Source organism: Eschrichtius robustus, chromosome 20, assembly GCF_028021215.1.
Source record: "Eschrichtius robustus isolate mEscRob2 chromosome 20, mEscRob2.pri, whole genome shotgun sequence".
NCBI classification, from domain to species: domain Eukaryota; kingdom Metazoa; phylum Chordata; class Mammalia; order Artiodactyla; family Eschrichtiidae; genus Eschrichtius; species Eschrichtius robustus.
In genome coordinates, this window is record NC_090843.1 from 64601520 (window position 1) to 64875679 (window position 274160).

At 46.0% G+C, this 274160-nt stretch overlaps 1 protein-coding gene across 6 annotated transcripts; it reads right to left on the reverse strand.

The window, feature by feature from the left end:
* Window positions 1-8208: 8208 nt before the first annotated feature.
* SPECC1 (sperm antigen with calponin homology and coiled-coil domains 1) lies at window positions 8209-184981 on the reverse strand. 6 transcript variants are annotated; one of them, XM_068531502.1, is made up of 15 exons: window positions 184815-184981; window positions 168764-168899; window positions 96965-98544; window positions 85603-85810; window positions 82703-82776; window positions 82174-82352; window positions 73511-73603; window positions 69314-69459; window positions 68107-68207; window positions 64316-64397; window positions 61223-61379; window positions 58185-58287; window positions 25813-25929; window positions 19134-19193; window positions 8209-11314 (listed from the first exon to the last, which is right to left on the reverse strand). In XM_068531502.1, the coding sequence occupies exons 1-15, from the start codon at window positions 184959-184961 to the stop codon at window positions 11225-11227; spliced, it is 3273 nt and encodes a 1090-aa protein (XP_068387603.1). In that variant the 5' UTR covers window positions 184962-184981; the 3' UTR covers window positions 8209-11224. The 6 variants fall into 6 exon arrangements, with proteins under 6 accessions (XP_068387603.1, XP_068387604.1, XP_068387606.1 ...); XM_068531503.1 differs by lacking the exon at window positions 73511-73603 and having other exon boundaries at window positions 184815-184976; XM_068531505.1 differs by lacking the exons at window positions 8209-11314; window positions 19134-19193; window positions 25813-25929 and adding an exon at window positions 34910-35074.
* Window positions 184982-274160: the final 89179 nt, after the last annotated feature.

The following is a 274160-nucleotide window of genomic DNA, read 5'->3' on the forward strand; positions in this document are numbered from 1 at the left end:
GTCTCTCTTCTGGGTGTTGTGTCTCCCTCGAGGAGGATGGATCTAAGCTGCCCCCAATCCCGACACAGCGGCCAGGTGCCCCCCCCATGCCCGCGGGGATGTCATCCTCCCCCAGCTCAGGGCGCAGGTGCCCATCCTGAGCCGTAGCATCTCTGGGCTCCCATCTGATGAAGGAATCTACTGCCCTCTCTTCCCAGCTGGTACCACACTTTGGGAAAGCACTGTCTTTACGGCGTCTTGATACCTGTCTTCCTTTGTTGTCTTGTTCAGAATTTTCTCAGCCTCTTCTGCTCTGTGGGTCAGACTCGGGTTCCCAACAAGTGCTGTGGGGCCCCGGCCGAGCGGCACAAACACTCAGGTGAGCATTAGGGAGCTCGGCAGATGCTGTTTTCTCTAAAGGGTAAGAATCGGGCTGTTTTTAATGATAGTTTTGAGGTCCAGCACTTGAGGTTGGGGTCAGGGAGAGCCGCAGGGCTGGGCTTGCCGTCGTGAGCGTTCACGAGTTGAGCAGCTGCCCAGGTGCCACCCCGCCCGCTGCATCTACCACCCTGGGGACCCAGGTGTCTCCAGGGAGCACATGTCCCTCCTGAGGGGCACCGGGTGGCCCCTGGGCGCTCAGCACCTGAGTCACCACCCACCCCATCCCTCCTCCTGCGCTGGGGTCAGGAGCCAGATTCTGGTCTGATGTGTGGCCCAGAGGCGATAGGGCAGCCTCAGTTTCCCCACATCGACTTTTAAACCATTTTAACCACATCTAAGCCTACATAGCTCAGTGGCATTAGGTATATTCACATCGTCGTGCAGCCATCACCACCAGAGCTTCTTCATCTTGCAAAACTGAAACTCTGTCCCCGTTAAATAACTCCTCCTCCCCCTCCCCCAGCCCCTGGAGCCCCCATCCCACCTTCTGTCTCTGTGGATTTGATGACTCCAGGGACCTTGTACAAGTGGAGTCATACAGTACTCGTCCTGCTGTGACTGGCTATTTCACTCAGCACAATGCCCTCCACGTTCATCCACGCTGTACACGTCTCAGGATTTCCTCCCTTTTAAAGGCTGGATGATACTCCACTGTGTAGACAGACCTTCCGGCTGCAGCGAATGGTGCTGCTGGACAGGGGTGGGCACCACGGCGGCTGCTGAGACAGGATGGAAGGAGCTGAGCAAATGCTTCTCAGCCTCCTGCACGAAGAAAGGCCCCCGATCAGGCCAGCCCCCAGGAGCCGGGCAGAGATCAGCACATCTGGAGCTTATCCTCGCTGGGATGCAGGGCAGGCCCGGCTCATCGCGGGGTTCCCCCCGGGGCTCCTGGGCCCTCCTGGGGGATCCGCTGGAGGTCCTCCCGACTCCCCGGGTTCTGGCTGGAGGCCACCTGTACTGCCCATGCTGTGGTCCCCACCCAGCTCAAGCATCCCCTCACCGGACCCAAACGGCCGCCTCCTCCTGACCCCCAAATTTCTACCACTGGGGGCCACTGGGAACTCATGGTGTCACCAGAAAATGCCCCCAATCCTCGGCCTCTTCTCTGAGTGTCCCGTCGCCCTCTTGGCTCTCAGGGAAGCGGCCGTGTGCCCCGAACCTCCCCAGGGCTGCTTGCCCCACGCTCTCTCCGGAAGGGGCAGATTTGGGCTCACGTCCGCAGTAAGGAAGCATTTCTCCCTGCGGCCATCCGCTCCGGCCACTTCCAGGAAGGTGGTTAGTCTGTGTCCCACCCACACCCGCGCCCCATCCCCGCCCTTCTCTCCCCACATGTCGCCATTCCCGGCAGCTCCAACAATGACTTTCCGTGAATCCTCCACCTCTGTCTCCCTGGTCCACACTCTTCCCTCCGACCCACATGAACCACCTCTGCCCTCGTCATCCTGCTTCAGAGTCACTACTGGTACCCGAATCACCTCCAGAAGGTCTGCTTCAGCCGTCCCCCCACCCCCAGACTCCTGCCCGCCCCGCAGCCCATCTCCTGGGCCTCGTCCAGCTGCACCAGCTGTGAAAATAGACACATGTCCACCCAGGCTGGCAAACAGCCACTGCCTGGGCCTCCGCACATCAGCCTCCAGAGCTCGCGTGGGATTTCACAGCGCTCCCCCCCGCTCCCCATGCACGGCCTCGCCCGACGCCCGGGCCCTTGCTGCCCAAGAGCCGGCTGCTTCCTGCCCCCGGCTCCGGACTGTCCCTCACGAGCAGGAAAATGGGCTGCATCCTTCCATCCTTCAGGGGAAAAAAAAGAAACTGACCACGACATCCCTCCCTAACCTCACATCCCTTCCCGCGATCTGCCCTTTACACCAACCCCCTCCCAAGCGAGGTCTCGGGCCCCCACTTCCTCCTGTGTCCTCTGTCCCACCTCTGAGGCCGTGGGTCCCGCCCGTTCCTGAAACCATCTTGTAAAGTCACCAGCTGCGCACATCTTGCCCCATCCAATGGTCTACTCTCAGTGCTCGTCTTGCGCAACCTCTCGCAGCGTTGGTCCACCACTTCCTCTTTCTCCAATCGCTGGCTTCCAAGATGCCCCTCGGCCTCCCCAGAGGCTACGTGTTGGAGGACTAGGAACCGTAATCCCGCGGTTTTCTTCTTTTCTCCTGGGCTCCAGAGGCCTGTAGTTTCCTATCTACTCAACTTCTCTACTTGGCTGTCGAAAAGGTGTCTCGAGGCTGACGCTCATTCCCCCAGCCTTCTCCAGCGCAGGTTCAGCAGATGCCCGGCTCACACGCCCGCACTCCTCGTAGATTCCCCTCCCCACACGCGGTTCAAGCACGCGCTCCTCGTAGATGCCTCTCCCCACACGCGGTTCAAGCGCACGCTGCCTCTGCTTGAAAGCTGATCCGAACCCGCCCGCTCCTCCCCATCTTCCCTGCTGTCATCCTGTCTGAGCTCCCACAGCGCTCACCTGACCTCCTTGCCAGGCTTTATTATTTTTGCTTTATTTTATTTTTACACTCTTGTCCCACCACAATCACTTCTCTGCTTGACTTCCAAAGACAATGTTTAAGAACGTTAAGTTAGACCATGTTCAGAACGCTCCAATTACTTCTGACAAGCCTGGGAGGTTCTTACCCGTTCCCGCTTCTAGACAGTCACCTCCACATTCTGCCGCCCACACTGGCCTCCCTGCTACACCCCCAACACACACACACACGCACACACGCCCCCCTCCACACACAAGTGGCATGCTCCTGCCGCAGGGCCTTTGCACACGCTGTTCCCGGTCTATCAAGCTCCACCCCCCCATTTTCATAAGACTCCCTCTCATATCTTTCAGGTATCTGTTCAAACTTTGTCACCTACTCAAAGAGGCTTTCTCTGTCCATCCTTCCTAGAACAGCACCTGCCCTCACCAGTCACCCGATTTTCTCCCCCTGCTCTGCTTTTCTCCCCAGTGCTTATCTACACCGTCATTTTGTATATTCCTCTCCTTCTCGCTTGCCTCCTCATCAGAACGTGGCCCTCCAAAAGGGCCTGGGCCGAGTCTGTCTCATTCACAATTGTAGCCACAGCACCTGGCACAGAAGAGCCACGTGGAATATTTGCAGATGACGCTCAGGGTTGCTCAGATGCAACAGTGAAAGCATTCAAGTCAAGAAAACAAACACCAGGTTACCACTTATTCACAGACAAACGCAAACAACTATTTCAAACGATAAGATTGTGCGAGTAGTTAGAAAAAATAAATGCTTTGCAGAAAAAAATAAGGAGATCCCCCCCCTCCCACGCTTTAACCCCAAATCTGTCTGGTTTTTATACTTTTGAAGAGGGGGTCACAGTGACTAAATCAGGTCACTTATTGAAAAAGGAAAAGTTAATTCATTTTTACAAGGAGAGAAATAGAACATGGTCAAATCCCAGTACCCAGTACCCGCTACCCAGTGGACAGATCTGACGGGCATTTGTGTACAAAGGATGTGGGGGTGAAGGTGCAGGACTTAAAATTCTCATGTGACATAAAAAAGCACATTTAAAATCGATAAAGTGAATACAGGGCAGTGTAAGTTACTATTTATAAATATGGAGGTAACTAAACCATGAGCTTGTATTACTACGGAAAAAAAGTAAATATACTTTTCAAAAGCATATGCATCCATACCCCACATGAACACCCCAATAAATCCCAAATGAACCAAGGATTTAAAATAGAAGAAAGTTCTGGAAGAAAACTTTGGAGCACTGCTTCATAACAGGGCTCCTTTATAACCCTGGAACAGGGAAGGGCTTTGACTTATAATCCAAAGGCATAAAAGAAAAGATAAAAATAAAAAACTCCTACGTGGCAAAAACCAACACACCATCATAAGCAAAGACAAACAACCAGCCGGGGAAACTATCTGCATCTCAAATCACCAGCATCATCTCTCTAACACACCAAAAGCTCCAAGATGAGATTTCTAAACACTCAGTAAGAAAAAAATGGGCAAAGGAGTCGAAAAGGCAAGTCACAGGAAAAGGAACACAAATAGGATTTTAAAGTATACTCAGCCTCGTTCACAAAATGCACATTGAAACTAAATTCAGGGACTTACCTGGCGGTCCACTGGTTAAGACTCCACGCTTCCAATGCAGGGGGTGCGGGTTCCATCCCTGGTGGGGGAACTAAGATCCCACATGCCACGCAGCACGGCCAAAACAATTTTAAAAAACAACTAAATTCGGATGCCGCTTTTTACCTATTAGGATCGGCAAAAATCCAACGGTCTGACAGCATGCTCTGTGGGCCAAGCTGTAATGATGAGAGAAGCCAGTCCAGCTCCCACGGAGGCAAAGTGGCAGTTTCTACCCAAAGCACAAATGCAGGCACCCTCTGACCCAGTGATCATATGTGAGACTTATTCAGATGAACCCATCTATGCACATGCATATTAAAATGTACAGCGTTGCTGTAACTGCAAAGCACTGCGACTGACACCCCCATGTTCATCCTTGTAGGGTGACTTCGTGCCCCAGTTTGCCTGGGACAGTTTACACCTCTGCTCCAGTGTAATTAGCAACAGACACCCCCACGTGCACTCTTGGAAGGGTCCTGGTTTGTACGACACATCATCCAGCCACCCCACCCCTCCCCAGGGGAGCAGATACATAATTAATGCTACCCTCACGCAGTGGAACACCAGACAGCAGAAACAAAAAGTGAGAATGCTCTTTGTATTGACGGGAAAATGTCTCCATGATATATCATTAAGGGAAAACAAAACAAAACAAAAAGCAAAATGCAGAAGATGTGCCTAGCCTGACACCTTTCAGGTTAAAAAGATGGAGAGCATCTGATATTCACACCTGCTTGTATAAGACACTCAGGAAGGATACACAAAATAACTGATGACACGGTTACCAGTGAGATTGTGTATGGGGAGAGGAAGGGAGGGGAGGGGAGGGGAGGGATGACTGAGCAGACAGGGGACTTTTCACTGTATATCTTTCCATAATTTTTACATTTTTGAGCCAAGTAAAAATAAGTTTTTGAACCTATTCAAAGAATTAAACTTAAAGATGAAAAAGTGTGTACATTGTCACAGAAGCTTCTAGGTGCCTACACATGCTGATTCTTCCCCTCCCTAACTTTTAGCCAGCTTCACTGCTATTCACCTAAAAGACTACATTTCCTGGCCTCCTGTGAAGCTAGGTGTGGCCACGAGACTAAATTCTGCCCAATGAAACATAAGTGAAAGTGTTAAATGGGTCTTCTAGGAAGATTTAAAAGGGACAGGGCACTCTTCCTCTACCCTGCCACCTGGAATACAGTTGTGATGACTGGAACTCTGGCAGCCATCTTAGCTCATGAGGACAAATGCTACTTCCTTGGGGATATCAGAGTGGAAAGGGGTCTGGGTCCCTGAGGATTTGATGACTCTAACATACCAGCCTTGGACTTTCCACCTCTGGACTTCTTCTCTTTTTGGTGAGAAATAGGTAGTTTCTTACCTAAGATAGTATTGCTCTGGTCTCTATTCCTTACAGGTTAACCCAATCCTAAATGATCCATAAGTGTACCAATAAAATACCAAAAAGTTGTTAATTCTGGTAACCCATTTTTTTGATGTGATGCCCAGAGCTTTGTATTGTCTTTGTACTTTTTGGTATTTTCTGTACTGAACATGTATTTTAATAACAACTGTCACTTTAAAACGACGACATTTACACTACTGCAGGAAACGCATCTTCCGGCTTCTGGTTTCATGGTCAGAGACTTTCCCTTTCAAAGGTGGCAATACTGCTGCTGCTGAGGGTACCACCTCCCACAGCCACTCACAGCAGCCCTTGAGACCTCACCACATCTCTGCTCTTGTGCGGCAAGCTCGGAGCCGCAAGTTAAGGAAGAGCGCCTGCTGCTTTAAACTGTGAACAGGCCGGAGAAGATGCCTGGGTCCAGGTCCGATCCAGATTTGCCAAATCCCCAGGCTCCCACGAGTCTGCTCTCTGCTGGGAGACAGGTTTCCATTGTCCGAAGGAGGGGAGGAATCCTCCATGGCCTGGGGACAGAGACAGTGAAACGCAGGAGGGTTCCAGCTGACTCAACCTGGAGGATGGGAAGGCCAGCAAATGTTCTTGGAATCCAGCCTGGTTCCTCACACTGCCATGTGCAAACAGCTCCAGAGGAGAACCTTTCCAGAAACGTGTAGAAAGGGGCTCCAAGGAGGCTGGTGACCACGGTGCTCCCTGGTTTTCTATTCCCAGATGCCTGCAGTTACACAATTTGTGACTCACCTTTATGGCCAGTTTTGCGCTTCTCCAGCTGGACTCGCGCCCCGAAGCTGGATTCACGCCCCGGACTCACAGGCAGGCCTGTGGGCTCTTGACACCACGGGACATGGCTTTAGGATGAGCTGGTGAACCTTGCTGGCATGTCGATGTTACTCGAAGATTTTTTTAGGGGAAAAGTCACCATCTTTATATGAAACTCACTGATATGCTGTGAAGGGAATGTAGAATTCTCAACATTTTTAAGACTTCAAACAAAAAATTTAGGCCCTCAAAATAAAAGTTCCCTAAAAAAGTCATAGTGCACAGCTTCAAACTTGTCTTGAGACCCTGAGGGGCATGAGCTGGTCTAGGAGATAAGGTCTAAGACCCTGGCTTACAGGACTGCAAGCTCAGACTGGCTGAAAATATCCTGGCCCTGTAATACATCTGATCTCGTCGTCTGAACAAATGAAGACGCGGCTCTGGCCTGGGGAGCTGAGTGCCCTGCGGCAGGAACAGCAGAAGCACCACGGAAGGTGCCCAGGGCCGGCCAAGACCCCGCGGCCACAGACCCCTCGGGCAGCTCAGAGCCACTCAGGCCGAGTCACGAGATGCCACCAGGAGCACGGGCTGTGGGTCAGCCCCACCGGGAGCAGACTCAGTACATGCGGGCTGTGCTTCGTCCAGAGAGGGGCCCAGGCCCACAGACCAGGAACCTCCCCGCTGGACCCCAAACCACGGAGGGACGACTGGCAACGGCTGAGGCACCGGCCATCCACCAAATGTCCACGTGTCCGTGTGTGTGCGTGTGTGTGGGCACGCACGCCATGTATGCAGGCTGAGCCGCTGAGACGGCTTCGGGTCATCACACGGGGAACCTGGTATCTTCTGGGTACAGCATCGCGCGGCACTTGATGGCCCAGAGGAAGTGGCTGGCGGCCACCATCCTGGCCCCGGGCCTGTCACACCCTCATCAGAGGCTGTGCTGTCCTGGGAAGACGGAGTCCCCCAGGAGGGAAAGGCCAGCGCGTGGGGCCTCCCTGGGAGGAGGAGGAGGTGGAGAGCCTTCTCCTCTCTCCTCTCCTGTGGGCAGGGCTGGTCCCCAAAGGCACCATGAAGGATGGCCTCCGAGTGGTGCCCGAAGACCACACGTCACCCGACGAATCGCTTGCTCAGCGTCCTGGTGTCAGCACACTCCAGCATCCCCGGTCCGTTAAAGTTCGTGTTCACTCTGCCTCCGCGATCTCGGTATAACCCCTCCTGCTCCCCACCCCCAGTGGGCACGTCCAAGCAGCTCTGCAGCATCCCGCGTGGCCCTGAAGGGCGGGGTCCCCGGGGGACCGCGGTCACAGCAAGGACCCATGCAGGGGAGGGGGCCAAGGGGCGTCAGGACCCAGTCCTTTCTGGTGACTCCCGGCAGCTGCAGTGGGGACCACGGCCCAGTGAGGAACAGGGACGTGAAGATGCCGGTTTGGAAACAGACTGAAGGGAAGCCTGGCATTTTGAGAAAATAGTAACAATAAATGTCACTGGGACAAATTCATAGTCAGACAAAAACAAAATATATTTATTAGAAATATTACAGAGCCATACATCGCACGCGTCCACGTTCACAGTTACACACACGCCTCTGTTGCATCCTGACAGCGCTGGGCATGGTCTGCGCTCTGGGCAGAAATGAGGCCGCACACGCACTGCTGCATTCCACTCATGCAGTCGAAGTTACTGAGCTACTCGGGACGGCACAGGTTTAGCCCAACTCTAACCTGGGTCGGAGAAGTGAAACCCGCAGTGAAGCCAGGCACACACGGTATTAAAAATCCTTTATGAAAAGGTTGCTTGGTCCTGTCCTTTGCTGCATGTCACTGGTCAGCTCCTCTCAAATGGCCCTCGAGCTCTGCGCTGGGAAGAACCAGGGCTGGATTTGGCAAAGGGGCTGGTATCTGACGACCGAGACCTCTGTCCCCAGGCAGCGCGGTGCCTGTCCCCTCGGCGGGGACGTGGAGGGGGACCGGGAAAGCAGCCCATGGGCCTGGGGACCGTGACGCCAGGTGTGAGCCACTCAGGATCCTCTGGGTGGAATCAACAAAAGCTATAAAACAACAGCTGGGTGAAGAACGAAAACCAAACACCATCGTAGTTTCTGAAGCGAGGAGGGACCGGATGGGAGGTGGGTGAATTTGCCTGGTGTCCCCAGACACCGAGCCCTGTGGGCAGGGGCCGTGGAGCCACCGTCAGCCGTGAAACAACTCACAACGAAAAGAACCATGGACTTCTCTTCATGTCTTTAAAAATACAAAACAAAACAAAACTCATCCACCTTTGGGGGGTCTTGCATTCTGCATCTATCTTGTGTATAAAAATAATACATGTTTTGGAAAAAGGATCTGTAGAGCCACCAAACAATTTTAAGTGACGAAGTGCTGGCTGAAGGAAGATGGGAAGTAACACGGATACTGTGGCCTCTGAAAACCTCAGGACAGAAAACCGGGGAGGAGGTGGTTTGCCGACAGTAACCACCGTGTGTTCTCAAGTTTCCCATGCTCACCTTGTGCCCCGAGCTCCCCAGTTAAAGCCTAACCTACGCGGCCGCCCCCCGCCCCCGGCCCCGGCCCTGCAGCGCTGGAAGGCCTGACGGTGCCTGCAGGGCCAGACCTGCCCTAACGCCACCCGTGTCCCTGCGGGCAGGACACAGGTGCCCTGTGCCCTAAGGGTGCTCTCCCTGCAAAGCAGTCAGGCAACCTCTTGGCGTTATGAAAACAAATTGAACGTGGCCTTCCCTCCTCTCTTTAGCCTAAAGGCAGCAGCAGCTCCAGCATGGGGGGAGGGGAAACAGCAACACCACCGCAGAGGCTCCGTGCCGATTCCAAATCCTCCTCGGTGATCACTGAAGACAGGACACGGCAGCGCCCAGGCCCCTCCTGCACGGAGCCCCACGGTGACCCCAGGCTGCACACAACCAGCAACGGCCCAACCCCACTCCTGGGGAACGGGCGCACCCGCCGAGCAAGCAAGGCAGGGTCGGGGGACCAGGAGACACCGGGAGTATCTTTCAGCCGACCGCCCCTCAGGGAGGCGTGAGCTACAGCTGCCCCGGTGGTGCCTCCAGCTTCCACGTGAAGACAGATCATCACGGCCACCGCCACCAGTGCTTCTCGGGGACTTTGAACATATACAGAACACAACCCTGGTCCCCTTCCCAGTACTCTTGACTCCACGCTGGGGCAGGCGAGGGGTGTGTGTTTCCAACGAGCCCCGCAGAAGAACCCCAGCCAGCGGCCCGGCAGCTTGAGGTGGAGGGATGGGCGCCGCGTGGGACCGGATGCCTCTTCCAAGGCGGCGGGAGGGAGGGCTGAGCTCAGCTGCCCCCAGGACAGGGACCGATGGGGCCCCGGCTATGAACGAGGGCTCCCACCAGCCTGCAGGGAGTACTGCGCAGGGCCAGTTGCCATGGGAAGGACCCTGGTCGACGGGCGCTGATGCGTGCAGCTGCGGGATCCCCCTGGGCCGGGGTGAGCCTCATTTGCTATGTAATGTACATTTATTTGCCCAGGTGATTACCTGCACCTGCACTTCCCAGGCGGAGGGCTGCTCTGGAGAGGGCTCTGCTGCCACTTAGGGTGACTGCAGGCTCTAGGGAAACTGAGTTCCCTCCTTCAGTTGTACCCTAGCTGGCTCTGCCTGCCCCCAGGGCCTCCTTTGCCATGCAAATGTAGGCCGCCTGGGGAAGGGCTAAAACCACAGCCAGAGTTGAAATACTGTTTACATCGCTGTCTGCCCAGCATCCCAAGAAATACGTGTCCTCCAACTGTTTGTGCAAAATCATGAGAACCCCGGCCGGCACAGGCCAGTCCCTTCTGTCTGAGTGACTTTGTCAGGTTCCGTGCAGGGCAAACGTGTGGGTGTGGATGGGGCGTGAATACGTGCAGGACACTCGGAGCAGGTGACAGTCACGGAGGCTTCCCGTCCGCCGCCACTGAGCACGGGGTCCTGGTGTGACTGCGTCCCAGACACACATCCTCCTGTCCCTCCCAGGGACACCCAGCAAACTACCCAGGGGCTCCTTTGCATCTCAAGTTTGATCTTCCACCCAAAGAATCAAATAAGGGACAGGAGACCTACAGGTGGTGAAGTCCTTACTGAGGACGCAAGTCTTTTCCCCAAAATGCAGGGCGCTCATGTGTTTCAGCGCTGCTTGAGAGCAAACTTTGTCTTTTTGTGTTCTGTTGAGCGTTTTTTTTTGGAGGGGGCTGGGAGGTGTCAAGTGCAGAGTTTTTATAGAGGCAGAAGCCAGCATTTGTAGGAGAGACGGTGGGGTTTGGAAGTGCTGTTTGTCGTGAGACTCAGGGCAGCTCCAGTGAACACACCGCTGGGCTCCCGCGGAGAAGGGGGGCCCAAGAGAGCGTGGCCCCCCCCCCCACTTACGGGCCACGTGCGTCGGGGTTCAAGGTGGGCGCGGTGGACCTGGCTGTTTCTTGTGTGTGTGTGTGTGTCGGCCCTGGGCGAGCTGGGCGGTGGGCGGAGCAGGGAAGAGCGGCGGGCGCCGCCTCCAGACTTACGTCTCGAAGTACTTGTAGATCTGGGCCACGTACTGCATCACGCTCTGCCAGTCGGGCCGGTCTGTGTGCAGCATCTCACTGAGCTCCTGCGGGAGAGGGCAGAGGTCACAGGGCGCCACGAGGCCTTCCCACGCAGCCGGCAGGTGCAGGCAACACCCAGCCGGTGCTAAAGGTGCTGAGTGAAAAGAAAAGCTTTTCCTTCCCGTTTGTGCAAGAGATGCTGTCCCTTTTAGGAAACATTAGACTTGACCTCCCGCCTCTCCCGTCTTTTAACAACACGACAATGAACATTAACAGAAGTTTTGAACTAAAAATAAGAATTGCCCTATGATCCAGCAATCCCACTCCTGGGCATATGTCTGGACAGAACCATAATTCGGAAAGATCCATGCACCCCAATGTTCACTGCAGCACTATTCACAACAGCCAAGACATGGACACAACCTAAATGTCCATCGACAGAGGAATGGACAAAGAAGATGTGGTACATATATACGATGGAATACTACTCGGCCATAAAAAAGAATGAAATAATGCCACTGGCAGCAGCATGGATGCAGCCAGAGATGACCATACTATGTGAAGTGAGTCAGAAGGAGAAAGACAAATACCATGTGATATCACTTACATGTGGAACCTAAAACAGGACACAAATGAATCTGTATACAAAATAGAAACGGACTCACAGACAGAGAACAGACTTGTGGTTGCCAAGGAGGAGGGGGTTGGGATCCGCAGCTGCAAACTATTATATATAGAATGGATACAAGGTCCTACTGTAGAGCACAGGGAACTATGTTCAATATCCTGTGATAAACCATCATGGAAAAGAATATGAAAAAGATGTACATATGTATGTAACTGAATCACTTTGCTGTACAGCAGAAATTAACACAACATTGTAAATCAACTATACTTCAATAAAACAAAAGTTTTGAAAAGAGTCACCGCGATTCCATTACTGTGAAAGGATTCCCACCTCTCCAAGCTACCTCTGAACACACACCTGTGTCCCACACGCTCCGTCACTGTGTGCCCTGTGCTTTGTCACTGAACACTTTTCATACACAATTTCCCGCACAACTGTGCTGTGTCATTTTAGCAGATGTGCACTGTCCAGAGGAATGACTACCCCCTGTCCTCTCAGTGCATGGCATGTGCTGTGGTCCCCTCTTCACCACACAGACTTTGCAATGAGCATCTCTGTGCGGTACTGCTTCCTTCTGTTGGATTCGTGCCACAAAAGTCCTGAACCGATCGAAAGCTGTTTTACCAGAATTAAGGGTCACCATTCAATGTTTTATTGTTGTTTCCCCCTCATTTTGTTGGCAGTGAGCGACCAGAGGCAGAGGCCGGGGAGTGACAGCAGGCAGGACGGCGCTCTGTCTATCGCTTGGCCAGGCGTTCCTGAAATTCGTGCTGCTGAACGTATTTAATAATTCACTTTGGGGCTGAACTTGGATTCTTTTGTGGTCACAGGAGAACACCGGGGAAGGTCCTGGCGTAAAGCCAGAAGCAGAGATGCAGTGGAGAAGGAGGCTGAACTTAGCACATCTGCTCCTGGGCGGGGTCAGAACTGGCTGAGGCCTGGAACCAGCCATTTAGCTTCTGTTTCAACATCTAAATATATTTTACTGATTTTGCTCCCTGGTCATGCTAAGAAATCAGCACAGCATTGGTCATGGGAAAGGGGTGGAAAAGAAATGTGTGGAACGTTCCACACAGATGTACCTAGAACAATTTGAAAAGGAAAACAAAGCGCTCACAGAATACAAGGGGAAAAAGTCTCCTTCCACCTAAAATACTGCAGTCAGGACTGTGCACACAGACGGATGAGGCATGGAGAGCTAAAATCCTCACAACACGAGGATTGCCAACATGACACAACACGAGGATTGCCAACATGACGATACAGAGAAGAAGCGGTGAGGAATCGAGCACTTGAGAGGTAGATGAGCTCTGAGAACAGAAGGACGACCCAGAGATGCTGGAGGGACGGCAAACCTCCCTCCAAGGGGGGCAAGGACGCGTCTTCCTGCTCAGAGAGGATTCGGAAGTCTGATCAATATTCATACTTTTACTCAGAGTATCCGATAGGCCTGAACCTAACAATAATTAAATTTTAAAATATTTTGGTACGTGGTCAACATCACATCTGAACGTGTTTGAAGAAATCATTTAGCACCTTTCAGGAGAAGAGAGGGTTGTTTGATTTAGTAGCTTAAAACCTTCCAAAAAAAGAAAACACCAGGCCCAGATGGCTTCACTGGTTAATTCTTCCAGACAGTTCAGGAAGAAATAATACCAATTCTGCACAATCTCTTCCAGGAAACAGAAGAGGAGGGAACACCTCCTTACTCATTCTGTGAAACCAGCGCCAATACTAATACCAAAACCAGACAAAGACATTACAAAAAAACTACCAATTTCTCACTTGAACATAGACACAATGATCCTTAATACATATTATCAATTGAATCATGATCAAGTGGGGTTCATCTCAGGAAAGCAAGGTTGCTTCAACATCCATAAATCAATCAATGTTATTTATACTAACAGACTGATAAGAAAAACCATGTGGTCATATCAATAGATGCAGAAAAAGCATTATACAAAATTCAATAACTATTCATAATAAAGGTTCTCAAAATACCAGAAATAGAAGGGAATTTCTTTTACCTAACAAAGAACATATACAAAACCCAAAGGCTGACATCATACTTAATAGTGAGAAACTGAGCACGTCCCCCCTAAGCTCAGCAAAAAAGAACAAGGTGAGGATGTCTTCTCTCACCTCTCCTAGTCAGCACTGTACTGGAAGTTCTAACCAGTGCAGTAAGGCAAGAAAGAGAAACAAAAGGCATACAAATTAGAAAGAACTAAACTGTCTTTATTTGCAGATGACATGACTGTCTATGCAGAAAACTCCAAAGAGTCTACCAGAAAAACCTCTTGGAACTAATATGCAAGTTTAGCCAAGTCTCAGGACACAAAATCAACAACTTTCCTACATGCCAGCAATGAACAATGGCATTTGAAAAAAAAAACCCAACCATTTAAAATGGCACCCAAAAAAATCTACATGCAGAAAACTATAAAACACCACATGCAGAAAATTACAACATACTGATGAAAGAAATCAAGAAGCTCTAAATAAATGGAGAGATATTCTAGGTTCATAGATTGGAGATGGAGTATTGTTGAAATGGCAATTCCTCCCATCTGATCTATAGATACAACGCAACCCCAATCAAAATCCCAGCAAGCTTTTTTCTGGGATAGATAGCGACAAACTGATTCTAAAATTTACAAAGGCAAAGGTATCAGAATAGCCAAAACAATTCTGAAAAGAATAAAGTTGGAAGATCTATTAATCAAGGCAGAGTGATGCCAGTCAAGGGGCAGACACTTGGGGCATGTTACGCGTATTTTACCACAATAAAAATAATTGATAGGGCTTTCCTGGTGGCGCAGTGGTTGAGAATCTGCCTGCCAATGCAGGGGGGCACGGGTTCGAGCCCTGGTCTGGGAAGATCCCACATGCCGCGGAGCAGCTAGGCCCGTGAGCCACAATTACTGAGCCTGCGCGTCTGGAGCCTGGGCTCCGCAACAGGAGAGGCCGCGATAGTGAGAGGCCCGCGCACCGCGATGAAGAGTGGCCCCCGCTTGCCGCAACCAGAGAAAGCCCTCGCACAGAAACGAAGACCCAACACAGCCATAAATAAATAAATAAATTAAAAGTTTTCTCAAAAAAAAAAAATAATTGATAAATAGAAAAACGATAGGGCTTCTTGTCCTCAGGGGTCTTGGTGGGGATGGAGATAAGCTCTATAATCAGAGAAATTACAATATAACACACACGTGCCCCACAGACTATGAATAAATTGTGCTTTCAGAGCCCAGGTGGGCATGGCTGCCCAGAGGCAGGGTCACGGAGGGGTGAGACGTGGGCTCTGGAGACAGCTGGCCTCCTTGACCCTTGTCTTTGCTACTCACTGGCCATGTGCCCTTTCATGGAACCACACTGTCTGTGTCCCACCCGCAAGGAGCATCTACGTCACAGGACTTTTGAGAGGGCCAATGAGCCAACACGTGGAAAATGCCCAGCACAGAGTAAACATGCACCTAGTAAGTGAATTAATTGTCTAAGTAGCCTCTATTAAGTTTATGCTACAGATCAGGCCCAGTTATGCCTAAGGAATCATTCTGATATCCCCATAAAATCCTGAGTTGTAATGACCTCCCTTCCCAGGTGACCTGAAGACCTTAGGCTGTGTGAGGAGTGACCGTTCTGGTGGACACACGGGCTCACCCAGCAAGCAACATCCTCACAGACCGTGTGACCTAGTGCGGGCGTGCCCACCTCAGCAGGTACAAGCACATCAACCCTCGGAGGGCACACATGCTGGCTGCTTTTACGGCAGTGGCAACAGTGTCACACATATTCTCTCTCCTCTTCTTCCTGTGAGTTGTTGTTCCACCTGTGATGTGGGGGTTAAGCTTCTATATGACACCGTGGCTGGGAAGGAATGCATTCTAAAATTGGGGGAACACCGTAGGGTTTTCACTTGTGAAAAATCTCATCCTTGCCAACATGGTAAACCCAGAAACCTATATTTGCTAGAATGTACACATACAAGGGATTTTTTTTTCCTGACTAATCTAATAACAGAACTTGACCAAGGACTTGGGATTATTACTGCTGTCAATTCTGATTGGGTGTATTTTTTAAATGTCATGTGTAATTAAATATATTATTTTTCAATCCATCTCACGATACTGTGAAGCAAATTTAATAACGTAGGAAGCTTCTATTTTCTTGATGGCATAAACAGGTTAAACTGCTCACAAACATTCGTAACTGTTTTTGAGATTCATCATGATGTTTGTCAGTATCTCCTCAAAGACATCTCTACAAATAAAATTGCTGGCTCTGACGACTAGTTCAACAAGATGATCTCATTTGCTTCCCAGCTTTCACTACAGTAGTACGTGAGATGAAAAATAGGAAACAATGTTAAATTAAAAAAGCAAATATTAACTGTAACACTACAAGGAAAACCGTATTCTGTGTATAATATCATCTTCTAACAAGTTCTCATTGTGTCTTTGATTCCTTATGTAAATTATCTGTGGTTACTCGTTAGCTGTTTAGTGTTTCAGAAGATAAATCAGGTTTCTGCTACTCCATCTTGGCCAGACATTAAGTCCCCTCACTCCTTTTTAGATTCTCTAGACTTGTATTTACACAATAGGGACACCTGTTTCTTCAAGGTTCAGTGGAATTTGGGCTTACTGGGATTTTTTTGTTTGTGTGTGACTATATTTAAAACAATGAATTTCACTTCTTTAATAAAGGTTAAAGTTCTACTTCTTTCTGAGTAAGTTTTGGAGAAATATTTACATTTACTATTTGAAGGAATGTATTTACATATTTTTTTTAGAAAACTGCCCATTCTGTTTCAAACACTTTGGCGTACACTGTCATAGTACTAAAATTCCTATGATAGCTGTCCTTTCCCTTTGTCATTTCATCCTCTGAGGTTACACAAGTATGTCTCACCGTTACTTCAACTGAGATTTTCCTAATCACTAGTAAGATTGAGTATCTTTTTAAATGTTTACTGGCCATTTGTGAGTTGTCTATTCCAGACTTTGATAATTTTCTACTAGGTTTTTTTTTTTTTTTAATTATTGGTTAGTATAAATTATTTGTAGATTATACGTCTTTGCTTTTTTTGCAGTTATGTTACGATGTATCTGGATGGATATTTTGTATTATTCATCCTGTTTGAGATTCATTAAGAATCTGTGGTCTTTCATCATTCTGGAAAAATTTCAGGCACCACTTCTTCAAATATTATCTCTCTTCACTTTTTCTTTCCTCTTCTTCTGGAATTCCCACTGGACGTGGGACTTAGACATGGTCTGACTTTATCTTCCATGCCTCTTAAGCTCTGTGACAGACACTATCAGATGTTCCTAACCTCTCTCTTCCTTGAAAGGCTTCGTGCTAAATTTAGAGAATGAGAAATGTTATATGCTTACTTTCTCAAATTCCCTTGCAGCTGGTGTGGCCACATAACAGAGTACTACCAATGAGCTGGAGGGACTCTGGGAAGCCTTTTGGTTTCCTTATCAAAGGGGTAAGATGTTAGGCACTTGCTCTTCTCCCTTCTTCCTCCTTCCTGCCCTGCAGACAGGAGTGATGTCTGGAGCTTGGTAGTCATGTTCAACCACAGAGAAACAAGTATGAGGACAAAGAACCAACAGATTAAAGATGGTGGAGTGAAGAGAAGAGACACTTTGGGGTCCTTGATTATAACACTGAGCAGTGAACCATTCCTGAAACTAAAAAAAAAAAAAAAAAAAAAAAAATATATATATATATATACACACACACACACACACACACACACACATATACACATATATATACACACACACACACATATATATCTTTATGGTTGAAGCAACTGTTAGTTGGGTTTTCCATTTCTTGAAGTTGAAAAACCTATTAACTAATAAAACCCTTCTATTACATTTTCCATTTTTAAATATCTCTGTTTTATGTTCTGGGTAATTTCCTTAGATCTAGTTTCCAATTCAGTAGTTCTCTCTTCTGCTGTATCCAATCAGTTTTCAGCCCAACTGGTAACTGGTATTTTTAATTCCAAATTTTAATTTCTACAAGTTTTACTTGATTCTTCTCCAAGTATTTTTTTTATAGTACTGTGTTCCTTCCTTATGATTTTAATATGTTTAAACATAGTCTTTTGAGGTCTCTTTCTTCCTGTTTTATTATCTCAAGTTCTGGTAGATGATCCTCTTGTTGGTGGTGCCTGCTGACTAGCTCAAGTAGATTGATTTCTTTTCTTTTTTAAAATTTTATTGGAGCATAGCTGATTTACAGTGTTGTGTTACTTTCAGGTGTACAGCAAAGTGATTCAGTTACACATATACATATATTCATTATTTTTCAGATTCTTTTCTCACGTAGGTTATCACAGAATCTTGAGTAGAGTTCCCTGTGCTATACAGTAGGTCCTTGTTGTCAAGTAGATCATTTTCTTGAGCGTTTTGTAATTCTGGATTGTGAGTGTATTTTCAGCAGCCTCTGTGCTACCGGCCCAGGAGCCTCCTACAGCAGAGACAGTATAAACCGGGGGCTGCTTGCAGTAGATATTATAAATTTGGACTCCAAACCTCGTCTGGCCCAGTTTTCTTTCCTTACAGGAGATTTTCCTTTTTTGGCCACCAAAAAATCCCAGGTGGAGACCAAGCTTCCTTATCACCTCCCTGCACTGGTAGGTGGAGATTTTTATTTCCCCGTCACGAAGAGTAGCACTTGTGAGCCTTGGTTTTGTGCGGGGGTCTCAGGACTAACGCACTATTTACGGGAGCTCAGGGTCTTGTCTCTTGCCCCTGCGTGGGCAAGAACCACAGTCTATACCCATCAGATGCCCGCTCATTACGAGCTCTCTCCACCACCCCAGCCCCAACCCTGGGGGTGGCCAGAGTCCCAGCGCATGCCTCAGGGCTCTGGTTTTCACTCCTCTTTTAATTTCCAGCATCTGGTTATTTCCCAGTCTTTCTTCAGAGATCAGCTATGTATTGATATTTTTAAAATCACATTTTATTCAGATTTCTAGGTGCCTTGAACAAGAGGGTTTTAATGATAATTCAGTCTAGAACTGAAATTTATCCACAGTGAAATCTTCACTGAAAACACTCTAAATCACATGTGGTCAGACCAACTGGATAATTTTCATTAGGAATCATGAGTAACATTATCTTCAGCAGACGGATTTCACTGTTCTGTAAAAATTATTTAGTAGATGGTATGAAGTTCTTCCTCATATGATTAGAACAAAGTATCACAAGGACACGAAGGAGAATACTTACCAGGCTGGGTTTGATGCCTACACTTTCAGCTGCTTCAAATGCCAACAAGAGATTTCTTTTCTAGGTTAAAAAGACAAAGACAATGAAATTATCAACTAAAACTATATAGCTTTTGCTAGGAAAAAACACCAACTGACATTCCTATAAAGATTACCTACTGTTTATAAAACACTTAAGTTTTGAAGTCAAATATGCAACCAATGATCTTAGTTTATGGGGGAAAAAAAGATTAACAGGTTACCGTTGTCACTAAAAATGACATTATTGATTGATTCCTGACCATCAAAGATACATTTTTGTTAATTCGGTTATTTATTTTTTTTTGCTTTGTCAAGATTTATGACATAGACATTATGTTGTGTATCAAGTTGTTTAATCATGGTGTTATACCAAAAAAATTATCAAAGTAATATGTGCACATCGTTAAACATAGTCATATGAAAAACTGTTTCCTCAAACCTCCATTTCTTGTCCCGTCGTTTACAGACAGCAGTTCCCGACTCCACTTTGTATGATAAGGAAGACGTTCCCTTGCCTTTCATCCACCTTGTCAAGCTTTAAACTGTTAAAGCTGATAGAATTTGCTTCCTTTTCTTCAGCCACACTTAAGTGTTCAGCACCCTCTTAACAGGACGACTCTGAAGGCTGAACACAGTAAGCAGTGTTTACACAGCAGCTGAGATCAGATTCCTCTCCCCAGTTCCATCACAGTTGTCATGCTGTGCCCCTCAAAACATTTTTTTCCAAAGGATTTTCTTCTTTGTAACTCAACCAACGGCTCAAAACCACACCACGTTTCAGTGTGCTCCAGACCTGGACCTTGACTGTCTTTAAGGCCGTTTGTTTTCAGTTCTGCTTGTTGGGATTTTTCTTGCTGGGAGAAGAACTGTGCCTCCTTCTCATCTTCTGGTTTCTTATCTTTCTGACTATGGCTTATAATCCATGATATTCTCTTTGTACCAAACTGACTTTCTGTTCTAACATGTTCTCTCATTGCCCCCCTTTATTAGACCCCCAAGCTCTTAATCGTATCATTATTCTATGAAACCCTTCAGCCCTGGAGTCCTCCAGAACCTGTCGACTGCAAAAAAAAAAAAAAAAAAAAAAAAAGCACAACCTAAAAGTGGAGAATTATGTTTTATTTGGTGGACACACTGAGGACTTAAGCCTGGGAGACAGGCTCTCAGATAGCTCTGAAGGGATTGTTCCAAAGAGGTCAGGGAGAAGCCAGAATACATAGGAGTTTTGCAAAAACAAACCAGGTAGTTGAATATCAAAAGATTTCTGCTAATTAAAGAAAAAAACAAACTTCTCAAGCTAGTGAGTTTAGCACTTTTCTATGCATGGGAAGATGCAAGAGTCTGGGCTCATTGAAATCATTTCTCTGAAATGCACCTTAACTATCTAGGGCCCGTATCCTGCTTTTTCCCTCCATCCTGGATCCCCTCAGGTTACATGGTCGAGGCGAGGGAGCAGTGGCTGAGGGCTTGATGGCCGCAACATCCTTTGTTTACTGATATGGCAGGCGACACTTTTTGTCCACAAACCTCATGTCAGTTTTTGGTTAATACCCCTGTTCTGTTTTTTAAATTTTTTATCTATCTATCTATCTGTCTGTCTGTCTGTCTGTCTGTCTGTCTATCTATCTATCTATCTATCTATCTATCTATCTATCTATCTATCTATTTATGGCTGTGCCCTGCAGCTTGCGGGATATTAGTTCTCCGAGCAGGGATTGAACCCACACCCTTGGCAGTGAAAGCTCAGAGTCCTAACCACTGGACCGCCAGGGAATCCCCCTGAGACCCATATTCTACTAGAGCACATTCTTAGTTTCCCTCTTAAAGAAAGGCTGTGGGAGAGATACATTTTCTGGATGCATTCATATATGAAATTTTCTCTGTTCTACCATCACGCTTGGTTAATAATCTGGCAGGATACAGAACTCTAGGCAGAAAATAATTTCCCCTAGAACTTTAGAGGCTCCACGTCACTTAGCCCTCGTTCGTTGCTCCTTTTTTGAGACCCTTTCTGGCTATTCTCTGATGCTTCTTCATCTGGATGAACTTAAGAATCATTTGGTCATGCCTCCTCCCGTAATTCATTTGAAGTCACTCAGATTATATGAAGCTTTAATTAAATTGGTAAATTAAGTATACTTGAGAGATGAACGTTTCCCTATGTATTCATGTTTTCTGTTGCTCAGCAGCATTTCGTACTTTTATGCATTTAGGTTTTCTACATAATTTTATACATTTCCCCACTTCCCCTTTCTGTCCTTTCTGGCACATCTGGTGCCTGTAGATTAAGACGTCCGCTGGACACTGAGGCAAACTCTCTGTAGTAGGTACCAGGTCACGGGAAACACTAGAACACGGCAAAAAACTTTTCTTCTGGTCTGTGGTCGGGGCCTTGGAAAGCCGCTGACCTGTGGTCATCTTGCCCAAGCCGCCAGCGCCCTCCCTCCAAATTAAAGGTAATGAATGGGGATGGACTGACTGGAAACTTTAACGCTGCTCTCCGTCCTGCTGAGAGGCGAGCTGTCCAGTGGTTCCAGGCTTCCTTTACTTTAGCCCCAGCCAGCAGCAGGAAGCTCCTATTTTGGTGCTAATGAGGCCTTTGTCCTTATTTTAAAGTCCTTTGGGTTCATTCTGGGGGAGGAAAGGGGTTTGTAAGCCAATGGTTTTCAGGCTACCATTACTCCAGACATTAAGGTACAAACATTTTTTTATGGTTTTCCGTATGCAATGCCAAACAGCTTTGTAAACGTTAACACAGTTTTCAGTTCCAGCAACAACGTTTAAGTGCCCATTTTCTCCCACCTTTACTTGCATAGAATGTTTACGATTTTCAAAAGTCTCTGCCAAATGTGACAGGCTAAAAATAATATTTTGTTTTAATTTGTATTCTTTGATTACCAGTAAGGTCTAAGGAAAAGGCATTTCTAAACCTCAGGTTTTATACAGAATTCCCCCCCGCCCCCCAAGACCCTTTATCCTGATTCTAATGAAACTGCTAGTGTTTTCTAAGCAGAAATTGAACAAAGAAGAAATAGTCCATGCCGAAAAATTGTCGGAAAACACTCTGAAAGAGCGTACGGTATGACATGGACCATTACAGGGAGAGGTGGTTTCTGGTGCATGAAAATGACTTTTATTGGTTTTGGTGGCAGCAGGACATCAGTGATGAAGCATCTTGATCCTAATTCTCTCACTAGAACACCGTCACGGCCACCGTGGGGAGGCCAGAGGGGAGACAGACGCAGAGAGTGTGCCCGGCCAGGACCTTCCAGCCCCTGGACGGTGGAAGCCCCCAGCCATGGGGACTGCTGCTGGCCCTGCAGTGGTTGGGGGGCGGGTGTCTCACCTGAAACTGATGGGACTGAGGAGCCCCAGCCCAGAATTTCCCCCTCACATCAGTATTTCGTCGTTTCAGACACCAACATAAAGACCTCCATCCTATCACCTGAATCTGAGGACCTCAGCGGGAGTTTCACAGGAGGACAGAGGAATACGCTTTTTACTGGAAAAACACCAAACTTTCCACTGACTGTAACGCACATCCTGTGCTTGTAAATCTCTTTAACGTCTCAGAAGACATCCTTGTTAATGTTATCAGAAATTCCCTACCTAGTACCGATGTCACACTTCCACTGGGGAAGGAGGAACACCTCATGACTTCTGAACGTTCTGGGCTATCGAGAGCTGGATCACACAATTTTTAGATTCTGATTTTAATGGGTTTTTACAACTATCACAGGCCTCTCTTGGTGCCCTTTTTGATGTATGTTGTTCAGCAAAAAACCCATGAAGCACCCAGCACTGAGAGCTCCCCAGATCCGGGCTCCAGGTGAGGGCTGGACTCCACGCATCCTGATGAGGTCAAAGGCATACTTTTCATTCAAATTAGCTCGTCCCCTGTGAAGCCCAACTTCGAATATGTCCCTTCTAGGAAGCCTTCCCTGCCTGAATCCCTCTCTCTCCACCAGCAAGATACTCCCAGGCTGAGTCTCACACACATGCTCAGTTTTAAACTAATGATTTGATTTGCCTGTGTTGACACACTGTTTTCAGAACCCTCATCAGTAACTCGAATAGATACGAGTTTCTCTCCCCATCCTGTCTGCAAAGCTCCCCCAGGGCAGTGGCTAAACTGTCCCTCCACCCGGAGCGCCTCTACATGGGGGCATTTAGGAAGCAGGAGGCTGGCTGGTCCTTTGGGGAGGCTGTGAAGCCACACGATCTTTTTTTTTTTTTTTTTTTGGCCACAATGTGTGACACGTGGGATCTTAGTTCCCTGACCAGGGATCGAATCCGCACCCGCTGCAGTGGAAGTGAGTAATCTTAACTGCTGGACCGCCAGGGAAGTCCCACCACGTGATCTTAGGATGAAAACTCTGGCCATCTGGAGCTGAGTCCCTCATCTCCTCACAGACCCAAAGCCTTCCACGGCCTGACGGCGTGTTCCCCAGTGACAGTGTTCTGGATTGGGGAGAAGAAAGGCAACCCCACGTGCAGGAAGCACGGGCCCCTGGACCACAAGGACCACAGAGCAGCTGAGCCGGGACGCCTGGCTGTTCTGCAGGCTTCCAGACCCAGGCAGCCGGCCGCGCGTCCCGGGAATATGCGGCATCCAGGGAGACGCTGCGGTGTCCGCCATCAGGAAGCAACGTCACGATCCCAAGCGTGAAAACATACACTTTTAGGCCCATTATTTTCCAACACGTCCGTACTGACTGGAGGGCAAAGCGCCCACGACTGCGGGCAAAAATGTCACACTCTGAGGATGTACCTGCATTAGGCATCGACCAGACCTCCACATCGGCAGGAATACCTGCTCACCCATAAGGAGCACTGTTCTGCCGGCGCCAACAAGACACTCCCTAGGAGACAGCCTTCTTCCTTAGTCTTGCCAGGGGCCGTGACGACCCATGACCCGCAGCAGACCGGGATCATGTTAACCATTTAATGCACAGCCCTCTGTCTCAAAATCCTATGGAACTGTGCTTTGACCTCTAAAGGGTGGAACAGTTCTTGGAACTTTCTCAGAGGCTGTTCCCAGGTTATAATCCTCAACTTGGCTCCAATAAGATTTTCTATTTCTTCGTTAGATCAGCTGATTAATTTTTCTGTCAACAGTGCCCAGGCTGCGTGGACCCCGGGACTCCACATGCCCCCGCTGGTCTCCTCCATGGCTGTTCCTTCTGGTCCTTTCGCTGGGACACCCTCCTCTGTCCTGACAACTGTGGAGTCCTCAAAGCTTGTTCCTTAGTCTTCTCTCTGTGCCTCTGTGAAGTTGTGATTTATAATAAGAAATGCACCTTTGCCTACAACCTCCCAATTGCAGCCCCTCTTTTCATTCTTGTTGCCGTGACAGTTCACTTTTTCACAGAGAGATCTTTTCAGACCAGGAATCGTGTCCGTCACTGTTCAGTGCCGTCTGCCGGCCGTCATGGAAGCCAGGTGGCATGGCAGGCCACCTTCCCTGTCCCCTGCAAGCCTGGCCACAAGCACCAGGCGTTCCCTCGGCTGTGCTCCCCGGCTCTGGAAAGCTCCCCCACTTTTTGTGTCACTGGCTCCTTCACGTCCGCTCTTCAGCTGGAATTCCGCCTCCTCGGAGACCTTCCCAGCCTTCCTGGTGGAAGTCAGGTCCCCTTGTTCACCCTACAGCCCTGTGTCTCTCTCATGTTCTTCCACAGTTTGTTTATTTACAGTGTTGCTTGTTACAGGTTTACTCACTTGTTTACTGAACGTCCACCTTCTGAGGACAAAGAACCTGTCTACGTGCTCACCGCTGCCCTTATTACTGTGAGTTAGGCCTGGCAAGAAATGCTTGTTGAGTGAATGAGTACAGGGCCCAGGACAGCGTTTCCCAAAGTACACTCTGTGGAATGCGATTTTTAGGATGTTCTAGGTCAGCATTTGGCAAACCACAGCCTGCAGGCCAATCCTGGCCCTCAGCTTGTTTTTGTAAATAAAGTTTTATTGGAACACAGCAATGCCCATTTGTTTACAAACGTCTGTGGCCGCTTGGGCGCCACAATGGTAGAGCTGAGTAGCTGTGACAGAGACCACAGATCCACAAAGCCTACCACTGGCCCCCAACAGGAGAAGTCCGCTGATTCCTGTTACGGGTGATTATATTAAAAGTTAAAAAGGTTCTGTGGCTCTGATATAGGTTGGGCTAAACAGAGTCACACAGGTTTCTTTAACAAAGGACTTCTTGAAGTCTTTACGAGTGCTGTGAATCTCCAAAAGTGTGATATAACATACAGCTTCCCAAGCTTATTTGAGCAGGGAACTCTTTTCAGTGGTGCTTTCTGGTTCTTTGGATTTTGAAAGATTTTGAAAACGCCGCCCAAGGTCTTGAAACCATGAAGGTGAGAGGCCATCAGGGCTTTCTTTGAAAACCGGGTGACAGGAACTTCTCAGCAGCCACAGTCAACTGGGCTCCACTGTGTTTTTCTAGGTAACAAAGGAAACTGAGAACATGTACCAGGGGTGGGGTTCTGCAGTGTAGACCTGTCCTCCGTAGTTATCTGTGCTGGAATCAATACCCCAATTTCCACCTCAAGTCCACAAACCTCACCCCGGTTGGGAAGTATTTAAAGTATGAGGAGTTCCCCTTGTGTGTTCTGGAGGGTAACCGGGGTGACCAGGGAGGGGTGGGGGGGACTTACCTTCTCCTGACTGTTCAGCTCCTGGTACGGGATGTGAGCAGGCAGGTAGGTGTGCAGGAGAGCACACAAGGCCAAGCCATCACTCCAGCTGCTGCTGAAATTGGTGATATCGATGTTCTGTGGGGGAAAAGCAGCATTAATCACCAAACCGTGCCAAGTCACAGACTATGAACGGGACCGTGCTAGGATCCATGTGCGTATCCGCCTCTGGGTTTGCAGTAAGACAAGATCAGACACTACCCAATCTGCTGGCAGTACCTTTAATTTTGGTGCCAGGAATGGTGGCCTGGTGTTGCCCAAATCCATTCACAGAAAAGCACAAGGGACTTCTCTGACGGTCCAGTGGTTAAGATTCCATGCCTCCACTGCAGGGGAAATGGGGAACTAAGATCCTGCAAGCTATGCAGCATGGCCAAAAAAAAAAAAAAAAAAGGCACGAGAAAAGCCTTTGGAGCTCAAAACAGTAGGGAACTTCTTTTTTTTATTATTAATTTTTATTGGAGTATTGTTGCTTTACAATATTGTGTTAGTTTCTGATGTGCAGCAAAGTGAATCAGTTATATATATACATATATCCATTTTTTTTTAAAGATTTCCTTCCCATTTAGGTCACCAGAGAGCACTGAGTAGAGTTTCCTGTGCTATACAGTGGGTTCTCATTAGTTATCTATTTTATACATAGTAGTATATATATGTCAATCTCAATCTCCCAATTCACCCCATCCCACCTTCCCCTCTTGGTAACCATAAGTTTCTTCTCTACATCTCAAAACAGTAGGGAACTTCTGCCCACTCTCTGGTATGTCAAAGGCTCTGACATCTTACTCTCAAATTAACCTACTCAGTCAGCTTTGCACATCCCAGCACCTCCCAGCCTTATGTGGCCAAAGAAGAATCATCACCATCACCACCACCATCACCATCACCAACATCATCACCATCACCATCATCATCATCACCAACACCACCATCACCATCATCACCACCATCACCATCACCATCATCACCACCACCAGCATCATCACCATCATCACCAACATCATCATCATCACCACCACCATCATCATCATCACCACCATCACCATCACCATCATCACCAACATCATCACCATCACCATTATCACCACCACCAGTATCATCACCATCACCATCATCACCATCACCACCATCACCATCATCATCATCACCTATGACCCCCATTAACAACAGGGAGACCAAGACTAAACAAGAAGACCTTAAAAACCCACGTGGCTTATTCCTGCCACTACCCTCTTCTCCCCATAACTTGGGGGCGTCTCGGTGGGGAGAAAACCATGCTCAACAGTCTCCTCACCAGCGTGCCAAACACCCAGGGGCTGAGGCTTCACAGGGAGAAAGGAGCTCCTCCTTCAGGACAGGCGGGGACCCCGGGAGCTGCCTGGCAAACAGTGATAAGGAAGCCAACATCCAACTTGACAGGCAGCAGCCCACAGAGATGACGGTTCCCAGGCAGGACCCCCGGTAGCCCCAGGCTACCTCCACCTCTTAGACCCTCACACCCACCTGCCTCCTTCTCCTTGACCGAGCTCATCCTAACAGGGCTGGTTTTCTTCCCAAGTTCACAAGCTCATCCTGAATGAAACGCCAGGTTCCCAAGCCCACCGACTCCTCACCGCTGAGGCTGATCTACACAGCGGCTGCCTGAATGTGTTGAAACAGCCTGGGAGAGGCCGTGGAAGCGCCTGCAGGAGGGCACACCCCAGGGGGCCCCGAGCGCAGGCCTGTCCTGGGCGCTCTCGGTGGAGGAGGTAGTGTTGCCGCCACGCGCGCAGCTTTACCTGAACCAGGACACGTTGGGGACCCAGGGCCACATCTGGCCTCTCTAACAAGTCTTTTCCCGCCTCCAACTGCAGTCCAGGGCGGTCCCGGGACCCCAGGACGCCCCTCTGGAGCGCCGCCGTCAGCTGTGCGTCCTGCTTGTGGTCTGGTCTGCAAGCACACTCCCACCCCCCGCGAGGGGACGTGGCCCAGAGCACAGCCAAACACACAAGCTGCCAGGCACCAGTGTGACATAAACGTCTGAGAATCCCCCGCTGGGAGGGGCCAGTCTGTCCTCAGGCTGGACGCCAAAGCCGGGACCCCTGACAAGTGGCTCATCTGCATCTTTGGCTTCAAGAGTCTCTCTGGGGACTCTGGAGCTACCTGATGAGGCCTGGGGGCTGCTCTAGACACGGGAAGCGCGTTGACTTTATACCTTCTGAAGAGGGAAGAGCCGGGCGGCGCCACGATCCATCCAGCTCACTCCGAGTCTCCAGCTTTCAAAGCAGACGCTGGGCTGGGCCAGCAGACGCTGGGAAGGGGAAGCCGGGCTGGGCCGGGCCAGCTGCAGGGAAACCCGGCATCACCGTGAGGGGCGGTGTTTCCAAATGCTCCGCGATCCAGACTCACGGGGGCAGCAGGGCAGAAACATTTGCTGAGTGTCTACAAGGTGCCTGTCGCTGTGCATTTTCTCACTTAACTCCCAGAACCGCCATGCACGGTAAGCGGTGTGGCGCTCATGTGACAGGTGAGAGAGCTGAGGCGAAAAGAAGTGCTGCCGGTAAACCAGAGTCAGGGGCCAGCTCCCGCCCGCCCGGCCGCGGGGCACGTGTCCTCTTGCCGTGTTTCCTTCCTCCTGCGGGGCACGTGTCCTCTTGCCGTGTTTCCTTCCTCCTTTTCCCTTTCTTTTCTCTCTCCCTCCCTCCCTCCTTGACTTCCTTCCTGTGTAAATTCACTTTACATTGAAAGCATTTAACACGTGGTAGATCTTTCTTTTCCTAAAACATGAAAACATTTTCTACACTTCTCTTTCGTGCCGTCTATGACACAAAGCATCATTTTTCTCCATCTGCACCATCTTCACTGGCATTTGGAGAGGCCAAAGGGACCCAGAGGGATGACAATGCCATCCACCTCACAAGACCAAGACGGCACCCTCTGTTTTAGTTCACTGAACACCACTCAGGAACAGCTTTTGATCTGAAGTGTAAATGTCCTCGTTTATTGAGCAGGTCGAGACGAAAATCTGGTGCGACCAAAGCCAGGGTTGAAAAGTCCATCAAAACGACTCGTGTCCTCAGGACAGCGCAGATGGCCGGGTCACTTCCGGGAGGACAGCCGCTCGCAGGCCATCGGGGATCGTTGAGACACACGCGGACCCTCACGCTTCAGCAGCGGGACCACCCAACACTGTCCCAGACAAAGGAGGCAGCGTCCTAGCTTGTTAAAAAAAGGAATAATGGAAACTCCAAATCCGGTCAGCTCACCAAGTCCGACATCTGGGTCAGGAAGGGCTTCTCTTTCATGTCAACGATTTCCCAGGTTTCGGACTTTGAAGAGTTCTGACTCCGGCAGAGACAGACGGCATCAGGCTATGATTCGTCACATTACGTTCATTCCACGAACATGAAGCCATCAAAAAAACCTGACCCTTTTTATCTCTGGGTGGAACAACCCAGCTCTAGTTCCCTGAAGGTCATCTGAAACTGTCCATGGGTCTGTGTGAACAACGAGAGTACAACAATTCCCACCTCAGCACAGCCGGCGGGACAGCTGAACACGTGTGCACCTATGGTCCCTCTGGTCAGAAGGTGAGGGCCAGCGTGCAGAGGCATCAGGCCTCAGCGGTCGCCCTGTTGCTATCACCACCCCACGTGCTTCCTTACTGCCCCCCAAGGTATATTTGGGCGAGTGAGGGGTTAGCTGTGGGGTGGCACGATTTGATGATGGCCGTGTGTTTCGCGTGACTCACAGGCAAGGGGTGAGCGGATGTGCCCACCGGGCCTCTCTCACTCGGATCCCCGTTCACCTGTGGACCCGTCTTCAGATCACTGACCTGGGCGCTCTGAGGGTCTCTGGTCAGCAGACCGAGGGGGCGCAGGGGACGCTGAGGACGCAGGGGGATGGCCTCGCCGAGCAGGGAGCCGGGGCTTCCTGGGAACGGCATGGCCTTCCCGGGGGCCCTGCAGACTGGACCGTGCGGACAGCTTGGGGGTGCCGGTGGCAGCACGGGGACCACCTATCTCTGGGTAGGACAAGAAAGGCATCCAGGGTAGCTGGGCAGGGGCTGTGGGCCCAGCCCCACTGTCGTGACCAGAGAGGTCAAGGAAACACAGCAGGAGGTACTCGTGGATGGGACCAGGGCGCCGGGTAAGGGCAGAGAGAGGACAGCTTCCTGGGCCAAGGAACAAGGTGACTACTGACTCCAGGCTCCACCCCTGGACAGGATGAAAAGCCTTCTTTTCAGTTGGGGATGACCAAGATCGGCTCAGCCTTGGTGAGGGGTGAGGCTTGCCGAGCTTGCGGGCCACAGTCCTCACTGCTCACAGGTGCACTGACCAAGGACAAGAACACAGACACCCTGTGAGTACCAATACGATGTCTTCCTCTTCCTAATGACCACTCAGCTGAACCTTAGGGCTTCATCAAAAGAATAACTTAGAGAAAAAAGGAAAACGGCCAACAAGGCATTCTACAAGATAGATCCTCAGTTCTTTTCCTTGTTACTTATTCCTGAGTAAAACTGACTTCGGTAACTGCTATCCTTGACTGGAAGTGGGTAACTGGAAGGGAGCACGAAGGGGACTCTGGGTGGGGGCGATGCTGTGTGTCGTGAGCTGGACGCTCGTGACGTGGGCTACGTGCACTTTGTGAAAATTCACTGAGCTGTACGTGTGTATGTACAATAAAACCTACATCAATAAAACAGAAAGGAAGGAAGGGAGGAGGGGGAGGGAGTGGAGGAGGGGGAGGGGGGAGGGAGGATGGATTAGGAAGGGAAAAGGAAAGAAACAGGGACCCTGATCTTCTTAAGGGGCTGAACTGTGGCCATTAAAAAGAATGCCAACATTTTGGAATTTAGGTACTGTAAGATTTACTGGCAGGAAAAAGCAGAGCGACAACCAAAAGAAACTTGCTGATTATTTTCCCAAGGGAAATTACTCACTGCAAATTATCTTTAACTTTCTCTGGGATATAAATACCTCAGAGATATTTCTGAGTGAGAGAAAATTCTGGGGAAAGGAAGGCTCAGATATAAAAAAAGGTAACATTCTGAGCATCTCCAAAACAGGTGAAGTTTCTAGGAGCACTTAGAAGAAAATTTCGTTAAGATAGGAGAATTCTGTCCTCAGGGCAGCAAAAGTCATCTGAGAAACGTGGAAACACTGAAGGGCACAGGGGAAGCTAAACTAACTTTAGTGAACATCCAAGAAAATAATCAGAGTGGCTGAGACTGTAGACAAGTTCCAGAAGGGCGAGCGGAGAAGCAGCACTCCTAACGCAGAGGGACAGAGCAGAGCAAGACCCAACACGCCGCAGCATTTGCTTCTGGAAGGTTCACTTCATTTGCTTCTGTTGCCTGGAAACACCCACCAACATCTGGTAAAAACATGAACCACTCTGCGGAGCCTACACTGGTGGGTCCCGTCAACCCCACCGAGGATGTGGCTATGTTCCCACCCCGTCTTCATCTTCTCTCAGGGTCTCTCTAGGCTCTTCCGCTAGATTTCTATGAGCGGGTCGACTCTGTGTGCACTAAATGCACGAGTTTTTAAAAAGTTAAAAAGAAAAAAAAAAATGAACGTTCTGGGAAGAAGACAGGAGACTGATTAGAAAATGCCGTCTGTCCCCTGCTGTAGGGACCAGCTGTCCTGGGCACAGGGAGGCCTTACATCCCCTCGCTGGGACCTCCTGGACCTTTTTTGGAGACGTCTTATTGTCACAGCTGTAGAAGCAGACTGAGGTGTTTTTTTGGGGGGGGGGGAATGTAACAATTTATAGCTCATGGAGGATACAAGCAGCTCATTCCTCAGCAAGGTTCAGCTCGTCTAGGAAGGAGTCCTGGGGAGACCAAGCTTCCTTTGAAGATTTGGTGAGAAACGGTACAGAGCACGTGCACACATGGGGGGCGGGGGGCGGGTGAAATCACCACAAAGGCAGCCTGCACGCCCTCCCCTGCCCGTGACCCGGCCTCACTCCCTGCCTGGATACGCGTCTGCATCCATCCCATTCCAGGAGCCGGTCCAGCCTCGGGCTACCCGGTGAACCCCCAAGTGGCCTGGACCCACACATGGACAGCACAGTCCTCAGCTGTGGAGTCATGGAGACCCGCCTGTGGACCACAGGGGCCCCTCTCTGCAGATTCTTCCTTTCTGAGGCCCCGTACCGCTGAATGTCACTGTTTTGGGTGCCCACTCTGATCACTGCCTCCCACCCCCCGAACACGCCAGCTCTGCACCATGATGGAAACTGTTCCCCAGCAGAGAGCTGTGACCATGGGGTCACCTCGTGAGTTTCCCTTCTCTCGGAGATTAGCTGCCTGGAGGTAAGTATATCTTATCAGACAGCTAAATTTATAAGCCAACATCAAACATTATTAGAATATAGATGAACGGGTTTATCATCTTGGGGAAAGAAAGCCATCCAAGGCACAAGATGCAACGAGCATAAAAGAACTGAGAGAACCGACTACATAAAATTAAGTTTCTGTAGGACAAAAATTAAAAACAAGATAGATGCATACATACAGCAAATGACTAATATCCAGAATATATTCCTTTAAACCATGAGAAAGAGAGAAACAACTCAAGCAAAGACTGGCAGAGGAATGAACTGGTGAGGTGCCAAAGAGGAGAAACAGACAGTCAGAAACGTTAAGAAGAGGTATTCAGTCTCACCAGAAAATAAAAATAGCAAAATATTTCACTCAACCAATTGGCAAAAATGAAATAGATGGTAAATTCACAGAGGTAATGAAGATGCGGGGAAATAGGTATTCTTATATTGGCTGATAGGAATACAAATTGGTACAGGCTTTTAGGAAGGCAACCGGAAGCATTTTTTTTTCATGAAAATATGATTTGATCAAGTAATTTCACTTCTAGGCAACTTTTCTAGAAGAAATAGTCAGGCATCTGTCTGCCAAAGACACACTTACAAGAATGTTTACGGCAGCATTATTGTTCAGAATGGGGAACTGGCAATACCCTAGGTTGTCTACCAATTAAGCTAAATAAACTCTTCTTTTGAAAAACTTAATAAAAAATCTGTAACTCAGTTTTCTAATCTGTATACGTTCCTACGAAGCTCGTGGGAAAACTCTGATGTTCTGGTTTTTGATATGTTTGCCATACGCAATAACTCCTAGATACTCGGTATTTTTCATGAATTATGGGATTAACGTTAGTCTAGAAGGTTGGTCCTGTATTCTTCTACATCATCATTGACTTAGTTGAGGAAATCTGGGAGAGACAGAGAGAATAACAAATGCATAGATTCAGACGCCAAAAAGATTTCAATAAATCAGAAACAGGAACCAAATTGAGCTGACATTCAACCAAATTCTTCATCTTCCTTTTGTATGTGTTTCCTGTTTTTTTCTAAAATGACTATGTGCTACTTTTACAATTAGGAAAAATAATACACATTATTAAAAATATTAATGGCATCAAATACAGACAGAATAAGCCAATGTAGATTCCAACATGATGAACGAATCTGAGTCCTAATAATTGTATGTTTCTATATTGAATAGTTCCTTGGGCTATGCCCTCTTTTCTTCCCCCCCCCACCCAAAATTTTGAGGAAGAAGAATACAGACTTGGCTGTAGATGAACGAAGGAAAATAGAATTAAGAACTTGCTAGAAAGACAGCCTAGTGACCGTAATTTTTTTCCCCTGTGATAGATTAAAGGAGGCTACAGAGTCTCTGAAATCTTCCACTGGAGGGGCTGAGTGTACCCCTCCTCCTCCTGAAATCTGGTTTGGCCTTAATAGTTTACGTGAGTGTGGAGGAGTGACCCGTGGGACCCTCAAGACCGGGGCACAAGGAGCCTTAAGCTTCTACCCAGGACTCGGAACACCCTCTCTGGGAGCCCCGAGGCCCCCGGTGTGCGGAAGCCCACCCCAGCCAAGGGCAGAGGCTGTCTGGAGAGAGACTGACCAGCCCCCAACTGTTCCAGGTCCCAGACATGGTGCAGCAGAGCAAGTCAAGCCTAAACTGAAGACTTGAGCACAAAACTGTTTTTATTCTAACCCACTAGGTTTTGGGGTGGTTTGTTGTACAGGTATAGGTAACTCAGAACTTGCTTTATGTACCTCTTTTGTGTCTGCTGCACAGTGGAGAATGGAAACCAACCTTTTGTTCCTCAAGCAAATAACTTTGGGGCTTCCTTGGAATTCCTTTCCTCTTGTGATCCTATTCGTATCATTGTTTTAATCATTTTTTTCTCTACTTAAGATTTTATGTGGCTAATTATCTCTCAAATCAAGTCCGAAAACTTTTGCTTATCTTTTTTTCCCTCAGTTGTACTAGTCACATTTTAAAAAATTTTTTATCTATTTTTTATTTAAAATTTTTTGGAAAATTGAGGTACAGTCAATGTACAATATGATGTGAGTTTCAGGTGTACAACATAGTGATTCACAGTTTTTAAAGGTTATACTCCATTTATGGTTATTACAAAATATTGGCTATATTCCCTGTGCTGTACAGTATATCCTTATAGCTTATTTATTTTATGTGTAGTGGTTTGTATCTCTTAATCCTCTCTCCCTATCTTGCCCCTCCTCCCTTCCCTTTTCTCCCCACCACTAGTTTATTCTCTGTATCTGTGAGTCTGTTTCTTTTTTTGCTATATTCACTAGTTTATTTTTTAGTTTCCACATATATGTGATGTCATACAGTATTTGTCTTCTCTGTCTGACTTATTTCACTGAGCATAACATTTAAGATTTTATGGTCATCTCTCTGGAATCCGTAAGGTGGGTTAACAGGGGGTAGGATGAAGGGGCCTGACTTACTCCAGCTTCAGTATGTTCCCAATCAGGTATGGCAAATGTACCTTCATTATTATACTACATACTCCTTCTCAAAACTTTCTTGGCTGTTCTTGTTTGTTCTACCAGGGGAATTTTTAATTATTTTAAGTTCATGAATAAGGAAATCCAATTGGGATTTTTTTTAAAAATTTATTTATTTAATTTATTTATTTTTGGCTGTGTTTGGTCTTCGTTGCTGTGCACAGGCTTTCTCTAGTTGCGGCGAGTTGGGGCTACTCTTCGTTTCAGTGCACCAGCTTCGGTGCACCAGCTCATTGCGGTGGCTTCTCTTGTTGCGGAGCACAGGCTCTAGGCACACGGGCTTCAGTAGTTGTGGCACGCGGGCTCAGTAGTTGTGGCGCACGGGCTGAGCTGCTCCACGGCAAGTGGGATCTTCCCGGCCCAGGGCTTGAACCCGTGTCCCCTGCATTGGCAGGCCGATGCTTAACCACTGCGCCACCAGGGAAGTCCCCCAGTTGGGATTTTAATTGGAACTGAATTGAGAGGTTAATTTGGAATAATTTACGTTTTCAACGATTCTTCCCACACTGTATCCCTGTTGAAGGAATTGAGGCCTTGAGACCCAGGAAAGCGTAGCTCAGAGCAGCGAGTCTAGGAAGGGTTGCCCTTTGCCTTACATGGTGAGGACCAAGGCGGTAGGTTACAGGGGAAAGAGAACAGGAACATCTTCTGAGGATAAGGGCTTTCTGATGACAAAAGGGCTGCTGTGTCTCCAGGGACGTACAGGCAGATATGCATAACCTCTCCCTGGAGACAGAGTCAAAAGGGTACTGACATCAGAAGAGTGGCTGGAGCTTATCTTTCGTGCTTCGTCCTTCTTCACTGAACAAGTGCTGGAGCGTCCCCACCCACGACTTCCCTCCCTGAGGTTCTCTGACCTTGGCATTGTGACACGTGGTCCTGTTTCACTGCAAGTGCCCTGCTGCCTCACGGCCGGCCCCTGAACTACCTAGCTGGGTCCAGCCCCAAGCCAGCGCCCCTCCCGCCCTGCCCCTAGCTCAGCTTGCAGGGCTGGCCTCCCTCAGCACGGGGACAGGGGACAGCAGTTCCTCTGCAGCTTGCTGTGATGTCTCCCCTACCCCTTTGGCTTGGCTCCCAAACAACTCCCTGCCACGCCCTATCCCCAGGCCCAGCCCTCGTTCCAGGTCTCATTCCAGGAGGAACATGTTTCAGGAATCTTCTTCCTCTCCTGTCCTCTACTGCCTTTTGTTTATTTCACCCATCATTTTCATTAATTTCACTCACCTTCTTGGCTGCCTCTTTCTAAAAAAGGAGATGGTTATTTGCAGCTCTGCTGGTTCCATTCATCCTAGAATGGCCCAGTCACCCCCTTTCCAGGCTCTGTCATCTCTCTGCACCCCTAAACCCCATCCTTCTAGCTGAGAGCTTATCTGTATCCATCAAGGATGTGTTACAGAAACCTTCTCACAAACCATCTGCGCCCATGGGTCAAATCTCCAGGCTGGAAGAAGAGCCCAACCCACTGCTCTGAAATTAATTACAGCAAATGTTCATCGAGCCCCTCCGTGGGTCAGGCGCCGAGGGACAGACAAACAACAAAGCGCGGTTCCCGGCCCCAATGATTCGCCACGTTCAGTGGAGCCGGCAGGGCAGACACACCGTGATGGGGGGGGGGGGGGGCGGTCACATGGAGGAGCCCCCTGGTGGTTGGGTTGCAGAGAACCAGCAAGTCGTGGACGGGGTTCCCCATGTGGTTGTGGGACACTGGAGACAAAAGTCTGGTTTTTGTTTTCTTTTTGTGGCCGAAAATCGGATTGAACGGGCCTTGGCAAACCAAAACGTAAGTGACTCTAAGGAGAAAAAACACACCCGAGTTGTGACCAGCTCTTAGGCCCGGGTCTTCCTCTGTCACTAAAGCAGCCATGTGACTGTGACTTCAGGCAAATGACTCAACTTTTCTGGTTTTTAGTTTCCCCGTCTTCCAAATGCCTAGATTAGATTCGGTTAGATTATATTCATGCTATTGAAATGATTGGCTATGCAACCTGCTCTTCCAACGAAAGCTTCTGCAGAAGCGTCTGCTAAAGTCGAGCCTGAAAACCAGAAGATTAAATGCTCTCTCGCCAGCTCCCGCGTCTGTTCTGTCCTACACTGTCTAACACGATAGCCACTAGCCACCCGTGGCTGTTTAAATTAGTTTAAATTAAATAAAGTTTAAAATTCAGGTTCTCGGCCACATTAGCCACCTTTTAAATGCTCGGGAACCACGAGTGGTGAGTGGCTACCGTGCTGGACGTCACAGATCTAGAATATTCTAATCAGCACAGAAAGTGCTACTGGACAGCCCCGCCCTGCACTTACACAAACATGTATATTTATCTCCTCTCCTTTTATGCAAATGTAGCATGATGTGCAGACAGTTCTGCATCCTGATTTTTTCCCTCTCACCAAGATCCACAGAGATAGGTCTTTACACCACATAACACAGAAACGGTTACAGTGTAGAAACTAGGAGGCTGGATTCTGAAGCCAGAAGTCCCGTCACTTACTAGTGGTATGACTGTGAGCAATTAGGCAACTTCTCTGTGCCTTGATTTCCGAATCCTTAAAGTGGATTTGGAATAGATACCTCATAGGATTGCAGTCAAGATTAAATGCACAAGGCACAGGTAAGCATGCAGAACAATGTCCGCCATACGTGAGATACTCACTATACACCAGCTCATTTCTCATCTCCGTTCTTTCCTATGACATGCGTGGACACAACAGACGTTTAGGCTGTTTCCAGTCTTTTGTTATCACTCTGCACACATGTGGAATAAATTATGATGGATTCTGCCAAACTGCCCTCCAGGACGTTCTTTCATCTTATTCCCTCCCATGCCCACCCCACAACATACCAGTGGCTTCTCTACACATTTGTAAGGGAATCCACAAAGTTTCAGGGAACAACATGATTCTGTCCACCCTACAATGTTCTAAACACTCCAAACAGAATATTTTTAGTAAGGATAAAAAAACCATTTTTTAAGGGAAACAGCACTTGTATATTTTTGGATGTGCTTACTAAGAAAATAATACATAATAGCTAAACAACTTGTGGAGGAATTCTGTTCTAAGACCGAGTTTAATTTATACTAGACAAACAATCTTCAAGCCAATCTTAACCTCCCACCCCCAGAAAGACTGAATTCAGCCTCCGAAATCCGAAGCTTCCTGTGGCTGGAACGCTTCTTTTTCCCAGATGAACATTTCATGATTAAGAGAATGGAAAAAATCCTCAGTGCAGAGTCACTTGGGACTGTTATTATCTAAACAGACTTTCGTGCTGCCCGGGGTGGGGGATGGAGAGGGAAGGGCGGCAAACATCCAGGCCTCAGCTCTTACTGAAGGCAGGATGATGGCGTTTGGTGTCCGGTGGTGCCGCCCTGCCACACCGGCTGCTGGTGTATCTCATCTCCAGAGCACCCCCCCGCAGGGAGCAGACAGGGGGAAACATTCTCGCACCATTTTACTTTGAAAATCCTGCTCTTGCTTCCTGAAGCTGGCAGGACGCCTAACATTTCTATGCACACGGAGAAACGTATGCACTGGCAGTGTAAGAACGCGGGCATTTCGTTCCAATGATCCTGTGAAGCCACAAGACTCAGCTAGCTCACAGCAAGAGCCTCTAATGCTGCCCCTACAGCCCACCTCCTCCTGCCCCCGCCTCCCTTTCTCCTGCATTTCGTAGGAATGCAGCAGGTTGGAACGGACAGGATGTGGGTCCCCCGGCCAGTGGCCTGTTGGGCTGCCGACACTCCTACCCACTCTCCCCGACAGCCCCTCCCCAGCCCCTCCCCAGCCCACACCCAGCCTGCCCTCCATCCCTCTCCCTCTGGGACCCTCTGCCTCTAGTTCCTCAACACAGACCTTTATGACCTCGGAACTCTAGAGCCCAAATCCTCGGGGACCAAAACACTCTCCTTTTCCTGGAGGACACGGATGACTTACTCTACCGGTCTTTCCAGTAGGTGGTGGTGACTGGGGGGCGGGGTGGGGGACTACATTCCAAAGCTCTGAGAAAAGGGAGCGAAAACAAAACAGTTAAATACTCCTGCTGGAAAAGGCTGACCGTCTCACACAGCCCACAGGTACGGGTCTAACGTCGGGTCAGTACAGAGCCAGCGAGAGCGGCAAGTGGTCCCCAGAGCTGTGGTTCTGGGGCACTGAGGTGTCCCTGCTGAGTTCACCCACGAGGCAGGCGGAGGGCTGCAAAAGCAGGGGGGTGACACCTGCCCCAACGTGGACAAACCTCGAGGACGTATTGCCCGAGTGCTACCAGCCGGACGCAGAGGGGCAAGCGTCGCGCGGGGCCACTTCTAGGGCACCTGGGGCGGCAAACTCACAGAGACAGAAAGAGAACAGTTTACTCGGGGGAAGCGGGAATCACTGTTCGGTGGGGACAGAGACTCAGTTTGGGAAGATGAGAACGGTCTGGGGGTGGAGGGCGGGGACGGCTGAACAGCGACGTGAATGTGCCTAATGCGGCTGAGCTGCGCACTTAAAAATGGTGAAGACGGTCAATATTATGTTATGTATATTTTACCACAATTATAAACAGAGAGAGAGAGAGAGAGATCAAGGACAAGGAAGACACCGGGCTGAAGGGATGGCTCCTCCCACAAACGCCAACACAAGTAGCTAAGTGGGTTTCACTGACAGCAATGGATGCTCCCTGGGTAATTAAAAGTACCTTCAAGAATATCCTGCTCTACTCAGCAAGCGGCTAAGTAATCCCGCCCAGTTCGGATTCCATCAAATCGCTGTTCATAAGTTCTGCTTGGCTGTGCTGTTGGCACCGTTCTGTCCCTGGAGCCCCTGCACAGCTGCACGTGTGACCACGTGGTGTGGCCGCGTCCACTCCTTCCCCCCTCGCCCAGCTTGCTCACCCCCCGACCCTTCCAGGTTGCTGTCTGACCCCCTCCTCTCCAGCTCACAATGCTCCAGATGGCTCCCAGGTCTCCCAAGTCCCTCTCCCTCTCAGGCGCGACTCTGGCTTTGACCGCTTCCCTGGAGGCTGACCCATCCACCTGGCCTGAGCAGCCGGCCTGCGCTCTGACCCCAGCTCTGCCTTCTGAGCCCAGCAGGAATCCCCGAACCATTTCTCACTCATTCGACTGGCTTTTTAGCTCTACATTGTACAAACCTGATTTTGATGAAAAAGGTCTCTTTATTCTACTCAAATTTGGTAAGTACTGACCTTAGCTTAATCTTCACTTGGATTCTCAGGTGGGGACATCTGTGCTTTTCCCACCTTTTCAACCCGCATGCTTACCACGGGTGCCGTGGCTGGAAATCAGTAAAAAGAAAACCAGTAGGAAAAGTATACTACAAACTAAATAAGACTAAATCCATACTAATAAGCCACAAGAAAATGTGAACGGACTAAATTTCCCTATTAGAGGAATTTTCAGATTACACATAAAGCTAAAACTATTTACAAGAAATCCACTTAAAGCGAGTAAAGAAGACAGAAAACAAAGGAAGCACAAAAATACATCACACAAATAAAAGATGAACAGCAACGGAAACAGTAATGCCGGTATCAGAATGTAAACTTTCAGATCAAAAGGTTCAACTGAAGTAAGAGGAAAACGTGTAAGAACTACAAACCCTTAAATCTGGTATCAAAATATCTAATGTTTAAAAACTCTTAGAAATCAAAGATTTTGACAAAAACCGCAATCAGAGTGAAAGACTTCAACGAATCCCCTGACCGTACAGTGAGGGGCACTGTCCAGCCTAAACCACGCAACAAGACAAATGTCCTTTATGACGAATAGAGCACAGAAAACAATATGCTTCGTACTAAAGAACAGCCATAATCAAGCAGAGATTTCCCCCAGGGATAATATACCATATTAATAAATACCATACACCATGACCGAGTTGGAATTTGGCCCCCAGGGATATAAGAATGTTTCCCTATTAGGAAATCTGTTACATAATCTATTTATGTTAATTACATAGATGGGTTAAAAGAGAAAAACACCTGATGGATTTATTGCTCAACAAATGCCAAAAAGGAATTTGATACATTTCTTATCTATTTCTGGATTAAAGAAAGAAAAACCTCTCAGGAAACTCAGAACTAAGCTTCCCTTAGTGGGCAGAGTGTTTATCAGGAAACAACACAAATATCATATTTAAAGGTGAGATACTACTCACCTTGAATGCAAAACAAGACAAGAATATCCATCATCAAAAGTTATTATTCAACATTTTCTGAACTTTTACGAATGAAGAAAACAAAAAAAGTACGAGAGGTATAAATATTGGAAAGCAGGGGGAAAGTTATTATTTGCAATAGTCTGCCTCAGAAACTCTAGAAAATCAACAAATACAACCAAATAATGAAAAATGAAGAGCTGCAAACACTGTGATCAATCACAAGGACAGGGAATGTTCTCGGAGCCCTTCCCACGGCCCTGCACGTGGTAAGTACCTGCCGGTCACCTTCCCATTTTTCTGCATGGCAGCCACTGGTGGCAGAAAACCAGACCAAGAGACCAGCAGAAGAGCCTGGAAAGTCCAGATGCTGAATCTCCACTTATGTCTGGGTCTATCAAGTGGTTTAACAAAGACTGTTCAATAAATGATGCTAAAACACAGAACCACTCATTGAGAAAAAAAAGTTACAACTCTACCTGGTAAAATAAACACAAATTGCACACACACAAAAAAGGGAAAGATTTAAATGTTCAAAAAAGAATATCTGGAACCACCGTGGCATCTGAAGGCTAATATTTTAACCTATAAATAGCTCTGAGACTCCTGGGTAAAGAAGGCAGACGGACACACGCTCTTAATATCATTCTCTCTCAAAGGCCCTTTAAAACCACAGATAAGAGATTTTGGTTTTTTTTCCCCGCAAAGGTATTAACTGACGAGGAAAAAGGAAACGGGAAAGGAAACAAAATTCTGGCATCTGAAAAGCGGATGCACCGGAAATAGCTGACACAACAGACCTAAGAAAACGAAATCCCAGGCCAGCAGGGGCAAGAGCGAAGATCCAACCTGACTTCAGTGCAGAACCTCTCCAAGGTCAGGCGATTGGCACGAGCACCGGGGACGTGGGGACAAAGGCCGTTAAGACCAGGAGGCCCGGGGCTGGAAGTCCGTGCACAGCGGTCAGAGCCACAGATGCCCGGGCGTCTCTGTACATCCCGGGGCGGCCCCTCCACGCGGCCGAAGCTGGAGAGCAAAGGGGGGGGTCCCCGGACTGGGGGGTATCGACCACAGTGCTTATCTATTTCTGGATTTAAAAACAAATTCCCAGTAGACGCAAAAGAGAAGCAAGATTCCTTTCGTCAAGAGAGCATTTATCAGAAAGCAATACAAAAATCCTATTTCATGGTGAGGCATGTCCCGAAAACAGGGAATCAAGAGGTATTTACCGGGTGCCCAGGTGGCGGACAGTCCCCGCCCCTCCCCACTGACTCCTCTTCTCTGATCTGCTGCCCCAAACCTCCGCTGCCAGGCCGATGCCCTCAGGCAGGAGACCGGAAGGTCCTTCTCTGGGGAATCTGACCAGCCCAAGACACTGACACCAGGAGTCTGTCAAGGGCATGGCACGAGCACAGCACTCCACAGTGACAGCCTGAGTCACAAGCCAGGAGCTGCCAGTCAGCTCTGCAGAGCCCCACACTCATCAAGACCACCTGGCTTCCGATAAAGCCTCCAGCACAGAGACCCGGCGATACCAACACAACAAAGGAATCTGTAGGAAAATCTAGGCAGGGGGAAGATGTGGGAATGAAAACAACCTATTATTCTCGGCAAGATTAATAGATGATATTACATGTGTGAAAAAAGAACAGGATGCTATAAAAAATTCAGGGTCCAAAAAACAAGAACCCCTAAGACTTAAAAACACGATAGCACATACACACAAAGGAATATTACTCAGCCTTACAAAAGAAGGAAATCCTGACACGTGCTAGCTACATGGATGACCCTTGAGGACATTATGCCCACATTATTATGTAGAATAAACCAGTCACAAAAGGACAAACACAGTATGATTCCACTTGTGTGAGGTCCCTGGAGTCATCAAATTCATAGAGACAGACAGTAGTAGAAGGGTGGGTGCTGGGGGGCTGGGGGACGGGTAGTTAGTGTTTAATGGAGACAGAGTTTTAGTTTGGGAAGATAAAAAGGTTCTGGAGATGGATGGTGGTGATGGCTGCAAAACAGTGGAAATGTACTTAATACTGAATTGTACACTTAAAAATGGTTAAGATGCTAAATTTTATGTTATATGTGTTTTACTACAGTTAAAGATTAAAATAAACTGAAAGAATGCAAAAAAAATGATAGCAGAAATGAAACATTTAATAGATTTTGGAAGACTAAGTTAAAGAAGTCTTAGAAAACAAAACTGTAAAACAGATGGAAAAAAAGGTAAAAAAAATAGGATAATGGGGGATCCAGGCTAGGAGGAATTTGAGAAAAAGAAAACAGAGATGAAGAAATTACCAAAGAAATAATTCAAGAAAATAAATACATGCGTTACCTTATCGAAAAGGTGCAGTGAGTGTCCAGTATGACAGCAAAAAGAAAAAAAAAAGATACACACCAAGGCAGATGACCCTGAAATGGTAGAATACTGGGGGACAGAAGCTCCTACAAGCTTCTAGAGAGGAAAAAATGCAAAGGATTGGACTTATTTTGTTCTCATTGCAACACTGGAAACTAGAAGACAATGGAGTGACATCTACAAAATTATGAAGGAAAATATTTTATGACCTAAAATTTTATACCCAACGAAACCATCAAGTGTCAGAGTAAAATAAAGATGCACGGTCATAAAATTTTACCTTCCATGAACTCTTGTTCAGAAGATACTGGAGGAACCAAAACAAGAAAAAAAAAAAAAAAGAGTATGGGACCCCGAAGATCAAAAAAAAGGGGGGAGGCAGAAATATAACAGCAACACCTGAGCATCCCGTAGGTCTCCCACTCATCTCTCCTCCGCCCCATCTATTCTCTACACCATCACCACAATCACCTTTCTTTCCTTTTTCTTCCTTTTAAAAAATTTTGGTAAAATATACATAATGTAAAATTTGCCATTTTAACCATTTTAAGTGTACAGTTCAGTGGCATTAAGTACATTCACAATGTTGTGCAACCACCTTTCTTTTTGAGTTAAGTAAACTTTTTCTGAAGTAAAACATATATGCAAAAGGGGGTACAAATCATAAATGTGCAGCTTGATTGTTTATAAAGTGCACACACTGTGTATCCCATCAACTAGATCAGGAAATATCAGCTGGGGGAGACCTTCACATCAAGAGCATACATTTTACATAACTGTAACCATAAATACAGTTCTGCAATTAGGACAGCTAGCATTTATTAAGCCTTTATTCTGTATTAGTCTCAGTGTTCAGTGATTTATTTGCATTATTTCATTGAATCCTCCTGATCTTTTAAGGTAGGGATAATAATTATCTCCATTTCACAGATGAGGAAATTGAGGCCTAGAGATTATCCAAGACCATATCATAAGTGGGGTTTGACTACAGCCTGGAGTTAACACCATTATACTGTTCATATTATTTCATGCCTGAACTGCTTCTCATTTTTTCCTTGCCTTATTTATTTTTTACAGAAAAGGCCTTTTTAACCATTTAAAAATTTTTTCACATAGATGTCATAATGAATTTTTTATTGTGGAAGAAATTACATAAAATTTACAGTGTTACCATTTTAAAGTATACAGTTCTGGTGCATTAAGTACATTCATTATTTTGTGTAACCATCACACAAAAGTCATCACTATTTTGTTCTTCTTTTTCAACACTGTTTTGGGTTTTCAGGACTCCTTGCAATTCCATATGAATTTTAGGATCAGCTTTTCCATTTCTGCCAGAAAAGGCCTGTTTTCTTAAATTTCATCTTCAGATTGTTGATTGTGAATATATACAACTACAGCTGATTTTTGTGTGTTGATCTTGTACCCTGCAACTTGTAGATTCTTTGGGATTTTCTATGTATAAGATCATGTAATTTGTGAATAGTTTTGTTTGTTCCTTTTCAATTTGAATGCCTTTTAATTTATTTATCTTGCCTAACTGCTCTGGCTGGGACTTTCAGTACTGTGCTAAATAAAGGTGACTAAAGCAGGACAAAAAAAAAAAAAGGAAAGAAAAGAAATACAACAGTGAAACGGTTTGACAACTGGGCACCAGGCACAGAGGACAAGCCAGGACAGAGGAGGTCAGAAAGCTCAGGAGAGATTCCTCAGGGGGAAACTGGTGGAATCCCTCACACATATGATGTAAGGAGATATTCCAAGAGGGTTTGGATTGAATTAGTGATAATCATATAGAAAACTAAAGTAAACAAAGAAACACAAAGATGATTAAAAAGATTACGCAGAAAAGAAAACGTAATGTATACTATTACATGGCTTATCCACAGATAACATTTGTATCATTTTAACATAAACTCCAAATATGCACAACCACATTGGGGAGAATGGGAAGACAGGAAGTACGGGGGGTGGTGAAAAAGATAAACCCTCATCTTTCACAGGAGGAGGTCAAGACACAACATCTAAAATAAGAAACAAGAAACAGCAGTATAAGCGTGCTATTTAGCAATGGGAAGGTAAATTCCGAAATACACAGTGGCTGCACCATTTTACATTCCCACCAGCAGTGCGAGGGGTACAATCTCTTCACATCTTTGCCAACACTTTTCAAATTTTTCATTTCAGTTCTAATCCTTCTCAGCTGCAGAATTTGTTTGGTCCCTTTTTATACTCCCTATCTCTTTGCTGATTTTCCCATTTTGTTCATGAATCCCTTCCTTGATTTCCTTTCGTTTCTTGGCCGGGGCCTCCTTGAGCTGAGTGTACTGAAGACAGTTGGTTTAAAAGTCTTTGTCAGTAAGTGCAGGGTCTGGGCTTCCTCAGGGACGGTTCCTGTATTTTTTTCCCCTTGTGCATGGTGCCAAACTGTCTTGGTTTTCTGCGTATCTGTAACTTTCTGCTGCAAACTGGCATTTAGAGCATGACCGTGTGGCAACTCGGGAAGTCAGAGTCTCTCCCTCCGCAGGGTTTGTTGTTACCATTTGCGGTGGTGCCTGTTTGTGCAGGGACTTCTCTGAATTAGTTTTGTAGAGTCTGTATTCTTTTCCGAGCGAGTCACTGCAGTCTCCGCTCTGTTAGTTCAGTGACCAGCTAGTGACTGGACAGAGATTCCCTCAAACGCCGGGAGACCTCCCCAGTCTCTGCAGGGCGGCTCTGCCTGTGCGGTGGAGCCTGAAGGTCGGCCAGAGGTCAGAGCTCAGGCCTTGTCATGTCCTTCCTGAGCTTCTAGATTCTCGGGATACACGGGGACTTTTCCCAGCCCCATCCCCACATACCTCCCTCCCCAGGCTCTCCTGTCAGGCTACTCGGTCTGTCTCTGCTTCAACCACCCGCCCACCCCTCGACCTGGGAGGCAGAATACCTCTGCCTTCAAACGCTTTTACCGGGGAGGCCACTCTGTCTTTAAGGAACCATCAACAGGTCAAAACGCACAACCACAGTCCTCGGAGAGCAAGGTCTGTTTGGCGCCCTCTGGTACTAGCGAGCTGCCCAAGGAACAGTGGCCCCCGTCTTCACAGTTATCACTGAGCTGGGGGTGCAGGGGACACTAGCGGGGGAAGCTCTCTGCCTGGAATTCTGCGGGTGAGTTTTCCCCCTTCACCTATTACGTATTCCCCCTGGTTGCTGTAAGTTTTTGATTAGATTTCAGGGTTCTGAAGAGGTTGGCCCTGACAGTTTTGCCACCTTATTTCTTGCTTTTGTAGAGTCTTGGGAGTCTTGGATTTCCTAACACCCCACTTTTGCTGCTGTTCCTTTGGCAGCATTTCTAGGGGTGGTGGTAGGACAGATATTATGGATTGCTTTAATCAATGGTCATCTCACCCCTTTCAAGGACCTACAAAGTTGAAAAGCACATTTCCAAGACACACATGCAGCCTGGGTTCAGCATGTGATTTGGGTTCTGTCAATCAGAGGCACTTGCATGAGATGGATTCAGAGCTGAGTCACACGGGGAAAGAGGCAAGGCTGCGGCGTCCACTTTGCGAGCCCACCCCATAGCAGAGGCGGTCTGATTCTGGAGCCCACGGCTCCAGTAATCACGGATGCAGCTCCCCTGGCAGGTCAGTTCTGACATGTACAATTTGGGAGTCATTGGGTTGGCCAAAAAGTTCGTTCGGGTGTTTAGCAAGATGTTACGAAACACCCGAACGAACTTTTTGGCCAACCCAATGTTTCTAGAATTTCAGCCTGGAGTATGTGTCTTTAATACTCCCAACAATTCTGTGAGCTAAGTATACCCTTACTAAACAAACCCCTTCCTGCTTAAAACACCTGGAGTGGATTCAGTGGTCTGCAGCAAAGAACCCTGAGAAATTCAAATGTAAAGCAACAAGCAACCTAAAGGTTCATTAATAGGAGACCAGATAAAGTATGGTGACGCACACCGTGAAAACCTATGCAGGTATGAAATATAATAAAGTAGCTCTAAATGCACCAATAGAGAGATGACCACAATACACCAACTGAAACGTTCATCACAGATCAATGTACGATCCCATTTTTGTAAAGTAAGTTTATATACACACATTTGTATATTTAAAGCAGTGGTTCTCAACCAGGGGCAATCTTGTCCCCTCCCTCTCCTGGCTGGGGACATCTGACAATGTCTGGAGACATTTTTGGTTGTCACCACTAGGAGAACGCCATGGCATCTAGTGGGTAGAGGCCAGGGATACTGCTGTAATCCTACAAGGCATAGGGCAGCCTCCACAGGAAGAATGATCTGGCCCTAAGCATCAGCAGGGTGAAAGCTGAGAAACCTTGAGTTAAAGAAAAATACCCAGGGACTTCCCTGGTGGCGCAGTGGTTAAGAATCCGCCTGACAAGGCAGGGGACACGGGTTCGAGCCCTGGTCCGGGAAGATCCCACATGCCACGGAGCAACTAAGCCCGTGTGCCACAACTCCTGAGCCTGCACTCCAGAGCTCGCGAGCCACAACTACTGAGCCTGCGTGCCACAACTACTGAAGCCTGTGCACCTAGAGCCCGTGCTCTGCAACAAGAGAAGCCACCACAATGAGAAGACTGTGCACCGCCAACAAAGACCCAATGCAGCCAAAAATAAAGAAATTTATAAAAAAAAAAAAAAGAAAAATACCCAATTGTTATAAAAAATATTTTTAGAGGGTAAAATTGAGCAATGGGCTAGGAGTTGTCACTGTTGGTTTATTTATTTATAAATTGATTGATTGATTGATTGATTTTTGGTTGCACTCGGTCATCGTTGCTGCGTGTGGGCTTTCTCTAGTTGCGGCGAGCAGGGGCTACTCTTCATTGCTGTGTGCGGGCTTCTCATTGCAGTGGCTTCTCTTGCTGCGGAGCACGGGCTCTAAGCGCATGGGCTTAAGTAGTTGCAGCACGCGGGCTCAGCAATTGTGGCTCTCAGGCTCTAGAGCGCAGGCTCAGTAGTTGTGGCTTGCGGGCTTAGTTGCTCCGCAGCGCATGAGATCTTCCCGGACCAGGGCCCAAACTCGTGTCCCCTGCATTGGCAGGCTGATTCTAAACCACTGTGCCACCAGGGGAGTCTCTATGTCACTGTTTATACACAATTATTTTATTTTCTCCCAAAGAATTATTTTGTTTTAAATTGAAAAAACACAAATAAGGAATAAAGCAAATAGCACCATTTTTTTCGAATAATAAAAGGAAAAAATGCTTACTGTAAAATATTCATATTCAGAAAACACAGAAGTAAAGAGAAGATCAGTTATGATCCTTTTGTATGAGCTAGAACTGTTAAGCAACGGAACCCAACCGGAACTGTTTTAAGAAAAGGGGAAATCTGTCCTAAAGATTTCAGTGTCTCACAGAAGCCAATGGTACCCAAAAAGGATGCTGCCGAGCCTTGAGATGCTGGAGCCAGGAGACCCAAGGGGTCTCATTCTGTCTTATTACCTGGCCATCTCCCCGTGCAGCTGACCCGTTCTCTGTCCTCCACTCTTCTCCTGGTCAGTTAGCCACGTCAGGGTCTCCGAGACCACCTCCACCTCAGGTTCAGCCATCACTCGGAGGATGCACAGGACTCAGCCCAGAGTCACACTCACGGTGACAAATCTGTGCACAGACTTATCTCAGTGAAAGGACACAAGGCAAGATCAGCAAAGGGAAGAGCCCCGTGGGCTCAAGTTCAGGCGCGCAGGCTTCCAAGAGTCCTCTCCAGGCGGAGTCACATGGCGACGAGCCGTGAGAACACAGGAGGCTCTCCGGGGACTCGGCACCAGCATTTTCTTCTGGGGGCTGGTCACGCAGACGCCCTTTACCTTGTATGAACACAAACTCCAAACTCCCAGAGGGAAAGCAGAGGTTCAGCATAAACCACAGTGTTTGTACCAACTGTTCAGGCACAGTGAGCCTCTCTCATCAGCTCTGGGAACGGTGGGAACCCTCCCGAAATCCAAGTCCCCAGACGCCAGCCCCGGGCCCCCTGGCTGGCAGCCTCGTGGGCACAGCCTCCTCAGGCCTGCCACGCCCGCTCTTTCCTGCACAGCAACGAAAACACGCTGCACAGTGCTGTATCAGAGGCACGTCTCTCTCAGTTCTAGTTCCGAACCCCCTGGCTTAGATCGGGTGCCTTCCCGGACCCATTGGCAGTGGTGAGGGTGTCACTGGGCTGTTTTGCGATCCGTGTAGGTGAAGGTGGGGGAAGACCCTCCCCATCTGCTGTGCACACAACCTCACAATCTACAACCTTCATTTGATATTGTTGTTCAGAAAAACCTTTTTATTGCTCAGAATTTCATCCATCTGGGCGTGCATACACAACTGCGAGCAGGAAAGGGGGGCTCCTGAGCACTGGCTCACGAGATAAAACCAGCAGGAGTTACGGGTTGACCGCACGTCTACCACAACCTTCATCTTGATTCTCCAGACAAGCTCTACTGTTGCCTCAGGTTGTAAGACAATACCTGGTGCCATTTAAAATGTCTCCACAACATACAGACGGCCAACAGGCCCGTGAAAAGATGCTCAACATTGATAATTATTAGAGAGATGCAAATCAAAACCACAATGAGGTATCATCTCACACTGGTGAGAATGACCATCATCAAAAAATCTACAAATAACAAATGCTGGAGAGGGTGTGGAGAAAAAGGAACCCTCTTGCACTGTTGGTGGGAATGTAAATTGGTGCAGCCACTATGGAGAACAGTATGGAAGTTCCTCAGAACACTAAAAATAGAGTTATCATATGATCCAGCAATCCCACTCTTGGGCATATATCCAGAAAAGACAGAAACTCTTAATTAGAAAAGATACATGCACCCCAATGTTCATAGCAACACTATTCACAATAGCCAAGACACGGAAGCAACCTAAGTGTCCATCAACAGATGAATGGATAAAGAAGACATGGTACATAAATACAATGGAATGTTACTCAGCCATAAAAAGAAGGAAATAATGCCACTTGCGGCAACACAGATGGACCTAGAGATTATCATACTAAGTGAAGTCAGACAGAGAAAGACAAGTATCATATGATATCACTTACACATGGAATCTAAAAAAATCATACAAATAAACTTATTTACAAAACAGAAACAGACTCACAAAGAAAACAAATTTATGGTTACCAAAGGGGAAGGGGGGGTGATAAATTAGGAGTAGGGGATTAATAGATGCACACTACTATATATAAAATAGATAAACAATGAGGATTTACTGTATGGCAAGCACATGAACTATATTCAATATCTTATAATAACCTATAATGGCAAAGAATCTGAAGCTGTACACCTGAAACTAACACAATATTGTAAATCAACTATAGTTAAATTTTTTAAAATGTGAAAGAAAAATGTCTTCACAAATCACCGTGTTTCATAAACAGCTGCAGAAGCAGAGATAGCAGGTGAAAAGGGGCCTCCACAGAGTACAGGCCAATAAGGACATTGGTTTACTATTGGGAATCTATCTTTATAATGCAGGAAAAGAGCCACTTTAATGACGATAAATAAATCAAAGCATTTTACATTCTCTGAATCGTGCTTGCAGCTCTCAAGAGACCTGTCTCAAAAAAGAAAACAACCAACGGAGCCCCAAGTGGCCTGATGGAGCACAGGCTGCTCGCTATTGGTTAGGCGCTTGCTGGTGCTTGTCTGGGAAGCAGAGACAGAAAAACACAGTGCCGGGGACAAGGACGTGGGTGTTCCTTCCAGATGCAAAATAAGGTTTGTTTTGGACAACACAAAGACTGCTTTTTTCTCTAACACAGAAGAATGTGTAGCTGCTAGCTGAGAGCTTAAAAACAGGCTCAAAGATGTCTGGGCCTTCGTGACAGCACAGCTATCTCCTTGCTAGCTCAACTCGTGCAATACAAAATCAGAAACTGAACAGATTCAGATACATTTTCAAGTAAGTCTCTTGACATCTCTTGACATCTGAACACTGGCTTCTTGCTCTCTGACATGCAAAAGCCAAATATGGTTTGAATGATGGGGGATAATTCTGTACATCTTCGTCTAAGGGAGGGGTCAGCCAACTTTTCCCGGGAAGGGCTCTTTTGCAACCACCCAACTCCACTCTTGTAGTACGGAAGCAGCCATAGGCAACATGTAAATGAATGGATGTGACCGTGTGCCAATAAAACTTTATTCATGAAAAACACGTGGTGGGCCACATTTGGCCCCCGGACCATGGTTGGCTGAACACTGATCTGAGTCAAGACTTAAATGTTACTTAGTGTAACAGGATCAGAGTTATGCTATTTCAAATGGCAAAAGCTTTGATGATATAAAATGTGAAAAAATAAGACGAGCCAGGCCAAAATGAGAAAATTCTGAGTTATAGTATGCGCCATTCAGGGTTAAGGACATTTTAGGTATACCACTTGGAGAAGTCCCATTTTTCTGAAAAATGTGCGATCAATCTTTTAGGTTTATGTTTGATTTTCAAGCCCATTTTTTGTACTGTAATTCCTTAGGTGTTCTGCTCTTCCACTTTAAAGTTTTTGTCAGAAAGGATCTGGTTTAATTATTGACTGTAACACACTTTTATGGCCTTTTCCCTCAGACTTCACCCCCAAACTGTATGTCATAACACAACAATAGATACAAAGAATATATTTGGATTATGAATCATGATATTAAAGTGAACACGTGTGAATCCCACCTCCCAAATAAAAACTAGAGGACCCACACGTTGCGTATCTCCATTTTTTACTTTTTCTTTTCAATTTTTTTTTAAATTTATTTATTTTATTTATTTATCTTTGGCTATGTTGGGTCTTCGTTGCTGTGTGAGGGCTTTCTCTAGTTGCAGCGTGTGGGCTTTCTCTATCTAGTTGCAGCGAGCGGGGGCTACTCTTCGTTGCGGTGCTCTGGCTTCTCATTGTGGTGGCTTCTCTTGCTGCGGAGCACGGGCTCTAGGCGCATGGGCTTCAGTAGTTGTGGCGCGTGGGCTCAGTAGTTGTGGCTCACCGGCTCTAGAGCGTGGGCTCAGTAGTTGTGGCACACGGGCTTAGCTGCTCCGCGGCATGTGGGATCTTCCCGGACCAGGGCTCGAACCCGTGTCCCCTGCATTGGCAGGCGGATTCTTAACCAGTGCACCACCAGGGAAGTCCCTCAATTATTTTTTAATATACATGGGCAGTATACATGCCCAAAGTAATACATGGATACATTTGTTAAAGTTATAGTTTGATAAGATTTATAATTTAAGTACTGGTTTCCTACCCTGCCCGCACCTACATCTCACCCGCCATCTCCTTGATCTCTCTACAGAAGCTCTTCTAACTGCCTTTCCTAAAAGTAAATAATAGCTTTACTGAGATATAATTCACATACCATAAAGTTTACCCTTATAAAATGTACAATTCAGTAGCTTTTGAGTGTTCTCACATGGCTGTACAACTACCACCACTATGTAATTCCAGAACATTTTCATCGCCTACAAAAGAAACCCTGTACCCAGTCACTCCCTCTGAAACTGGATCCCCCTAAAATCGAATTCCCCTGCGGAGTTTATGATAAACCCCTCTATCTAAAAACTTTATTCTCTTCCATGTCCTGTCCTGTTCCGGAGGAGTATATCAAAGAAAAGGGGGGGGACTGAAACAGAGCAGGATCCTGTGGGGCCTTCCCGGGTACAAAAGCCTCCGTGTCCCCTGTCTCTTTTTTGTAGAAAAAAGGCTTCAGTCTCCTAGGTTTTTCCTGAGCTCCAAAGAGCAGATTTAAGCAGTTACTAATTAGGTAAGGAGGGAATTCGGAAAGAAAGGACAAGTGGTCAAGAAACAATAGTTCAGCATTAAGACAGAGTCCAGCTTCCTCCCAAGGGATACACAGAACAATCTGACGCATATCTTTGAGCTGTTCCGCAGGAACTAAGACCCCCGCCCAGGCGGCGAATGGTGACTACAGGCTGACCACAGCTTGTAGACCCCAGACTGGTTGGAACCAGAAGGTTGATGATAAAGATTCCTGAAACACCACCCTGTTACCTCACCTCCAGCCAACCAGAAGGGTGTGCACGAGCTGATTATACACCTTGCAACCCTTTCCCTCTCTGTCTTTAAAAATCCTTCCCTGACAGTCATGGGGAGTTTGGGCCTTTTGAGCGTAAGCTGACCATACAATGAATGGTACACTAATGGCCTGAAGAAGAAAAGTCTGTCCCTGGTTGATCACGTAGGAAAAGTAAATAATCTGACCCAAAGGAAGAATCTGGGGTTCTCTCTGTTATGTCCAGATCCCAGTAACTTCACTCTACCAGCATTGTGTTGCTGCAGCAGCTTAAACGATACCCATTTATTGTGAGCTCATGTTTAGTGGGTCAGAAGTCCCGGCAAGCTCCGCTGGGTTCTTTGCTTCAGACGTCAAGGTGTCAGCCGGGCCGGGCTCTGCCCTGGAGGCTCTGGGACAGAATCCACTTCCCAGTTGACTCAGGGTGTTGCCAGAACTCACCCTCTTAAGTTTGCCATATGACCTTGATCGAATTGCCAGTGTCGGCCACAGTCCAGGGCATGGCAGGGCCCTGGGAACGCAGCCAAGGTGCCACCTGCAGAGGGCGGGGGGCGGGGTGCTGCGCCTTGTCCTGCTTCCTGGGAGGTCCTAGGACCTTGCCAAGATTGCGGGCTGAATTCCACGCGTTCATCATTGTTACAGGTCAAGGTCCCTCAGCTAAGGGCAGCAGAAGGCCAAGCAAGCCGAGCACCCTTAGCCTAGCTGAGGTCCGAGGGCATCAGGACAGTAGAGAAAGGACAAAGGACCCTGCAGCACCAGCTGGTCTACTTCAGAACTGCGGGGTGCCCCCATGGCGTTTCCCGGGTGTCGGCAGGACCTCGGCGCTGCAGGGCCTCCGTGCTGGAAAGTCCCGGTCTCCTCGCTGGCTGTCAGCTCCTCCCCACGCGTCCCCTCCACCTTCAAACCCACCGACGGTACGGGTCCTTACGCTTCAGAGAAAACTCTCGGCTTTTACGGGTTCATGTGTTAGGTACACCCAGGTCATCTCCCTTTTGTCACATACACAGTGGGAAACTCCACAGGGCGAGGGTCACCGGGCATCATTCTTAGAATTCTGCTCACCCCACCCACCACCATCTTGGTTTTCCGCCCCTTTAGGACACTTCCTGGTTCTTTAGAGATGGAAATCTCTCTCCCATAACCCCAAAGAGGGAACTAAAAGCAGATGAAGAAAGGGAGTAGCAGGGGTTCCGTGGGTCGGGTGGGATACAGCTAAAGGCATAACCAGCGCCAAGCCCAAGATTGAGGGCAGTCTGCAGGGCCTTCCCCTGAAGTCTGACTTTTTCCCAAAAGGATCCAAGGAAATCTGAGTTGAGCAGACCGTCTGGAAGGGTCTCCTTTTAACGAGAGCCATTTCTGGCTCAGTGCAGGCCCCAGCCCACAGCGCAGGTCTGCTCAGGCTCTACTGCCCAACCTCCATCCTGGGGCAGCCCCGAGACACCAGAAGGCTGGGCGGGGGGCTCAGCCGAGGGTCTGGCTGGCCGTTCTAACCTTCGCTGCCGCCAAATGAAGCAGGCACCTCGCATTACTTCAACTCCAGCTGATGCATCACTAAGGCCATGACCTCCGAGCCTAGTATTCGGTGTGAGACAAACACTGATGAAAACATGAGTCCTCGCCTTCTCCAGGTGAGCTGAGCCATCACCCAAATGTCCCCTCTCCGACCTTTGTGTTAAAATTGCATCCGCACGACCGACCGACATTCCCAGGCCTCCTTCCTGGCTTTATTTTTCTCCCTAGCACATTCCACTGGCTAATACAGTACATATTTTACTTTTAAATTTTAATTAACTGTCGTTCCCCATGAGAATGTAAGTTCCTCAGGAGCAGAGATTTTGCCTGTTCCATTCCCAGCACTTAAATATTACATGGCTCCAAACTGGCACCTCAATACAAATTCATTGAATTAATATAAGGAGAATTCCTTTTTTTTTTTTTTTTTTTGGCTGCTTTGGGTCTTCATTGTTGCGCGCAGGCTTTCTCTAGTTGTGGCAAGCAGGGGCTACTCTTCATTGCAGTGGCTTCTCTTGTTGCAGAGCACGGGCTCTAGGCACGTGAGCGTCAGTAGTTGTGGCACGCGGGCTTCAGCCGTTGTGGCACGCGGGCTCTAGAGCGCAGGCTCGGTAGTTGTGGCCCACGGGCTTAGTTACTCTGTGGCATGTGGGATCTTCCCGACCAGGGCTTGAACCCGTGTCCCCTGCATTGGCAGGCGGATTCTTAACCACTGCGCCACCAGGAAGTCCCATAAGGAGAGTTCTAATCTAATCCATCACGCTACGCTTTGGTGGGGTAAAAAGAAATCATTTTCACTCAAAATTACATGGCCACCGGTTTTTAAAAAGATGGTTTTTAAACTGTCTGAGTTTTCTACAATTTACTTTTGGCTTCCCAAGTCGGAGAGAACAAGCTTTAAAGGCCTGTCTTAAACAAACAGGTCTAGACAGAGAATATTTTGTGAAGAGTAAATAAATCAGACACATATGATTTGTATTCCTCTCCAAGTTTACAGAGATTTAACAATGAATGGAAGATATTCTGCAGGCAAAATGAGTTTGGGTTTCATCCAACGTGAGATGCTTTGAAAACTAGTTCAAAATGTTCACGCAAAACAAAGCACTACATCAGGAAATGTCGTTCTCACTCTCACAACTGGAAATGTCTCGTCTAATCCCTCCCTGCGACCTACTTATAATGACATTCCACGTTCGAGGGCTGATTCCTTCTGAAAATTTTAATTGTCTTTTCGTACCTGTTCTAGCACGTCCCTCAGCCCACTTCTGTAAATTGGGGAAATGACAGTCCCTTCGACCACGGGCTCGGCCATGGTTGGACCTCGTGCCTGGTTGATTACTCCTTCCCATTTTCACTTTTCTGTTACCAGGCCTACTTCCTTCACCCTGAAACCTCCTGTAACCAGCTCTCCTCCCTGACTCCTTTGTACCTTGGGAGCCTCTATTATTGGTCATTACCCTGATTTTTTCTTTTCCTTTTTTAACAGAAAATGAAAAGAAGGTAATGTCACATGTACGGGACACTTCTCTTCTTGGGCAGAGTCTGGTTTTGAGACGCTTGACTGCTGCTGTTACAAAGATATCCCAGCTGCTGCCTTGCCGTCTGGGCTGGCTCTCGGCCAAGGCCTTGTTTTCTTGCCACCCTTAAAAGCTGGAGGTTGGGGAAGGAGAGTCGTGGTGCCAGCGGCTTCAGAATTTTTAGAAAAATGGGGTAAAGGTATGGGAGGCTGGGTCTGAATAAGGAGAGTGGAGAAGTTGGCCATTTTAAAGAGGGCGTCTCTTTAACGGGAAGGTGAAACAATCCAACTTCCAGAAGAAAATGTAAGAAGATGTTTTCATGACTGTGGAATAGTCAAAGGTTTCTTAAACAGAAACAAAATGCACTAATCATCAGAGACTGATAAATTATACTTAACTGAAATGAAGAACTTTGTTCAACAAAAGAGTGAAAATGCAACCACCCTGGGAGAGGATACTTGTCTATTTGACAAAGGACTTGTATGCAGAATATATAAAGAACTCCTGGAAGCAATAAGGAAAGAAAGACAATCTGCTTCTAAAAATGGGCAAAAAGCCTGAGCAGGTGCCCCAAGACAGACAGCCCAGACAGATGTCCAGTGAGCACATGAAAAGGAGCTCAACCTCACCCTCCAGCAGGGAAACGCCAAGTCACAGCCACAGTGAGACCCCACGTCACACGTGTCCAAATGACCAGGAGTAGAAAGACTGACAACAGCAAGTGCTGGGGAGAAGGTAGAGAAAACAGAAATTTCACAAATCGTTGGTGGGAGGTAAACCATACAGCTGCTTCGGAAATCTGGCTGGCACGACCTACCACACTTGCACACACGGACATCCTGTGGCCCAGCCGTTCCATTTCTAGGTATAGATCCAGAAGGAATGAGCACGTGTGTGTGTTCCAAGAGGAGTACAAGAACATACCAGCAGGATTTATGACAGCCCCAAACTGGAAGTGACTCACCTGCCCATCAACAGCAGAAGGGATAAATGAATAATGGTGGGATCATACAATAGGTTACTGATGGGTGAAGAAAATGAACAGACTTACAGTTATAGGCAGCAACGTGGATAAATCTCAATAACTTAACTTAAAAAGACAGATGGAAATACTACAGTTTTTACTTCCATTTATATAAAGTTCAAATGCGGGCAAAACAGACGTGGCATTTAGGGACGCACACTTTTGGAGAAAGCCATCAGGAACCGAATTGAGGACAAAGGTACCTGTGGGAGTTGTGAGGGGCTATGACAGGAAAATCACACAAAGGGTTTGAGGGACGGCAGTGCCGTTTCTGGATGCAACTCCGTGGGTTTTCACTTGACAATAATTCATGAAACTATGATTCACGCTTGACGCACTTTTGTCTTTGTGTATGAAATTTCATAATAAAAAAACTTAAACTTATATCAGGTATTACTTCCTTGTTTAAACTCCATGGAAAACAAAAACTGTCCCAGTAAACCGAAACTCTTCAACGAAATGCAAGCAACTCCTAAAGTAACAGAAGAAGTTGAAGGTCCACCACGTGGGGCCTTTATGTGAATTAGGAAACGGCTCCCTCTTTGGGAAGATGATTTAGCAAAAGCTGTCTGCTCGGGTTGAGCAGCCTGTCGGGCACCCTGCTTGGGGGTTTATACCTCCTCTGAGCAAGGGAAAAGGCCCCCTCCCGTAAGAGACGCAGGCCTGCGTTGAGGTCACGTCTGCTGGGAGTACAGACGGGCCTTCAGTCCCGCCCGCCTCTCCGACGGGGTCCTTGGGGCCGCACAGACATCTCCCTCCCTGGCAACCCCGCCTGTGAGAACAGAAGTCGACAGTGACAGGCACAGTGGCCCAGCCAGGCCAGTACACACGCAGGACACAGGACCCTGCCCGCCCGCCCGCCCGAGCCGCTGGACGCTGGCTGCCACCGCCCCTTACCGCGTAGCCCTCCGTCTTCTTCTGGCACCACCTCAGGAGAGCGTTGCGCTTGGAGCCACCGTATTCCCGGGCCAAGGCAGCCAGGGGGTCTCTTCTTTCCACGCTAGTTAGAAAGGAGAGCACACAGTACAGAGAAGATGCTAACTTTTAAAACCCACAAACACATAGGAAATAACTAACTAGATTAGAAAAGCAAAAGTCGAGGTCTATCCAGTGAGACTCTAAAGAAACCACCAAATCGGTCCCATCAACAATACATTTTTAGTGTGTCTCATGGTATGAAAGAGAAAAGTAAATTGTGCTTCTTGGCTTTCAGAAGTCTGGGGAGGGTTTTTTTTTTTTTTTTTCTTTCCAATCTATCTGCTGCTCCATCCTTCTAGCCTTTTATTTATTTATCAATACTTATGTACAGTAACATTTTAATTAAAGACACCTATAGAAAAACACTCTGCATGCTTCAAGGCTACACCTATTTCTATGTAACAAATAAAAGGTAGATTGGAAGGGCATTTTAAAAACACCAGATTGGCTACTTACGGGGAAGTGATGGGAATGGAGATGAAAAACAAAATCGGTAAAACTGACTCAAAAGGGGGGACCCTGATACTCTGAAGGTGACACTCATACTCCTCAGTTTATGGTGCAGGAACTCAATTCTGAGCACCTGCTTAGCCAGAGGAAGTAATTTCACTACTTAGTACCATTATCATTCCAAGAGCAAGAGTCTAGGTGCCCCAGCCTCAGTTTTCTACAGACACCTACACTTTGTACGCGACCTAAAATTATCCAAATACTGAAGAGGGACTAAAGATCACACAGTGTCTTCCATGACGAATATCATGAAATGAGAACGACATTCCTAGAGCATGTGGAACGGTATTCTATTTCCCTACACCACTAGGAGTAGAGCGAGAACAGGAGGTGGTGCACGTCTGGAGTGGCACCTGTAGCAACAATTGAAGAGCAACAGACAAATAAATACTCTATGACAGGATTTGTATGTGGGATCTAAAAATAAAACAAACTAGTGAATAGAACAAAACAGACTCACAAATATAGAGAACAAACTAGTGTTTACCAGTGGAGGGGGGCCGATATAAGGGTGGGGGGATTAAGAGGTACAAACTACCGCGTGTAAAACAAATAATCTGCAAGCATATATCGTACAGCACAGGGAATATGGCCAATATTTTATAACAACCATAAATGGAGTGTAACCTTTAAAAAGTGTGAATCACTATGCTGTACACCTGAAACGTATATAATATTGTAAATCAACTATACCTCAATTTTTTAGAAAAGAGTAAACAGGATTTCCTCCCTGATGTATATATCATCAGGGCATATATACAAGAATGTTCACAGCAGCACTTTTTATAATAGCAAAAAATTGGAAACAAGCAAATGTACCGCATCAGGAAATGGATAAACTGTGGTATATTCATACAAGGGGATACTATATACCAATAAAAACTAAAGAGTTACAGATGTATGCAATAATGTGAGTGAATCACAGGAACAATTTTGAATTTGAAAAAAAGGAAATAAACACAAGATGTTTCCATGTATACAAAATGTTAAATATATAATTTAAATAATATACTGTTTATACTGCTAGAGGTACAAACATACATGGTGATAGTATAACGAAAAGCAAGGAAAGTTCAGAATGGTGGTGACCTTGGAGGGGGGCAGGGAGGTGATACCAATGAAGCGGCTGATAGGAAATTTCAAAAGTAATGATTTTCTTTTCCTTAAACTAGAAGGTAGGTACCCACGTGCATCTCCATTGTACTGTTAATTCTTCATGCCTTAGACATATTTTGTTATTATTCTTTTGTATCCATCCACTATTTAATTACAATGACTTTTAAAAGAGTAACGGGACACTTCGGGACCTCAGGTGGCTTCTCTCCCGTGTACCCGGCATATTTGTAAATTGGAGTCCATGAGTTTCTGTGGTCAGAATCACCGTTAATGATGAAGTTATGGTGATTTTGCCTGTTTTTACTAGGCCTGCGTCTTAATTCATCACTTAACTCATCAAATTTGTCAGCCAAGTTTCTAGGCCTGACAAATCAGAGAAGACTGAAGGGAAGCCTTGCAAAAGAGTTTCTGCATAAGCAAATAAAACATTTACCAGTTTTCTTTAAAATTATAAAGTTAACTAGATATGATTGCAATAATAATAATAATACGAGAATTTCCAAAGTAAATAATTTCTATTCTATTATTGGTTTGTCTCAATAACATGAATATAAAAATGAAACAACAAATTAACTTCACTAATCTAACCTTTCATGATGAATGTATAATATAAATAGCATATTAATATACACATAGCCTGTTTGTATACATTTCTGGCATAAAGAAAAGAGAAATTTCAGAATAGCACTAATTCTGGTACTTAAAGCCTGTTTTGATTATTTAAATCTCTTGCACATAAACAAGACAGAAATGTAACATCTGGGGCTTTAAAGTAAACCTCTGAAAGATATGACCTCATCTATTTGGGTCCAAATATAGGTCACACCCAAAGATATGACAATAGCTGACCTGAGGTATTCAGACTTATATAAAATCCTTTTATAATACTCATAATGGTAGTTCTAATGTTTGTTAAAAAGCCACTACTTCTAAAGTAGCCCATTTTGTGTATTCATCTACCTGCCTATTCGTAAATATTTATTGAAAGGCTCAGTGTAGCACAATACAGGGGGCTGAGAAAGAGATCAAAGTGTTAATATGAAGTATTTACTGTCCACTAAATTATAGCCCAAACGGGGACAAAGGCACACATACTATGCAACGGTAAATTAAATACCAAATGGGTGTCAGACACCAAAGGCAGAAAAGGGGGTGTCCCGGATACCGGGTGGTGAGCTGCAACCTCAGGGAAGGGTTGACACAGACGGAAAAGTGGTATTTAGGAGTGTGAAAGGACAAAAGGAAGACAGTTCGGCCGGAACCTCATCAGCAGTCAGAATTGCTGGTGTGACACTGCAAAGGCAGGAGACATAACAGGCTCTGATGGATACCTGAGTTTGCTTTGTGGCTTCCAGCCCCCGGTGGGAGCGCTCAGCAGCCTGGAGCCCCCAAAGCCCAGAGAAGGGGGTCTGCTCAGGGACTCGAGAGAGGGGCTCTTGCGGAGATAAGGGTCCGGTCTCAGGTCCTCGGTCCTTCCCTTCAGAAGATCTGTGGGGACAACAGAATCACCCGTGTGAGGAGGAGAGGCCCGACGGGTCACCACACTCCCCAGTACAATCCTCACATCAGTACAAATGCACAACAGACACTGAATCACTGTGCTGTGCACCTGAAACCAACACAACATTTTAAATCAACTACACTCCAGTAAAATTATTTAAAAAATACACAACAGATACAGATGGAGATACATAGATACACTTTTTGGACTGAGTGATGAAAATGCAAACAGGGACATGGTGTTTTCTAGAAAGGATTCTCCAGGCAGAACTGCCTCTGTAATTCATAGGGACTAATGCCAAGTTAGCCCCTCGTTCAAAAATTACTCTGAATTTCAAGATGGCACCAGCAGGGCACTGAACAGAGATCCTGCTTCTAAGCGCCTTTGGCAGGTGCGCGGGTGGCCAGGCCCATGAAGCCAGCCCGACCCCCGGTGAAGTGCCGTGTTCTAATCGACGTGCATCTGAGGGAGGGCGCCAGCAGGAAGACCCCTAGTGGGATTATCGGGTCAAAATGCCGGGAACAGGAATGACACCCATTTCCCAGGACAGGAAGCCATGCCAACCACAGGGCCTGGCTTGCCAAAAATCAGTCACGATATTTCTTCTAAGGCTCCTCTCTGCTGTCATATTAGTCTGTGGCAAAACAGCTAATGAAACAGCCTAACCCTCCAGAGGATATTTCCTAAAGGATCACAAAAGTGCAGAATGGGAGAAAATTCCCAAGACTGTCTAGTTTGTATGTACAGAGGATTTGGGAGCAGGAAACGGGTCACTTGCTTGATGCCACACACAGCTGGTGACCAGGCCGAGCCCAGGGTCCCTCCGCTGACGCCACAGTTGTGGAGAAAACAATACTTGTACAGCTGATAGCATCAATTATGGGTGCTCAAGCTGGGAGTGAGGCTAATTAGCTGGGAAGAGCAGAGAAAAACAGAGTTTACGTCACTAAAGGGAACAACAAAAACAGTGTATTAACCCCGGTCCTGCAGCTTCCGGGGACGTGATGCTGCAAGGCTGGCCGGAAAGCAGGCAATTGTCACCGAGCAGTCCTTTCCGAGCCAGGTAAACAGAATCACCTGGGTGGACAGGCGCCTGCGGCGGGGAAAGGGGGGTGGCTGAGGATGAACTGTTTACTTCCGGGCAATCGCCGCTGTGGTCTCAGCGTCAGTATTTATCTTGTCAATGAAAAGAACGGTTTCTCTACACAAAGGAAACTTTAGAGCTGGAGGAACAGAGATTACCAATACTAAGACCAAAAGTTCACCTGATGCACTGAAAAATGGTTCAGATGGTAAATTTGATGTTACAGATATTTTACCACCATTGAAAAAACATAACACACACAGGCCTGTGCTTATAACCAAGTTATTCCTATTTCACGCTACGTGGCCCATGTGGAGAACTCAACGCGGGCACCCCCTCTGGTTTCCTTATTCCTCTGACCCTGGACAACCCGTGGTCTCTGGTCACCATTTCCTTCTTCCTGGACGTCATTATGACAACTTGAAGCCCTATACAAACCGTGACCACTTCTTTATGAAGCTGCTCATCAAAGCGATCGCCAGCCTCGTCACCCGAAGGCAACCAGGTAGAAGGAATCGGGAAAAGTCCTATCCTGGTCCCAGAGCTACTCAAAATCAGTGTGGCCTTTGTAAATCGCTTAAGCTCTTCAGGGCTTGAGTCTCTTACCCGTAAAATGCAGGGAACGGACCAAGGTAATCTTTAAATTCTCAATGTCGGTGTTTATCTAAGGCTAAAATCCTATTAATTCCATGAAAAAGAAAAAATTCAGAAGGGAAAAAAATAAGGTGGTGAGGTGAAACAGTTTATAGTCAAAGGGTGAAACTTGCCTCACAGAAACAACTATTTTAAGGATAAACCTGTGTTTGACCATGGCCTAAAAGGACAGTGGGGATGTCTTTTTTATTCACCATGTCACAGAAACTGTCTTAAGACACAACGGATTTCTCTCCACGCAGTCTAGATTTCTGGCTTTCTCTCCTTCTAACAGGCACCAGGAATAAGTCAGTTCGTGTTCTTTTCACCGTTTTTGTTTCCTCATAGCAGTGACCTCGCAGCCAGCCATCAATTTCCAGGGTGCATGTTCTAGACAGCCGGAACCTTCCGCTGACGCCTCCCGGCTCTGGGGTGTGAGCCGACTCCGCAGGCGACAGTGCGTAGGTGACAGCAGCCCCTCCGCAGCTCTGTCCCCAGCCCAGCTGGGTTCACTCAACCCTCCAGGCCGTCCCGCGAGGCGGACAGCACGATTTCTGTTTCGGAGATGGGGGAACCCCAGCGCCGAGGGCTGGAACAGCCGGGCCAGAGCCAGACGGTAGGTAGCAGGGGGGCCAAGGTGCAAGCCCACACGCCGTCCCACCCCGGTTCCCCCTCAACAGCTCCTTCACATCGGCCATCAGCACGGCACGTGCAGCAGGAGCGAAAATGAGGCGCGTGAGGCCCTGCGGTCACAAGCAGCGCTTCACCGTCGGGATCCGAAGTTTTAAAAACATGGCATAACAACAGGAAGAGGTCTACACTCAGAGCCAAAGATGGCTCAGAAGAGGCATATTTTAGGTACTGTGGGAGTGACAGACCTTCAGAATCAGGTAAGATTTTTTTCTCAAAATAGTTACTTTTAAAGATGAGATATGCTCTTGAGATTTAGTTAAAAGAACAGACAAAAGACCTCCAGAGCCTGACATTTCTCCCAAACTCATGCACCCTGAGAAGTGCAGCCAGCAGAACACAGCTGGGGTCTCGTGTCCATAACACACACACTCAGAATTTGAAATCGTTTGCAATAAATGCCACTTATTGCAAATAAATGATTCTTTTTCTAAGCTCAGTTTCATGCAAAGAAAAGAAGAAGAGTTAACCTCACAATACGTAAGTCAAAACTACTTCCTATTTAAGGTGATTTACCTGAGAGGGGAAGGTCTGGGAGATCCAAGCGCTGAGTCACTCCTTTGCTGGCCGGCCGAGCACTGCTTAAGGTTGAATGCCTCTGAAACCAAAAGGTACCCACACAGGTGGACGTGTCACATCAGGGACAGCACGAGCAAGGGGTGTGTGCGCGTGTGTGCGTGTGTGCGCGGCTGCGTGTGTGCGCACGCGCATGTAACAGTTCTCAAGCTCGTTAGAATCCCCAGGGGGACCTTTTGAAATGACTTCTTTGTTTGAATAGGTAATAAATCCTATTAGAAACAGAAGGGACACAGAGTGAAAACAAAGTCTCCCTTTCACTCCCATCACCCAGTTCTTCTCCCTGGGGTAATTGTTATTAACCATGGTCATTATAAAAAAAAACAACCACCACAGAAAAAACAAGTGTTGGTGAGGGTGTGGAGAAAACCCCCCCGTGCACTGCTGGTGGGAATGTGAAATGGTGCCACTGGTGTGGAAAACAGTAGGGAGGTTCCTCAAAAACGTAAAAATAGAGCTACCACGTGATCCAGCAATACCACTTCTGGGTAGATACGCAAAGGAACTGAAAACGGGATCTTGAAGAGGTACTTGCACACCCATGTTCACTGTAGCATGATTCACATTAGCCAAGAGGTGGAAACAACCTAAAAGTTTATTAACAGATAAATGGATAAAGGAAATGTGGTCTTTGCATGCAATGGAATGCTATTTAGCCTTAAAAAAGAAAGGAATCCTGTCACTAGCTACGACCTGGATGGACCTAGAGGGCAGGACCTGCTGACAGGGGACTGCACCTGTGCCGTGGCCCGAAGGCTGAACCTACATGTTGACAGAAGTGGTCCCAGGCTGCACTTAGAAGAAGACTTCCTGATTCTGGCAGAAATAAATGTTCCTTTAATGGGCCAACTCTGGGGTGTTCTGGGAACGTTTGCTGAAGCGCAGTGCAGACCAGAGCTTCCCCTGCAGCCTTCCCTGTGTTAAATTCCTTCCTGCTTAACTAGCTAGAGTGACTGACATAGTTACAAAAGAGTGGGGATACACATTCATACAGAAATAGCCCCTTGAGTGGGGAAAAATCTGTAGAAGGATTTCACTTTTGTAATAAGTTTAATCCAAAACAAGCTAAATGCCTATCAACAGAGGAGAGGTTAAGTTAATCACTGCATTATCATATAGCCTTCAAAAAGAATGAATTACTTCTCCAAACACTGACATTTAAAGATATCTGATACATTCCTTCATTTATTCAACATATATTTATTGAGCTTCTACTATGATATGATTACGTGCAGCCACTGTTCTAGACAAGAGATATAACATCGAGCCAAAGGGATAAAAATCCCTGCCCTCGGGGGTACATGCCAATGACAAAGCGAAAGGAGCCAGTGTCTGAATAACATGCAGTGTAACCCAATTTATAACACTTTCTCTCCCTCACTACACACACACACACACACACACATTTTTTTTTAAACTACTCTTTTTTTTTTTTTAAACTACTCTTTTTTTTATTTTTTAAAGTATTTATTTATTTACTTATGGCTGTGTTGGGTCTTCGTTTCTGTGCGAGGGCTTTCTCTAGTTGTGGCAAGCGGGGGCCACTCTTCATCGCGGCGCGCGGGCCTCTCACTGTCGTGGCCTCTCTTGTTGCGGAGCACAGGCTCCAGACGCGCAGGCTCAGTAATTGTGGCTCACGGGCCCAGCTGCTCCACGGCATGTGGGATCTTCCCAGACCAGGGCTCGAACGCCTGTCCCCTGCATTGGCAGACTCAACCACTGCGCCACCATGGAAGCCCCCCCACACACATTTTTATGTTAAAAAAAAAACATCTAGAATACACAACAAGCCATAAACAGTGGTTATTTCTGGGGCTAGGGAACAAGGGGGATTTTTCACTTTTTCCGTTTTATACTGAAACTTTTGGAAAAAAGATATTTTAAAAATAAGGACAAGGGCTTCCCTGGTGGCACAATGGTTAAGAATCCGCCTGCCAATGCAGGGGACACGGGTTCGAGCCCTGGTCCGGGAAGATCCCACATGCCACAGAGCAACGAAGCCCATGCGCCACAACTACTGAGCCCGCGTGCCACAACCACTGAAGCCCGTGTGCCTAGAGCCCGTGCTCCGCAACAAGAGAGGCTGCCGCAGTGAGAAGCCCACGCACCGCAATGAAGAGTAGCCCCCGCTCGCTGCAGCTAGAGAAAGCTCACGCGCAGCAACGAAGACCCAACGCAGCCAAAAATAAATAAATAAATAAATAAATTTATAAAATAAAATAAAATAAGCACAAGAGTTAAAAATTGGAAATAATCCAAAAGTCAACCATCAGTAGGATGGATAAACCATCAGTAGAATGGTATATTTACACAAAGGAACATGACACCACAACGAAAAAAGAACAAAGTGCCACAAAAATAGGAACGAATCTCACAGACTCAACGTTGAGCAAAACAATCCAGTGACAAAGTCTGAGATCACAGAGGACTGATCTGTGGCGAGAGAGGTCAGAGAACGGTTCTTTCTAGGGGGTCACTGACGAGACGGTGGCACGAGAGGCCCTTCTGAGGTGACCGACATGCTTTATCTTGGTGTTGGTTACACATGGAAACATTCAAGTTACGTATTGAAGAGGTCTGTACTTCACGGTATGTGAATTATAGCCAGCGGTGTGCTGCAGCTGGTGTGTACCTGCTCATAGGGCCAATTGATAAATCTTCAGGAATTCTGCAGGCTAAGCTACTAAACACAGCCATTATTAAAAATGAGACTATGTTAAAGGCAAAAGTAATAAATACTCAAAACTCACTGCTTCCTAATTATTTTTCTACATTTTGCTAATGGGGTTTTCACACCTGCTGTGTCTGTCTTGTACAAATACTATCTAACGTACATCTCTTCTCAACCCCATATGCACTGAGGTCGTAGAAACAGCTTGAAATTGGCCACAACGGGAATATTTACCAAGAAATTGGCAAACACTACAAATCGGGGCTCTTTCCCCCAAGGAGCCAGTTGTAAAACATTTACTAGCAAACTTGTGTTTATAGCTCAACAAAGGTAAGTAAAAATGAAGCATGACCTCTTTCACTTTTATTAAATAAAAAATGATTATCATAAAATAAATAATTGTTTTATTCGGTTTTACACAGAAGGTGGTGGAAGTTACCTTCAAGGGCAAAAAAGTGAAAAAAGTATTTTTTTTTAAAGCTTAAAAGATCCCAAACAATATCCATAACTACTAATAACATCAAAAATGGAACTTGTTGATGACAACATCCATCTTAGCTCAGCAGAGGCAAAATGCTGAGTGCCATTAATAACAACAAAGGCCCTGGTCATAGAAATGCCAAGAGGCTTTGGTCTAAAACCTTCAGGTTTTACATGCAGTTACATGCAGTGAACTCTAAGAATTTATAAACTGTAAACATTCTCTCTCTCTGGGGGCATTTTAAAAAATCGATTCTTTGAGAGATATATCCAGTTCAATGTCCACTTCTAATAAAAATTACAATCTTCATTTAACTGAAAACTTTGACAGCGTCATCTTATGGGAAACCAAGAAAGAGGCGTTAACAAACCTGTACGACGTTTGCAGCATCTCAGACCTTCCTCAGGAACCAACAGGTAATTTTTAACGAAAGTTTCATTAGTATTATTTTAAGTGTACTAAAAAAAATGTTCAATGTGCCTCAAAAAAATAAACCCGCTGGTTCTCGGTTCCCTTTTGTTGCCTGGGTACCGCGTGACACCAGCCCTACCCCCCGCCCCACGCCGTTGGCTCTGATACCTGCATTGGAGAAACAGCGGCGGCTGGAGTGGTCCTCACGGGGATCCCACTCAGGGGGCTCCTGGAGGCCTTATGGACAGAAATGTCCTGCCCAGTTCCACCTGCCAAGAAAAGAGATGGGGACATTTCTACGCTGCTCCGGTTCAAAACAGCAAATAATAGTTCCTGACTTGCTACTCTTTTGGTGGCTAAAGAAGTATCCCATGATGCTAATTAGGTATTACGTGTACTCTTTCACCCTCTTCTGCCCTGGACCAGTATTGAATTGGGGAATGAGTTGGGGGCAGTTAACTAAATGGGGGCTGGTCTTAGATGTAGGACTCACGAGGAACAAGAAAACATACAGGTGATGAGTCACCTACAGCAGGCAGAACAGAACACTCTTGCACAAACCATTATTGTTCATTCCTTTCCCACCTTCACAGACCGAATGCAGTCACTGAGCCTTCACAGCTTCCGGTCTTTGTAGTCTAATCTTAATCTAATTTAGCCCCAAACTATTTTAGCAGAGACGGCATCCTAGGCTTAGCTGTTACTCTGGCCTTCCACTACAACAGGCATATCTGTTGCAATCAAGGGAAGAAACACATTGTATTTTGCATACAGGCACATTTGGTTTCTTCTCTTCCCTGTCTTTATGGGTGTACAGTAGAGAGATGCATTTTTCTCATGTGGCGGTAACAGTGAATAAAGGTGAATTGTGAGTCAGGCAGACATTGCCAGAAAAAGCTGGGCATGTCCCACGATCAGGAACGACAGATCAGCACCAGGGGCCGCACACAAGACCACGGGGAGAAGCATGTAGCAGCACGTTCTAGGATAAAGTAGGCCAGGGTGTCAGCAAGGCGGCCGAACACACAGATCCGTGCCTCATTTCCCAAGAGACGAGGCCTCTGGCTGACCCTGCTAATCCTCACGAGATGGCAAGAAGGCCATCAGCAGTGGCCTGGATTTAACAGACACAGAGGCAGAAAAGGAAGGTGGAGAGGCAGGAACTGGAGTTGAGGAGAGGAGGACAGGAGAGCTGGCTCTCTCTGTTGTCTCACTGGAGCCCCAGAGGGCATCGTGCACCATGTCTACACGTGGATGGCCTGGGAAGGGCCCCGTGGTCACACCAACGTGGGACCAGGGTGGTGGAGGACGGGCTTGATCCATGGGGCCACGGTCTGAATTTGAGTTTCGCTTATGAAACAGAATGACGAAATACCTGGACGTCCCAAGTCAAATGACTTGATAAGGGACTTAACGGTGGTTGCAGACTCTGAAGACGTCGGAGGAGCTCTGTTCACGTAGACGCCGTGCCACCGGCCAGGGGCGTCCACCTCGGAGGGCTCCGAGTCTTCCTTCACAGGTCTGCACGGCAAAGAGCAAATCAGATTGAAAAGGTGGAGGATGTCCCCACGGGACACAGGACACAGACGGAAACAACCAACGTCGAGAAGAGGAAACAAATCTGAGAGGAGGATCCCAAACTGAAAATCCTGTTTTCCGTAACAGCTTTGCATTTTAGGAAATAACGTGGGTACCGCTCTTAATTTTTATCAGAGAGATGTTTTCTCCGGAATGGCCAGAGATAGCATTTTTATATGTAGAGTGACTTGACATGAGCTGTAACTCATGTAACTGTAAACTGCAAAAAAACCCAGACAAATGTTATTTATCATAAAATAGTTAGCTTACTGTCCGTGGTGGATACAACGGGTTGGTGTGTCAGTGTGAATCTAATCCCCACCTGGCGCACAGAGGTTGGAAAGATGACATTTCGGGACCCCCCCTGCAGCTAGGATTTCAGATGGGGGATTTAGGCTCCCACCAGAAAGAGTGGACAAGCCGTGGAACAGGACCTGAGTCAGGAAGGAGAGGCAGGGCACAGGGCCTTCACTACGCGGAGACAGACGGAAGCAGAGGCAAGGTGCTCCTGCGGCTGGAAACTGGTGGCAGCTTTCCGACCAGGCAGGCAGCTTCCTGGTTTAAGGCTCCCCTTCACGGCAGAGGCAGCAGCTCTCCTGGCAGCCCAGTTCTGTGCGCTGTAACTTCGAGCGTTGCTCCCGGAAGCTCAGCCTGGAGTCTGTCTCTCCAGCCATCCCCGCATCCCCCAACGATCCTGCAAGCCCTTTAGTACCTTCCTGCTTAAACCCATGAGGCTGCCACCTCTTAGGTACAAGAGAATCCTGACTCATGTGTTTGCCCCCCAAGAGAATGGTAATTGTACTCTAGAGCAACAGTGCAACTCTGCATGAGGTGAGGCTTCTCTGCTCTCCCACACATTCCTGGCGAGTTCTCTCTGTGGTTTCCAGACTGCAGCACAGACTCATAGAAGAGCCTTTTAAAGACAGACCATCTGCATCAATCCTCTCATGCATGGCTTCCTCATCCAGGGGACGTTAGCCTGTCATTTAATCTCCCTGTGAATGAGCCAAGACAACACCTCCCAACTTCCGATTCCTAAATCACTGCTCTTTCTATTGTGTCAAATTGCCACAGCTGTTTTGCAAAAAGGTGACTAACGTATGAGAATGGCTCAAACAGAATACTTCCGGCAGTGTACTTTAAATAAGGTCAGTGGAAGTTTAAAATATTCATTTATTTATCTTTTTGAAAGGAACCTAGCTACTCATAAGCTTCTGTGCTTGAATTTACTTGTCCTTAATTCTCAAAGCTTTCTCCTGTTGCTCTGTAATCAACGTGAGTAGAATAAATTTAAGTGAAACAGAACTTAAAACACTTAAGTCACACTGCCCTACACTCTTGTCTCCACAGTCCCTTCTTTTGAGTGAAAAAAAAGAAAAAAATCAGTAAATTGATGACTTTTTCTGGAACGAAATATCAGGTATTTCAGAAATTGGTAAGGGTTTTTTTGTTTTTTTTTTTAATCGAATGGGGTTGGTTTTTGTTATTTTCCCTGTTGTGTCACACAGTATGAAATCAGATGGTTAAGTATGCAGAAAGAGAGCGAAATCAGGTTAGGTACGAGCAGGGAAAAAACCTCTCATTTCTGTCCCAGCCATTCTCAGGAAGGTGATAAAGAGGGCACCTTCTTACCCATCCATGTACCCATCCTGCCACCTGGCCTGGAGGATTTAGAGCACCCCTCAAAGGAAGACTGTTTTTAAAAATCCATTTTTATTTCACTCCTTGATAATTTAATAAGAATAAAATTACATTCTGCCAAGGTGCTCCCTTTGATTACCTAAGTTTCTCTGTGACTCACAACATCAAATGATACAGAAGACTCATTTCGACACCATAAGGAAGTAGCAAGGATGCAAGAACCAGTCCCAGCCCCCCTGCTTTCAGGTATCAAGGGCAGCATTCCACACTAGCAACGCTAGTCTGCTGGGCTAGGACAGCAAGAATGAGTGTGAGAAAACCCCGCCAGCTGTTTAAGCAGGTTAATGAAGCTACTGGACTAAAGACCTACCACGTTACGTAACAGCGATATATGTGTGTGTGTGTGTGTGTGTGTGTGTGTGTGGTGTGTAGGGAGAAGACCCACAGAAGTGTGTGTGTCTAGGGAGAAGAAGCACAGGGGGTTGTGTGTGTGTGTGTTTCTAGGGAGAAGAAGCATAGGGGTAGGGGTGTGTGTGTGTGTGTGTGTGTCTAGGGAGAAGCATAGAAGTGCGTCCGTGTGTGTGTGTGTGTGTGTGCAGGGAGAACCATAGAAGTGTGTGTGTGTGTGTATGTGTGTGTGTGTGTGTAGGGAGAAGACCCACAGGTGTGTGTGTGTGTGTGTGTGTGTGTGTGTGTGTGTGTGTGTAGGGAGAAGACGCATAGGACGCTGTTGGTCCCATCAGCGCTGTAACCGTGAGCAGGGACACCGCTTGGCTTCAGACTGTTGGGATCGACCAGCAACAACCCCAGCGATAAACCAAGTACGACATTCCCTCTGTTCTGCAGAAGAATAAAGACTCTGTATTCTATAAAGGATACTAAGAAATACTCAAGCATACAACCAGGTGTACACTAGCCAATTCACTAAGTAAAGGAAACACTCCAAGGGCCCACTGTGGGTTAAACACTGTTCACGGTCAGCTACGGCCTCCTAAGACACACGAGAGGCTCTCGGGTTGATCTGTAAAGTAAAACTCACACGTATAGCCAACGGAGCCTTGGAAATCCCTTGAATCGCTCAAAAGGACAGCTCGCGCGGTGCTGTAAATACAACGGCACACAAAAGCCTCCTGCAGCTGCACTTCTTGCGCTTTGTGCGGTCTGCTTCTCAGGTGCAGCTCAGACAGCTGTGTCGTTTAGCGACCACGTTTAACCAGCCACAGAAACGAGGCGTGTTTCCCGTCTGCTCCCAGCATGTACAACTCTGGTGACAATGAATAATTTCCAGAAAAAAATCTGTGTCTGATATATAACTCCACGGCCCGTACCATGGGTCTTAAAATCATTATCTAATTTACTTTTCCGCAAAAACTCCATAAGCTACAATCCTTCATTTTAGATGAAACACTTGATGAAGGTCATAAGGCTTGTATGTGGGTAATCTGGGGTGAAAACCCAGCTCTTTGACATGCCTTTCTCAGGTTTTTCTATGATGCGTGGGTGTCCTGTGAGAGGCACAAAGGGCTCTTAAAAAAAAAAAAGTAATAATGCTGATGGGACTTCTTCTCCAAATTTGTTTAATGTATATTTAAGAAAAATGCTGCCAATATTTCTTTCCTTGCTCTTATTTTTATGGGGTAATCTGCTCTTAGGAGGTGCAACCCATCTCTGAGAACGACAGATAGTCAGTTGTATGTGAGGCCACCCGAGGCACCAACACAGGAGATGGGGGTGTGTCCTGCCCGTGGACCACGTCCCCTGCTCGCTGACTGCTGCCTACCTTCTGTACCTCTCACTGGTATTTAAACGTGTACATGCGCCTATGTCTGTACTCACCCCTTACTTATTAAATGTTGTCTAATGCCTCTAACGCACGGCTTCCCTTGTTTGGTTACAGAACAGAATCTTCAAATAGTGTCGGTTTTCTACGGCTCTTAGGTCATCACACAGGGCACAGCTCGGCGCTGCTGTCGGTTTTGATCCAAGGACATGCGAGTTATTGCTTGCAATTAGTTTTAAGGTATTCAAAGGTTAACTATGTTTGGGAAACGTCGCATTACACCACTGCTGCCTTCACAATCGGGAGACTAGTATTTGTAAAGAAGACGGGGCACATCAATCCCGCGCTCAGCACAGCTCTTTCCTGAACAACTGAATGGAGCCCACCCAGGCCCTTCCTGGGGCCGCACAGACCGACGGCCCGTGACTCCCCTCCACCCACTGGCTTCCGGACCAAAGCCCGGCCGCCTGATGCTCTCTTCCTCTTCCGTCCTCCGTGCCTTTGCTCGTTCTGTATCCTGACCTGGAAGGAAATGTTCCCAAAATGTTTCTTCTTATTGTGCACAACACAAACCTAAAAGAAGTCTGCAGGTCCACAGCGACACAGAAATCAGTTAAGCATTCCGTCTCAGGTGTCAGTGTCCTCGGAATTTCAGTGTAAGTATGTCTATGACAATAAAAACAAACAGCGTAAAACGGCATTTTGAACACAAGCCTCTTACCCTCCAAATCCCAACAGCAAGCAACACAGGAATACATCGTAAAAACCCTGCATCGGCACCAGAAACTACAGAAAGATAGCATGTCCGTGCCTCTGACTTTGAAGAATTTCTGTGACGCAGAGAATAAGTGGGGGAAAGTGACGAGAATAATACTACCGGTTTACCCCGATTCCCTTGCAAAGAGATTGAAGATGTGGGAAACCCCACTGAGGCCCCGGGTCCTGGAGGGCGGCCAGGGCTGGAAGCAACACCTGGGGGACACCCTCCTGCAAAGGATCAGTGACACAAAGAAAGACACGCCTGTCCGAGGAGGCCGGGGTGGTTGATCCCCGGCACAAAGGACAGTAGTAAAAGGGGGCAGATTGGGAACGGCCACAGGACACGCCTGAAATGGACAACGGCCAAGCAAAACAGACCCCAAAAACCAGCTCCTACATGCCGCCTCCACCAAACAGAGAAGAAAATGGACACGGGTGAATTTCCCCCGCTGGCACCTCTTCCTCTGCACTCCTTGCCCTGTCTGTGTCTCCGATATGCAACAGAAATTTACCTTAAAGAGGCTTCCTTCAAGTTTAAGATACGAGAAGATTTCAAGAGCAGTCAGGCAGAGTGAGCACAGATCGAGGCAGAATCCAGCCACTGATCCTGGGCGAGTGACAGGCCCTGATACACTTTTATCCACTGAAGCAAGAATAAGTGATGGGAAAAAACAGGCCCTGATCCATGAATAGATTTCACAGTATAAACTGAAAAGAATCACCGCACTCAAGGGAGAACAGACATTTGTAAATACAGAACAGGAAACAGATTTAGATACTTAAAAGCATCTGCCTTCAGAATACAATAAAATTCAAGAAAGTATATGAAAGATGACACTTTAAGATGAAAGGCCGAGTGTAAAAAATTGTATTAGCAATCCTATAATCCCATGAAGACAGTTTAAAGCAGAATCAGCTCCAGAGAAAAAAGAACAAGAGCATACTGGGAAAAGTCTCTCTGAAAACGGATGAAATGAACGATGTCAAGGTGGGGTTTCAGTTCTGCGGGCCAAGGATGGTGTGGTAATATAATAAACGGTGCAGGCGTGACTGCTGTCCATCTGGAAGAAGAAGACCCACTCCTCACATCAGACTAAATAAAGAAAGCAGACCAAATATCTGAGAGAGTATGTGTGTAAAACAGATGAAGAATACTGATTACCTTCCAGGACGCTACTCAAGGGGGAGAAGGATGAATATTTTTCTTTAACACCTCCATTTTATTACCGGTTCACCTAAATATTACTTCATAAATAAGAAGAAATCCAATACAGTAAATCACCAATCTACTATTTGTTTTTAAATTTCAACAAGACAGTTCTAGACTTCAAATACCAGGTCCTGTACTTTCCAATACTCCAGAATCTTTAATTAAAAATTCACTTATGCAAAATTATTATATTTGCTCCTTGCCCTCTTGTTTCCAATAATGAAATCATTTTTAAAAAAATAACATTTGTACTTAAAAATCAACCTCCTGGGGCTTCCCTGGTGGTGCAGTGGTTGAGGGTCTGCCTGCCAATGCAGGGGACACGGGTTTGAGTCCTGGTCTGGGAGGATCCCACATGCCACGGAGCGGCTGGGCCCGTGTGCCACAACGGCTGAGCCTGCGCGTCTGGAGCCCGTGCTCCGCAACAAGAGAGGCCGCGATAGTGAGAGGCCTGCGCACCGTGATGAAGAGTGGCCCCCGCTTGCCGCAACTAGAGGAAGCCCTCGCATAGAAACGAAGACCCAACACAGCCAAAAATAAATAAATAAATAACTTTTAAAAAAAGATTAAAAAAAAAATACTCCAGTGGAATTTACTTGAGCAAAATATAACTTCCTTAAAAAAAAAAAAATCAACCTCCTATCTACAACTTGCGTTGAAAATACCGTTTGCTTCTGCCTCAATTCCAGTCATCTGACGTGGCTTTAAAGTTCTGAAATGACACACCCTGGAAAATTGAGAACAAAGTGACCGGAAGGCCCTGCAGAAACGTGGCCAGTGATTAAAAATCAGGCAAAAGACTCTTCTAAATAACGACATGTTTATTTAGCACTTCATAAACGCTTACATATAAAAATACTCAACAGTCCCCAGAGGAAGACAGATCAAAATATGTGGGGCAGAGACAGCTGTGCATTTGAAGCTGAGATTGCATTTTTCTTGTTTGTATTTGAAAACACCCGGCAAATGAGTTTTACATCATCCTAAGGATCCTCAGTCCGAGGTAAAGATCTCCCAGTATGTAAATTCCTGTCCCACTAGGACAACTCCAGCGAGTGTCAGAACAATTTTTACAGAGAGGACATCGACCTCTCCTCTTTCTGTCACCACGTCGAATTTTTCTAGTGACTCTGTGCTCTCTTGTATGACACCCACAATGTCCTCCTGAGTTAAAGGGCTTTCCTGTTCCTAATTTTCCGTGGATCCCATCTTGTCTCACCTTCCTGATGACGTAGCTAATGGTCTAGAAGTTCTTCACACGAGAGCTGCAATGAGTTCTGCCTGATGGAGGTTGCTGAATTGGAACCAGATCTTCACAAACGTACGTACTTCCAAGAGTTTCAAGTCACGCTTTGAATCTTGGATCCCGCTGAGTTATATGCTTCTGGATTGAAAAAGTCTTTAGATTTCCAGGGTGAGTTTTATTCACGAGGCTTTTGTCGTTGTTCGTTAGTTCTCAGTTCAATTCCAATTAGCACCGTCACCACAGAAACTTATCTGATTCAACTACATCCTTTACGATCAAGCAAACATCTATGCATATTGAACCCCAAAGAGATTTTGGAAACCAGCCCAAAACATGGTGGTGGCTTGTTTCAGACGAGCTTAAGGAAGTCAGACCCCAGCTTGAAAAGGTGAAATCAAGACTTGACACAGAGGAAGCAGAACTTTCTAACTTCTTCAGAACGAGACGTCATGCAGACGGCTTCCTATTTCACCTAAAACAGTGTTAATTCCAAGCTTATCAGACACTGTATTCAAAAGGAAACATAAAAATAAACTCCAAAAAAGTAAAGCACGGCCTGGGCTGCATTCACTATGCACGTGCAACGCCACGGCCCTCGCTCAGCACTCTGGTTGCATCTCAAAAATTTTTTCACGACAGACTTTGTTTTGCAGAACAACTTTATTCTGTGCTCCAAACAAAAGACTGCTGAATCTTCTGAGAAGAATAAAGAAAAAAAAAAAAAAGAGGGAAGGATCATCTTTGTGTAGAGTTGACTCCAAAATGCAAAAAGAAAAAAAAAAAAAAAAAAAGGTAAAGAGACTTGATGACAATGACTCTGGGCAACAGTGGCTGTTCTAAGGAGACCGTTTGGTTCTTTATCAAAAGGTTATTTCTCCTCTACACATTCCCCCTCTCACACAGAAATGGCTGTGGTTTCCCATCATGGCAAGGGCTGGGCGGCCTCTCTTCCACCACCTGCTCTGCTATAGCTGACAGAGACCATGGAGCTGGAAAATAGAAACGGGAGGCAAAGGCTGGTAAAGGTGTCACTTAACGCAACACGACCTTAGTCTACACACACAAGGGCTAACAGCTGGTGCTGTCCACGGGGAAAAGCTCAGAGCAGCACGTCTGAATTTCGACTGTCCCCATCTCTTTTGGAAGTCAAAGGTCTTCAGACAGAGAAAATGCTAAAACTTCAACACGCCGGGCTCCTCCCACTAGACCGTCACCAACAGACAAGGGTGTCGGCAGAGATGTCCAAGACCAACCAAATCAGGCCCCTGTAATTGACAGAATGGCTCGTGCTTCCCTCTACTGTCCTACAGTTAAGGCCAAAAAAAAAAAAAAAATTTCTTTTACTATTACAGTACACACATTCTAAAGGCTTCCAGGAAGCTCACGCCCACTTCTCAAAGCAAATCTGTAAAGACAGGGGCCTGGGAGCAGGGAAGCAGACGTAGCTCTTTAGAATCATAGGCTACAGCTCAAATGCCACAGATGCAAACTGAAGCTTTGAAAAAATAAGTCATGTGAGAGTGAAAGGATTATGCTTGTTGGGATACCAGAGGACCGGTTTCTACTTCGAGGGGCAAATAAAATGCCAGAGGCCCCCAGCAGTTGGAGGTTCGCATGTGAGGTTCGCTCGGAAACTGCTCAGGAATCCCCACGAGAACTGGCCCCCTCGCTGGAGGGCCGGAGATGCTGTATCAAAGCATCCACAGGGAGAGAGCCGGACAAGTCATCTCAGTGACCCAAGCAGCTATGCCTCCAACTTCCTACTTTCCCTCTCCAGCGACAGCTCCGGACACCCAGCGAGCGGCTGTGACACATTACAGCTGAAAGAACAACACACAAGGCGCACAGGCACACAACTGACGTCAGGGCAGAATGCACGTGTGCACACACAGAGTTAAAAGCCAATTCCAGAGAGGCTGGCGGTGACCGGCCGCCATGCTGCTCAGTTCAGAGGTGACAACGAGAGAACCAGTGGTACAAGCTAAACACACTGGGAACCTTCGACGTTCTATTTTAGAAACTGATACAGTTATTTAGGCACAGACATTCAGTGTGTTTAACTCTTTAAGAGGCTGCTTATTGGTGCCATATGATACATACAGCAAAAATCGAATGAGTCACCCTAAAAACAATGGTCCATACTGTGTCAGAGTAACAGAAGGCACACAAAGGTCTCTCCCTGCTACTGTTTGAGACGCCCGTGTCGTGCACATATCACCGACAGTGTCTTCTGTTAGAAAGGCTGCGTGTGGCCCATCAAGGCATTAAGTCGAGCTGCACGTGTGTTCTCTGAATCCCAAGGACTCAACTTTTCAGGAAAAAGGTCTGATGTTTTAACTTTGGTGAAAGTTTCAATTTCATTGTATTTCTCTGAATGGTTCAAAACAAGAAGCAGCCAGAGTTGAAAAAGTTATTCATTATCCTTCCATCCAATAATTTCTGTGTCTGGCGAAACAGATCATTTTCAGGTCCACAAAAACTACACGGGTTTGTTCAAATTTCTGGAAGAGAAAGAGGAGGTCCACGGCCCAGCTACAATACGGAGATGCCACTGTGTAAGGGAGACCCAAGGCTTGCGCTGGGAACGTGGTACTGGGAGCACATGTGTCCCTGACTCCCCCTTCAGAGAAAGGCCCCCTGACCAACCAGTCTCAGAACAGAGCTTAGGGGGGTCTTAAAATCCGACCTACTCTTACCTTCTCATTTTTAAAAACAATAAATTTATTTATTTATTTTTTGGCTGTGTTGGGTCTTCGTTGCTGTGCGCGGGCTTTCTCTAGCTGCGGCGAGCGGGGGCTACTCTTTGTTGTGGTGCACGGGCTTCTCTTGTTGCGGAGCACGGGCTCTATGCGTGCGGACTTCAGTAGTTGTGGCACGCGGGCTCAGTTGTGGTTTGCGGGCTCTAGAGCGCAGGCTCAGTAGCTGTGGCGCACAGGCTTAGTTGCTCCATGGCCTGTGGGATCTTCCCCGACCAGGGCTCGAACCCGTGTCCCCTATATTGGCAGGCGGATTCTTAACCACTGAGCCACCAGGGAAGCCCTTACCTTCTCATTTAAGAGAGGAAGGAGCTCGGTCTGGGAAGAAAACCTTGCCAGTTTGTGGCAAAGATGAGACCAGAGCCTCATTTTCCCATGTGTCTTAACAGTTATTCTGACTCCAAAATAAAAATACCTCTGAAAACATCACAGGATTGGAAATGGCTAATGAGCTAAGCTTTAGAATCATCTAAAACTACTACGTTAAGTAACGTTCCACTTTAACTATTGAGTTCTTGGTAACAAACGCTAACTTGCCTTCACACCCAGGCACCCCACCTGCCTGCCTACTGGCCTATGATCTCTCGAATGCCAGTTGATGAGAATGTGAATCAGTCCATCCAGGGTCACGATCAAGTTGCTTTTCTGATGCTCTTACTTTCTCTTGGTTGTACTTGGAGGACCCCATCAGAGAATTTTCTGCAAGTTCTTTGGCTGTGGCTGAACCGAGAAGGACTTCTGAGTTCTCGTCAGAAGACTGTCAAAGTCAAGAACCCAGGCAGCCAAGATGGAAACACTCTGCGGCTTTGGGACCTCGGAGGGTGTGAGCTGGCTGCAAGTCTGGCTCACGTGGTAGGTTCAGGAAGAGGTGGAGCCATCAGCAAGTAAGTTTCCAATAGCCAATGCTTTAGAAGGGGCAGCTAGCCGGGGCAGCACAAAATCAGACAAGAAACCACTCTGGCAATCATCTGAAGGGCAATGACAGCCAAGAAACCCACGGACGCCTGCAGGGTTTCAGTAACATGCCATGTTCTGAACTGGTGTCAGTTCTCGAGTTTTGAAACATTTTGTGATAAGGGATTAAACTGCTGGAATTAGGAGGTAGGTTTGCAAATCACTTGAAAATCAAAAGAGAAACATACTGTGTTTGAAAAAACAAGTGACCCTAAGTTTGAAAATGTTGGATGTAGCACATGGGGCCCTAAATTGTCAAGACGCACGCAGATTTCCTATGGTATCAGGGTTCGAGTTGTATAATCTGACCTGTATCTTAGAATCTAAGTAAGAAATGCAGCATCCCATACAATAACTTATTTAGGGCCACCTCTTAAACTCAAGGCTTGTCTTTTATCATTTATCTGTAAATTCACGTATATATGAAGCAATGCAGGTTATGACTTGGTTCCTCTTCCAAAGACACACAATAGAAAAGCAAGACACATGGACAAATAACAAAAGCAGACACCAAAGCAAACCAGAATGACCTCACAATCATTTCAATAGGGAACACTATGAAATCTAGTTTTCCTACTCTGCTTCTCCCTTAAAATTCACGTGCTTTTGGTGGCCAGAGGGTATAGGTGTGACTATAAAATTATGATCTTGATTTTCATAAACAAAGGGCCGCCAGATTGATTGAAGCAAGTTTGGTAAGAGAATCAAAAGAGAATTCTGAGCAGAAATCTACTCCTTCCACTGCTGTGAAGTTCATGATACTATATCAGACCCAGAGGCTCGGAATCTAGCCCCTGTCAACCCTGGAAAACAGGTAAAAAGGGAAAACTGTACAAATCTGCATCCAGAACTTAATAAATCTGATTTTTAAATTCTACTACATTTTATGTTGAGATAAATCCAAAAATTCAAAATAACTTCTAATAACCAAGAATCTCAACGTCAAGGACATCTATTCCTGATTGGGAAAAAGACAGCACTGCATTAGCTGAAGCCTAAAATACTGTTGATAGTCTTGTTTGTAAACCATTTACATTTTAAACAATAACCAACTCTGGGCTCACTTTGGGAACAGCTTATTCTGAGAGCTCGCTGCTAAGAAGGGCCTGCTTGGGTAACGGACTGGGATGTCCCCCTCGAGAGCAGAAGGGAATCACGTATCAGCCGGACGTATGTTCTCCACGCTCACCCTTTTTAATAAAGCGGCTTATTTCAAGGTCTTCTGCAGGGAGCCCACGGGGGCTGCTAATACAGAAGCAGGTCCTGGGCCAGGACGGTGAGGCCTCCACCTGGTGGCCAGGCCCCAGGAAGCGGTCAAGTTTCTCCCACTGGGCGAGGGTGACCGACACGAGTGGCCCGCACCAACAGTGAGATGTAAGAGCATCCTCTCCTCCAAACCCGGAGGGGACTAGGCTAAAACTTTGTCCCCTCGAGTGACGAGCTTTCTCACCACCGGGAACGGCGGTGACGGTGCTGGGCGGAATATTTCTACCGTGGAGCTAGTTATGCCCTGGCCGTGGAGTTCGTTATACCCTGGCCGTGGGGTTAGTTATTCCCCGGCCGGGGGTTAGTTATTCCCTGGCCGGGGGTTAGTTATTCCCTGGCCTTGGGGTTAGTTATGCCCTGGCCTTGGGGTTCGTTATTCCCTGGCCGTGGGGTTAGTTATTCCCTGGCCGTGGGGTTAGTTACTCCCTGGCCGTGGGGTTAGTTATTCCCCGGCCGTGGGGTTAGTTATTCCCTGGCCGTGGGGTTAGTTATTCCCTGGCCGTGGGGTTAGTTATTCCCTGGCCGTGGGGTTAGTTATTCCCTGGCCTTGGGGTTAGTTATTCCCTGGCCTTGGGGTTAGTTATTCCCTGGCCGTGGGGTTAGTTATTCCCTGGCCGAGGGGTTAGTTATTCCCTGGCCTTGGGGTTAGTTATTCCCTGGCCACGGGGTTAGTTATTCCCTGGCCTTGGGGTTAGTTATTCCCTGGCCGGGGTTAGTCATTCCCTGGCCTTGGGGTTAGTTATTCTCTGGCCTTGGGGTTAGTTATTCCCTGGCCGTGGGGTTAGTTATTCCCTGGCCTTGCGGTTAGTTATTCCCTGGCTGGGGGTCTGTTATTCCCTGGCCGGGGGTTAGTTATACCCTGGCCGGGGGTTAGTTATTCTCTGGCCGTGGGGTTAGTTATCCCCTGGCCGGGGATGGGGGCAGAGGAACCTGGAGGGGAGGGGAGGGCTCAGGACAGACACCCAGCATCACGTGCATGGATGCCGGCAGCCCCGGCCAGGAGAGCAGGTGGGCCCGGCCCCGGGTGCCTGCGGCACTGACCCACCTGCCGCGGGCCCGCGCGTCCCCCAGGGCCTTCTGCAGCCGGGCGTTCTTCTCCTCCTCCTCCAGCAGCCTCCGCTTGACGGCACGCAGCTCCTGCTGGGCCTCGCACTTGATGTCGTTGGCCACCACCACCGCTGTCTGCAGGTCAGCCTGGAAGCGCCGCCACTCCTCCGTCTCGTCCTGGAAGAGCCGCAGTCCGCGCCCGCATCAGACCGGCCGCCGGGCTGGGCTGCGGGGCCCCAGGTGGGTCCCCGGGCGAGGTCGGCTGAAGCAGCCTCGCCACCAGGAAAAGGCGCAGGCGGGGCTGCACCCTCGGGTGTCAGAGTGCCCGTCCTGAAATCAAGGCCGCCTGAACTTCCCTCCCGGCCACGCTGTTCGTGGTTCCAGGGCCCGGGCCCCGCAAACCTGCTATACACAGCGGGCCAGAGAGTCGTCAGGGTACCTCTCAGAGGTGTCCAAACCTAAGTTGACGGGGACACTTCCAGTAAAATGATGGAGGGCGTCCCACCCCTGCCGTGACCGCGTCTCACCTTTATCTGCTTCGTCAGAGTCTTCAGCTGCCTCTCCAGGTCCGACTTCTGTTCCTCCAGTTTCATCACATTGCCTGGAAATGAACAGGCAGACGGAGTTGGAAAAGTCTCGAGACTCTGGGGAGAAGCTAAGCTCGGAAGCAGAGCAGACCCAGATCCTGCAACAGGCTTTGAAGCCCACCCCTTCTGCCGGGGCCCCATCTCAGCGTCCTGAGCACGGGAGCCAGAGGCGGGGGCTCCTCCAAGAGAGAGCGGGGTGATTCGGGAAAGCGGTGGTGTGAGGTTAGGGCACAGCCTCACAGAGCTCTGGGAAGAGAGCAAACAGCGGCTCACACTCACACACTTACTCTCGGCCTCCCTGGAAGTGCACGCGGCACCCTGAACATCCTTCATCACCGTGAGGTGGAGGGAGGGCTTTTGCGTAACAGCAGATATGGCTGGTTATTACCGTTGTGACTTTTAGGTCAGTTTCTACAGCCGTGGGACTTAACTGCAGTTAAAACTCTGAATCACTTGGGAAGCTTTCCAAAAGAGCAGGTGTTCAAGCCCCAGACTCTGACCCACAGACTCAGAATCTCCAGGGTGACAAGGGTCTGGCGGGTGTACGTCAACAGCTCCACTGGGGACTGGACTTCCTTTCCCTAGTAAAGAACATCTTACTTGGAGGGTGTTATGCTCAGTGAAATAAGTCAGAACGAGAAAGACAAATACTCTATGATCTCACTTACACGTGGAATCTAAAGAATACAACAAACCAGTGAATACAACAAAAAAGAAGCAGACTCGCAGACATAGAGAACAAACTAGCGGTTACCAGCGGGGAGAGGAAAGCGGGGGCAATATAGGGGCTGGGGATTAAGAGGTACAAACTATTAGGTATAAAGTAAGCTACAAGGATATATTTTACAACATGGGAAAATATAGCCAATATTTTATAATAACTATAAATGGACTAACACTTCAAAAATTCTGACTCACTAACTTATACACCCATAACTTACACAATATTCTACATCAACTCTACTTCAATAGAAAAATAATAAAATAAAATTGAATTAGAAACTTAAAAAAAAAAATCCTCAGTCCCTCTCTGTCTCTGGTTCTCTCCACATTGCTGTCAAGAGTCGCTCAGTTGTAAGGCAATTATACTTCAATAAAGATGTTTAAAAAAAAAAAATAAATAAAATAAATGATCTGATAATTAAATAAACGTGGAAGAGTAGACAAAAAAAAAAAAAAAAAAAGAGTCGCTCAGTTTAAATCTGATCGCGTCCGATACACGTAGTGTAAGTTCTCCAGTGGGTCCTCATGGTCCCTCCAAAGCTGTCCTTGTCTATTAAGGATACGAACCGGAATTACCAGAAAAGCTTCAGAAAACCCACACGTGGTCAGGTTCTACCCCAGCAGCTCAGGTTCACACGTGGGGCCTGAGGATTTGTGTTTGGGGTCAATGGTGCAGAAAAAGACAGCACTCCTTAACTTCTTTTTATCTTTCTGTCCCTTCCTCTGAAGGGTCTTAAGGGGGAGGAGCGGTTTATCTCGAGATGGATTTTCGTGTCCCCGCATCTCCTGGTGAAAAGACACCTATCAACACCCTAACGTCCCCAACAGACGTTAACGGCTTCTCAAAAGATGCAGGTCCGTCCTTGTTCTCGTCGGTCTTGGACACATTATGACGTAACCAGAGGGAGTGGGCCTGACCTGTGCTCTGGACAGTAATTACATGCTGCTTTCTTGGTGTGTCTGTGCTGACTTTTTAGGATTTGGGGACAGCACGACCGAATTCTCGACAACAATAAATCACTGAAGCAAAAACAAACAAAATACAAACGAAACGGGTCTCCTCCTGTTCGGCCTTGTACTTGTCCGGTCCGGCGTCGGGTGTTCTGCTGTACTCTCAGGTGTGACCTCTGAGAAGAGCCTGGGTGACAGTGACGCTGAGTGTCCTGTCGTCACCCCCACATCGCACACGCAGTAGCTGTGACGCGACCACCGGACCGAGGTGTAGACTACGCGGCCAGGTGCCACGGTCGAGGCAGGTACGTACAGTCGCCAGGCGCACGGGATCAGCTCCCGCGGCAAAGACGGGTTACGTTCCCGCGGGCCTCTGGTCCCGATGTTTTGCACGTCGTGGAGCCTCAAGCTTTCCACTGCTCTGCACGGGCGCCAGCGGCAGTGGGAGCGCTGTGAGTACTGATTTTGGGGGTTCCAAGTCGGTCTGGGCGAGCAGGTGAATTCGAAAATAAGGGTTCCTCAAATAATCAGGATGGGCTGTACCCGTGGGGGAACTTTTCAGGCCACCAGCCGTGCTATTGTCACTAAAAGCTCTGCAAGCTAATTCTTTTGTTACGAAGGGAAAACACATTAGATGCGATCATTTGATAAGGCTTACTTGGACAAGGCAGGCAACGTTTAGCTAATCTCTGACAAACATCCCTCCCTATTCAAAACAAGCAACCGGTTCACAAGTAAGCCATACACCGGTGCCTCTTCAGTAAGAAGTGGGTAACCTCTGTGAGTCATTTGATACCAACCGTCCATGGGGCCCATGCTGGAATTGTTTTCTCCCGAGGCCAGGAGCACAGGCCGTTCGAATCAATCCGACCCCCCCTGCCCCCTACCTCTCTAGCCATCAGAGCCCAACGGCAACACCTGTCGGCACCCGCCGTGTGGTCGGCAGCGGCTCACACGCGGTGCCCCTAACTCCACACGCTGTCCGCCCACGATCCACAGGCTTCCTTCTGTATCACCTGCTTTGCGGCTCAGTCGGGGAGGCTGATGATTCTGCCTCTGTTACCTGCCGTTCTTCCCGGGAGACCACAGCACCCGCACAAGGAAGACCGCTCGGCAGCAGCCCCCCGCCTCCCGACCCACGCCGCCCGGGGCTCGGGCCCACTGACCTTCCAGCTCGCCAATGCGCTGCTTGTTGTGTAACTTGACCGCTCGATGTTGCTCCACCTGGTCCTCCAGCTCGAAGATGGTCTCCTTCATGTCCTTGATCTCCGCGTCGCTCTCCGACGCTCTCTCCTGCAGCTTCAGGCTGCTTCTGCTCAGCTGTTCTGCCTGATGATCGCAGACCTCCTTCAGGTAAGAATAATCCGTTTCCACCTGGAAGAAAAGGACGGTTCCCCAGTCACCTGGACAGGAAAAAGCTCCCCGCACGTCAGCGTCAGGCCCGTCGATGCAGCGGCAGAGGAAGCTCTGGGCACCTGTGTGCCTGGCACCGTCTTTGTATCCTGAGCCTCGGGAACAGCCAAGGCAACAGATGTGCAGAGGAACGTGATGGATGTTAAGTGGCCAAACGGGGGGGATTCTGGGCCCCTGCCTACAGCCTACGGAGAGCTGCACGTGCTTATTAAATACCCGCCCTTCCTGCCCCTTCGCCTCGCGTCCGCTATGCCGCCGCGCCCCCTGCTGGGGCCCCAGGAGGCTGACACCTCCCTGCACACCCCAAACCTCTGTAGCTACAGTGTTTCTTTAGAGGAACATCCACGTGACAGCAGTGCCAGAAACGTGCACATGCCAGACACGGAGAAGCGCACAGCACGCCCATTTCACCTGTTCAAGTTTAATCAGCGAACGTTCTCAATATACAGAAAAGCACCAAAGGTGACGGTAACCAGGCACCAAAACAGACGAACCAATGGTTAAATTTTGCCACGTCTGCGAAATCTTTAACGTTTGTTAAAGCCTCAACCTTCCTTCCCACACCAGAGAGTGTCCAAAAACTGGCAAGTGGTTTTTCCTCGAATGGTTTTTCAGGTTTACTATACGTGGACGTGCCCATGATAATACACAGTATTGTTCTGGATGTTTTTAAATTTTGACACAAATGGTATTACACTGTATTAAGCTTTTGCAGGGCACTGTATTATACTGCATTGTATCCTACGGTAAGATGCTCTTGTCCTGTATTATACTGTGTCCTGTTATATGCTACGCTGATTACACTTCTGTAACTTGTTTTCAACTATGTTTTTGAGATGTATTCATGATACACATTGCTCTGGTCAGTACTTTTTTTTTTTTTTTTTTTTTTTTAAAGGAAAGCTTTATTCTTTTTTATTTTTTTTGGCCGTGCCACAAGGCTTGTGGGATCTTAGTTCCCCAACCAGGGATTGAACCCGGGCCCCTCGGCCATGAAAGCGCCAAGTGCTAACCACTGGACTGCCAGGGGATTCCTTAAGTCCCCACTTTAGATGCTGCATAGTGTTCTATTGTCTGAATATACTAATCATTTTATTATTATGAACTATACCCTGTTTCTGTAGTCCTCTGTTATTAAATAACTATATATTTGGTAGGTAACATAAGCTTGATACCTAACAGATTTCTTACTAGATTTGGGAGAGGGGGGGTCTCCATATATGATACAACTTTTTTCCAATTGCATTTAATGTACAAAACGTGTGGGCCGTAAGCTCTGTGGGGACAGAGTCCGTCTGCAGTCTTCCCCGGTGTATCCCTGGTGCTGACACTGTCAGACCCATAGGAGGCATCTAATGAGTAGCTGATGAATGAATAAACAAACACTGGAGGGCAGTATTGCACTGGTTTTCAACTGGGAGCTTGTGACAAAGGATAAATAAGGAAGGAAGGGAAGAAGGGAGGAGAAAGAGAGAGAAAGAGAAAGACAGAAAGAGAGAGAGAGAGAGAGCGCGCGAGTGCCGGTGTGGGCAAGGTAAGGGGGAGAGTGATCGGGAGAAAGGGTGGCTCTGGAGGGCCGTGCCCATCGCTGCAGGGGGGTCAGGAGCCTGAGGGCTGCTGTGTGACATCCAAGGGGCGGAGGCTGCAGGCCCGGAGCCAGACTGCAGAGTTTAAATCCCAGTTCTGCCAGACCAAGCCCTGTATCCTTCCAGCTCCCTGCCTCAGTTTCCTCATCTGAACAATTAAATGAAACAGTGCACTTCACGAGTTTATCACAGTGCCTGGCACATGGTAGGCATGCGAAGAAAACTATTATTTCTCTCTGTCTTCGTGTATGCACATTAAATGATAATACAGGTCCAAGAAAATTACAACACATGGAAAAGACCAGAAGTCTTCTGTTCTACAATAGCTACTTTAATAAACGGAAGGCAACTCTTAAAGAGAAAGAGCCACTACATCTTAGTTACTAGAAGGCTGACGTCTGGCAGCCTTTAAAAAGCAGCCACGGAGGGCACCTGTGAGTCTTGCATCCCGAGTCAGACCTGGCTTTTCTTCTGCAGAGTGGCCGGGCTCCACATCATGGAATCTTCAGGCTGAGGGCTGCTCCCCTGGGGTCTAGAAACACGCCCATTACTTGGCTGGGACTAAAACGTGAGGATGGGACCAGGTGAGGCAAGGCCGAGGGCCTGAGGAGGGTCTCTGCGTGCAGCACAGGCTGCCGGCCTCTCAGCGGCTCTGGCCTCCCGTTACGTCCTCCGTGCTGGGGTCATGAGCACAGGCACCAGCGTAAGCTCAGGGGCGGGGAGGGGCCCCTGTGATGTGTGCTGAGCATGGCTGAGGTCAGCCAACCCATAAGCCAGTGCACCCTTCCAAATTACACACATCGCTCTTCCTTCTCGATTTTGGGATAATTCTCTCAGGTTTAGCCACGTATTCTGGAAAGCTCTTTTATTTAAAAGAAGAAGAAAAAGAAAAACCCTAAGTAGCTTCACAACTCCTCCCGCAGGGGCTGGGTAGTAACAGGGAGGTACTGTTATATTCCTCTCACAGAGTAACTAACGGAGAGAGAGAAAGATTAAATCATTTGAAAAGAAGAGTCTGTTCAGCCGCTCAGGCCAGCACCCTGCCCCCGGCGACTGTCGGGTTCCAGCTGCCCCCGCACCCAGCCACTTCCCGAGTCCAGCTTCCCTAGTCGGAGAACCGCACTCCGCACTCACACACCCGGCGACGCGGTTTCTTTCCAACGCTTCCCTTTAAAGTGAGAAATCACTCACGCGTTCCAAGCGCCTCTCCTCTTCAGAAGTCAACTTTCTCCTCTAGAAATGGGCCGCGCAGAATTGCATCACAAATATGTCAAATGAATTCCCCGGGAGCCCGGGAAAGGGGGCGCTTAAAGCCAGCCCCCGATGCTCTGACAACCACCAAAGGCAGGTGGCAGCAGAGACCACTCGGGAGGGACTGTCTTGCGGGGCTCAGCCTGAGCCGGACGGGCGGACGGGGCTGGGATCTCAGCAAGGCTCAGCACCTTTCCTCTGGCCTGTCAGACACTGAAACTGAGGACCCGCTATTGTCTCAGGCCTGTTCCCAGGGAAACAGACCCTGAGATCTCTGGGCTGTGCACAAGGAACTCACCCGGGAGCACTGTGGAGACCCGCACCTGCAGGGGCGGGGACAGGGGGCGGGGAGCAGGGCCGGCAGTAGAGGGGGGGGAGTGGTGGGGTGGTCACAGTGGAGGCTCGGCTCCTGCCAGGGCGGCTCTGCCCCAGGACGCCCTCCAGGGCTGCCCCACGCCGAAGCCGAAGCCGGGGCGGGCCTTTCTCCACGCCATCACCCCCAGGGGATTAGCCATGGGGTCGGTCATCCCGGGAAGGAGGTGGCTCTCCCCACAGAGGGCAGGTTCGGGGAGGGGCTCCGGCGGGGCACTCGGGGGAGGAGGGCTTCGGTCCTGGGGGCCCTGGGGGCGCCCCCGCCCCCCCCCCAGATATTACCGAGCATTCCTGGGCTGGCCACGGGGGGCACCACACACACCCCTAGATTCTCTCCCAGGGGAATGGACAAGTGGCTGGGATGGTTTCACTGCCAGGTGATCTGACCACGGCGGGTGAGGGTCGTCTACACGGGCAGAGGGTGGTGACGGAAAGTTTAGAATCCTACCCACCCCGCTTGCAAGGACGTGTCCTCCCCTGACGCCGCTGAGACGCTTTGCGAACCCCAGCGAAGGGAAATGCAGGGTGTTCTCCTACTCGTATTCTTCCTGTGTCTCAGATACCGGAGGGGCAAGGGGTCCTCGGGCACGAGAACAGAGGGGCCTCCTGGACTCGGAGGCATCTCCGCCCGGCCTCGGCGTCCGCCAGTGGCTGGGTTGGCAGCTTCCGAGAGCAGCCGGGCTTTGCTGGCCTGGACCTCCCTTCTGGCTCCACCACTCCCACACGCGACAGCCGTCCCTCCTCAAACCTGCTCCGTGTTCCGTGACACCCCACCTCACGGTAGGCAGCACAACCACAGATCTGCAATGAACTGAACCCCTCCTCTCTCCTGCACACCCGCAAACGACCCGCCTGTCCATCAACTGACGAAGGGATAAACAAAACGTGGCCCGTCAGGACAACGGACTATCGCTCAGCTCTGAGCAGGAATGAAATTCTGGCTCACGGTACGATGCGGATGAACCTCGAAAACATCATGTCAAGGGAAAGAAGCCAGACGCAAAAGGCCACACACTGCGATTCCATTTAGGTGAAACGTCCAGATCAGACAAATCTGCAGGGACAGAAAATAGAGCAGCCGTGGTTGCCAGGGGCTGGAGGGAGGGGACTGCTCCCAGGTACAAGGTGACAAATACGCTCTAAAAGCGATTGTGGGGACGGCTGCACAACTCTGAGAATATACTAAACCCCACAGACCTGTACACTTTACATGAATTGTATCTCAATAAAGCTGGTATTAAAAAAGAATTCTTCAGAGGCTCCCGCTGGCTTGAGGGAACAGTTCAAAGCTCTGGACTGGGTCTCCTCCGGGCCCACCGCAGGTGGCCACCGTGCACTCAGCAACTGCAAACCACTTCCTTGATCGGCGGCCGGCCGAGAACTTACTGTTCTCTCCCTGCGACATTCCCGCTGTCCCCGCCCCACCAACACACCTGGGTAACCCCGACTCCGCTCAGGATTCAGGTTATAAATCAAACAAGAGGACGTGTCTTGATGACTCAGCTTTTCGCTGTGAACTTCTCTACTGTGTTTACACGTAAGAAAATTTTTCCTAGTTCATCGAGACCCAACAGGTTGCTCTCTTCAAACCCAAGGGCTTTGGCCATAACACTACAGTGTATTTGAGCCCTTAGGTCTGCTTTCGATGGTTCTTCCTCTCTCCTCTTTATTCTCACGTAACCAGGAAGCAGTATAAGTCAGGGATTAAGAATAAGAGTTCGGGGGTCAGACCCAACTTTGAATCCTGGCCTTCATCAGTTAATTAATTAAGCCCCATAACTTAATCATTCTCTGTCTCAGTTTCCTCAATGGAAAAAAAAAAAAAGATAATAACAGTACCTACAGCCTAAAATTACGATGATTAAGTGAGATTAAATGACCTAAAGGCCCTAAGAGTGCCTACTAAAACGGTAGCTGTTATTAAAATATGATAAACTTTTAGTTTTTAACATACTGATATAAAATTCTAGCAGCCTCTCTCTCCTAATTCTGTTGCAAGTTTCTCTGACATTCATTTACTCACTCACTCAACAAGCATTTACCGGGTGCTTAATACATGGAAGAAGTCACATGTCACGACTGTACATAGTATGACGGCTTGAGTAACTGTACCATGAGCGTGTGTTATTTTGTTGTGTTTGTTTTACGTCGAACTTGGTTATTCCAAAACTCCTTCTGCTGACTCTTGGCCCTGCTCTGAGCAGACACCGCTGATGGAGAGCCGCGTCTCATGCACTCTGGCCTACGTTTGCACTAGATTTTTACAATGCTACTCTGCCACGGGAGAGGAAATAGGCTAACTCAGTCTGCACTTTTGTTCTGGAAAAAGAAAAATGGCGACGGAAAACTCAAGGAAGAGGGTAAAAATCTGTATTTCACCGGGGAACCCTCGAGGAGACCTTCAGAAGCCAGGGCTGTGATGCTCCCCGACGTGGTTCCCAAGATCTCACCGGGGAGGCAAGCGCTGGGGTGGCCAGAGGCTTCACAGACCAGCCCTGCGGTCAAGTTAAAGAAGAGAACGGCGCTCAGGCCCAACTCAGCACTTCCGAGGTGCCCGGGGCGGGCAAGAGGTCCCAGCTCACCCGGGACATGGCCACTTGGGTCCACAAGCCCACAGCCCCCCAGAGCTGAGGGTCTCCCTAAAGAAGGGACGCTGCAGTTGAGACCGAAAGCTTAAGACAGGACCTGCAGGGGGAGGAAGGGGGCAGCCACAGCGCCCCCCCGCAGACACCTGAGGGCGAGAACTGTGCCCGGCGCCCGGCGGGGATAGGGGTGGAGGGCAGTGAAGGGGCCGAGGCTGGAGGGGAAAGCAGACAAGCCGACGGGTGGGGAAGTGACCACGCGGAGTCCTGCTGGCTGCGGCAACGGCTCACCTACCCAGGGGCCACTCCCCCTTCTTTTCTTACTTAGAACGAACGCCCATTCATTCAGGAATCAGGCTGTGACCCCGTGATTTCAGGGAAGGTGACCAAGGGAGGGTGTGTGACCCAGTTCTGACCAGGTATAAAGGGAGGGCTGCTGAGGGGCTCCCAGGGAAGAGTTCTTCCCGCGGGACTGAGAGCCTCCTGCCTGCAGGGACCGTGGGGACCAGAGGCTGAAGAGGTCGCGCTCACCTGCACCCCAGGCAGGAGGGCTGAGAGGGTCACGGAGCCGCCAGCCTGGAGCCGGGAGGTTACCCCGCCTGGACCCCAGGCTCTGGGTTACGGAGTAGAGTGCACATCTGCCGGCTCGGGCACCGACGTCGACCAGGGGTCTGTTTCTCACGGTCCAAAGCATCACCTGGGTGTCCTCACGGACCACCTGCTATTTAAGCCAGGGTCCAGGTCCCGCCAGTCTTGGCAGGGTCCTATTCTCAGTCCCGGAGACGGGATCATCCACTTGGCCACGCCGTCCTCTCAAACTCTGCTTCTGCCGTTTGTGGCCAGTGGCTACCCTAATATTCTGCCTTGGTGACCAACACTGGTTGCACGATGATCATGTCACCTCTAGTTTTCCCCGACCACTCACAGCAAGTGTTTCTTTACGATCCCCTTACTCCTCGGGAAAAAACACCTGAGTTTTTGCAGAAAGAACTGAATCTCTAAGGATACCACCTATAAGCTTTCAACCTCAGCAGGGGAAAAACATCAGTGTTTTCTCTGAAAACGTCTAGGTTCCAAGCCTTGTAAATTCTCTAGCTTGACATCAAGATCCCAAATGAATGAAAACTTGAAAGTCAAAAAAATATAAACCTGGGTTGCATTATAGTCTGGAAACAACGATGTGGTCCAACTCCACGCCCCTGGCTGGCTGGGGCAGGCACCTGTGCGATCGCAGGAGGCCGAGACTTCAGGATTCTGTGGAAATCAGCCCCTCCCTCAAAGCTGTGCAGAGGTAGGTTACACACTCACACAGAAAGCTGCCAGCAAAGTTATATAATGGGTGTCACAGAAGCTCAAAGAATGAAGACATTAGCTGAAGACAAAGAAATGAGAGGAAGAGAAAGCCTACAAAACATTCACACCATTAACAAACACACCCGCCAATTGTCCACTCACTGTATGAGGAACTGACACACACGCCCCCCGCCCCGTACCAAAAAAAAGTACCTTTTAAGGCCTTTCCGAGGCTCTTCTAACAGTATCTGAGTCACTTAACTATCTTATCTAAACTGGAGACTTCTATAGATTTACTAAATCTAAAAGGTCACAGAATGGTTTGGCATATGCCTTTCCTCTCTGTAAATAGGTTATTTTGTTCTTTTCTCGTAATATTCACCTTCTGCCAAGAATTAGGGTGGACGGATGCAGGGCTCAAGGGCAAGAGCTGTTCAGCACCACGCAGTCTGCTCAGTGACAAAGAGGACAGCCACCCTGGCATCTGCTTAAGGAGGTTACGTTTGAAAGTTCTATGCAAAGCGTCCAGTGAAGCAGTTGAGAACTGGAGACTTAGAATTTACCCAGGAATGCAAAAGTGGCTTAACACCAGCCTGCCTTAGAAAGTCTGTTACCCTAATCCATCTCATTCACACATTAAAGGAGAAAACTCATTATGATTATATAAAAACTGTAAGATTTTAGTAGATGTACAAGATCTACTGCATAGACCTTACAGATGTCTAAGATCTACAGTAGATATAGAAAAATTCAATCCCCATCCTTTTTTTAAAAAACAAGCGATGAAGTTAAAACACGAATTCTTCGCAAAATACTCGCATAACTCAATAAAAGGTATATAGCCAATGCCTACCATGGACATCCTTCATGATGAAATGCTGAAAGCACTCCGTTTAAATCAGGAACAAGGCCAGGACCCCTCTACCATCACGCTTCTACTGTACACTTGGAAGGGGCCCATGGTCACCAAATTAACCATCAGCTGAGTCCGGAGGACCCAAGCGTTCCAGCTGGTCCAGCATTTATATCCTCATTAGAGTTCTGTGCTAAAAGTGCTCTGGTTTCCTTTGGGCAAGAGTCCCTACATCTTATCATCTAAATTCACAGTTGCTGGTGGGTCAGTTGATATGCTTCAGTGGGGCTACAATAAGCTATTAGTCAGGCTAGGAGATCTGGGTTTTACTTTCCTACGTAACAGAAAAGGGCATGAAGATTAGAAGTTACAACTTCTCTGTGTACAAGCACAAAATCACAGGCCTAAGATCTCGATCTGTGACATCATGCCTCACACCTTTTACCTCCAACTCATATCAAAATACTAGCTAGGACCTTTTTCATCCTATTGTCAAGTATTTGATCATTCTAATCAGCAAGCAATTAATAAAGATATGGAATATACAAATAATATAATAAACAGCTTGATTTAAAGCATGTATGTTAAAAAATGCTTTTTCTTTCTCTCCAAATTAGACTCCATTTATCCTAGAAAATTCTAGACTTTACTGTCTTCATTTAGCCAAAGCTATAATAAGGGGCAAATTCACAGCTTTAAATACTTATACTATCAACCAAGAAAGGATAAACTTAAATGAACAAAGAATTCTACTCAAGAAACTAGGGAGAAACCAAAGAAATATACAAAAGGCAGGATGAAAGAACTGATAAAGATAAAAGTAGAAACAAATTAATCAGAAACAGATTAATAGGAGAACTGATAAACTAATCCAACTGGGTCTTTGTGTTCACGGAATGTGGAGTGACATACTCTATTCTCCTGAATAGGAAGATTAAATATGGTAATTATGCCAATTCAAGTTTGTATGCATGTCAAAATGTGCTTAACCTAGGAAAATGTCTGAAAAGACAAAGAGTAAAATGTTAGCGGCATTTTTTTCCTCCAAGTAGTGAGATTAAATGTAATATTTATTTTCTTCTTAAAACTTTTCTGTGATGAATATACAACTTTTTGATCAGAAAAATAAGCTATTGTCTTAAGATGCCAAATTATTTCTCGCTGACACATGTATTTAGTGTAATGCCAATGGAAATAACAAAGAGACAGATGAAGGACTGAGGGAGGACTTCAAGAAAGTTGCCTGGGAGATCAAACATTTTGCAACAGAGTAACGGAAGGGGGATTATTCCAGACAGGAAATCTCAATGTAAAGCTACAAATTACCAACCGACAGTTCACATGGGCACCTGGCTAGTACCTGCCAAGGGCACTGCTTCCACACTTTCAATAAAATGCTGTGAATTCAGAACACAATGATAAAAACTTCTAACACTGCCCACCACTCAGATCAGCCCAATGCCAGAATCAGGTTGCAAGTGACAATTCTTAAGGCAGATGAAGCAGGAAAGAGAAATCCCCCTGGGGGTTCAGGGCAAATTTGTTTCTTAAAAGAGTGACAGCCTCTGAAATAAGGTGGGAAGATGTTTTCAACCTCTCTCACCAAGGGACCCCTAATCACAGACCCAGAGCTTAGCGGAAACAGGAAATTGGAAGCCACCTGTCTACACTTTTCCAGCACTGCTCTGTGGGTGGGCAGAATATCACACAATCGGGCTTCCCTGGTGGCACAGTGGTTGAGAATCCGCCTGCCAATGCAGGGGACAGGGGTTCGAGCCCTGTCCGGGAAGATCCCACATGCCGCACAGCAACTGAGCCCGTGCGCCACAACTACTGAGCCTGCGCTCTAGAGCCCGCAAACCACAACTACTGAGCCTGCGTGCCACAACTGCTGAAGCCCGTGTGCCTAGAGCCCGTGCTCTGCAACAAGAGAGGCCACTGTGATGAGGCCCGTGCACCGCAACAAAGAGTAGCCCCCGCTCGCCACAACTAGAGAAAGCCCGCGCACAGCAACGAAGACCCAACGCAGCCAAAATAAATAAATAAATTTATAAAAAAATAAAAATAAAAAACAAAGAACATCACACAATCACCAGCAATCTTCACCACAGAACAAAGGTCCAGACTGATTAAAGGATTATTTTTAAAAATGAAGGTGGTGATCATTTATTCGATCCTGGGTTGGGGAAGATCTTTCCAAGTAAAAAGGGGAAGGGTAAAAGAGGAAATGAAAACCAGATCTGAATGACCCAACAACTTGATACCAAGTGTTGGCTAGGGGTCAGGGAATCCCTCTGCTGGTGGGAGCACACCTGTGTCACACTCCTGGCGGCCAATCTGGCCAAACGCATTCAACATCCTTAAAACGGTCATACTCTGACACAGTAAGTCAATGAGTAGGAATTTTTCCTAAGACAGAGGGACAAAAAATGATTTACACTATTGAAAGACTGGAACAGAACATAAATGTTCAACAACAGGCGACTAGCAAAGTACTTAGGAAATATTTATAGGACAGAGTACTGTCTGGCCTTCAACATCATGTTTCAAAGAATAGTTAATGATGAGAACATGCTCAGGAAACATCAGATTTTTAAAAACTTAATATACACAGGATGACTCTAAAAAAAATTTGTTTTAACTTGTGGGATACACACACACACACACACACACATCTAGAAGAAAACACCAAAATAGTGGTTATAGCATTACTTGGTGGGGAAACTTGGGGTGGTTTTAGTTTTCTGTTCCTAGGTGCCCAAAGCATGGTATCCGAGACACCTGGATGCCTCGCACTCACTCCTTCAAGGCTCAGCTTACTGCCACCTCTTCCAGCAAGTCCTCTGGCACTACTACCTCCTTTATCCGCGTTATTCTAGGTGTTCCTCTGGGCACTGGACGCCGGGCTGTCCTCTGCGATGTTCTTTATCCCCGCACCATCTTTATCCCTGCACCAGACTCACTATATCCCCACTACACATTCAACTGCTGTAGCCAGAAACGGGGGTGTCTCATTTCTGCATCCCCAGTCTGTCTGGACTCTGACAGATCTTCAGGCTAGAATGCTGGATTACGAATGCAATCGAGGGCCTGATTCTCTGTGCCGTGTGCCTCTAAAGGCCGAGGAGGGCTGTGTTGACGAGGATGAGCAAACACTGGCAGAGAGAACGCCCCTTACCTTGGACAGCAGGCTTGAGACACGCTTAACCTCACCATGTGCCGTCAGCAATTCCTGTCTGAGCTCCGCGCAGGACTGTTCCAGCTGGTCCTTCTCGGCTCGGGCCACTGTCAGCATCTCCTGAACGTCACAGCCCTCGGCCGTGTGCCCCGGGGGGCTGCTCTCTACAGCTTTCGGCTTCTCATTCTCCAGGTGAGCCTTCAGAGACCCGTTCTCCACCTTGAGCCCTTCCAAGGTAACCCGACACTCCTCCAGGGTCTTGGCCATCGCCCCGCTGTCACGCCGCTCCAGCTCCAGGAAGGCGGTCAGTTTCCCGTTCTCCTCCTTCAGGTGTCGGACCGTCTCCAGAGCCCCCCGGTGCTCCTCCTCCACCGTCCTCAGACGGCAGGTCAGCTGCTGCTGGATGTTGAGCAGCTTCTCTCGCTCGAAGCGGCCCTGCTCCAGGACCTCCGTGCACTTCTGCTCCAGCTCCAGGACTTTTCCTTCCTGGGTGCCGGGCTCCTCGCCCTTGACTCGCTCCTGCAGGAGGGCCATCAGCTTCTCGTTCTCCTGACTCAGCTGCTCCGCCCTCTCCCGATGCTGATGAAAGGACGCTTCCAAGAGCGTCTTCTCGTCCGTCAGCTTCTCGTTTTCAGCCGTCAGTTCCTGCACCATCTGCTGCTGGTCCGACAGCTCCTGCAACGTGGCCTGCAGCTCCTCGGCGGTGCTGTGGTGGTTCTCTTCCATCCTGTGGATCTTCTCCGTCAGGGACGCCAGGGACAGCTCGCTCGCGGTGTGCGGGGAGCTGCTGGCCGCCGAGCACTTGGAGCTCTTGACCAGGCTCCCGGCGGGGGACAGGGGCCCTGGGGGGGCGTCTGCTGGGATGTGCTCAAAGTCGGAGGCGTCCGGGGACAAGGAAGCCTTGGTGACATCGCTGCTCGAAGAGCCCGACGTCCGCAACACACCTTCGTGTGGGTTTTTTTTATACGCGTCGATTTCGCCCGACAACTCATTTCCCATCGGGCTCCCGAAGCTGGACTCCTGAGTTACCGACGTCCGGCAGCTGCTGTCCCCGGTGTTACTCGCTCCCCCCTCTGAATTTGGGGAATGCTCAAAATAAGTCAGTTTCTCCTTCAAGGCCCGGTTTTCATCCTCAAGCTCAGCGAGCTCTTTCTGGAAGTTCTTGTTCTTCTCCTCGAGGGCTCTGATCAAAGGCTCCGAGTCACCCGGCAAGACTGACGCTCCGTCCACGCTTGGGTCCAAAGCGTCAGCCCCTTCGGTGTTCTGAGTCCACTTCTCCATCCATTTCTTGAGTTCACTTCGGAGCCTGTTAATTTCACCATCTTTCTCTTTGGCTTCTGCCAAGAGTTCCCGGACCTGGGACTCGAGCGCGGCCTTCTCTGCGTCTTCGTGCTCCGGCCTGGGTCTCGTGGGAGTGGCCCGCACGTGCTTGGTGGGGGTGGGCGTGCTGGAAGAGGTGGGGCTGGATACCGCTTTCCTGGAGTTGGAGGGACCGCGTGGCACCGTTCTCTCTCTCGAGACAGCTACCGCGAGTTCTCGAGGGGTGGGAATGCCTGTCCGCTTGGCTGCTGCCACAGCCCCTGAAGAGAGAAGGAGAAACCAATGAAACCCAGCGAGCGCTTGTATAAACAACTCCAACTACAGGGCATGGTGAGCAGGGCGGCTGTTGCCTCCCTCCATCCCCCCCCCACCGCCTCCCCTAGGTCACTACCCGGCTCTGACTGGGGTTTCTGTACCTGTACTTCAGCAGGGAGCTGACTTCAAGCTGAGCTACTCAGCATAACCCCATCCCCAGCCATGGCTGCTGGTTCAAGGCACGGCACGAGCCCCCCCATTCAAGGTCAATGAGACACAAGGAGAGGTTTCCTGGGCGAGTTTCTAAAACATACTGGACACGGGTGAGCGATCGTGTTAAGTCTGGCGATGGCTGGCAACCACCATCACAAGAGGAAGGTGAGGATGCAGGGTAGAAAGAAGGAAACCGAGCTCTTAGTGGGCTGTGGAGCTGTGGACCAGTCACCCTGAGGCTGGCCCTACCCTGGCCTTCCAATTACACAAGCCAACAGTCACCCTTCATAAGTCACCCTGAACTGGGTTTTCTGTAACTTGCAACGGAACACATCTGAACTGGGAGTCCTGGCAACTAAACAAAATACAGGATTGTTGTGAATTCCTAAATAAACACTCAAAAAAATTTATCATTAACATATTTTGACTGGGCACAAATTCGATGAAGAAATCAGAAGACCCAAATAATACTAAGGAGACACTGATCTGATTCAATGACCTATTATTTTTAACCTAAGTGTGAATGCTGTGTGCATTTATATTCATAGAGAAACAAGAACCAACAGGATAAGGGCCCAGTACGTTCATCTATGGTATGGTTTTCAATGCCAAACGGATTTATATAACATGGAAATGATTCAGGATTTAGAATACTTATAATGGGAAATGTAAGGTACGGAATTATTTGTTATTTTCCCCTATACCACCATCGTTATTTTTTAGTCTTCATCTATACTACATTTTTAATTTTCACTTATACTATTTACTCTAGACGATGTCAAAAAAAATTCTAGGGGTGAAAACCCACCTATCGATCTCCTAAATGCTCTAGAAATAAAATCCCCTTGGAGGTTAAAGTATAAAATGAAAAATCTGGACCTGTTTTACAAACTCAAAAGACATTTGATGAATCACAGCCGATCGCAGTAACTTATACGTTTGCACCGTGGGCTGGAGGCCTCTGCTGTGTAGGGAGGGTTGGAAGCAGGGACGCGCCCACAGGCTGGCAGAGGCCTCCGTCTTCTGAGGCAGAAGCAGAAACCACTGTGGCGAAACAGCTCTGAACCCGCTGCCAAGACAGCTACTGAGACATGAGCAGCTGCATCTCCCAGCATCCCAGAATCCGAGGGGATGAAGTGGAGGCGGGTGGCGTCCTCTGCTAAGTGTCTGACGGCTGAGTGCTTTGAAAACTTTGACATAATAAAGACTAAACTGTCATATTCATATACTGGAAAACTATGGTTTTTAAGTTAACTTCTCCAAATTAAGTTACCAGAAAGCTAAGAGCACGATAATACACATGTAATGCATGTAGGTGTCCAGATGCCTCACTTGCCATCACGCTAAACAGTGATGAAGAAAAGATGCATTTAATTATTCTTGTAAAATGAAGATTAGAACCACTAAGCAATAAAACATTTTAGTAACACCAGCCCTCTGGAGTGAAGTAATCTTGGCAAGGACCATAATGAAAACTGGAGGGTAACTCAAGTTTCAACATAATTATAGTCAGAACAGGCAAAACTGAGAGTCCAGGACTGACTGTCAGAGAGGCGTTTGCCATTCCTAATGACGCCACTAAAAGTAAGGCTCCTTTTCAGCTATTTGTTGGTTTGGGAAGAACGACAGAGGACCGGAGACCAACCCGGGCATCATTCCCAGCTACAGCTTCAGTCCTTCCTTTTGCCAACAAATCTTGGTCTGTTCGCCACTTGGTGCTACTTATGCCTTATCTAAACCACTAGGAATTTGCTTACATCAAACCAAAGTACATTAATGAAATGCATCCAGTTGTAGATTATGAAGCACACAGTCCAGCTATACTTTCACCACATCTGCTCCTTTTTCCGTTCTTGCCATTTCATCCCCGGAAGATCAGTACAATTTGCCCCCTGATCTTCTGAAAGGCTCTTCCCATCTCTGGACGCATCTTTTCAGAAACTGTAATGAGCCGAGGTTAAGTTGAGAGGGTTGTTAAACTTCATCATCAGGCCAAACTAAGGTGGGTGTCGCTCCCCCACCTGTGCTCATACACCCCGGCACGGTCACTGGCAGGGGCGCAGTCCCCCGGCTTATGATGTCATCCACCAGCAGGGTTCCTCTTCTCAGTCTCCTTCAAGTACTGAGTTCAGAAGCCTTACCGCGGAACCATCCGTCCTGGGCACGCTCCCTCGCACAGGACAGCGGGGCAGGGCAACAGCAGGGGTGGCGGGGCGGGAAGCCTGGGTCCGTGGCTAGGGCCCGGCTCAGCGGGCGCCCTGAATCTGTCGTCTTCTTCCCCTCCTCACACCAGGCTTACTCCTACCGAGGCTGGTGGTCCAACTGCAAGAAGTTAAAATAAAAGCAAGCTCCACCTAACAGGATAATTTTTTTAAACCGCGTGTGATGTGTCACGTTTCACAATGCCAAATGAAAAACTATATTATACTGTGGTTGATCACAGGTGCATCCAACTACGTATCACAGAGACACACACGAGAAAGGAAGAGAGAACACAGAACAGGAGAGTGTTAAGCTGGTCGCGGACTGTGAGTAATTTTCCTGTTTCTTTTTTTATTTTTTTATTTTTTTAAATTTTCATTTATTTATTTATATCTTACCCAGTTCCAACACGGTTTGAGATGATTTACTTTACATTTAAGTGTTTAGAACCAGGAAACATTTTCAGAAAAGGTAAGATTGCCTCTTGTTAAACAGTTTTCTAACACTGAAGATATATTGCCTTTTGTGGGCAATTTGGGAAGCAGTTCTGATTGTGGCTCCGAATTTCTTTTTTTTTTTTTTTTTTTTAAACATCTTTATTGAAGTATAATTGCCTTACAATGGTGTGTTAGCTTCTGCTTTATAACAAAGTGAATCAGTTATACATATACAATATGTTCCCATTTCTCTTCCCTCTTGCATCTCCCTCCCTCCCACCCTCCCCATCCCACCCCTCTAGGTGGTCACAAAGCACCGAGCTGATCTCCCTGTGCTATGCGGCTGCTTCCCACTAGTTATCTATTTTACATTTGGTAGTGTGTATATGTCCATGACACTCTCTTACCCTGTCACATCTCACCCCACCCCCTCCCCATATCCTCAAGTCCATTCTCTAGTAGGTCTGTGTCTTATTCCCGTCTTGCCACTAGGTTCTTCATGGCCTTTTTTTTTTTTTTCCTTAGATTCCGTATATATGTGTTAGCATACTGTATTTGTTTTTCTCTTTCTGACTTACTTCACTCTGTATGACAGACCCTAACTCCATCCACCTCATTACAAATACCTCCATTTCATTTCTTTTTATGGCTGAGTAATATTCCATTGTATATATGTGCCACATCTTCTTTATCCATTCATCTGTCGATGGACATTTAGGTTGCTTCCATGTCCTGGCTATTGTAAATAGAGCTGCAATGAACATTTTGGTACATGACTCTTTTTGACCTATGGTTTTCTCAGGGTATATGCCCAGTATTGGGATTGCTGGGTCGTATGGTAGTTCTATTTGTAGTTTTTTAAGGAACCTCCATACTGTTCTCCACCTGTTTCTTTTTATAGTTACATTTATGCAATAAAGAAAAAAAAGAGGGAAAAATCCTATCATGCCAACACACAGAGAGAGAAGGGGGTGGGAAAAATTAATCCTTCCAGAGAACAAAAAGCATGTTGTTGTACGTAACAATAGCGCGATCATTTCACTCATCGACCGGGTTTTCAGAAGTGATTCTCAGGAGCTGAAGGTAAACTATTTTCAGTCCCTTTCTGATGTCCTCATCTTACCTAAAGAACATGCTACTGGGGCTGTTCTAACGTGCACGGCTGAGGGAAACGGTGGCATTCTGAAGTAAATGATTAACCTTTGATTTATTCACCAAGGATTCGAGGACCTGCTCTACAGGGGATACATGTGGTTCACATCGTCACACGCCTGTTGCCCTGCCTCCTAAACACAAGGGGACTCACTCGTTCTGTGTCTAAAAATCTAAACTACTAGGTTAGTCTTTACTGTAAGTCTTCATAACCTTTTTTCTCGGAAAGTTCCAATAATTTCTTCACCGTCAAATCTAATTTCCCCGGGCTCCTCGTCCCTCTCCGCTCTTGGCCGGCGGCTCACTTTTGAGAATCTTCACTCTTTTTATTCACGTTTGACACTGGCACCAAACGTTTTTCAGGTTCTCCCGTTCAAGGAACCTTGAAACCATATTTAAAACTTCCCTCCCCCTTTCTTTTTGTAACCAACCAGTGGGTCACTCAAACGTATTAACTGGTTTTGGAAAAGTCTCCATATTTTTCCTTTCCCTTCAGTACTGAATCTAGGCCAGGTCCTTGGGATGTTCCGTTGAAATTTCTGAAACGTTCTCACAGGGCTTCCTGATTCCAGCATCTCCCACCTCTGAGATGTTCTGGATCAGTAACCCTTAAATAACTCTCATTTTTCTGTTCCAGAATCTGTAGGTATCTCCTCTCGTCTGCTGCATCAACGTCAAACCTCTTCCCGTGGCTTCAAGGTCACTCCAAGGTCATGCATAATCTCTTAAGCACACAGCCAACCATACTCACTATTTGGGTGTTTCTGCTCTCCACCACCCCCACTGAGCTCTAGCCAGTGTCCCCAATACACATGTGACTTGTGGAACTATCATTCTCTTTCCACTGGATACTTCTGACTGGCATTTAAACACACTTAATTCTCTTTAATTTAAAAGATACATGCACCCCTATGTTCACAGCAGCACTGTTTACAACAGCCAAGACATGGAAACAACCTAAGTGTCCACTGACGAATGAATGGATAAAGAAGATGTGAGATACACACACACACACACACACACACACACACAATGGAATACTACTCAGCCATAAAAAATAATGAAATAATGCTATTTGAAACAACATGGATAGACCTAGAGATTATCATACTAAGTGAAGTAAGCCAGATAAAGAGAAATATCTTACGATATCCCTTATATGTGGAATCTTTTAAAAATTATACAAATGAACTTATTTACAAAACAGAAACAGACTCATAGACATAGAAAACAAACTTATGGTTAGCAGGGGGAAAAGGGGACAGAGGGATAAATTAGGAGTTTGGGATTAACAGATACACACCACTATATATAAAACAGATAAATAACAAGGACCTACTGTATAGCACAGGGAACTATACTCAATATCTTGTAATAACCTATAATGGAAAAGAATCTGAAAAAGAATAGACAAATATATATGTATAACCGAATCACTTTGTTGTATACCTGAAACTAACGCAACACTGTAAATCAACTATACAATAAAATAAAAAAATTTTTAAAAGAATAAAAAAAAAAAGAATATCTGAATCCACATCTTCCTCCAGCTCATCTCTGATCTGCCCCTCCCCCTCCCAGCAGAATCCTGCCCCAAGCTGTGTTTACTGGTTGTCTTCATTTCTCCCCCCATATCCCCTCCTCTGCCCACTCCCATTACTCAACCAAACGCCAGTTCATCAGTGACCTCCACGTGGTCCACTGCAATGGGCGTTTCCAATCCTCTCAGCAGGGTGGGAACAATACCTCCCTTTTTGACACATGCCTCCGATGTCACACTGACCTAGCTCTCTCTGACCTCAGCAGCCACCCCCTGTCTGGTTCCTCCCCCTCCCCACTCTCTGCATGCTGGAATTCCTCAGATCTCAGTCCTGGGCCTTTTCCCTTCTCTTATTACGAATATTTTCCTGGTGCTTCTACTCAGTGCCATGATTTTAAATACCACCTACATACTGATGACTTCTACATCCCTTCTCTCATACGGTCCTCTCCTCTGAGCAACATCTGAATATCAAACTACTTAACTTGATAAGCATAATTGAATTACCACAAAAATACCTCAAACTAGATAAAAGGGAGAAAGGAAGGCTAGGAAAGTGTGAACAGAATGGGCAAAGGCCCTGGAGTGCAGGGGGGGTGAGGTAGAAGGCTAATTGGCAGAAGGCACTCAGGGAAGGTCTCGCCATCGAGATTCAAGGTGACACACGTCCACTAAAACAAGGCCAGGATGCTATGGAAAAGGAACAGAGATAAAACAAGAAGAAGCTCTCAGAAAATTTAAATATGTTTGTCAAATTAAAAGATTCAGTGGAAGGAATGGAATGCAAAATTAAGGAACTCTCTCAATGTGTACAACAGAATCGAAACAAGATGAAAACAGAAAAGATAAACACAGAGGGCCAATCCAGGCAATCAAACAATCAGTTAATAGAAGTTCCAGAACTATAGATCAGTGGGAACAGAGTGGAGGAAATAATCAAAGAACGGACACAAGACAATTCCCCAAAGTTGAAGAATGTGAGTCTCCAGAATTCATGTCAGGCAAAACAAACAAAAAAAGATCTACATGGAGATAGATACATCTTTTTTTAAAGTTTCAAAATACCAAGAATGCCTGAAAGTTTAGGGAAGGGGTGTGAACTGAGAATGAGACTGGCCATCATCATGTACAGGCAATACTGAATTCTAGAAGGCAACAAAGTAAACGCCTTCAGAGTTCTGTGGGAAAATGATTTTCAACCTAGAATTCTATACCCAATCTAACTATAAATCAATCAGAGAGGTGGAAAACACGTTTCAAGACATGCAAAGTCTCAGAAAATTAAATTGTGAACACCCTTTCTGAGGAAGTCATTTGAGGATGTGCTCCAGGAAAACAAGGAAACAAATCACAGAGAAGAGGAGGAGTGATCCAGGAAGCATGGCCCTATCAGAGGAAAGCAGTCAAGGGAAGTCCAAGATGGTATCCATGGAGCAAGTCTGGAGAACAAGCCCAAGCTGGGTGAGAGGACAAAGTGCCTAAGAAGGGAATTTCTTTAACAGAACACCTCATTGGATGACGAGTACGGGGGGTGGGGGTGGCAGTGGAGGGTGGGAATGAGGGTATAATAAACATGGTGAAAAGAACAGAAACCTCATAAAAACAAGAAGCCACATAAGAAAGGTAACAAAATCATAGCACATGACTTCACTTTGCAAGGAAGACTATCTATGTAGTCATAATAACACTAATACTACTTAAATTGACCCAAAGTAGGAAAGACTATTTTATAGAACATTTGAATATTATCATCCTTGTTAGCAAAAAAAGTTAGAGTACAGATGAAAGAAATTGGGAGGTAGAAGACAAGGTGGAGAGAGCTGGCAGAAAGGGGTAGTGACAATAATATCCATCCTCATCTTACAAATGGAGAGTCAAAGATACTAATACAGTTGACAAAACAAGAAAAAAGATAAAATACATTATTAAAGTAAAAGAGGTAACCACGAAAGGAACTAAAAATAGTGATATCATGACACTGGGAGGAGGTGAAATGTTATGAGTTAAATCCTCATCTATCATAGCAGGAATCCACAAAATGTCTAAACTTGAAAAATTAAAATACAGCAATGTCAAGAGAATGATTAGACAAGCCACAGACAGGGAGAAAAAATTCGCCAAAGACACATCTGATCAAGAACTGTTATCCAAAATACACAGAGAACTCAACAATAAGAAAATGAACAATCTAATTAATGGGCAAAATATGGGAACAGACACCAAGGAAGATATACAGATGACAAATAAGCATATGAAAAGATGCTCAGTGTCATATGTCATTAGGGAATTGCAAATTAAAACAACAGTGAGATACCACTGCACACCTGTTAGAACTGCTAAAACCCCAAACACTGTCACCAAATGCTGGTGAGGATGTGGAGCGACAGGAACTCATACTTTGCTGCTGGGCATGCAAAGCGGTACAGCCACTTGGGAAGACAGACTGGTGGTTTCTTACAAAACTAAATATGCTCTTGCCGTGCAGTCCAGCAATTGCACTCCTTGGTATTTACCCAAATGAGTTGAAAATCTATGTCCGCACAAAAACCTGCACATGGATATCGACAGCAGCTTTAGTCACAGTTGCCAAAACTTGGAAGCAACCAGGATGCCCTTCGGTGGGGGAATGGATAAACTGTGGTACATCAGCCAATGGAATATTAATCAGTGCTAAAAAGAAATGAGCTATCAAGCCATGAAAAGACACAGAAGAACCTTAAATGCATATGACTAAGTGAAAGAGGCCAATCCGAAAAAGGCTACATTCTGCACGATTCCAACAACATGACATTCTGGAAAAGGCAAAACTATGGAGACAGTAAAAGAGGTCAGTGATTGCCATGCTTTTAAGGGGGGCGGGGACGAACAGGCAGAGCATGAAGTATTTTATGGGCGGTGAAGCTCTTCCATATAATACTTAGATGATGGATATATGTCGTTATACACTTGTCTAAACCCATCTAATGTACAAACATCAAGAATGAGCCCTGATGCAAACTACGGACTCTGGGTGACGATGACATGTAGGCCCACCGACTGTCACAAGCCCGCCACTCCGGTGCGGGTCGCTGCTGGTGGGCGGGGCCATGCGTGGGTGGGAGGGAGCAGGGGGCATACGGGAGGAATCTCTGTACTTTCTGCTCAGTTGTGCTGTGAACCTAAAACTGCTCTAAAAGTCTACTAAAAAAAAGTAAGCAGCATAAGATGATGAAATGGTTACCTTGAAGAAGCCGGACACGAAAGGAGAAGGGGACAGGCAGCGGTGGCCTGGATTTTCATAATACGGGTCTTGCCCTATTTCATTTTTTTAACCTGTGCGTCTACCGCTCTGTTAATAAGATTTAAGAAAAAGAAATGTGAGCGTCTGTGGATGCAGTGCGGAAGGAGGTAATCAGCAGTTGGTTTTATAGGCAGCGCTGATCCTTTGGACTTAGAACAAATGAGATAAAAGAGGACAGCTCGAGGCCACTCAGCCAGCAGCAGCACTGCGGGAGAGTCTGTTATCACATCTCCGGGCCGCACCTTGCCTGGGGCAGTTAAGTGTTTCCATAGCTGGACTGCCTTCTGGAGAATCTCAGTCGAGTGGTTTCTAGAAATTCATACTTACCTCATATTAAAGTTCACGGAAACTCCCTTTGCAAACCAAACAGAGGAAAAAACACGAAAGAGTTCTACACACACACAAATGAACCAAATTACTTGCTCATCTGGCTTCCTTCACTGAAGCCAAGCAGTAGGGTCCACATTCAGAGATGGTTTTTGTAACAGGACAAATGGTGTGTCTCGGCTTCATTTCACTTTTCTTTCTCCAGAACGCAGAATTAATTTTGCTCACAGCTCCACTTGGTCAGCGACTTGGGTGAGGTTTCAAAACACCCGTAGATCTGCATTCTTCTCCTCCCCAAACACTCACACTGGACCGTGGCCACCACGTACAGCGCTCCAGAACCGGGGAGCTTCTGAACAAAAGACCCCTAACACTCAGGAGGAGCTCTGGCCTGGGGAGGACACAGTGGCCGCTCTGTGCAGGGTTCAAGGCGAGATGGGGCAGGAGACAAAGCGGCAGTGTTTGCAGAAGAGCTTCTTGCAGGCGGCCTGAACAGCCGCTCGATTTGTCATCACCAGGAGGAGCTGAAATGCAAACGGGAGCCGGAAGGGCAGCTCCCAACGCGCCGGCCAGAAGGCACAGGGACAGCTAGTTTCCCTGAAACCAAAGTGGCCCGGAATTCGCTCTGCAGGCCACGTGAGCCTCCTGGTCCATCGTGCAGGTCAGATACCATCCTCATCGCCTAACCCTAGAGCTCGGCATCTGCACGCAGGAATCTCCCAGCATCCCCAGGGTCTCCAGGCAGCAAACGCGAAGAATGAGGAGGAGCTGGCGGCGGAGGGACTCTAGTGAATGAAAAGACCTGCCTCTCCCTGGGCAGCCTTCCTTCAGGTCAGACGGAAAAGATGGACCTTGCGAGGCTTGATGCAGGGGGGAATGACCTATCTCGGATCATGATTTAGCTCTGGCTCCTTAAGATGAGACACTTGGCTCTATCTCACAGCGACCCCCAAGAAACTTCCGAGTTCCACCATTAAAAGATATGAAATTCACCTGAATTTGCACTTGGAGAAACAAGAGAATTAGGGGGACTGGGCAAGCTGAATCCTATTTATCTGATTAGTATCACTTTTCTTTTTCTCTCTCTCTCTTTTTTTTTTTTTAACCACCCATAGGTCAAAACAAACAAAGAACTTTAAGGAACTGTCCACATTCTTTAAACTGGAGTTCACAATGTAGGCAGTTGTAACAGCCCTTGACATGTGTGGAGCGCTTTGGTTTTCACAGCATTTTCATACACATTATGAGGCTCACAAAAATCAGCTGGCAACGTACTGTTATCTTCATTTTATGGAAAAGGAAAATGAGAGCCTGAGAGGCCTCACAATTTGCCTAAGGGTCACATAATAAGTACATCTTCTGAGACCTAAGGAGGCTCAAAATCCTGTTATTTCAGAACTGGAAGAAAAAGAGAAATCATGTAGCCTGATCTTCCACGAAAAGTAGTTATCGATAGCATCCAACTTCTGTTGCTATTCTGAACTGTCACGTTGGACCCAGCATTAGCTGCTTCCACTGCTGAGCAGCTCAAACAGTCGGACAATCCTTCTTTATACCCGGCTGAACGGTGTCTTCGTGAACATGGCACATGTGGGTTCCAGTTCTGAAACCATCTGGAACCACAAACAACAAATGGATTGCCTTTTCCACGTGACATCTGAACATCTGAGGGCAGCTTTCATCCCCCACTCTTCTATTCTCGAAGCACGACATTCCTAACCCTTCCGGCCAGGCCTCCCAGGACCCGGGGCCAGTCATCGGATGAACTGCCTGGAGATCCTCTGATTTAGCAAGGTCCCTCCGAAATGTCACCCAGAATCTCAAAAATGCTGCGGATGTGGTCACTAGGAGTTTTTACAACAGAAAACCCAAGTCAAGCTTGCAGTAATAAAAAGAGAGGTTTTGGGCTCGCAGAACTGGAAGTCCAGGAGCGGCCCAATGTCAAGTCCAGCTCAGCAGGAAGATGTCCTCAGGGCCCATTTCCCTCCATCCCTTGCTCCGGGCTTCCCGGACAGGTGCCCTTCATCAGTAAGCTGCTCTGCCTCAGGGCCGCGGGATGCCCCTGGCAGCTCCAGGCCTCGTATCTGCACACCCCCAAACCCAGTGAAGAGCGCTAAGTCTCTCCCAGAAGCCCTGACAATGTCTCCTCACATCTCAGTCTGATTGGACCATCCTTGTCTCACTGATGTCAAGGGATCGGCTGATCTACTAAAAGTGGAGAAATGGTGAATTGGCCAAGAAGAGTTCCTGAAAGAAGAGGGAAGTAGATGCTGGAAACAAACACCAAAGTTTCAGAGAAAGTGTTCGTAACGTGGTCTGAGCAAAGCTGAGTTAGTTTCCTGGTACAGTACGCCAGTATGGGAATACAGCATAGAGAAAACGGCATAGTACTCCAGTTCAAAACGAAGAAACAAAAAAGGCTTCAGACCCCAGCACGGGATATTAGGCAACAATTAAAAACGAATCGACAGATGAATGGATAAAGAAGATGTGGGGTGTGTGTGTGTGTGTGTGTGTGTGTGTATAAAATACACACACACACACACACACACACACAATATGGAATATTACTCAGCCATAAAAAAGAATGAAATAATGCCATTTGCAGCAACATGGAGGCAAGTAGAGATTATCATACTAAGCGAAGTAAATCAGAAAGAGAAAGACAAATATCATATGACATCACTTATATGTGGAATCTAAAATATGACACAAATGAACCTATCTACAAAACAGAAACAGACTCACAGACAGAGAGAACAAACCCGTGGTTGCCAAGAGGGGCGTGGGGGAGGGATGGATTGGGAGTTTGGGATTAGCAGAGGCAAACTATTATACATAGGATATAGAGACAACAAGGTCCTACTGTAGGGCACATAGAACTATATTCAATATCCTGGGATAAACCATAATGGAAAAGAATATGAAAAAGAATATATATATATATATATATATATATATATATATATATATATATATATATATATATATATTTATATGAGTCAATTTGCTGTACAGCAGAAATTAGTACAACATCGTAAATCAACTATGCTTCAATAAAAATTTTTTTAAAATATATACTGTTTGCCATACTTTTAGTGTATACAATGCATACTATATAATACATATATGTAATACTTAAAAATAAAACATTATACGTAAAAAGGCCAAGTGGGATACTGAATTTTAAGAGTACTCATCGTAACCAGGCAAACCTTTCTTGTTTATGGGATGGTTTATCTGCGTGCAACACGCAGCTGGGATCAGCCCCGTGAAGGCTCCTCTACCCTGAGTGTGTGAACACCATCACAGTCACGCTGCTATCTACCAACCCTGCGTGTCTCAGTCACTGCTGTTTCAGGACTAGTTTCCCCATAACCTCAACGCTTTAAACAACCATTTTATTTCCCTCATGGTTCTGCAGGTCAGGAAATGTGGGAGGGGCCGGGCTGGCTTGCCCACATGGCCGGCAGGTGGGAGCTTGGCTGGGTTTGGTGGGGGCACTGGGGTGGCCTCCCGGCAAGGTGGGCGCAGGGCTCCCAGCGTCCCTGTTTCTGCAAACAAGGGGGGCTGCATGGCCTGTCGTAACCCGACCAGCCCCGGTGGTCACACGGCATCACTTCTGTCATATCTAGTGGTCAGAGCACCTCCACAGGTGGACACGACAGAGTTGCATCTCATAAAACCAGCGACCGTTCACTGAGCCGTCCAGACGTGAAGCCAACGTCCGTGCTGCTCACGACCCGCTAGTGCCCAAGGCACAGTGAAGACACCTGTAAAGTCCCCTCTGCTAAGCACACGACTCTCTGTGGTCTGCACTTTCCTGGACAAGCTGATCCCACGTCTTCACTACATGCCAAGGAGTGAAGCCACACAGAGATAACAATGCTCTTTCTAAAACTGAAATAATCAAAATCCTCCCCTACCTTCCTGAGCCATCGAGAAGAACTGTGAGATATGGAAAGAACGCATTCTTCCGCGTTCTTCCACGTTGAGACAAAAGGGCTGAGTCTTTTGTTTGGGATCATGACATCTGCATACACGGCATAAAGCTGCAAACACTCCTTTGTGAATTCTATTTCATCACGTTAGAATACACTGCATTTACAACCTTCCAGGACAGTGGGAATAGATCTCGCTGCTTTTTTAATAATAGAATACTTCCTAAGAATAATGTCCTGCAATTTATTCAGCCAGTTCCTACCAAGGAACATTCAGACTGTTCCTAGATTTGGGCCATTACAAAAAAAGTACTGCAATTGACAAACTTTTTCTACCTTCACTGCATGCTTAAGTACTGGTGCTTTTATTTCTAGAGGACAGAATCCCCCAAACGGAACTGCTTTGTCAAAAGAAACGTGTATTTTCAATCTCAACAGCTACTGCCGGGTTGCCTTCCAAAAAGACTGCAATCACTCACGCTGCCACCAGGACGCAGGGGGGTAACTGTTTCTCTAGTCCCTGACCAGCCAGGGAAGCTGTTACTCTTTTCGATGGGCGAAAAATGGTAACATTTGACTTCCACTTCTCTGATTACAACTGATGTTCACTATCTTTGTTTTTTCTTTTCTTTCTTTTTTGCCATTTAGTTGCTTGTCATACTATTGCCAGTTGACCCGGACCACCACCTCCTCTGGCATTTAGTTTTTCCTTATTTGTTTCTAGGTGGACATCATAGATGCAGGGTATCCTGCAATATTTCCCCCGATTGTTACATATCTGTAAGCAGAGGTTGGCTGTAGCCCAGAATTCCTTCCCTTTTCCTCCTCAGTAACTTGACTTTTCACTGGGCACTGGTTTCAGAATGAGGACATTTTCCAGCCTCTTTGCAGCTGGGTGTGGCTGGGTGACTAGGTTCTGGCCAACTGGATGAAGCATTTTCTGGAAGGTCTCCTTAACACCCCTTTTCTCCACCCTGAAGCCTGAAGTATAAACGCCACGTTTGGGACCACGAAGTCAGGGTCTCACACGGTGGAGCCGGAAGTCACCGGGAGCCCAGTCCCGGAACATCAAGCCCCATGCCGGCCTGGACCACGTACCCAGACTTTCACGTGAGAAATAAACTTGGGTCTGGGGTCAACCTCTATCATCTGGGGGAGGGGGGGTTGTCACTTGTAGCCAAATGTAATCCTAAGATGGAGTGACTCTGAATCTAAGGTGATACCCATCTCCCAAAGAGCAAAAAAACAAAAACAAAACAAAATACAAGCTTCTTGACCAACCTGAGAAAGGTCTCATTGCTGCAGACAAAAGAGTCAAATTCCTATCTTTAATTTATATATTATATATATTTAACATGTAATAGGTATTCCATATTTCCATATAAAATATGTATTTTAATTATATATTTATATTATATGTGTTAATATATTATGATTAGATATAATGCCTTACTGTAGTACATATGTATATTAATACATTAAATTTCTATTTACATGTACATATTTAAAATCACCTTATATAAAATATATTCGTTCAGAAATATTGATCCCATACTCACATGTCAAGAAAATGTCCAGATCTGTCACAAGCCATGTTCTACATCACAGTCTCCATCATCACTAGAGCTACTTTTAAACCATCTATTCAATTTGCAGGAGAACCGCTGAAGCTGTTTGAGATTCTGTGCTTTTTGAGTCCAGTGACAGTATCATGCTGTCACTGAAAATGTTATACCAAGTCACAAATACATACCTGCATGATATCAGGTTGATTCTTTAAAAAACTGTTATTCCCGTGGGTATATATTTCAGAACTCTACGACCTAACCACCTACTGTACTGTCATGTAATCTTTCAAAGCCTCACGCCAACAACCTATAATGCTTGTAACTCTGAGATCATACCTCATGGCATAAGTACTAAGTTTGTTTTAAATGTGCCTCCCTTTTTCTAGACCAACTCTATAATTAAAACTCTAAAATTAAATCAGAGTCAGGTTATTTCAGTCTGTCTTCCCCAAATATTACTTTATTATTCAGAATAAAGTAATTAAGGACATGCTCAGTTAAAAATGACATTTTGTGAGGCTTGAATGTAAGGAGCTTCCTTTTTCCCTAAGAAATAATTCTGGGGAGAAATTAGTCTCATATCCACGCATATTAATTGAGAAGTACAGTTTCTGTATCATTTCAAGTCTTGTTTTATGAACCACAATGAGATTTATTATTTTTCACCTTATGTTCTATAATAGTCTAGTTAAAATTAATCCTAGATATTTTATGGCACTCGTGATTTTCTTTCTTTTTTTTTTTAATTTCCAGGGTTAACCAGTTCCTGCTAGTATAGAAAAAAAGCTATTGTTCTTTTTATATTTCTCTTACAATCAAATTCCCTTATTCCTGGGTCTAATTTGTTTTTTCTTTTCAATATTTAAACCAAAAGAGGTTTTTGCTTAATAGCATTAATACCAGAACAATGTTAAATGCTAGGGATAATACTTCAAGTTTTCTAGTTTTTCTAGGAACAGTTTCGTGAATTTATATTTTGAGGGAAATTCATCCACGTCCTTCAGTTTTTCAAATGTAGGCTGAATTTTTCATTTCTTTCATACTATAACAATAGATCCTTACTCATTTTTAATATTTTTCCTTTTTTTTTTTTTTTTTTTTTTAAATGAAAGCTTCTTTATTTATTTTATTTTTTTGGCTGTGTTGGGTCTTCGTTTCTGGGCGAGGGCCTTCTCTAGTTGCGGCGAGTGGGGGCCACTCTTCATCGCGGTGCGCGGGCCTTTCACTGTCGCGGCCTCTCTTGTTGCGGAGCACAAGCTCCAGATGCGCAGGCTCAGTAGTTGTGGCTCACGGGCCTAGTTGCTCCGCGGCATGTGGGATCTTCCCAGACCAGGGCTCGAACCCGTGTCCCCTGCATTGGTAGGCAGATTCTCAACCACTGTGCCACCAGGGAAGCCCTCCTTTTTTTTTTTTAATCAGAGATAATTTCCATTATTTGCCTTTCAAAGAACTAGTGTTTGGCCTTATTTATCTGCTTTACCATTTTATGTTTTCTATTTCATTCGTTTCAGCTTTTATCATTATTAACTTATTTCTCTATCTTTTATTTTTTTCCTGTTTCATAAGTTGAATATTTCACTCATATATTTTCAGTCTTTCTTGTCTTATATACTAATAAAGGCATCTATGATTATACATTTTCCTCTGAGTATGGCTTTAGTTCTATTCCATGAATTTTGCTACAAAACTCTCCTCCCTCCGTTTATTTCTAGGTGATCTGTAGGTTCTGTTTTGACTTTCTTTTGGTGCAGAGATTATTTAAAAAGTGTCTCTGAATTCCAAAGCAGTTTTTTTAATAATCATCTTTTTTTTTTTTTTACCACTAATTTCACTGGATTAAGATGACATATTGCAAATACAATCACGATGTTTATATTTTACTTTTTGTTTTCTGTGACAAAGCACATGACCAACTTCTGTCAACAATCCTAAGGTCTAGAGGAAGAATACATAAATTTGCTGAGTGTGCTATTTATAACCTGTATACTTTGCTTTTTTAATTTGTTTCAGAGGTTGAAAACTGGCAGCCTGCAAGGTACAGATATGTTTTCTTTGGCTGGCAAAGTGCTTTAAAATGTATGAATCTCAATGCCCTTAGGCAAGGCATGCATCCTCCAGTTCAACGTGCAATCCTGTCATCTGTGCTGTTTTACACCAGGAATTCACATATTCACGCTGCCCAACTGGTCCCTGTGGGCATCCCAAGTTGGCAACCTAGTTTCCCTGGCCCGTCAAATTAGAAAAGACACATAATTAACATCTCCTGGCATAACATGGTTTGTTTTTTTTTTAATTCAATTCTTCTTTTATTCCCAGTTTTTGTTCTGCGTAGTTACTTAAAGATTAAAGATGGTCACGTATTTTTGGTTTTTATCAGTATATCTCTCTCTTTGTGCTGTTCAACGCTTTTGTTCTTCACTCTACTTTGTCTGACACTAATATTGCCATCTCTGTTTTTAATTGGTGAATTTGGCTTAAGAATACTTATTGTGAGGCTGTTTCTTTGGCTTTATTGTTTCCACTTCATTTTGTTTACTGTTTGTTAACTCTTGGTTCACCATTTTTCCTCTCCCCACTTTGGCTGATTTGGTACTGTTTCTCTCCATTCCTCTGTGGCCTGCTTACCCCTCATGATCACCCTCAATCCCTGTTATTTGGGGAAAACTAGCTTTTCTACTCTGTTCGTGGTTACCAGGCGTTCCTAACAGTCCTAACCACACGTTCATCAAAATTAAATAACGATGCCCCCCAATCCCTTGCCAACAAAGACGAGATTACTTTCACAGTAATTCTACATCTGAATGTCTTGAATGCCCCCAGCCGCAAGCCTGGGTTTTGCTGAGGTAGGCAAGAGTTCTTAGTTCTGGGCTATTCCCCAGATTTTCCCTGAGAGGGCAATCCTTCTTTTCAAGAATCCTACTTCACATTTTCAGCCGCATTAGCATCCTACACTTGTGTGCAGTGTTTCCTGAATTCTTCACCCCCACCTCCATATTTCTACTGATCCAATCACCAACATCTCATTGGACGTGTGAATATGTGCTCAAGTAGGGGACGTAAGTCCTTCATGTCTAAAAATACCCTTCTCTTGCCCTGATTCATTGGACTGACTCATCTTGGCAGGGGGAGCTGCAGCCGGCACCCTTTCTTTCCTGTGCTTGGGGACTTCCACACCCTGCGAGTCCCGGGGGAAGGCAGGGTCCACCTCCCATCAGATAAGCTGAGAACGTCACCTGCTTGCTTTCCCAGCTGCCGCCCCCCCTGCCCCTTGCAGCCAGGGAGGCCCCTTGTGCTGACGTCGTGTGCGCCTGCGCTGGACTCTGACTCCGGAATTGCCGCTGCGCGGCGACGCCGAGACAGGGGTGCTCGCTGGCAGGCACGGTGGCTGCAGCAAGACCCCCAGGTCCCGGCAGGCGGCGGCTCAGGCGCTGGCCGTGGCCCCGGTGCCAGCGTGTCTGGGGCCAGGCGCACTGGCCGCGCTCCCGCACACGCAGTGGCGTGTCCAGCCGGAGCCGACCTTGCCTGCGGTTCTGCGCGCTGCTTCCTGGCTGCAGCATCGCCGAGCCTCGCTCGCCAGCCCTCGGGACAAGTCCACAACCACTCAGTGGCCTCTACGAGCTGATTTTTCTTCCTCAAGGAACCGAAACCAGCTGCTGTGGCTGCAGGGAAGCACCCAGGCCCGCAGGGCTGGCACGGAAGCCGCGAAGACCTTCAGAGTCACTCGTCCCTACAGATGTGACCCTAGCCCCCAGGGCAGGGGCACCTGGTGCCATCCCCACACTCCTCAAAGCTGGACTGCCCTCCTGTGGAGAAGCTGCCAGGATTTTTATCTTCATTTCTGCAGTCTAGCCACCAAGTTATGTCTTTTCCCAGAATTCTGTGAGCCCTCTTCATCTGACGTCTAACATTTTCTTTGGCTCAGGTCTTCTCCCTTTTACTGATTATTTTATTTTTATTTTTTATTTTTTGGCTGGGCCACGCAGCTGGTGGGATCTTAGTTTCCCGACCGGGGATGGAACCAGGGCCCTCGGCAGTGAGAGCACGGAGTCCTAACGACTGGACCGCCAGGGAAGTCCCTCTTTATGTCTTCTCCATCTGTTCCTTTTTCCCTGCTAGAAATCCTAGTGTTCAATGATTAGGTCTCCTGGATTGACCTCAAGCATCTTCCCTTATTCACCTCATGATATCAATATCTTTGTGTTTACAAGACACTCCTTCCAGAAAACTAATTCAGTTCTCAATAGGGACTGTGATCCTTTGTATTTCATCTTGTAAAAGTTTCATCAGGAATACTAACTCCTTGAGAATTACCACTTTCTTCTGGTGAATGCTTTCTTCTGTCTCTTTATTCTGAATGTTCAGCTTGAAGTTTCTAGCTCAAGTTAGTCAATCTCTCTTAAGGTGGATCAGGTTTGTTCTTTGCAAAAAAAAAAAGGGTTTGGCCCCCGGCATCCAAACACAGCAATGCTTCTAGGGCGGCGGCAAATCATCACACAGAGCAAGTTTCATTCTGGAGCCCAGCAGTGAACGGGCTGGCACACTGGGACCCCCTCCACCCAGCCATGGGGAACATCTCTGTCTGAGCTCACGTCTCTGAGAATAAACAGAGGAGACGCACTCCTTCCCAACTGCCAGCTCCTCCCCGCTCCAAGTTCCTGGGCTCTACGCACGTGGCTTCAGTAGTTGTGGCTCACGGGCTCAGTAGTTGTGGCTCATGGGCTCTAGGGCACAGGCTCAGTCACTGTGGCGCACGGGCTTAGTTGCCCCGCGGCATATGGGATCTTCCCAGACCAGAGCTCGAATCCGTGTCCCCTGCATTGGCAGGCGGATTCTTAACCACTGCGCCACCAGGGAAGTCCCAGATTATATGCATTTTAACAAAGCTTTCCTGAATATCTTGTATATGCCAAGCACCCTGGTACACGGTATGTGCCGGAACGTATGTAACAGATACCCAAAGAGGTGCTTTCAATACAGCGCGGTAAAAAGAGAGACTTGGGAGCACAGAAGGGCACTGGGTCCAGCCCAGGGGGTCAGGGGAGGTGGTCAAGGAAGGGATCACAACTAAGCTGGGTCTTGAGGACAGACCAACGAGAGCAGTGAGGACAGGTCATCCCAACAGAGCTGGTGGACTTGCAGATGAAGAAATACAGCAGAGAGATGAAGCTACAAAACCCAGTAAAATAAACAGTACGTAATAAAACAACAAAGAGTGCACCAGCATTTCAGAAATTAGGGAGGAGCCAATCTCACCCCATCATCTTGAAAAGCGCCATCCTGAGACAGAACAGTTAAGAGGATGAAACCCAGGGCTTCCCTGGTGGCGCAGCGGTTGAGAATCTGCCTGCCAATGCAGGGGACACGGGTTCGAGCCCTGGTCCGGGAAGATCCCACATGCCGCGGAGCAACTGGGCCCCTGAGCCACAACTACTGAGCCTGCGCGTCTGAAGCCTGTGCTCTGCAACAAGAGAGGCCACGATAGTGAGAGGCCCGCGCACCGCGATGAAGAGTGGTGAAGAAAGCCCTCGCACAGAAACGAAGACCCAACACAGCCAAAAATAAATAAATTTATAAAAAAAAAAAAGAGGACGAAACCCAGAAAGGACTCTATAAAGACTGAGGACAGTGCAGCAGGGATGACAGCAAACGTACCTGTTGTACAATGAATTGTAAAAGATACTAGCACGGCTGTCCACCCCTCCTAGAGGAAAGGAAGCATCCCTGGGGGTTGGGGAGGGAGGTACCTAGACCATCTCCATCGACCAGCAACCACTTTCCCCTACACAAATCGATGGCAGCTTAACAGAAGACGGCAGAGCCATTCAGATGTGCCCACGCGCTAAAACTCAACATTTCTAAAAGTGAATTCTTCACGTTGTCTCTCACACCCTCCTCCGGATGTCCCTGTTTTCAGACTCTGTCTCTCTCTCTCTCTCTCTTACTGATATCACCATTTTCCCAATCACCCAATTTAACACACATCGCCTTTAATTCATTTCTCCCTTTATGGGAAGAAAGTTAAAATTTTTATTAATGAAGACATTTATCACATTCCTAGAAGGAAAAGCTCTATACTGGAAAATGTGCTAATTCCCTCCTAGAGTAATACAATTTCGCCAAAATTCAAATTGGATTTTTTGGAAACCAGCTAAAGTGACTCAAATACTCATTTGGAAGAATGAATAAGAAAAACAGTAAAAAAAAAAAAAAAAAAAAAAAATTACAATGAAGAAAACTTGCCTTGTCAGATACTAAGATACTGCATAGCTACAACAATTAAAATCATACAACCAGTGAGCAAAATATAGAGAACAGAAAATATATCCAAGTATATACAAGCGTCTAACATAAGATAAAAAATGGCAAATTCAAATCAGCGAGGAAAAGAAATCTTGCTCAGTAAATGCTGCTGGAATAATTGTCAAATGTTTTAAATACATTTTCTTACAACATATGTCAAAGTACATTCCAAATGGATTAAAGACAAAAATATTAAAAAATGGGAACATGAAACCCCAAAACATCTGACCTTTGGGAAGGAAAAATCTTTCTAAGCCTAGAAACAATGCTAGAAATCACAATGGAAAAAAAAGACTTCTATATTTCAAAAAACTGAATAATTAATATACTACCAAAAAAAAAAAACCAACCCTGTACAAATTATCTGCAACAATATAACAGAAATGGGTTGGCAGTGTTCACATGCCAAAAAATAAACAAGAATAATACTAAAACTCCAATGGAACATTGCGAAAAGACAGCAGTAGACAAATCACAAGAAAAAATGACCAATAAATATATGAAATTCAAGAGACATACAAATTAAAACAATGAAATACTTATTTGCCTATCTAACTAGGAGAAATCATTTAGGACCAGAATAACACCGGCAAGGCTACCACGAGACCAAGAGGACCACTCTCCTCCTACCAGCTGCGTGTATTTTATAACACTTCCCGAAAGGACATAGAATACCTATCAAGAGGTTTACAAATGATCTTATATCTTGGCCAAGTAAATATCTATCTAATAATTTAGCCTAAGGATATATTCAGAAACTTAAGCGACACATTAATACATACAACAGAATATCACGGAGATGTTAAGACTATTTGGGAATATTTAATGACACCAAGAAACTTTATGATACGCTGTTAAGTAAAGAAGTCAGGATGTGAATCTGAATACACAATACGGTCTAACTGTGTGAAAGTGCGCATCAAAAAGGCTCAGTAACCACACCACACAGAAACGTCAAGAGTCATGATCTCTGAGTGGCAGGAGGATTATGAGTGATTTTTACTGTCTGGACACAGTTCTTCAGTTTCTTCATTTTCTACAAAATGAGCACGTGTTGCTTACATAATCAGACAAGACGTTTGTATTTTTAAAAAAACCACCACAACAGCTCCACTGGCTCCCCTCTCCCCACGGGATACATTCTAAACCCCTGACCACAGCACACTCACTGCCTTTTGAACCTCCACATCTTTGCCTCCCATCCCCCCGTAATGCTCTGGCAACAACAGAGAGCGAACCAGCCCTCAACACGGCTGCATTCTCGCACAGCTCCACTTCTTGGCAGGTGCTGCGCCCGCTGCCGAAAGGCCCTTCCGCCCCCAAAAGGCCTCTTCATCCCAAAAGACTCACTCGGATGTCCCTCTTCTGTGAAAACCTCCCCAGTGTCCCCAGGAAGAAATACTGCTTCCTGGTCTGGGTTCCACACCTCTTTGCTCAGGGCAGCACTGTGGAGGGAGTGCACCGTAACAAGGTTTACTGTGTGTCTTCCTCCCTGTGGTAGACGCTATGATGCCCCAAAGATGTGCACTCCGAACCCCCGGCACCCGGGAATATGTCACGTGGCAAAGCGGCTTTGCAGGAGTGATGAGATTACGGATCTTGACTCGGGGAGATTATCTTGGATCATCTAGGGGGTCAATATAATCACAAGGGTCTTATAAGAGGGAGACAGGAGGGTCAAAGACAGAAAAAGGAGATGTGACCATAGAACCAGAGGCTGGAGGAGGAACTTTGAAGGTTGAGGGAAAATGCAGGTGACCTTTAGAAGTTGGAAAAGGCAAGGAAACAGATTTGTCCTGAAGGCTCCAGAAGGAATGCAGCCCGGCCAACACCTTGATTGTAGACATCTAACCTCTAGAACTATAGGCAAATAAATCTGTGCTCTTTTAAGCCCATAAGTTTGTGGATTTGTTACAGCAGCAATAGGAAACTAATACACTCCTGACCACGCCAAAAGCACCTTGGGGCGGGCATGGGGAGGGGAGGGGAGGGGAGGGTGGGACAGGGCAGCAGGGGACACACTCTGCCAACATCAGGGGATAAACGAACCACTGTTTACCTGAAGGAAAACGATGGAAAATAAGTAGGAAAATGAGAGGAAGGAGGAGAAAGAAGAGGAGGAGGGGTTAACATTTACTGAGACGTTAAAGTTCATTGCTAATTTATTTGTTAATGTTTATTAACATTTTTTGAGAACTTATTCCCCCTTCCAGGCATTGTTCTAAGAACCTTACGTTGTTCTGGGAATTCCTTTAAGGAAGTGCTATTATCCCCATTTTACAGAGAAGGAAAACAAAACAAGAAATTAAGCAACTAGCCTAGGATCACCCAGCTGGTAAATAGGGAAGCCAGGATAAGAATGCAGGAATTCTCGCTCCAGAGCCCAGGCTGTTGAATATTAAGAAGAAACAGCGTACACACACGCTGAGGGACCTGCAGGAATTTGCACGTTTGCATAAGACACAGGGAATAAATATACTTTAAATTAGGCTGAACTTATTAAAGGACTATTCTCTATTCGACCTGCCATGCTCGGTGCAGCTCTGTTTTCTGCGTGGTCCGACTCACACGTGGATGCCGAAGGGGCTGTTTGAAGGCTGCGGGGACGCCGCCTGGGGTCTATCCTTCCCAGGCATCCAGCCCTCCCTCTTACCCCTGCCCAGTCTGTCCGCCCTGTCCGGCAGTCCAGCGCACACTCCCCGCACGAGGACCTGAGTGGTCACAGAAGCCCCAGGACCTGTAAGAAGTGTTCTTTTTGGTCAGGAGAGCCGGCGGAAGGGAGGTGGGTGGGTGACTGAAGGCCGGCAGCAGCACTGACCCCCCCGGAAGCAAATCGGTCATGGTTCCCAGATTACAAGGCAAGGCCAGTGGGGAAACACATCTTTGCAAAGTCTCCCTTCCCTATTTTCAGTAAGATCTGAAAGGAAAACACCTTCCTTCAGGGGGAAAACTTGGCCTCAGGAAAGACTGCTTTCAGGTGCTAAATACCAATGCTTGGCAATACTGCCCAAGACAGAAAACCAGTCCGTTGAGTGAGAAGACCAGCTAAGGAAAGTCACTCCGAATCCTGAGAAAAAGGATAATGGGATGAATACAATTTTTTTTTTTAATTGAGAGACATGGAGGACGGTCAGCGAGACCAACCTAAGCACTGCAGGAAAGCCAGGTGGCAAGAAGAAAGCAACGGGAGAAAATTAACCTGAGATAAAGAACAGGGCTAACGGACCTCAGGGATCACCAATTACCTGGCAAAGCACCACCAGGCGTGTGAGCTGAGCCGGGCCGGCCCGCCCGCAGAGGCAGGAGGGAGGGTTCCGACGTCTGACGAGGGCGCTAGAGGCGGGAGCCTAGGAATGACTGGCCCCGACTGGGGGCTCCCCATCCTCCGGGGGGGCGCTGCAGATGGAGGTGCCGAGCCCACAGCGAAGGTGCCAGGCTGAGCTGGAGGAGGTGGGGAGGCCCCTGGCTGGAAAGAAGGAACCCTGCTTCCCCGCTGCACTTGCCCCGACAGCCGACCCCAGACGGGTGGGTTCCCCACTCCGGCCGCCTCTCTCAGCCGCCTCAATTCTGCCCTAACTAACTACCTGGACTTAACCCGGGACCCACAGGCTAAAGTAAGGGCTCAGTCCCCAAGATCGCCTCCCCCCCACCCACTGGAGGTGCTGTCAGAAGTCCCACGTTGTCACCTGTACTTCTGACCAACCGGCTATGAACCACCCATCTCACGGCCTCCCCCTCAGCTTTGATCATCGGCTAGAGCCGCTCACTGAATTCCGCAAACAGGTAGATCACCGGTTTATTGCAGACGACACAACTCAGCACGGCTGGTTGGAAGAGAAGCCCGTCCAGGGGCCACACCCTCCAGCACCTCGACGCCCTTGGCAGCCCGGAAGCTCCGCGGCCCACAGTGAGGAGTTTAGGGAGGTTCCGCTACGTAGGCAAGATTGATGGGACCCCTGGCCATTGGTGGTGAAGCCCCTCCACACCCCGTCCCCGCCCCAGGGGTCCCAAGCCTCCGACCCACCGCCCGCTGGTCCCTCTGCCACCAGCCCCGTCCTCAGGTACGGGAGAAGGAGCTTGTTCCAAGTAAGGAAAGACGTTCCCCTCACCCCATCACTCAGAAATTCCACTGGTCTCGGGGCTCTGTGCTGGGAACCAGGGCCCAGATGTACATGTCTTACTCTGCCAGGCATCACCAGGCCTGTGACTCTGCAGGGCAAGCAGTGACCTGGCCTCCCCGCCCGGCCTCCGGCGCACGTGTCCCGGGGGAGGGAACAGAGCGAGCCAGGCCCCGCGCTGACCTCCTGAGTCAGCCAGCCCCTGTGCAGGCAGGACCTGTGGTCAGCGTGGAGCCAGCTCCCCGCGAGTGAACTTTTTAAGGAAGAAAACTCCGCGTGATCTTCATCTGCTTTCAGGACATCAGAGGGCTCCCTTCGGGGCAGAATTCGTAAAGGAAATGAAAGATGGCCGGAAAAAGCCAGGAAACAGATTCTCCCCTGGGGCCTTCCCCTGGCTGATGGCGGACGACAAAGGTCTGACCACCCGGCCTCAATGTGGGACAGGTGTCAGGACCGTCCCAGCTCCAGCTCCCCCGGGACTGACGGACAGCGGCTGTGACTGCATCACTCCCCCTCTGCCACCCCACTTCCGTGGCCCCCTCACACGTACTGTTTCCACGGGGACCCCCCATAAACCTGCTGCACACAGATCTCTGTCTCGAGGCCTATTTCCCCGGAAGCAACCAGAACTGTCCATTATAACCTCATTACACGTATGTAGTGTGTTCATTTAATTATTTGATCTTAAAATAATCTTTCTTTTAATTTAGCCTTATTTCGTTTTTTTAATATATAAATTTATTTATTTTATTTATTTATTTTGGGCTGCGTTGGGTCTTCGTTGCTGCGCACGGCATCTCTCTAGTTGTGGCGAGCGGGGGCTACTCTTTGTTGCGGTGCGCTGTCTCCTCATTGCGGTGGCTTCTCTGTTGTGGAGCACGGGCTCAGTAGTTGTGGCGCACGGGCCCAGTTGCTCCGCGGCATGTGGGATCTTCCCGGACCAGGGCTCGAACCCGTGTCCCCTGCACTGGCAGGTGGATTCTCAACCACTGCGCCACCAGGGAAATCCCAAGTCTTATTTCGTTTTAATTCGTCTTATTATTTCTTCAATCAGAGGTCAAAAGCTCAACTGCCAAGAGATCCACACAGGTAAATAAAGGTCTGAAAGGCAAAGTAAGGAGCCAAAGGGAGTGGAGGGAAATATGACATGTGGAGCTCAGGCCCCATCCCTAAACTTCCAGACACTCCGTAAGTAAAGGAGGTTTGCCCATCCACATCCTCTGTACCGTACTTCCACAAAGACATAATCGGTACACACACAACTCTGCACTCGGCTTTGTTCATCCCCCTAGACATCACATGCTTCTCATCCTTGGGTGTAATCCTGACGGTTCTGTCTGGCGCTACCCAGTGAGTCAAATCACCACAATCACTGAACCATTCCTTCTGTTTAGACGGCTACACTGTGGGGAAGTGACCTAGCAATGCTTGTGACGGTTATCAGATGGGGTGCTGACTAAATGTCTACTGTCAACATTCATGGGCCTAGATTAATGTTTTCTAAATTTGGCTTTCAGGCACTGCTCCTGATACACAGACAATGAAGCATGGCAGTTTCACAGATAAAAAGTGCGCACGAGGCTCTCAAGGATAATATAATCCACTCGGTGTTACACAAACATCTTTAAAGTCTAAATAGCAACTTCTTTGGGAATAATGGTCAAAGCTGCCCATTTCACCTAAATATGAAATAAAACAGAAACCTTTAGGTCAGTCAGCAGTCTGCATTCTTTTCATGCCAAGGCAAAGGCTAGACTTGTATTTTAGTATGATTTCCCTTTGTTTCCCAGAGTAGCTCATGCACCCTTATTTGGAAGTTTTCCTTTCTGGCCTGCAATTGGGGGAAAAAAACAGTACTCTAGAAACTCAAAATGCTTTCTAGTCTGGCATCTCCAAAGCATCCCATGGAATCATGCACTCCTTCTAAAAGGTGGAAGGGGCGTCACGAATGCAGCTCAGGCTCTCATCTGACCAACGTGAAAACCCACCGAGGTCAAAAAAGGAGAAATGAACCTCCAGGGTCTGTCTCTGAATCCAGGGCTCTGTCTAATATACGACCTGTCACCGAGAGAAGATGCAGTTTATTTCACGCAATCCGTGTAGAATCAACCCCCTCCCTGCATGGTGCACACTGACTGTCTCATCTCTGAAGCACTCAAATCCGATGCTACAGCCTTGAGGGGAAGAGGGGATTAGAACTCCTTGAGGGATGATGCCCAGGATCACACCAGTGACACCCCGCCCCCTCCCCCCCGCCCACACAGACCATGTCCCCTTGCTTCTTCCTCCCTTTCTCCTCTTCCATCTCACCTCCCTCCCCGGCCCCGCGCCGCCTAAGCGTCTCCTCTCTCACTCCTCCCGGTCTGGCCCTGCTCCGTCCAGGCCTCTGGTGGAAAGAAGCCTACATTTCTCTAGTTCGCACAAACCCCGGCGGCTCAGCCCGGCCCAGCCCAGCCCCGGGGGCCATTCAGCAGCCACACAAAGAATCTTCCCCCACCCCCCGCCCCCTCCCTGTGGGGGGAGAAGGGAGCCTGCCCAGGCTGGTGGGGAAAGGTCCACCTGGGGAGGCCACATCTGAGCTGAGGCCTGGGAGGATGAGCTGTAGGTTAAAGGTATCGTTTACCTTCCCAATATTGGCGGCACTTTTGACGGTGACGATAACAAGAGTAAACCGGGGACGGTGGCAGGCAGGGTGACCCGCGGCGGGCTGTGAGTCCTGTGACAGGAGCATCCCAGGAAAGGGGCAAGGACAGCGGGAGGTGGGTCACGGGACACAGAGGACACGCCTTAGGCAGGAATGGCACGTGACTACACAGGTGCGCACTGAGGCCCCGGCTAAGGCTCACCTGGATGGCCCTTCAGCCTCCTGCGGTGTTGTCATTAACCGGGAACAAGAAGAGATCTCCAGAGATGGTAAACATGTCTGTGCCCTAAACTTCACACTCTTTCATCAACAGGAGAAGCACCTCTGCTTTAGACACACCTGGCAGCTTTGGTTACTGGTTTCCAGGTGCGTGGGAACACACTTGCGGCAAGAGATAAGTGGCGGGGGGAGTCCAGAGTGTGACCAGCACATGACCCCGTGTGGACTGACCACAGCCATCAAGGAGCCCCAGGGCACCCCAGAGTCAAGGCTGGGGACAGAACTGACATGGACAGTGACGACCTGAGTAAACAAAAGGAGGACGTTGGTAACACTTCTGGGGATGATTCTGGATCCGAAGTGGTTAGCATAAGACTCTGGATACCAGAATTTATTACAGAGGAGAGGTTGTTTTAATGTACAGATTTCATTAAAATGGAATCACTGTTACCTCTTCATTTTCGTTTTTTCTTTTTTCTTAATTGCCTAGAATTACTGATTGAAAATCCCTACCAAGGCAGAAAGCACAAAAGCAGAAAGCCACAGAAGATTAGGATGCCAGGAAAGTTGTGAGGGACACACACAAACGCAACACACACAAAGGCACACCCCTCCCCAACATTGTGAACCTGCAAAAAGACACTGTTCTGTCACATCTTTGGTCTAGCTTGCAAGCATGTAATTCCACGTAACTCTGGCACACTGTAATGCACTCAGACTGAAGAAAGAGCAGAAGAGACCAAAATAAAACTACAAGCAGATAATTTTCATGATAGTTCTATGCCCATATGAGCCTATGAATAGGCTCTTTGTTTATCTGTTTATAAATCAGAAGAGAAGGTTAGACTGCTGATAACTTAACCTTCCAAGTTGTTTTGTTTTGTTTTGTTTTTTAATGTGGCTACTGGTGCCAGAGAGAAAAGCAGGACCATTTATTTAGAGGAGGGAGAGGAATTCTTTGGCAGATGAAACAAAGGGGATTTTCAAGGGCTCTGAAGGTGGTTGGCACTGGTTTTTTCCTGGATATAGTTTCAGGTCAAAACTTATGACTTTACTTTCCAAGTTGATCATAACCCCTAATCTTAACACTCATCGTAATTAGGTTTAATTTGGAACAAGCAGCTGGAAATGAGGGAGGATAAGGGGTAAAGGAGAAAAGACTAGAGAAACAGAGCACGTGTTTTACAAAATGAGCAGGGGCAGAAGGACACTGGTAAGAGAATATTTACGAATAGATCTGACTTATGACGGGGGATGGCCTCTGTGACAGGCAGGGAAGGAGACGATGGGGGCAATGTCCTGGCCAGCCCCCCAGGGAGTCCTCAGCTCAGGATATCTGGCTTATCTCTGTAGTGGTCTGGAATACAGGAAAACTCTTTCTGTGAAAGAAGAAGCTTTTCTGAATTTCATAACATTAAATGATTTTTTTAATCTCAATTTTAAATATTTGGCCAACCGCATTAATTTTGAAATATCAAACCTACTTTCTCCTGAGAATTCAAAAATTCCCTGGCAATACAAGGGACAGCTGCCATCAAGGTCTTCATAAGGATACACGGAAACCTTCGAAATTCTCCATGTTTTAATGCTGCTTCTATGATACTACTACACAGTCTGGTCTCTGCTGATTGGAGCCATAACAACACTTAAAGAAAGTAAAACAGGATTCAACAGACTAGAAACCTCATACCTAAAGCACATTCGGGCAGCACACTCTCCAGGTGAAATCCCAGTCTCCTCCATCCCCAAACAAAGTCACAGAACGTTAAAGGTAGCAGAGAACCCTGCACGCACACCCTTTTTCACATACAAGGCAACAAGGGACCAAGAAAAGCTTTAACTGATAATTCACCTTTCCTGATAAAAAACTTTCTTCTCCAAGAGGAGGATTTAAGAAAAACCTGATTGAAAATTTCAATACAAGGTGAAAAATTTCAAATCCATCACATTATTCTGCCTAAAAAGAAAAATCATAATCTCAAGAGCGATGCCCGAGAGGCATTTTACAAAACTCAGCAACTGTTTCTGAGCTTAAAACCTGTAATATGTGAAGGACAATTCCTCCGTGTAACAGGGGACATCCATCTCGTGACCAGGAGCACCCAGCTCAGAGTGGAGAGCTCGCGGTTCATCACGGAGGGCCGCGCCACCCATTTCTCCCCAGGCTCACGCCATGAATGCGACCTTTTAATAAACCCTTGTTTCTGGTTATCACTAACTTAAAGAAAGCTACTGTCCTACACACATCTACATACACACATGGACGCACGTAGACGCATGTTCGCGCATATAGGCACATATACGTGCATTTCCAAGCTGGTTACCTTACTGTATTCTCACTAGTTCTAATCGCTTTTCAGTTGACCTTCTTGGCTATTATAACAGAAGAATTACAGTCTCTATAAGTAATGCTAATTTTGTCTCATTTTTAATAAACCTTAAAAAAAAAAAAAAATCTTACTGCCTTGGCTAGTCTATCTGAAAACAACGTCCTCTATGGGCACCACTGTTTTTTTCCTGACCTTTGAAGGAATGTTTTTAGTTTCCTGTTAAGCATGGTGTGTGTGGCTTTCAGACCATTTTATTTATTATCTTAAGAAAGAATCCATTCATTCCTATTAAATGTTTATGAGGTAGATGTTAAGTGTTATTAAATGCACTACTGACATACAGTAAGATGAATTTTTTTCCTCTTTAAATTTACTGATGTTGTAAATTCTATTTATATAATACCATTATTGTATTCTTGGGATGAACCTTTTTTTTTTTTTTAACCAGTGGGTGTAATATTTTAAAAAGGCATCGCTGGAGTAAATTTGGCTTATATTTCAGCCGGGATGTGCACTCCATACTGTCCTCTGGGTTTCTTTTTTCCTCTCTCTCCGAAAGCCTCTGGTATCAGGAGGAGCGTTGATAGTATTAGCACTGCTTCTGTCAAAATAAATTGAAATGCTCTCCATCTTTTATGTACTTTGGAGTATTTTTCAAGCTTCTGTTATTTGAGTATCACCTTTGCATTTTTGGCTGTATTTGCATTTACCTGTCCTATTATATATTTAATATTTTCCTGCATAAACTTAATATCGACTCACTTTTTTTTTAAACCTAACCTTGTCCTAAGCAACACAGATTCGATGAACTAGTTACAATTTTTCTAACACATTTTAATTTAATTATCAAAATAAGAACTAGTCATCAGTATATACCTTAAACCATTATCTGCACCTTCTGTAATATAATAATCTTTGGGAAACGATACATTAGACGTCTTTAAATAGCACAGAAATTCTATTTTTCTGATCTTTGAAGAACTCTGCCTGTAACACCATCTGGGTTCAGGATTCTTTTTGGAGCTTTTTTTCTTAAGTCACTTTGTGATGTCTTCCAAGATTATTTTTCTGCCCGAGTATCTCATTACTTCATGAATTGATTTTGGTAATTTCACTTTCCTAGAAAATTTCAATTTCATCAAAAATTTCTATTTTTTCCTCTTTTTAAAAATCTCCACATCTCTGATTACATACATTCTTACATTACTAATTTGGGGTATTTGTGGGGTTTTTTTTCTACATTTAACTACAGCTTTATCTACTTCATTGTTTTAACAAAGGACCTACTCTTAGATTTTTCAATTCTAGAGTTTTTTTTTTCTTTTTTGTTAATTCATATATTCATTTAACAAATATTTACTAAGTGCTAACCATGTGCCAGGCCACCTGCCAGGTGCTGAGGGTAGGAGAAGGGGGAACAGACGCTGTCATAATTTACTTCATTAATTTCTGCCCCTTTAAAAAAACTCCCTCCTGTTTTCCCAGATATCTTTTGTTGTTTATTTTCTAATTTTCTGCACTTCATTTATGATAACAAAAGCTTTCAGAGAAATGAATTTGCTTGCTATTTGTAACTTTATGAAGTATTTCATAACTATTTTTCTAAATGATGTGAATTACAGTTTTCAGTTCCTATTTGCATCAATTTCCAAACAGTTGTTTTTTTTTTTTTTTAAGGTATAATTGACAAACAACATTATATTAGTTTCAGGTATACAACATAATGACTGGATATTTGTACACATTGTGAAATGACCACCACAGTAAGTCTGGTTACCATCGGTCACCAACACTTACAAAATGATTTACCCTCCCAGCAACTTTCAAATGTGCAATACATTATAATGAACTATAGTCACACCATGCTGTACCCAGATGGATTAAGTTTTTCAATTTTCAATTTTTATTCCTACAGTTTTATTGCCTTACAATCACACAGTGACCAGTAAAATTTCCCTTAAGAGGTGGTAATAAGGTTTTCTTTCTGGTCTAGAACAGATCAGTGTTTTAACCATTCCACGAACAATCTAGAAAAACTGTAAGACACAGGTTGAAGTCTCTCATTTCACATGTGAGTTTTTTTAGGCATTTCTAATAGCTTTTGCTTTAATCACTTCCACGGTTTTGCTAGTTAGTATACTGCATTTTGTAACTGCTACTTTTTCTCCTTGAATTGTACTTTTATCAATAAAGAAGGTCCTGTCTGATTTAAGGTACTCTGTGGTGTGTGTCTTTAACTGATACTACAGTCAGCTGTAAGCCAGGCAGAGGCATGAGCGATAGCCACAATTAAATCACATTTTGCTTTACTATCAAGAAAGACACCGCCTTAAGGGACAGAAAGTGTTATGAAAAGCAGGCAGAGTTGTTATCAAGTCAAAGGTCTTCTGAGTCACATGGGAAAACGTTTACATATTTTAAGTCCCAAAGACTCGCAAACCCTAATCAAGTGATACGGCCAGCCGTTTGAATGGAGGTCTCAGACTCCTGTCAGGAGCTACAGGAATTAAGTAAAATATAATTTGAATCTAAGGTACATGGGCATTATGACCACTTCCTTCTTCAAGTTTTGAAGTTAGTGTCACAGAGAGATTACAAGGATTTTGAACCTAGAATTCTCTACCCTATCAGTAAGGCTGAAGGCATAAGAGAGATACCCTCAGATAAAGGTTGAGACAGTGCATCACACGTGGATTATCTTTGCATGGGCGCAAACCCAACTGCTCAAGAATGTGCCCCAACCACAGCAAAAGGTGCTCTGGCTGGTATGGGTAAGAATCCCATCCCTGTTCCTGCCAGAAATCTCTGTTGGTTAAAAAACCTCAGCAAACTGAGAAGGCAACCCCAAAATTATATGGGATGAAATCCCAATACCATTTATTATTTGGAATAAAACACTTAAGTAAACATATTTTAATTTGAGAGGTTAGAATCAAGGAGAGAAATATTCAAAATAATTAAACAAGTAGTAATAGTACTACGTATTAAGAAATACCTGCATTTTGGAATTACGTGTTTTAATGTTTAGGAGAACTGGACCTACCAAGAGTTACCGATCAGCCTCAAGATTCTAATTTAAAATGTGTAATTGAAAGTGTGCATCTATATACACACACATATAAAGAGAGAATGTGTGAGTGTTTGGGGATGTATAAGAGGACTTAAGAAACACTATATTTTTAAGAATAATTATTAACTGTATAAGACTTCTAAAAACTGGACTTGTTTGTCAGTCAGACTTTAACAGGTACCTAAATATATTAAATAAACACAATTTAAAATATTTAAAATTTATTAACCAAGTTTGAAAACTTGGTTAATACATACTAATCAAATAGTGACTAATAAGTCACCCTTAAATAGTGATTATTAAATTTTACTTGAGTTATATATAGAATAACAAGATGCTGAATTGAAAGCTTTCTTTAGAATTCGTTTCTTATTATTCACAACTTTAATTGACTTAATTTTAAGAATCAAACTAACATCGGAATATGCTTTTCTGCAGCATATATATTTTGTTTTTTGTTTTAATCTAGAGGAGGAGGCTCTTTTTTTAAGTGAGTTTAACCCATTCACATTTATTATAGTAACAAATATATCTGATATTCTCACCTTTTTTTTTTTTTTTATTATGCGTTATCATTGATCTTTGCTATATACATCTTTTTAATCCTAAAAGGCTGCATTTTCCAAAGTATGTCTCTCAGGACACTAGTTCCACTCTGAAATTCTTCTATGGAACAAAATACATCTGAGAAAAATGCATGCTATATTCTCTTCTTTGTGACTATTGTAAAAACTCTGATGAATCCTTGAAATCTAAAACTAAGGACAAGAGAAGCCACTAACTCATTTGCTCAAGCCCTCCTACGAATTCCACTCCCCTCCTCCCTTAACTCAAAACCCCAAACTGCTAATGAATAAGATAAAACAGAGCACACACAAAAAAACTGGAAATAGAAAACAGAGTTGATGAAATTTTAGAAGTCAATAGGAAAACTGGAAGAAAAAGGTGAACAAAGAGATGATACAACATATAAAAGTTCAGCAACAGAGAGAATCACAGGAAATATTCCAGCCAAAGCAAAGGGAATGCAGGAAAAGAGAAAAAGGATTCAAGAAGCAGTGGGTTCACCCGAAGAGTGAGACAAGACCAGAAGGCAACCAAGTCCAAACGGAAACATTAAGTCAGAAGGCCTAGAATAGTAACAACTAAAGCTTACCGGGCACTTTCTGTGATGTGTGAGCCTATTCTAACCCATCATGTGTTTCAACCTATTCATGACCACAACAACCCTATGAGGTAGGTTGTTCTACTATCCCCTTTTCTAGAGCTTAACTCACTTGCCCAAAGTCTCAGAGCTACTAAGTGACAAAACTGGGACTTGAACACGGAGTCTGGCTCCAGAGCCCAAACTCTCAACCACCAAGCCTTGTGTCTCTAAGAAGAAAATGAACTCTCTGCAACAATCTATAAAATCAAGAAGGTGGATAAGAGGGTAAAACCATGTTAAGATAATTTTCAAAGTATCAATAAATAACTACACTACTTTCCAATCTCCTTACTCGTTCTATTTTTCTTTTGAAGTAATATTGTCTGTCACAGATTATAAGTTAAATGACCTAAGATTGCATTTCCTTCTCTTCTACATCTAAATGCACTACCTGATTTTCCAGCACATAATATACATGGGATCCTAATATTTTAAATGCTGATTGGTTTTCAATTTTTAGAATCAACCTACAAACACGCACAGAAGATTTAATGATACTGATTAGGAAACAGAATGTTCTAGCCATGTAAAAATAAAGGTTGAGAGTAGGCCAGGATAGGGTATGGAGGATGTAGGGGAAAAGGCAGAAGAAATTTAGAGACAGCATATCCTCCTTTACCTAGCCAAGGACACTGTTTAAAGTTGGTTACCGTCAAGAAATACAAGTGGTAAATAATAAAAGATCTCCTTAGTATTTTTGTTTTTTGAATGAAAATTTCATATAGTAAAGTTAAAAGAATTTTACAGTGAACAACTAAACACCAACAACTGTATTCCACCATTAACACTTTACTAACAATAGATTTAGAAAATTTCAGTATGACTTGCACGACTTGGGGGAGGAGAGGAAGACAGCAGTAAAAATGTGCTGAATTCCTCACCTTTCACAGTGACGGTTAGTAGACAGCCTTCAAAGCTAATAAGTCAAGAAATAGCATAGGTATAGCATATTATGTAGAATTACAGAGATAACCACCATTTCTTTGAAATGCATCAAAAAATAAGAGGGACTGACGGATGGATAGCAGGATGAATAGAAGGATAAAGCAAATGTAACAAAATGTTAATTGTAGACTCTACGTGGTGGGTCTATGGCTGTTAACTATATATATCTTTCCATTTTTCTGACTAAAATTTCTTAAGAAAATATTGACACAGATGTGGTTGAGAATGAGCTGTCTTCCAGCCCCGAGCCTGGCCGGTGGAATGCGGGTGGGGACGACGGGTACCCCGTCCAGGCCTGGCCCCGCCAGCCCCCGCAGGACCCTCATGCCCTCTCCCCTCTCCTGACCGCCACCAGAGCCAGCACAACCGGGGAGCCAGACCCTGAAGACGATGTTCCCCAGCCTGAGCCTCTAAGAACCATACAACTCCCTGGACGGCCCCCACCTCCCCTTAGACTGGGGCGTGAGCGAGAAATCAACTTTTACTGTCCTTAAGGGGCTATTTTGGGATTCGTCTTTAACCACAGTTAGCATTAACTATAACCAGTACTGAGTGGAACCTGAGGGAGTATGGGTAGAAGCTTTTACTTTTGTTTCCCATCATTGGTAGCCACTGTTTAAACACATACATGCAAATTTAAAGCAAAGAGTAAGCAGATATCAGCTAGTTGTGAGACTGGGAAAAGCCTTCTAAGCTTCTAACCCTAAGTAGAAACTAACGTCTCCTTTAGCATACTGGGTACCTTTGTGTGAACATAAAATGGCAAAATGGCACCCCTTCCTCTGGAGTGATACAACCCCACCTGGGCCCACTCATTTCTTTATTCCCAGCTGCCTTTGAACAGTGCGCGACCTGCGCGACTATACACAGCAGCCCTCTCTGACTTGCAGGCACCAACAACCTGGCTGGAAACTGAAAAACTGTTAACTGAGATCTTTTAGGAAGTAAGAGGTGTGGTCATCAACACGTTCTGATTCCAGCTGCCCTCATCCGTGCAAACTTTCATGCCTTCTGCTTGATTCATTTCTCCTGTCCATCCTGCAACACCACAGCAAAAGTGACTCATCTCAGAGGATCGCAGACCCCACAAAAGAGACTCTTGCTGTCACAGCAGCCAATTCCAAGGCTAGAAAAGCAGCGGCAGCTGAGAACCGCCTTCTGCCCCAAGCCTGCCCGCAGAGGGGGCTGGGGTGGGGTAGGGGTTGGAGATGGGGCTTTTACCTCATTTACCCTCTCATAGCCCCTCCCTGTCCGAGTAACCGAGGTCAGGGATCCGAGGGAGTCAGCCAGGAGGTGCGCCACTTGGATCTCCATTCGACAAAGACCCTGGCGTTCAGCTGCAAGGACTGGGGTTAGCTGACGCTCCAGCTGTCAGTGCCGCTGGGACTCAGCCTGGCTCCTGGGCCTAAGGCACATTCCTCCCAGGCCGCCTCCAGCAAGAGGACCAAGGACTGGCCGTCACTGCCCGAGCGGGGGCTCCTCTCCTGGGCGGTCTGCTGGGGGCTCCGGGCAGCGGGCCGGGACTTGGTGGGACCTGCACGGTTCTCTGCCCACACCGGCTGCTCCCTCCTTTTCCTTTCCCAGGTGCTGCGTCTGCATCATGGTCCACAGGCTTTCCAGGCCCGGTCCCGCTTCCCACCCCTTCCCTCTCCCCTCTGATAACCCTCCTTCGTTCCTGATTCTGCTTAAGGGTCTGCGCCTCAGAGGACAAAACTGACAGGACAGAAGACGGGTGTGAAAATCATACTCGGGCGTTTGTTGCTCTGCCTCGTCTACCTGTTTCCACCGCCCGCCCTTGGGCCCTGCTCCGATGAGCCGCCAGAGCACTGGCTCTGATGCTAGCCCGATGCACCACACCTGCCAGTGGGCGGCCCCACCGCTTCCCTGCGAGCGAGGTGGTAGAGGGGATTGAGGGTTCGTTAATCTTTAACGAAACTCTCATTTCCGGGATCTCATTGGCGCATTCTATAGCATTTCATCTCAGCATGGAGATCACCTAAAGTTATACACACACTTTCAGCCAACAACAGTCTAGCATTATAATCTTTACTAAGACTTTCTAATTGGGTATCTTTACTCGCGGCAAATCAGCCTGAGTTCCCATTCTGAAATTACTTGCACTCTGAAAAATGCAATAAAATAACTCACTGGCATAAAGTGTCCTTCTCATCTCCTATCCATCAGAGCGCTTTAAAAAGCAAGGTCGGACTTCCCGGGTGGCGCAGTGGTTAAGAGTCCACCTGCCAGTGCAAGGGACGTGGGTCCGAGCCCGGGTCCGAGCCCTGGTCCGGGAAGATCCCACATGCTGCACAGCAACTAAGCCCGTGCGCCACACCTACTGAGCCTGCGCTCTAGAGCCCACAAGCCACAACTACTGAGCCTGTGTGGGGCAACTACTGAAGCCCGCGAGCCTAGAGCCCGTGCTCCACAAGAGAAGCCACCGCAGTGACAAGCTCGCGCACCGCAACGAAGATTAGCCCCCGCTCGCCACAACCAGAGAAAGCCCGCGTGCAGTAACGAAGACCCAACGCAGCCAAAAATAAAATAAATAAATAAATAAATAAATAAATTTATTTAAAAAATGAAATAAAATACAAATAAAAAGGTCACTTAGAAATCAGAATACAAGCACCCGAATAACTCTTAAAAACTCTAACAAAGGGCACAATCTCTTCACAGTTTTGACACTAAAGAAATAATACACAGAGCCAAGTGTGCACTACTGAGAGGTGTTTTTAAAATGTTACATATCCTTCACCTAATAGCTTATCACAGGGCTGTTTATGACATAGGCAAATCTGCATTAATTTGCAAATGTTGGCTATTTTGCCCAAAGAAGTTTGGATAAGCGCTGTGTAGTTTAGAAAGTCAGCGCTACGTAATCAATGCAGTAACCCCATCTCCAGAGTTTTTCTTCGCGGTCTGTCTCCCTGTGTGGCAAAGTTTTCCACCCTGGTTGTCATACCAGTCCAACGTCCCACAGCTGCCAGCGAGGCACCCACCACCACCCAGCCTCAAGGATGCGGCCTGGCCCTGCCTGGCCTCCCTGCCAAGGTGAGTGAAGAGCAGTGACCCGAGGCTAAGAGACCCAGGTCTTAAATTAACAGCCCTGCCTCCAATTCGAGGGCTAAGTCACCTGGACAAGTCGCTGCACCTCTCAGAGCTTCCATTTCCTCATTCAAATTCAAATTTAAAAACCACTCGCTGGAAAAAGTGTTTCGAGTTCTGACTCTGTCCCACAAACACAGACCCGTCACCTGCCAGCCCAGGACTCCAGTCCCAGCTGGACCATCTCTCCCCAACCGGCCAAGATGCACTTTTGGGGGCTAAAGGAAATCCCGTTTGCGTGTGTGGCAGTACAGAAATGTTCTGTTTTGTTTGTAAACGCGACCCCGCGGTCAGCAGCATCTAACTCGGCGCAGGAGGTCAGGATGACCAACAGGAGATGAAAACCAGAGGCCAGCTGCCTTCCACCCAGCTCGCCCAATCTCTGAGCAAATAAAAATTTGATAAGCTGGAGAAGCGCCGGTATCCCAGAATAAGCACTGGCTATTTTGAGTAAGAAACAGTCACAATCCAGCCCCGGGTCTGAGGATGAGTTAACAGACCTGCTGATGGGCCGCCACCTTCCACAGGACTCTGGAAAGTGTGTGACACGCACACGGACAGTGCCCACAAAGTCCGCACGAACTGCCCACGCGGCCACGGGGGCGACCCCGGCCCCTCGGCCGCCCCCGCCCCGCCCCCCCCCCCCCCCCCGCGGGCCCGGGCGCCAGGTGAGCCGGCGGCGTTTCCCCGTCGCGGCGCGGGCACAGGTGAGTTCACCACCCCCGGCGCGCATTCCAGAGGCGGGACTCACGCCCGGGAACTTCGCCGTCCGCGCCCCTCGGCGCCCGCGGGCAGCGCGGCCCCGGCCCAGGGCGGTGGGGGAAGGGCGCCCGGCCGGGAGGGGGTGCCGCGACCCCCGCCCGCCGCACCGACCTGCTTCGGGATCCTCGGGTCGCCCCGCGTGGTTGCCCATGCTCTGCGGCCTCGGGCAGCGGCCGACCGGCCGCCTCGGACGGCGTGTCCACCGCGCGGCAGCTCGCGCCGGCTCCGGCTGGCGAGGCGGCTACGTCCGGCGGGTCCGCTCCAGTCAAAGAAAGGGCCGGCGCTTCCAGTCCCCGCGACCGCCGGCCGCTCCGCGCCCGCTCATCTGCATACCGCCCGCCCACCTTATCTACATACCGCCCCCCACGCAGGCCGTCCACCTCGACTCGGGCTGCCCACCCTACACGGCCCGCCCACCTCATCTACATACCGCCCGCCCACCTCATCTGCATATCGCTCTGGATCTTCCAAAGCTTCCCTCCCAGGCGGGGGAGGGACGCGCCCGCGGCCCGACTTCCGGCCTCTAGGGGCGGACGCTGAGAACTGCGGCTGGACCCTGCAGGCTGGAAAAACCCCACTGCGGGGACGCTGAGGCCAGGTGTCACGAGGAAGGAAGGCACAGTCCCGCGCGTGAGAAATCAGACCTTCGGGAAAAACCTGGGTTGCCATAGGACGGGCGCTTCGTAAGTATTTTTTGGGAATTAGTTCTTGGATGAATGAGTAGACGAATAAGCAAGTTTTGAGGCGGAGGCGGTGAAGACGACGCTTTAACAACATTCTCCACGATGAATACTGCCGCTAATAATAAATATGCATGCCAGTCACAAGGACATCCCATTACCTCAGAAATGACTGCCTTATCGGGGACTTCCCTCGTGGCGTAGTGGTCAAGAAGCTGCCTGCCAATGCAGTTGGCACGGGTTCGAGGCCTGGACCGGGAATATCCCACATGCTGCGGAGCAACTAAGCCTGTGCGCTAGAACCAGCCCACAACTACTGAAGCCTGTGCACCTAGAGCCTGTGCTCCGCAACAAGAGAAGCCATCGCAACGAGAAGCCGGCGCACCGCATCGAAGAGTAGCCCCCGCTGGCCGCAACTAGAGAAAGCCTGAGTGCAGCAACGAAGACCCAACGCAGCCAAAAATAAATAAATAAATAAATGACTGCCTTATGTGAAAAACGCTTAGAACTCACTAAATCTTGCAGTGAAAAGTATGTAATGGGGAAAAAAAAATTACGAGCAGGATGGCAGGTTCCATGTGCTGCATCACTTCAACACTGGCCAATTCTCAGCTCTCATTCAACATCTTAGGTCACCGCTGGTCACTCTCAACAACAGTTTATTCCCTTGGTTTCAGGGACACCACACTCTCCTAGTTTTCTGCCACTTCCCCGGTCCTCCTCTCTGTCCCCTTCATTGGTTTCTCCTCGTCTCCTCTAGACCCCCAGCGCCCTAATGCCCAGTCACCTCCATCCAACTTACTCTTTGCCTTTAACTTGGCCATCACAGCCAAGCTGTGGCTTTTAGATCCCGCCTGTATATCTTCAGCCTGATGCTGCCCTCTGAACTCCAGACTCATCTATCCAACTACCTTCTTGACGCCTCCACTTTACTGTCCTAACAGGCATCTTCAGTTTAATGGGAACAAAACCAAATTCTAGATTTTCTTCCATCGATGTCTCACGTAGTCTCCTCCATCTCCATAAACGGATGATATCAGGATAAATATGGTAAATGCCACCACCTCAGCACTTCTCACCGCTTCCACCGATACCACCTGGTCCAGCCCACAGTCACCTCCCACCAGGATCACTGCAGCCGCCTCCTAACCTTCTTCTCCCTTCTTCTGCTCCTGATCTTCACATAACAGAGTGATGCTTCTAAAACCCAGGTCAAATCATATCACACCCCCACTGACACGCTCTGATGGCTTTCTGTCTCACTCAGCGGAAACGCCAGGCCCTAACAATGGCCTTCAAGGCCCTGAATTCCCTTCCCCTCCCTCCACCATTGGACTCGCCTCCCCCCTCACACCTGTCTTGCTATAGTAGCCTCCTCACTCTTCCCAGATAAGCCAAGTTACTCCCACCCAAGGGCCTTTGCACTTGCTGTTCCCTCTGCCCGGGACGCTTTTCCCCACATTCCTACATTACACAGACCATATGGTTCACTCACTCTCACTTCCGAGGGGCTCTCACTTCTCATTCATTCGATTAAGAGGGGCTTCTCTTATCACATCATGTGAAATAGTCAATCAGACCCTCCACACATACACTTCCCTGGTTTGTGGACCTTTGTGACACTTTCCACCATTTAGTCGACTGTATGTTTACTTGTTAACTGGTTTATTGTCTCTCCAGTAGAGTGCAAACATCATGAGAACAGGGAATGAATGCATGAGTGAGTTCATAGGCTGTACTGTAAACACATCAGCTCTTACACGTTGCTTCCTTTCAGTAGTAGCGCTGTGAGTTATTCTCCAACAAAACTAGTTTGTCAAAGACAAGAGTCATAGTTCTATAAACTACAAAACCTGGCACAACCCAGAGCACACAGAAGCGGATGTATGAAGGAAAATAAATTGCATAGGATGACTTCAGAGCAGAAATGCATATGAGATCAAGCTCAACCCCCCTTTTTAAAAGGTGAAGAATGGACTTCCCTGGTGGTGCAGTGGTTAAGAATCCACCTGCCAGCGCAGGGGACACGAGTTCGAGCCCTGGTCTGGGAAGATCCCACATGCCGCAGAACAACTAAGCCTGTGCACCACAACTACTGAGCCTGCGCTCTAGAGCCCGCCAGCCACAACTACTGAGCCCGTGAGCCACAACTACTGAGCCTGTGAGCCACAACTACTGAAGCACGTGCCTAGAGCCCGTGCTCTGCAACGAGAAGCCACCGAAATGAGAAGCCTGCGGACCGCAACGAAGAGTAGCCCCCACTTGCCGCAACTAGAGAAAGCCCGTGCGCAGCAACGGAGAGCCAACGCAGCCATAAATAATAAATAAATAAATAAATAAATAAATAAATAAATAAATAAATAAATAAATGGTGAAGAATAAGCCCAGAAAAGATGTTTGACTTCCCAAAATATGTATGGATCAATCGACAAAGGCTGAGTTTGTGAACACTGCCTCAGTGACACCACTTCAGTTTACAGAACAGTTACATACTTATCTGGAGAGTTTTGAAACTGATGAGTCATTTTCTTAATCCCATAAACTGTTATGCAATTAACATGTATCTCATCATGAAAATTGGACAAGATACCAACCCGAGATACATCCTGTACAACTATGACTCTCTTTTACAGTTGAAAATATTTAAATCAAGTCCTGTGTGTATTTCATCTTCTTAACATTGTTCTAATCTTGCCTCTCTCTTATCTTTGCTGGCACTTGTTTAATTCAGGCTGTTAATTCACACAAGGATAAACTAGCAATAATTTCCAACTCACTCGATGCTTCCCGTGTTGCTGCTGCCCAAACCCCTCCCCCATTCCACCCATCAAGGAGGCAAATGCAACCTTATCACACCTCTGCTTACAAGCTCCCCGCCGCTCCCTTCTACCTTTAGCATAAAGTCCCCAGTTCTTGGTGTATCATCTTGCACCCCGACACCCGTTACCCTACCCTCATCTTTCAAGAGTACACCCTCCCTTTATCTCCCAGCGACATGAAGCCAGTTGTGGTGCCCTGAACATGCCCTACTGTCTCAGGTCCCTACGCTTTCATATCTGCTATATTCCCTCTGACTTGATACCCCCCTGTAGCCTGGCTACCTGGCAAATGCCTATGCTTTCCTCTAAATTCTTGGTCAGGCATCACTTTCCCTGGGAGCCTGCCCATCCCAGCCAGAATCAAATACTCACTCACTCCCTTATGGTATTTCTGTCCCTTGTAAATGCTTGTATTTTCCCACAGAACCACATTATTTAAACTATGCTTCTTTGTAAGACTGTGAACTCTCTGAGCGGCAGTGATGCTGTCTTAGTCATGTTTGCATCCACATCTTATAAAACTGAAGTAAATAACATATTTACCTACTCTGTAATACAACGCTAACTTAAACAAACAAAATAGTTCTGGGATGGTCACTTGAACTTCTGAAGGATTCTTTGCTCTCCAGAGACATCCTATGTTATTGAAATGAAAAGACTAAATATTATAAAGACATCAACTCTGCCCAAATAATTAATCTATAATTTTAACAAAATTCAAATTAATCATGAACTTGATGTATTTACTCCAAGATTCACCTGGAGGAATAAAGGCATCAGAAAGTCTAAGAAAATCTGGAAGAGGAAGAAAAAGAGGAGAGATTTGCCTTATTAGAGATGAACACATGCCATAAAATTACATCAGAAAACCAGTGTGGTTACGACAGAATGGAAATTCCCCAAAAAACAGATTTAAAAGAATTGAACAGGACTTCCCTGGTGCGCAGTGGTTAAGAATCAGCCTGCCAACACAGGGGACACGGGTTCGAGCCCTGGTCGGGAAGGATCCCACATGACGCGGAGCAACGAAGCCCGTGCACCACAACTACTGAGCCTGCGTGCCACAACTACTGAAGCCCTCGCGCCTACATCTGGTGCTCCGCAACAAGAGAAGCCACTGCCATGAGAAGCCCGCGCACCGCAACGAAGAGTAGCCCCCGCTCACCGCAACTACAGAAAGCCGGTGCACAGCAACAAAGACACAACGCAGCCAAATAAATAAATTAAATATATAAATAAATAAATTTATAAAAATATTAAAGAATTGAACATAAAGTAGCACTTCAAATTAAGTGACAGCCATATCTCCCTCTTTATGCCAAAAATAAGTTCAATTCAGTATAAATTTAAGTGTAAAATATGAACATATAAAAGTCCTAGAAATAAACATGGATGAATGTTTTATAATATTGAAGGGGGAAAAGTCTATTTTTATTGTCCGACTTTTCACTGTGAACATTTTCAGATTCACAGAAAAGTGTGCCCGGAACACTACAATGAACACCTTCTATATCCATCACCTACATTTACCAATTGTAAACATTTTACCGCATAAACATTTTACCACATTTGGCCTTTATCTCGACCCCTCTCCATTTTCCTTCTCATTGACTCATTTGAAAGTATGTTGCCAACCACATGACATCACAACACTTCACCGCCAAATACTCAGCAGGATCTCCTAAACTCTCCTACAACACCATGATCACACCTACGAAAAATAATATTTTTCAAAATATTACACAGTACACAGTTCATATTAAAATTTCCCCAATTGTCTCCAAAAAAATTTTTTCCCCAAAACATCATGATCCAATCAATGTTAAATACTGTTTAAGGAAGACACATCCTGAAATAACCTTCATCAATGATAGTTTTATTTATTTATTTATTTATTTATTTATTTATTTGGCCACACAGCTTGTGGGATCTTAGTTCCCCAACCAGGGATCGAACCCAGGCCCTCTGCAGTGAGAACAGCGAGTCCTAACCACTGGACCACCAGTGACAGTGATAATCCATCAGTGACAGTTTTAGATGCTGATGGCGGTAACCTGATAAAACCATTTTAAAAGGAGGTAGAGAAATTTAACACACTCCTAGTAATTATTCCTGAGGGCATGACCTCACAATTTTAAGTATCAGCCATCACTGAAAACAAATCTTTTAAAGAGAACTTTGAAAGCAGGACAGCGAGAAGTCAAGTTGTGGCAATAATACGAACTGGGCAAACAAACGCTGACCGTCCAGTGTTATGGGAATAGGATAAAATTTCCAGTGGAATCAGAGTGTTTGTCCGGAGCCACAGGTGGAGGTACAGCTGACATGCTCCAGAACCAGAACCGGTGCTAAATAAACTCAAAAATGCTCTAGGGACGTCGAAGACGCCTATGATGCTTGTTTTAAAAGAGCAACAACAGGGGACTTTCCTGGTGGTCCAGTGATTAAGAATCTGCCTTCTGATGCAGGGGATGCAGGTTCGATCCCTGGTCAGGGAACTAAGATCCCACATGCCGCAAGGCAACTAAGCCCCTCGCACCACAACTAAGACCCGACACAGCCAAATAAATAATAATAATTTTTAAAAAGAGCAACAATGGAATTCTAAATGATTATATTTATATAATGTGTGATTTCAAAGGTAAGGGTGCACCTAAAGTTGATAAATTAAACATTAAAATTATGTTTTCTATTTCATCTCTATTTGAAATGGAAGACAAAAAAAAGGTTTTTAGGAAACTTCATTGAATAAAAAGGACCCCCTTACATTCAGGCATATACAATAAAATAGTATGTACATGCACTATTTTTTAAATGCTCTATTATACTGGTCATATTAGTCTATGCAGAAATAAATTTGGATGTGTGTGTAGCAAGTTACTACAAATAGCCATATCTGAAAAATAGAGTCATAGAGGAATTGCTTTTTCTATAGCAAGTATCTCTAATACCTTAACAGTAAACATATCTTACTTTTAAGATCAGGACACACAAAAAGAAAAAAAAATGTGTATATCCTTAAGCCCAGCAATTCTTCTAGGAATTTGTTAAAAAATAATAATAATTACAAATACACATAAACATCTCGCTTCCAAGATAATAATTCTTAACATTTATTGAAAAGTAATCACCTGCCAGGCACTATTCTAAGTACTTTACATATTTTAATTGATTTAATTCCTTACAAAAATCCAACAAGATAAAACTATTTTTTTAACCCAAATTAATGATTAGGAAATGACAAAGAGGGTAAGTAACTTGCCTGAGTTACTCAGGTGTGAAGTGGCAGAGCCAAGATTTGAACCTGTGTCAGGGGTTCCCCGGGGCACCCGGTTTGCCAATTCACTAGGAGGACCTGCAGGGCGTGGAGTTGCGCTCCTGGCTTTGATTACCACAGTGAAAGGCTACGAGAAGGGGAAAGGGCGCATGGGGCAAAGGCCAGAGCAACCAGATGCAGGCTTCCAAGAACCTTCTCCCAGGGGTGTCAGAGCGGGTGTGCTTCGTTCCTCCAGCAACAAGATGTGACAGCGCCGGTGTGTTGTTACATAAGAAGAAAGCTCGCTAGAGAAAACCCAGGGCCGAGGGTTTAACTGGGGACTGGCCACACGGGCACCCTCTGCCTAGCACCCAACAGGAGTCCAGACACCCAGAAAGAAAGCAGGAGTTCAGCATAAACCACAGTGTTTGCACAGAGAGTTTAAGCACAGTGACCCCCTCATCCGTGGCGGGTGGAAACCATCCCAAAATCCAAGTTCCCAGAGGCCAGCCAAGCGCCAGCCCTTAAGGAGAGCCGCGCCAGGCCTGCGGGCCCACTTTTTTCTGCACGCGGTACTCACGCCATTTAACTCCAGAGTCTGTGCTCTTCACAACTGTCCATCGCTTCCCTTGTGTTTGTAACAGCAAAAAGCTGGGAAAAAACCTTCAGTGTTCAACACAGGGGCCTAGTTAGATAAATTATGACACAGCCATACAATGGTGTCCTATGCAGTCCCTAAACAATGTGTCAGACGTGTTGTTATAAAGCAGAACGGTACATACACTAAGGACATAATTCGTAATTTTTGTATATTTGTATACAGACATAAAACACCTGGATACAAACACACAGATAAGCAGTAAAGGGTTTGGAAAATTATACCTCAAGGCTCTGATTAAGAGTGGCTCTCTTTCAGTGGAGTGGGTAAGATTTTTATGACCTTTATGTTGGGTTTTTTTTGCCTCTCCATATGTTTTTTATTTTGCTGTAGTGCACAGTGTACTGCTTTTTGCTTTTGTAATTAAAAAAAATTCACTTTGAAAAAAATCACATATATTCTCTCAACAATGTTAGGTAAAATTGCTTATTATTACCAAAAGGTTCTTCAGTTTCTAAGAAGATCCTTTAAATAATTATTACTCCGGTACATGTACAATTATTGAACATACGTAATACCGTTAAGGGCTGAGCTTAATCTGAAGGTGGTGCTAGAAGACAGGTTGAAATTTTTACTAAACACCTACGAGTGCACTGTTTTTTAATAACATGACCTCGAACTTTAATTTTAAACATTTATTATGAAAAACTTCAAACATATGCAAAAGTAGAAAGAAATATTATAATGATATTCTATGTACCTATCAACCCAATTATCAATTCATGGTCAATCTTGTTTCAAATACCATCATCCACTTCTCCCCCATCCTCAATTATTTTGAAGCAATCCCAGACATCCTATTTCATTGGTAAATATTTCAGTTTGTGTTTCTAAAGATAAGGACTCCTTTTAGAAAAAAAAACCCAACAATTCTATTATCCCAACTGAAAAAATTGACAGTCATTTCTTATCAAATAGCTAATCAGAGTTCAAATTTCCAGTTATACCAAGATTTTTTTAAAAAATCATACTCCGTACCACAACACACCGATTAGAATGGTGAAAATCGAAAACACCAACACCAAATGCTGGCAAAGACGTGGAGCAACAGGAACTCTTATTCATTGCTCATGAGGATGCAAAATGGTACAGCCGCTTGGGAAAACAATTTGGCAGTTTCTTACAAAAGTAAACATATCCTCACCACATGACCCACCACACCCCTTGGTATTTATCCACATGCACTGGAAAGTTATGTCCACACAAAAGCTGGCACAGACATGTCTACAGCAGCTTTATTCATAATTGCCTAAACGTGGAAGCAACCAAATGGTGAATAGGTAAACGGATGAACAAACTGTGGGGCGTCCATATTATTCAGCACTAAAAAGAAATGAGCCGGAGGCACCTTAAATGCAGATTTCGGAGTGAAAGAAGCCAGTCTGCAAAGGCTGCATCCTGTATGATTCCAACCATACGACACTCTGGAGAAGGCAAAACCACGGAGACAGTGAAACAATCAGTGGTTGCCGGGGTTTGGAGGAAGAAAGGTGGGGGGAAGACTAGGTGGATCACAGGGTAGTTTTAAGGCAGTGAATCTATTCCGGGTGACACTCCAGTGATGGATACATGTCATTATACATTTGTCCAAAGCCACAGAATGTATAACCAACCCAAAGGGTGAACTCCAATATAAACTGTGGAGTCTAGTTAATAATAACGGATCTACAACATTGTAAATCAACTATACGTCAATTAAAAAAATGAAAAAAAACCCGGATCTATATTGGCTTATCAGTTGTAACAAATGTACCTCACAGTGTAGGCTGTTAATAAAGGGGGAAGCAGAGGGGGGTGCGGAGGGGGTATATGGGAACTTTCCATACTTTCCACTCATTTTTTTTATAAACCTGAAACCTCTTTAAAAAACAAAGGCTATTCCTTTAACAAAAATCATGATCCAAATAACTACCTCGGGCTTAAAGTAACACCACAAAACAGGGATAAGGGTCACCGGGGATCACCTGTCCATCAGCCATTTCCTTCTTCTTTGCTAATGAACTCCACGGAACGTGATGCTGATAGAAGGTCACACTGTTCTTAGCTCAGGAATGAATCTTTTTTTTTTTTTTTATCATTTTTTAAAATTTATTTATTTATTTATTTTTGGCTGTGTTGGGCCTTCGTTTCCGTGCGAGGCCTTTCTCCAGTTGCAGCGAGCGGGGGCCACTCTTCATCGCGGTGCGCGGGCCTCTCACTATCGCGGCCTCTCTTGCTGCGGAGCACAGGCTCCAGATGCGCAGGCTCAGCAGTTGTGGCTCACGGGCCAAGTTGCTCCGCGGCATGTGGGATCCTCCCAGACCAGGGCCCGAACCCGTGTCCCCTGCACTGGCAGGCAGACCCTCAACCACTGCGCCACCAGGGAAGCCCCAGGAATGAATCTTAATTACACGGTCTAAGCCAACTGTGGTGATCCATTTTCCTTGCTAGTGACTGGGCGAGGTCTGGTGGGAGAGTCCGGGAACGCTTTCTTGCCCTTAAGGGGACACACTGGAAGAATGCCCTCTTCTTCCATGGGGCTTTGTCCTCCCTGCTTGCAGTCACCAGCACTACAGCGGCCGTCTCCACCACGACGGGGAGGGGAGGTGGCCAGGAGGGCAGACGAGAAAGACAGAGAGAACTGGTTCTCCCACGACATCACTGTGTCCCCAAGGTAAACCTCCTTTGAGTCAACTACCTTCTGTTCTGTTAATACAACATGGCACGCTCCCTCAGCGCTGAAGTCCAGCTGAGTCAGATATGATCTGACCTGGTAGCTCTCCTTTTTCTCCACAAGGGACTCAGGTACAGAGAGATTCGCTATCTTGCCCAAGGACGTAGAGATAAAAAGGAAGGAGCCAGAGTTCAATTCAGGCCTGTTGCCGGCAAAGCACTTGTTCTTTCTTTCTCTACCTCTTTGCCTTCAGGAGAAGCTGGCCCCAGAATCTTCAAAGAGAAGCGACTCTTTCGGGATTCAGGAAAGCAAATAGTTTCTTGTAATAAGTAACTGTAAACTATGGGAGAAAATCTTGAAAACCCTTCCTGAATCAGAGAAAACACATTTTTAAAATCTCCAACAGGGCTTAACTTAAATATAAATAACATCGCTACAGGGTAAAGGAAGACAGACTGAGATAATGGTCATTAGCACTATAGACCCCTGTACAATAAAAATGCCCATTGTCTGTCCTTGTCTCAGCCACTGACTCATTAGGTGACTGCGTCCAGACCACCCCCTGAGCCTACAAGAGCCTTATCATCTACCCATCACCTTCCCTTGGAGCTTCGTGTAAATAATAAAAACTCATCACTGGCCTTCAGATTCTGAAGTTCACGTTGTTATATGTGAAAGACAAGCCTAGACCAAATAGCTACCTACGTACGGGTGTAACGTGAGTTCTTCCCTAAGCTTCCACGTCTAGGAGCACAAAGGGGGTCGTGTTCCCCTCAATGATTTCTGGAAGTCCCAGGAGCATGGGGCTTAGGCTGCTTTATTCAATCAATAATATTCAGCACCTGTGTTGTACATGACACTCTCCAAGTTTTCCATCTTCTAAAGGAGGGGGGAAACCTCAACTTTCCTAATATGTCAAAGGCCAGTGAGGTTCGCACAAAGAAAACCAAGAGAAACTTAAACGCTGGGAGAAAGAGTCAAAGAGAGGGTAACAAACGAAGCCTAGTAACTGAATCAGAAGAAAAGTTCCTCAGGCAAACAGCACATATATTGGTCTGAAAAACACTCCAACGACAAAAAGGTGGCAGGAAACGTTGAGGGCGGATCTGTAGGGACAGAAAGCAGATTTGTGGTTGCCTGGAGCTGGCGTGAAACAGGAATTGACTGGAATCCACACAAGGCATCTTTTCGGTGTGACAGAAATGTTCTAAAGTTCCGTCGTCGTGGATGGTTGTAACTTGGTAAACTGACTAAAACTCTTTGGCTTGCACATCTTAAATGGGTGAATTTAGTGATATGTAAATTACACTTCGATAAAGCTGGGTTTTTTTTAATAAGTAAAGGGAGATAAACGGATGAGCCTTCAAGACTCTATAAATTATTTCTGAACTAAAAAAGAGCCCCGTCGTTTCTCCAAATCAATTAGCAAGACTGAAGCCTGGGGGTGCCTCAGTGCCAGGAATAAAGGCTAGAAAGATACTGGCTTTGAAGAAGATGAGATAAAGGGGAGAGAGAGGCCTCAGCCGCGCTTGGGACGGGCTTGCTTCCTGAGTGCGCTGCCAGCAGGTCCAGCGCACAGTCCAGTGGAAGCGGCAGAGAAGGAAGAGGCAGGAAAGGGGAGCGCTACAGGGCAGGACGCGGGGAGGTCTGAGCAGAAAGACAAACGCGGCGTATCTTTAGAAGGGGAAAAGCTCATCCTGTTGTGGGGTCGAGAAAGTCTTCACGGAGGAGGTGATGCTTACGAGTTGGTCCTGCCTCTCGCGGTGAACAGCACTGCTGTCAGAGTCCAGAGCGGCAGGAGGGGCCAGCAGGACAGGTGCCGGGCATGGATGTGCGTCCTGGAGGAGCAGTGCCGGGTCTGTGCTCACCAGGGCGAACAAAGGCTGGATTGTTGGAAAGTCTTGAGTGTATGTGGAGAACCAGCCCCCCTGTGGCCCAGGACTGGAGCTTAAGGCACGCACAGGGTTGGGCCGAGGCTGCTGCGGGATCGCGCTGGATCCAGGCAGGAGCTTTGCCCCTGGTCTCCCGCGGGAGAGCCCGAGGTGTCTGAGCAGAGGCCTGGGCCATCCGAAGCTGTGGTTCAGGATGATGGCCCTGCTGATGCAAAGCCTGCTGGTCATCTACCCTCTTCCTAGCATTTCACACATGACCAGCTCACCAAGATAACCAAGGTGCCCATCTGAACAGGACACGCTGACCAATGTCCTGGGCAGGACGAGCACAGTGGGTTGCGGGGCCCCACCTGGAACAGCTGTGCACTTCGGCCCCCTCCACATGGGTTGTCTGCACACTGAGAGTAGGTCTATCTGTTCCAACCCTATTTATCCTAGTTGTACCAGTGATGTTATTTACGTAACTTGATTATTATGTAAACCAATGAAATAGCGCAGAGAGAGAGAGAGATTGTTTCCTCAAAAGCCACTCTGAATCGTTTGAAAAGACTGGATGAAAGTGACCTGTTAAAATAGGGGATGGGGGAGGGATAAATTAGGAGTTGGGGATTAGCAGATACAAACTACTATATACAAAAGAGGTAAATAAGGTCCTACTGTATAGCACAGGGAACTATATCCAACGTCTTGTAATAAACCATAATGGAAAAGAATCTGAAAACACATATTACATACAAATATATATATATATAACTGAATCATTTTGCTGTACACCTGAAACTAACACAACATTGTAAATCAACTATACTTCAATTTTTAAAAATGCCCAAAGTAGCTCTAAATGATGAGGGGACCATTAGCAAACACGTGAAAGGATTCTGCAGGCAGTCTTCTTCGGAAGCACCTAAGTTCTCGCTCCTGTTTAAAGCTGGAAATCATGGAAGGTGTGTTACAGGTGTGGGAAGATGCCAAAGGGTTCCCGCCGACAGGTGCGCTCCAAGAAAATACCTTGGCTCTGTAACTGGACATCAGTGAATGAAAGCACTTAAACATTTTAGGTGAAAATAAAATGTTTAAAGTATATCTTTCATTTTTTAGGATTCCCCAATTTAACCAACTTTGTCAATGAATTGACCCAAACTGGTCCCAGGCGCTCAGCACAAGAGGGTGGGGCAAACATTACCAGCAGCCCAGCTTCAACCAGGAAGCCTCTGTGCTTTAGGTGAGAGATGCTGTGCCAGGTGGGGTCAGGGGAAGCCAGAGGACATGAAAAGAAGTGGGTAGACGTGGTGACAAAGACAGTCACACGCTGGAGGAAAGGAGGCTGACGGAGGACAGGAGAGCCGATCTGGGTGTCGGGAGAGCACTGCAGTCGGCAGGAGTCAGACGCTAGAGGAAGCAGGGAAACAACTGCAGCGAGAGGAGTGAGCATCGCTCCGACAGATCCCACACGAACGCAGTGTGAGACCCAGGAGAGCCGGGGCTTCCCTTGTCTCGCTCGGGGCTGCGTCCCCGGCACCTGGGAAGATGCCTGGAGCTCAGCGGACACGTTTGTTGAAGGAACGAACGGACGGACACAACACGTGCAGGACATCCACGAGACGCCGTGGGCAGCTGGAGGAGCGTTTCCGGAAGGCAGGTGCAAGTTGGGGCAGAGATGCAGGTTTGGAGTCATCAGGGACCTGGTGGTCCGAGGGGCTGGAACAGGGTCTCCCACATGGAAGGAGACAAGAGAAGACATTGAGGAGGAGGTCTCTGAGCTTCACAGCAACCCCTCGAGGTCTGGGAAGGACGTTAGTGGGGTCTGATCCCATCGCCCTCCAACATCTCCAGCAAGGAGTTCAGCGTAGAACGAAACCTCCCCACCAATAACCAGGAGCTCTTTGTTTCCCGGGGCAGCACGCTTCCCTGAACTTCTGTGGCTGCTAGAGCATTCTTCCACATATTCAGTCAAAACCTGGCCCTAATTTTACTGCTTGGAACCAAAAAAGAAAACTTTAACTTTGACTGAAAAAGGAATTGTTGACAAAGTGCAAGGAAGAAAAAAGCGTATCATCTTAGGAAAGCAGAGCTGGAAGAGCCTGGTCAAGACGCCCCAGAGTCCAAAGCAGGTGGATTTTATTTAATTGCCATAATTCCTAACTCGGAGATCCTGTTACGGAGGATGGTTTGAGAGGAAAAGCATGTTTTATAAAGATATCTACATTTTAGGCTCTGTTCTTGGTTTCTGAAAAAGGCCATTGCCTTCTGTGCTCCCCGCTTCCTGAGATGGGCGGGGTTAACTTGGTCTTACAGGCAACGAAACATGTGATGCTTCTCCAAACGGGAGAGTCTCATCCCACAGTGAGTAACGACGCCGATGGGAGAAAGGGGTGATCCCTAAGCAATCAGTGTGACGGTGACCCAGGCAAACTCGAGGACGTGTGTAAAAAACTGAAGGACAGGACGCAGAGCCTTGCCTGACTATGAAGTTGGCAGAAACTTGTAAGAAAATGGTCTGGAAAGCTAATCCTGGAAAGGAGCTGAGGTTTGCTGAAAACAATTAAGGGCAAAAGCTCTGCCCCTTCTCCTGTCTTCCCGCACACACGTGCCCCCCAAAATGGTTTTGCCCTGCAGAGGGCAGACCAAACCTTAGTGAGAGGAAACTCAAGCCCAGGAAAACCACCTAAGGAGCGTAAATTTCCTGGCCCAGGGAAATGACAACCCCAAAAGCTGAGATAACTTTGAACGAGGTCATGAACGGCTCTCATAAGCACAGAGAGATGAGGGACGGGCCGGAGAGGAGTGAAGCACACCGCACACGTGGGAGGGTGCGGGCTGGGTTCCGGGGCTCACCACGCGCGTGAGCACGTTCCATTCCCGCCACTGTCTGTGCGCAGAGAGGGAAGAGGACGCACACCTGCTTCTGCACACACTGGGAATCTCTAGAAGGATAGTGGAGGGCCAGTGCTCAACGAGGCGGACAGAGGGGTGGCAGCAAAGCTTCTCACTGTACCCTTTGCATTGTGAGCCATATGATTCTATGACCGATTCAGAAAATGAATATGATTTTAAAATTTTACCTGACCAAAGATTAGAGTTTGATAGAACAGATTTTAAAAGGAATGGTTTGCAAGGGCCCAAAAGGAGCCCCAGGGGTGGCCGGGAGCCAGGATGGGTTAACTCGGAAAATGCACTGAGAACGAGGCAAACGGCAGAAGGACCCTTTCCACCTGCTTTCATTTGAAAGCCCACAGACGCAGCTACTCCAAGAGTGGGACAGGCGGCGTTGCTGGGGGATCCTTTCGCTTCAGGCCACACAGCTGGGGCACGGCGGGAAGGGCAGAACAAAGCCGCGTCTGTGCCCTCCTCTGCCACTTTTCTTCCAGCCTTCCGGCCGCTCCACTGCTGTCTGCAGGCCTCCTTTTCGGACCCTCCGCCATCAACCCCACACATAGTTCCTGACTTTAATACTCTGCACTTAGATGATCAAATATATGTTGATTTCATTTATTATTAATCTCTTGTGTTCAGGTTCCGAAACGAATTCCCACAGCATAAAGCCACCTCAGCTGGGCTGTCTTTTGGAACTGATCAAATGAGGATAAATATCCCCTCCAAGAGCGTTTAAGAAAATCTGAGCAAGATTCAGTTGAGGGAGGGGGGTGGCACGTATCAACAGGACACACTTCTACTCTATCTGTACTGTAATTTGCTTAGGAAAAATGCTTTCCTCAGTATCCACCTAATTTTTGATGTGGAAATCAATATGCAAACAAATAAAATTCAACGGCAAGCTTAATCATCCAAACTTTCAGGAAGAGAGAACAGAGCGCTGAGAATCTACTGTGCGTCGGCAGCCAGGAAAAGCAGCACAAGGGAGCAGGTCTGGTCATGTTTTCCAGAGAGCGATTTGAACATTTCAGAAGGTCATGGCCAAGTTCAGGGCCTGGAACTTGAATGTTCCATGAATTCAGTGGAAAGACCTCCGGCTTACCTTCCGTCCAACGTGACGGTTACCCAGAACCAGAAAAGCAGAACTTTCGTCTGGAACATAAAACTCATTCCACAGTGGGACCCACCGTTTCCTTCCCTTTTCTCCTCTTCCATAAAGAAGCCTGGGGTACGGGCGCCAGGCCACGTGGTTCTGACCATGAACCAGCTCACACTCACTCAAGGAGCAACACCCACGATCGTTCTCCTAGAAGAACGAATCATCCCATCCCTCCGTCCAGAAGCTAACCCTATTAAAGGCCATTAGTCACCATGCTCTCCCGGGAAGGGCAGTTGCAGTGGGAAATGTCCTCCACCTCCACCCACTGTACTGCAGTCATACTGAGCTCTACGACGGCCCCTGCCAAGCTTACTCACAGGCATCCTCAACATTTCAGCTAGCAGACACCAGCTGTCAACACAAACACGTATTATCAACAGTATCACATCTCCATCCCTGAAGTTTATTGCTGTACTGTCACTCTGGCACGTAACCCAATACTCTCACCTGGTTTAAATTCACCGAAATCTAACAGTAATGCTGTGTTTCTGATTAAATACTGCAGAGAGAGAGTAAATGTATGAATTGTTTAAAAGAATAATAAAGGAGAGAACTGTTACCTAGGGGTGCTAGTGGGGTGTTCAGACATATAAGTTTTGCTTTATAAGATGCCTTTGCCGACTTTAGAAAATCGATCCCTTGTTTCCTTCAGATACCTAAAGGAGACTTGATTTTTGTACCTTTCAGTCCCAGGAAGGTTGTGTGTTTCATCACTAGCTGGCTTCTTCTCATCTTCTCATCATGAATCAGGTTTCCCTCTCCCCTCTGGCTTCTAGAAACTCCTCGCCAAACTAGCAATCAGTGCACTTTCCTTCTAGATTTTGGTTTTTCTATTTCCAACCCCCCCACACATTTTTATATTTTTATTTTCTTGCATTTATCTCTATAAGACTTCTTAAATTCTTTCATACAAGAAAGGGTATAAATAAAAACATTAAAAATTCCACTCTCCCTTTTCTTAACGAGTGGTTCACAAAACGCTCTCCCAATCATCCACATTTTTAAAAAGTAAGTCTAGCTGGTGAATATGTTGACTGTCAGCTGGTCCACTTTCCACCTTCCATTCATGATAAACGTTGGAATAGAGGGAAATTCCTCAGAAAAAAAAAAAATCTTACAAAAATTAGGATAGAAGGGAAATTCCTCAGCTTGATAAAGAGCACGTACAAAAACCCGAAAGCTAACATTATACTTAACGGTAGAAGACTGAATGCCTTCCCCCTAGCGTTATGAACAAGGCAAGTATGTCCGCTCTCAGCACTTTTATTCAACACAGTGTTGGAATTTCTAGACAGTGCAACAAGGCAAGAAAGCGAAATAAAAGGCATACAGATCAGAAATGAAGAATTAAAACTGTTCCTACTTGTAGATGACATGATTGTCTACATAGAAAACCCCAAGGAATCTAAAGGAAAAAAATCTCCGACAACTAATAAGTGAGTTCAGCAAGTTCGCAAGATACAAGATAAACATAAAAAATCAACCGTATTTCAATATTCTAGCAATGAACACCAAAATTAGAAATATAGTAACATAATACTTACAATTGCTAAAAAAAAGAAATAGGTATAAATCTAGCAAAACAGGTACAGGATTTGTATGCTAAAAACTATAAAATGCTGATGAAGGAAATCAAAGGAGATCTAAATAAATGTTTGTGTATTGGAAGACTCAACACAGTAAAGATGTCTATTCCCAGAAGACTTTTTGTGTGTACGTAGATGAGATAATTCTAAAATTTATATAGAAAGTCAAAGGAACAAGACTAGATAAAACAACTTTGGAAAAGAAGAATAATGTTGGGTTTTCCCTGGTGGTGCAGTGGTTAAGAATCCGCCTGCCAATGCAGGGGACACAGGTTCGAGCCCTGGTCCAGGAAGATCCCACATGCTGCGGAGCAACTAAGCCCGTGCACCACAACTACTGAGCCTGCACTCTAGAGCCCACGAGCCGCAACTACTGAGCCCACGTGCTACAACTACTGAAGCCCGCGCGCCTAGAGCCCGTGCTCCGCAACAAGAGAAACCACCGCAATGAGAAGCCTGCACACTGCAACGAAGAGTAGCCCCGCTTGCCGCAACTAGAGAAAGCCCGCGCACAGCAACAAAGACCCAATGCAGGGCTTCCCTGGTGGCGCAGTGGTTAGGAATCTGCCTGCCAATGCAGGGGACACGGGTTCGAGTCCTGGTCTGGGAAGATCCCACATGACGCGGAGTGACTAAGCCCGTGAACCACAACTACTGAGCTTGCGCGACTGGAGCCTGTGCTCCGCAACGAGAGGCCACGATAGTGAGAGGCCCGCGCACCGCGATGAAGAGTGGCCCCCGCTTGCCACAACTAGAGAAAGCCCTCACACAGAAACGAAGACCCAACACAGCCAAAAATAAATATATAACTTTAAAAAAAAAAAAAAAAAAAAGACCCAATGCAGCCAAAAATAAATAATAAATTAAATAAATAATTTTTTTTTAAAAGTTGCAAAAAAAAAGATGTGCTTCAACATCATTAGCCATCAGGGAAATGCAAATTAAAACTAGAGTGAAATACCACCACACACCTATTAGCATGGCTGTGGAGAAATTGGATCACTCACACATTGCTGGCGTGACTATAAAATGGTGCAGCCACTCTGGAAACACATTTTGTCAATTTCTTAAAAAACTAAACATGCAACTACCATACAATCCAACAATTGCACTCCTGGGCATTTGTCCCAGAGAAATGCTTCCACAAAATGTCCACATAAAAACCTGTACAGCTTTATTCATGATAATGTTTGTAACAGCTTTATTCATGATAGCAAAACACTAGACACAACCCAGACTTGTGGGTGAATAAACTGTGGTACACCCACACCATGAAATACTACGAAGAAAGTAAAAAGGAATAAACTTTTGATATACACAACAACCTGGATTAATATCCAGAGAATTATGCTGAATGAAAAAAGACAGTCCCAAAAGCTTACGTACTGTATGATTCCATTTGTATAACATTCTTGAAATAGCAAAACTATGGAAATGGAAAATAGATTAGTGGTTGCCAGGGGTTATGGGGGGGGGGCGGGAATCGAGATAAGTGAGTGTGGCTGTAAAAGGACCACGGGAGGGATCCTGGTGGTGATGGAGATGCTCTATAACCAGACTGTGTCCATTTTGCTCTCCAGTTGTGACATTGTACTAGCATTTTGCAAAATGGTACCATTCGGGATAACCGGTAAAAGGGACAAGGGAATCTCATACCTTGCTACTGCATGTGAATCTACAATTACTGCAAACTTAAAGGTAATTAAAAAAAAAAAAAACATGTGAAGTACATTTTCAACTATTATATTGACTTTAATTTATATTTTGATGAAAATTTACATAAAAACTATACACTTTGAATACCATTACATTTTTTAAAAAATCTTTGAGAATCATTCAAAATGATGAAGTGATAGAAATTAGAAAATACTAACATAAACTCAGGGGGAAAAAGGCTTAGCAGAAAAAAAGAATAAAATTTGCCACACAAAATTCATACCTTACTGATAAAAACAATGAAAATGAGCCAGAAAATTATTTTCATCAAATCCACAACCTAACAGATCATCCAAAATCCCTGATCCTTCATAGGCTACTTAATTACACTGATCAGAACCTTGCCAATAAACAGTGGGCCCTTATTTGCCTCCTTGCCCCAGGCCCTACAAATGTCAGGGGTGTGCCTGCTTCTTGCAGCCCTCTCCCCTTTCTTAGGATACCCAGCATTCGGGAAGTGAAAAAAAAAAAAACTGTTTATAATGATCTGAGTCCAGAATCTAACACTATTTTACACAGAAACACAAGGAGAGTTTTTACACTTTATTAGACACTGAATTTTCTAGAAATGCAGCTAACATGTAAATCAAGGGAAGCCAGCACTTTGCATTATTCAAAGTTTACCCTGAGTCTCAGCATGAGAGAAAGTCACCAGCGTGGACACCACCCCTGGGACATGACAGGACAGATTTCCCTCTGAAGATGGACGATTCTAAAAAATCACTAGATCTATATGGAAAGTCTCAGCAGTTCATAAAAGGGGAATCATCTGAGAAATCCAGATAAATATGTACCTATGAAACAAAGTTATTGGAAGAAATGGGAAATTTAAAAAAAAATCTCTAATTTGCCTCCTCATTGAAATTCAAGGAGCTTTTATAGCTATGAAGATAGAGCAAGAAGTCATAAAGAAGAAACAATTTGAGATCAGAGAAATTATACTAAAGATTAAAGACACAATAGTTGAATTCAAGTAAAGAAACAAAGCAAAGCATATTAGATGATAAACTTTTAAAAATCAGAGGATGCATGAAAGTAATCAAAAGGATTAAAGAAATGCGTGACGTGGAAGACATACCCAGGAGACCAAATATACACATATTTGGATTTCCTGAAGGAGATGCCAGGGTAAAAAGAAAATCAATAATTAAAGTAATAACAGAACGCCTTGAGGGCATTTAATAAATCTACCACCCAATCCTAGTAACTGAGCAAAAGAGGAAAGGAAGAACTGAACCTGCAAAACAATATCTCAAGCCAACTCTCTGTATCTGATTTACTGGGGAAACATCAAAAGCAATCACAGTGGGCTTCCCTGGTGGTTCAGTAGTTAAGAATCCGCCTGCCAATGCAGGGGACACAGGTTCGAGCCCTGGTCCGGGAAGATCCCACATGCCGAGGAGCAACTAAGCCCGTGCGCTACAACTACTGAGCCTGCGCTCTAGAGCCTGCGAGCCGCAACTACTGAAGCCCGCGAGCCACAGCTACTGAAGCTTGTGTGCCTAGAGCCCGTGCTCCACAACAAGAGAAGCCACTGCAATGAGAAGCCCATGCACCGCAACAAAGAGTAGCCCCAGCTCACCGCAACTACAGAAAGCCCACCCGCAGCAATGAAGACCCAACACAGCCAAAAATAAAATAAATAAATTTATAAAGTTAAAAAAAAAGCAACCACAGTAAAATGAGAACAAGGACGTCACTAGCACTGAGCACAACTCGGGTCTCACTCACGATACAGCAGGAATCAGAGAGAAAAGACACAGCTACGGATGGAGACAAAAGGCACTGTTATCGCAGCTGATTGAATCCTTCACTTGGAAAACACATGAGAATCCACTGAAAACCATCAGTACCAGGAAGGGAAGGAGTCAGTTATGAATTAAATAGTTTTAAAATAGCTAATTAAAAAAAAATACAAGTGCTCACTTCAGCAGCGCATTCTAAACTTGGAAGGACACAGAGCAGATTAGCGTGGAGGATGACATGCAAGTTCATGAAGTTTTCCATGTTAAAAAAGAAGAAAAAGAAAGAAAATACAATGACTAAGGAATCCCATCCACGCAAGCAGGAAAAGTATAAACCTAGGCATAAACTCAACAAACAGAAGGGGCCGGAGGAAGAGCCAGGGGCAGGAGGAGGGGGAGGGGGGAGGGGGAGGGGGGAGGAGGAGGGGGGAGGGGGGGAGGGGGGAGGGGGGAGGACGGGGGCCATAAGCGGACATTAGGGAAAAACGAAAATGAAAACTCAGAGAACTGGAGAGGCAGCACATTTCTGGATGGAAAGACTTGGCAGAAACAGTGTTCCTGGGGAGCAGGGAGAGCGCCCCCCTCGGAACCACCGGAAAGCCGGGAGGCCCGGGGAGGACCCCGGAAAGCCGCCAAGTCCTGATGACCCCTGGGAAATACAGGGCCGTGAAACCACCAGGTACCACCTCAGAACCCAGGACTTGATAATACCAGCACCAAGTTCAAACCCTCCTCACACCGGGCTCACCCCAGACTCCGCCTGAAGTTAAAGCTCCTTCCTGGTCTTTCTGGTCTGTCCGATGGCGGAGGGATATAGAAAATGTAGTGTTTACATACGATGGACTATTATTCAGCCTTGAAAAGTCTCTCTCCTGGGGTCTGGCCATAGCCTCTCATCTGGTCTCCCCTGTCCATGCGTCCAGTCTGCACAGGCAGCCGAAGTGCTCCTTCCAAAATGAGGTCGGGGCACTCACCCCTCTTTCTCTCAGTCCCCGGCCCCCCGCCCTCTGCCCTCCTCCGCCACTGCTGTCCCCCTCCCCACCTCGGCCGCAGCTAAGTCTGTTCACGGAGCTCCATGTCCTGCTCCCCGATGTCTCTCTGTTGCCTAGGGCAGTGCCGAGCACACAGTAGGCACTCGAAAATATTTGTTGACCTAATGAATGCCAGGAGGACTGCTGGTCAGAGCGGGGACTCCCAGCGCAGGGGTCAGTGTTTGGACGAGACTGCCATCTAGTGGCAGGACCGCCTTGCAGCTTTGGGGGCGCTCCTCATCTCGTGGGGGCTGAGATGCGCGGTTATGGGGTACCAGGGAGGACAGCTGCCTAGCACGAGGGGCCACCCCATTCTCTAAGCTCCACGCCCATCGGGTAAGACCAGGTCTGCACCACGGGCACCGTAGGGAGAAAAGGAAGAAAGAAGCAGGTGTGTCCGGCTGTACCGCAGAGATGTTATGATACTGATGCAGAATCAGTTAGGAGGAGCCCGTGTTGAGTGTGGAAATAGGGCGGGCGTGGGCGAGACAAAGGCACGCTCGTTTGACCTCTCTGAAGCCCGTGATCTGGATGAAACACCGCCTTCTCCTGGAGGCTGCTGGGAGGACGAATGAGGCCAGCACCTCGGGGGCACCAGCTGGGGCTGGACCCCGAGCGCCCGTCCACACCCCTGCGGCTGCTGCAGTTTACTGCAGACGGCGGCAGGGCCCCGGGGATGCTGGGGCCTGGACACCAGAACCCGGAGACAGTCCAGCCCCTTCACGCAGCTCCCCCAGCACCTGGGTTAGACTGTGTGTTAGCAGCAGATGCAAGCGTGAGCAATCATACAACCATTATTACGTAAAGAGTTAGCATTTTCTCCTGGTCTACGTTTGAGGGCTCCTCCTTGAGGACAGATTAATTCCCAGGAAAGGGTGCAATACAGGCTGATCACAGGTTTAACCACTGTGAGTTTAAAACCACAACACTATCATAATTTCACAGTGAGATCCCTTCCAAATTTAATATATTTGAAAGAAAACACAGATTATACCATACCACGCATTACCAAAAAAAAAAAAAAAAAAAAAGTGTCCTAAAGCCAAAAGTTCAAAAACTAAGACTTGAGGGCCTTAAAAAGATTTCTGTCCCCTAAGGTCTATAAATAATTTATAATTACATCTTTCCTTTAAGAGGAAATCAACTACATACTGCTAGCATTTTCCTTATTTTCTTTAGTTTTATATTATTCTTCACAGCTGAATCTATAGAGAATGGTTGTGAGTCCAGTGAGGTGCTGTTTCTAACACACTAAATCACCTCCCTCTTTGACTCAAGAGGACTGAGATTTAAAAACCCACACTTATTATTAGTGCCAACACTCTCGTTACCCCGGTTTTCGTGCTCGTAAAATAAAGACAAAGTGTGATCCGATATTCACACGAACAACTAACACGACTGCATAATTGCAGGGGTGCTGGCACCTGCAACAGAGACACACCGGCTGACAGGCAGCATGGCCACGCCGGCCACTGCTTCTAACCGTGGGCTCATCAGCTGATGCACGGGTCCAAATTCACCAGGAACGAGGCAGTTTGGGGATACATGACAATGTACAAAAGTCCAAAAGCTGTCCAAAAGCTGATATGAAAATGTTAAGGACAACCTGCACTTCAAAACAAAAGGTCCAGAGACAAATGCAGTTTTCTAATTCAACTCAATAAGGTCAAAGGATATAATTTCATTACAATCAAGTAGACGGCAAACTGAATTTGAATGAAAACTGTAGGAATAGAAGTGCATCTTACATTCCAATAGCCCGTTACAGTTTACAAAGCATTCACAGACCTTTGCTGTGACATCACTGTGCCGTAGGTCTGTAGGTATTTCCTCAAGGGAACAAGTAAGGAAACTAAAGCTCATGGGGTGTGGGAACCAGTAAAACCAAGATCTTTCTCTAGAATCCTGAACAAAGGGAGCACGTGCTGGGATCAAGCAGTTAAATAATTTACCAAAGAATGGTTAAGACACACTAAAAAGCAAGTGGAAGAGGAAGGATTTGGCTAAGGCAAAAAAAACAAAATTTAGGTTATGATTTGTATTTACTGTTTTTAATTTTTTAAAGCAATGTCTGCATGTGTTTTTTAAATTTTTAAACAGTATAGAAAGATCTAACATGAAAAGTCTCCTTCCTCCACCACTTCTTTTGTTTTTAAGTGTCTTTTTTCTTTTTAATTTATTTTTGGCTGCGTTGGGTCTTCGTTGCTGCGCGCGGGCTTTCTCTAGTTGCGGCACGCGGGGGCTACTCTTCGTCGCGGTGCGCGGGATTCTCATTGCAGTGGCTTCTCTTGTGGAGCACAGGCTCTAGGTGCCAGGCTTCAGTAGTTGTGGCTCACAGGCTCTAGAGCGCAGGCTCAGTAGTTGTGGCGGACGGGCTTAGTTGCTCCACGGCATGTGGGATCCTCCCCGAACAGGGCTCGAACCCGTGTCCCCTGCACTGGCAGGAGGATTCTTAACCACTGTGCCACCAGGGACGTCCCTCCCCCACCACTTTTAATTCTGGTAACTCTCCTCAAAGATAACATCCCTACATCCTCCCAGAAAAAAAGTTACAATTTCAAAAATTATATTAACATCTATTTAAAAATCAAAACCAATGAGGTCAGACTAGGTGCCCCATGTTATTTTCCCCACTTAGTAATGATCTTTCCCTGTCCGTACAGACAAATCTGTGTCAGTTTCCATGGCTGCATACTGTTCTGCTGTACCAAAATCTCATTCTGCAATCAGCACTGGGCTGATACACACTTAGGTATTTCCAGTATTTTACTGTTACGATAATGCCACAACCGAACATCTTGTCCATATATATCGGCATCCTTTTTCAAGTATATCAGTAACGCTAAATGCTAAGCAGTAGAAATCCTTGGTGAAAGATTATATGTATTTCAAATGTAGATAGATTTTACCAGATTGTCCTTGTCATCAGCTATATGTGGTGTGTACTTTCACCCTTAATATCAGAAATTATCAATGATTTTAATGTTTTGGTTTTTTTTTTTAACTTATTTTGGCTGTGCCACTCAGCACCTGGGATCTTAGTTCCCCGACCAGGGATCAAACCCGTGCCCCCTGCAGTGGAAGTGTGGGGTCCTAACCACTGGACCACCAGGGAATTCCCTCAATCATTTTAATTTTTACTAATCTGTTAGGGGAAATTGTATATTGTAATTATTGCTCTGATTTACATTCCTTTACCTCTAAGTGAGACTTGGCATCTTTCTAGTGGCTATCTGTATTTCCATTTTATGTGAACTACTCTTTTTTCTTTTTTACTATTTTTCTTTTTCTTATTGATTTATACAAACTCTTTGTAAATAAGTCCCCTTTGTTACATGTTTTGCAAATAATTTCCTCTTTTTACGAAGGAGTGTTTAATACTTATGTGATTTTTCACCATTTCCTCTATGGCTTCTGTGTTTGTTCCTACTTAGAAAGGCCCTTCCAAGGCCGAGACTACAAGTTGATTCTCTCGTGTTTTCTCTTTGTACTTTCATGGTTTCACTTTTTAAAACTTAATCTCTAATTCACTTGGAATTTGTTTTGAGGAGAGGAGTGAGATAGGGATCCAGCTTTATTTTTTCCTAAAAATCCAATCAGTTGTTATTTTTGAGTGAATTATCCACCTTGATATAAAATGCCACATTTATCCTGCATGAAATCCTCCAGTGTATTCTGGACGGTCTCCACTGTTCCACTGAAGAGGTTAGTCCCTCGATCACTAATTTTTCAGAAATTTCCTGGTTATTCTTCTACAGTATTTATTCTTCTAGATCAGGGTTTTATCCACACCGGCACTATTGACATTTTGGGCAGGAAGTCCTGTGCTTTGTAGGATATTTAGCAGCATTTCTGACCTCTACCCACTAGATGTCAGTATCACCCCTCTAGTGATGACAACCAAAAAATGTCTGCAGACTTTGCCAGTTGTTCCGTGGGTTGGGGTGCCGGGCAAAATCGCCCGCGGTTGAGAACCCCTGTTTTAGATAAACCCAGTATCATTTTATCAGTGTTTCTACTCTCAAATTCCCACTGATATTTTAATTGTGATGAAAATGAATTCATAGAATAATTTAGACATCTTTGTTTTATTTAACATAGTATACTGACTAAATTTAATGTTTTTTTTTTTTTTTTTGGCTGTGTTGGGTCTTTGTTGCTGCCTGCAGGCTTTCTCTAGTTGCAGCGAGCTGGGGCTTCTCTTGTTGCGCGGCACGGGCTATACGCATGTGGGCTTCAGTAGTTGTGGTGCATGGGGTTGGTAGTTGTGGCTCACAGGCTCTAGAGCGTAGGCTCGGTAGTTGTGGCACACGGGCTTAGTTGCTCCGCGGCATGTGGGATCTTCCCGGACCAGGGCTCAAACCCATGTCCCCTGCATCGGCAGGTGGATTCTTAACAATTGTGCCACCAGGGAAGTCCCTAAATTTAATCTATATTATATTTAGTCTTCTTATCCAAGAACCATGTGTATTTATATCTTCTTTTATGTCCTTTAAAAGGGTTTTAAGAGTTTTTTAAATAGAGGCTCTGGTAATATTAAGTTTATTACTAGGTATTTTACCTCTTTTGTTCCTTCATAAATGGGATCATTTCTTATTATCTTTTCTAACTAGTCACTGATAAGAAAACTATTGATATTTTATATTCTATAACCAGCCACACACTGAACTCTTATCGTATCTAATAGATTTTTAGGACATGCTAAGTTTTTTCTCATGATACAACTTTCAGGAAATTCTAAGCATTTTTCTAAACATACAGCAGTATTATCTGCATAAAATCATCATCTTGTATCCTCATTTCCAACATGAATACACTCCTATAGCTCTCCTGTCGCACTGCCTAGGTTAATACTTGCAGAAAAATTTGGTGGTGGGCAAACTTGAATCATTCTTGATTTTAATGGAAACACTTCTAGGATTTCACCATTGGGCATAGTGCTGGCTTTGGCTTGAGATACATATATTTCATATCACTAAAGAAGCACCCATACACTTGTAGTCTACCAAGAGTTTGGTTTTTTTTTCTTTTTTTAAAAAATTTTTTGTTTATTTATTTATTTTTGGCTGTGTTGGGTCCTCGTTTCTCCGCGAGGGCTTTCTCCAGTTGCGGCGAGCAGGGGCCACTCTTCATCGTGGTGCGTGGGCCTCTCACTGTCGTGGCCTCTCCTGCTGCAGGGCACAGGCTCCAGATGCGCAGGCTCAGTAGTTGTGGCTCACGGGCCCAGTTGCTCCGCGGCATGTGGGATCCTCCCAGACCAGGGCTCGAACCCGTGTCCCCTGCATTAGCAGGCAGATTCTCAACCACTGCACCATCAGGGAAGCCCCCAAGAGTTTGTTTTTAAATCAGAAAGAGTGTTAATTTTGTCAAAGACATCTTCCATCTCTATCAGGATGACCATATGGTTTTTCTTTTTTAGTCTATTAATATTGTATGATGGATTATATTCCCAAATCTCCTATTAAGCCATTCTTGGATGGCGTAAATCCACTTGGTTGTGATGTGCACTGTTGTTCTTTTAATTTCTTGTTGAATCCTACTTGCTAATATTTTCATCTCCCATTTTTGCATCAATATTTGAGAGTGAGGTCAGTCTGTTAGTTTTTTAGTGGTGCTTTGTTAACTCTTATTTACTTGTTTATTTATTTATTTATTTTTGGCTGTGTTGGGTCTTTGTAGCTGCACGTGGGCTTTCTCTAGTTGCATCAAGTGGGGGCTACTCTTGGTTGCGGTGCGCGGGCTTCCCATTGTGGTGGCTTCTCTCGCTGCGGAGCACAGGCTCTAGGCGTGCAGGCTTCAGAAGTTGTGGCATGCAGGCTCAGTAGTTGTGTCACGCAGGCTCTAGAACACAGGCTCAGTAGTTGTGGCGCACGGGTTTAGTTGCTCCGCGGCATGTGGGGTCTTCCCGGACCGGGGCTGAAACCCATGTCCCCTGAATTGGCAGGCGGATTCTTAACCACTGCGCCACCAGGGAAGTCCCTTTGTTAACTTTTAGAATCAGTCTTAGGCTGCCTTGATGAAAATAAGTTGTACTTTCATATGTTGTATTTTACAAACCAAATGTGGGGACTTCCCTGGTGGTCCAGTGGTTAAGAATCCTCCTTCGAATGCAGGGGACACAGGTTCAATCCCTGGTGGTGGAACTAAGACCCACATGCTACGGGGCAACTAAGCCCATGCGCCACAACTAGAGAGCCCAAGTGTCGCAAACTACAGAGCCCACGCACCACAACCAGAGAGAGAAAAACCTGCACGCCACAACTAGAGAGAAGCCCACGCGCCACGATGAAGAGACCGCACGCTGCAACGAAAGATTCCGCATGCCTCAGGGAAGATCCCACGTGCCGCAATTAAGACCCGACGCAGCCAAAAAAATAATAAAAGAAAATAAATCAATAAAAAATTTTAAAAAATAATGAAGTGTCAAGTTTAAAAAAAAAAAAAAGTAAAACCATTATGTAGAAACACAAGGCCATTCCCCTGCATCCTAGAAAAAAAAGCCACATATATTCTTCACAGATTCAACTTTTTGAAAACTAAATAAATTAAAATACACCTTTGGAAAGCTAATCAGGATTGTGATATTTTATGTAACAGTGCAAAAGTCACAAGTAGCCTACCATTCACCTCCTATAATAAATGAGTAATGTCATATTTCAGCTGTGTTCCCACCTTAGACAATTGAGCAGTACATTACTATTATTAATTGAGCTGCATTGTGAGTTAGACCACAGAAAGCTTAGCTTTCTTATCTGTGTGCTGCAAAAGAAAATGAAATACATTCTCTGATGTTGTAAGTTTCCTATACTCTGGACTCAGATATAATGGTTTAAAAAAAACCTTTTCAAAAGAATGAAATTAGAACACTCCCTCACACCGTACACAAAAATAAACTCAAAATGGATTAGAGACCTAAATGTAAGACCGGACACTATAAAACTCTTAGAGGAAAACATAGGAAGAACACTCTTTGACATAAATCACAGCAAGATCTTTTTTGATCCACCTCCTAGAGTAATGGAAATAAAAACAAAAATAAATAAATGGGACCTAATGACACTTAAAAGCTTTCGCAAAGCAAAGGAAACAAGACAAAAAGACAACCCTCAGAATGGGAGAAAATATTTGCCAACGAATCAATGGACAAAGGATTAATCTCCAGAATATATAAACAGCTCATGCAGCTCAATATTATCCAAAAATGGGCAGAAGACCTAAACAGACATTTCTCCAAAGAAGACATACAGATGGCCAAGAAGCACATGAAAAACTGCTCAACATCACAAATTATTAAAGAAATGCAAATCAAAACTACAATGAGGTATCACCTCACACTGGTCAGAATGGGCATCATCAGAAAATCTATAAACAATAAATGCTGGAGAGGGTGTGGAAAAAAGGGAACCCTCTTACACTGTTGGTGGGAATGTAAATTGATACAGCCACTATGGAGAACAGTATGGAGGTGACTTAAAAAACTAAAAATAGAATTACCATATGACCCAGCAATCCCACTACTGGGCATATACCCAGAGAAAACCATAATTCAAAAAGACACATGCACCCCAATGTTCACTGCAGCACTATTTACAATAGCCAGGTCATGGAAGCAACCTAAATGCCCATCGACAGATGAATGGGTAAAGAAGATGTGGTACATATATATAATGGAATATTACTCAGCCATAAAAAGGAACAAAACTGGGTCATTTGTAGAGATGTGGATGGATCTAGAGACTGTCATACAGAGTGAAGTAAGTCAGAAAGAGAAAAACAAATATCGTATATTAACGCATGTATGTGGAACCTAGAAAAATGGTGCAGATGAACCGGTTTGCAGGGCAGAAATAGAGACACAGATGTAGAGAACAAACGTATGGACACCAAGGGGGGGAAAGTGGAGGGGGGGTTGGTCGTGGTGGGATGAATTGGGAGATTGGGATTGACATATATACACTAATATGTACAAAATAGATAATAAGAACGTGCTGTATAAAAAAATAAAATTCTAAAAAAAAAAAAAGATATGCAAAGATATAAAATGCCATTTTTCTCGATATTATTTTTTGTTTTTGAAATTTTTTCATAAAGATATGGTAACTATGTTAACATGTAATGGGTATATTTTTATTTCTGTTATTTTTCAATGAATTAATAAATCAATATTTTTAAAACTTAAAAAAAACCCAAAAAACCTTTTCGGTTTCTCAAGAAGAACTAGTAACACTGAGAAAGCCCAGGGGTTCTGGAGGCCACTGGTATCTAAACGACTCTGAGCAGCCTTCCGAGAGGATCTTCCCGGCTTCCACAGGGCCCAGGACGGATGCTGTGCCCCTGCCTGTGCCAGGGACCTACGCACTGACTCGCTCATCTGACACGCGGAGCACCACGCAGACACCAAGACAGCCCCAGGTCCTGCACCACCCAGCCTGGATCTCCAGGGACGCAACACGTGCTAGGTGATGGACAACCAGAGGGACCGGGGGAAGCACAGGGCTCCCCACCGCCTCTCTGTTTCCTTTGGTGGATCCTCCCATCTCCTGTTGTGGGAAGTTGTCGCCTGAACCAGTCCTCACTCAGAGTAAGTGCTCGGTACGTATCTGATGGGGAAGGAGGCGTGAATGCCCGAGGTGCTTTCAAATGCACAAGAAAAGGCCCGCCTGGGTCCCTCTGACCTGGCTCCCTCCTGCCTGGGTCCCTTCGACCTGGGTCCCTCCCACCTGGGTCGCACCCGCCTGAGCCCCTCCTCCCTGAGTCCCTCCCACCTGCCCGCCCCCCTCGGGCCCTCCTACCTGGGGGGCCCCTCAGGCGGCTCTCCGCGAGTTCGGAGACGGCCCCGGACGTGGACGTCTTTTTCAGCCGAGCTGCCCCAGAAGCGGCGGCACCTCCTGGCTTGTTGAGTGTGTCCTCACTGCTGGCCCGCTTGAGCTGAGAGAGAGGTGGACGGAGAGAGAGAGGGTGAAGAGACGCGTTTTCGGGCTAAAGCGCTATAACCCAGGAAAGCACCGAGCAGGCCCACCTGCCCAGCAGCTGAGGGGCAGCGATGGCACCTTGAGTAGCAGGAAGGCGCGGAGGGAAAAGCGCAAAGCACACAAACCCGCGATGCCCTCCCAGGGCACAGTGTGATCCTCCATCACTGTTTCAGAGATCAGTATAAGGCTGCGGGTGGTTACTACCCATCATTCACACGTCAAATAATGAGGTTGTTTAAGAAAAAAGTTAAAAGGCTGGGAACTGATGAAGAAAGAACTGTGTGGTACACAGAAGTCAGGATAGGGCAACGCACAAGAAATGCAAAGACTATAAAAAGTAGCACAAACACATACGTCTGGAGGAAGCAGGGGGAAGAGATACAAAGATCTGAGCATCCACGCGTGCCCACCCCAAGCACTCCCGTGCCCCCAAACACACACCGCCTCCGAAGGGAGCAGAGGGGCTTTTCTGGAAGCCAGAAGAAGGCCGTTAGGGACCCTCGGCTCCTTTTCTGCCTTCTTCCCTGGCATGGGAGGTGCAGAACAAATATTTGTTGAAAGGTACTGAAGTGCAAGGGGGGGGAGCCCGCCCCGAAATGAGCTCACAGTCTGACCCAGGTAAATTACGTTCAAGGTGAAAGAGAAAACCCACAAATAAGTGACACAGATATAAGCACACGTAAAAATTCAACGGGCTGCACAGCTAAGACTAAGATTAATGCACTTTATATGCTGTTTTGTAAGTATGTTGTGCCTCACTAAAAAAGAAAGAAAACTGGAGGATGGGTTAAACCAGGGGCAAAGCCCTGGTACCACCCTGCCAGTTGCTCGTCTAGGGTTTTCCCTCATTGTTATTTTTGATCATGGTAAAATATACATAACATAAAATTTAACATTTTAACCATTTCAAGTGTACAGTTCAGTGGCCTTAAGTACATTACACCATCCAGAACTTTTCCATCTTCCCAAACTGAAACTCTACTCCTTAAACACTAACTCCCCACAGTCTACATTTTAAAAAAGGTGGTAAAAGTCTAAATACTAGCCAAGCAATCCTGGTCGAGATCTTTAACAAATGATTAATGTTTAAAACAACCAGTTAACATTGACAGGATAATCTGCGTGCACACGCTTGCAGTTTACTGGATGTAAATGTAACCACACTGAACAGCCAACAGCATAGGCCACCACAGCTTAACAAAAGGGATGAAATACGACAAGGGTTGATGCAGAAATACCTCAACTGCCTTCTTACACGGACCCCATGATGGTTTTCCTACCCCCCATTTCAGAGTAATAAGGGTCCCTGCACCCAAACTCTCCAGCCTCTCAAATTATCCGCCAGGTCATCAGGGTAACGTGTATTTAGTACTGAACGACAATAGCTCAGGATGTCAGCACCATTTCCTCAACAGAAAAGAACTATTGTTCACTCTGCCTAGAAGCGTGCCAGGGGCTTCCTGGGTCTCCACAGGGAAATCAATTCTGATTTTAGACTTTGAAAACACCTCAAAGGAAACACGGAAGGGAATTCTTAACGTAATTTTGCCGATGATATGCTCTTGGTTCTGCTTTCCTCTGTCTGGTTCTCCGACATTCCTAAAATCAGTAAGTCTGACGCCAAGAAGCGCGGAATTATCAAACTCTGCAGCAAAGGCCCAGAGAGCCAAGGCTGGGTCTGCAAACCAGGACAGGGCATCCACCAAATGAGAGGTTCCTCCACCGGGCCAGAAGTGAGCCGGCCTCCAGCCATCCCACCCTGGCCCCCATCCACGCCCGCCCCGTGGCATGGTCTCAGGGGTACAGCTTGCCCCCGGCCCCTTCCCGTAGAGCTTGGTTCTTGGTGAGATGGCGGGCGAGGCAACAGAAGGCAGGGGTGGCAGGTGGGAGGTCACTGCCCCAGGCTCAGGGCTGGAGGGTCTCCAGTGGGGATTTAGCAGTGCGTAGATGCCGTAGCTGAGGGTCTGCTTTTGTTCACAGGGGCGGCAATGCAAAAGAGGACTTGGGATGTGGGATTTCCACATATGAGGTGCCCAGCAAACCCATGGGAAGCAGCCCACATAGTGGTTAAGGTGTGTGCCTGTGGCTCCAAGAGAGGCTGCTGGGGACGGACCCTGCCTCCGCCTCTTCCTACCTGTGTGATGGGGGAAGGTGCTGAGGGCTCCTCAATTCTAAAAGGGAGAAAATAATACACACATCTCTAGGTTTCTGACCATAATTAAGAACATCAAATAAGAACAATAAATAGCAGCCATCACCAGCACCACCATCACCATCATCACCATCATCACCATTACAACTGTGGGAACTCAGCCAGAAACTTCCATCTTTGCTGTCTCAAAGCTTTCCTGGTGCTCCTTCCACGATGGTTCACTGGGCTGGTAGCCACGGCAGCACCTTCATACTTACAAACAAAAGTCTGGAACCAGAGCATGGGGTATTGTTATGTATTAGAAATCGGTGACTGATTGGCTGCTGGGCCCTGGGCAAGTTATTATATAGGGACTCAGTTTCCTCACCTAAAAAATAGAAGAATTTGATTCAATCATCTAAGATCCTTCTCACCTCCTAAATCCTAGCTGTTATATTAGATTTTATTTACTTATTTAGGCTTAAAGAATTTGTTGGTCAGGCTTATTGCATATTGTATCAATGTAAAGCTTTTGCTCAAAGCACAAGTACTATAACGATATGACAACAACAATACCCCAGGCTCTGGGCTTATAAATAGGAGGGTGTGCCAGCCCCGTCATGATCCTAGACTAAGGCTGCACTCGCCACCCCCATCCGCTTACCACCAGCAGTGGCTGCCTGTGACCCCTCCTTGCATCAGAAACACCGGCACTGCCAAGGCACCGCGGTAAAAGCCAAGCGTTGTAGTGACTGACTTGATCTAACCTCCGTTTCAAACACGGTGAATTTTGACTATTAGTCCTAAGGCAGACCTTACATTCATTCCACAGACAATATGGAAATGCTGTGATTAATAATCTCGGGTCTGGATGAAACAACATTTCACACCAAAAGAATGTGATTCAGGGAGGTCCTGAGAAAACGCCCTTCTCCCCCACCCTTTGCTCTTTTGCCCCTTTTCCCCCATCCCTAATGTGTCCTGTGGGATATGGGGACCATCTGAAATATCAGCTGCTGCTAATAGTTTAAAGGTCAAGGGCGTTTCGGCCATTGAACAGCCTTTCATATCTGATTTCATCTGACTGCCTTCCATCCAGATGTGAGAGCCAGGAAGAAGTGGGCCGGGAGAGTCGGGTCCTGGGGAAAGAACCGAGGGCATCCCTTCTGGGCACCATCATCCCAGGGAGCCCAGAGCAGCCCTATGCACATACCCTGGGGAAGAGAGAGAGAGAAAGGGGGAGCGGGGCAGGAGCAGAGACCCTGGCTGGGACTCCTCCCCTCTCACCACGACCCCTGGGGCTGCTCCCACCGTCCTGGACACTGTGATCCGGAAGGCCTACTGCAAGCTGGGCGTCCATCCTCAATACACACAGCGTACTTAGTCCACGGGGCCAGGCTGCACGCGTGTCAAAGCAGAGCAGGCAGGCCTGTGCTCTGAGTTAACGTCCAACAAAGGGGCTGGTTCCTGTGCAGTGACTCAGAAAACCAAGACGGGAGAGGCGGGTGGCCTCCCGGAGCAGGTGCCCTGGAGCAGGCCTGGAGGACCACCAGGCTTTTATCGGCAGATGAGGCAGCAAAGCATCCCGGAGGCCGCAGGTACGTGCTAGAGGGTGGGGACAGGGAGCCGGGGAGAGGGGGACGAGGGCAGGACCCTCCAGATTCCCCAGGTCTGCAGCAGTGATAAGGACTCAGACTTGGTGAGCTGACAACGGGGACACCCATGTGCCTGCAGCCAGGGGAACCCTCCGGCTGGGGCTGCGCTGGGGAGAGCCCTCTGTGAGCAGGACCAGCGGAGGCACCTAGGGGAGGCGGAAGGAGGGCAAAGTCGAATTCTTGCTTTGAAGACACGGAGGACCAGGCTGTTTGGAGGGTCGGGGGCAGAATTCAGGAAACGGACGGGAGCTGATGACACGGGGCGGCGTGGGTCCTTCTAGGTCCTTTACCCACAGGTTTCTTGTCATTCAAACCACAACTCTGCCGTGTTGGACATGAGAAAACTAACATGAGATTAACTCACTCAAGGCTGTATGGGTGAGGCAGAGCGGGATTTAGGCCCGGCACCATGTTTCCAAGGGCTTTAACATTTCCGCTGGGCCAGAGACCAACAGGAGTCAGAGACTCTGGCCATACCTCATGGGGTGAGGGTGAATAAATGGGGCTGCAGGAAAGCCACATCACATGGGCGGCCCAGGTTGGTGACTAAGGGCATGGGCTCTAAGTCCAAACTTAGAATCCTGGGTTGGAATCTTGGCTCTGCCTCTTACTAGCTGTGTGACCTAGGGCAAATCGCTGTACCTCTCTGTGTTTTGGTTGCTTCACCTAAAAAACAGATCTAGCAATGGTACCTACCTCAGAGTGTAGCTTTGAGGCTTAAATGAGTTAGCCGTAGGACGTGCTTAGAATATCAGTGTCTGACAATAGCACGCTTTTAACAGATGCCGGCTGTAATCATAACCAACACAACTCGTCGTTATTATTTTTGTTTTTAAAGGAAAGCAAGAATGAGAAGGGACTGTTTTAGGAAAAGATTAAGGCAATGCAACGGGGATTCCAGAGGGCACAGTAGAACTTTTTAAAGCAAGTCACTAACCTCCCTGGACCTCAGACTCTCCATCTTTTCATAACAATGTCCAGGAAACATTCATGGTGTGCGTGCTTATGAGGTACCAGGCACAGCCAGGGATAGCAGACACTTCACATGGCTATTGTGAGAAGCGGAAATGAAATATACAAAACACCTTGGCACAGGGCACCTGCTCCACACGTGACAGCTGTTCCTGAAAGTTCTGTCGCTTCTACACACCATGCTAGCCCTGAAGCCCACTTCTGAGTTCCATTTTACCAGCCGCACCCAACTTACTCTGCCTCTTCGTGGACTTTGGGGTCCCACTCTGTATTATAAAAAGATCTGAGCCTATCCTTTCCAGGTGAAAGGATAAGTCAGACACGTTCCAGGCCAGGGGCATGCCGTCTCTCCCTACCACGCAGCACGGCGCGTTTGGGTGGCAGCAAAGCTTTTACAGGGAGCACTTCATTTCTCCTGCACCTTCCACAGGGAATTCCATCGGAGAAGGAGTCGCGGCTTAGAAGGTCTCCCAGGGGGCAGGGCCTATAGACCCCAAACCCATCCTACCAGTCCTCCGAGGCAAACAGCCGGAGCCTCTCTTACACCGTCACTATTTTTTGAAGGCAACATCAGACACAGAAAGCTATGAGTCTCAGTTACTAAGTCTTTTTCTTCCTCTGTTTGTGGCTGCATTCTTGGCTTTGTTTCCTAGCCATCAGATGCAGCCTCCGCACCACTTGAGATTTCTGGTCTGTTATAGAAGATCCCTACGAAAGTGTCGGTGTTGCTTTGACATGCTTGATAAGTATTTTCACTAACGCTTCCATTGATGTTCAAGCCGCTGAGCACCTGTACCAGAAAGCTGACAAAAGGAAAACGTTTGAACAGTTCACAGGTGAATGTAACTAGGAAATTCCTTCAATTCCACAAAGATGGGGTGGGGACGGGGGAGATTCAAAGCTTTCAAATCGTCACACAGAACACAACCCGGTCTTTAAAGGTAGATAACATGTTATGGTTGGAGCAGTGGTTCTCAAACTTGAGAGTCCATCAGAATCCTTGGAGGGTCTGTTAAAATGCAGAAGGCTGCCTGCACCCCAGCCCGCAACCCTGGCAACACCACCAAGCTTCTGAATCCCTAGGTCTGGGGCAGGGCCTGAGGATTTGCATTTCTGACAAGCGCCCAGGTGATGCTGATACTGCCGGTGTGGGGACCACGCTTTGAGGACCAAATGGTTTAGAGCAGCACTGTCGATGGAAATATCATAAGAGCCACAGACCTAAGTTTACATGGTCGAATAGGAACATGAAGAAACGTAAAATGAAACAGGTAAAATTAATTTTAACGATATATTTTCTGAACCCAATACATTCAAAATATTATCAATCAGTGTAAAACACATTAATAAGGTCTTTTACTTCTTTTGTAGTCACTCTTCAAAATCTGGTTTGTATTTTTTTTTTCATCCCTGTGACTCATTTATTTTTTCTTTTAACATCTTTATTGGGGTATAATTGCTTTACAATGTTGTCTTAGTTGCCGCTGTATAACAAAGTGAATCAGCTCTACGTATACATATATCCCCATATCCCCTCCCACTTGCGTCTCCCTCCCACCCTCCCTATCCCACCCATCTAGGAGGTCACAAAGCACCGAGCTGATCTCCCTGTGCTATGCGGCTGCTTCCCACTAGCTATCCATTTTACATTTGGTAGTGTATATATGTCCATGCCACTCTCTCACTTTGTCCCAGCTTACCCTTCCCCATCCCCGTGTTCTCAAGTCCATTCTCTACATCTGCGTCTTTATTCCTGTCCTGCCCCTAGGTTCTTCAGAACCTTTTTTTTTTTTTTTTTAAGATTCCATATATATGTGTTACCGTACAGTATTTGTTTTTCTCTTTCTGACTTACTTCACTCTGTATGACAGTCTCTAGGTCCATCCACCTCACTACAAATAACTCAATTTCGTTTCTTTTTATGGCTGAGTAATAGTCCATTGTATATATGTGCCACATCTTCTTTATCCATTCATCTGTCGATGGACACTTAGGTTGCTTCCATGTCCTGGCTGTTGTAAATAGAGCTGCAGTGAACATTGTGGTACATGACTCTTTCTGAATTATGGTTTTCTCAGGGTATATGCCCAGTAGTGGGATTGCTGGGTCGTATGGTAGTTCTATTTGTAGTTTTTTAAGGAACCTCCATACTGTTCTCCATAGTGGCTGTATCAATTTACATTCCCACCAACAGTGCAAGAGGGTTCCCTTTTCTCCACACCGTCTCCAGCATTTATTGTTTGTAGATTTTTTGATGATGGCCATTCTGACCGGCGTGAGGTGATACCTCATTGTAGTTTTGATTTGCATTTCTCTAATGATTAGTGATGTTGAGCATCCTTTCATGTATTTGTTGGCAATCTGTATATCTTCTCTGGAGAAATGTCTATTTAGGTCTTCCGCCCATTTTTGGATTGGGTTGTTTGTTTTTTTGATATTGAGCTGCATGAGCTGCTTGTATATTTCGGGGATTAATCCTTTGTCCATTGATTCATTTGCAAATATTTTCTCCCATTCTGAGGGTTGTCTTTTCATCTTGTTTATGGTTTCCTTTGCTGTGCAAAAGCTTTTAAGTTTCATTAGGTCCCACTTGTTTATTTTTGTTTTTATTTCCATTTCTCTAGGAGGTGGGTCAAAAAGGATCCTGCTGTGATTTAGGTCATAGAGTGTTCTGCCTATGTTTTCCTCTAAGAGTTTGACAGGGTCTGGCCTTACAGTTAGGTCTTTAATCCATTTTGAGTTTATTTTTGTGTATGGTGTTAGGGAGTGTTCTAATTTCATTACATTCATTTCATTTTTACATGAAGCTGTACAGTTTCTCAGCACCACTTATTGAAGAGGCTGTCTTTTCTCCACTCTATATTCTTGCCTCCTTTGTCAAAGATAAGGTGACCATATGTGTGTGGGTTTATCTCTGGGCTTTCTATCCTGTTCCATTGATCTATATTTCTGTTTTTGTGCCAGTACCATACTGTCTGGATTACTGCAGCTTTATAGTATAATCTGAAGTCAGGGAGCCTTATTCCTCCAGCTCCGTTTTTCTTTCTCAAGATTGCTTTGATTATTCGGGGTCTTTTGTGTTTCCATGCAAATCGTGAAATCTTCTTTTCTAGTTCTGTGAAAAATGCCATTGGTAGTTTGATAGGGATTGCATTGAATCTGTAGATTGCTTTGGGTAGTATAGTCATTTTCACAATGTTGGTTCTTCCAATCCAAGAATGTGGTATATCTATATCTTTCCATCTGTTTTATCATCTTTAATTTCTTTCATCGGTGTCTTATAGTTTTCTGCATACAGGTCTTTTGTCTCCTTGGGTAGGTTTATTCCTAGGTATTTTATTCTTTTTGTTGCAGTGGTAAATGGGAGTGTTTCCTTAATTACTCTGTCAGATTTTTCATCATTAGTGTATAGGAATGCAAGAGATTTCTTTGCATTAATTTTGTATTCTGCTACTTTACCAAATTCATTGATTAGCTCTAGTAGTTTTCTGGTAGCATTTTTAGGATTCTCTATGAATAGTATCATGTCATGTGCAAACAGTGATGGTTTTACTTCTTCTTTTCCGATTTGGATTCCTTTTATTTCTTTTTCTTCTCTGATTGCTGTGGCTAAAACTTCCAAAGCTATGTTGAATAACAGTGGTGAGAGTGGGCAACCTTGTCTTGTTCCTGATCTTAGTGGAAATGCTTTCAGTTTTTCACCATTGAGAACGATGTTGGCTGTGGGTTGGTCATATATGGCCTTTATTATGTTGAGGTAGGTTCCCTCTATGCCTACTTTCTGGAGGGTTTTTATCATAAATTGGTGTTGAATTTTGTCGAAAGCTTTTTCTGCATCTATTGAGATGATCATATGGTTTTTATCCTTCAATCTGTAATACGCTGTATCACACTGATTGATTTGCATATATTGAAGAATCCTTGCATTCCTGGGATAAATCCCACTTGATCATGGTGTATGATCCTTTTAATGTGCTGTTGGATTCTGTTTGCTAGTATTCTGTTGAGGATTTTTGCATCTATGTTTATCAGTGTTACTGGCCTGTAGTTTTCTTTTTTTGTGACTGTCTGGTTTTGGTATCAGGGTGATGGTGGCCTTGTAGAATGAGTTTGGGAGTGTTCCTCTGTCTGCTGTATTTTGGAAGAGTTTGAGAAGGATAGGTGTTAGCTCTTCTCTAATTGTTTGATAGAATTCACCTGTGAAGCCATCTGGTCCTGGGCTTTTGTTTGTTGGAAGATTTTTAATCACAGTTTCAATTTCAGTGCTTGTGATTGGTCTGTTTATATTTTCTATTGCTTCCTGGTTCAGTCTCCGAAGGTTGTGCTTTTCTAAGAATTTGTCCATTCCTTCCAGGTTGTCCATTTTATTGGCATATAGTTGCTTGTAGTAATCTCTCATGATCCTTTGTATTTCTGCAGAGTCAGTTGTTACTTCTCCTTTTACATTTCTAATTCTGTTGATTTGAGTCTTCTCCCTTTTTTTCTTGATGAGTCTGGCTAATGGTTTATCAATTTTGTTTATCTTCTCAAAGAACCAGCTTTTAGTTTCATTGATCTTTGCTATCGTTTCCTTCATTTCTTTTTCATTTACTTCTGATCTGATCTTTATGATTTCTTTCCTTCTGCTAACTTTTGGGTTTTTTTTTGTTCTTCTCTCTCTAATTGCTTTAGGTGTAAGGTTAGGTTGTTTATTTGAGATGTTTCTTGTTTCCTGAGGTAGGATTGTATTGCTATAAACTTGCCTCTTAGAACTGCTTTTTGTTCATCCCATAGGTTTTGGGTCGTCGTGTTTTCATTGTCATTTGTTTCTAGGTATTTTTTGATTTCCTCTTTGATTTCTTCAGTAATGTCCTGGTTATTTAGTAGTTTAGCCTCCATGTGTTTGTATTTTTTACAGATTTTTTTTCCTGTAATTGATATCTAGTCTCATAGCGTTGTGGTCGGAAAAGATACTTGATACGATTTCAATTTTCTTAAATTTACCAAGGCTTGATTTGTTACCCAAGATATGATCTATCCTGGAGAATGTTCCATGAGCACTTGAGAAGAAAGTGTATCCTGTTGTTTTTGGATGGAATGTCCTATAAATATCAAATTAAGTCCATCCTGTTTAATGTATCATTTAAAGCTTGTGTTTCCTTGTTTATTTTCATTTTGGATGATCTGATCTGTCCATTGGTGAAAGTGGGGTGTTAAAGTCCCCTACTATTATTGTGTTACTGTCAATCTTCCCTTTTATGGCTGTTAGCATTTGCCTTATGTATTGAGGTGCTCCTACGTTGGGTGCATAAATATTTACAATTGTTATATCTTCTTCTTGGATTGATTCCTTGATCATTATGTAGTGTCTTTGTCTCTTGTAATAGTCTTTATTTTAAAGTCTATTTTGTCTGATATGAGAATTGCTACTCCAGCTTTCTTTTGATTTCCATTTGCATGGACTATCTTTTCCCATCCCCTCACTTTCAGTCTGTATGCGTCCCTAGGTCTGAAGTGGGTCTCTTGTAGACAACATATATACGGGTCTTGTTTTTGTACCCATTTAGCCAGTCTATGTCTTTTGGTTGGAGCATTTAATCCACTTACATTTAAGGTAGTTATTGATATGTATGTTCCTATTACCATTTTCTTAATTGTTTTGGGTTTGTTATTGTAGGTCTTTTCCTTCTCTTGTGTTTCCTGCCTAGAGAAGTTCCTTTAGCATTTGTTGTAAAGCTGGTTTGGTGGTGCTGAATTCTCTTAGCTTTTGCTTGTCTATAAAGGTTTTAATTTCTCCACTGAATCTGAATGAGATCCTTGCTGGGTAGAGCAATCTTGGTTGTAGGTTTTTCCCTTTCATCACTTTAAATATGTCCTGCCACTCCATTCTGGCTTGCAGAGTTTCTGCTGAAAGATCAACTGTTAACTTTATGGGGGTTCCCTTGTATGTTACTTGTTGCTTTTCCCTTGCTGCTTTTAATATTTTTTCTTTGTATTTAATTTTTGATAGTTTGATTGATTAATATGTGTCTTGGCGTGTTTCTCCTTGGATTTATCCTGTATGGGATTCTCTGCGCTTCCTGGACTTGATTGACTACTTCCTTTCCCCTATTAGGGAAGTTTTCAACTATAATCTCTTCAAATATTTTCTCAGTCCCTTTCTTTTTCTCTTCTTCTTCTGGGACCCCTATAATTCGAATGTTGGTGCGTTTAATGTTGTCCCAGAGGTCTCTGAGACTGTCCTCAATTCTTTTCATTCTTTTTTCTTTATTCTGCTCTGCAGTAGTTATTTCCACTATTTTATCTTCCAGGTCACTTATCTGTTCTTCTGCCTCAGTTATTCCGCTATTGATTCCTTCTAGAGAATTTTTAATTCCACTTACTGTGCTGTTCATCACTGTTTGCTCTTTAGCTCTTCTAGGTCCTTGTTAAACGTTTCTTGTATTTTCTCCATTCTATTTCCAAGATTTTGGATCCTCTTTACTATCATTACTCTGAATTCTTTTTCAGGTAGACTGCCTATTTCCTCTTCGTTTGTTTGGTCTGGTGGGTTTTTACCTTGCTCCTTCATCTGCTGTGTATTTCTCTGTCTTCTCCTTTTGCTTAACTTACTGTGTTTGGGGTCTCCTTTTCACAGGCTGCAGGTTCGTAGTTCTCATTGTTTTTGGTGTCTGCCCCCAGTGGGTAAGGTTGGTTCAGTGGGTTGTGTGGGCTTCCTGGTGGAGGGGACTGGTGTCTGTGTTCTGGTAGACGAGGCTGGATCTTGTCTTTCTGGTGGGCAGGACCGAGTCCAGTGGTGTGTTTTGGGGTGTCTGTGAACTTAGTATGATTTTCAGCAGCCTCTCTGCTGATGGGCGGGGTTGTGTTTCTGTCTTGCTAGTTGTTTGGCATAGGGTGTCCAGCACTGTAGCTTGCTGGTCGTTGAGTGGAGCTGGGTCTTAGCGTTGAGATGGAGATCTCTGGGAGAGCTTTCGCCGTTTGATATCACGTGGGGCCAGGAGGTCTCTGGTGGTCCAATGTCCTGAACTCGGCTCTCCGACCTCAGAGGCACATGCCTGACACCCGGCCGGAGCACCAAGACCCTGTCAGCCACACGGTTTTGTTTTTCTTTAAGGATAATCTGCTTCATGGAGGAAGAAGTATAGGTTCTTCTGACTCTTTTCTGTCTTGCTTGTTTCTCCTTAGGGCCTGACAGATTTGGTGCAGCAAGTTAGAAGGGAGAGTAGAGAAGATTCCTAGAGAATGTCTTAGCTATGCCTTCTTGCGGCCACAGGAAGCTGCAGTTGGTCCCGCCGTCTCGGGGCGGATCCTTTATTCCCTTCCCGGGACGGGTATCCGAGGCAGGCCTTAGCAGAGGCGGGAGGTGGGGAAGCCAGCGTCTCTGAGGACGTCAAGGAGACATGAAGATGGCGAGGCGACCGCTCTGGTGTGTATTTTGCACTCACAGCACGTGTCAAGGGCTCATCGCCACACGGGGCTGGTGGCTCCTCTATCGGACGGCACAGGTGTGGAGCATTCACTCCCGAAAGACAATGACACGACTGACCGGGTCCCCAAGACTCACAGAGAACATAAACCTTAAGACTCTGCTTTCCAGGCACCCTGAACCCTGGCCACAGGAGACTGGGCAGGATCAATACATGACTCGTGCCTAGCCAATTTTTCTCTTGCTTTTGTTTTTAACCAGCCAAAAGCAAAGAAGCAGCTGGGCCTTCCAAGGGATGCAGGAGGCTTGGGCCGGCTGGCAGCCGTGCTTCATACCACGTGCAGGCGACAGAGAAGCAGAGACAGGTGACACGAAGTCCTGGGACACCCCAGTCTGTGGTCCTGGCCTCTCTGTGCTCCGGTCTTGCACCTTTGGCCTGCACACAGTGACCCGGGAACCTCAGATCTGTTCCATATATTTCTTTACCGCTCAAGCCAATGTTTTGTCATTTGCGACCAGGAGAGTCCTGACTAATAGACTTGGGCCGTGTAAGTGGCCGGCGTGACGCAGCCTGTCTGCATCAGAGCAGTCCGGGTACTTGCCTCCCTGTGCTGTGCTCAGAAGAGACACAAGGAAGACTCACGGTAGCCCCCCACCCCACCCCGTCCCATCCAGGCTCCTGTTCCCCCACCTGCTCCCCCAGGGCTCCTTCAGCTCAGGCCAGCATCTGCAGTAGGGTATTTCGTCCTACTTTTGGTGCATTTGTTTTAGTTTTCCTATTTGGGGCCAGTGAAAACACATCTGTCCATCCCATATGTGTCCATCTCCTACAAAGCAGTCGTAGTAAGACGTTAACTGTGGCATCCAGGTGGTGGGACGCTGTGTTCACTGTGTAATTCAACTTCTCTGAACGCTCACAGATTTCCGTAGTAAATACTCAGGGGGAAATCTGCTTGCTCTTCTGTCCATTGCTGTTGCCTCTTTCTCTTCTGTTCTCTGGGTTTTTTGTCCTCTTCCTCTGTCCACTGAGGCGCACAGCAGAGAGGGTCAGAGCCAGGCAGGTACAGGGGGGTATGGCTCTCTGCTACTCCCTCCCCCAGGCCCCGTCATCCTCTTCTACAGGATCGGGCCTGGGGATCCCAAGGACCAGGACGAGAGCTGAGAGTCTCCACAGGAGTATTTGCTTTTCCCCCGACATTTTCCCCGTGGAACAAGTTTCCAAAACACACACCGATCAAAGGCGGAGCGGCCACTGTTTCATTGTCTTCAGGAAACACACAAGCTTCAGACCTTTTTTGAAACACTGCTTCTAAAATATTTTAATGTATTCCAGAAGCTCTAACGGTCTGTTCTGGGGGGAAATGTATGTATTCGTTTAAAATCCATATTAGAGATGTCTCCCAAATGTGCTCTAGGTCAAAGATAATAAAAATTAAAATCATGGAAATAACAGTCAAGTCTGGGATAATGGAATAATAATCAAAATTATACGTAGGACACTTTATCCACATTTACTCCTTGTGGCAAATACGGTGCTCATCCCACCTCGGAGCTCAGGGCAGCTACATAGCTTGCCTGACGTTTCACAGCTAGAAAGGGGCAGAGCTGGGGGTCCCAGTGCGGCCCGGGGTCCCGACCCCCTCTCCGAGCGAGCTCCTCCTATTCCCACATCCATCACCCCCGGGAGAACAGGTGTGCTCGGGCATTCAAGCCACGCCGAGCGCTGCCAGGTAGCAGGTGCTCTCCTAAGCGTGAAGGGCACAGCTTGTGACAAACGAAAGAGCAGATGGTCCCGGCCCTCGTGGGGCTTCCAGTCTAGCCACGGGGAGACGAGAGTAACCACGCAGGTGGGTGTGAGGGTCCTAAGAGCTGAGAAGGAAAACGAGGCAGGGCGAGGAGGACGGGCCGAGGCCACACTTTACACAGACTGGTCAGGGGCGCACCTGACAAGGTGACCTTGAGCACAGACTTAGGGGAGGAGAAGCGGCAGAGTGCAGGGGTGGAGGGAGGGACGCCCCAGGCTGAGGGGCGGCTACCACACCTGGCTCGCACGAGGGACGGCGCCAGGGCACCTGGAGGCCGTGTGTCCGGAGCCCGGGCAGCCTGGGTGGTGGTAGGGGTTGGACTTTGCTCCCCTCTGAGTCGGTGGGGAGAGCCGGGAGCGTATTAAGCAGAGAAGTGACATGACTTGTGTAGAAAGGACCACTCAGCTTCCGCTGAGAACGGAGCACAGGCCTCAAGTCAAAAGCAGGAAGGTGGCAGCATGTCCCCGGTGGTCTCCAGGAGGCGGTGGGAGGTGGTGGGAGTTGACATCTATTTTTAAGGTAGATGGCATTTTGCCGACGGACCATGGGATGTGAGAAAAGGAGGGTCCAAGGATGAGGCCACGGGCTCAGGCCTGAGCGACTAAAAGACAGAGTTTCTGTTTACTCAAATGGGAAGAGTCACCAGGGATGGCAGGTTTGGGGGGGCAGGAGAGAGATGAAGAGGAGGAAGAACAGATTCAGTTTTGAATAGGTCACCTTCAAGGTGCCTTGTAGACATCCAAGAGGTGGTGTCACAAAGGCAGTTGGAGGAGTGCTGGCTGGAGATGCAAATTCGTGGGTCATCCACACACGGTGTTAAAATTCATGAGAGCAGAAGCTGTCGCCCAGAACAAGTGTCCTCACCAGGGACGGTGCTGTCCCTCAGGGAGTGTGTCGGAAATCTGTGGGGGCATCTTTAGGTGCCACTGCAATTGGAGGTGCTACGGACACCTAAGGGACGGGAGGATGGAGACCGTGAACGTGACAATCTTGCACAAAGAATTGCCCTGCATCCCACACGTCTCACGGATTCCACAGACACTCAGCGGCGGAGCACCTTCTTATTGTTACCCGAGCCAACAGCGTCCCTTTGTTTTACATGTAAAAACAGTGTATTTCTTGCACAACTTTAAGATACACTCAACTTTCTAAGAGTAACATGGGGAGACTGCACTTGGGTTCAGAACTTCACCAAGAGTGCTCAGCATTCAAATCAACACGTCACGCGCCCGCCCCCCCCACAGCCTTCCTGGTATCTGAGACGTCAGCACGACAACCCTGAATCCGTCTGCCCGGAGCTGCCACGTCCACAGGGCTCCAAGGAGCATGGGGGTCCTTCAGCAGAGTCACGTGCAGGCAGACGTGGGTAGAAATGCGGATTATTTACCTGTAAGCGATGTTCCTTTTGTTTGGCTTTTATAGTTAGGATACTACACTGACTTCTCCAAAGTGTGTGTGTAGGTAGGTGACACGGTCTCTGAGTTTCATCTCAGGGTGAGGAAGGAGGCACCCCGGCCCACCTGACATTAGGAACCCCTGGGGGGTGAGAAGGAGCCAGCAGTGGAGCCCCCAGGGGCTGCCCGGGCCAGGGGAAAGGAACACGGAGAGGAGGGAGCCCAGCTGCAGGCAGGTGGGGAGCTGACACCTGGATTATCAGGATCCTGGTGACGCTGAGCCCGTCTAGTGGGCGTTGGGGGCAAACTCTGGCTGGAGAGTCCACATGGGCCAGGGCAGGGGATCCCAGCCACCCTGTTAACCTGCACATTTCCCCTCTCCACCCCAGGGCACTCCGACTGCATCCCCTTTGCTCTGCGCCTTTAGGTCAAGCTATGCCGGGGCTCCTGGGGCCTTGCTCACTGTCACGGGGCGCCCAGCAGCCCTGCCCTGCATGTCCCGTCCATACCTTGCTGAGTCGGGACTCAAATGCCAGCGAGGTGGACGACTTGGAGCTCTTCATGCCGGGAGAGGGGGCGGGGAGGGGGCGCGCGCGGTCCACCCCATGGCTTCCGACTCTGGTGGCTGGACTCCAGGGCTTGGCTGCGCTCCTCATGTTTGTCCCAGTGGGTCCTTCTGTGCAAGAGCAGAAAAGAAAAAGCGTGCGTCCACGCTTGAACCTGCTGAGAGATATCACAGAGATCCATCCCCACGCACCACGGGCGCCACCGTGGTCACGGAGAACGAGCCTTCGGGATGGGGCTGCACGTAGAGCATCTTACTACTGAGAAGGTACCTTTGCAGCAGGTTCCTTTCTCTGGCTTCACAGCAGCTTTCACCAAACTATTAACAACACATGTGCGGGCTTCCCTGGTGGCTCAGTGGTTAAGAATCCGCCTGCCAATGCAGGGGACACGGGTTCGAGCCCTGATCCGGGAAGAACTCACATGCCGTGGAGCAACTAAGCCCGTGCGCCACAACTACTGAGCCTGCGCTCTAGAGCCCGCGAGTCACAACTACTGAAGCCCACGCACTGAGAGCCCATGCTCCGCAACAAGAGAAGCCACCGCAGTGAGAAGCCCGCGCACCGCAACGAGGAGTAGCCCCTGCTCGCCGCAACTAGAGAAAGCCCGCGCGCAGCAACGAAGACCCAACGCAGCCAAAAATAAATGCATTTTTTTTTAAAAAAAGTGCAATATTACTGATGCTCTGACATTACTCTTTGGCAAAATGATGGCTTCTCCTTGGTCAGGGGCACCTAGAACAGTCTTACTGCATATACATATATATACTGGATATATATATATATATATATATATATATATATATATATATATATATATATATATCCCCACGTAAAACAGGTCAGCTTGAGTCAAGACATGTTATGTCCGTAAGTCTTGCCGTTTTAGGGCTGATAATTGAGCAACTTACGTAATTTCCAAATAGACATAAATGAATTACTTGAAAATCAGATTTCACAGAAGCACAGGTTTTTTCTTCTTTTGGACAAAAATGGTATCAAAAATTAATAGGGCACCCTCAATAAATCTGTTAAATAAATTTTAAAAAATTAATAGGGCAGATTTTAATTGGGCAGACCTGACATCATAGGGCAGAGTTACCCGCTCTAGACAATTTATGCAAAGGAGCAGGATTCGGTTAAAGACCTGGGGGATGGGGAAGTGTGAATCCCCGCCCAAAGGCAAGCAAGACAGCCTGAGTCCTTCGATCAAGGCTGAGGAGGTGGGCCGGCCATCTCTTAACCTCTCTGAGCCCATTTTGTTCTCAGTAGCACAATGGGACCCTGACTCTGCTGTCCCCGTGGACTCTCATGACCAGAGATGTGACAGAAGACCAAAACCGCAGACATGAAACAAACCGAAAAAAAGCACTTTAAAAAACATCACTTGGAAGGAAATCCAAAAAAGAGGGGCTACATGTATATGTATAGCTGATTCACTTTGCTGTACAGCAGAAACTAACACAACACTGTCAAGCAACTATACTCTAATAAAAATTTTAAAAAACAAACAAACAAACAAACACCACTAGCTGACAGCTAATGCCAGTGGCCGCACTCACAGGACCCGGGGCTAAATAACTGCCCCCCGGGATCGCAGCTGGTGCTCAGCGGCCCTGGGCCTCCTCTCCCCTCACCGCATCCCAGGACACCCTGTCCGCCCCTCTGAGAAAAAGAACAGGCTGCCCACCGCCCCCAGCCTGGCGCAGTGGGGACCTCCTCCCATTCTTCTCTCCTTTCCCAGGGACACCATCTCAACCCACAGCGTCCCAGCCAGGGCCATCCAGTTCCTGCTCCTACTTAAAGGGATTAGCTGGTGGCAGGGGGTCCAAGACCCCACCTGGGGCTCATTTTGCAGCACTGCTATCCTGGCAGCTGTGCCAATGTGGCTACAGGTGAAAATAGTATTTTTTAAAAGATTTAATTATTATTTATTTTTGGCTGCATCGGGCCTTAGTTGCAGCATGCGGGATCTTTCGTCGCAGCGTACAGGCTTCTCTCTGGTTGGGGTGCGGGGGTTTTCTCTCTCTAGTTGTGGCGCGCGGGCTCTGTAGTTTGCAGCGTGCGAGCTCAGTAGTTGTGGCACGCGGGCTTAGCTGCCCTGCAGCCTGGGGGATCTTAGTTCCCTGACCAGGGATCGAACCCGCGTCCCCTGCAGTGCAAGGCAGGTTCTTTACCACTGGACCACCAGGGAAGTCCTGTGAGAATAATATTTTTAAGACAGCGATTTGTTTTCTAAAGTGTTTTTGAGAAAAATTATTCACGATTTCAGTCATATGATTAGTTCGATAGTCTCAGCTTGGTTCCAGGTATCATGATTTTTTAAAATTCAATAGTTAAAAAACCACTTCTCGTGTATTTTACGATGTTCAGCTGCAGCTATTTTTCTTTCTTGGCCCACAATTTTTAATTCTGGTTTCCACAGCAACAATGAAAGAATTCCTAGGTTAAGACCTATAGAGCAACTAATTTTATTAAATGAATATAAATATAAAATCAACGAACATAGCCTGAGTGATTCTTGGAGAGAATTACTGATGAATTTTATCCAGGACCGCAGGAACAACCAGTAACATGTTAGTTTGACTCACAGAGACGAGAAATAAAATACGTTTCATGAAGGCGCCCTTTTACGTGATGATTGCAACTACTTAGAGATGATTATTGCAGGGCTTACTTGATGAAAACATAGGTGATTCTGCAATGCATCTATGCTTTCCAAAATCTGCCCAGGTCACCCCTGAAATGAAATGGCTCTTGTTTACTCTCCAGAAGGAAGAAAGAATGTGAAGAGGAAAAGCAGAAGGAAGATGATAGAACATTTCCCCAATGTTGCCCTAAGTCCTTGGCAAAAAAAAAAAAAAGTAATAACAATAACAGAAATAAACAAAGGAAGGAAGGAAGAAAGGAAGAAGGCAAAGGAAAGGAGAGGGGAGGGAAGGGGAGGAGAGGGGAGGAGAGGAGAGGAGGGGAGGGGAGGGGAGGGGAGAGGAGAGGAGGAAAAAGGCATCCCAGTCAAAATTCCAGATCTAAACTCTTAATTCCTGACAACCTTCTAGACAATCACCTGAAAAACATGCAGCCACTTTTTTTTTTTTTTTTCATGCAGCCACTTTTCAAAGGCTGCCTGGTTACTTGCTCTGAGGCAGAATTCTCAGGTTTACTTCATTTGCATCATCACACCTTTCTTTATTCTCCTAGAACCTTGAACCCATCAAATTACTCCCAGACAAGTGTACACAGAGGGCCTTCCTCCCGCGGGCCCTCCCCACTGCCAGGCTCTTTTTCCTTGTCTCCCTTCGTGTGTCTTTCCCGTTATTTCCCCAGATGGAGGCTTCTATTTTGTGCTCGCGCACCAGCCAGGCTCTTCAAATTCCATCTTCTTCCAGAATTCAAAATACACAGAAATGAAATAAGTAATGTCCCCTCTTGAACCAGGAAGAGAGCCCTAATGGTAGGGAGCGTGCCAGGGGGTGGGATGCCGGGGGTGGGGTGGGGGGTAGTGGGCTCTGCCGGATCAAAGCAGCTTTCCAGGGACGGACGACGAAAGAATGATAGCAGAGGGCCGGGACACCGCTCCAGCCAGGCTGAAGGCCAGCTTTGCGCCCTTCTCCCCACACTCCACGTCCAGGACCTTGTCAAGCATCGCCCACCCCCATCCAGCAGGACTGGTGTCTTCCTAGTGTTCTCCAAATCTCCAAATCGGCCTGCTCTGGCCCTGCTCTCTGCCCACTCCCAAGAAGGCCTCCTGCTGGCAGGAGGCAGGTGCCCTCAGGCCCACCCCTAGTTTCTGCAGGCTTTCACCCAATCCGCTTCCCACCGTCTCCTCTCCGACCCTCCTCTCGCCCCTCACCCCGGGCCTGGTGTCAAACCCTCACTGTAATCCTACGAGGTAAGGGTCACCTCCGTTCAGGGAGGTTAAGCAACTTGCCCAGACCACAGAGTTTATGATACAGCCAGGATTCAAACCCAGTTTTAATGGGCTCTTACACACCAGGGTTGGGTACGGCCTCCCTGGATAATCTTTCTCCCGCGGGAAAGCACACGGGCTTTTGGATCCAGTGTTCCTGGTCAAAATCCAGCTCCACTGTTCACCGCGTGAGCTCGGGCATGCTTGCTAAACACTATGATTCTCAACCTCGTCGCCCGATAAACGGAGTTACCGGTGCCTGCACCGCAAAACTGAAGATGAAGGAGGACACAGCACCCAGAAGACACTCAGCAAACACCAGATGCCCCCACAACTGTTCACCGTGTTCAGCTGAGGGCCGCTCTGCTTTATTAACTCAGCAACACCCAGCGGCGGATCGGTGGGATCAACGTGCACTGGCCGGGGCCACGTAAGGAAAGAGCTCTCTTTATACACAGAGCGGCCGGTTTTCATTTGGAAACGTCAAAGAGGGAAAGCGCGGAGGAAGATGAACACCTCGGGCAGACACCTTACAGTCACTAGAACTGGCCCCCGCTGCTGAAAGATAAACGCGGGCGTGAATGCTGGGTGAACGATACTTTTCTTACGGAAAAGAAATAGACGGGTTCTGGCCAAGTGCAAGATCATGAAAAAAAAAGTTTCTATTACTAATTCCCTGATTTCTAAAAATCCTCCTAACCACCTCAAAGATGGCTGCATCCACTGTTGAAAAACATCCACTTGTAAGTAGATCCACGCCGTTCAAACCCGTGTTATTCGAGGGTCCACAGTACAGTTAAATTTAGGAATTCACTCCCACAGGGGCGGAGAGAGGGTCTTCCCAGGGGTGTTTTCCTTAAATTGTTCATTTTATTTAATTATCAAGCTTCTTTCCTTGCCAGAATCGTGCACGACTTCTCTTTAAACCATAACTCATTAATTGTATGGAGTTAAGTAGAAAAGATAGAAGAGAGAGAGGGAAGAGGGAACACAGTTAGGAACACGACGAGTGTCCGGGCACCGGGGAGGGTCAGAGCCCCTCCAACATGCTGCTGGGCTGCTTCATTACCACCTTCAGAACCTGGGCTGGAGGGGTTGTCTCGGCCCTCAGATTGGTTACCCTTTAAAGGCAAGAAAACGGAAAGGCGACTGGGAAACCATTCTGGACTATCACAAATAATAGGGAGCGTCCAGGGACTTCCCTGGCGGTCCAGTGGTTAGGACTCTGCGCTTCCACTGCAGGGGGCGAGGGTTCCATCTCTGGTCGGGGAACTAAGATCCTGCATGCCGCGCGGCTTGGCCAAAAATAAATTTTTTAAAAAATAAGGAGTGTCCGGGGGTGGGAGAGGGCATTGAGGTTTGCACTCCAAGTACAATAAGCCCCAGGAAGCCGAGAACTGAGGCATTCAAGTCTGAGAACGAACAAACTAAGAATGTTCACATAGCTCAACTACCAGGGGACTTGGCAGGAAATAGAAGGCAAGTGAACAGCATGCCGAAAATATCTAGCTAGAGCTTTCTAGAACACGTGCCCAGTTTGCTCTTGACCTCTTCAGCAGGGCGGGTGGCTGATTCTGCCTCCAGGGGGACATTTGGCAATGTGTGCAGCTGCTTTGGGTTGTCACAACTTGGGGCAGGGGGAGGTGCTAGGGTAGAGCCAGGGATGCTTCTGGACATCCCAGTACCCAAAGGGCAGCCCCACAACAAAGAATGATCTGGGCTAAAATGTCAAGAGTCGAGGTCGAGAAACTCAGTTCCAGAGGAAGAGGGAAGCTCCTCGGGCGCCGATTCTTAGACAGGCACCTGGTTCGTCAGGCACCTGGTTCGTTTATGCTAACACTGGAACGTTTACTCTGAAAATCTAGTTTGGGAGCAGCCAAGGGAATCCCAGACTTCGGCTGGAGGCCACAGGAAACTCTTCGAAGCTTATTATTTCCTGTTAGTCTCGACATGACCGTTAGCCTTAGATTCCTTCCCGGTAAATAAAGAAAAGAACAGGTTTCCACACAGCATCAGAAGGAAAATGGCAAACAAAAATTCAGTGATCCTATCAGGAGAAGTCATTGAAAGAAAACAAGGACCAAGAAGGGATAAGACAAAAACTAAACAGAAAAGAACATCTGCACAGCACTAGCCATACCATCTCAAGCCAAAAACAAACTCTGGAAGTGGAATAGGGACTTGGAGAAACTATGACACACTGCCACGAGGTGGAGACCATAACAAATAGAGCTTAATCTGGAATAAGAAACAGGAGGAGCTGGTCTAAAAATATGAAATGCAGACCCTAGAGAGAGGCTGTAATCTGGGAGCCATATTGAGACCAAAACCTGAGAATCGCTGCCCCAGGACATCCTTCTGTCTCCAAAGCTGGACCAAGAAGCCAGCATCCCACAGAGCTGGTGGCCACTAATCAGTAGTTATTTCCTTACCTATAACACGGTTTCACATCAAAGAATTAAAAGAATGAGCCAAGGCAGTAGAAAGGAGACGGAAATAAAATACTTCCAAGAGCTCTTTCTATAGGAATAGTTTGAAAAGGTCTGTTGAAAGAGTAACTAAGAATATAAACTATAGTCTAGTGCCAAGACCATTCAATAGCAAAGGACAGCCTTTTCAGCAAATGGTGCTGAGAAAACTGGATATCCACACCAAAAGAATGAAGTTGAACCCTTACCTTACACCATATACAAAAATGAACTCAAAATGGATGAAAGACCTAAATATAAGAGCCCAAACTGTCAAACTCTTAGAGGAAAACACAGGGGAAAAGCTTTATGACATTGGATTTGGCAATGATTAACTATGACACCAAAAGCACAGGCAACAAGAAAAACTAGACAGATTGGAATATGTCAACATTAAACACTTTTGTGCATCAAAGAACACAATCAACAGAGTAAAATGGCAACTCACAGAACGGAAGAAAAGATTGGCAAATGGGTTTGCTGTGGACTGAATTGTGTCCCCTGTCCCACCACATTTACATGTTGAAGCCCTAATTCTCAGTGTGATTGCATTTGGAGATAGGGCTTTTAGGAGGTAAAGTAAGGTTAAATGAAGTGATAAGGGCGGGTCCTAATCCAATAGGATTGGTGGCTTTATTAGAAGAGGGGGAGAGAGAGATCTTTCTCCTGTGCACACACACTGATGAAAAGCCATGGGAGGACATAGTGAGAAGGCGGCCGTCTGCAAGCCAGGAAGGGAGCCCTCACCAAGCACCAGATCAGCCATACGTACCTTGCTCTTGGACTTCCCAGCCTCCAGAACTGTAAGAAATCAACTTCTGTTGTTTAAATCACTCAGTCTGTGGTATTTTGTTATGACAGCCCAGGCAGACTAAGACAGGGCTAATATCCAGAATATATAAAGAACTCCTGCAACTCAACAACAAAAACAAACCTGATTTAAAGATGGACAAAGGGCTTGAATAGACATTTCTCCAAAGAAGATATATGCATGGCCAATAAGTACATGAAAAGATGCTCAACATTACTAATCATTAGGGAAATGCAAGTCAAAACCACAATGAGATACCACTTCATACCCATTAGGATGGGTACTACCAAACCAAACCAAACCAGAAAATAACAAATGTTGGCGAGGATGTGGAGAAATTTGGAACTCTTGTGAACTGTTGCTGGGAATGTACCATGGTGCAGCTGCTATGGAGAACAGTATGGCAGTTCCTCAAAAAATAAAAAATAGATTTTACCGTATGATCCAGCGATTCCACTTCTGGGCACATTCCCAAAAGAACTGAAAGCAGGGTCTCAAAGAGATATTTGCACACCCATGTTCATAGCAGCATTATTCACAACAGCCAAAAAAGGTGGAAGCAACCCAAGTGTCCACTGATGGATGAGTAGATACACAAAATGTGGTCTATACATCCAGTGGAATATTACTCAGTCTTAAAAAGGAAGGAAATTCTGATACATTCTACAGCATGGATGAATCTTGAGGACATTATGCTAAGTGAAGTAAGCCAGGCAGAAAAAGACAAACACACTTGTATGATTACACGTATATGAAGTACTTAGAGGAGTCAAATTCACGGGAACAGAAAGTAAAATGGTGGGGGCCAGGGGCTTGGGGAGAGAGGAATAGGAGTTGTTGTTTAATGCGGACAGAGTTTCAGTTTTGTAAGATAAAAACAGTTCTGGGGACGGATAGTGGTGATGGTTGCACAACAGTGTGAATGTACTTAATGCCACGGAACTAAACACTTAAAGATGGTTAAGACAGTAAATTTTATATTATGTGTATTTTACCACAATTTTTTAAAATGTGATAAGAAAGACAAAATAAAACAAAAGCTATAGGGTAGGAGAGAACCGCAGACTTTCATCTCCATTTCGGCAAAAGCATCTTGAGTCACAATGTTTGCTCAGTCACATGATGCCCCTGCCACCGTCTGGGACATCAGCTGGGAAACCGGGGAGAGCTCCAAAAGGACCCGTTTACAAGGGGTTGGGCCGGCCTAGAGGAGCAACACGGGCTTAGGACATTATCACCCCCAGCCTGCAGGGTCGGGGAGGAAGCAGCTGGAATCCGGAGAGAGCTGGACCACGAGTAGAAGCTGAGGCCTCGACAGAGAAATGCAACCAACCCAACCAACTCAGTGGCACTGGGGGCGGGGGCTGGGGCGGGGGCAGCGGGAGGAGCTGGGGGGAGAAAGGCCTCAAGGGCGTTCTCCCCTCCCCGACCCTCCGGGGTCTACTGGCTCACGGAGAAGGCGGCGGTGGGGTCGGGGGGCGGGGCGGCCACCACTGATGCGGCATCCACAAGGTGGTGGCAACGTGGAGGGACAAACGAAGGCCTGGCCATATCCCACCCGCCTTCCAAAGCGAGCTCAGGGGTCTCCCTCCGGACGCCTCCCCCAGCGCAGGAGGGCCTCCCCGCGGCTCCTACCCTCGTCTGTCCACCGACCCGCCACGCAGCTGGCCTGTCGCCTTCCCGGGGGCCGCCTGCCCGAGCACAGCGCAGAGACGGTCCTGACTCAGCAGCTTCTCCCGACTTCCCGTTTCTGTGATCCTTGAGGCCTCCCTCCCGGCCTCCCAGACTCAGGGCACCGTGGCCTCCCCCCCGGGCCCGGGGGCCGCTTCTCACACCCACGGCTGCCGGGGGAGCTCAGGCTCCGGCACCAAGCCCGCGAGGCCTCCTTCTCCTCTGGATGGACTGAGCACAGCTCCGGCAGCTCCCTCCCGGAGTCACCCCTTCCCCGCAGTCCTCCTGCCCGACTCCAGCGCTCAGCTGGGGCCGCCGCTCCCGCCCAGACCCGTGCTTGGTGCACGTCTTCAGGCTGGTGCTCCTCACACCGTCTCCGTGCCAGGCTCGGGCCGGAGGCAGAGATGTCACCATCAGCATCACCGTCAGCGACCGGGGAGGCCCCAGGAATTTGCTCACTTGCCAAACCGGGGCCTGCGCTCAACCTTGTTCCAGATCAATCAAGGGACTGCCCAGCTGAGCTCTGCCCTGCAGTGCAGCCAGACCCAGACCTCTCCACCGTTCTCGTCTGGGGGCATCCACGGCCCCAGGGCCCTCCTCAGAGACCTCCCCCTGGAATGTTCCAGCCCCTCCTGAGAGGCTCTGCCGACAAGACTTTCTGATACTCACCCGCCCAAGACTCCCCCCCATTTCCCTGCCCCCTCCCCGTCCCGCCCCCCTCCTGATGCCGCAGCATCCCCGGGTCCCCAGCTCTGCTCTTGCCCATCCTGCCCACAACAGTTAATGCCACTCAGCAGCCGGAGGGCTCTTTAAAAACACAAATCATAAAAACGGCTAACATTTTATGGTATGTGGTGTGTTTTTAACCACGAGTTAAATTTTAAAAATTATTAAAAAAAAAAAAAAAAGCAACCCACACAAGTCAGATCATGTCCCTCCCTACGGAGAAACTTGCTGTGGCTTCTCACTATATTTAGAGTGCAAATCCAAGATCTCTGTCACAACCCCAAAGTCCTAGGCCATCGTGGGGCTGCCCGTCTGCATCCTGAGACCCTCCCCTGTGTGCTGTGGGAGCTACTCCAGCCCCTCGGACCTGCCCAGCTGGTTCCCAAGGAGGACCGTTGAACTGGAAGGCCCCCCCTCCAGCTCTTCAAACGGCAGGGGGGGTGGTGGGGTGGGAGGGGGCTCCTTCCTCCAAAAGGCCTTTCCCTTCCAGTCTCTGGAGGAGCTCACTGCACAGACCCTGGTCATTTCTTCAGAGCTTCTATCACCAAAGCCAGACATCAGCCTCGGCCCACCCACTGCAGCTCCCGGGGCACCTTACCTTCTGGTTCCTCACCGTGTTCCCGGATGCACCGAGCAGGTGCTGAACCAACATTAGCTAATGAATGTTTAGATCCTGCCTGTCACTGAAGAAATGTGTGCAAGTGTCTCCCTGCCCTTCCCTCGCTAGCCAGGCACCCAGATTCACAAAGTATTTGCTGAATTAATCAGGGAACACAAAACGGAGCCATAAAGCAATGACAGTCCTTCTCCTGTAAGACTTATAAATGCCTCTAAACAATTACCAAATAAGCAGTCCCCAGATTGCTTTCAGGATGAGAACCCCATGGATATTGATACGGAGCCTTCCAGCATTATTACCTTGAAAACAGGGTTCATGTTGATGTATAAGCATTAGCCTTATGAAATTCATCTCATTAACTTATAACGTGCTGGAGAAATAGTTCCTGAAGTTAATTCAACACCAAATCTCTAAAATCATCTACTGATTCATCTCCATTCGTGACTTTATTCCCGAAGGACGGCTTTTTCAATTTGTGCTAGACAACGCAGTTTCACCGTAACCGTCAATAATTGTTTACAATTTTATGCTCTAAGATTTCAGACACCTTAACCAAAACATCACAGTACGTGCATTTATGTTCGATGCTCTGTTAAGTGGTAGCCAATGGCAACCACAGGTTTAGGGACCCAATAATTTAAAGTTTCAAGTGTAAGTACCTTTTATGCAGCCTTTTCTGTTTCTTTGTTCCTACCAGGGGCCCCTCAACCAGGTGGGACAAGGGGCAAAGCCCTATGATGTCAGTGGCACAGCTTCCACGGAAACGGGCGGCCACTTCTGAGTCATTCTGTTCTATTTCCTCTAGAAAACAATGCAAACACTGCAGGGCATGCCGCCCCTGACCCCAGCACCCCCAGCAAAACCCTATGCCCTCCACCCACTCACTTCAATGCACTTGCCCTACAGAGATGGGGGGCACGCAAGTCCCCTCCCCCAGCGCTACAGGGCACAGATGCAAACCGGGGTCCTCCGTCCACAGGCGGAGAGGTGGGGCCCCACCCCACATCCACCGCCCCCCTGGGCTCACTATACGTTAGCCACATGGGCCTCTGGCCAAAGGGAAATAGAGGCCAGGAAGAAGGCAGCCCCCGCTCTGCAGACTCAGGAGGGGCAGCTCCCAGGCCACACTCTCCACCCTGTACACGGGGCTCACGAGAAACCGCGGAGGTTCACCCCCCAAGGCCCCTTGCTGAGAAAGCGGCTCAACATTCCTGAGCTGCAGTGCGAGATCCCAGCACGCACACCCGCACCCTGACTCAGGGCAAGAGCGCGGCGTGAAGCCTTCTGCACCATCACGGGCTCTGCCGTGTGATGCCCCGAATCACAAGCCAGGCCTCCTCCGTGGCCGTCTCCCCTCCGATACTCTAATCATCACGACTTAAGTTTCTCTTCCCCCGAAGACGTGCTCCTCCCCACCGGGTCCTCACCACTAGTCTGCAGATGGCAGAGGCGGGGGCCCTCAGGACAAAAGGGGGGCTCACCTGACAGACCCCGAGCTGTCTGGCCAGTTTCTGACTTTGTGTGTGTCTGTCTGTGTGTATGTGTACCTGTGTGTGCACTGTCTGTGTGTCTGTGCCTGTGTGTGTGTGTGTGTGCATCTGTGTGTGTCTGTCTGTGTGTGGGTGGGTGTGGCAGTGGGAACAACCGATTTGTTTTAGGATTTTTTTTCTATTGGAGTATAGCTGATGTACAGTGTTGTGTTAGTTTAAGGTGTACAGCAAAGTGATTCAGTTATATATACATATATATATTCTTTTTCAGATTCTTTTCCCTTATAGGTTATTACAAGATATTGAATATAGTTCCCTGTGCTATACAGTAGGACATTTTTGGTTATCTATTTTATATATAGTAGAGTGTATATGTTAATCCCAAGCTCCTAAATTAGGAGTTTGGGAACAAGCAATTGAATAACCAAAGTGGATCTTGAGCTCGACAAAATAAAGAACTTGTATAGGGAAGAAACCAAGATGGACTCTGGTTGCCTTCTTGCTTCTTGCTCAGAAAGGGGGGGACTTCTCCTCTGATGGGTACCTTCAGAGGCCTGTGGTCCCTGACAGACTCACAAAGGACCCCGTCGGCAGCTGTGGGTTTTTTATAACGATGACATTATTCTGAAAAGGCAGCCCCGCGTCATGGGAGCTTGAAGGGTTCAGAGCGGCAGGGTCTCAGCCGGAGATCAGCCACGCTGCGTGCTGTGGCCCAGGCGTGTCGGGAGGCCGGCCAGGGTGGCCCCTGGCAGCCCGTCCATCTGTCTGCCTGTCTGTCTGTCCAAGGCACTGAAGAAGCTCCCGGGAGAACTCTCATCCTGGGGGCCCAGGGAGGGAGGCAGGGACTGGGCCAGGAAGATGAAGGGCCCTTTCATCGTGTCTTTGGGGGTGTATGGAAGCCTTGGCTCTTGGCGGTGGTGGAGGAGCGGCAGCGGGCGGGCCAGGCTCCCAGCTGTGGCCCCAGGAGCTGGGTCTGCAGCAACTCGAGTGCAGGGACAGGACAGCAGGGCAGGGGAGGGACAAAGGGAGGGACCGCACAGCCGCCAACCCTGTTAGTGGTCTGTGTTGGCTCCTGGACCACAGGAGGAAACGAGGGGGAAACAGAATTTTCCTGGAGCTTCTACAGGCACAGAGCATGCAGGGGCCTGACTCAGGCCCACACGGTGGCACTGGCCACCCCAGGCCTGGCAGACACCCCTTCTGGGTAAGGGGCAGAGTCCATCCCTCCACCAGGGCTGTAGGACTCCGCCATTGCTCTGGATTTCCTTTTTGTTACCGGCTTAAGTTAAATCACTGGACGTGCTGATTTCTTTTTTGTTTTCACATTCCTGAAATATTCTTTTCTAAGCCACAGGCTTCAGCTATTTTCCTGTAGTGCCAGCTGGCTCATGAAAGCAACTGCTGTCCTTTGCAGGGTTAATGTATTCAGTGCCTGGAGCATGCCCTATCTTTCCCCAGCACACCACGCTTTGAGGATTGTGTTTTAAATATATACAATAGCCGCAAATATGAGGGATCACGTACAGGCTGCTCCTGGGACGACCTTGTCATCATGGGTGCCTCGCAGGGGTCTCGGGAGCAAATCTACAAGGAACAGCAGGACAGCAGCGGTTCTGTGGTCCACCCCCAGGGTAGGAGCCTGAGACAATGATGCAACAGCACTGTGGCCGTCCCCTAAGGATGGGCTCTTTGTGATACTGACATGTCTGACTGGCTTTCAGTGAAGAAAGATAGTTCCCTGTCCCTCAGGGGGCCCGGCATGAGCTACGTCACCAGGCTGCCCCCACCTTCTCTTTGTTCCGGGATGAGGCCCGCTGCACGCTCTGCCCACGCCTGCCAGGCGCCCTGCACTCAGATCCCAGCGCCACAAAGGATGGGCAGCTATTCTGTCACCAGCCTCCAGGCCTCCGCACGGCCACTCCACACCCAGGACAATGGCTCCCCACCCCCATTCCTACTTCCTCATCCTGCTTCCCCACCACAAGGAGGGTCCACAGCACCCCAACCAGACTGACACCCTGCTGACTCATCTCCCACCACGGCTTCTCGGCCCAGAGGATCCTGGAGCAAAGGACCATCTCATTCCTCTCTGGTTCCACAGCTCTCCGCCCACTGTCTGGGCCGTAATCAATGTTGGGTAAAGACAGGTTGAAAACCTCAATAAAACTAGAAAGCTGCTAGAAGAAGACAGGAGAAAATCTTTGTGACCTTCAGTCAGGCAACGATTTCTTAGAATCAACACCAAAAGCATGACCCATAAATAAAATTTTTTTAAAAACTGATACATTGGACTTCATCAAAATTTAAAACTTCTGCTCTTCAGAAGACATGGTCAAGAAAATGAAAAGCCAACTGGAAGGGAAGCATCCGCAAAACACAAAACTGATAAAGGACCTGATTCCTGAATTTATGAGGAAACTCAGCAAAACTCACAAAACCCAACAATGACAAAACACGCAAATCAATAAAAACTGGTCAAAGATTTAAACACTTCACCAAAGAAGATAATTGGACGGCAAATAAACACATGAGAAGATGCTCAATGTCATGAGTGATTAAGTAAATGCAAATTGAAACCACAGGGAGATATTACTACACGTCTAATTAGCATGGCTTGAAGTTTAAAAAAATAAAAACAAGTGCAGGCAAGGATATGGAGCAACTGGAACTCCCATTCATTGTTGATGGAAATGCAAACTGGTGCAGCTGCTCTGCAAATCAGTGTAGCCATTTCTTATTGCTAAAAAAAAAAACAAAATTTAACTGAGTAAATTTTAAAGATCTTATTGGCTTTCCTCTATGATTCATAAATAGAGCAGCACCCGATCTAGCACATAAAAAGGAACTCCGAGGAACCGTACAAAGCGAAAGACTTTTACAGGCAGGAGGAGCAAGAACAGGAAGTTATACTCGGCAAAATAGCAGGTTGGTTACTGCAAAGTCACTTCCCTTTAGGGGATGCCTGGGCCCACCAGGCAGATGACCTCTCTGGTGCTGATCAGGGGATTCCTGATTCCCTGGTTTAAGATCCTATTTCTGGGAGAGGCTGAAACTGCAGTTAAGTGAAGTTTGGTGACGTGGGGCTCAGCGTCAGCGACTCCATTTGGGGCCTCTTGTTTTTTTGTTTTTTGTTTTTCTAACAAGTATTTTTTTTTTTAATTAATAGCTACTTTATTTATTTATTTATTTGGGCTGTGTTGGGTCTTCGTTTCGTGCGAGGGCTTTCTCTAGTTGCGGCAAGCGGGGGCCACTCTTCGTCGCGGTGCGCGGGCCTCTCACTATCGCGGCCCCTCCCGTTGCGGGGCACAGGCTCCAGACGCGCAGGCTCAGTAGTTGTGGCTCACGGGCCCAGTTGCTCCGCGGCATGTGGGATCTTCCCGGACCAGGGCTCGAACCCGTGTGCCCTGCATTAGCAGGCAGATTCTCAACCACTGTGCCACCAGGGAAGCCCCGGGCCTCTTGTTTTTAACGTTACAAAATTAAACATGCGCTTATCATACAATCTAGTAATCCCACTCCTCAGTATTTATCCAAGAGAAATGAAAACTGTGTCTGAGTGGGAAGCTTGATTCACAGGCTTGGGCTCTGATGAAATAAAATTCATATTTTAAGGCAAGACAAGAAAAATTTAAACATAAACTTTTCTCTCTGCTTTTGGTCTCCTCCCCCCCCCCTCCAGTGTGCACCGTGCATCTGCATTAACCACACTTCCCCAATGGCAGAGATAACTACTCAACCATAAAGATCAATTTTTCTCCTTCTGCAACAAGGACCTACTGTATAGCACAGGGAACTATACTCAATATTCTGTAATAACGTATAAGGGAAAAGAATCTGAAAAAGAATATATATACATGTATATATATAAGTGAATCACTTTGCTGTACCCCTGAAACTAACACAACATTGTAAATCAACTACACTTCAGTAAAAAAATAAAATTAAAAAACAAAAAACAAAAATCTTCTCCCTCTGGTACCAGCCATGTATGTAACTCATTAGAAGACAATATTCCTTTCTCAATCCTGTAAGGGGCCACAATGACCACCACTGGCCTGGTGCATGCAGACATCTTTGGTGGACTTTATATATGAAGCCAATATTTCATTTCCCTTAAAGACAGTGATTGGTGCAGAACAGACTGGTCAGAAGACCTAGAGAGATACTGGGCCACACCTAAAGGAAGTTCTTAGCTTAAATACTTACTTATGACCTTGCATTAGCGTTACTAGCTATGTCACCTGTATTCTGCCTATTTTACAAAAGGATTGTTTCTTACATCACCAAATGTGTGACTGAGCCTCAGATAAAATTAATGATGATTAGGTGACTTGAAACGACTGACCAAATACATAGTTCTATAAGATCAGTGATTGTAGCAGTGTAACTCTAGAATTGGGAGGAAGCCACAGAGGGAACCGTTTCCTGGACCATAAAAGACTGTAGGACAGGGGGTCCAGAGGTTTTGGGCAACTATTAACAGGGCCTAGTTCAGTATCAGCACATCAAGTGGCCCATCAACAAAATCCTCACCCGACCTGGGAATGAGAATTCCTAGGACCGTGGGACAAATTGGTCACTAAATGCCTCCCAAACCTTTGTCAAAATGAAGACCAAAAGGGAGGGGCCTGTAACATAAAAAAGGTAGCCCACCATCCAGTTCCACAAGAACCAAGCCATCAGCCACTGCAGTCAGTGACCTACAGGACACCTTGAAAGGAATTCTGAGCAAAGACCAGGAGGAGGCACTTTGTGTTCTGGGAAAACTGGCAGAACCAGCCCTCAGACAGTTAGACATTTTCAGGAGAAATTTTTTATGAACCTGGATTCTTGCATCTTCCCATACTTAGAAAAGCACTTAAAAAAAAAAAAGCATTAATTAAGGTGTCTGTTCCTTGTGACCAGCAGCAACCTTCTACCGACATGAATGCTTCATTGCATGTACCCCCTTTGCCAAAATCACAGCCTCCCCGCCTTATCTCTTGGGAACAGTTCTCAGAGTTACCTGACAGGCCGTCTCCCGGGTTATAATCCCTGAGTTGGCTCGAATAAAATGTCCCTTTCTTTCTTAGATTGACTATCAATTAATTTTTGCATCGACAGTTCATAACGGTGAAAACTGCAAACAACCTGTCTCCACGGTGGGTGGATAGACAGACTGGAGTGTCCACGCAGTGAAACACTCTTCATCAGCGAAAAAGAAGGAGCTAGTGGTACATGCAAAAAAGTGGATGAATTTTACAAGCATTATGCTTAGGGAAAGAGGTCAGCCTCAAAAGGCTTCCTGCTACGGGACTCCATTCACATGATGCCCTGGAAAAGGCAACACCCTGGGGACAGAGCACGGACCAGCAGTTACCAGGGCCTGGGAGTAGAAGGAGGGGTTGTGTATATGAAATATATCTGGCCTTTGCCTGTGGTTCCTGGTATGGGGCTGGTCACCAGGAAGACCAAGTGATTAGAGGGTTGGGATCTCAGCCCCTTCCCTCAGCCTCTGGGAAGGGGGAGGGGCCTGCAGTTTAAGCTCCATAATCTCTTGGTGGACACGTCCAGGAGGGTGACACACACCAGGTCCACAGGGACAGGAGCTCCTAAGGAAGGGCTCGGGACCCTGCTGGACCGCCCCCTCTGTACCCCTTCATCCGGCTGTTCATCTGTAGCCTTTATAATACCCTTGATAATGAACTGGCAAATGTAAGGAAATGTTTCTCTGAGTAGCAAATTAGTCAAATCCAAGGAAGGGGGTCCTGGCAACCTCTGATCTATAGCCAGTGGGTCCGAAGCACAGGGGTCAGCCCGGACCTGCGATCAGCGTGTGAAGGGGGGACAGTCTTGTAGGACTAAGCCTTTAAACTCTGTCCAGGTGGACAGCGCCAGAACTGAGTTAACTGCTTGGTGGCTGGCAAACACCTCAGAGGGGCTGACTATAAAGAAGAACCAGGAGACCTGGGGGTGACTGTGGAGGAGGTCACACTGTGCATGCATCGGTCAAGCTCATGTGGGCTGAATGAATGCCATCTCTCCTTGCTCTGGCCCAAGCCCACCTTCCCAAACTCGATTCTGCTCCCCCCAGCCTGGGCTTCCCTAGCCCCCAGCAGCCTGGGATGCCCACATCCTTGCTTTTTTTCTTGTTCGCCGGCCTGAGCTGCCTTTCTCACCCTCACTGCCCTTTACACAAATCTCACCCATCCTTCAAGCCCCAGATCAAATGTGACTTCACCCCTGTAACCTCATCTGACTGCCACCTCCCCACACCCACAAAAAGCTGGAAATTATTGGATGTGCCTCTGAATACCAAGCATTTTGTCTACGTGCTTTTACACGTACCGCCTTCTCTTGTATGACTGTGTATGTCAACATCTCTCCAAGGGATGGTAAGCACCAAGTCTGATTCACTTTTGCATAGAGGCACAGCATGTAGATGATGCCTTACATGCAGTAAGAGCTCAGAAATATTGTTTGATGAACTAATGAAAAAATAAGTGGCCAGGGTGACCCACGGCAGGTAAAGTTGGTGTGGTCGGCACTCAGAAAGAATAACATCACCCAGGAGTTCAGATGAGGTGGTCTCTTAGTGATAAGCGAACAGGACTGTGGAGGTTTTAACTCCACACCTACTGTTCCCCTAGTAGTCACGTGAAGCAGCAGTTCCCCAACCCGGCTGATCAAAATCACCTGCAAGACTGATTGAAAACACGCATGCCCGGGGTTCACTCGCCGGGACCCTGATTCAGTCCATCAAGGGTGAGTCCTGCTTTCAGTTTTTTACTAAACTCCCAGGGTGACTCTGAACAGCCAAGCATGGGACTTAGCTTCCTAAGTGGCCAGAAGGCTGAAGACTCATCTACAGGTGCTGATAAAAAAGGCAGCTCTGAGAATCTGTGTAGAAGCAACACACACACACACACACACACACACACGAATGGATCACCAACTTGTAATACATCCATACCTGGCAATAAAAAGAAATAAACTACTGATCCATAGAACCGCATGGATGAATCTGAAAAGAAACCAGATACAAAACACCACGCAGTGTATGGTTCCATTGATATGAAATTCTAGAAGAGGCAAAATAGAGTGACAGGAAGCTGATCAGTGTTTGCCTGGGGACGGCAGTGGGGCTGCAGGTGGTGGGCTGGGAATGGGCCTTTCTGTAAAGGGACACAGAGGAAACTTTTGGGGTGAAGGAGATGTTTAATATCTTGACCGCGGTGGCGTTTCTGTGGGTGTACCTTTAACAAAAGTCCCTGAATCACGCACATTCAAAGCGGGGGCATTTGCTGAGACTTGGAACCCAGGGCCCTAATGGGAATCCCGTCGCTGTCCTTCCCCGCCACGTATCTAGCCAGTCACCAGGTCCTGCCCTCTGATTCCGAAGTCTCTCCTGGATCTTCCTTCCGCTCTTTATTGCCAGAGCCTCGAAGCATCACTGGGGGCGGAAGGACCACTGGTTTCCCTGCCCAGAGTCAGGGCCACGGCCGCCGTCTGCCACCGCGCTGCCAGCAGGCTTTCCAAACACAGACCCACTCGTGCCCGCACCCTGACCCCACTGCTTACAGACCTCCCACCCCCACCCCCTCTCTCAGGGTGAAGACAAAGTTCCACGTGCCTCTCGCCGTTCTCCCTCACCCACTGCTCAGACCCGCTCCGGGCTGGACTGTCTGCAGCTCCCCGAAAGCACCACGACCCTCACAGCTCCGGGCCTGCACGCACGCCGCCCCTCTGGCGGCAGCGTTCTCCCCCTGCCCGCGCCAGCAACACCCGTCACCTTTCAAGGCTGAGCTGAAGCATTCCGGGCCCCAGGAAGCTTTCTGTTGCCTCCGATCCTCCCTGCACCGCAGCTGCTATGCCTGTTTGTCTGTCTCTCACCTAAACATCCAGGAAGGCACCATATTTTTCACCTCTGGATGCACACCATCAAGTGGGTCCCTGACACACAGAAGGTGCTCAATAAATGTCCCTGGCATTTCAGATGAAGGAAGAAAGGAAGGGAGGGAGGGCGGGAGGGATACTAAAGAACAGAGTTTTAGAAAGAAGTCTGCTAAAGGGCCATGATGCATGAAAACAGGGAGAGGCTTGAGGACGAAGCGGTATTTGAACTAGACTCTTGTTACGGGCTGAACCGTGTCCCCACAGATCCCTATATTGAAGTCCTAACTGCCAGCACCTCAGAATGTGACTGTATTTGGACACAGAGCCTTAAAGAGGCAATTAAGGTAAAATGAGGCCATTGGGGTGGGCCCCAATCCTGTATGACTGGTGTCCTCACGGGAGGAGAGTAGGACACAGACACTCATGGAGGGACGACCCTGTGAAGACACAGGCAGAAGACGGCCGTCTGCACACCAAGGAGAGAGGCCTCGGGAGAAACCAACCCTGCCCACACCTTGATCTTGGACTTCCGGCCTCCAGAACTGTGAGAAAATAAACGTCTGTGTTTAAGGCCCCCAGTCTGGGTACTTTGCTAGGGAGGCCCCGCAGACTCGCGCAGCTCAGAGGACGAGGGCCGTGGATTCGTGGGCACTTTAGGTGGGAAGGCGTGGGCGCTGGAGCAACCTGCTCGGCAGCCATGGACGCGCTGGTGGGGAGCGGCGGGAAACAGCCGACTGTGGGGTTTCCTGAAAGCCGGGCTAAGGAGTTGAGGCTTTACCCTGCAGGTCCGAGTGCCTCTTCCCTGTGTGACCAGTGGCAACTCAGTACCGTCTGTGCCTGAAGGACACAGCAGGTGACAGGACCAGGCGTCCTTCGGGCAGGGCTGGAAGCGGCCACCCGCCGCCGGGGCCACCGGGCGCCCCAAACTGGCGCACACGAGCCTCCCGAGGGATGCAACAACAAAGGTTTGTTCATTTAAAAGTTCTACACGTATTTTAATGTGAGAAACTCAGGACCAGAGCGTTGATCAGGGCAACACGTAAGGGGATCCTGCCGACCGGCAGGGCCCGAAACCGTGGCTCTGCCTTCAGGACACACCCCACTGGGCCCGGGGCTTCCTACTGTCTGCTCGCAGCACCCACCGCGCTCCTTTTAAAATACCCGTAGGACCGTGTCAGCCCTTTGGCCTCAAGTCCTCCAGTGGCCTCCGCATCCCTCGGGATAAAATCCAAGCCCCACCACGGTTCCACGCACGCCCTGCAGGGCCCCCACCGCAGCCTCCTGCCCCCTGTCCCCGCGGCACTGGGCACAGGGATGACCAAAGAGACACGGCCCTGCTCACCCCGGCTCCTGGTCTCGAGCAGGACACTGTCAGACAGTTCTGGAAAAACTACAAGGAAAGGCAGACTGTGCTGTCAGAGCTCATCCAGGGGTGGTGCACCCGGGGCCCGAGTCAGGGAGGACAGCCTGGATGACAAGTGAGAAGGGGCAGAACGTGGCCGGGCAGCAGGATCGGGGGCGGGAAAGAGGCGCTCAGGAGGGAGGCGGCGGCCGGGCTGAGGGCGACGGGGTCCCATGACCCCAGGCTGCAGAGCAGGGCCCTCACCCTCTGCCCTCACTGCTCGGAGCCCCCGGGGCGGCCCAGCCCTCCTTGGTGATGGCCAGGAGATGCCCAGTGCTCAGAAGTCCAAAGCGATTTGCAGGTGAGGCCAGGACCCTGGAAACCCTTACGCTCAGACCTCATCAGTGAGACCGAGACAGGTCCCCAGAGGCAGCGGGTACCAGAGAGGTCTCAGGCCCCAGACTGAGGAAAGACTTTTATTCACAACCCAGACCATCCCTCTTTATCTACACATAAATTCTCCCCCCACCAAATATTCTGCTGACTCTCCCCAAGGCCACTAGCCAGGCCGCTCCTGGCTCTCCTCCTTACTGCAGCCCCAGGTGTGGCTCCAGGGCTGTCTCGGGGGGCCCCTCTGTCTCCGTGGTTGTCCCGTGTTCCCGCTTACCTCCCTCTGGCGACTGAACAAAATAAATAAAAGCCCTCCAGTCTCCCCTCCTTTCTCTCACCCTCCCGGAATTCACCGACAGCGGACTCATTTCTCCAGGCTGAATATCTAACCCTAATACGTTTCCTTTCATCAGTAGCATCGCTTTGTGGTCAAAGCGACCTCGCAGGCCTTACAGACCATGGTAAAGAGCTCTGCCTTCACTACCGGGAACTTTTTATTGTAATTTTTAAATTTAGCATTATTCCATTTTCATCGTTTCTCATTGACAGTAAGTCACAAAGTTGCCTTTTAAAATATGTTAACGATGTAAGTCCGTTTGAGGACGTGTCATGAGTAGGTGACGGTAGCTGGCTGTGAAAAGCTGTGAAAAGAGGAGTTAAAATCGGGAACACAGGGGTCCCAGGGCAAGGAAGGGAGAAATGGCCGTAAGGGTAGAGAGAAGGGGACGGAGTGGGAGAGACTGGAGTGTTGGAATCGGCTAGAGTTTCCAAATAGCTGGACGGCCGGCCGTGGCCAAAGGAAGGATGCTCTTCTTAGCACAGCCGGTTTGGCGGCCGGTCCTGAGCACCGGTCTAAGCGGGGCTCCCGCCCATCCCATCGTTCCGCAGCACGGCTCCCTGTTCCGGCAGCTCACAGCCCTGCTCGGCAGGCATCGTGATGAGTAACTCACTGGAGAGTTTGCTGCTCCCGAGAGGCTGGACGGGACCAGGCGCTAGGTGTCTGCTGGGCCGGTGACCGGATGCACGACACTGCAGGGCGGCGTTTTAAGACATTGACAAGGAGCCCAGCTGGAGGGAAGGTGAGGCGCACAGTGAGGCCGGGGTGGGGTCCGCCAGCCAGGCACGTGGGGACGCCCGCGTCCAGCGTGGAAACAGGGGCAGGGGCGGGGCTGGGAAGAGGTCAGCGCTCACCAAGGAAGGAAATTTCCCTCTAGGCCCCTCCCCCGGTTGAGTTTTCTCAACAAGTCCTTGCTTTTCCTAAAACATATGTTAAAACCCGTTAAGGAAGGTTAAAATGTTGCCTCAAATGTTGCCTCTAAAATTCCTAAAATTGTGAACTTTCCCAATCCTGAGCCTCTACAGCTGGGATCCTTCTCCCTAACATTTTCTGGCCTGTGGGCCTGGAAAAGTGTCTGTTTATGTATTTATCTTACACAAATATAGACTCATGACAAACTCAAACGTGGACGTATATCTAGAAGAAGGTAGAAGGGACCTTGCCCTAATTCTCCCTACCTCTCCAGAAGTAACACAGTAAACAGCTTGATATTTTATATCCGGAACTTTTTTAAAATGAACTTTTATATTCATACAAATAAAAATCTAGAGTTCAGGTTTCTTAACATAAATAACGACATGTTTAATGGAAATATGATTATGTTGGATGTGCTTACTTGAAAACATGTACAGTATTTTCTAAGACATTAAAGGCTATTACACGTTTTGGTAGGTTTTGTAAAATTGCCGTACAAAAAAGCTTTGCTAATTCTTGTTCCTATTAGTTGTGATTGCCAATGCCCATCTCCACATGTTCTCTTTGATGCTGGATGTTATTTATGTTTTCAGTTTTTGCCTATCTGCTACAGGGAAAGTGACATTTCATTAGTATTTGAATTTGCATTTCCATGATTCTTACCGAGGTTTCTTTACTGGCTGTCAATATTTCTTCATATATTTATGGAAATAAATATACATTTCTATTTATAAGTTGCCTTTGCCCACTTTTCCTGTGTGTCTTTGCCTTTTTCTAATGGATGTGTGGAAATTCCTCTCTTATAATGGTTAGCAGCTCTCTGTGGTATGGGCGCTGCACATAGTTCTCTCTGCCACGTGCCTGTCTTTCAATGTACCAAGTTTTTAAATGTGCATAGAGTCAAGTGTGTCATCTTTTTCTGTCTCCCAAGATTACATGAAGGGTTGTCTTAAGTCGTAAAGGGAAAGAATGACACATTTGGCTCCTTGTAAGAAATACAAGGGAACCCTCCTACACTTGGTGGGAATGTAAATTGGTACAACCATTACGGAAAACACTATGGAGGTTCCTTAAAAAAACTAAATATAGAACTACCAGATGATCCAGCAATCCCACTCCTGGGCATATATCCAGAGAAAACCATAATTCAAAAAGATACATGCACCCCAATGTTCATTGCAGCACTGTTTACAATAGCCAAGACATAGAAGCAACCTAAATGTCCATCAACAGAGGAATGGATAAAGAAGATGTGGTATATATATATACAATGGAATATTACTTAGCCATAACAAAGAACGAAATAATGTCATTTGAAGCAACATGGATGGACCTAGATATTGTCATACTGAGTGAAGTAAGTCAGACAAAGACAAATATCATATGATATTGTTTATATGTGGAATCTAAAAAAAAAAAAAAAGAGGTACAAATGAACTTATTTACAAAACAGAAAAGGAGTCACAGACACAGAAAATAAACGTATGGTTACCCAGGGGGGTGGGGGGAAGGGGGGATGAGGGATAAATTGGGAGATTAGAATTGACATATACATACTACTATATATAAAATAGATAACTAATAAGGACCTACTGTAGAGCACAGAGAACTCTACTCAATACTCTGTAATGAGCTATATGGGAAAAGAATCTAAAAACAAGTGGAGATATATCTATATCTCTCTCTATATATATATCTGATTCACTTTGCTGCACACCTGAAACTAACACAACATTGTAATAAATCAACTATACTCCAATAAAAATTACATAAAAAAGAAACACACAGAATGCATATTTATGTATATAAAATAGACATACACATATATATATATATGTCTCTATGCATATCTGTGTACCCCAAATACTTTTTCAGTATTTCCTTGTTTAACTTTATTTCCCTACCCCAACAACCTATGGCGTGGATACTATAACCATCCCCGTTTTACAGATGAGAAGACTAAGGCCGGGGAGGCTGAGATGGAGCCCTCGCTGCCAACAACTCTTCCTTTGACTCAGTGTCCCTCCACACAACCCGTTCTCTCCACACATCTTAAAACAGCAAAATCAACACAGAGTGATAACAGCTCAGAAACGGTCAGCTCCTATAAATAAAACAGACAATCCAGAAAAAGCATATATCATAGAACAGCTGAGGATATAAACTGACAAAGTTAGAAAATATTAGAGAACATAAAGATCACTCATAAATGACATTGGAAAAACTGCCTAGCATTATTTTGTTTAAGTCAAAGTACACTTTTCACATCATGCACCGAAGTAAAAACCAGAAGGAAATAAATCCCTTAAAAAAAATATAGATTTCTAAAGTAAGAAGAAATAGTTAAAAATGGACAGATGTGATTATGCAGAAATGTTAAATGGCTGTATGGTTTTAAAAAACTCATTTTAAAAAGGTAAAACATAGTCTGGGGAAAATAACTGATGAAACTTTGTGAGTAAATCTTTTAAAAACCTTTATGGGGACTTCCCTGGTAGTCCAGTGGTAAAGAATCTGCCTTACAATGCAGGGGACGCGGGTTCGATCCCCGGTCAGGGAACTAAGATCCCACGTGCCGTGGGGCAACTAATCCCATGTGCCACAACTACTGAGCTCACGTGCCTCAACTGGAGAAGAGAAAAACCGCACACCGCAACTAGAGAGAAGCCCGTGCACCGCAACAAAGAGCCCACGTGCTGCAACTAAGACCCGACGCAGCCAAAAATAAATAATAAATAAATCTTAAAAAAAAAAACTTTATGAATTAGCCACCCCCACAAAAAACACATTAAGATCCTAACAGATAAATGAGCAAAGGAAGAGAAGGTACAATTTGTAAACAAACATGTGAAAAAAAAAGTTCATCGTAACTATATTAAAAAAGATGCAAAATTACCAACAAGTGCTACTGTTTTGCCTGTTTTTTTTTTTTCTTTCATGGTGCTGTCACTGGAATGGATAAAATTAAACTGACATCTCACACACAGTGTTGGTAGAAAAGCAATCCAGCAACATATACAAAGCACTGTTAAAAATTCACGCGCTTTGGTCTTCCCTGGTGGCGCAGTGGTTAAGAATCCGCCTGCCAATGCAAGGGACACGGGTTCAAGCCCTGGTCTGGGAAGATCCCACATGCTGCAGAGCAACTAAGCCCGTGCTCCACAGTTACTGAGCCTGTGCTCTAGAGCCCGCAAGACACAACTACTGAGCCCTCACGCTACAACTACTGAAGCCCATGCGCCTAGAGCCCGTGCTCCACAACCAGAAAAGCCACCGCAATGAGAAGCCCGCGCACCACAACCAAGAGTAGCCCCCAATCGTCGCAACTAGAGAAAGTCCACGCGCAGCAACGAAGACCCAACGCGGCCAAAAATTAATTAATTAATTATTTTAAATTCATGCGCTTTGACCCAGTAATCCCACCTCTGAGAATCCATTCTACAGATAATCCAAAAACTTGGGGAAAATTATATGGACAAGACAGTCCATATAGGACTGTCCTATAAAGGACAGTGTCCTTTATCATAGCAAACAAACAAACAAAAAGCAATCCCATTTTCAAGAACAGGGAATAGTTAATTAATTTATGGAACAAACCCTTACTAGAACATTATACGCCATTAAAAATAATTGTGAACTAATAATATAAAGAAGTATGCTATAATATTTAATTGTACAGGTCCAGAGAAATATAGAAATTTGAAGTCGTTTTAGTGCATGGGATTGAGCCACTATTTCCTCTGATTTCTAAACTTACTCCCGGTTTAGAAAGACCTGCGTTCCAATCCCAGACCACCCCCACCCACCAGTCAGTCTGCCCTTGGCCAAGTTACAAGACCTTTCTGTGCCTCAGTTTCCCCACCTTGAAAGTGAAGACCGCACATGTGGGCGCCTCATGGGACGACAGTGAGACTCAGAGAAGATGATCCTCGGGGAGAGCTCAACTGCTGTGTCTGCCACGCAGTAAGCAGACAAAAGTGTTATGTTTAACATTTTTAAAAATATTAAACATGTTTGAAAAATAAAATTGAAGCGAGGGAAAAAGATGCTTCCCATGCGGTGGCTTTTCCCAAATGAAGGTGTGGTCTTGTCTGCTTTGCACTCCCTCGACTTTCGTGGGTTTCTTCTGCTGAGACGACACTGCGACTTCCACGTAAACTCACTTGGCAAAGGAGAGATGAAATGGCCCCTCTAACCAGAGCCACGTAAAAATGTATAGTCTGTGGGGCGCAGCTGCAGAGAACAGACCCAAAGTCAAAGAAGCACATGTGTGCCTCCACCTCTGCATCCGAATGGGAGGGGGCAAAGCACGTTTCTCGAGTCAACTTAAAGAATGGACTTTCTACGTAACTGAGCTAAAGGTTTGATTCTAACAAGAGATTAGACTCAATGGAAAAAAGGAGGGGGGAAAAAACCCCCAAACTTAATTTCCAGCAAACGGAGTGGAGGAGACCTTTCAAAGTAGCTGGAGCCCTTTGCCAGGGCGGGTGGGGCAAAAGACCGTCTAAACAGAAACCATATAACGAGTAACTTCCTAGAAAAGCCTCTATCTTTGTCATATCTTTGAAACTCTGCCATCTAGGCCTTGCAAGCACAATGTTTGGCCCAGATACTGAGCATGGGCACGTTATCGGGCCCTATACAAGGAGGGGTGGGAGTGCTCCCCAGAGCTGGTCTTCCAGGGGAGAAGGCCCTAGAACCTCCTGGGAGTGAAGACCAGGCAAGTGGGCGGCTCCCCCCCTACCCCGCGGGATTTCAGACTTCCCACACTTGGTGAGAGGAACGCACAGAAGCAGCCCTCTTCACCGCGGCTGTGAAACACAGATCTCCACGCTGCTAGGAATTAGTACCCACCGGGAGGATTTCTCTTCCAAAGACCTTTAGACGTTTAACCTAAAGTTAGCATTAATTATCCTTACTTGGCAAGACGAGAAAAGTCACAGGCAGTGAGAAAAGACAGTGTTTTCAAGCTGTCAGAAGATGTCTGAAATCCATTTTTAGGCCCCCAAACATGCACGTAGCATGAACTTGCCCAGCCCACGAACCACAGGAGGATATATTAATAACGCTGTAGTCACAGCAAGAGTCACCGGGACTTGAGACGTTACAGCCACAAAAGAAGAACCTCTTCCCCCAGATACAGCTGTTCTAAGAGTTTCCACCTCCATCTTAAAGAGTAACCAACTGGGTACTTACTGCAAAACCTTTGGCTTCTCCTGCTTCTCGGAGCGGCTGGCCTCCATCAGCAAGCCGACCGCACTATTTTGGGGTTTGGTGCCGGCCGGGAGGAAACCACACTCGAGGGGCCGGGCACTGAGCGCTGGAACGACGCCTCGCTCAGGAAACAGGCGGGCTCTGCTCTCCAGGGCTTCCGACGGCCTCTCCCTCTGCCTCTCCCTCCCCTCCACCCCCCACCCACCCCCCAAAAAACCCTGCAAAATCACTTCTCTCCTACTGGTTCCTGAATACTTCCTTTGAACCTCTGTGAAACATAAGGATTTAAAGATGCAGGCTGACTAGTTTCTCGCTGATTGCTCCCTGAGATACCAAACAGAAAAAAAAAAAAGCCAGCCTGCTCTTCAGAGGTGAGTCTGCCCTGAAGCGTCAGGGTCCCTTCCTTTCGAGCCTGTGACTCGTAGAATGTTCTAGATGGGATGGGAAATTCAGGTTACGGCCAGGAACATTCCAAAGCAGGTGGTTCTGATCAGCGGACTCCAGGGATCTCGAAGGTGAGGCGCCTGGATCTCCAAGGCTCCGTGATCTGTTGAGATTTCATTTTTCACTCAAGATACATATTTTCATACTTCATTTTGAATTCAGAGAGCTCCAAAATCATAAGAGCACTCTCACGACAGGTGGCCTACAAGCCCCATGACAGTAAGATCTCCTGTTACAGGGGGCGAACACGATGCATGGAAAATACACACGGAAGAAATTTTGTGAAGGTGAACAAGCTACTGTGTTGTATCCACACTCACCAAGAACTGAAGGGATCAGGGCCAGGCAGAGCTTAGTCACGGCCATAAACTGGGTTTTAATTGCTATTTGACTGTAAAATAGGTGTGAAAAGCAGCCGAGTAGCTCTTACCTGGCGGTGTGGGCTGGCAGAGCCTCGGTAATGCCGAGTCCCCTGTGTTCACCGCGGTTCCATCCCCATCCCAGACCACAGAAAGGAGCTCTGCTCACGCAGCTTAGAACCGCTCCCCACTACCTCCACCGCCAGGCGTGTTGCTATAACTGCGGCCCCATGCCCCCCTGGCAAACGCTGCCGCCTCTGGTGGCCCCCCCTCTTTGCCTTAAAGAAAGCGAGAGGCACAATGCACGGGACACGCCCTCGCGGAGGAAGACCCATCCTCCGGGGTGCCGGGGACGCACGGGGACCTAACTCACACGGGGGTTCCTCCAGCGCATGGCCCCGTGGCACAGTCACAGTAGGTGGCCATGGTCGGGACTCTGCAAGTGACAGAACTCGGCTTAAGCAAAATAGCAAACTTACTGGCTAACTGGCTAGTCTGGGGATGACTTCAAGCTGGCTTTAAGCCAGTTATACCTGGAGGTTCAAATGCCATCGGGAAGCTGTTTCTCATCACCTCTCGGCTCTGCTTCCCTGAGTTTGCATCAGTCCAACACAGGTGCTCTTGGGATGGGAAAGCCTTTCCCAGCAGCATTCCAGGACTAGGGGGCTTTAGCATTCAAGATCTCAGAAGAAGAGACCTCAGAAAAGAACCCCAGAGTGATACACTGTCCAACCCAGTGGAGGGGAGAGGGACCTGGGTGATTGGTGACCCCACTAGTTGTAAGAGCAGTTCCCAAAAGCAAAAAAAAAAAAAAAAAAAAGCTGGACAGACAAAAAAGTACAAGCTAGTCACCCACTAGCGCCTTGGATTTAAGCCTTTCACGTGATCATCTTACTTCCCCAATTAGACTGTAAATCCATTAATAGAAAGATATACACAAAATGTTAACAGTGGTTATCTCTGGAATTGCAGGTCATTTATTTTTTAAATTCCCATTGTATCTTCTAAATTTTCTAAAACAAGTAGGTATTAAATTGTGTAATAAAATAATTAATTAAATAAGTTATTGCATGCTAAACAAATCCTACTTACAAAGTAAAAAATATATATATAAAATATCTATGAATAAACCTGGTAAGAAAATTGCTTGTTGCCCCCCAAAATCTACAATATTTTACAGAATGACAAAAAGAGGACTGGATGGAAAAATATACCATGATTTTCCAATTAGATATTCATCATTCACAAAATAATTTAATAAATGTATTGTAATTCCAATAAAAATTCTAATAGGATTAGAAGTGTGAAGAAAATTCTTTATAAAGTTATGCTAAAATTCATCTGGTAAAATAATTCATTCTTCCCTATAAAAGAAAATTCTTGAAAAAAAAGAAAGTGTATTTATACTCCCAGATATTAAAGCAGACCAGAAAAGTAAAATAATTATAATAGTATGGCTCAGGAATAGAAAGATCATCAGTGAATCATAACAAAGCCCAAGCATAAGAATTTGGATTACAATAAACATGGCGTCACTAATCTGAGGACAAGGAATGGATTGTTTTTTTAAATGGCATTGGGAAAACTGGCTGATCATCTGCAGAAAAAGAGAGTGACAGAGAGAGAAGGAAAGAAAGAGATTCCTACCGCACACCAAATGAATTTTGAAGGAATAAAGATTTAAGTGGGTAAAAAAAGAAGCATTACAAGAACTAGAGGAAAATAGAGGAGATTCTATATCTAAACAAGATGAAAAAGGCCTCTCTGAGCCCACCTGCAAAAGCAGAATACATAAAGAAAAACAGATTTGACTACTTAAAAAAAACTCTGCAAAACAAAAACAAAAACTATAAACAAAATGTAAATGCCAATGACAAGATGAGCTGAGCATCTATGCATAACCTTTGGTTCAGTTATTCCATTTGTAGAAATGAATCCTATGAAAATAATTATGAAGGAATTTAAAGCTGTGTGTGCAAGAGTTATGAGCTTATCCTTGATTATAACAACGATGACAACAAAGGAAATAATTAAAATCTAATTGGTTAGATGATGGTATATTCACATGATTAAACATCATGCAGCTGTTAAAAGTGACATATATCAACCAATATTCCCTATGATACTGACACAAAAATCCTCAACAAAATACTAGCAAACCAAATTTAACAACACATATAAAGGATTATACACCATGACCAAGTGGGATTTACCCAGGAATTCAAGGTTTTCCAACATATGACAATCAATCAAAGTAATACACCATATTAATAGAATAAAGGACACAACCACATAATCATCTCAACAGATGCAGAAAAGCATTTGACAAAATCCAATGCACATTCATGATAAAAAAAAAAACAAAAAACAAAAACAAAAAAACACTCAACAGGCTAGGAAGAAAAGAGAAATTCCTCAGCCTGATAAAGAGCAACTACAAAACACCCAACAACTAACATCGTACTTAATGGTGAAAATCTGAAACTTTTCCTGTAAGAGCAGTAACAAGGTAAGGATGTCTGCTCTCACCACTTCTAGTCAACAATATAATGGAGTCTTTAGCCAGGGAAATTAGGAGGAAGGAAGGAAGGAAGGGCGGGAGGGAGGGAGGAAGAAAGACAAGGTATCCAGATTGGTAAGAAAGTAAAGCTATATTTATTAGCAGATGACATGATCTCGTATGTAGAAAATCCTAAGGAATCTACAACAACAAAACAGAGCTAATAAACTTGTTCAGCAAGGTTGTAGGCTACAAGATCAATATACAAAAATCAATTATTTTTATACACTTGTAATAAACAATCCAAATATATTTTTTAAAATTCCATTTACAATAGCCTCAAAAAGAATAAAATATTTAGAAATACATTTAACAAAATACACGCAAGACTTGCAGTACACTAAAAACTATAAAACATTTAAAAAACTGAAGAAGTCTTAAATAAATGGACAGACATCCCATGTTCAAGTACTGAAAAACTTGAGACAGCAATGCTCCTCAAATTGATCTACAGAATCAACACAACCCATATCAAAATTCTAGCTACTCTTTTCACAGAAGTTGACAAGTTAATTCTACAACTCAAATGGAAATGCAAGGGACCCAGAATAGTCAAAACAATTTTGAAAAAGAGGAACAAAGCAGGACTCATACTTCCCAATTTCAAAACTTACTACAAAGCTACAGCAGTCTAGACCATGTGGTACTGGCATAAGGATAGACATATGTAGATAAATAGAACTCAGAGTCCAAAAATGAACCCATACATTTATGGGCAGTTGATTTTGGACAAGGGTGCCAAAACGATTCAATGGGGAAAGAATAGTCTTTTCAACAAGTGGTGTTGGGACAACTGGACATCCACATGCAAAAAAATGAAGTGTTAGACTCCTACCGCACACCACATGCAAGAATTACCTCAAAATGTAAGAGCTAAAAATAGAAAACTCTTAGAAGAAAATATAAGTATAAAACTTCATGACCTTGGATTAGGCAATGTTTTCTTAGATACTACACCCAAGACACAAGCAACCAAAGAAACACTAGATAAGCTGGACTTCATAAAAATTAAAAACTTTTGTGCTTCAAAGGACACTATCAAGAAAGTAAAAAGATAGCCCACATAATGGGAGAAAATATTTGCAAATCATATATCTGATAAGGGTCTATTATCCAGAATATAAAGGACAAGTAACCCAACCAAAAAATGGGCAAAGGAGCCAAACACACATTTCTCCAAGGAGAATATAAAATATGCAAATGGCCAAAAAGCACATGAAAAGATATTCACCATCATTAGGCATTAGTGGTATGCAAATCAAAGCTACAATTAGATACAACCTCACACCTACTAGGATGACTATAGGCAAAAAGACAGACAGTAATAAGTGTTGGCAAGGATATGAAGAAATTGAACCTTCATACATTGTGTGTTATAATGTAAAATGGCATGGCCCCCATGAAAAACATTTTGGCATTTCCTCAAAAGTTAAACACAGAGTTACCATTGTGACCCAGTAATTCCACTCCTTGGTATATACCCCAAAGAACCAAAAACAGGAGTTCAAACAAAAATCTGTACACAAATGTTCACAACCACACTATTCACAGTAGCCAAAAAGTAGGAAAAAAATGTTCATTAAGTGATGAATGGATAAACATAATGTGTAGGTCCATATGATGGAATATTATTCATCAGTAAAAAGGAATGAAGTAAAAAAAAAAAAAAGTGAAGTAGTGGCACATGCTACAACATAGATGAACCTTGAAAACATTATGCTGAGTGAAAGAAGCCACGTCAAAAAGGCCACATATTGTATGATTACATTCATATGCAATTTCCAGAATAGGCAAATCCATAAATACAGAAAGTAGATTAGTGGTTGCCCTGGGATGGAGGGATAGGTTAGAATGGGGAGTGACTACTAATGGCTCCAGGATTCCCTTTTGGGGTGATGTAAATATCCTGGAATTTGGTAGAGGTGAGTGTTGCACAACTTTGTCAATACACAAGAAAAATTACTGTATTGTACACTTTAAAATTGTGAATTTACGGTATGTGATTTATAGCAACTTCACAAAGGATACTGTAACATATTTGATCATGTAGAATAATGGTGACAATAAATTAGTGGAAAATATGATTGTAAAAGGTGTATACAGTAGGAAACCATATTTACAATAGGCATAGAAAAAAGACTTAGAGAAAAGTCTATATATTAAAAATGTTATTCTTGGTCCCCTTGTTGAAGAATGAGTTGACCATATAGGTGTAGATTTATTTCTAGAATCTTTATTCTGTTCCATTGGTCTATATGTGTGTTTTTTATGCCATACTGTTTTGATTACTATAGCTTTGTAGTGTATTTTTTAATTAGAAAGTGTGATGCCTCCAGCTTTGTTCTTCTTTCTCAAAATGATTTGTGTTTTTTTGCAGTTCCATATGAATTTTAGAATTGTTTTTTGTATTTCTGTTAAAAAAATGCCATTGGGCTTTTGATAGGGATTGCACTGAATCTCTAATGGGGAAAAGATAGTTTCTTCAACAAATGGTGCAGGGGAAATTAGATATCCACATGCAAAAGAATGAAATTGTACCTGTATACCATACACAAAACCAACTCAAAATTGATTAAAGACTTAAACATAAGATCTGAAACCATAAGACTCTTAGGAAAAAAAAAGGTGAAAAACTTCATGACATTGGTCTTGGTAATAATATCATGGATATGACACCAAAAGCACAAGCAGCAAAAACAAAAATAAACAATCAGGACTACATCAAACCCCAAAAGCTTCTGCACAGCAAAGGAAACAACCAACAAAGTGGAAAGGCAACATACAGAATGGGAGTAAATGTTTGCAAACTATATATCTGATAAGGGGTTAATCTCCAAAATATATAAGGAACTCCTATAACTCAATAGTATAAAACCTAATATCCAATTAAAAGATAGGCCAAGGACTTAAACAGATTTTCCTCCAAAGAAGACATACAAATGGCCTACAGGTATATGAAAAATGGTTAACATCAGTAATCATCAGGGAAATGCAAATAAAAACCACAATGAGATATCATCTCACACCAGTCAGGATGGCTATTATAAAAAAAAAAAAAGAAGACAAGTGTTGGTGAGGATGTGGAGATACTGGAACCCTGTACATTGCTGGTGAGAACGCAAAACAGCGCAGCCGCTATGGAAAACAGTATGGAGGTTCCTCAAAAAATTAAAAACACAGTTGTCCCTCCGCGTTTTCAGGGGGTTGGTTCCAGGACCCGCCATGGACACCGAAATCAACAGATGCTCAAGTCCTGCAGTCCACCCTCCGTATCCATGGGTACCACATCCACAGAGTCAACCACCCATGGATTGTGTACTAAGTTTGCATCAGCACTGAACTGAAGATGCAGAACCTGTGGCTACCGAGGGCCAACCATATATTTATTTTTAAAAATCTGTGTGTAAGTGGACCCATGCAGTTCAAACCCATGTTGTTCAAGGGTCAACTGTAGAACTATCATATGATCAGGTCATCACACTTCTGGGTATTCACCTAAAAGAACTGAAATCAGGATCTCTAAGAGATATTAACACTCCTGTGTTCATGGCAGCGTTATTCACGATATCCAAGATGTGGAATCAACCTAAGTGTCCACTGACAGATGAAGGGATAAAGAAGATGTGGTGTATACATACAATGGAATATAATTTGGCCTCAAAAAAGAAGGAAATTCTGCAACATGTGACAACATGGATGAACCTGAGGACATTATGCTAAGTGAAACAAACCAGTCACAAAAGAACAAATACCGCATGACTCCACTTATGTGAGGAATCTAAAATAGTCAAATTCACAGAATCACAGAGTAGAATGGTGGTTGCCAGGGGCTGGGGGAGGGGAAAGGTCATAAAGTTTAATTATTTAATTGACGGGCATAAAGTCTCAGTCTAGCAAGATGAGCAAAAGCTCCAGAGACCTGCTGTATAACGTTGTACCTACAATCACCCATCAGGTGTTGTACGCGTAAACGTTCAAGAGAGTAGATCTCACGTCAAGTGTCCTTACCACGTTAAAACAAAAATTTCAAAAATAAATTACAAAAAAGAGGATGTTATCTCTGGGTGCTGGGACGATGGGAGGTTCTAATTTTCTTTATGTTTTAAAGATTTTTCTACACTCGTTACAATGAACGTGTAACGTTGTACAATTTTAATAATAGTATTTAAGCGTAACAACAATTATGCATCTGAGAGCATCAGACTCTATTTGTGACTTGATAGCTTATACTGCGGAGAGTAAGTTCAATGTGACCCAAGGAAGGCTTTCTTAATTGTAGAAATAAGTAAACCCTGGACAAGACTCCCTCTGCAGGGACTGAGAATCTCAGAACAGAGGGAGGTGACGGACCACAGTGGCATGTCCAGGTGTCCACTGGCACGGAGGCTGCACAGTACAAGAGTGGACCAGCTCCTGGGCTGGGTCCATGACTCCAGACCAGCGCTAAAGGAAACCTCTGTGCCAGCCAAGTTCATAAGCGCCTCAGTGGGAAACCTGCCAGCTCTCCACGGAACAGAATTTACTAAACCTTAGCCAAAAATCAAAGCCTTAAAATGTTCTGTTTTGCTGTTGGAAAAATAAATGTATCAGCCCTAAAAATAACTAGGACAAAGCCAAAAGATGAAAAGTAGCTCTGAATGGGTTTCAAACAGATGTTTGATGAATTTTTGCAAAGACTGTGAGAGTCCCCAGGACCCCTGCATTCTAGCAGAGAGGTGCTAGATCCTCTAGCACGAGGATCTGTGATGACGTACCTTGAAAGGGCACCCTCGCAGGGGCAAAAACAGCTGGAAAATCTTCACGGGTTTCTACATTTCACCTGCCAGCAACAGATCCAGCGTTTCTTACTGGAAAATGAGTATAAATAGAGATTGCTGGGACTTCCCTGGTGGCACAGTGATTAAGAATCCACCTGCCAATGCAGGGGACACAGGTTCAAGCCCTGGTCCAGGAAGATCCCACGTGCCACAGAGCAACTAAGCCCGTGCACCACAACTACTGAGCCTGTGCTCTAGAGCCCGCAAGCTACAGATACGGAGCCCGGGCGCCACAACTACTGAAGCCCGCGTGCTCTGGAGCCTGTGTGCCACAACTACTGAGCCCAAGTATGGCAACTGCTGAAGCCCACATGCCTAGAGCCCATGCTCTGCAACAAGAGAAGCCACCGCAATGAGAAGCCCGCACACTGCAACCAAGAGTAGCTCCCACTCGCTGCAACTAGAGAAAGCCCATGCGCAGCAATGAAGACCCAACGCAGCCAAAAATTAAAAACAAAAAAAGAAAGAAAGAAAGAAAAATTGTTTACCTGATGGGTTAGCAGGTCATAATGAATATGCTGATCTACTATAGAAACTCTGCAACTTGACGTCAGCGTGTAGGATATACATTGCTCTTCTTTGTAAATATCTATAAGGCCTGACTGTAAACACTCATTCCTCCTAAGAGGAACTTGACTTTTATGTTAACCCAACCATTTCTTTAGACGACTTTTTAATTTAGTTCTAAAGCATAAAATTTCACTGTAGGAAATTACATAGAGAGGAGTAATTACAGAGGGAGACACACCGCACCAGGAAAGGGGTGGTTAGTGAAGTTGGCCTTCATAAGAGCTCTGGGCAGGGGTCACTGCACCCTCCCTAAGAAAACACAAAGGCCAGGCTCTTTCTGTAAATGTGTCGCTCGGAACAAGAGTTCTGTCAGCTTATGAGTTACAATGCCTTGATATATTGTCATAAAAAGCACTCCTGGAGGGCCAGATGAATTCATATGCCCAAAGGAGCCTGGACAGGTCATGTCGCCATGAGGCATATGTGGCTCCAGGGCTGGACCCCCTCCGCTGACTTCCCACCGCAGCCCAGACCACCCTCGGCTTCTGGTGCCATACACCTGCCACCCACACTGCGCTCCCCTCCTAGCCGTGTGAGGGTGCTGAGTGAGGCAATGCGTATGTTTGAATTTGTTTAATTAGCCAGGAATAGGAAAGCAGTGACTCTTTTGGCTTCAGAGCAGATGTTAAGCTAAATTTGGGAAAGAACAAGAGCCCCAGAGCGTCTGAAGAATGACTCAGCCTTGGTCCCCCACAAGTCCCATCATCCCTGGAGGTGTGCCCATCTACCCGACTCTCCTGCCATCAGGATTCTGAACCTGAAAGACCCGTCTCTGACATCCAGCGGCCCCTCTTCCAGCTGTCCCACCACGTCCTCCCTCCCAGCCTGGTTTGCCCCTGCACCCTTCCCAGCCTCGGGTTCCTTCCCTCCCCTGCGGGTCCCACAGGCCTCCCCGCCCAGTCTGAACCCCAAGACCACCTGCTTCCACCAGGCTCCCCACCAGCTCCCTGGATGCCCTTACTCTGGCCCTGCTCAGTCAGCCACCAACTGGGGATCCACCAAATCACCCGTTTTTCTTTGTTTCCAATCTGGGTCTCCGGATGGAACTATGCAGACTGAACTCCCCTGAGGGCATGTAGCTCTCATAGCCCCTGAGCAGTTGATTTGTTCAGCTCTAACTGGCTTCATGTTGAACCTTCCAAAAAGCATTTGCTCTAAGAATGTCTTGGTTAAGTTAACCCAGAGGGAAAGGGTCGTTAGCCTGACTAATCGCAGGTCAAGCATTATTCTTCAAGCAGCCTTATTATTAACAAAGCTGACACGATCTCCATCTGATGCCTGACTTGTTTCTTCCTGATTCTGAACCGTCTGTATTGGTGATGGGGGGGAAGGGGGGGCGTGGAGCGGGGATGACGCCAACAGTTACTCTCCCAACCCCCAACAACCATTGAACCTTTGCTCGCACCTTCCTATGCGTGCACAGAAAGCAGAAGGAAGAAATGAAAGTAGTACATCCACCAAAGGTAGAAGGAAGTAATGAATAAAGAAAAAGCAGCAATTAATGAAACAGAATACATTTTTTAATGGTCCAGAAGACTAACAAAATTAAAAGCTGGTGTTTTAAAAGGACTAACAAGATAAAAAAAACCTCTGGCGAATTTAATCAAGGAAGAAAAAAAGGCATCCAAATTAGAAACAAGAAAGAGGACATAATTACATATATGGATTTGTAAACTAGGTAAAATGGATAATTTTCTGGGAAAACATAGATTACCAAAATTAAGTCAAGGAGAAACAAACGGTCCCAGAGGGAAAAGAAGGCAAAGATAGGAAAAGGCAATTCACAAAAATACTAAAGACTAATAAACATATGAAAAGATGCTTAATCTACCCAGTATCCAGCAGACATGAACTAAAGCAATGAGATACTTTTAAACCCATCATATGGACTAATATTTTTTAAAAGGGATAACAATGTTAGCAAAAATATAGGAAACAGGCAATTTCACACACTTGTATGTATGGCTCTCGGGAAGCAGCTAGACTGGAGATTGTAAAAGGGGACTTTTCATATTTTACTCTCTGTACTGCTATATTTGAATTTTTACAAGAATGCGTTTTATGTATTACACCTGGAATTTTAAAAATGGAATTTCTAAGCCTGTATACACAAGGATTAATGCCACAATTGTTATTGTATGTTTAGATGGGAGAAAAAAGTAACCTGAAATGAGGACATAGACTTAAAATAGTTTATGGATCTGAAACATAATAAGTAAGAAAAAGGAGAAATAGAAAAATAAGCAGCAAAGTACAGACTGGATATGATACAGAAGAAAACCGCACATGCAAAGCCATTAGCTCCGTAAGGGCAGAAACTCTGTCTTATTCTCCCTGCCCCCTGCCGAGTGCCAAACACAGGGCACTTAGTAAATGTTTGAAAGAAAAACCGGATGAACACATCAAAAGGTACTCTGGGAATTTCAATTTCAAAAGAAACAAATGCAACAATTTTGCTCACATGTATTTTACAAACTTGAAATGTTAAGATTATTCTTTTCACTGAAATCCTGTTATACTCTTCATATAACCGTTAAGTTTGAAATTTATACTTGCACTTATCATTTTTCTGCATCTAACCTTTAGTTAAAAGGGTGTGGTTCATCTTGGTTGGTCTGTTACTCTATTTTCACTGTATATTTTCATAATATTGGTGCACTGGTGTTCATATTTGTTAAAACCCAGTTTTTATCTTTTTATATTTTGTAGCATTACATCAGTTCAGAAAAATTGATATAGCAGAGAGGTTCAAGGAAATATAAAGATCAGTTTGAGAGTATAAATATGACTCAGGAATTAGAAGCGTCACTGTTTTTTTACTATTTTTAATCAACGTTTTTTTAATTGAAGTACAGTTGTTTGGAAGGGTCACTATTGAACAGGACTAAAATGTAAGCTGGAGAGATGCATGTCCCATACGTTGTGACGTGCCACCCAGCCAGTTAAAATAGGGATGTTCAGGCAGAAAGCACAGCAGCGAACATTGAAGAACTGGAATTTATTGGCCCATTGATGCATTTGTTCCTAAGGGCTAGAGCACTTTATTGCTTTTATGAAGTTTCTGAAATAATGGCAGAAAACCACGCATGCCCTCCACGTGACTTCCAAACAAAGCACCGTGGCCTCTTTGGTAAACCAACCAAGTTCTTCCTCAAGGGCAGAATAATGTTTCTCAGGGCAAAACCGATGCATTTCAAAGGAAAACTACAGAGGCCTCATTTAATGTTGTACCCCTCAGAGATAAAACTGGTACAGAACACACACTAATGGAACGTTTTTTAGAACTGCCCCAAAGTTAATGATACATGTTTTGGTCAGAGAGAAAACAGAACAAGATGTTAGCAAAATTCCTCTATCAAATATTGCTCTGAATGTCAAGGAATACCTATGGCATGCCACGAGGAAGAGGAATCGCAGATAACTTCAACCTACCGTTGACTGAAACATCAGGGAGCTAGACAGGTGGAGGGCCTGTCACTGGTGCAGCCAGGGAGAAAAGGAGCCGCAAGGTAGACTCAAAGACATGGCACTCAAGGCCCATCCACACCACTGCTGTTTTTCTCGGACAAGAGCAGATGATCTGAATAAACCATCTGACCTTCACTCAGGGCTGAGAAAGGGATAAACACTCGGACTCAAACTACAGTCATGGACGATCTCTCTCTTCAGTGTGCAGTACGGAATGTGACACCAAGGTTTGCTTTTCACACCGGACAGGCACTCACACGGGTACTAAAAATGAGGAATCACAGAAAACTATTTCTTCAAGACATTGATGATGCCGATTAAGACCGTTTCTATGATCTCAGGTGACTCACTGACACGGTATATCTCAGTAATCGATATTTGGAGCGGCCTGGATCTTAACCAAAACATCAAGATTTTTAATGCTAAGATGTTAGGATACCTTTTTAAAAAATTTTATTGAAATACAGTTGATTTACAATGTTGTGTTAATTTCTGCTGTACAGCAAAGTGACTCAGTTATACATGTATATGTTCTTTTTCATATTCTTTTCCATTATGGCTTATACAAGATATTGAATATAGTTCCCTGTGCTCTACAGTAGGACCTTGTTGTTTATCCATTCTATATATAATAGTTTGCATCTGCTAATCCCAGACTCCCACTCCATCCCTCCCCTACCCCCACTTGGCAACCACAAGTCTGTTCTCTATGTCTATGAGTCTGTTTGTTTTTTTGTTTTTTGTTTTGTTTTATAGATAAGTTCAATTCTGTCATATTTTAGATTCCACATATAAGTGATATCACATATTTGTCTTTGTCTGACTTACTTCACTTACTATGATAATCTCTAATCCATGTTGCTGCAAATGGCGTTATTTCATTCCTTTTTGTGGCTAATGTTCCATTGTATATATGTACCACATCTTCTTTATAAGATGTTAGGATGCCTTGATGTGACCAAACTACAATGGGCAACTAAGTCTCCATGAGTCTGACTTCCCCAGTAGTTGACAGTTTTCTTTACAAATTAAATACATTTTTCACATATTATTGGCATATTTAAAAACTATACTGAAATGCTGCAAAGCAATATAAACAAGTATTCTTGTGATGGCTGAACTCTCTCCTGCATGAGATCAGGAGATTAAGCTGCAAAGCAAGAAGGGCTCAAACCTCAAACGTCTTTACCTGTGTTGCTAAGGTGTTTGGACTTGATAAGCCCTAGTCAGTGAGGACGATTTAAGCAAAGAAGCAAGGCGATCAAATTCACATTTTAGGACAACTGCTCTGATGGCGGCGTGGAGGATAGATTATAAGGGAGCAAAGCTGGAAGCAAGAAACCAGTTATGAGGCAATTTAAACAGTCTAGATGAGATATAATATACTAAGAGAGTAACGGAGAAATTCACAAGAGGCTGAACCTACAGATACCAAAATGGAAATAACAGGACTTGATCACCAGTCGGATTTGGGGGAGGAAGGAGGTGTTTCTGATTTGGAAACAATTTGCTGAGATTGACAAAAGAGAAGGTTTGCCATGCATATTCGTTATCTACTGCTGTGTTAACAAATTACCCACAAAATTTCCCAGCTTGAAACAACCAGCATTTATCATCTCACAGTTTCTGTGGGTCAGAAATCTAGGAGAGGCTTTGTTGGATCGTCCCTGAGCTGGGGCTGCACCATCCAAAGGCTTGACCATGGCTGGAGTTCCAAGGGGTCCGCTCACATGCCTGGCAACTAAGCGCTGGTTGTTAGCAGACCTCAGTTTCTTGCCAAGCGAACCTCTCTCTACAGGGTTGCTTGAATATCCTTCAATTATGGCACATGGCTTCCCCCGGACCAGGTGACCCAAGAAAGAGCAAGGAGGAGGCCACAATGTTTTTAATGACCCTCAAGTCTCACACATCCTTTCTGCCTTATCCCATTCATTAGGAGGGAGTCATTAAGTCCAGCCCACATTCAAGAACAGGGAATTAACTCCACCTCTTAAAAGGAAAAGTATCAAAGAATTTGTGGATATGTTTTCAAATCATCACACCACTGAAGCGGATGATGAGTTCAGTTCATGCTGAATTTGAAATGCTGGAGACGTTCAGCTGGAAGAGTCCAGAGGGCAGATGGACATACCCCTAGGTGCTCGCTGCTGAACTTAGCGAGAACAAAGTCTACAGAAGACAGAGTTAGAAGCAAGGTTACAGAATTAAGGAGGAAATGAGAGACAAGGGAAGTCAGGCTATTCCTGAAAACTTAGGCATAAAAGGAAGTCAACAGTTAGAGGTCAGAGTAGGGGATTTGGGTGGACTTCTTTTTAATAGGTTTTTTTCTTTATAATTAATTTTTTTTATTATTTATTTTTTTATTTTTGTCTGTGTTGGGTCTTCGTTGCTGTGTGCAGGCTTTCTCTAATTGCTGCAAGCAGGGGCTACTCTTTGTTGCGGTGCGCGGGCTTCTCGTTGCGGTGGCTTCTCTTGTTGCGGAGCATGGGCTCTAGGCACGCTGGCTTCAGTAGTTGTGGCACACGGGCTCAGTAATTGTGGCTCACAGGCTCTAGAGTGCTGGCTCAGTAGTTGTGGTGCATGGGCTTACTTGCTCCAAGGCATGTGGGATCTTCCCGGGCCAGGGCTCAAACCTGTGTCCCCTGCATTGGCAGGCGGATTCTTAACCACTCCGCCACCAGAGAAGTCCAGGACTTTTTTCTTAAGACAGGAAATCTCTGAGCATGTTTATAGGTAGAGGGAGAAGAAATCAGTGGAGAGGGAGAAGTCAGAGTACAAATGAGTAGGGGGTAGTTGACAAAGGTCCCATTGACTCAGCACAGAGGAGAGACCGCTTTACTTGAGAGAGAAGGAAAAGAAGAAAGAAATGGTGCTATTTAGGGTGGTCCTGTCTCCAGGACAAGTAGGTACACGACAAAGCATGTCGTTCAGAATGTGGATGCAGCCCCACACTGGGAAACACGCTCAAGTCAGTTTAGCTGTTCCCTGAGCCTTCCTACCTTCTCTTGTTGCTGTATGCAGACCCTTGCGACAAGCCCCTGGCCTGCTGTAGGTTTCACCGTTCTGACTTACCTGCTTTCCTGTTCCCTAAGCTCCTATAAGGCCTTTGATTGGCTGCCTATCTAAGAAGATGACCAGCTTGGCCTCGGAATCTCCTCTATGGAAAGTTCCCATCAGCAGCCCTGACAGACTTGGTATCTTGGGGGCTCTGCCTGCTCCCAGTCTGTGGCCTAATAGGATCCCAGCCTGGACCCCTAGTTGTATGGATGAGGTAGTAAAATTCCTCTGAACCGCAGTATGTCGCATTCCTCAGGGCGGAACAGAAGAAACTGGTGGTGCTGATGTTTCTGCACTAGAACCTGTTTGGGTGTCTAGATTTATTACCTTTTGGTTCTACTAAAATTTTGCAGTGTTAAATACAAATGTTGTTCCCTTTCTGTTATTTTTTTTTTTTTTGGCTGTGTTGGGGCTTCGTTTCTGTGCGAGGGCTTTCTCTAGTTGTGGCAAGCGGGGGCCACTCTTCATCGTGGTGCGCAGGCCTCTCACTATCGCGGCCTCTCTTGTTGCAGAGCACAGGCTCCAGACGCGCAGGCTCAGTAGTTGTGGCTCACGGGCCCAGTTGTTCCGTGGCATGTGGGATCTTCCCAGACCAGGGCTCGAACCTGTGTCCCCTGCATTGGCAGGCAGATTCTCAACCACTGCGCCACCAGGGAAGCCCCCTTTCTGTTATTTTTGACCTCAGCAAAATCTGACCAAGAGTAGATGAACATTAAACTATGATGATTCATGGAAATGAATAAGCCGATACTAGCAAGTCCCCATGTTAGCAGTTACCATGGTGACCATGGGCATGAATGGCTATTTAAAGGTGCTTTCTTTGAAACATCTCATTAGGCACAAGATAGTAAACCTAATGAAATCATGGGGAAGCTTCTTATTTTTTAAATTTTAATGAAGAAGGCAATTAAGCTAGAAAGATTTTAGCTACTATTTATAAAGCAACTATTACAGATCCAACACTTTCCTAGGGTTTTTTGCTTAAATTGGCACATTTAATCCTCAAAAAGCCCCTATGAGCTACGTATTATTTTTTACCCTCAGCGCAGTTGAGGAAACTGGGGATCAGAAAGGTTATGTAATTTGCTGAAGTTCATACAACATGTGTTAAAAAAACCTGAGATTTGTACAGAAAAAGCCCATGCTTTTTCCATTTTCCCACATTGTCTCTCTAATGAATGGTAACTAACTTAAAGTATAACTATAGTGACCTTCTACCAGATATTCACTTTCACACCACCCTGCTTAACTTTCTCCATAGAACTGATCACGACCTGAAATTTCCTTATTGCTTGCCTATCTTCCCACTGAGATGATAAACTCAACGAGAGCAGGGTCCTTGTCTGCTTCACTCCCCACCCAACCTCAGTACCTAGAACATCATCTAGCATGGAGCAGGGAATCAAGAAGTATTTGTTGAATTAATAAATGAATGAAAAAATTCCAAAGGAAAGTGAAACCAAGCAGGACCCTGCAGGGCCTACCTGGGGACAGACAACTCGCCACCTTCCGTGTCCCCTGCCTGTTGTTTGTAGAACAGCTTTGGCCTCCTAGGCCTTCCTCAAGTTCCAAAGAGCAAAGTTCATCAGAAAAGTGAGAAAATGCAGAAACAAAGGAAAAAAGTGAAGGAAGATGAAATAATAATAGTTTAGCCATAAAACAAGTCAAGGACCTTTAGTTCCTCCTCAAGGGCTACAGATAACATCCTGAGCCGTATCCTTGAGCTGTTTTGCAGATACTGAAACCCCTCCACCAGGTGGAAGAAGTTAACTGCATGCTGACCAACAGCACGTAGACCCCAGACCCACTGGAACCAGAAGGTCGATGATGTTGACTCCTGATTACCTCACCACCAACCAATCAGAGAATTGTGCACAAGCTGATCACACACCCTACAACCCTCACCCCTAACAATGTCTTTAAAAACCCTTCCCTGAGAGCCCTTGGGGGGTTCGGGTCTTTTCAGCATGAGCTGTCGGTTCTCCTTGCTTGGCCCTGTGATAAACGCTGTACTTTCCTTCACCACAACCTGAAGTCAGTAGATTGGCTTGGTGAGAGTGGGCCCAAGTTTGGTTTGGTAACAAAAGCACTAAAACAAATGCTTATATAAATATGCAGTTTTAAAAGAAAGCATTTGACAAGTCCAAGACAGAACTTAAATCATAAATTTTAAAAAGAAATACCCAAGTGCTTATTTGGGACATACTGTGCTGTATTTTTCCATGTACTATTTTCAGTAAAGCATTTCGCAAACTTGCAAGATCATGATAACAAAGATGTGCCTCTATAACTCTGAAATTGTGCCTAAAGGAAGTTCTTCTTTACCAGCTCATGCACACATTTGCCCAAAAAAATTGTAGCATTTTTTTTTTTTCCTGGAGAATATCCATGGCCAGTTTAATCAAAGGAGGATGCTTACTGAGGTGAAGTTATCAAGTATGAGCCTAAGTTAGTGTCGATATATTCCAGAACAACAACAAAAAATCCTAATTTCCTCTACCAACCCTGCAAATGCTTTTCCTATATCACTGGGGAGCCAGGGTAAGAGAATGTAGAAAAGTCCTGATTTCTATCAGCAAAATCAATTCAAAGCGAGTAAGTAAACGGATGTCCTAACAATGAAGAGCGGGTTATGTCCAGAAGAACCATCTAAAATATCTTACTGTGAGGATGCTACTAAAATCTTTCAACGTGATTTCTCTCCGAAATAATATTATTGAATTAGTATTTTTTAGAAAATATTATAAGACTAAATTTTTAAATGTTTGACACTGGTATACATCAATAAATAAACAGAGCAACAGAATCGATAAATCGAGAATTCGGTCCATACTGCATAGCACGTGGAAATATACTCAATATTTTGTAATAACCTATAAGGGAAAAGAATCTTAAAAAAAAAAAATATATATATATATATGTGCATATATATATAAATACATATATGTATAACTGAATCACTTTGCTGTACACCTGAAACTAACACAACATTGTACATTAACTATACCTCAATAAAAATTAATTAATTAATTTTTAAAAAAGAATTAGGTCCAAACACACACAGGAATTTAATACATGTTAAAGCTGGTATTTCAAAGGAAAAGATGGATGGGTTCAATAAATGGTCAGCTGGACAGGCATCTGAGAGGAAAAGTGCAATTAGACACCCTACTTTCTCCTTACCCTAAAATGACTCCAGCAATACCAAATATTTCAAAGAAAAATAAAACTAAAATAAGTAGCAGAATAAAGTGCAGGAGAATATTTACAGTCAGAATGGGGAAGGTCTTTCTATTTATAATATGAAAACTCAGAACCTAGGAAAGAAAAAAATCAGCTACATACAAACCAAATCTTTCTGCATATTTAATTAAACACAGCACAAACACAGTTAAATAAACATCACTGAATGAACTGAGAAAAAAACACTATTTACTCATATCCAGGCAAAGAGTTAATTTTCTATACATGAAAGGTGCCTACAAACCCAAGGAAAAACCACCATTAATCCAAAATAAAAATGTGCAAATGTAATTGTTCACAGAAGAATACAAATGGCTCTTCAACATATAAGATGCTCAACCTCAGTTTTAAAAAAGGAAATGTTAATTAAAACTATAAATCTATTTTACCTATCAGCATGGCAAAAATTTGAAAACTCTGGTACATCACAATGTTGGTAAGAGTGTGAGGAAATCAGCACTCTTATTTTTTGCTAGAAGGATACATATTGATATCTTCTATGGAGGGCAATTTGGAATATCTATTAAATTTACAAATGCATATCTTCTTTGACAAAAGCAATTTCACTCTACGAATGTATTATATAGATTTATTCTTTCCAGGGTCGGGAACTGGGGACTAGGGAACAGTGGTGAAAGAGAAACCTCTTTTTCCCCATATCTCCTTTTGAACATGTTGAATTTTATATACTGTCATTTGTTACTTTTTCACAAAACGCAATTTTTAAGCTGTATGTCTGTGAACTCTTATAAAAGCAGACATATTTATTTACTCTTCCCTTCAGTTAAAGTCAAAATAGAGAGGGAAATTCAGCAAGTTACAGATTTCTCTATATTAAGAGGCAGAAGCAAGGAACATCCCATTGAGGGCTCTGGTCCCCACTGAAGGAAGATACAGGAGAAAGAGGTCATCACAGAAGAGCTAATAAGATGACAGTAGGAGATGAAAACGACACAAATGGAAGAAAATGGCAGCACCATCCCATGGTAAACGTTACACAAGGAAGAGCAAGAAGTGAAACTGAAATGTTGAAAAAGTCAGGGAACTAGAAGATTCATTTGAGAAGATGGAACAGAGGAAAACAGGGGTGAAAGTGACTAGAAAGATGTTTGTTGTGGAAGATAAAAATGTGATGCACACATAATTGCTATATTGAAGAAGAGAGCAATGGGACAGGAAAGCGAATGAAAGATGTACTAGAAGAAAACTCTCCTGAAATTGAAAACGTTCACCGTATATCAAGGAAATCGGGAGACGGCAATCAAGACAGGCTCTATCCTGGCAAAGTTGACTGGTGCTCAAGGAGACAGAGATAACCTACGAAAATGAAGCAGAAGCGTCAGATCACCTATAACAGGGAAACAATCTTCTCCAGCCATCTCCACGACATCAGAAGTCAGAGATGAAAGAGCCATGTCAGTGGAGTGTTGAGGAGGAGAAGGGACCCAGGAATCCTTCACCAAGTTAGAATGTCACTCATACTGAAAGGGAAAAAGGCAATTTAAGAAAGAACTCAAGAATCTTTTAGAGGGGGAGATAAATTAGGAGTTTGGGGTTAACATAGTCACATTATTATATATAAAATAGATAAACAACAAGAACCTACTGTATAGCACAGGGAACTATATTCAATATCTTGTAATAACCTATAATGGAAAGGAATATGAAAAAGAATATAATATATATATGCATAACTGAATCACTTTGCTGTGCACTTGAAAGTAACACAACATTTTAAATTAACTATACTTCAATTTTAAAAAAAAAAGAATCTTTTAGAAAAATGTAGTCATAATCCAGCCAGTTAGAAGTTAGATGTAAATAATGTGCTCGTTGATGGAAATTTAAGGCCTCTGGCGTGAAGTCCAGAGGCATAAAAAAGAGATTTATAATGTTACTATGTAAAAATTCAAAACTTTTATAGGGCACCAAACCCCATAAACAAATTCAAAAGACGAGAAACAAACCAGATTAAAAATATGTGCAACACTGCTAATATCACATAAAAATAGAAAGAGCTCTTCGAATCAATGATAAGGTAAACAGTCCAGTTGAAAAAAAGAGAAAAAAACACAGATGAAATATAAATGGTTTAAAAATATATGTGAAAGTTTGCTCACACTAATTAATAATTTTAAAATACACAGTAAAACGATGATCTGCGATATTTGCTAGACTGGCAAACATTGACAATACCAAGGCAAGAGGGTGGGGTAATATTTATTATTTGCTGAGGACACATTATGTGTAAGGAATTATTCTGGGTGCTGGAGATACAAATATGAATAAAATAGAAACAATGTTCCTGTCCACACTGAAGTTATATTTTTAGGGGGTAAATAGGGGAGGGGGAATTTACATAATTATTTAAATGCAATTCTGACATGTGGTACAGAAGAGAAATACAGGGTGCTTTGAGAGTGTAGGAAAGGGAAGATCTGCTTTAGTTTGGGGTTGGGGGGTGCCTTCTTAGCCACTGTAAATTGATCAGCTCTTTAGGATAACAATTGGCAAAATCTTAAATAGACACAACTTTTTTTTTTTAAGTCTAGTTGATTTACAATATTGTGTTAATTTCTGCTGTACAGCAAAATGACTCAGTTATACACATATATACATTCTTTTTTATATTCTCTTCCATTATGGTTTATCCCAGGATATTGAATATAGTTCCTTGTGGTCTACAGTAGGACCTTGTTGTTTATCTATTTTATGTATAGTAGTGTGTATCTGTTAATCCCAACCTCCTAATTTATCCCTCCCACCTCCACCTTTGGTAACCGTAAGTTTGTTTTCTATGTCTGTGAGTCTATTTCTGTTTTGTAAGTAAGTTCATCTGTATCATTTTTCTAGATTCCACATATGAGTGATATCATATGATATTTGTCTTTCTCTTTCTGATTTACTTCACTTAGTATAATCATCTCTACTCCTAGATATCATTTCTACCAAAATACATAACTAGGCAAAGATACACACACAATAATGTTACTGAAGCATTGTTTATAACAGGAAAAAGATGAGAAATAATCCAAATGTCCATCATCAGGATATTGCCTATACGAGAGTACATACACAGAATTCAATCATCAAAAAGAAGCATAAAGATGTCCACATATTGACATACGAAGATGTGTGTTATGTGAAAACAAAACCAACTAGCAGTACAGTGTGATTATGTTAATATGAGCAGATTCCTGAAAACAAATATAGATTATGTGTTCCAGTGCACGCACAGGAAATGTCTGGAAGAATAGAAACAAAACAGCTGGGGGAACGTTAGGAATTTTCCCTAAGTCGTATATCTGTGTTGTTTGCAATTTTTACACCAAGCAAGAATTACTTTTTGAAAAAAAAGAGATTAAATTCAGGAAACAAAACATTTCTTTAAACCTATTGGTCTTAAGCATCGCCAACTTTTCTCGTATTTTGATATCTAAGACACACAGAGACACACATGGAATGCCTCTAACTCTGTCAGTGATGATGGAATAAAAGTATTCTTCCTGATCATAAAAAAAAAACATACACACCCTTTGCTTGATAAATACTGTGTTTAATATTTTAGTCCTTCCTTTTAGGTTCTGTCCCTTCAGTCAACATGCAGATTACAAATAACGTCACTTTACATGTGCCTTCTGCCAAAACCCACCTAAAGTCAACCAAAAAAACTATAAGCTTACAGTCCTTTATCATTACAGTCTCAAAGCTAGACTTGGTCTGCAACCACCCTGTCATTTGGAACACTTTTTAAAATGCCACACTACAGCTCCTTTAAAGAAAAAAACAAACCCTAGCATATGGTGGTAGGCATCCTTTGTTGCTACTTATAATGACTAAGTCCTGCACTTTTAATACAGCTTTCATTTAATTACTACACATCAAAGGGTTTTATAGGTTTTTCTCATTACACCTTAATTAAATTTGTTTAGGATACCCGTCACACTCTTTTCCAGAAGAAAACGAGGAAAAGAAATTGAGCAACTTACAAAATAATATTGAGGGAGATTAGGTGGAAGTATAGATAAAACAAGTTTGGTCACGATTTAATCATTGTTGAAGCCAGGTCATGGGTACATGAATATTTATCATATGAGGCTGTATATTTTTGTGAATGTTTGAAATTTTCTACAATAAAAGTTAAAAGAAAAAAAAAAGGAAATTGAGCAACTGACTTAAAAGTCACAAAGCAATACAGAAGGAGTACCTGGCAGCAAAAGAAAAACCCTAGTTCACTTACCCAGAGGCTGGACACCAGTGGTGCACTGTTACCTGTAGGGTGAGCTATGAAGCTCTGGAAGTCACCTTCAGCAATGAATGATTCATTCCAAGTGAGTCATGTCCCACTGCCTTACCTGTAAGACCAGCCTCAGATCTTATTATAGCCATGGTAGCATGCGGAAGCCAATAAAATGTCTGCCATCCTGCAGAGAACTTGTTGCCCGCTTTAGAAGAAATACTAGAGGAAGTTCTTCAAGGTAAAAGCAAGTGGCCCCAGAAGGAAATTCAAATTCACACGCAAAAAAATCAAAGAGCACCAGTGAAGGTAATTATGTAATTATAAATGATAGTAAAAACACAGGTTTTATTCTCCTCTGAATTGATTTTTTTCATTATGTAAAATATGCATATAATGTATTGTTGGACCTGTAACATATAGAAATATATGTGTAATATATTTGCCAACAGCTACACAAAGGAGATGGGTTGGAACAAATCTATATTGGGCTAAAGAAATCACTGTAGATGGTTAAGATGATAATTATAACAATGTACGGTCAGGTTTGCAATATTAATAGATATAATCTGTAATACCACAAACGGGGAGCAAAGGAAATAGAGCTATATAGCAATAACATTTCTATAACTCACTGGAATTAAGTTCGTATAAATCTGTAGTAGATTCTGATAAGATATACATGGTATGCCCTACAGCAACAACAAAGAACATAACTCAGATATGGTGGGGGGAAAAAATCACTAAAGGAAATAAAAGGTTTGTATTCGTTTCCTAGGTCTACAGGAATAAATTAACACAAATTAAGTGGCTTAAAACAACAGAAATGTCTTCTCTCCCAGTTCTGGAGTCTAGAAGTCTGAAATCAAGGTGTCTCCTCCCTCTGAAGACTCTAGGAAAGAAACTTTCCTTGTGTCTTCCAGGTGCTGGTGGGTCAAAGCGATCCTAGGTGTTCCTCAGCTTGTAGCTGCATCTCTGCTGACTTTGGGTGGACTGCTTTCTGTGTGCCTCTGTGTGTCCTCTTCTCTTCTCATAAGGACACCAGTCATTTGGATTTAGGGCCCACCCTAAATACCGGATGATATCATCTCAGGATCCCCAACTAGTTACATCTACAAAGACCCTATTTCCAAATAAGGTCATATTCTGAGGTTCTAAGTGAACGTGAAGTAGGGGGGAGACTATTCAGCCCACTGAAATGTTATATTAGAGAGCACTCAATGCAAAAGAAAGCAATGAAGGGATAACAGAAACAACTATACTGGTGACAGTGAAGAGGCTGAATTAGTAATTTAAAAAACTACCCTCTCAGCTCCGTGCTTTGCGATGACCTAGAGAGGTGGGATAGGGAGGATGGGAGGGAGGCTCAAGAGGGAGGGGATATGGGGACATATGTATGCATATGGCTGATTCACTCTGTTGTACAACAGAAACTAACACAGTATTGTGAAGCAATTATCAATAAAGATCTACTAAAAAAAAAAAAACTACCCACAAAGAAAAGCCCAGGCCCAGAAGACTTCAATGTTGAATTCTACTAAACATTTAAATAATAATTAATATCAATTCTTCACAAACTGTTCCAAAAACAGAGAGGAAGGAACACTTTCCAACTCATTTCATGACAACAATATTTTCCTGATACCAAAACCAGATAAAGACATCACCAGAAAACTACAGACCAGTATCTCCTCTGAATATGGATATAAAAATCCTCAACGAAATACTAGTAAACCAAATCCGGCAACATATAAAAAAAATTGCATACCATGACCAAACGGAACTTATCTGAGGAATGCAAGGTTGGTTTAACATCCAAAAATCAATTAATAGAATAAATAGAATAAATAAAAATCACACAATCATCTCAATAGACATAGAAAAAGCATGTGACAAAATCCAACACCCTTTCCTGATAAAAAAACCCTCAACAAGCTAGGAATAGAAGGGAACTTCCTCAACCTGAAGAAAGGCATCTACTAAAAACCCACAGGCAACATCATTCTTAACAGTGAAACACTGGATGCTTTTTCCCCCTAAGATCAGGAATACAAGGATGTCTTCTCTGCCACTTCTAGTGAAATTGTACTGGAGCTTCTGGTCAGGGCAATTAGACAAGAAAAAGAATAGGCAGCCAACAAAGTGTGCTTCATCGAGCAAATTACCACTGTGAGTACCTGAAGCTTAACCCCACCAGGCAACTCTGGGCGTCAGCATATACAATACGCTCCTTGGCGTTGTCCCAAAGTGGGGGGAGGTGCAGGGAGCTGGGGTAGTTATACACCAACTCCATCACCTTTGGCTGAGGGTTTCTGGGGAGTTGGGAGGGTGTTAATTCCCTGGCACTTCCACTCTGTTGTTCTGGGCAGCAAAGCAGGCACCTGTGGGCACCAGAAAGCCCGGGGCAAATACACGCAAGTGCTAATCACTGGGAGTCAGGCCAACGTTCACCGAAGCGGTGAAAAGAAGGGGATACGGACAGGGTACCTATGCTTCTGCTACCCATCCTAACCTGGGCATCCAAGTTCCTCTTGGATTCCCCATCATGGCTGGTATCCAAGCCAAAAAAAGGTGTCAAAACGAGCTCTTCCTGCACTTCCACCCCCACACCCAGGACCCTGAGGGTTCCAGGCCCTCTCTTGTCATCCCCACTGCGAAAGCCTTGGCTCACACACCATCGAGGTTCCCAACTGGCTCCCCTACACTCAGCAGCCTCTTCCTCTTCTTGACAATCCTCTAAAACGCGGCCCGTGTGAATGTTCTAAAATGCACATCTATTTACCCACCGTGTTACCACCAAACTTCAGTGGTTCTTATAAGATACCTAGAGTAGTCAAATTCACAGGGACAGAAAGTAGAAGAGTGGTTACCAGGGGCTGAGGAAAGGAAAATGAAGAGTTGGTGTTTCATGGGGACAGAATTTTAGTTTAGGAAGATGAAAAAGTTTGGAGATGGAGGGTGGTGATGGTTGCACAACAATGTGCATGTACTTCATGCCGCAGAGCTGTACGCTGAAAATGGTTAAGAAGATAAATTTTATGTTATGTATATGTTACCACAATAAAAGTTTTTAATGTTTCAATGGTTCCCACTGCCTAAGGAATAAGGTCCAAGTATCCTACTTTACACATCAGCCCCATCCCCTAGCCTTTGCCCATCCCTCAGCCTCACCTCCAACCATGTCAGCTCTGAGCCTCCCCTCCCAGAGCTTCCCTACATGCAGTTTCCAGAGCACATCTTGCTCGTCCAGGCCCGTTTGCCTTTGCACTTTCTCGTTTCTCTTCCTGGAGCGCCTTTCCCACCCCTGTCTACAAGCAATTTCTCTTCCTTCCTCAAAACGCATTCATTCATTTGTTCAACAAGTATCTACTGGGTCCTTGATTCCTGACTTAGGAAACAGACAGTGGTGAGAAAGACAGTGGGGGCCAGTAGTTTGAAGCACGAGTGTACATGGGGTCCTTGGGAAGCACCCCAGAGGAGGGTCCGGCCTCACCTGGGAAACTCAAGAGTCAAAGCTTGACCACCTCCTCCTTAGGGAACCCTCAGACACAGCGAGTCTCTCTCTTCTTGATGCTACTTCTGAGCCCTGATATTCCTTTAATTCCTGCACACGCCACACTGTTTACACTCATTTTATAAGCTTCTGGATTAGTCATGATTCTCTAGGTTGCAAGTGACATGAAACTAATCTGAACTAGCTTCACAGAGAAAGAGGGAGGGATGACCTGCTTCCGTACATAAACAGTGGAAAGCGCAGGGGTGGATGCGGCCCAAGGAACAACTGGATCCGGGGACACCCACTCCCCACGTCTTTTGCGAGTTGCCTTCGCTCTCTCAGTGGGGGATGGGTTCAGGCAGCACCAGGTTCCTTCGCTTAACTAACTGTGCAGATACCACAGTCTGTCGATTCTAAGACACACATTTTAACATCCCTGAAGTCTGCATATGCCGCCTACGGTAGCCATTGGCCGGTCGGTACTGCTCGGCCGGTTACAGGATAAGCTCCCTGCAAAAGCGCAGTGACTCGGCTTCCGTTCCGGATGGCCTCACAGACGACCGCAGTCCTACAATATCTCAGCCTGCACACCAAGACGGGCAATCGAAGGAGCGGTGAGTCCCGGTTGCCTTATCAACACGTTCTGCTGATCCCTTCAGGGGAGACAAAGAAGGGCCAGCATCAAATTTGAAGAATGGGTGTCACAAGCTCAAAAGAAAATCCTGAAGACAAGTGAGGAACCGTTTTACAACCACACGTTACCAGGGGTCCTGATGGCAGAGGGGACGTCATCTGCAAAAAGTCACAGACAAATGACCTGGAGTCAAAGTGACTCAGAAGACGAGGTTTTAGAAATGCCCTAAGCAGTTCACTTCATTTACACTTTCCTTTCTGTATACAAACAAGAACGCTGTAGAACATGAATTGATGTCTTAAATACGTCTAGAAGACCTTTTAATAAGCCTAAAATAAAAAGTGCACATAATAAAAAACATTACAGGCTTCCCTGGTGGCGCAGTGGTTGAGAGTCTGCCTGCTAATGCAGGGGACACGGGTTCGAGCCCTGGTCTGGGAAGATCCCACATGCCGCGGAGCAACTAGGCCCGTGAGCCACAACTACTGAGCCTGCGCGTCTGGAGCCTGTGCTCCGCAACAAGAGAGGCCGCGACAGTGAGAGGCCCGCGCACCGCGATGGAGAGTGGCCCCCGCCTGCCACAACTAGATAAAGCCCTCGCACAGAAACGAAGACCCAACACAGCCAAAAATAAATAAATAAATAAATTTTTAAAAAATTAACAAAAAACCTTTAAAAAAAATTTACATCACCGTTTAATTGACAGTATTTTTTTTTTCTTTTTTAGTGGAACACAAAATAATTGTTTGAAAATGGATGGCATCTTAGATTTTATGAAATGATGTTGACTGGCACTCACTATGCACTGGAGACACACACTGAACCAAACAAAGACCAAGCTCATAAATTTAAAAAGGAAAAATCAAAAACGCCCAAAGACCAACCTCCCGCAGAGCTCACGCATCCTATGACCCCCGAGAGCGAAGGGGGCTCTGGCCCCACCAGCTCCATCTCCAGCAACTCAAAAGAAAGGGATTAACCTGGTTTGGAGACATGATTATCCTTGGAAAAGTCTCTGTGAACAAGGAGTGTGAAGTCCTATGATGGTCTCAGTCTGGGTCACGGCCAATGCTTGTGCCCGAGGTGAGGTCTACTTCCGGGAAGAAGGCAGGAAGGAGCATTGGACAGACAAAAATCAGAGTCGTTTTAATGTCTGTTTGTCCTATAAGATTGTGGGCACCCAGAAGCAGGGTTCTTGTCTACATTGGGCAGGGTCCAATCAGGAAAACAGAATTCAAGAGCGGTAGCTCAGTAGAGGGAACCTAATATGGGAACTGGCCACAAGGTCTGGGGAAGGGCTAAAATGCCAAGTCGGGTGGCGAGCCGACCCAGAGATTCCCAACAGCGGGACCCCTCCAGCATGTTTAATAAGGCTGGAGGGACAAGGGAAGGAGGTGGGACAAAGGCCAGAGGCCACTGTCACTCAGCTGGAGCTGGAACCACCCCTGAGACACTGTCCAAGGCAGCAAACGGGGGAGAAATCCTCTGGCTTCCACCCTCCTCTCACCTCCCCGCCTCCTACTCACACCCTTAGCCAGCGGCAGAGGCCAGGGGAGCAGCAGGAACCAGCCTGAGGGCGAAAAGGCAAGTGACCAGCATCATCTAACTTAGCTCTGTATCTGCAGTGCCCACCACAGGACCAGGCTCCAACAGAAGGAAATCAGCTAAGTATTGAGAGAGGCTAAGAATTACAACTGAAATGCACGATGAGAGGTCTGAATAGTGTTCCCTGCACCAGGGAGAAGAGAATAACTTATTCCACACCGAGGACACAGGAAAGGGTCACAAAGGACATGAAGAAGGAAAACGTAAAGAAATGAAGAGCAGAGGTGTGCCAGAGAAACAAAAAGGTGAGGAAGTTAGGCAGGGAGACCGCACACCTGAAGGCAGGGCAGTGAAAGCTTTTCAAGGAAGCACAATGTTCAGCGTCAAATTCCATGAAGTGCTTTTTCAGTTTCTCTCAAGGTGATTACACAGCTTTCCCCTTTTATTACTTACACAATAAATTAAACTAACTTATGTCCTAATATCAAAGCATTCTTCAATTCTCAGAATAAAACTTACTTGGAAAAATGTACTCCTCTTTAAATTCTGCTGCATTCATTTTGCTATTTTATTTAGGATATTTGCATACATCCATATGTAAGCTTGGTCTACACTTTACTTTTGTGGGCTTGCACTGTACTCCATCAGGGTTATTTTTAACTTTGTGAAATTAACGTTCTGTGTTTTCTTATTTTCTGACACATCATCAACCTTTGATAATTCAAGCACACGTAACTGTGTGTGTGGAATTTTTACCCAGTCTCTGTCTTGTCATTCCGGCTTCCCACTTTTTGGCTGGTTACCAGCCCTACTACATCCACCCTGAGTCCTGCTCCTTGCCACCACAAAACCCACATCTATGCTTTCCAGCTATACTGAGCAAAACTCTCGCCTCTTGGATTTGTAGATGAAGTACAAAAAGGCCCTGCCCCTGTCTTGCCTAATTCCTCTCCCCGCTCATTTCTGATGCCTCCTTCTTACAGAAAGTCTTCCCTGATATGCCCTACCCTAAACCCCGATGCCCGATCTGGGCTCACCCAGTCCTGGCCTGTTATCCTCCCTTGTCTGTCTCCCCACCCAGACCTCGAGCTTAAAGACTGAACTTGTGCCTCATCCATCACTATAATCTCAGCACTGGCACATAGTAGGTACCTGCTACGTAGTGATTAGGTGAATGTTATAACCGTGCACCTTAGAAACAACAGAAGGAAGAAAACATTAAGTGAGCAAACGATAGTCTGTGGGTCAAGTCTGGACTGAACGAACGGACCACATTTATTCACATACTGTCTACAGCTGCATCTGAGCCAACAGGGCAGGAGCAGAGTGGCTGTGAGAGCGTGTATGACCCCAAAAAGCCTAAAATATTTTCTATCTGGCTCTTTACAGAACAAGGTTTTAGATCCCTGGTTTGGAGCCTCCACTCATATGCGGACTCCACTAAGCCACGGACTTTTTTTTTTATGCATCAAAACAACAGGGCTTCCCTGGTGGCGCAGTGGTTGAGAGTCTGCCTGCCAATGCAGGGGACACGGGTTCGAGCCCTGGTCCGGGAAGATCCCACATGCTGCGGAGCAACTGAGCCCATGCGCCACAACTACTGAGCCTGCGCTCTAGAGCCCGCGAGCCACAACTACTGAGCCTGCGCGTCTGGAGCCTGTGCTCCGCAACAAGAGAGGCCGCGATAGTGAGAGGCCCGCGCACTGCGATGAAGAGTGGCCCCCGCTTGCCGCCACAACTAGAGAAAGCCCTCGCACAGAAACGAAGACCCAACACAGCCAAAAATAATAAATAAATAAATAAATAAATAAAAACAAGAAACAACCCAGGAAAGGTTGAAAAGAATGAGTTACTACTGCTGAAAGATGGTGGGCAATGCAATAGGTTTTCTGTTCCTACACTGACACTCGTTGGACGTCGTGAAGACGGCAACCACACTGTGCTCCCAGCTCCACGCCCACTTCACCCCCTTATCGAGTTCACTTAACACCCTCGTGCACACTCACTACCACCACGCTTGTTTATTTCAAGGTGTCCCTCCACACACAGCAGGGGCTGGTCATGAGCTCAAAAGACCACACGACCGAGAGGTCACGAGAACGAGTACGGTGAGCCAGGTGGGGGACAGCCCACCACTCGGTCACCCTAGCCAACATCGAAGCACGACTGATTCAACAGAGGCTAGAAATCTGGATTTTTACGTGGAAAAATGTCTTGATTATTAAAATGTTGTCAATCAACAAACATAGGCATTTATCTTGGGATCTGGGGGCAAATTTTGTTTTTTGAAGTACAGTTGAATGTTGTGTTAATTCTGTACAGCAAAGTGACTCAGTTATACATAAATATATATATTCTTTTTCATATTCTTTTCCATGATGGTTTATCACAGGATATTGAATATAGTTCCCTGTGCTATACAGTAGGACCTCGTTGTTTATCCGTCCTATATATAACAGTTTGCCTCTGCTTATCCCAAACTCCCAATCCTTCCCTCCTCTACTCCCCAAATTGGTTATTTGGATTACAGAATTAAGGATTTCTACTCAACAAAGATACCAACAACAAAGTGAATGGACACATTACATATCAGGAGAAACCATCTGCATCATCTAAAAATCAACAAGTGGCTAATGTCTAAAATATTCCAGTCAGAAATCCCAGTCGAAAACTGGGGGGGGCGGGACTTCCCTGGTGGCGCAGTGGTTGAGAGTCTGCCTGCCAATGCAGGGGACATGGGTTCGAGCCCTGGTCAGGGAAGATCCCACATGCCTCGGAGCAACTAAGCCTGTGCACCACAACTACCGAGCCTGCGCTCTAGAGCCCGCAAGCCACAACTACTGAGCCCACGCGCCACAACTACTGAAGCCCGCGTGCCTAGAGCCCGTGCTCCGCAACAAGAAGAAGCCACCACAATGAGAAGCCCGGGCACCACAACGAAGAGTAGCCCCCGCTCGCCGCAACTACAGAAAGCCCACACGCAGCAACGAAGACCCAACGTAGCCAAATAAATAAATAAATTTAAAAGAAAAAAAAGAAAAATGGGGGGCGGGAGGGAATTCCCTGGCGATCCAGTGGTTAAGACTCGGACTTTCACTGCTGTGGGCCCAGGATTGATCCCTGGTCGGGGAACCAAGATCCCACAAGCCGAGTGGCGCAGCCCAAAAGAAAAAAAAGAAAGAAAGAAAAATGGGGAAAGAGCAGGAACAGGCAACTTATGTTACAGGAAATGCAACAAGGCAGCAAGCATATATAAAGATATTCTCAAACTCGGTCAGTAGTAACCAGAGAAATGTAAATAAAAAGAGTAAGGCTGCTAAAAATTAGAAAGCTGGACAACGCCAAGTGTTTGCAGAGATAAAGATCTTTGGAATCCTGTGCATTGCTGGGGGGAGGGGGGGAATGTAGGATGGTGCAGCCTCTTTCAAGGGCAACCGGTGGTACTCGGTTCTATTAAGTATAGGCACACGTTATGAGCAGGCAGTCCTGCTCCTGGCCTGAATCCCAGAGAGGTGCTCCCAGAAGTCCATATGGGACAAGTACAAGAGGTTCCTTCAGCATTGTTTGTAGTGTCTGGGCATAGGAATCAATGTGGGCGTCCATCACCAGGAGAGAGATAGGCAGGATGTGGTGGATACACAAACCAGACAGTCACCATAGCAACAGGGATGAGTCACAGAAACATGGCAGTGAGTGATAACACTAGGAAGAGCTATAAGGTGACACCATTTATGTAAATTAAAAATACTTGCACACATAGCCTGGATGGGAGGGGAGTCTGGGCGAGAATGGATACATGCACATATATGGCTGAGTCCCTTTGCTGTGCACCTGGAACTATCACAACATCGTTAATCGACTACACTCCAATATAAAATAAAAAGTTAAAAATAAATAAAGAAAAAAGAAAAAAATACATGCACACAAATTTAAAAAAATATGAAAAAACATGCACACAAAACAGTACACATTCTTAGGAATACATACAACAAGACACGGAAATATTTGGTAGGGAAGTGACTTTCATTCAAATGCAAATATTTTGGGAAGATGTAAGCACATTATCTAATGAAGTCAAGATAGTGAATAAATTGACAGTTACATTTGGGCCATACAACTACAAATAAAACCACAATTGACGCTAAAAAAAAAAAAAGAATACATACAATAAAAGCATATGTATTAAACACATTAGAATAGTCGGCTATGGGGGGAAGAGAATGAGCGAGTGGGGTACACAGAAGAAGAAGGAATGAATTATAAATGAGCCAACAAAAGCATGAACAAGCACGCAAAACAAGAGAGGGGCTTGGACGGACCAACGATGATAAAGTGCTAAGAATGAGCATGTGATTAATTCAATTCCCCACACCTGAGGTCTAAAACCATGGGGAGAGGGAGGAATGAGGTCTACAACTAGACACAGCCCGTAGAGTCAGAAAAGATCTGACAATCTAAGTCCACACGCAGGTTCAATGACCTCAAAAAGCCTTTCCAGCGAAGACATTTCATTATACCATCTGCTGCTTGGGAAGACAGAACTCAGACAACCCAGGCTGTTAATGTCAGCTTGGAGCTTTACATCACCATCCTCAGCACAGAACACACGTCAGCAACGTGGTGAGCAGGGAATAGGATGAAGAAGAGACAGCCTCCTGTGTCCTTGTAGCTGAGACAGGCTGGGACCTGAGACCCTTTGCTGCAGTGCTGCAATGCTTGCCCCTGGACACACCTCTCCTGGAGCAACAAAATACAAAGAAACTATATGGGACTAAAAATAACTGCACGAATGCTCAGTTGGGGCAAATTCTGGACCCCAAAGATACAAAGAGACCAAAAAACCCACCTCCACTTTCGAAGAGCCTGGAGCGAAAACAGGGTGTCGGGAGCAAAAGCAGGGTACTGCGCATGCCCCCTGCACACAACACCACCTAAGGGGTGGGCAAAACAGCTAAGTCACCCCTCTGGCCCGTCACCTGGACACACACCTACCCTCACCCCATATAAGGAACAAGCTCGCCCCGCCTCAGGGAGCAAGCAAGCAAGGGAACCTGTTGTTTGTTCTAGCTTCCCCTGGCTGCAGCAGGGGCCCCAATAAAGCCTTGCCTGAATTTCTTGTCTGGCCTCTGGTCAATTTCTATTAATTAAGGAGGCCAAGAACCCTGGTCGGCAACACAGCTGTTCCTTCAAGCAGCGCTAACAGGGACCAACGTAAGCAGTCACCCTGGCAGGGAGGCTCTGGGTCCATAGCTACATGTGATTTGCTGTTTGATCCTCAGGGAATTCTCAATCTTGTGGGAGATTAAACTTAGACACAAAGTGAAGCAACAAAAGCCACTGAACACAGCCACGGAAGAGAAGTAAGAGATGAAATGCCCCATGAGCAGAGCCAGGGCCAGAGTTTGGGCAGCAGAGCCTGCCATGGACGGGGTGACCAGAATGGACCATGGAAAAGGTATGCATGACACTGGGGACTGCCGTGTTCACGATGAGCCACCAGTTGCCCTGCAGTGACCAAAGACCAGCAAGAGAACCAATAATCTAACAGTCACCCCACGCTCTGCCCCTCAGGGCTGCTTGGCACATGCCATACTTTGGCTTCTTCCAAAGTCAGGAAACAGTTCTTTACCCATCACTGCATCTTAATACTCAAAAAATGCTGCTCTCTCCAGAGAGAGGGCAAAAAGCACTTGGTAAGCTGGATGGGAGAAGTCGGTTCCAGGTATGGTATCCATCTTTTTCTGTGGAAAACAGGAGGCACACTTTACAAAAAAGGGTTAACAGAGCAGGCCTGAGATGGCTCTTCTGAAAAAAGGCCTGCTTCCCAGGCTGGCCCTTGGCTGGCATCTGGGAACTCGGATTTTACTTCCTGACATTTGTAGGACTGATAAGAGAGGCTCTTATTACTCCTAAATTGTTTGTGCAAACACGGTGGTTTATGCTGAACACCTGCTTTCCTTCCGGGAGTCTGGAGTTTGGATAGGTGCTAGGCCGAGGACGCCCGTGTGACCAGCCCCCAGAGAAGGACCCTGGTGCCGAGTCTCCGGAGAGCTTCCTGGGGACAGCGCCTCACCTGTGTTCTCACAACTTGTCACCGTGTGACTCAGCCAGGAGAGGACTTTTGGAAGCCTGTGCCTGGTCCCCTGGACTTGACCCCATGGGGCTTTTCCCTTTGCTGATCTTGGTTTGTATCCTTTCACTGTGATAAATCGCAGCCATGAAGATGACAACATGTTGAGTCCCATGAGACCTCCTAGGGAATCACTAAATCTGGGGGTGGTCTAGTGGACCCCTGACACAGAAATAAATTCAAGATAAAAGAAATATTGGAGATCGGACCAAGAAAGTGAACTAAACACATACTTCTGCCTTCCAGGTACCCTAAAGTTCTTTGGAATGACAGAAATATTTTTAAACCACTAAATCAATAAGAGACCCGGGAAACAAGAAACAGGGCCACTGGCCAACTAAAGCATCTAAGACACTTCTGAAAGGTGGAGAGTTCTCAGGATAAGACTGCCTAAGTGAACCCCAGCCCAGCACAAGCCTGGGAGGAGGCCGTCATGCAGGGGCGAATGGTGACGGGTTTCAGGCTCCAAATCAGCAGACAGAGAGAAGGGCAGGGATGGGATCTGACCAGGAGATGAACCGGGGCGCAGCGGCTGGGATGGCCAGGGCCCCGGGATGCCTCCCCACACACACTGAGCGGCCACAACATGAGCCCCTCCCCGGGGCCACACACGCCACCCGGCAGCACGTCACAGCTCGCCAGCAGTCACCAGGGGCAGCAAAGAGATAGGGAAACAGGAGTCCTCACACTCAAAGAAAGGCACCCCACATGTTTACTCAGCGTCATGAAAATGGGGACACCAAGCCAACAGGAGAACATATACCAGAAGAAGGAGATAATAAAGCACGTAGAAGAAATTATTAAATGTCCTTGGAAAGACTGAGGGGAGACTCTATCTGCAAAAGCAAGAGCCAGCTGATGGGTGAAGATCTCTACTGCACGTTGTGAGATTAAAAAGCAGGGTCAAGAGAATCCCCTGGCGGTCCAGTGGTTAGGGCTCAGCGCTCTCATTGCTGGGGCCCAGGTTCGATACCTGGTCGGGGAACTAAGATCCCGCAAGCCATGGGGCGCGGCCAAAAAACAAAAAAGCAGGTCCAAGGGTAGTACTATTTGTGCAAAAGAAAAAGGAGGAATCAAGAATCTAATTCATATTTGCTTATATTTACATAAAGAGACTCTGGAGGAATACGTAAGAAACTAATAACAATGGTTACCCACTTGTGGGGTGAGGGAGAACTGGGTAGGGGGGGGATAGGGTGATGGGGAGACCTTTTAATACAGCATAATTTTTGAACCCTGAATATCTTATCTATTCCAAAAATTAAATTTAAAAAAGTAGAAACCTTGAAAATTAAATATATGATAAACAATACTTAAAACACTCAACAGATCGGCTAAAGAGCTGACTGGACAAAGCTAAACACTAGATTAGGGAAATCTCCCAGAATACCGTCCACAGAGATAAAGAGACAGAACATTTGAGAGGAAAGTCAAGAAACTTGAAAGATAAATTAAGATATTCTAATACCCCATTTAACAGTAATTCCAGAAGCAGAAAATAAAGAGAATGGAGGAGATGAGGAACTCCTCAAACTTCCCCAGGGCCAAATAAATGTATTAATCTATAGAATGAAAGGGACCACAGAGAACCGAGCAGGAAGAACAAGAGAAATCCACCCCTAGACAAACAGTGCTGAAATTTTAGAACACTAGAGAAAAAGAAAAAACTGTAGAGCTTCAGAGAAATAAACAGTTTAACTACAAAGAAATAGGAATCAGGCGGCATAGACTTATCAACCACATTAGATGCCATGCCAGCAGGTAATGGAGAATTATCTTCAAAATTCAGAAATTTTTTAACCTAGAATCCTATACCTAGTCAAGAGTATTCATGTGGAACAGCAAAATTTAAAAATATTTTTTAAACATGTGAAGGCTCAGAAAGTTTACCACCCACAGAATCTCTGGGGAAAAAAATTTACTTAAGGACTCATTCAATCGAAACAAATAATGAATCCAAAAAGGAGGAAAACAAGAGGTAAAACAATCAATGATGAGCAAATAATCAGTAAAACTTATGACTGCTGATGCATAAAGTACAAAACCCCCAAATCTCATATACGCAGATTATCTTTAAACATCAAGAGAAAAAAATGTTTAGATATGTGTGAAAACTTAAGGATACCAAAAGAGCTCAATTTCATCTGTCATCAGGGAAATCCAAGTTAAAACCACAATGTGATACCCACCAGAATGACTAAAATAAAAAAGAAATTACCAGGAGTTGGCAAGGATGTGTGGCGACCACGTATGCTTCTTGGGTACATAAGCTGATGCAACCGCTGTTGAAAATTGTTTGGCAGTATCTACAAAAACTGAGCATATGCACACCCTATGACCAAGCAATTCCACTTCTAGACATATACTCAACAGAAGTGCACACAGCCCGTTTGCTTAAGGCTGGCCTGTAAATGTATATAATATTGCAAAAACTAATAGAACTAGGAATCATAGTGGAAGTCTTTAACACAACTCTCGGAATCAATAGGTCAAACAGAAAAAATAAGTGTACAGACAATATTAGTTATAATTAATAAATTTGAGATGAACATATAACTTTGTACAGGGAAAAGTCACTAAAACTGACAGTTTGTTAGACTACAAATTAATTTGTTTTTCATCTTTCAGCAATATAGCAGAATTGAAGTCCCCAGACCTTCCAGCTACAAAGTATCTTTTAAAAATACTAGAAAAAAAATATATATTATATATATATATATATATATATATATATATATATATATATATATATATATATAAAACTTTGGAATCAATAGGTTAGAGAAAACTGGTGAAGTCAAAATTCAAAAATGTGGACAAAATTAAAGAAATTTTCAGATATTATAAAAACAGAAAAATGTGTTATCACTGATGGAACTTCTAAATAATGTAGTTCAGGGAGAAGGAAAGTGATCCAAAGAAGAGTATCTGTGATCAAGAAGGAATGAAGAGTGAAGACAATGGTAAACAGGTAGATAAGTTTAATGTTAACCTAGAAAATAATAATAATAATAACAGCAATAATGTCTAATTTGAAGGGTTAAATTAAAAATAGAGCAAAGGCCAGATGGGAGGTGACAGGAATTAGAGGCCCTTGCCTCCATCAGAAGGAGATTGATTACATAAATGATCTAATCTTTCGATTCAAAGGCTAGAATTTGAGTAAAATAAACTCAAATTGAGTAGAAAGAAAAAGAACAGAAATTAATGACATAGAAAAAGAAAAATGAATAGGATTAATCAATAAATCCAAAATCTGGTTCTTTGGAAAGACTAATAAAGTAAGCAAGCATTAAGCAAGTCTGACCAATTAAAAAAGAGAAAAGGCAGACATGCACACACACACGTACACACATGCACACACACACGTATGAACAAGAAAAAGAGTGCACCACAGATATGAAAGACTTTTTTGCTTGCAACAGACAACTGTACACAACATTATGCTAAAATATATTAAATATCAACAATGTTAATGATTTTCCAGGAAGATATAAAGTATTAGGTTGACTTTGGAGATAGAAAACCTGAGCAAAGTCAATGATCATGGAAACGTGAAAAGGTAGTTAAATACTGATACCAACTTCCTTAAAAACAAAAACCAAAAAAACACCAGCAGCCCAGGCGGTCTGCAGTCAGATTGTGCCACACTTAAAGGTGCAGATCGTTCTTCTGCTTCAAAGCATAGAAAATAATGGAAAGTTTCCCCACTTAATCAGTGAGGACAGCATAACCTTGATTATGAACTCAGACAAAAACGGGAGGAGGGTGAAAAAATATATACCAATCTCTTACATATATAGATACCAGAACCCTAAATAAAATGTTAGCTAAGTGAATCTATCAAACAACCCAGACGTGCATTTTAAATTATCCCAGGATTTTAGAGACAGAAAAGCTAGCAGAATAATCACCTATGTTTAATAATGTTAAGAAGAAAACTACATGGTCATCTCAATACATGCTATACAAAAGCATTTGGGGAAAAAAAATCAACAAAACAGAAACTTACTTAATCTGATAAAGAAGATACTTAGTGAAGATACACTGGGAACATTCCCCGAAAACGAAGCCCAAGACAAAAATGTCCTATTTTACCCTTAATAGTCCACACTGTGGAGAAGGTGGTCCATAGAAAACAAGGACTGAGCACAAACGTTAGGAAGAAACATCTGTTGCTTCTTAACAGAAGAAAAGATTACGCACCACAGGCAGACACATCAACTTGAAAAACTATTAAAACAGAGCTCAACGTGGAGGCTTCAGATCTAGTTTGGGGCACCAAATTAAACAGGCTTGCTTTGCGAGTTTATCGTACAAAGCCATTTGCTGTCGAGTTAAGGCATCAGGGTTGACAGGTATTGCTCCCCCCACCCCGTCTTAAATGAAACAACATCTTGTTTGAAACTAGATGACAAAAATCTTCTGAAACCAAAATTTGCTCGGAAGGGTTGACTTGTGTCGACTCCACGGGACTTTATCTGCTGCCTGCAGCGCCCGCAGCTGCTAATGGATAAGCGTGTCGACCAGTCCGCGAAATTCTCCCGATAGAGGGCAAGGGAGAGCAGCTTCCCCGGAACGCGTCTTCCTAACCGTACACCGCTTATTATATAAACTTACCTGCTGGCAAATGCAGCGCCCACAAAAGAAAAATGAGGTATTCAGGGTCCAACTTCCTTTAAAAAGAAAAGAAAAAAAGCATCTAAAACTAACTGTGCTTCCAGTATGCGCAGGGAGGACGCGTCCCCGCTGCGCTCCTGACAGGCTGCGCATCCCGGGCCACCGGGCATCCAAACGGCGCCCGGGCTCCAGGTGCGCCGCGCGGGCCCCGCCAGCGCAACGGTGCCCACGGCTCCGCGGAGCCGGGATTCCACGGGCCGGCCGGCCCCCGCCACGCAGCACTCAGGACAGCTCCCGCGGGGCCGCCGCGCGCCGGGCCGCGGGCACCTCCGTGGCCCAGTGCCCGCGGCACCGGCCTCCGTCCTGCGCTCCCGGACACCCCCGGCCCGGAGGGGAGGCCGGCCACCTGCCGCGCCACCCGCGACACGGGTCCCGGCACCCGACTGGGCGGGCAGGACGCCACCTCAGTGACGGGCAGCCCCGCGCCCCGCGCCGGACCCCGCACTCCGGACCCGGACACACAGCCCGCGTAAACGACGCCGCTCAGGCGTGAGGAATGGGCGGTCGGCGTGGCCCCTACTCACCGGCCAGCTCGGCTCTGCAGCCTGCAGCCCGCAGCCTGCAGCCCGCGGCCGCCGCGGCTCGCGCGCTCGCTCCCGGACTCCCTGAGGGGGCCCCCGCCACCAAGCGGCGCCCCGGAGGCGCCGGCAGGGGGCGCGAGCGAGCAGCGCGGGGCAGCCTGGGAGTTGTGGTCCCGCGGCCCTGCGCCGTCTCCCGCCCGCGCAGTGCCCGGGCCACCCGGCTTGGTACCTGGACCCCCAAGCTCTGTGCCCGGGCCGCCCAGCGCGGTACTTGGACCGCCAGGCTCGGTACCCGGACCGCTCAGCGTGGTACCCGGACCGCCCAGCTCGGTACCCGGACCGCCAAGCGTGGTACCCGACCAGCAGCTTCAGCACCGCCTGGGGACCTGGTGGAAACGCAAACTCTCCCTCCCCCTGAGGCTACGCAGGGTTTGCTGCATTGAAAACTCTAGGGGGGGGGGGGCAGCAATCTGCCTTTTGCAAGCCCTTCAAGTGATTCTGAAGTTTCCTCAGGTTTGAGAACAACTGCTCTACATCCCCCCGATCCCCCCACCCCCGCCCCCGCCAAGGGACCTCATCTCACCTATGGCATCAGTTACACACATAGCACACACACACCCATACGTCCCCAGGTGCCCTGCCGGCCCAGACCGCCCCTCGCCCTCCCGCCGGCAAGTCTCAGTGTCCACCCAGCATCTCCTCGAGGATGCGTCCGAGACACTCAGACTCATCAGGGTCAACACCGGACTCGGGATCCCCACTACCCCCTTCTGGTTCTGCTCCGGGGCGCCTCGTGTCCACTGCATTCATCAACGCAGAAGTCACCTAAGACCTTAGCGGAAGCCGAAGGGGCCGAATGGCAGGACACTTAGTCATACTTGAGGGAGGATCGGAAGAGGAGGAAGGGAGCAAGGAAAATGCCAACCCGTCAAGAAGTGAGGGGAGGGGAAGGGCAGGTGCCGGTGTGAGAGTTCCCTGGAAGTGTTACTGAGGGAGGGTTGTTTAAAGATGTTGAAGTATTTAGGACAAGAATGCAGTTAAGAGGGGCTGTGGGCTACACAGGAAAGAACAAGATAGCTCACACTGTATGATTCCTAGGAAGTTGTACGTATGTGAGCGGGCAGGCAGAGTCTGAGGGCAAGTAGAGGGATGAGCCAGGGCTAGAGGTCCTCAGGGGCCATATGTCCCCACACCTTCCCCCCACCCGCACCCAGGAGAACTTGCTGCGTCTGGATACACTGTGGTTGTCACGCTGGGGATGCCACCGCCATCTAGTGGGTAGAGGCCAGGGACGCTGCAGCATATAATGTTGGCACAGGACGGCTCCCCAACAAAGAAAGATCTGGCCCAAATGCCAAAAGTGCTGAAGCTGAGAAAAGAAGAGAGGAAGTTGTCTGTGAGGACAGACAAGCGTGCATGTGTGTGTGTGTGTGTGTGTGTGTGTGTGTGTGTGTGTGATGCTGAATCTAAACTGAGCGAGAAAAGAAGTAGGAGGGAGAAAGCTGAACGGCTGAAGGAAGTAGTGGGTCAGACAGACTGGAAGTTCTGATGGAGGTCAGTGATTTATTTATCTTACTGGAGTCATTGAAAAACCAAGCTAGAGAGGAACTTCTGGTAAGGGAATAGGATGGTCACGGAGGCCCAGGTCAGGATGTGAGGATGGATGTCTAAGGTGGGGGAGAGGCAGGGTCCCTGAGTACCATTATGTCAATTGCACAGCCTGGGGTTGGGGCGGAGGAGTGGAGTAAATGAGAGACCAAGGTCACCTACGTGGATGCAGAAACCACTGACACACATGGCAAGAAAGTAGAGAGATACCAGGAAGGGGAGGGGAGAGGGTGGTAAAGGCAAAGGGTTGAAGGCCTGGACAAGAGTGCCGGGGGAGGTGTGGGCTGGCCCTGTAGAGAAGAGCAGGCTCAGGTGTCCTTACGTGTTCTCAGGACGGTTTCCATCAAGGCAGAGGTGGAAAAGTGGAGCCACCCGGTGTGCTTGAGGATAAAGAGGGATTTGCAGGTTGTGGGGCAGATATTCCAGGGGATTCTGGGTTGGGATGGGAAGGGTTTGGGAGGTGGGTTTGCAGAGGTGTGAGGGAGGAGAGGGGAGGGTCTGGAGCAGGGGAGCAGGGGAGAGCTAGATCAGGAGCAAGAAATACAGAGCATGGGGGGACGTAGGGGTGGGGTCATGTCTTATATCTTGGAAGTTGATTGAGCCTTAAGACCAGAGAATTTGCCTCACTTCGCAGGTGGCAGGGGGGAGGGGGAGACATTCATCCTGGCAGTGTCTGTAGTCTCAGCAAGTCCTGTGACAGCAGAGTTCCTCACCCTGAAATGGTGAGTCTTAGTTACAATAAATTCCTAATAAAAAACCTATTTCATTCCTGGCATAATCTTACTATCATATATTTTTTAAATTGGGGCTTGATTCGGTTTGCTAATACTTTAGGATTTTTACATTGATATTCAAAAGTGAGAGTGGGCTATAATTTTCTTTTTGAATGTCTAATACTGTTTGGTTTTCAGAATCAAGGTTATGATCAAATCAACCTTTGGAAACTTTTGTTCTTTGCTTTTACTCTGGAACAATTGAAGTAGCATGAAATTTTTCTGTTCTCTGCGGTCTGATCACTTTTCAGGTGAAACTGTGTGGGCCTGATGCTTTCCTCGGGATGAATAACTCTTTAACAAGCTTCTTTATTTCTTCTGTGGTAATTTCACAATTTAGATTTTTAAAACTCTTATAGAGTTAGTTTTGATAAATTATAGTTTCCTCAAAACAAATTGTCCAGTTCATCCAGATTTCCAAGTGTATTTCCGTAAAGCGGAGCAAAGCATTCTCTTGGGAACTTTTTTTTAAAATAAATTTATTTATTTTTTGGCTGCGTTGGGTCTCCGTTGCTGCGCACAGGCTTTTTCTAGTTGCGGCGCGCGGGGGCTACTGTTCGTTGCGGTGCATGGGCTTCTCATTGTGGTGGCTTCTCTTGTTGCGGAGCACGGGCTCTAGGGCACGGGGGCTTCAGCAGTTGTCACACACAGGCTCAGTAGTTGTGGCTCGCAGGCTCTAGAGTGCAAGCTCAGTAGTTGTTTCCCAGACCACGGCTCGAACCTGTGTCCCCTGCATTGGCAGGCAGATTCTTAACCATTGCGCCACTAGGGAAATCCCTCTCTTGGGAACTTTTTAACTTCCCCCTAATTTCTTATTTTGTATATTTTCGCTTTCTTATGTTACAGTTTAAAATTGTATTTTTCTTTTCAAAGAATCAGCTCTTAGATTTATTTTTTAGTTCTATCATTTTTTGTTACTATTGTTTCCTAATTCATTAGTTTCTGCTTTTATCTTTACTAGTTTATTTTTTTTTTTATTTCTTCAGGGGTATTTTTGTTGCTCTTTTTCTAACCTCTTGAGTTGGATGCTTAATTTTTCAGTTCTTTTCGTAAATGTAAGTGTTTAAGGTTAAGGCCCAGCCTTTAGATACAGATATGTACTATCTTATATATAGCCCATAATTTCTGATGTATCGCCATGATTGCTATTTTGTAAATATTTTAAAATTTTGGTTTTGACTTGTTTTTGATGTAGAATGTCTTTTTAATTGAAGTAAAGCTGACTTACAATATTATATTAGTTTCATGTGTAAAACATAGTGATTCAGTATTTTTATATATTACAAAATGACCACCACTGATGTAGAGTTTTTTAACCTGAAGCAAGAGTATGAGAGTTTTTAAAATTCCAGGCGTTAGGGTCTTTTGTTTCTGATTTTGTTATTAATGTTTAGTTTTATTTCATTGTGATCAGAGATCAGAAATCAACGTTGCCTGTACTACTTTATATTTTTTTAATATTTGAGCTTTCATTTGCAGCCTAAATAGGGTCAATTTTTGTGAATGTTTTAAGGGCACTCAAGGAAAATGCATAGTCTCTGTTTTTGGCCTAAGGATGTTGATATGTATCAATGAGATATAACTTATTAACTGTATTATGTGGGTCTTCCATATCCTTAGATGTATTTTGACCTGATGTAATCTGAGAGAAGTAAATTAAAATCTTTTACTACTACTGTGTTTCTTATTTCTCTGGAGTCCTACTTTATAAATGACAATGCTATGGTATTTCTGCACAAATAGCCCTCTTATATTATATATCCCTCTTTTCATTATAAAGTGACCTTCCTTGTCTCATTTAACCTTTTGACCTTTGCCCTGAATTTAACCTTGTCCGCTGTGACGACAAGCCTGATGAATTTTGCTTGCTTTAGCCCAATATCCCTTGGCCCTTTTATTTTCATCTTTTCTGAAGCCTTTGTCTTAAGTAAATCCCTTGAATAGGGCACCAGGTTTTGCTTTGTGATTCAATCTGAAAGTCTCTTTTCTTGGAATAGATGAGTTTAGCCCTAACATGAATGTGAGTTATTTTATGCCACGTTTTCAGCCTTCTTAGTCCTTCTCTATTCTTATATTGCGTGCTTTGTGTTTGCTTTGCCGTTGTCCTAGGTGTGTTTCTCCTCATCATTTGGAAGGTTTGCATGTTTATTCAAGCAGCTGCCTTTACAACGATAACTTGACAGGATGCTCTATTTCTCCAGACTGTTTCCGTTGACCCCGTTCTGAACAATGAAACACAGCACTTTTCCTCTTTTTTCTTTACCCCTTCTCCTTCTCTGCACTCAATGTCAAATGATTTCATCTTTATTTAGTGTTTGTTTTTTTTTTCATTAAATATGCTTATACATACCTCTATTACTTGATTTTTTAATCAGTTTTAAATGAGATATTTCAATCCCTGTGTATAACAGATGAGGAAACCAGTGAGTTTAAATGCCCCCTCTTTTCTTTCCCTTTCCATCCCTAGTTTTGTTAATTCTACCATTCCCACGTTACTGGGTTTGTAAAATCATCCGTTCTGCTGTGACCATAATCCCCACATTGTTTTCGTCCCAGTCCTACAGTTAAACAGGTTCAGAATCCCTTTCACCAAAGCATTTCCCCTGGATCATTTCGTTTTAGATTTCATCTTGTGATCTCATCTTGTGAAGATCCTGCTTCAGTAGTTTCTTCAAGAAGAATTTATGGAAATTATAGTCTCTGATGAGCTTTTCACGTTCAAAAATGTTTGTTGCCTTTATCCTGAAAAACAGTTTGACAGACTATAAAATTCTTGGGTGACATTTTTTTTTCTTGAGGATGTAGGTATTGCTTCCTTATCTCCTAGCACCGAATGTTGCCATAATGAAGTCTGAAACCAGCCTGACTTCTTTTTCCTTATACGTGATTTAATTGCCTTGCTGCCCCTATGAAATCCATAAACCTCATTGTTGTACATTTTGGAGTTATCCTTCTGTGCCTGTGTTTCTTGGGACAGAGTGGATTGGCTCTATGGATTCAGCTCGTCTTTTTATCTGATCATTTTTCTTAAATCTTTAAATATTTGTTTTAATACTTTATTTCAGTCTAATTCTTGGGTGCACAAGCACCCTTTTCCCGTTGCTCCTGGAAAGTGCCAAGGTCTGCCCTCACCTTGGTAGTAAACTTGGCTGGCTCTTTCTGAGAGATCCAGGTTCCTCCTGTTTGACTTCTGTCAGCCCTCACCTGTTTTGGAATTAACACCTGTCTCCTAGCTTTATTAAAAATGGTGTTTCTGCTTCTGTCTCATATTCCTCCTTACTCTTGCTCTTGTAATTTCTGAAAGAGGACTGGGAAATTCCAACTTTATTTCACCGTGTCTAAGCCAGATCCAGTTTCGACCCTTCCTCAGCCCCTTCTATTATTTTAATTTCACCTGTGTCCAGGGACCATATCGTTGACTGTCCAGACCTGGATACTATGAGCGTGAAAGAGGGTGATATTAACGTGATGCTGGGACTCGCATTGTAACCTGGGATTATCTCTGGGAAAACGAGAGGTGTGGCCACGCTTCCTACGGGGTGCTTGTCTTTGGATTGTCGAGTTTGGAGTTTCCATGTGCAGACCCATTTCAGCTGAACAGCCTTGCTCCCTCCCTGCCTGGCACAGTTACAGGTCCCGGCACTGGCCCTGTGGGACCTGCAGTCCAGACCCCCAGTCCAGGTGTCAGCTGGGGTATTAAAGGTACTGCAGATCCCGTTACCAAACCAGAGGCTGGCTTAGCTCAGTCCCCTGTCCTCCCCGGTCCCTGAATGGCTGCTTCACAAACTGTAACCCTGGGCAGGTATCAGGCTGCAGCTTTTCTAAGCACCATTTCAGGAGCCAGGAATCCCCCCTCAGGCCCTACAGCCCCATCTCTCATGAGGCCGTTTCAGTTCTTATTGCCCACGAGTCGAGCCCCCAGCCTCCACTGCCTGATTTCAGAGGGGGTCCCAGCAGTCCAGCGGCTTCAAGCCCGCAGCCCACTTTGCATCTCTGCCCCCCCTAGTCTATGAAGATGCGTCAATGTCTTTGAGCCTGGATACGTACTTAAATTTTGTTACTTTTATATTTCTTTGCTATATTTGAGGGATGAGTTTACAGTGCTATATTAAATAGAAATATCTGTGTGATTTCTACTTTGGGAAATATTCCATTCATAAATATTAGGCCGCAAAGAAAAAAAAACCTCAGAAAGTTCCAAAATCAACAATCACACTGACCCTAATGCAATAAAATTAGAAATTAACCACAACGTGATGTTACGAAAACGATTCAGGTCAGGGAGGAAAAAGGAGATGAACATTAAAATTATCCACTCTCTACAGAAATAACCAGCAACATGAGAGTTATCTGTCAGAGCCTGGGGGAGGTTGACAAAGGAGGACTCGGGAAAATTGATGACCGTATGTGAATTTATTTGAAAACAAGCAAAACAAGCCCTAAAAATAAAGGAATCAAGTTTTCAACTCTAGAAGCTAGAAGACTGTAAGTGGAAGGAAAGGATTAATAAGAGTAAAGGCAGAAAACCTGGTAATAAAACAAAATACTGCTCCTGTACCTCTACACTCCTACACCCAACGCCCAATTTTCAGTTCTTTCCTTTTTTTTTTTTAGGTCCTAGTCATTAAAAAAAATTTTTTATTGAAGTACAGCTGATTTACAATGTTGTGTTAACTTCTGCTGTACAGCAAAGTGATTGTTATACATATATATATACATTCTTTTTCATATTCTTTTCCATAAAACCAGCAAACATTGGCAAGCTCAAACAAATTTACACCCATTCAGCCGAGTGCAGAGAAAGACGTCCAGCCCTGCTGACCGGTTTTGCTTCAAAATTCAAGGTTCCTCAGCCCTCAGCATTCCCCAGAAACCCAACTGTGTTTCTCTCCCTCTTCCTCTCCCAGAAAGCTATTTCCTTCCTTCTCCATCCTCAGACCTCCAGCACTTCCTTCCCCTTCCTCAGCCTCAGCTGCTGACCTTGCTGAGAACCGGACGCATCCAAGCGGGACCTTCCACGTGCCGCACATCTCTGTACACCTGCGTCCAGACAGGCCTCCCCGCCGGTCGGGATGGATGAACAGTCCTGGGGTCCCGCCTCCGTCCTCCCCCTCCCCAATCCCCGCTCCGGCGCACCTCCCACTCGGCACTTCCTCCTGACTCTGCTGCTTCATCGGCTCCCTGCTCTCCCAACAGCACATAAACTTCGTGATCTTTCTCCCCTCTGATAAATATTCTTTTAACCTCACCCCCCCCTCCAGCTACTATCCCACAAGTTTCTTTCCATTCCCAGAAAACTTCCTCCGATGTTCTGCCTGATTTGCTGACTGTGTCTCTCTTCCCCTTCTCCTGCGAGCCCCCTCCCACCAGACTTCTGTCCCAGGCCCTCCAAGAAATACGCTGGTGGAGGTCATCAAAGACCTCTACACTCCTACACCCAATGCCCAATTTTCAATTCTTTTTTTTTTTTTTTAGGTCCTAGTCATTAAAAAAGTTTTTATTGAAGTACAGCTGATTTACAATGTTGTGTTAATTTCTGCTGTACAGCAAAGTGATTCAGTTATACATATATATATGCATTATTTTTCATATTCTTTTCCATTATGGTTTATCACAGGATATTGAATATAGTTCTCTGTGCTACACAGTAGGACCTTGTTGTTTATCCATCCTATATATAATAGTTTGCATCTACTAATCACGAACTCCCAATCCATTCCTCCCCGACTCCTTCCCCCTTGGCAACCACAAGTCTGTTCTCTATGTCTGTGAGTCTGTTTCTGTTTTGCAGATAAGTTCATTGTGTCATATTTTAGATTCCACATATAAGTGATATCATATGGTATTTGTCCTTCTCCTTCTGACTTACTTCACTTAGTATGATCATCTCTAGTTGCATCTGTGTTGCTCCAAATGGCATTATTTCATTCTTTTTTATGGCTGAGTAGTATACCATTGTATATATGTACCACATCTTCTTTATCCATTCATCTGTTGATGGACATTTAGATTGTTTCCATGTCTTGGCTATTGTGAATAGTGCTGCTATGAATATACGGGTGCATGTTATCTTTCTGAATTAGAGTTTTCTCCAGATATATCCCCAGGAGTGGAATTGCTGGATCATATGGCATCTCTATTTTTAGTTTTTTGAGGAACCTCCATACTGTTTTCCATAGTGGCTGCACCAATTTACATTCCCACCAACAGTGTAGGAGGGTTCCCTTTTCTCCACACCCTCTCCAGCATTCGTTATTTGTAGACTTTTTAATGGTAGCCATTCTGACCAGTGTGAGGTGGTACCTCACTGTACTTTTGATTTTCATTTCCCTAATAATTAGTGATACTGAGCATCTTTCCATGTGCCTCTTGGCCATCTGTTATGTCTGCTTTGGAGGAATGTCTATTTAGGTCTTCTGACCATTTTCCAGTTGGGTTGGTTGGTTCTTTGTTGTCCAATTTTCAGTTCTTAATTCTACCTGACCTTTCGGCAGCATCTGACCCAGCCCATCCCTTCCTCCTCTTAGTAATACTTTTCTCAGCCACACTCTTCGGGTTGTCCTGCTCCTTCTGGATGGACCTTCTCAGTCTCCTTTGCTGGTTCATCCTCATCTTCCCGCTCTCTTGACCTTGGAGTGCCCCTGAGTGCAGTCCTTAGACCACCACTACACTCACTCCCTTCGTGAGCTCACCCTGTCTCAGGGCTTTAAATGCCATCTATATACCGGGGACTCCCACATTTTTATCTCCTGCTGGGAGTTCTCCTCTGAGCTCCATCCTCATATATCCAACTGCAATCCTCAGCTTCTCAAATGCAATTTGCTCAAAAGTTAACACCTACTTTTCTCCTCAAACTTGCTTTTCCTGAAGCCTTTCATATCTTAGTTAATGTCAAATCTAGCCTTCAGACGAAAAACGTTGAAGTCATTCTTACTCTTCTCTCTTACACACCATATCCAATCTTTCTGTAAATCCGGTTGGCCCAATTTTTAAATCTATTCCTAAATCAATGAATTCTCACCATCTGCCCTGTGACCACCTGGTCCAAGCCACCTTCCCCTCTCACCAGGTGGTCACAGGGCACTTCAATATATTTAGCTCATGGTGAGATGAACCACTGAAAGAGCTGAAAGAAGCTCCAGGTTTGGGTTCCATCCTTGGCATTAAAAAAAAAAAATGTGGTAAGAAAATACAGAAACCAGAAGTGCATTTGAGGGTTTTGCTGCCACCTAGAGGACTGATGTAGTACTGAACTAGGCACCCTGAAATGCAGAGCCCCAAAGAGTAGGCTGCTTTTAACAGAATACAGCAGAATTATGTGGAGTTTTGAATAAGAACTTTTAGATGTTTTATGCAGGGATTCATAACACTTTGGATCATGGGCTCATGTTAAGATGTGATGAACACTCCAGATAAATGCACAGACCAATCCCACACATTTCCAGGGATCCTGGGAACCCCCAAGACCATAGCCAGGTTCAGTCTCCAGTTAAGAACCTCTATGCTACATGGGAATTAACTACAACTTCAGAATTCAAATTCAATTCAATTTCAAATATAAATACACTTTTTTCATATGGAGGCATATTCCTGCATGTGACATTAGCTGCATATACACTGGGAGCCATTGCAGGAATGAAGACATTTCTGGGTCTACAGATGGGAGTAAATGAATGGCCAAGGCTGAGAGCACTGGTTTTGGGGTCAGACAGCTGCATTCTGAATCTGGGCTCTGCCACTGAGGCAGAATCTGTTAGTTGCCCCTAATACCCATCCTTACCCTCTGATATGGAACGAGAACCCCCAACTATATGAAATGTGTTGTTTCAGAAGAAACAAAGCTCTAGGTCCAGACCCAGTGTTGACCCTCAACACAACAGGGTGTTGACCCTGCTTTGCTCTGAGCCCATCAAAACACGGCTCTGTCTAGATGTCGCCAACACGCCACCCTTCCCGCAAATCCCAGAATAACTATGCTGTCCCTTGTTTGCTGAGTCCTCCCCGTGGGTGCTCAAGTGTGCAGTCCCTCCTTGCAGGAGGTAATGGCCCGATTTTGTCGGATGGCAGGTTCGTCCCTGGGGGCTTGGGCTGCCTGGGCCATGACTGTGTGCCTGACACATCTCTGCTTCTGGGCTTTGTCCCCAGTAGACTCTGCAATATTTATATTGTGTGATGCTGGGAGCATGTGGGTTTGTGCTCCCTTCTCAGGACCATCTTCTGAAACCTGCCCAGGGATTTCCTCCTCGGCTTCCTCAAGTCCCGCTGCTCTGCAGGTGCTTCTCCCCTCACACCCCTCGGCCACAGGCTCCACTCTCAGAACACTTAGAACAGAGTCTCCCTCTGCAACCCCAAGAGCAGCCGTATCCTTCTCTCCCACCCCCTCCAGACTGGGTGATCATAGCACCTGGCAGCCCATGTAAACGAGCCACTGGAGCAGGTGGACTCCTCCCTCTGGAGCTGTGCCACGGCTGCACTGCTGGCACCTGCACAGGAGGGGTGACGTTCCAGGAGCCGGAGCACGAATCTCAGGGGGTCGGGGATGGTGATCAAGCAGGCAGCCAAAGGTTGGTAGGGTGAAGCCACCAGACCTTCCTGACCTTCCTCCAAAACAGGGCACCTGTATTGATGGTCCCTTCCTGGGGGCCACGGTCTCTGCCCCCAGTTGTGCTGAATTCCTGTGAGTGTCCTGATGAGGTCCTTTTCATACCCCAGGGCCTAGAACAGGACCTAGACCTTCAACATAAATAAATAACAAAAGCTGGCTTCCCTGGTGGCGCAGTGGTTGAGAATCCGCCTGCCAATGCAGGGGACACAGGTTCGAGCCCTGGTTCGGGAAGATCCCACATGCTGCAGAGCAACTAAGCCCATGCGCCACAACTACTGAGCCTGTGCTCTAGAGCCCGTGAGCCACAGCTACTGAGCCCACGAGCCACAACTACTGAAGCTCATGTGCCTAGAGCCCGTGCTCCAAAGCAAGACAAGCCACTGCAATGAGAAGTCCACGCACCACAACGAAGAGTAGCCCCCGCTCGCCCCAACTAGAGAAAGCCCACGCGCAGCAACGAAGACCCAACCCAGCCAAGAATAAATAAAATAAATAGATTTATAAAAATAAATAAATAACGAAAGCAATAGAACCATTGCAACAGTAACGGCTGTAGCAGCTACTACCTGTGGAGTGACTTCTATAGGCTCAACTCTGTTCTAGGCACTTCCAATACATTATCTTTATTTTTTAAATTAATTTTTATTGGAGTATAGTTACTTTACAATGTTTTGTTAGTTTCTACTGTACAGTAAAGTGAATCAGCTATACAGATACATATATCCCCTCTTTTTTGGATTTTCCCATTTAGGTCACCACAGAGCATTGAGCTCCCTGGGCTATACAGTAGGTTCTCATTAGTTATCTATTCCAATATATTATCCTTAAATGCACAACCACCCCCAAGGGGTAGGTGATATTTCCATTTTACAGATGCCACTCATCAACGGTAAGTACTTTACACAAGAACAAATATTGGGTTGGGGTAGATATCCAAATCACTGTTCCCAGACCTACATTCTTTCTGGTAAGACGTAACACTCAGGAACGGAACATTTAGGAACCGGTGGAGTCAGTCTTCCTGGATAACCCGGTGGAGACAACGGTTAAGAGACAGACTCACCTAGTCCTGCAGCTGCGGTGAGGAAACACCAGACAGGAAATCCCCGTTGGCCCCGTACACACAGACCATCCCCAGAACAGGGCCTCCCTCTTTCTGGGATATGGCTTCACCATCCCTCTTCTCCTCTCACATCGGGAGGGGGACAACTCCAGTCTTGCCAGCTCCCTCGTGGCACGATTAGCCAGACGGGTTCCAGAAGCCTGTGCAAAGAGGGTTTGCACAAGACCCAGCCGCTAGCTGTTTTCTCTGCTTGGCTACAGGGTCGACTTGTCTGACAACACCGAGGGCAAGGCTCAGTTTCCCTACACATTCATCTGTTATAAAAAATTCTTACGAACGTCTATGCCCAAAAGCATGTGCAGGTTTGAGTAGTCTTCGGATGGAAAGTTCATCCTTCAGCACCTCGGTCTGAGGAATCCCAGTTCGGGCAGGTTCTGGCCTCTGCTTGTGGCTCTGCTCGGCTTACAAACAAGAGCTGTCTGGGGGCATCTGCGTTTCTGCTGCAGACCGGGGTATCACACTTGCTTTCTGAGTCCCCTAAGTCAGGGCAAAGAGAATCAGGAACTGAAAGTCATTCAGCCACTTCACATTCTCAAAAAGACACCTGTGCAAAACCTGGTTATTATTTTCAAATGAAATGAGTCATCAGATTTGACAAACCAACCCTTTACGCAGCATGGCACAAAGAAAGAGGGCTTTAGAGGCAGAGGAAACTGTGTTCCAATCCTTGGCTCTGCCTTTTTAGCTGAAACGTTTTAGGCAATTCATTTGCCCTCTCTGAAGACTCATTCGCTCATTTGCAAAATGAGGCAAATAATAACACCTAAGATCTCAAGCTGCTGTGAGAATTAAATGCACCATTACTTTAATCGAATAAAAAGTCCCTTGGACAATATCTGGCATTCAGTACGCACTCAGCAAATGTTAGATTCTCATCTCTAGCTTTTCGTCTAGATACTGAGCATCTCAGGATGGATCCCCATAGTAACAGAATATGGGAGAGATGCCACCCAAATTCATTTTAAATGAATGAGTTTGATGGTATTGTACACAGGCAATTAAAGGAGGGGACAAGAGGATTGATGATAAAGGTTCAGGCTCGCTAGTCTCCTTTTGGGGGAAGGGAGACAAAACAATTTGGGGTTAAATGTCCAGCCTACACCCTAGTCACTAGAATCAGGCAGACTGGTTAAATCAGAGCCCACCTGAGACTCTTTTTCATCTGAAAAATGAGACCTCTTATGGGAATTAGGTTTTCTAAAAGTATGTCTGGTAGGTGCTCAAAAACGATAGCTGAAAGATGGATGGACCTAGAGATTATCATATTAAGCAAAGTACGTCAGAGAAAGACAAATATCATATGATATCACTTATATGTGGAATCTAAAGAAAATGATACAAATGAACTTATTTACAAAACAGAACTAGACTCACAGACAAAGAAAACAAACTTATGGTTACCAAAGGTGATAGCACGGGAGTGGGGAGATCAATTAGGAATTTGGAATTAATACATACACACTACTATATATAAAATAGGTAAACAACAAGGACCTACTGTATAGCACAGGGAGCTATACTCAATATCTTGTAATAACCTATAAGGGAAAAGAACCTGAAAAAGAATATATATAACTGAACCACTTTGCTGTATGTTTGACACCAACACAACATTGCCAATTAACTATACTGCAATTAAAAAATGATAGCTGAAATTCTCACCTTAAATTAGCACGTTAAAGAAATGGGCAGTCAAACCTCCAGGCTCCACAGATGCCCTGGAACCCGTGCACCTTTGCGACCCTACAAACCCATTCTCTCGGCTGCACTCCTGGCCGCTCTGAACTTGCCTGTCTGGGGTGGGGTGGTGGGCGGGGGTGTGAAGCGCGTGGTGTTTGCCCACGGCTTCCTCTTATCCCCGACTTGGGCCATTGCGGACCTTCTCGGTCTCAGCTGGCTCTACTGCCAGCTCTGCACGGGCTCCGGACGGCTTCGCGCCGGGGTAACGGGACAGCATCTCACCTCCCGCCCCCGCTGTGCCTCCCTCCCCGGCTCCGGGGCTCCCATACTGACCGCGCCCTGAGGTCTGCACCCCAGCCCTGGAGCGCAGGAGACTCAACGCCCTGTGGGGTGAATCCCTGCCCAGTGCGGGCTGGGAGCCGGTGGGCGCAGTTTGCACACTTCCCCGGACGCAGTCCCACGGACCCGGCGGTCCTTCCCACGCACTGGGCAGCCCACTCGGGAACACCGGCTCCCACTGGCTCCGCCCCCTTCCCCGCTTCCCTCCCCCCCTCCCCCGTGAAGGCGCCCTTAATGCAGCCCTGCTGGGAGCCCTCCGCTGCAGGCTTTGCTTTGTGTGGTTGAAATTTGTGAGTTAGAATATTCACCAGTATAACAGCAATAAAAGCACTGTTATAAACAACAAGGTCCTACTGTATAGCACAGGGAACTATATTCAATATCCTGAGATAAACCATCATGGAAAAGATTATTTTTAAAATGTATATATATGTACAACTGAATCACTTTTCTGTGCAGCAGAAATTAACACAACATTGTAAATCAACTAGACTCCAATTTTAAAAAAAGGTACTGTTTGCTGGTGGGGAGTGGAGGTGCCAGTCACCGCCAGCGAGCAGGGAGCCCCATGCAGCAAGATTACTCAGGCTCTCACCTGTGGCCTTAGGTGTAGCTGAGGCACTTAGTGTCCCGGGGCGGCAATACCTGTAATGACCATGCGGTGGCCTGGCTGCCAGTTGAAAAATGGAAGGGGTGGGGGGCTCAGGGTGGCTAATTGCCAACTCGGGTCACACGGTGAAAGCCACCGACCCCTTGTAAGGAGCAATTGCAGGACAGACTCTGTTGCAGAGCAGGCCCACGGTGTAACTGCAGGAGTGGCAGAGCTGAAAAAGAGTGCCTGGTCCCAATGGGACCCCACCTGATGGGCAGGCATGGAATCCGACCTGTGAAATGGGGGCATTTGAGAGGATATCCCGAGCAGCTGAACCTGCAGACTCCTCGAGCCCCTCTCCTCTCCAGAGGAGGTGGGACCACGACCTCAGGGGAGGCAGGTGCCCTGCAAGGTGCCTCTGGTTCTGCTGGAGATCTGCCCTCTACTCCTGATGGCCTCAAAGCAAACAGCCAAGGCCAGGTCTCCACACAGCCATCCCTGCTCTGATGAGAGGAAATAGCACACGTGCCAAAGGACTCGTGGGGCCCACTGCACCTGGGCAGAGACTGGGGTCACATGGGAGGGTTTTGAAGCTGTCGGACTGCGGAACAGGGGGAATATAAGCCTGGGCAAGGGGAGTGTTTTCCCACTTGGGGGCCTTTGTCTGAAAGTCAAGATCCAGTGGTACAGCAAGAACACCCAGAGCTGTTCCAAATAGACTGTTGGGATGGAACTTGGCCTAGAGAAATGGGGACTGACATAGTCTTGAGGAAAGGTGAGAAGGCCTAAGGAGGTGGAAATGTTGGAATTGATTTACTGTGTAAGAAGGACACAGCCTATTAAGGCCACTGGCCTGAGATGCTTAATGGTGGCAGTGCTCTGTCGGCTAGTGTGGCCAGTGAGAGGTGGCCATAAACGGGAAGAGGAGGCCAGGTGACTGCACTGAAATATCAAAGGAAGGCGAGTGTAATTATTGTGCGAGAAAACTAGGCTGGACCAGCTCTCAGGGCTCCTTAACCCACAGGGCTCTGGGGCAGCGGCTATTGGGTCACTAGTGGGTCACTGTGTTCCTAGTGGGGAGAAAGATGGACAACCGACTAGGACACGCTGACTTATATAATAAAAAAAAAATCAAGAGCTCATGAGCAGGAGGCTGATGTCAGCTGTCCTCATGGAAAATCACGTTCCCTCCCAAGTTTCCAGGTATAAGTCAGTTCCCAGGCCCAGCACTCATCGTTTGACAGGGAAGTCAGCTCTCCTTAAGGAAGGACCTTGCAACACCACCACACCTATATATAGCAAATATTTCCCCAGTCATCCCCCCAGAGAGACTTGAGGTCATTTTCCAGGGTATCTATGCACCAGGGAAGGGAGAACACCCAGAATTTCCAAGGACTTTGTGATATGGGGTCTGTGATAAGACTGACTGAAACTCGAAAACTCAAAACATCACGTGTTTTGCGATGGAGTCCTAGCTCCAGTTTAGCTGACAGTGGGCCTAGGGAGTCTTCAGACCCACCCTGTGGTTATTTCCTCAGCCCCCAAGTGGGAACTGGAGTAACACAGCAGACACTGTCTGTCCCTGGCCCACACCCCCTGGGCACTGAAACCTGACAGCTTTACTGCAAACACCTGTGACTCTTTGTATGTGGTCTTCCTTTAGCAGCTGGCCTGTGCCTGGAGCAGGTTGGACATGCCAGAGGGCTGACAATCCTAGGTGAGAGAGGTGGGGAGTCAGAATGTCCTGTGTCCTGCCAGAGGCTCCATCAGCTGACTGTGTTTCCTGGGAAGTCCCAGAGGTCACTCCCTTCTCTGAAACAAGAAGGAATGAATTAGTGAGAAGGCCACTGGGTCATGAGAACCTGAATGGTGGCCCAGGACTTAGGGGAGGAAATGCTGCTATGGAACTGTGCTCCCTACTGTCAAGGGTCATAACAGGACTCCAGAATAGCAGAGCCCATGTGACAGCCCTAAACTGTCAGAGACATGGTGAATATAATTGCCACACAGGTGTGAAAGGTGCCGAGGGTGACTTGACCCTCAGGCTATGTGGAATGGCTGATCTAATGATGATTATGTCCCTGGAGGGAGATTGATGGGCAGTGTCATGGACTGAATGTTTGCGTCCACCCAAGTTCACATGTTGAAATCCTGACCCCCAGTGTGATGCTCTCAGGAGATAGGGACTTTGCGGGTGATTAGGTCATCCGAGAGCCCCCGTGACTGCGATCAGTGCCTCTGTAAAGAAGACCCTAGAGAGCTCTCTTGTGCCATCTGCCTTGTGAGGACACAGAGAGAAGACAGCCGTTTATGAATCAGGAATCAGGCTCTCACAAGACACCAAATCCGCAAGGAAAAAATGAAAGTTCACTGGAGGAAACTAAAAGTCCAGATGATGACAGCTTCTCATTGGCTGAGCTGTGGTGTTTTCCATTGGCTGGGCTTGTTGCTGGGTGAGAAGAAAGCCTTCCTTCCACCCTCTGTGGTAGTAGAGCAGTGGCACTTCCTGTTCGGGGCTGTAAGGTACCTCTCTCCATCTCCCCATCAGTAACTGATGTCTTCCTGTTGGGGTAATTAATGGTGAGGGGTAGGGTGGGAGACCTCCCTCTACAGGACTTCTCAACTCCAGTTTTAGTTGAGGTTTCCTTTTATTAATTATTAATTTTCACAGTAACCACACTAAAAAAATTTCAAAAAGCAACAAGTGAAATTAATAATACCTGTATTTACTTAGCCCAACATATCTAAAATATTATCTTTTCAACATGGAATCAATATAAAATATTAGTGAGCTGTGTTAAATTATTTTTTCATACCAAGTCTTCGGGATCTGGTGTATATTTTACACTTACAGCACATCTTAATTCAATTACCCACATTTCAAGTGCTGAATAGCTACATGTATCTGGTGGCTACATGTTGGACAGTGCAGGTCTGAAGAATCCTTCATTGTCTGGACTTTCTGCAGAACATCACACTGGGGCACTATATTGATGACATCATGCTACCTAGACCCAGTGAGCAAGAAACGGCAGGTATTCTAGATGCCCTGGTAAGACACATACGTGCCAGAAGGTGGGATATAAGCCCTACAAAGATTCAGGGGCCTGCCACATTGGTGAAAATTTTAAACCTGTTAGATGTTTGTGTAGAAAACAATTTAACTTGCCCAAAGGGGAGTCTGGCCTTAGCCCTGGGCTGCAGGGAAGTTATCTCTTGCCCTTGGAATGTCATGTCTGATAGGAGTGTTTTGTTTTGTTTGGCCCTGGGCCAGCCATATAATAACAGTGTGATTTGGGATGGGGGCTTTGGGTCAGGCGATATCGGGTGTGACCTCTTGAGGGCCAGGAGACTGAGATCAGCCACAAGGGCAGTTAACCACGCTTATTTGATGGCGCCCCGCCCCGCCCCCAAAAATCTTTACACACCAAGGCTTTGGTAAGCTCCCCTGGTTGGCAATCCTCCATGAATACCGTCACAAATCAATGCCTGGAAGTAATGCTGTCCAGACTCCACGGGGAGAGAACAACTGGGAGCTCTGTGTTTGGTACCTCCCTGGATTCTGCCCTTGGTATTTCTTCCCTTGTCTGATTGTAATCTGTATCCTTCAGCGGTAACAAGCTATAACTGTGAATATATAACAGCTCTCAGTGAGTTTTGCAAGTCCTTCTGGCAAATTATCAAACCTGAGGGTGGTCTTGGGGCCCCCCAAACTTGTATTTGGTGTCATAAATTAGGGTGATCTTATGTGGACTGTGCCCCCTCACTTCACAGTTGGTTACTTTCACAATGTTATTAAATGTTTATTTACAATTGTCTATATATTTACCACTTTCTTTGCTCTTTATAATGTCTTGCATATCAGACTTTCCATCTGATATCACTTTCCTTTGGCCTGTAGCAAATTCTTTGGAGTATCCTTTAGTAAGTTCTGCTGGTGACAATTTTTTTCCTGTTTTTGTCTGAAAATGCCTTATTTTGTGTCATCTTTGAAATATATTTTTGATGAGGTTTGTAGTTACTTTTTCCAGCACATTGAAGATTTAATTCCACAGTCTTCTGGCTTCCATTGTAGCTGTTGAAAAAAATCAGCAGCCAAAGTGTCATTCCTTTGAAGGTAATCTATTTCCCCCACCCCAGCAATGTTTGATAATTTTTCTTTGTTTCCTCAAGTTTCATTATTAATAATCTAGGTGTGTATTTCTTTTTCTTTATTTTTGTGTGGAGTTCATAGTCCTTCCTGAACTGGTAGGTTGGTTTTTGTTTTTTTTTTTTAAATAAATTTATTTATTTATGGCTGCGTTGGGTCTCTGTTGCTGCGGTGCCGGCTTTCTCTAGCTGCGGTGAGCTGGGGCTACTCTTCGTTGTGGTGTGCGGGCTTCTCATTGCGGTGGCTTCTCTTGTTGTGGAGCACAGGCTCAAGGGCGCACGGGCTTCAGGAGTTGTGGTGCACGGGCTTAGTTGCTCCGAGGCATGTGGGATCTTCCCAGACCAGGCCTGGAACCCATGTCTCCTGCATTGGCAGGCGGATTCTTAAGCACTGCGCCACCAGGGAAGTCCTGGTAGGTTGGTTTTTGTCATCACTTCAGGACAATTATCAGCCATTAATTTTTCAGATATTTCCTCTGCTACATTCTCTCTCTTCTCCTCTTCTGGGACTTTGATCAAACATATGGTAAACGTTCTCACTGTATTCTCTATTTCTCTAAACTGCACTACATGCTTCATTCTGGATATTTTCTTCTGACTCATCTTTTCACAAACTCTCTCTTTAGCTGTAACTCAGTTTACAGATCTATCTAGTTATTTTGTGTTTCAGTTCTAGAATTTCTAGTTGCTTCCTTTTCGTATATACTCTGCCAGTTCTTATAGTTTCCAGTTCTCTACCCAAATTTCCAGTTCTCTGCCCAAATTTCCAGTCGTTTTTTATATCCTTGACCATAGTAAGCAGCATTATGTTAAAATCTATGCCCAATAATTCCACTACCTGGCGCTCTGGTGTGACTATCCTATTACCTGCCACTTCTCTTGGCTCTTGTTCCTGACATATTATCTCTTCATGTGTCTGATATCTGTGATTGTGTGTTAGGCATTATTTTTGAAAAATTGTTTGTGGAAATAATTTGAGAATTTGGATGTTAGTATCTTATTCCAAGAGGATTTGCACTTGCTTCTATCAGGCACCTGGAGCACTAACAATCAGGATTTTCTTAATTTCCTGTTAGGGATTAAGGTTTCCTGAGTCACACAGATGACTTGAAGCTGGGTTGCATCCTGGCAAGGGCTGGTGTAGATTTTTCAGAATCCCAACCCAAAGCAGGCCCTGGGCTCCAACTTCTGTCCTTTTAGTCTGTGTTGCTATCAAAAGCATCACTCAGCTTCTCAGTCTCTTTTCCATGAACAGTGGATGCTCCCAGAGCAGGAGGCCCCAAACGCAGGACATGATTCACTGGATTTTGTTTTTCTTCTCTATCTTCACCTGGTAATTCTTTATTACCTTCTTATTTCTTCTATGTCTGTTAAGATTTTGTTCACCCTTTTCAGCTTTCCTCAGCAGGTGGCTGGCTGGTCCCAATTACCTGTTCCACTGTTATTAGAAGTGAAAGTCTCTGTTATGCAAATGTAAGAGATTATTATTGTTATAATCTCCTGACTACTTGTTTTGGGTTCCTTTGATGGGAAAAACGTGCGCTAAACTCCCATTTACTTGGCATGATATAGAGATTACAGAAGAAATAAATTTTGTTAAGCCCAAATTGCTTTGATTCACCTTTGATTAAAACTAAAATCAGGGCTTCCCTGGTGGCGCAGTGGTTGAGAATCTGCCTGCCAATGCAGGGAACACGGGTTCGAGCCCTGGTCTGGGAAGATCCCACATGCCGCGGAGTGGCTGGGCCCGTGAGCCACAATTACTGAGCCGGCGCGTCTGGAGCCTGTGCTCTGCAACAAGAGAGGCCGCGATGGTGAGAGGCCCACGCACCGCGATGAAGAGAGGCCCCCACTTGCCACAACTAGAGAAAGCCCTCGCACAGAAACGAAGACCCAACACAGCCATAAATAAATAAATAAATAAATAAATAAAATTAAAAAAAAAACAAAAAAAAAAAAAACAGCAACAACATACATTTAAAAAAAAAAACTAAAATCAGAGGCCACAGTTTTTTTTTAGAGATAAATTTTACAGAGCTATTGATACAAATGCTTTTGATAATGTAAAACACTGGGTTATGAATTAGCCTTTGTTAGACAGTTGAGGAGAATTTTAAGTTATATGAATATATATTCTGAATTTTGTTAAAAATCTGAGTTTTTATCTGCTTATTAAAAAGCTACAAGGAGGGCTTCCCTGGTGGCGCAGTGGTTAAGAAACCGCCTGCCAATGCACGGGGCATGGGTTCGAGCCCTGGCCCAGGAAGATCCCATATGCTGCGGAGCAACTAAGTCCATGCACCACAACTACTGAAGCCGGGGCGCCTAGAACCCGTGCTCTGCAACAAAAGAAGCCCCAACAATGAGAAGCCCGCGCACCGCAACGAAGAGTAGCCCCCGCTCACTGCAACTAGAGAAAGCCCGCGCACAGCAACAAAGACCCAACACAGCCAAAAATAAAAACAAATAAATAAATTTTTAAAAAAGTACAAGGAGCTTTCTTTTCCTATAATATCAAACAATTTGCTTGAATAGTTTCCTTGATGTTATGAATGTTTGATATAGAAAACTAATGTGTTTGAATATTTGTTGTAGAACACCATTCATTTGATTTGTAAATCGTATTTGTCGTAGGAGATTAATTTTATTCACTGGCTTTGTGATAATTAACTTGCTGATTTTACCTCGCTGATTTGTTGTAATTAATGCAACTGGTAGAAAAAGCCTGTGAGAATTCTCTTAAAATTAGGAACATAATGAAAGAAATTCCTCCTGGTAAAAACTAATTTTGTTTCACAAAAATTAAATTTGTTTTACGTGTAAATTAAAGTGGCTCTAACAAATTAACTTAGAAATGCAATGCAAAGTGTCAATTTGTCACAACTGGGTATTCA

Bases quoted from the DNA above. Each gene is read 5' to 3' on its own strand.
- SPECC1 (XM_068531502.1), bottom strand. From the start codon at position 184,961: ATGAGGAGCGCAGCCAAGCCCTGGAGTCCAGCCACCAGAGTCGGAAGC. The intron at 73,604-82,173 runs GTGGGTCAGTGC...TTATTGTCATAG, and splicing joins GACGCGCGGGCCCGCGGCAG to ACATACTTACACTGAAATTC. The intron at 25,930-58,184 runs GTAAGGGGCGGT...TTTCCCCCACAG, and splicing joins AGAAGACGGAGGGCTACGCG to AACATCGATATCACCAATTT.